Raw genomic sequence first — 251,265 nt, 5'->3', positions numbered from 1 at the left:
TGTCCTCTTCTTTCTCCTCCCCCCATACCCATGGCTGCCATGATCCCACATGCCCTACCCCAGGCTGACTGAAGCCTGGCTCTGCGAGGCTGGGGTCCCTAGAGCTGCCCCAAGTTGAGTGTCAGCCCCAGGAGAAAAGTCCCTGGCGGGAGGCGGCCTTCTGCCGGGAGACTGTTTCCTCAAGCAGCCAAGGTAAGAAGTGGGGGATTTCCAGGCCAGCCCTTGGGGCCGACTTCAGTCCTGGGGGCTCCTCTTTTTTTGGTTTTGATTTTTAATTAAAAAAAAAAAGTAAGATTTATTTATTTTTATTGAAAAAGCAGATCCACAGGAAGAAGGGAGAAGGAGATACAGAGAAAGATTTTCCATCTGCTGGCTTAAGTGGCCAGGTCTCCTGCATGGGTGCAGGGTCCCAAGGCCTTGGGCCATCCCCCCACTGCCTTCCCAGTCCACAAGCAGGATGGGAAACAGCAGCTGGGGCATGAACCAGCGCCTACACGAGACCCTGTCATTTGCAAGGCAAGGACTTAGCCACTAGGCTATCACACAAGGCCTGCTCCTTTCCTTTCTCGTGCAGTCCCAGCTGCGGCAGGACCAGGAACTCAGGGCTTAAGCTCTACTGTGCGCAGGGGCAGGCAACAAAGTAGGCCAGGCTCCCACAGAGAAGCCCAGGGCTGCATCTGAGGCCACAGGGACCCAGCCCTGGAAGACCCCAAGGGGCTTGGCCGCAAGGGGGAAATGGCCAGAAACCCACAGGCCGGCACTTACTCAAGGGCCTGTGGGGAGTGACTCAATAGGACGAATACCCCTGCCAGGCCTCTGCCTGAGGCGGACTGTGTGTGTGTATGCTGTCTCCTCACTGGGCTCCCCTAAGCTTGCACTCCAAGGACACAGTCAGGCCTGAGCAGCCAGCATGACCCAAAGGGCAGCATGCCCTGAGCTGCCCTTGATTGGGCGGTCAGGGACACAGTCCCAGAAGCCAGGTATAGGGCAAGAGAAGGGGTCTTCATGACCTGGCACCAATGGTATATGCAGAGGCCACAGCAGAGAGCTGGATCAGACCTCAGGGAACAGCTAGAGTCTTCCTGCTCCCCAGGAGTATCCTGCATGCCTCCGGTACTTGCGCCTGCTGTGCCCCAGCCATCTGTATTAAGTGCCAGGGGCAGGCTTGGGTGGCTGTGGCAGGCCAGGTCCAGAAGGGGCAGGGACTCAGAAGCCAAAAGGAGTAAGGAAGCAGATAAGAACAAGCGTGAGATAGGAAAGCCAGCCACTGTCCCCATTGGCCAGCAGGGGCCTGAGCCCCAACCTGAGCTCCACGTGTATTCTCACCAACCCGCAACCTGCACACCAAGCAGCCCTCAGAGGGAGGGTAGGATTGCCATTGCCTGGATCACCCAACCAATGGAGCAGAGCACCATGGCAAAGCAACTGGCTAGCCTGAAGTCCTTCAGTGGGCAAATGCCAGCTGGGGTATGAACCCCAGGCAAGCCAGGGCCATGCCACACACGGTCCCCCAGGCTCTGGCTCCTGGACCAGCCTCTGTCTGTGCCTTGTCCCTCTCCCCTCCCCTCCAGTGGAGGGGACAAAGCAGAGCCTGCTGAAAGCCTTGAGGGAATGCAAGGCACCGCAAGGGGCCCCTTCACCTGCCATGCCAGGCCCTGGTTCAGAGAGGGTCTGGCTGGCTCTGGGCAGGATCAGCCAGGGCCGAGCTGGGGCAGCTGTTTGCAGTAAACAGAAAGCTCTCGAGGAAGGAAGGAGGGGAGGGACTGGGGTCGTCATGGCGACAGGGCTCCAGCAGCAGCAGGGGCCTCAGCCCTGATCCACAAGGACTGGGAAGGCATCCTTGCCCCTCCAGAGTGGGGCGGGGGAGAGGTGGACAGAGAGAGGGGGAGAGGCCAAGGCCGGCGGCCCTCCCACCTCCCTGGCACGGCTACTTATTATTAACAACAACAAGGGCTGTTTATGGAGCTTTCCATGCAAGCCTGGCGCTGGGCCCCCCTGAGAAGCTGTTTGCGTCTCAGTCCCTAACAGCAGCAGCCAGGTGGTCGGTACAGCAGCCGACTTGAGTTTATGGATGAGGAAATTGAGGTTCGGAGAGATGACGCAATCTGTCAAGGTCACACAGCCTGTGAGCAACAGAGCAGAAATTTGGGGACAAAGGCTCTTGACCCAGGCAGGTAGGAGAGGAGATGAGCTAGTGGGCAAAGCTCTGAGTGAGCACCCCAGCAGTGGGGGTGACGTGGGGTTAGGGAGTTGCTTAGGTACCAAGGGGACTTCTGGGGTTAGTCAAAGACTGCTGGGGACAGAGCCCAAGGGTTCCAGCCCTAACCACTAGACCACACGGCTTCTCCATGGCTGAAGCTGGGAAGGTCCAAAGAGAAACTCCCTTTGCAGCCCCAGCCTGGAGTACAGAAGCTTCTCCCCCAGCCGGCGAGCTCAGCAGGCCTAGTTGGGCCTGGCCCAGCCTGGCTGTGGCAAGGGCTGCTGGGGGGTTTCTGCCCACACATTCAGTTTCCAGATTCCAGGGGATAAAAAGGAGGCCCTTTGGGGCGGAAATGGGGGAATGTGTGATGACAAATTTAGACTGATTGCTTAGAAGGAAAAAAAAAAAAAAAAAAAAGCTAAGAAACCCTAAAAAATAAAAGCAAAAATTCCACTAGAAAACCAAAGGGAATTATTTGATTGTGAAACCGAGCACCATGGGGCACAGCATGGTCTGATGTGGAACGGTCTCAGGGCTCCTCAGCTCTGACTACAGATCTTGAGGGTGGCCAGGGGGCCACCAGCTACCCCTTAGGGGCTGGCAGCCAGAACAAGGGTGGGAAGGAGGCTTGGGAGGAGCACCCACTGGCAGGAACCCTGTGAGTGCCAGGCAGGTCCTTGCTGACTCGAGCGGGAGCCGCCGTAGTGGAGGAGGCACCAGCTGCTCCAGCAAGTGGGGGCTTGGGGGTGTCTCTCAGCCCAGCCCTAAAGAGAATCGGCAAGGAATACAAGGTACAGAGAACATCTGCCTGTAATTCTGGCTCACAGAGAAGACGGGGGTCAAAGGTCAGGAGGGGGACAAGGGGAACTTCCTGAGGCTCCCCGGGGAGTGCCGGGCAGCTGGGTGGTTGTGCAAGCTCTGGGCTGGGCTGCCAGGGTCGGCTGGCAGGGGGACCAGGCTGGGTTGGCCGCCAGAACCACGTCTGCCCAGCCCCCCTGCAGTCTGCCTGTCCCCACCCCACCCTCTCATCCTGCACCACTCTTCTTCAAAAGCACAAATCTCTTCTCGGCTCCCTTTTTTCGCCCAGTTCCACTGTGAGTCCCAAGGAGGAGGCGGGCAGGGTCCACGAGGGCCCAGCCTCCCAGGCCCCAGGAGAGGAGCAGGCATTGTGGCTGGCCAGCACGGCTTTGTTTGTTCTCCGTTTACAGGTGAAGGGACGGAGCTCCTTGGCTTGACAGCTGGCAAGTGGCAGCAGACCTGCTCTCGCTCACTGGCTCCAGGCAAATCATCTTGCTGTCCCTCAGCACCACCCACTTTGGCTGGGAATAAAAACTGAGTTGAGAGAAGCCCCTGAGCAGTGCCTGGCTCGCCACGGCCTGGGCTACCACTGAACATGGTCAAGTTTCATGAAGAAGGGACAGGACCATGCATGGGCCTCCTGAAGTCACCAAGCTCTCTCCCCTCAGATCCAACGTCTCTAAAACCAGGTGGGGGTGGTGGCTCCTTCAAACCAGGTTCCTGAACATCCTGGTGAGCTGCAGAGGACTTGGCCAAAGCAGCAGGCATAAGGGCTCCAGCCCTGCTCCCACCCGGCACACCAGGCACAGGAATTCCAGGTGCTAGGTAGCCCTGAGTGTCTCCCTCTGAAGATGTCCACAGCACCGGGGGACTCTGGGAGGACTCCGTAGCCCCCTTGGCTGGCCAAGAGCCAGGAGCAGCTTAGGCCCAGGTTAGGTGGAGAAGCCAGAGCTGTTGGGGAAGGAGGCCAGGTGGACTGGGGCTGGCTCTGTGCAGGGACGGGAGGAAGTCAGAGCTGGGAGAGCAGGCAGGCAGCTGCGGAGGGCCGGGCACCTGCTCTGCACCTGTGACACAGACCTTCGGCCACAGGCAGCCCAGGGAGCAGGAGCAGCACCCACCTGCTGGGGTGGGAGGGGGAAGGGCAGGCCAGCACCCCTTTCCTCTTTGCCACCCTGGCTAGTTCGCAGGAGATCCCAGCTGCTGGTCACACCCCGGGCCTCAGGCCACCGGTCCTCCTCCTAGGACCTCACTGAGTCCAAAGGCTACTTCTAGGCCATAGTGGCGCAGCAGCCCAGCTGCGTGGCCGGGGGGAGGGAAGCAGATGATGGTGAGCCCTTGGGCTGACCACCCCTTGGAGGGAGACTCCCTGCTTTGCACCCCTTTTCATTTGCCCATCCTGGACCCAAGTGGGGTGCCTGTTTCCTCTTCTGGAACGTGGGTGTGAGCACCCCCGACAGCTCCAGCTTACATGGTGTCAGGTGCAGGAGAAAGCTGAGGGCTCACATCTCAGAACCACACTTTGTAGCAGGTTTCTGTCCCACTACCCAGCCCAGGCCTGCCTCTGGCCACCATTCACCCTCAGCCTGCCACAGGGCCCAGCCCGCCCCAGGGAAGCGAAGTTGGCAGCAGGGTCCTTTGTGGTGCTGCTCCTGTGTGGCACTGCCTAGGGGCCCCATCATGGGGGCAACAGATGGACCTATGGTCTCTGCAGAACAATGGTGGGGGAGGGGCCCTGGCATCACCCGCCCCAAACAGGAAGCTCTGCATGAGCTTCAAAGGGCTGGCAGGGCTGAGGGGCCGAGTGGTGGAGCTGGTGCCAGGACTGGCGGCTGCCAGCTTAGGATGCCCAGGCTGAGTGGTGTGTGTGTGTGTGTGTGTGCGCGCGCGCGTGCGCGGGCGCGAGCGCTTGCGGAGGCAGCAGGGCAGGGAGCCAGCTGCACCATGGGCCACAGGCAGCAGCCTCTGGCCTGGCAGCAGGTTGGGAAAGGAGGCCTGGGCACTGGGGCTGCCTTCCCAACCGCTGCAGGTTCGCTCCCCGGTCCCTCCAGTAAGCAGCCAGCGGGCCAGGCCTGGCAGTGAGCCGGCCGCCCACTCCCTGCCTCCTGCTCCCAGCTGCTCCGCTTGGAGCCTTTTCCTCTCCACTTCCTGTTCACACAGGGGGGGGCGGGAAGTGGAGGGAGGAAGTGGGGGGGAGGCGTGTAGGGGGGAACCCATTGAATAAAAGGAATTAACCGTTTCCCTCCTCTGACCTCTGGGAATTTCCGCCTGTGAAAGTGTCTCGAAGAAATCAGGAGGGCTGGGGGAGAGGCGAGAGGTGTGCCCCCGCCCCCCCCACCACGCGCTGGTGGTGGGGCCAGATAACTCCCTCTGGGCCCCTAACCTTTTGTTTCCCTGGCGCCAGGGGAAGGGGGGCAGCGCTAAGGGCAGCCTGGAGCCTGATGGCCCCGGAGCCCACTCCCAATTCACGGGGTTGATGCCAGGCCCCTGGCCTGCGACCCCAGCCGCTGGGGGGCGGGGCGCGGGAACGGGGAGAAATGGCGATCCTTGGGGAAATGCGCTCACACCCAGGCTGGCCGGGCAGAACCCCGCGCCCTCTGCCAGGGACCTGTGCCCTGGGCCAGTCTGCCTCGGGGCAGGCGCGGAGGGGGCGGGGCCTCCGGCTGCCACACCCTCCGCTGGCCCCGCCCCCAGGAGCCGGGCTGGGGAGCCGGCAGATGGCGCCCCCTAGTGCCCGCCCCTGACGGGGCCGAGCGGCCCCCAGGGGCCCTCTCAAGGGCGGGCCTCAGGAAGCACCTGCTCCCAGGACCAGGGGCCGCCCTGAGTCTCCCCCAGGTGGCTTCCTTGTTTACAGGCCTCCTGCCCTGGTCCCAGCGTCACTGCCCGCGGCCCCTCCTCCCATTTCCAGTGACGGCTCCCAGAGCAGCTCATTCATCTTGGGCCCTACCAGGCAGCTGCTCCTCCACTCCATCCCCTCCTGACCCTCCCCCCTCTTCCCACCCCTAGGCCCAGGGCCAAAGCCCAGAGGGCCTTCTCTCTGCAGTCCATTCCAGGCCTTGCTTGGTTTACAGGGATCTAAGAGCCCTGGCTTCCCGTTTGCCCTGACTCACCACCGGAACCCCAATTGGTCAGTGCCAAGGAAGCCTGGGGCCTTTTCCCAGGAAAGAGGAAGCAGCCTGGAACCAGATGGGCCAGCTTACAACATAGCAGGGGCAGGGGCTTAGCCAACCCTTCAGGGAGAGGGGAGCCAGAGGGCAGTTTGTGTTTAGCATCCCCGTCTTAGGCACCCCAGAAGTGCACAGACAGCCTAATAAGCTGTTTTCTCTGTTACATTCCTGACGGAGGACACAGAAGTCCCTGTCTGTGTTAGGTGTGAGGAGTGCCTTAGGCTGCAAGGGCAGAAGGGAATGGTAGACAGGATGGGGGCAGGGGATAGGCTGCCCTCTGCCCACCCAGCAGGGGCTCTGCTCCCCACATGGCGCTCACTGGGGGTCATTGAAGATGGGCAGCCTCCAGCCCCTCCTGCTGCCACAGGGTTGTCGGAGCCCTTCGGCAATGCAGGATTCTGCAGGACTGCAGGAATGGCGGAAGGGGGAGGAAGCTGTGAGCAGAACCATGGCCTCTTGGTATTTTGTTTCAGGAGGGGCCAGCTGGTCAGTCCTACCCATAGAGCCCCGTTGTACTAGCAGCTGTCCACAGGGCACAGGTGCTCAGTGGTTGTTAGAGGTAGACCCCACACCATGACACCCCAGGATTTCACTTCCTGAGCCATAACTAGACACATACTAGGGGAATATTCACGGAGACTAGAAGGGGGAGAACATCTGCCAAATGCGGTGGATGATGGCAGTAGCGGTCACTTCCGGTCAAACTTGAGCCCTGTGGCTATGTGCCGGGAGGGGGCAGGGTGACATTGAAGCCAGAGCTGTGGGAAGGCAGGTATCCGAGCTGGCAGAGTGAAGCAAGGAAACCCTGGCCATGCCTGGAGCTGGGGGTGGGGCCAGGCTCAGAACCATGGTTAGGGAGTGGAGACTCTGGAAAAATTCCTGGGACAGCCAGGGAAGGAAGGGGCTAAAGACACACTGAGGCTGTGGCTTGGGTTAGCAGTGTCCCCAAAGCATCCCGATGCAGAGCATTCCCTGGGACACAGCACCACCTGCCGGCTGACATGAAGCACAGCCTCTGCTTAGGACCTACTTATCTGAGATCTGGGGTTCAGAGTGGCTAAAAAGTTGCAGCAGTGGGAAGAGTGAGCAGCATCTGTCAAGATCACCTTGTCTCATCTCTAGACGAAGAACCATGCACCAAGGCCTAAAGGCTTGCAGGAGCCTGGCACTTTCCCCACGGCAGCCTAGCCCTTCCTGCTGACCACTCGTGTCTGTTCCTCCCAACACAGCCACCTTGGAGTGAAACTGACCAAGTAGCTGCATCCACCTGTATTGTACATGTGCTGGCTAGCGCAGGTGACAGACTACACCTGAGCCTGCACTGGCTGGGTCCTGTGCGGTGGCTCAGTAACTAAATTCTTGCCTTGCAAGCACCAGGATTCCATATGGACACTGGCTCTTGTCCAGGTTGCTCCACTTCCCATCCAGCTCCCTGCTTGTGATCTGGGAAAACAGTCGAGGATGGCCCAAAAACTTGGGATCCTGCACCTGAGTGGGAGACCTGGAAGAAGTTTCTGGCTCCTGACTTTGGATTGGCTCAGCTCTGGCTGTTGTGGCCACATGGGGAGTGATCCAGCAGATGGAAGATCTTTCCATCTGGCTCTCCTCTCTGTAAATCTTTCCAATAAAAATAAATCTTTTTTAGAAAAGTTAAGGCTGAGGTCACCCCAAGCAAGTTTTCTTGGGGTACTCCCCAACTGGACCTCTGGACTCGGACCCTGGCCACAGGGAAAAATTACAGGAGGTAATGTCTGACCCTGAATGCATGTGCTGGGACCAGGCAGTTGCTGTTGCCTGTGCAATGGACAGCATGCCCCGATGCACACCGTGGGGACATGCATGATGGCCAGCTCATCTAGGCCAGCAGGAAGCGTCAACTGCCTCATCAGAGGATGGAGAGCAGAGCAGCTTGGACAATTCTGGCTAGGCTTTGCAGCATGTTTCCAGGTCTGTGGATGCACTAAGGTGGCCTTTGTCAATGAATAGATCTTGGGAAGAATTTTCTCAACCCTGGAGCAGTGAAACCAACAAGTTACACCCTCAGAACACTCTTCCCCACATCGGGGTCTCTAAGGAGTCATCAAAGCACCGTCCCTCATCCCTGGGTACTGATGTGATTTCACAGCAAGGCATGTTTCCCTCCCCCTCCTTCCTTGCAGACACAGGGGAAAAACCTAAAACATCTGTCCCACCCACCTTCCTCCATATTTGACCCACATGGGTGGCCTATCCCTTCAATGATGTAAACAATATTTTTAAAAAATTCAAAAACAAAACAAAGTCACCAGCAGAGAGCAGACAGTTTAATGTCATTCCCTTAGCTACCACCTTCTGCTGTGCTTCCCCTGGTCAGACTGGACACGAGCCTGGCCTCTGGGCCCCAGGTGGCTGCCCTCGCCTCCGGGACCAGGAGGGGAGGGTTTCCTGCCAAGGCCGTGGGCTGAAGGAGGGAGGAGGGCACTGTGGATGGGAAGCGGGATGTGGGTAGGCAAAGACAGGCCACGTGGCTGTCAGACACCAAGGGGTGGGGACCAGGTTACACATCTGCCTTCTTCACCTGAGGCAGTGTCCAGGCTTAAGTCCACTGCCCCAACCTGCAGAGCCCAGGCTCGTGAGCACAGAGCTGGGGAAGGGGCCTTTCAAGTCTTGGCTCCCTCCTGCCTGTCCCGCTCCTTGGGCAATGGCTCCTAGAGCCAGCTGAGCTGCTCTTCCTCATACCGCTGCGGGTCGATGAAGGGCCGGTCGATGGAGCGGATCATCAGCTCCCCACAGTACACGCATTCAGCGGCCACCAGCTCATCAAGGTCAGCCTTGAGCTGCTCGCGGCTGGGCCCCACGGCGGCAGCTCCTGCCTCGGCCTCCTTGGCCCGGGTAGGGCCCTTGGCAGGGGGCAGTGAGGCCCCCAGCTTTCGCTGTAGCTCCTCCAGCCGGGCCTGCTTGTAGGCGGGCAGGCCAGGCCGCACGGCCTGCAGCAGGCAGTCTGCATGGAACATGTGGCCACACAGGAAGAGATAGAAAGGGCGGTTGAGTAAGGGGAAGTCGCAGGCGGCACACTTGTCCTGTGGCTCCACAGTGCCGTAGCGGCCCCGCAGCTCCTGCAGGTCGCGCCGGATGCGCTGGGCACTGGCTGTGGCCTCCTCCATCTCCCGCTGCAGCTCCTGGATGTGGTGGTTGTAGGCGTTCAGCGAGCTGCAAATGGCCTCCTTGAAGTGGTCGATAGTGACGAAGTCTGGGAAGAAGGGCAGTACGTCCTCAATCTTGAGCAAGGGGCAGCTGGCCAGGCAGGCCATGGCAGTCTGCACGTCCTCCTCCTCCTGCACCACATGCCGCGCAATCTTCAGCCACAGCTTCTTGCGCAGCTCCTCATCATCCTCAGGCAAGTCCGCGCACTGCTTGGCCAGGTCCACGTCCACCTGTGCAGAGACCGTGGTGTTAGGGACACAGGGAGAAAGCTGCCCAGGGAGAAGCAGGGCAGCAGACCTGGGGGAGGAGCCTACGGTATTGGTGACGGACCTGTCACAGCTATGTGATCCTCCTCTGGTAGCAGGACTCTAGTTAGACTAAAACTTAAACAAATTACTTGGTGGTGGTACTGTGGAATAGCAGGTAAACCACCATCTGCCATGCCAGCGTTCATTATGGACACCCTGAGTCCCAGCAGCTTCACTTTCCATCCAGCTCCCTGCTTGTGGCCTGGAAGAAGCTCCTGGCTCCTCACTTCAGATTGACTTAACTCTGGCCACTGCGGCCACTTGGGGAGTGAACCAGAGGATGAGTATTCCTCTTTGTCTTTCCAATAAAAATTTTTAAATCTTAAAAAAAAAACAGTGAAGGGGGGAAGGAAGGAGAGAAAAGAAGGGAGAGGAGGGGAGCCTGGGAGGAGAAGAAGAAAAGGAAAGAGAGGGAGAGAGAGAGAGTAAGAACAAATCTTCCATCTGCTGGTTTATTGCATAAATGGCTACAACAGCTGGGGTTGGGCCAAGCCCAAGGCAGGAGCCAAACACCCCATCTGGGTTTCCCAAGTGACTTGCAGACTCACGCTCCTGGGCCACCCCTGGCTGCCCTCTGGGGAGCGTGAACAAAGAGCTGTGTGGGAAGTGGAGGAGGAGCTGGGACTCCAAAGGCCACTTGAGTATGGGATGCCAGCACGGCAAGCAGCAGTCTCACATCAACAGGTTGCTTAAGGCCATATGCAAGAGTTCACGACAGGCAGGAGTGTGGCGCAGGGCTGAAGGCACTGCTCGGGGGACGTCCACAGCCCCGGGGAGGCAGCTTCTGGGTTGAATCTTAGCTCTGCTTCTAAGCACCCTTGGGCCCCAGCACCAGCAAGCCTCCAGCATGGGATGCTGCTACCACCGCTGTTCTCCCTGCCTCTCTGGGTTAGGGTCCAGACTGGGGGCTCACCTGTAGGGCCAGGTCCACGGCTTCCTCATACAGCTCCAGGACCTTGTAGACGTGCACGCAGGCGCGGTGATGGCCATGCTCAGCACAGAGACGCAGTGCATACTTGAGGTCGTAGTGCACTCGGTGAGGGCTGCTCCCAGCCTGCTCAAGGTAGGCCAGCAGCGAGGCCGGCTGGCCACGGGCATACAGTGACAGCAGGTAGTTGTGAATGGCCTGCTCGGTCTCCCCAAGCACATTCACGCAGAATTCCATGTAGCGGATGGCCTGGCTCACCTGCTGGGTCTCACCACCCTGGCTGTAGTTCACCAAGGCAGGGATGAGCTGCCGGGCATCCAGGCGACTACCCATCTCAATCCAGGCATCCACCAGCTGACGGGGGATGTGGCGGATGAGTATGGGTGAGAATTTATAGAAGAGCTGGGGGTCCCGGTGGCGGGCGAGCACGGCCAGGGCCTCCTCGTAGGCCTCATGCTGGCAGTGGTAGGCCACCACGCGCTCATAGTCTTGCATGATCACCGCAAAGTACACCATATGCTCCGTGTCCCCATGGCTGGCCAGTAGCTCGTGGATGGATGCCCGGCTGGCAAATAGCCACTCCTTGTGGCGGGGGCTGCTGAGGAAGGCCCGGAAGCGCTCGCGGGTCTCCCGGTAGAGGGGCAGGGCCTCGGCGTCGCCCTGCAGGGCCCCAAGCCGGCTCAGGTAGAGCTCGGTCAGCCATGTGGTCAGTAGTGTAGCCTGTGTGCGCTCAGCCGGCTTCAAGCTGGCCAGCTTGCGCTGCAGGAACTCGGCCAGCGCCTCCTCCTGCCGGGCCTCCAGAAACTTGAGGGCGATCTCCTCAAAGTAGCTCTGGGTGAGCGCGTAGCAGCGGGCGCTCTCCAGATAGCGCTGCTGGCGGAAGCAGAAGTCGGCCTCGCGGGCCAGGACGGTGTCCAGGCAGTCGGGCCGCTCACGGCAGTACTCCTTGGCCAGGTCAAAGCGATTCATGTCCAGGTAGGTGCGCCACACGTCGCGGGCTTCCCGCTGCACGTGGTAGCGGAAGACGGCACGCTCGGTGTAGGCCCACAGCTGGCCCGTGGATGTGTCCTTCACCATGTGTTTCAGCGGCCCAAACTTCTCCAGGAAGTGGTCCCGAAGCACCACCTGTCCTGTCAGCGTGCATACTGCCTCCACACGGTCCGCCAGCAGCAGCAGGAAGTGGAACTGGGTCAACACGATGGCGAGGGGTGGGCTGGCACCGGGTCCGACTCCCTCAGGGTACTCCCAGACTCGCTCCTCGCTCAGTAGGGAATCGGGCCGCCCACAGTCCAGCGCCCCATACAGCACACCGTCCCCCATCATCCAGGCGAAGGCCCGGGGAGCAGAGCGCAGCTTGGGGGTATAGAAGGCCAACTCACTGTAGCCCAGGTTGCTGGGAAACTCCCGGAACGGGGGCGGGTGGTCAGTATAGGCCGCAAAGAGTCCCGAGAAGCCCTGGGCCTCGGCCCCCTCAGCTGTTCGCCCAATGAACTGGAAGAGGCGTTGCCGAGTGGTGGCAATGACGAAGCCGCGCCCATCAGGACCCCGCTCAGCCTCAAGGGAGCACACAGGCGCTGGACCCCCTTCTTCATTGAGCACGTATAGGGGACGGAAGTAGAGGTCGGGAGCAGGGCCGAAGAGTCCGCCCTCGCTGGCTGAGAGTTCCGCTTCAAAGATCTGGCCCTGGGCAGTGCCCACCAGGATGGGACCCGTGCTGCTCTCAGTGCCCAGGGCCTTGTTCCAACCCACACTCTCCACTAGCTGCCCCTTCCAGCGCGCCAGTGGCCGTACCTTCTGTCCATTGCGGTTCAAGTACAGGACCTCTGTGCTGCTCAATGCAATGAGCAGGTGAGAGCCTGCAGAGAGGAAATCAGGGTGCCCTGGTTGATGCTGCCATTTCTAGCCTCAGCCGCAACCTGGGCGCACACCCACCCCACCCCAGATCCCTTCTCTAACCCCACCGTCACCTACCAGTATGGTCCAGGAACATTTTGTGAACTTGGGCATCATCCTTGCGCCCCAGATCCACTTGGTTGAGTTCATTAGGCTTGCTCAGGTCAATGCTGCAAGGATGAAAGAGGAAAGGTCACCCTGGAGAAGGGTCCATCCTCGTCTGGGTCACTGCCTCCCTGCCCTGAAGCCCACAGCCACAACTCGGGATTCCAAGCACGAGGGCAGGCAGGTGGTGTCATGGCTCAGGCCCCACCTGGGACACCCGCATCCTGTATCAGAGTATCAGAGCACCACTCCACTGTGGGGTGTGGGCGTCTAAATAGCCATATGCCCGACTTCATTACCATAATCCTACTGATGTGCATTCCACTCAGGTCCAGTTCTTCCAATCATAAATAATGCTGCGATTAATATCTTTGGGTCTCTGCCCCACACCCCCCCAAGCTGGTCCTTTTTTCTATGGCTATATTTCCCAGACTGAGGTAGCCACATCACAGGTACACATATTTTAAATTTCAATAAATGCTGTCAGATTAGGTTTCCCAACAACAGTGGCAACTGACACTCCTGTGTGCCTTGAAAGGGGTATGGCTCGGATGTGGTGTATCCCCAGGGGTTACATGCACACCTGCTTCCTGGTGTTGGGACTCTGGGAATAAGCGGGAACCCGGTGTGTTGGGGTACCCTGTAGCTTCTGGATTCTGAGTAACAAAGTCTCTCTTTAGCCTGGGACCACAGAAATGTATTAAGTATTCTTTCAATATTTTCATTGCTCTTTTTTGACAATTTTTTTAAAAAGATTTTTTTATTACAAAGTCAGATATACAGAGGAGGAGAGATACAGAAGAAGTGGAGCTGCCGGGATTAGAACTGGTGACCATATGGGATCCCAGTGCATTCAAGGCGAGGACCTTAGCCACTAGGCCACGTCGCCAGGCCCAACAATTTTTTTTTTTTTTATGTATTTGAAAGGCAGAATAATGGAGAGGAAGAAGAGAGAAAGGGAGAGAGACTTTCTACCCACTGGTTTCTTTCTCATATGGCTACAATAGCCAGGGCTGGGTCAGGCCACAGCCAGAGCCAGGAACTCCATCTGGGTCTCCCACGAGGGTAGCATGGGCCCAGGCACGTGGACTATCTTATGCCATGCTCCCAGGCACATTGGCAGGGAGCTGGAACAGAAGTGGAGCAGCCAGGAAACTGGTGCTAGCTGCTACTGGTGCAGCACAGTGCCTAGGCTTAGAATTCATGCTTATGAGACAGTGGCCTGCCTCTGCTTTATCACAGCTGGATATTCCAAAGAGACCAGCAATTTTGCTCACATCTTTGCCACACATCGTGGCTCTATTTCAGGACTCTGAGAGCTGATACACCCTTTATTGGACGAAGGGACACATCTAGAGAGAGCAGATGACTGTCTCCAGAGTTCATACCTGGGGAGCACAACTGGGAAGTGAATCCAGGTCTATTTGTTTTAAAAGCAACCATGATTAATTTATTTTAATTTTGCTTAGAAAACAGAAAGACAAAGTGAGAGACAGAGAGAGACCGTACCTCCAATGGTTCACTTCCCCAAATGACTGTAACAGCTTGGGATACCTGAGGCCCCCGCCAGGACACCCACGGAGCTGGTTGGAATGTAAATACACGAACCAACCTGTGCTGCCTTCTTGGGGTATGTAGGAACCTAGATCAGGAGCAGAGTAGCTGACACCCCAAGTGGGATCTTCACTACCTGATTCCTAACTATGCTACCATGTTGGTCCTTCATGGAGATGGAGGAGACACTGCCTGACAATTCCAAATGTGACTCTTTGCCTGCTCCAGGAAGTGACCCGCCTACTGCTGATGCCTAACCCTTCTGGGCCCTTGCTCACCGGCGCAGCGCCTCCTTGCCCAGGCTCATGCACAGCTGGTTGCAGGATACCACCAGGCTGGTGATCCGCTCAGGAGGTGTGAAGTCGATGCGTTGCTTTGTGAAGATGGGTGCTTCTTTCTCCAGCTGCGCAGTCACGTACCCTGTGGGGAAAGGTGAAGCTGAGATCAGCTCCCAACAAGCCTGGGGCAGTGCGGGGGCTGAACACAAGGAGAGGCAAGAAGCAAATCAAGACCCCAAAACACTGACGTCAAAAAGACGGATACTAAACAGTGCTCCTATTTATTTATTTTCATTTTATTTAAAACGCAGACATATGGAGAGAGAATTATTTCCTTGGCTGATTCACTCGCTAAATGACCACAATGGCTAGGGCCGGACCAGGCACAAGCCAGCAGCCCGGAACACCAGCCAGGTCTTCCCCATGGGTGGCAGGGACCCAAGTACTTGACACATGGTGTGCAATAGCAAGAAACCAAGAGGTCAGGGCCCGAGTTCGGCACTGGTGTGTGGGATTCAGGCATCTCCAGGGGACTTTGAGACAAATGCTTGGCTTTTCCCCAAACTTCATACAGCGTGGGAGAGGCTGACTCTTGGACCCCTTGAGATGTTGTTGCAGCATGCTGCACCTGTTCCTGGGGTAGAGTGGCTTGGGCGCTCCCTTTAGTGAGCTTTGGCACAAGCCATCTCAACTCAGCTAAAGCAGGACCCCTCCCTGCAAGTCCACAGCTTTCAGAGGGAAACCTTGGGGAAGCATTCCAAGCAGAAGCACTAACAACCCAGGGCTGCAGGCTCTCCTGCCTCCAGAGACCCCAGTGCTCTGCTGACCCACTACCCTCTATAGAATTCCCCTCAGGCTGCAGGCAGCACCTGGTTCTCGCCAAGACCCTCTTCTGCGATACAATCCTCCCATCCCACCCCCCAGGACCATCCCTTCCCAACAGTCTCCCTTTTAGCAGCTTCTTGACCTTCATTCTCTCCCTCCCACCTGCAGGGAGAGGCCACATGAGAAATGCACAGAATGAGACGTCTCCAGGCAGCGGCCTCCTCGGCAGGGCCTTCCTCCTCTCAGTCCCACTTCCCTCTTCACAGGACTCTAGCGGAAAGGCCCACAGCGTGGTTACCGCAGCTACTTCTCAAACTTAGTCCTGCCACCACCACAGGGAGACTCAGGGGGCCTGGACAGCCAACAGGAGGACAAGCGCAGCATGCACACCCCGGAAAACGATACTGAGCTTTTGCAGCCCGCCCTCCCTGGCCTCGGCTTCCTTACCCGAGTGGGGGATGCCCACGGTGGGGCAGCCGGGCTGCAAGGCGGCAGAGCGGGACAATGAATCCTCGTACTCATCCAGGATGGACGCCATGGTGCCCGGCCGCTGGGCTTTTAGCCCGGGCACCCCACTGGGATCCCCGTCGCCCCGATGGAAGGCAGGGGCTCCCCAACTTGTGACAGATCCTGGGAACCTGGCGCCGCCTCCTGCCTTTAAATCCTGAAGATCTCTCTCCTCTCTCTCTCTCGCCTCTAGGGCGAGAAGATCGGGTGGGACGCTCTCTCCCTTGAAGCTGAAGAGGGTTTGCACCCGACTCGCAGTCCCTAAAGGATCACACGCTCCGGTCCACCGAGCCGCGACAGCTCAGCTGACTCCCGACGCGCGCCTATAACGTCACTTCCGGATTCTCAGAGTCCCCCGAGGTCTGCGCGCGCAGGTCGTCGCGGGGTCTGCCTTTCGGGACCGGGCGGCCCGGGCTGCCGGGGCCAGGAACCCCCCTCCCGGCCAGGGGTAGGCAGCCGGAGCGAGGCAGTGGGTCCAGCCCGGGGCCGAGCCCTGGACGCCTCCGCTCGGGAGTGGAACCGGGGGTGGCCCGGCCTGGCCGGCGCCGCCATGCCCCGCTGCAGTCCCAGGCTTGGACACCAGGAGGCAGTCCAGGCCTTCTCGGAGACCTGCCCCGCGCTGTGGGGTCGCCGCCCGCGAGGGGAACTTCAGCTCTCAGGCCCTGGCCGCGCTTCTCAGGTGATCAACTTGGCCTCGCTGACCAGCTCCTGCCCTCTGTCCCTCCTGTTGCAGTCGCTGTCCGGGTCCACCTTCCCCGACGGGGGCGGATAGTCCTGGCCTCTCCCTCCTCCCACACTCCATTCCCTCAGCCTTCCAACAGGTGGCAGGACTGGTGGCCTGGCCAGCGAGAAGCCATGTCCTGCCCCCACGGTGGTGCCTTGACGTAGGGGAGACACAGCACAAAGCCAGGGAAGATGAAACAGTCCCGAAGTGTGTGTGTGTGTGTGTGTGTGTGTGTGAGACCGTGTCGATTACACACTTGCTAGCCAAAGAGGAGTTAGGCACTGGCTCTGCGCAGGGTGCTAGGCTCACAGGTGTGCAAGCGTCGCCCTGGAGAAGGTCATAAGACAGCATGGGGATGAGGGTGGCGGAGGATGCCTCAAGTAAATACATCACTAATTGATGGGCTTCTTCATAAGATCTCTGGTCCACAAACGGATGTTCACCCGGTGCCTGGCATCCACCGTGCAGGCTGTGGGAACATGACATGTAACAAAATGGAGAGGGGCCTTTGGCTTTGTGGGGGACATGCTTGGCAATACAGCAATGGCGCTGTGGGAACCTGGAGGATGAGATATTTAACGGTAGCAGGTGCCAGGGCCAAGGAGGCCACAAGTGGTGGTGGTGGGGGGGCATCCCCAACTAAAGCATTGAGGGGTTCCTGAACCACGGGACTGTTGCGACTTAGCAGCTACTGCGGCAGCCTTGGCCTCTTCCACCCCGATGGTGTCTCTTACCTACTGGGGCCTTGTTGTGGGCTGAGGAGTTGATTAGCATTTGTTAAGCTTGGCTCCTGCAGGAAATGGTCTTGGAGGCTAGTGGCACCTTGTCTGTCAGACTCATTAGCATCCTATTGTTCTGCTAGAGGCTTGGGGGAAAGGTATATATGGCTGAATAAAGGGAGGCAGAGAGAGATGTCTTCCACCACTACTGGTCTCCTGTCGGTGTCTGATTCCCTGACCCTCACCGTGTCCATGCTACCGGCCCTGCTGGCCGGAACAGGGCCTGACCACTCCCCTTGGATAAGGTCACTGTCTGGCTCCTAGGAGTGCCCCGGCGCTCCCAGCAGTACCTAGAAGCACTCTGTACTTTATGTAGTCATGCTGCTCTTGCTCACCGTCCCTGCCAGGCACAGAGAACCGTGAACCTCCTCCGCTCCCACCCAGGCCTCTGGGCTTCCAAGGGCCCCACCCTGCCCCCATGGCGGTGATGGGTGCTGCTGTCCCAAGTCACTCTGCTGTGCTTCTCTGGGCTCTACCTTTCCTGCCCAGGCTTGCAGCCTTAGTACTGTTTTGTCACCTGAAGAGGGCAGTCCTGGGACTGGTTGGTGAGATTTTGGCTGTGGACATCAGCACCTTCCCCTCCACCCTCCAAGTACCTGCCATCAACCATTTGCCCTCGGGTCTAGGCTGTGCAGGAGAGGGTGACCCTAATGCATGGAGCCTGCTTGCAGCTGCAAAGGATTCTCAGGTCACAGGATACTCCCAGTGCCTGCTCCCTCTCCTCCATGACCCTCCTCCTGTGGCTGTGTGGGCTGAGGTGCAGGTGCCACTACAAACTTGGTCCTATCTCCCTGATGAGTTAGAGACCACAGTCAACCTGCACACATGCATTCTTCAGTCCTTAGCCTGGACTTTGAAGGAGGAGCCAAAGGCTGGCCTCCTGCTCCCTGCCCAGCTACTCACTGTGACCCACCCTTGGCAGCTGTTGGTCTCTGCAGAGTGTTACTATAACACTTAACTAATAGGACTTTGCCAGGAGTCCCTGAGCAGATCCACATGAAAACTCATTGCTATCATTTAACATGCAACAAGGAGCCTGAGCTCCAGAAACCCTAAACATGGATTTGAGCCTCTTTAGTAAGGTTGAGAGAGAGACATTGTCCCTGTCTCCCAGTGAAGCCAGGTGTCAGGAACTCCATCTGCATCTCCCATGTGGGTGGCAATGACCCAAGAATCTGAGGCACCATCTGCTGCCTCCAAGGAGGCATTAGAAAGAAGCTGGGTGGGAAACAGAGTAGACAGGACTCAAACTTCCACTGAGACATAGGATGTAGATGTTCTGGACAGACGCTTAACCCACTGTGCCGCAGTGTATGTCCTTGGCTATAGTGTGACAGTTTCTGCTATGTCTTCCCTTACCCTGGTTACTTTGGGGTGATTGGTTACATTGTGTCACACTGTTTTGTTATCACAGAGGCTGATGGTAGGGAGTAACCCAGACCTTCCTGAGCGTGGGATTCAGGGGTGCCTTCAGCACCTCCAGAACCTCCCGGCTGCAGATGCTCATCCACCAGCCAGGACCAAAGAGCCAGTGAGATGGATGTCACAATGTTGCTGGGCCAGGATGCTGAGTGGTTCACATATTAAAACAGGGGGTCTGAAGCGTATGTGTGATCCCCAAAGAGCTACAAAGGCAAGGTGGTAGGTAGTCCCCAGGAAAAGCCGGGTGCTGGAGACCAGAGGACCAGGGAAGTGGGACAGACTGTAGTCCATTGCGAAAGCTGTTGAATAGGCCCTGGGAAGGTTTTGGTTGGGGATGAGATCATCTGATGTAGGTTCTAGAAAGACGGGCGGTGGCTTGGGTGGAGTCTACCTCTCTGGGAGAGGATGACACCTGAGGCAGAGGTGGGGACAAAGCCAGGAGGAGCCAGGCAGCAGAGAGCTGGCCCAGGGGAAGGAGGGCGGACCAGGGAGCCAATTCTGTGTACAGGGTCCCTGAGCTTAAAGTCTGGGGTGGGGATGGGCAAACAAAAGCAGAATGCCTGGGAACTGCCAGGAACAAGTGACAGGTGACAGCAATGACCGCATTGCCTGGCAGGAGAAGAAGCTGGGTGGAGTTGGGGGGCAAGACAGGTCATGTGACTATTCATGGCCTGAACAGCTACTCCTGAGACACTTACAGGACACTTAACCAGGGAGGCCCCAGCACCATGGGTAAACCTCCAGGCCATTACTAGCCCACTAATAAGTGTATGGCAATGCGCAGGTGGAATGCCTCAATTGACCTGCAAGTGCCAGTTCATGTCCAGGCTGTTCCACTTTCTATTCAGCTCCCTGCTGGTGGCCTGGGAAGGCAGCAGAGGCTGGCCTAATGCCTTGGGACCCTGCACCCATGTGGGAGATCTGTAAGAGGCTCCTGACTTCTGGATTCAAAACAGTTCAGTTCTGGCCATTGCAGCCATTTGGGGAGTGTATCAGTAGATGGGGGTTATTTCTTTCTCTCCTCTCTGTTAATCTGCCTTTCCAATAAAAACACATCCATCTTTTTTTTTTTTTTAAGTAATTCTTAGGACTGGCACTCTCGAACAATGGACTGATATCTGCCCCTACAGCATGGACATCCCATGTCAAAATGCCCTTAACCCCACCTATTCTGCTTCCCATATAATTCCAGCTTAGACACCTGGGATGGTCCCAGAAGATGGCCCAAGTGCTTGGGACCCTGCCACCCAGGTGGGACACCAGGATGGAGTTTCTGGCTTCTGGCTTTGGTCTGGCCTAATCATGGCTGTTGTAGCTGTTTGGAGAGTAAATCAGCTGATGGGAGATCTCTCTCTCTGAGTTTCTCCTCTTTCTGACACTCTGCCTTTCATGTAAAGAAATAAATCTTTAAAAATAGGTATTATTTTAATTTTTATTATTTTTAAAAATAGGTATTTTTAAACAAGTGTAGATTTATAGAAACATTGAGTAGACAGCAATGAGTCTGCATATAATTCAGATACTGTGCTTTGTTATGGACACCTTACATTAATATGGGATCTTATTCGAATTAATGCATCAAAATCAATACATTATTAAAGTCCATGCTTTATTCAGATTGCCTAGTTTTTTTTTTTTTTTCAGATTATATTTATTTTTACCCATGTGAGTGCAGGCTCCCAAGGCTTTGGGCCATCCTATTCTGCTTTTCCAGGCCACAAGCAGGGAGTTGGATGGGAAGTGGAGCAGCTAGGACACAAACAGGTGCCCATATGGGATTTCAACACATGCAAGGCGAGGATTTAGCCATCAGGCTCCGTGCTGGGCCCAGGTTGCCTTAGTTTTTGCCTAATGTCTTTTTCCTGGCTCAGGATTCAGCCCAGGCTGCCCCTTACATTTTGTTGTTGTGGTTGTATCTCCTTACTCTCCCAAGGGCTGTGGCTTTTCCTTGGTTTTGACAAGCTTGAGTACTGGAGAGATTTTGCAGGATGCTTTACATCAAAGTTTGATTCTCTTTCTCTCTCTTTTTGTGTTTAGACTCAGGCTATTTATGGGTGTGGGGGAGGTAAGATGCCATGATCATCCATCATATTGAGAGTAGATATTATGAGTGTGACTGTCACTGTGGACGTTGCTTTTGGTCACCTGACTGAGCGGGGTTTAGCTGGTCTTCCACTGAAGTCAGTCCGCCTGCTCTTCTCCATTATATTGTCTTTGGAAGGAAGCTACTATAACTGGATTTCAGGAATTGCATATTTTGCATCCTTGAGGGTAAAGTGTCTATGTAAGTCTTTTCAAATTCTGCATGCAAGTTTAAAGGATCTGCTTTGGAGTTTAATTTTAACCAGCATATTATATGTATTCACTTTTGTTTATAATTTTTAGGATAACTATATTTTATTAAAACATAAAATTTATAGAAGTTTTCCAAAAAGCCATGCAAAAAGGTCACAATATGCTTATGAAAGAAGGAATTTATACTTGACGGTCACACTATTATTAGAGATGCTGGTTTATTTTTAAGTATTTATGTATTTTATGTTAATGGCAGAGGAGGAGACGTCCTTCTTGTGCTGGCTCATACCCCCAGATCCCGACAGTACCCAGACTGAAACTGGGGACCCAGCATCTAATCCGGGTCTCTCCTGCGGCAGCAAGGACTCAGGTGGTCGGCCTCATCTGCTGTCTCGCAGGGTGTGCGCTGTCAGGGAGCTGGTATCTACACACTCAGGTGCTCTAATACGCCTTGAAAGCCAGCATTGCAGAGCAAGGGACCGCCCGTCTGCTGGTTCATTTTCCAGATGGCAAGTTGAAAAGCCCCTCCCTCAAAGGGAGAATCCCAGGGCCAGCAAGAACCATGTGAACACTTCGTCAGCACTGCTGTCCCAGGTTTCTGCTCTCATGCCAGGTGTAGCCAAGGTTGGGCCTCCTCGGCGAGCCTGCAGGGCAGCCCTACCATCGGGTCAGGTCCTGGGTTCAGCCTCTGGCCTTCGCTTTTGTTTTGCTCCAGAATCTTTCTTTACCATGATGTTTATTTATTTATTTTTTAAAGATTTATTTATTTTATTGGAAAGTCAAATATACAGAGAGGAGGAGAGACAGAGAGGAAGATCTTCCATCCGATGACTCACTCCCTAAGTGAGCACAACGACTGATGCTATGCTGATCCAAAGCCAGGATCCAGGAACCTCTTCCAGGTATCCCACACAGGTGCTGTCGCGCCCACGTGTCTTACCGCCCAGCAATAAGACGCAGACGCGAGTGAAGCCTCCTGCGGTAAAATTTATTGTGCACACCAACATGAAGCGGAAAGAGGCCCAGATCCCGGCAGGCTGTCTGCTCTTATGTGCTGACTGGCCCCGCCTCCGCCGATGATAGGTCGGCGTCATGATTACGCAGGGTCCTGGGCGACTGGATTCGTCAGTCCCAGTGTTCATGCGCCGGCCACGCCTCAGCTCACTGGGCATGTGCTAGGCGCCTGCGCAGTACCACGAAAGCTACGTCACCAGGAACCAAGGTGTGGCTTTTCCGGCCGGCGCCATTTTGGGTACGGCATGTAGCCAGTACATGCAGATGCGGCTGGCAACATCGTGCAGGGTCCCAAAGCTTTGGGCCGTCCTCAACTACTTTCCCAGGCCACAAGCAGGGAGCTGGATGGGAAGTGGGGCTGCCGGGATTAGAACCGGTGCCCATATGGGATCCCGGTGCATTCAAGGCAAGGACCTTAGCCCATGCCGCCGGGCCCTAAATTGTTTGAAAGTTGGAGTTACAGAGATAAAGAGACAAAAAGAGAGATCTTCCATCTGCTGATTCAGTGCTCATATAACTACAGTATCCCGGGGCTGGACCAGGCCGAAGTCCAGAGCTAGAAATTCAATGCAGACTTCTCCCATGAACATTTTAGGTTAAAAAAGAAAGAGAGAGAGAGAAGAAGAAGAAGCTGATTTTTTGGTTTTGGAAAATGTATATGATAAATACACTAAATGTGCATTTATAATATTCCTGCACCAAATCAAGACTATCTTTGGATTCTCTCCTCAGCTCTTCACCCCGTTTTTCTTCGGCCATGTGGGAACAATTGTAGTTCTGAAATGGACCAGGTTCCACTTTTCCCTTAGGTGTGATTCCTGCTGTTCTTCAGGCTGCTTCCACATCCTCCTTGCTTGGTTCACATCCTTTCAAATCCAAGCAGACTAACCAAGTTCAGGTTCCCAGGAGGGACACAAGGCTTGGCAGGTGTGGCCACACCAGTTGTTGAAGTAGTGACCTATCTCCATGCTTCTTTGTATGTCCACTCCACCCCCCAACTCCTTCCTGGGGTTCAGCCACTAAAGGGTTCATAGCAGCTTTAACTAGAGTCTCCTAGAAAGCTGTTCCAGCATCTTTTCTGATTTTTTTTTTTTAATTGGAAATCTAGCTGCCTGCTAGATTTAGAGGGAGAAGGAGAGACAGAGAAGAAAGATCTTCCATCCTCTGGTTCACTCCCCATGTGGCTGCATTGGCTGGAGCTGAGCTGATCCAAAACCAAGAGCCAGGAGCTTCTTCCAGGTCCCCCACACAGGTGCAGAGTCTCAGGGCTTTGGGCTATTCTCAACTGCTTTCCCAGGCCACTAGTAGAGAGCTGGATGGGAAGTAAAGCAATTGGGATTAGAACTAGCATCTGTATGGGATCCCAGCAGATGCAAGGCAAGGACTTTAGCCACTAATTACCACGGTAGGCCCTCTTTTCTGATTTTAAAAATAATTTATACTGTACCTCTGATTGTGACTACATAAAATAATGCCATGAGAATTTGGAGTGACATGGTGCCCTGAATGTTTCCTTGGTGGGCCTCCCTTTGTGAAGTTCCTTTTATGGTCCCAATGGTATCATTGATGGGAACCTGTGTTCCAGGGTTAACCCCAAAATGTGGATTTGCCTCAGCAGGAGCAGGCCTAAGCTTTGGCTCAAGGGGAGGTTTGGGCCAGGTGAGCCAGTCAGTCTTTGGGGAGGAGTTAGGATTTGGCTGGTCCCAGGGAAAGCATTTTTGGACACGTGCCTGTGGCATCAGGAAAGGTGGGGCTGCCCACCAATCCTTTGATCATTTGACAAACCACACCTCGCCATTCATTCACACATCTCACCAATAGTTAATACACACCTACTACACGGGGTGCAACTGGGCTGGGGAGTCTGAGCTCGAAGCTGTGTTAATACTTTCCTGTCTGCTAGTTGCTCATAGTCCAGTTCAAGCATGATATGCACACAGAAAACACGGGAGGCAGGCAATGAGCTCAGAGAAAGGGGCTGATGGAAGTAGAGCAGTGTGGGGAAGCAGAGAGCCCTGTTTGTTCTCTACTGCTCACCCAGCACTTGCAGTCAGTGCCTGGGCCAGGTGGGCTTGCAAAGACCCTTAACCCTCAGTGAAGAAAGGAGAATGGACTTCCAGAATCCTTCCCCTCACAGGGAGTCACCCGTGACACACAGCTGCTGTTCTTCCTTTTCCCTAGATGCACAATGCTTTCTTACACCTCAGACACTTTTGTCTTTACAAAACAAATGTGTACCTTATCGCAAAAGGAGCAAATGCTGATAAGCAACATAATGTTAATAATCAGCCCATGTTTTGTGCTTGTTATATATATGTGCATGTCGGGCAGAGCAATCTCCCCTCGCCCTGCCACCCACACTGTTGAGCAAAAGTCTCCACATTTCTTTCAGTTTTTGTCTAGGTTGGGCAGCAGAAATTCAAGCCTGATTTGATACATTAGCAGGAAGCTGTATCAAAAGCAGAGTAAGTCAGGACGCTGATATGGAATGCAGGAGCCCCAAGCACAGCTCACCTGCTGTGCCCCAGCCCTTGCACAATTTTTCCAGTGCAATTCAAAGCTCTTTTAGGACGAGTTTCAGTGGCTGCTTATCATCCTGTACTAGAGCTAGTGCCAGAGCGTATGGGTGTCAAGTGAAGGCTAGCCCACTCCCTCCTGGGGCCCCACAGGGATTCCCTATAGTTTTCCTAGAGTGTAGGAGTGACAGTCAGTTGCTTTCTTCTAGAAGCCAGGGTGTAGGAGAACTGAACAAAAGGAGGGCAAAAAGATGGTTATTTTGTGGTAGAAGGTATGGGGAGGAAGAGACAAGCAGTTGAAACAAAGGCCACAAGTTGAGGGAGAGAAGAGGAAGGACCCCAGATGCATGGAGGGGGAAAGAGCTGCCACTGATTGGCAGGGGAAGGAAGATAGAAAGGGAGGGCCACATTTTAGGTCAAAGCTCACGGACTCCCCAAACCCCCGGCCAGGGCCTGAGGGCAAGGACCTGGAAGAAAGGGAGGTTTCAGGAGAGGAGGGGACGGCAGCTGTTGGGATCCTCTGACTGGAGGGGAAACGCAGGGAGGTTCTGCAGACTGGGCTGGGTGTGGCAGTGGGGAAGAGAAGGGCTGTAGAAGCCTGGAGGGCGGTATGGAGGGTGTGGGACCCATGGGGCTGCAGAGCCGCCCTGTGCTGGATGAGGCCAGCTGAGTCCACACCCCAGATCCCACCTAGGGCAGACTGAGCCAGAAAAAAAAACCCTACTGAGGAATCTCATCCAGTATGCAGTCTCAGGATTACATTGTATTCTTACCATGGGTATTTTTGTCTAAATATTTCATGTGAAACTATTTTCATGCATTTTTTTATTTGGAAGCTTTGTGGCTTGCCTGCTGAGTCTCTCTGTAAGCCGACAGGGTAGGGGGCTTCGGACAATAATGTGACATAGCACGTTAAGCTGCTTGCGATGCTGGCTGTCCCTATTGGAATACTGGTTTGAGTTTCAGCTGCACTAGTTTCCTATTCTGTTCCCTGATAATGCTCATAGGAAAGCAGGGGGAGATAGCACAAGTGCCTGGGCCCCTGCCACCCATGTGGCGAACCCACTTTGATGGAAATCCAGGCTCCTATCTTTTCCCTGGTTCAATCCCACGGTCACTGTGGCCATTTGAGGAGTGAGCCAGCGAAAAGACGATCTCTCTCTCCTTCCATAACCCTGCCTCACTGCCTTTCAAATACATGAATCTTAAGCAAACAAATGCTGGCATGAAGTGTGTTGCACTGGCAGAGAACTCTGTGTTGCACTTTGGGGATGAACTCTTGGTTCTCTGGTTAACCCTCCTTTTTTGGCAGCAGGAGACTCATCATGGGGGAGTAGGAGTGGGTTTTTGTTGTGGTTGAGGTTGTAGCTGTAGGCACGTCAGTGTTTGCAGTAAACTTCAGATAAGAGATGAACCAAAAATGCCAGACAAGAGCTTGTCCTCACCTTTGAGTGGCTATGACTCCCTAACTTTTGGGCTGAGCTCAGGGAAGACCCCTTTACTCAGTGTCAGCTCTACAGATATTATTATTTATTGAACTGTTCATTTTAGAGAAGTTCTGATTCATGGTGAAACTGGGCAGCTAGTACAGAGTGTTTACCTTTTCCTCTCACCTTGATCGTGCACCATGAACATCTTGCCTTTTCATGGCGCAGCCGTTAAAGTCAGTGAGTCAGGATTACACATTATTAGCAGTTCAAGTGCATGCTGCATGCCAGATTTGCCTAGTTTTTTCTTACTGCCTTTCTTCAATTCCAGGATCCTGCCCATCCTACCACATCACATGCCCATCACATCTCGTCAAGGACACTCAATGTCAGTGCACCATCGACTCTATCATTCTGGGTCCTGTTGTTGCTCACCTGGCTGTTTGCCAGGATTCTCAACTATTAACACGATGGGTTTTGTCTTTGTTTCTTCCTCTTTTTCCCTCTGTCTTCTTTGGAAGGGAGTTACTGTGAACACAGTGAGAGTTCCTGCTGCGGGCTCCGGGAAGTGGGTATCCGCATCTTTTCTTGGGACTTCTGCACCAGAGATTTACCTGCTATCCCCCATTTATTTATGCATCATCTCCTTATATTGCTGGGAATTTCTAGAAATGTCATTTACCCTTTGTGTTATAATCCAACACCACTTGCATTTGTGGCTCAACTCGTTCCAGGCTGATGCCTGGAACCTGGACCGTGGGAAATCCTTTTCAGTTGGCTCCTGTGTCCGACTGAAGTTCCTCCACCTTCCTGTTTGGCACAACCTCACTTTCTGGACACAACTTGCCCCAGGCTTGTCTGGTACAGCCCCTACCCTGGTCCTAGGCTCTCTCATGTCTATTGAGACCATTAGCACCAGAGTTTTGATCCTGGCAAATGTGGATCTGCAAGTTGTGTGAGAGGGGGCAGGAGTGCAACCCAGCCCACCCTTAAGGTGAGCCCTTTCCCAGCAGTCACAGCCAGAACTGTCATCTTGGGCTGAGAAACTGGTGACTCACTGACTCCCCAGGTTGTCCCCTCCCTCCCCGCTGCTGCTGATGAGACCGTCCCTAAACCAGCTCACACTGGAGGGACTGAGGTCACAAGTGTCCCCGCCCTGCCACAGAAGAATGGCTGTCTCAGGCGAAGAAGTCAGGACTTCATCCCCATGCCCAGCACACGTCTCTCCATGTTTACATCCAGCTATTACTAGACACACACTGCAGGAAGGACTAAACAGAGTTATCCTTAAACTTTTAGCTACGGTAAAGCTAGCATTGACACACAGGTAGAAGGACAAGAGCATTGTAGAGATGTGAGAGAGAGAGAGAGATTCTGTGCCAGCAGCATCACCAGGGCTTGCAGAGATCAGCATGGCTCACCTGTCATGGTACAGCATGGAGAGGGAGGCAGTGATTTGCAGGAGGTATACTGCAGGTGAGCTGAGCAGTTGGTCTCTGGTTCTACTGGTCTTTTACATCCCTCTCTCTCTTCCAGGCAAGCCCCAGGAACAACTTTTGGGCATGCTGGAGGAAGGCTACAATGTGAAGACAACACTTGAGACCTTATCTCTTGCTGGAAAGACAGATGAATGTCTGAGAAGTCTTAAGGGCTTGTGGGTTACAGTTAGGAATTAATACCATTCCCTAATATTCGGTCACAAATGGGATGTAGATGTAGGATGTAAAGCAGACAGAGAGAATCCTACCATTTCCCCAAGGTCAGGATTTTAACAGTTAAGTCACAACTTTCTAGCTGCTCTCTCTCTCTTTTAAAAAGATTTTATTTTCTTGAACGGCAGTTACACACACACACACACACACACACACACACACACACACACACCCCTTCCATCTGCTGGTCCAGTTCTCAAATGGCTAAAATGGCCAGGTTGAGCCAGACAGAAGCCAGTAGCTTCAGCCAGGTCTTCCATGTGGATGCAGGGACCCAAGCACTTGGGCCACCCTCCCAGGCACATTAGCAGGGAGCTGCATTGACTATGACACAGCCCCCGTCTTCTTTGGACTCAACAGATAAAGGGATAAAAGGAGAGGGGAAAGGAAGAGAAGGGAAGGGAAAGGAAAAGAAGGGAGGGGAAAAGGAAGGGAGGGGAAAGAGAAGGGGAGGGGAGGGAAGGGAAGGAGAGGGGAGAGAAAGAGAGAAGGGAAGGGGAGGGAAGAGAGGAAGACAGGCACAGCTCTTCAGACTTGGGTTGTGGATTTTCCTGCTACCAAGTCTTTGAGAAATAAGACTGTTGCCTTTCTTCACATCCATCACCTCACTTCCCCACCCTCTCTGAGGCTGACTCCCTGGGCCTGGGTCCTCCCAGGATCTCCGTGTTGGCAAACTGCCTTGGGGCCCAGGGAAAGGATTCCCACCTGGTGTCACCAGTGTGGCTGCAATAAACAGCCGAGATTAGCATCTCGGGTTCTGGCTTGCTCTCTGGATGACCTTTCTGTCTTGTCTTACTCTGCAAACTCCTTCCAGGGCAAGGACAGTGGGTGGCCCCGGCCAGCAAGCATCTGCAGGTGGCTATTAAATACTTCAGATGGTGACCGAGATAATTGTGGCTATTGCTGGGATTTACACAGCAGCCAAATAGTGACCTGGCCTCCAAAATCCTCCCCAGCTGGCTTCCCACTTCCTTCAGTGAGTGGAGCCAAGATATTGAGGCTGGTTTCCGGGGGTCTCCCAGCTGTGGCTCTTCTGCCAAAGCTAGGCGACTCTACAGCCCACAGCCACCTGCTGTGTTCCCAGCAACTCAGATTTCTGTGTTATTTCAACACATTCCTGTAGTCACAAAATTACCCCCATCCTGACTTTTAAACACTCGTGCAAACAGACGTATGGCGTATGGCTTTTTTGTCCTAATTTGGAGAACGTTTAATCGGAACATGTGTTTGAAATTTGCACCTGCTCAATGACGTGTTCTGTAGCGGGCTTCCTCTTGCTCACAATACATTGCCGCCGTCCATCTCCAGCAAGCAAGATGCCCAGAGCTCGGTGTCGTCATTTGGCGAGGTTTTTTGTCCTCGTACCTGACTGGGTGCCCTGAGCGTCAGCTCTCCGCCTCCTTTCCTCCCCGGGCCTCCTTAGGGCGCGCGGCCAGGGGAGGTCCCGGCAGGTGGGCGGCGCCCGGGGCCGCCGGGGCCATGCAGATGAGGTGGGCGGGTCCTACTTATAGCCTCGGGTCAGCGACGGGCGGGCGAGCGAGCCAGTGCGTCCAGGACCGGCTCGGTCAGAGGCAGGTCCAGCATAAGCTCCTTCCCCGAGCGCCGCGGAGCCTGGTCCCGGGCTGGCCCCTCTGCTGCCCCCGGAGCGGGCCATGCCGCCGCGGGAGCTGAGCGAGGCCGAGCCGCCCCCTCTCCGGGCCCCGACCCCTCCTCCGCGGCGGCGCAGCGTGACCCCCGAGCTGGGCATCAAGTGTGTGCTGGTGGGCGACGGTGCGGTGGGCAAAAGTAGCCTCATTGTCAGCTACACCTGCAATGGGTACCCCGCGCGCTACCGACCCACGGCGCTGGACACCTTCTCCGGTACGTTCAATGACGCTGGGGCTGCGCGGCTTCACAGGGGGCGAGAGGGCGTAGCAGACCCCAGGGAAGGAGGAGGAGAACGGCGGGGAGCGGGTCCCGGGGTGGCGCTGCTGAGACCTGGCGGAGCCCAGGGCGTTCTCCCTAACTCGGGCTTTCCCCGCCCCGCCCCTGCAGTGCAAGTCCTGGTGGATGGCTCCCCGGTGCGCATTGAGCTCTGGGACACGGCGGGACAGGTGAGAAGCTGGACGCAGCCTCTGCTAGTAGTCTAGGGCAAGGGAGTGGCAGTGGGGGAGGTGGGCTATCGGATGGAGAACCCCATGGAGGAGCAGGAAGGGAGGAGGCTGGGGTCTGCAGTGCCACTGAAGAAGCCGAATGCTGCTGCTGCTGTGTGGCAGGGAGATTCACCCGAGCCTTCCCGCCCTAGGAGGACTTTGATCGGCTGCGCTCGCTCTGCTACCCGGACACCGACGTCTTCCTGGCCTGCTTCAGCGTGGTGCAGCCCAGCTCCTTCCAGAACATTGCCGAAAAATGGCTGCCGGAAATCCGCACTCACAACCCGCAGGCACCCGTGTTGCTGGTGGGAACCCAGGCTGACCTGAGGGACGATGTCAATGTACTGATTGAGCTGGACCAGGGTGGCCGCGAGGGACCTGTCCCCCAGCCGCAGGCTCAGGGCCTGGCTGAGAAGATCCGGGCCTGCTGCTACCTCGAGTGCTCGGCCTTGACCCAGAAGAACCTGAAGGAGGTGTTCGACTCGGCCATCCTCAGTGCCATTGAACACAAGGCCCGGCTGGAGAAGAAGCTCAACGCCAAGGGCGTCCGCACCCTGTCCCGCTGCCGCTGGAAGAAGTTCTTCTGCTTTGTATGAGAAGCCCATTCTACCCGCTAGCCCCCTGTCCAGAGGGGGGAGCAGTGTGTGTAGCCAGTGGTCCACAGGAGGCCAGAGACTTCTGGAACCTGGGGCCTGGCTGCCCCGTGGGACTTAATTACCTGGTGGACACTGTGGGGACCTGGGCCTCAAGCTGCTCACTCTGCTAAGCCAGGGTGCTCCTGAGGCCTTGCAGTGGGCAAGCGGTTCCCCTAGAAGAAGCCAGCCCTTGGATTTGCATGGGATGCTACCTGCACTGTCAGCCACCCCGGCTGAGCAGTCTGGCATCCAGTTCCCAATTTTGTACACACATAGGCTTGCCGGTCAGCCTAGCTGAATTAGGACCCCTGTCCCAGACCCTGCTGGACCCAGGGGTGAGGAAGAACCTGGCGCCAGCTGGCTGAACGGCTTGGAGGGCTGGAAGGACTGACAGACACGTTGGGATGGAATGGGTGAAGCAAAGGCTGGTGAGGGATGGAGAGATGGAGCACCGGGAAGACGAAGCCTGGAGGTGTGGGGCTGGAGGCTGGGCCTGAGGGCCAGGGCTGGAAGGAGGAAGGCGAGGAGGGGGGGAACAGGAGCGCAGGCTGACACCTGGGCTGCCCTCAGCCCTTCAGGCCAGGGAGGGCGGGGCTGGCCCTGGGAAGATCTGGGTCTTAGGGCTCCCCAGGCACTGCCCAAACTGGCTGGGCCAGGAGCTGGGGCAGGAAGTGAGAGTACTGGCTCAGGCCGAGGAAGGGGGAGGAGCTGCAGATGAGAGCCTGGGGGAGGGTGGGGTGGGGGTCACCCTTCTCGCTAAGGTCACAGCCAGAAAGGGAGAGCACTGCAGGGTCTGCAAATAAAACCTTGAGTTTCTGAACCCGCTGCCCGCTGTCCGTCATTTCCAGATGTGCCCTCTTGTACTTTGCCGGGGTCCCATGGCCTGGGTAGAAAGATGGGTGGGACACCAGAGCACTGAGGCCCAGTGAAAGGGTGGGGTCTGGACGGGGTGGGACTGGTGTGATGGGAACTTCCTTGGTGGGGAGGGGGGTGGTGTGGGGCTCCCTGCTCACTCGGGGCTTAGCCGGTTCCCAGGAGAGCAGCGTGGGAAGCAGCCCAGGAACGGGTTTCCCCAGGTGTCAGCGCCAGAGCTGCTTTCCCATGACCTCACCAGGTAGGTGGGGCTCGTGCCCTCTTGCTCTCGCTCAGCATCAGCTGGCACAATCCCGAACCCTCGGCTCCTTCTGCCCCAATCCTTCTGACATTGCACAGGGCCTAGGGGCTCCTATAGGAGGGCCCTCCCTCCAATTCTTAACTTAAACACAAAGGAAACCCCCCAAAACCGCCTTAAACCTCAGCCCACTGGCCACAGCCCTTGCCCTTGGCTTGATGAGCTGTGCCAAATGGCAGCCTTGCGAGGGTGGCCCAGTGGTGGCGAAGGGAACCATGAGTTTTGTCCCAGAAGTCCTGCACAAATGCAAATTCATTGGGGGAGGGGCAGATGGGCAGACGACACGACCAAGAGTTGCAGATGGAAGGAATGTTTGAGCTCACGCAACTTGGGCGAAAATAAACACAGCTTTACCGTAAGGAAGCGAGCCCCAAGAAAAAGAGCGGGCGCTCAGGTGAGAGCTGGCAGTGCTTTGCCCGGCTATGAGTCCTGCCCAGTGTTATTGCTGAGGCACACCTGGGACACCTGTGCCGACATTGCTGGACCAGGTGAGCTCTCGGGCCCATCCCAGTGCACTGGGCCCTGCTCCCTCAGCTGGATCCAACAGTGGTGTGGAGTGTGTGTGTGTGTCTGTCTAAGAGTATGGCCAAGAGACAGAAACCATAGCCAAGTGAAACTTCAGATAATCCCCAAGATTGTCTGCCTCCTGCTCCGCCAGGGCCTGCCTCCACAGAGCCCTTGCCACCTCACCTGCTTGGTGCCCATGCCCTGCTGAGCTTCCCCAGAATGGCCAGGTCCCTGGAGGTCTCTCCATGAAGTGCCATGACCAGCTGGATACTTGAACCTGGGCTGACTCATTCCCCTGAGGGGCTGAGATCCAGATTCAAGTTCAAGACCTGATACCATCCATGACCTTTAGGCAAAAATCATTTCCTTTCTTGGTGCTTCAGTTTCTCGGCTTGAAAATTGAGACTTAGGACTCTGGACTGGGTTAGAAGCTTCCAGTCTGTTCCCAGGGCCTTGGAGGAGGGAGACCTGACCAGGGAAACTCTGCTCCCCCGGTTCAATTCCCTTAGGGTACCAGGGCATCCCTGTCGCTCCAAGAGAAACTTTGGTCATCACTTTGCCTCTCCTGCTGGATCATTGAGCCTGGCAAGGCAGCTTACCCCACCCATCCTGTGTGCTGTTCTTCCCCCAACCCTTCCTTGGCTCCAGACTGCCCCCCAATTCTCGATGTTTAGGAACAGCTCTCAGCTCTGTGGTTCAGTGTCCAAGGCCTTTTTGCACCTGACACCAGCCTGCCTGCTGACTTAGGCCTGAGTATCTCCTGCCTTGCTCCCTCCAAGGCCTGGTCTTCCCCACAGTCCCTGCTTTTGGAAGCTGACCCAGCTGCCCCCTGTAGCTCCTGCTTTGTCTCCTGCCACGTTGCTCTTGGCTCCACTAGTGCCCTCACGGCTCCCTAGGCACCCGGCACATGGAGCCCAGCTACAGGCTCCAGCTACATGGAACACAGAGATTTATTTATTCTTATTGGAAAGTCAGATTTACAGACAGAGACAGAGAGGAAGAACTTCTGACCGCTGATTCACTCCCCAAGTGACTGCAATGGCTGCAGCTGAGCCCATAAGAAGCCAGTAACTAGGAGCCTCTTCTGGGTCTCCCATGTGGATGCAGGATCCTAAAGCCTTTGGCCGTCCTCGATTGCTTTCCCAGGTCACAAGCAGGGAGCTGGATTGGAAGTGGAGTAGCCAAGATACAAACTGGTGCCATGTGAGATCCAGGTGCGTGTAAGGAAAGGATTTTAGCTGCTAGGCTACCACACCGGGCCCCTAAATCTACATTTAAAGGAATATTTGTTATATTCATTGGATAAGTTCATGTTGCCTGTGCATATATGCTTACATATGTCTTTATTAATGTAAATTTTTAAAAAATTTAAAACCTCATTCTCTTTTAGTTTGAAAGGTGAACAGGAGTGGGGGAAGGGAGAAAGATACCTTTCATTTGCTGGTTCACTCCCCAGATGATCATAACGGGTGGGACTCAGGCTGGGCCAGGATGAAGCCAAGCTCTGAATGCCATCTTGGTCTTTCACATGTGTGCAGGACCCAAGCACTTGGGCCATCTGCTGCTTCCCCAAGCACATTAGCAAGGAGCTGGATTGGAAGTAGAACAGTCAGGACTCAAACCAGCACCCCTATGGAATGGCTGGCATCAGCACAGGTGGTGGTTTAACTCGCTTTGCCACAAAGTCTGCCCCTTTGAATATTCCTTTAGGTAATTTTTGGTGATCATGTTGCGGATGCGATTTTTAGTATTTTTCATTAAGAATGCTAAAGTGTTCTTTCTTTTTATGATACACTCACCATGAGACAGTAACAGCAAATGAACAAACGTTTGTTTGCTCAGTACTTTATACCTACCTGAATATCCATTGCTACTTCTGCAATTGGGAGTGTTTGGGTTGTTTTCATGTGAAGCCAGGGCCCCGAAGACTGGCCAGCGATGCTTACAGGGGCCCAGGGGTTTCTATGTGACACTGGGCATGACTGGATGTCCAATAAATACTAGATGATGTCAGGAGAGCACCTGCTGGCGTTCAGCTCCTGCCCGTGTCTCTCAGCCTTCGGTGCTGGAGCTGAGTGTTGTCTTATGCAAAACTCTGAGTAACTCGGAGTGTGCACGTGGTTGTGTGGCTGGTGCTGGCGTGTGGGTGTCTCTGTACTCATGCAGTGCACCCTTTCGGTGTGTGTTAGACCCATCCGGGCCCGTGTTCCTGAGTGTGAAGTCCAGATGGTGCCTGCCTGTGTGCACCGAAGCAGGGTCTGGCTTCTCTGGCTCTGTGGGTGCTGGTGCTCGCGTCTGTGTGGATTTGTGTGGGCGTCTGCCATCAGGTGCATCTGTGTGCGCTGGACCTGCACTGGGGGAGAGCAGAAGCGCACGCGCACCTGGCGGAACTGTGTCTTTTCTCCCTTCTCATAACAACGTGGTGCCCAGGGCAGCGGTGCCACACCCTCCCAGAGCTGCCCGTTCTCTTGGGAACCAGCTGGGGAGCGGGGAGGAGACCGAGAGAGCTGACTGCGTCAGGAGCAGCACCAGCCCCTTTTGCAACCATCCCAGCCCCGGAGCGCTAACCACAGAGCACAGGTCAGACCTGCCCACCGAGCCTACTGCCAGTAAACCTGCTCCTGGCAGGGCTGTGGCGGCAGCACCCTCCTTGGACCTGGGCCAGATTCTCCCAGTGAGCGGAACTCAGCGGAGGGACCACATTAGTCACCCTGTGGCAACAGCAGGGCCTGGACACCACCACCTGCTTAGGCAACCCTGGAACATACCCCCGCCCCCCATGACTGCTCCCCCTAGCCAGTGGCTTGGGTGAACTCCAGTTTGCAGTTTGGAGATTGAAGCCCAGAGCCATGCGACCAAACCCTGAGTCCTGGGGTCTGCTGACCCTGGTCCTCATCAGAGGCAGCAGGGGCTAGGGGATGGGGCCTGCCCTTCAGAAAAGACTCTCTCGGAAGGCAGGTGGGAGATACAGCGTGGGGAGCACCTGCTGTGTGTGTGTGTGTGGGGGGGTGTGCATGTGCTGCTGGTCTCCGGCTTTATGTGTCAGGTGTACGCTAGCACTGACCAGTCTGCCCCTCCTCTAACAGGACCTGAAGGAATGTCCCATTATGGAGATGACCGCGGACTTCATTGCTACTCTGGGTACTCTACTAATAAGCTGGACAGTTGTCACTCTGGAAGGTGGGCTCAGCCACCGTCCCCAGCTCCACAGCCTCTCAGACCCCTCCGCTTGCGATGTGTGTCCATTCCCTTGGCAGCTAGGGGCAGCAAAAGGGCTTCTCTGAGGCCCCCTGGGGCTGGCATAGTAGACAGTAGACAGGGTAGAGCATACCAGGGCCTCTGGCTGGTGACAGCATCCCGCTTCTGAGCTGTGCTGGGTATGGTCAGTCTCCACTGCTGCTCATGGTGCCTCCCAGCCCCGGGCCCTGTGCCAGCCAGCACAGCCTGCTCCCCACCCTGACTCCTGTGACTGGGGAGTTTATCCCTGCACCCCCACATCCTGGCCAACAAGCCTTGTGCTCTGTGGCTCCCATGCCAAGGAGTCTTGCAGACTCAGCCTTAGCTTCCAGCCTCATGCTGACCTGGTCAGTGGCTCTGGGCAAATTGCTACTCCCCGAGCTGTGAAGTGGGGTGACCCTCTCCACCCCTTTTCTGGCTCCCACGGGACCTGGCAGGAGACAGGAGCCAGCCAGGAAGCCATGGAGAGCCAAGAGAGAGGTACCGTGCTGGTCCGTGTTTGTGTGGGTGTGGCCTTTGTTTCCCAGCCTGCTGGGGCCCAGGCCAGCTCCGACAGCTTCTTGGCTCACCGTGCCTTTGTTCCACTTCCAGAGAAAGGACAGAAACCCAAGTTAGAAGCCCGGTCACCTGCAGCAGGTAAGACTCGCCACTCCCGGAGTTTGGGCTCAGGGAGGTTGGCTTCCCGGCTAGGCTTGTGTTCCCTAGCCTGTGACTGTGTGACCCTTCTCAGGGCCTCCTCTCTGGCTCTGACAGCCTCCGCTAGCTGGGGCCTGTCTACTGAGACGACTCCAAGGACAGAAACGCCGGTGTTGTGGCACAGTGCAGTAAACCACTGCCCAAGACCATGTTGTGAGAGCCAGCCTTACCCATCCATGTGGAGAACGGAGCCAGAATCAGGAAGCACAACAAAGCGAGACTTTATGAACCAAACCTGGTGGTGCACCCAGGTGGTAGCAGTTTATTTGCTAGCATGCATGCCTCTGCCCCAGGTCCTCACAGAGGAGCTATGGGATTAGACTTTACCCAGCATTTGCTTCTGCTGGTTTAGCCACTAGCATCCTCTTCACCTAACAGCTCAGGTGCATTTATTGTGGCAGTTACACCAGCTGGTTGCTTATTCATAGCTAACCATCTTACTTGGAAAATGAGCTGAATATTTACCTCTCACACATGGCATCCCATACCGACACTGGTTCAAGTCCTGGTTATTCTGCTTCCTATCGATTCAAAAGAAGAAAAAAAAAGGATCCTGTTATGGATCCAGGTTATTTATTTTTTTATTTTTTAAAAATTTATTTATTTTTATTGCAAAGCCAGAGAGGAGGAGAGACAGACGAAGATCTTCTGTACTATGGTTCACTCCGCAAGTGACTGCAACAGCTGGAGCTGAGCCAATCCAAAGCCAGGAGCCTTTTCTGGATCACCCACCCGGGTGCAGGATCTGAAAGCTTTGGGCCATCCTCGACTGCTTTTCCCAAGGAAAAAAGCAGGGAGCTGGATGGGAAGTGGAGCTGCTGGGATTAGAACCGGAGTCCATATGGGATTCCGACTTGTTCAAGGCGGGGACTTTAACCGCTATGCTAGCACACTGGGCCCTTTTCTATTTTTTTTTAAATAAATTTTAAAAAATCTATTTGAAAGGCACAGTTTCAGAGAGAGAGAGAGAGATCTTTTTTCACCTGTTGGTTCACTCCCCAAATGGCTACGATAGGCAGGGGTTGGCCAGGCTATTGCCAGGAGCAAGGAGCTTCTGTGTCTCCATATAAGAGGGTCGGGGCCCCAGGACCAGGCCGTTTTAAGGGAGCTAGATGGGAAGTGGAGCAGCCAGGTGCGCACATGGCATCCTGGTGCTTGAAGAGGGAGGATGAGCCAATTGAGCCATTGCAGTGGGCCCTGTGTGTTTTCAAAGTGGTTTTGTTGATTTTTAAATTTTTTTTTAGATTTTATTGGAAAGTCAGATACACAGAGAGGAGGAAAGACAGAGAGGAAGATCTTCCATCCATTGATTCTCTCCCCAAGCAGCTGCAACAGCCGGAGCTGAGCCTATCTGAGGCCAGGAGCCTGGAGCCTCTTCCAGGTCTCCCATGCGGGTGCAGGGTCCCAAGGCATTGGACCATTCTTGGCTGCTTTTCTAGACCACAGGCAGGGAGCTGGATGGGAAGCAGGCTGCTGGGATTAGAACCGGTGACTTTATGGGATCCTGGCGTGTGCAAGGCAAGGGCTTTAGCAGCTAGGCTACTGTGACAGGTCCTATTTGTTTTGTTTTTAGTGTTCATTTATTTAAAAGGCAAAGAGAGGGAAAGAAAGAGAAAACTTCTTTCTGTTGATTCACCTTGAAAGCGCCTGGATCCCATATGGGTGCCGGTTCTAGTCCCAGCAGCTCCACTTCCCATCCAGCTTCCTGCTTGTGGCCTGGGAAAGCAGTCAAGGACGGCCCGAAGCTTTGGGACCCTGTACCTGTGGGGGAAACCCGGAAAAGGTTCCTGGATCCTGGCTTTGGATCAGCATAGCACCGGCCATTGCGCTTACTTGGGGAGTGAATCATTGGATGGAAGATCTTCCTCTCTGTCTCTTCTCCTCTCTGTGTTTCTGACTTTGTAATAAAAGAACAAATATAAATCTTTAAAAAAAGGAACTAAAATATGATTTTTAAAAAAAATGCAGTACTTGACTCTTTAAATGATGGCCATTAACTAAATCCAATCCGTTTGGGTAACAGTGTGACTTTAGGCTGCCAGGGTGCTGTCTGGTACCCACCCAGGCTTTACTGCCCAGCTGCCTGTACTTCACATGGGAGCCTCGCCTTGCCTCGGGCTTGCCTCCTTCCCTGGTCCCTCTTCCTGGGCTGTGACATCTGGTGACACACCCTGCTGACCTGGTCCTTCTATTTTTTTTTTTAAGATGTATTTTATTTACTTGCAGAGTTAGAAAGTGAGCAAGCTCCCACGGGCTGGCTCACTCTCCAATTCCTGTAAGAAGCCAGAAGCCAGGGATTCAATGCAGGTCTCCTGAGCTGGTGGCAGGAGGGCAGCTCCCGCAGCCATTGCCACCTCCTTGCAGAGTCTGGAATTGAGAGCTGCAACCTAGAATGGAACCCGAGGACTCTCATGGTAAGATGCAGAATTTTTCCACATTGTCTCCACTTTTCAGCTGAACCAGTGCCCCAGCCTCCGTGGTTGCTCATTGCTCTGAGTACTTCCTGTGAACGAAGTTACCCAGGGTTTGTCTTCATGGGTAATGAGTTTATTTCACTTGACGCAATGTTCCCAAGATTCATCCATGTGGCAGCATGACAGAATTTCTACATTCCTTTTTTTTAAGATTTATTTATTCTACTTGAAAGAGTTATACAGAGACAGAGAGATCATCCATCTGCTGTCTCATTTCCCAGATGGCTGCAGTGGCTGGAGCTGTGCTGATCTGAAGCCAGAAGCCAGGAGTCTTTTCTGGGTACAGGGTCCCAAGGCTTTGGGCCATCCTCTGCTGCTTTCCCAGGCCACAAGCAGGGAGCTGGGTGGGAAATGGAGTAGCTGAGACATGAACCAGTGACCGTATGGAATGACAGCACTGGAGGCAGAAGATCAGTTTGCTACACCACTTCAGAATTCTTTCCTCTTTAAGGCTGAATCACATTCCACTCTAAGTATTCCATTTTGTCGACCTACTGATCCATCAGTGGACATACAAGTCCCTTCCACATTTTAGCTGCTGTGAACAAGGCTGGGTTTACAAACATCCCTTCAAGACTCTTGTTCCTCCATGAACCTATTATTCTATCTTCTTAATTCCCACAGTCTGATCAGCCTGTGCCTCGTACCAACAGCCCTTCCCTAAACACCCAGTGTCCACAATCTGGGCAAGACCTGACTCCCACCTGTGGCTAAGGGCAGACATATGTAACCTGGTGAACTGCGCACTGCCTGGTGTGACTGTAGAGAGCAGAAGTACACGTGGCCTGGAGAGCCAGGGGAGCTGGATCATGTGGGAGCTTTCCAGGGACAAGGGGATGTTTGAAGTAGAGGCAACTGCCCGTGCACGGTTCCAGTGCTTCTGTGTATGCTGCCTGCATGCCAGAGTGTCAGCCTGGGAAAAGCATAAGCTGTATTTCAGCGATCACTGCTCCACTCCTGCCACCTACCTGAATGTGTACCTGGCAGAACTAAAGCTGGGCAGACAAAAGAGCATCGCATCCTGTAGGGGTGAGGACACCCCCTAGCGGCAGCAGCCAGATCCTGCTCCTGCTGCTAGAGCCCGCAACCCGCGGCTGTCACCAGGGTTGGCCCCAGCCTAGCGTTTTCTTGCTTGATCTGTAAGACACCCCACCCCCCGCCCCGCCCCACGACTCCCCTACTGCAAAGGTGCTCACTTCACACCAACAAACACGTGTTAATGCTGGTTGCCATCCTAGGCTCTGGAACAGAGTTGAGTCAAATATCACCCCTACCCCTCAGCCAGTCCAGAAAACCATTTCATAGAGTAGTGGAAGAGTGGTGTGTGTTTTGAGTCTCAAAGGGTGAACGAGCGACAGGCGACACAGGGAAGGATTCAGATGGGCAAACACGGAGCTCTGTGAAATGGAACAAAGGGAATGAGCCCCACCCCTGCCATCTACTCCACATTTGTTAACTACTGCTGACCGAGGTCACAGAGGGTGTGCTGGGACCAAGGGTGACTAAGATATCACCTGCTGCCCTGGGAACTCCCGGTACCCCGGGCAGACAGACACAGGGGTGTTCAGTGCTAGAGGTCCTGGGAGTGCCCGTCCCCTGGGGAGGGGCCTCCAGCACGGCAGTGAGGTTGGGTTGAGAAAACAGGAGGAGCCCCAGGACAAGGAGCACAACAGATGCAAGACATAAAAGTGCTACCCAGGTGAAGGTGGCTCCCTGACCAGGGTGCTTGCCTTGGAGGAGTGTGCAGAGATGGGACTCAAGAAACTGCCCACTTAGGACTTCTTTTCTGTGCATTCACACTGGTTGTGTCTCTGCGGCTTCAAAGCAGCTCCCAGAGGAACTGGTGCTGTGGCGCAGGGGGTGAAGCTACAGTATGTAAAACCAGTGTTCCGTATGAGTAGTGCCCGTTGGAATCCTGGCTGCCCCCTTCATGCAAAACTCCCTGCTCCAGTGTCTGCGAAAGCAGCAGCTGACCAAGTACCATGGCCTCTGCTGCCCACCTGGGAAATCCCGAAGGAGCTCTGGGCTGCTAGTTCCAGGTTGAACCAGTGAATAGAGGATTTATGCTTCTCTATCTGTAACTTTCAAATCAATCAATCAATCAATATTGATCAATTCACTTTCAGTACACCCCATTGTTTTTTTGTTTGAAAGGCAGATTTTATAGAGAGGAGAGATGGAGGGAAAGAGAGCGGTCTCCCATCTTCTGGTCCACTCCCCAGATGACTGCAGCAGCCAGAGCTGAGTCAAACAGAAGCCAAGAGCCAGAAGCCAGGGGCTTCTTCCGGGTCTCCCATATGGGTGTAGGGTCCCAAGGCTTTGGGCCGTCCTCGACTGCTTTCCCAGGTCACAAGCAGGGAGCCGGTTGGGAAGTAGAGCCCACAGGGCACAGGATTAGCTACTGTGTTGGCTCCACTACACCAAATTCTTAGTGATCAGCAGTGCTGGGCACAGTAGTTTGTGGAAGGAACAAATTAGCAGGGTTGTTTTTGACACCTGGAGTTGGCTTGAAGTCATGCAGGGTGCATTTTGCAGTCGAGTTTGAGAGGTCAGAACCAGGGGAGGGCGACATTCCTGCTGAGCAGCCCAGGGAAATGGCCAGTGACCTGCATCGGGCCCGGTGGGGGAAGGGCTGGGGCTGGTGTGTGTACCCCGCCCCAACCACCCATTTACACCTGCAGTGTCTGGTTCCTGAACAGGAAGGGATACAGCCTCCCCCCCCAGCCCTCCCCTCTGGTGGTCAAACCTGGCAGCTCCCTCCACCCTCCGGGCCCCAGCAGTTTCGGCAGAGGTGGGAAAACCTGTTCAACAGGGTGGCCAAAGCCTAAACCAGTCAGACAGGGCGGCCCCATCTCCCCCCAACTCCCAGCAACCTGTCCCTCTCCTGGAGTACACAACACAGGTAGAAACTCCACAAAAATTTTATTGACAGGTGGGCAGTTGAGAGGGGGTGAGTGGTGAGCCCCGTGGCTTGGTCAGGCCAGGCCGGTCCAGAAGGCAGAGAGAAGACCAGGGGCCTCGTTCCTCTGCATCCAGCCCAGGGGGAATTAAATAAACACAAAGCAACTCTGTACAGGGCCTGCAGCCTTGCTCCTGGCCCAGGTCGGGTGGAGTGGGAGCAGAGTGGCCGTGGAGGACAGGCCGGGTCCTTTGGCTAATGATAACCATTCCAGGCCCCTTCCCTGTGCTCAGGGCAGCACAGGGAACACGATTCCAACTGGCTCTGAAGTCTCAGGCAGTTGGCAGGCAAGCTTACTGCTTCTCCTGGTTTTCTTCTCTCTTGAGCTTTCCTGGGAACAGCAGGCTCCAGTTCAGCAGGGGCTCCCCCAACAGGGGCCACAGCCCTGGTCTCGGAGACAGAGTGGGCCTGGGACACAGGCAGGATGGGCCTGCTCCCTAAACTGTCCCTGACCCAGGCTCCCATCTGGGCAGGCAGGATGAAAGGCCTCGTGAGAGCTGGTGAGCACGCCCTGGGCTTACAGGGGGCGGGTGGTGTGGTTGTAGACCAGGTGCTCGGTGTCCTCGGTGGTGGAGACAGTGGAGCTGGCGGGCGTGGGTGGCGGGTGGTGGCGCCGCCTGCTGAAGCCCTTCTTCTGGTTCTTGAGGAAGAAGTAGCCCAAGACGCCTGCTACCGCCACGATGCAGATGACCAGGAGCACAGCAATGGCCACCTCCACAGAGCCTGAGGGGAAGTGGGGCTCTCAGGACATGCCTGGCTCTGCTCTGGCGAAGGGCACCCAACTCCGCAGCCCAGGGCTGCTGAGCGGTGGCATGGCAGAGCTGGGAGAGGGGTCCCTGAGGCTCCACGTGCGGGCCGCTTGTAGGTCCAGGAGTGATCGGGCTGTCCCTGCCTCCCTCACCCACAGCAGACCCCTCTATTTGATGGTGACACCCAGTCCCTGCAGGGAATCTCAGGATCTTTCTGTACCTAGGCTGAGGCAGCCATAAGCAACCACACGCAAGCAATCCCCTGAGCGGCCTTACCTGCAGTGGAAACAGAACTTTCCCGCCGCAGTCCAAACACGTCCTTCTCTGCCAAGCGGGGGGCGGGGGGGGGGGGGGGGGGACAGCACTCAGCACCCAGGACCCTTCCCTGGTGCCCACTCCCACTCCCATTCCCAAACGCCTGGACCTTGGGACAAAGCCTTAGCTCTTCACACCTCCGCCCGGATCCCACTCACTAGAAATGCCGCGACAAGACTCAAGGCATTGCTGCTCATCCTCAAAGTTATTCTTGTTGCCGTGGCAGCCGCCGTAGGTGAAGCGGGCGCAATGCTCGGTGAAGGGGTTGTAGTACCAGCGTGGGATGCTCTCGTGGCACAGTCCTGTGTCTGGCTGTTCTACGCAGTGCCCTGGGGCATGGGGAGTATGCAGGGGGCCTGTGAGCTGAGGCAGCTGTGGCCTAGGAACCCTCCCCTCTTCCTGTCACCCCTCTGCAGCAGCTGGCTCACAGCCAGCATTACTCTAAGCCATGAAGACAAATCCAGGCTGAGGAGCTTAGTAATGTGAAATTCCCTGGTCCCACATATGCATTTGCTTAACAAGCATCTTCCTATTTTCTGATGGTGCCAAGGTCCCCATGACACTTGGGTGACTAGCAATTTCACATTACAAAAAAAATTTTGTGGGGGAAAGGTAGTACCCTGGCTCAACAGGCTAATCCTCCACCTTGTGGTACCAGTATCCCACACGGATACTGGCTGGTATCCCAGCTGTTCTACTTCTGCTCCAGTTCTCTGCTTATGCTCTGGGAAAGCAGCAGAGGATGGCTCAAATCACTGGGACCCTACACCCATGCAGGAGGCTTCTGGCTCCTGGCTTCAGATTGGCTCAGCTCTGACCATTGTGACCATTTGGGGAGTGAACCAAGGGATGGAAGACCTTCTCTATTTCTCCTCTATGTAAATCTGCCTTTCAAATAAATTTTTTTTAAAAGATTTATTTTTATTATTTTCTTATTGGAAAGGTGGATATACAGAGAGGAGAGACAGAGAGGAAGATCTTCTGTCCAATGATTCACTCCCCAAGTGACCGCAATGGCCGATACTATGCCGATCCGAAGCCAGGAGCCTCTTCCGGGTCTCCCACGCGGGTGCAGGTTCCCAAAGCTTTGGGCCGTCTTCGACTGCTTTCCCAGGCCACAGGCAGGGAGCTGGAAGGGAAGCGGGGCTGCTGGGAAAGAACCGGCGCCCATATGGGATCCAGGCATGCAAGGTGAGGACCTTAACCACTGAGCCACCGCACAGGGCCCTCAAATAAATTTTTAAAATAACCTGTCACTATTTACATTTTTTTTCTTTTATTATTTATTCAAAGGCACAGAGTCAGATCTCCTATCTGCTAGTTCACTCTCCACATGCCCACAATAGCCAAAGCCAGGAGCCATGAATTGGACGGTTCCCACAGGGGTAGCAGGGCCCAAGTCCTTGAGCCATCTTCCTCGCTGCTCCTACGGTGCACATCAGCAGAAAACTGGAGTTGGAAACACAGTTGGGACTTGAATCCAGTTACTCTGATACAGTGGTCACAAACAGTGCCTTAACTGCCCCCCAAATGTCTGGCATGGGCTTATATCACCTCCATATTCCTTTACTTCTATCCACTGGTTCATCTCCTGTCCCGCCAAAGGGTCTAGCTGAGGCTAGAGACTCGAAGCTCCATTTGGGTCTCCCCTCGGAGTGCGGGGACTCAGATAATTTAGCCCTACCTGCTACCTCCCAGAATTTCGGCAGGATCTGAAGCAGAGGGGTCAGACAAGATAGAGTTAGGCACTCAGTACAGGGGGCAGGCATTCCAGGTGTGATTTAACACCGGTGCCAAACACCTGCACTGGTTTATATTTTGAACAGAGAATTGGCCTCAGAGTCTGAGTCTTGGCAGGGAGCAGTACCCAGGCAGAACCGTCTTTATTGCTGCATTATGCTTATTTTTGTTGTTATTGTCCATTTATGTGGAGTAACAGTGTGATCTGATGACTCTATTTCCCTTTCCTTGTTACACTGTGATAAAGCTAACTGCTGATCGTGTGACTGCTTACAGCCTCTGTTCAGAGATAGGTAAATAACGCTTACTTAACAAGGTACAGCATCACCTGGTCCAATGTGGTCAGCAGGCCAACTGTGGGAGGAGGGACACTGCTGGGCCTCCGACCAGCTCCTTCTCCCCTGGCTGGAGGTCCCCATGCAGCTGGCCTGCCCTCTGTTCCCCTTGGTCCCAATCTTCCTCCCTCACTCCATTCCATCCTCCTTTTTCTCCTCTTAAAAGTCCTCCAGCTGGGACTTGCGCAGTGGAATAGCATGCTAAGCCTTCATCTATAATGCCAGCATCCTGTATGAGTACCGTTTCTAGTTCTGGCTGCTCTACTCCCCATCCAGCTCCCTGCTTATGGCCTGGGAAAGCAGCAGAGGATGGCTCAAGTCCCTGGGCCTCTGGACCTACATGGGAGACCCAGAAGAAGCTCCTGGCTCTAGGTTAGTTCAGTTCTGGACACTGTAGCCATTTGGAGAATAAGCTAGTGGATGGAAGATCTCTTTGTCTCTTCCAATTTTTTTGGCTTTCAAGTAAAAGAAAAAAATTTCCTCCTGTTAACTTGGAAATTAGGGGAAAGCACTAAAGCACTATTGGGACTTTGCCCTCTTCAGTAAACCTGTTCCCTTGCATCTGGTGGCCTGACTGTCCAGCGCTGAGCTGGGCCTTAGCTGGGCCTAATCTGAACTTGGGTGTCACCAGTGGTTTTCCACTGTGTGAGATGCCCTTGTCAACATACTAAGGGTAAGAAGGTATTTGGCTAAATACATCACATTTGAGTGACAGGTGGGGGGCATGGCTCAAGTGACAAAGTTGTTCAGAGAATAAGTGATACGGAGGAAACCAGGGCCACAAAAGAGGGCTGGGCCAGGGGCTGAGCAGCGCCCACATCCTGGCACACAAAGCCCCTGAGGGAGGGGCAGTGCTGCACAGAAAAGGGGGGATAGCAGTGCAGCATATGCCCCGACCCAGGCCATTTGGGGAGGCTCACACCTTTGTCACCGGTGAATTGAATTCTCTGGAGCTCATCGAAGCCACTGGTATCTGCAGAGGTGAAAGGTCACATGCTCAGGGCCGTCACAGGTCTCCCAGGGTTCCCTCTCCCCACGGCCCCTCCCCCAGGACTCACATTTTTCACAGGTGGCTTCATCAGAGGCGTCCGGGCAGTCAGGAGTGTCATCGCACTCCAGGAAGCTGTCGATGCAGCAGCCGTTACTGCAGTGGAACTGATTGGGGCGACAGGTGCCAGAGCAGTCTGGATGGGGGCGGGGGCAGGGGTGGGGATGGGTCAGCACAGAGCAAGTGCCAGGGGTCCTTCATCTACCTACCCTGCCTGGGCCTTGTGACATGCCCTGTCTTCTCTTCCCACTGACCCTGGTGCCTCCTACTGGGAAATGGGGCACCAACCCAGGCAGCAGGAGGATGTTGGGTTGGCAGGGGTTGCTGTGTCTGCCATCCTTTCACATGCCGTGATGGGAGAAATGGTTTGGGCAAAGGTGGGCTGGGGACCTGGAGGGGGTGAGGGTGAGAAGGAGAGAAGCAAAGCCCACCTGGATGGTGCCTTTCTATCACAGGGCCTAGGAGAGAGAGAGAACAAAGAAATCACAGGGGGCTCCAGCAGAAATGTGAGTGAGATGGCTGAGAAAGGGGACCCCCACTCCCTCCCTGGAGGAAAGCCACTTGGAGCGCCCCGACGCAGGCCCACCTTGTACACCCCGGCAGGCCAACATGCACTCTCTCTCCCGCAGGTAGTTGTTCTTGTTGCCTGCGCAGCCTCCATAAATGAAGCTCTTGCAGATCTGCTCTGTGGGGTCGTAATACCAACGGGGAAAGGCGCCCCGGCAGCGGCCCACCTTGCTGGATGCAAGGCAATAGTCTGGGGGTAGGAGAGCTTGTGAGGGGCACCCGCAGTGGGCAGCCAGCAGAGTGAGCGGCCCCAGGCATTGCCTCCCCGGCCTCCCTCACCTTCAGTCTGTTTGGCTGTTAGCACGGTGACCGTGATGTTGGCTGTGTTCTCTGACTGGTCTGAGCCAGTCATAGTCAGCTGGAACAGGTACGTGCCTTCCTTGAGTCCCCATAGCTCCACCTCGTCCAGACCATTTTTCTATACACATGAGTGGCCATCAGGCTTGGGCTGCCCCAGGCCCCGGTGGCCACTGGGCCGACCCTTCCCCACATCCTGAGGAAGACACAGGGATGCGGCATGGAGCATCCAGAGCCTCAGGCAGGGATCCCTGGGGGTGCTGGGGTGGGCGTGGTAGCCCAGAGTCTCACCTTGACCGTTACATCCGAGTCACCCTGCAGCAGGTGCCAGTCTGAACCATCCACATCCTTCAGTACTACCGGCTCCTGGAGTTGTACCTTCAAGTCAGTACCAGCCCATGTCTTGGGGATCCAGGCTTCTGGATGAAAAATCAATTCAAACTCAACAGACCAGGTTTCCTCTGGCAGGGAAAGCAAGGGAGTACCAGCCTGACCTTGGTTGACCTAGGACTCTGCATGGGGTGCAGGCAGGAGCTCACACCAAGCCCTCTTGCTCTCCATTTCTAGACTTCACGTCTTTAGTACAGACAAGTGCTTGTACACTACCCAAGTCTACTTTCTGAAGTAAATTATCAAATAGCATGTGTCATTGGCTCTCCCACATATAGGCTTGGGGAAGGGCACTTGATCCTATATTCTATAAAAAACAGTTAATTGTACTAATTGCTTTTTAAACATTAAGGCAGCAATTTTTACATGTTTAAAAGGTAAAGCTATCTTTCTTTTTTAAAGATTTATTTACTTACCTGAAAGGCACAGTTACAGAGAGAGAGGTCTTCTACCCATTGACTCACTCCCTAGATGGCATGAGGGTCAGAGCTGGGCCAGGCCAAAACCAGGAGGTTCTTCTGGGTCTCCCGTGTGGGTGGCAGGGGCTCTAAGCACTTGGGTCATCTTTGCTTTCCTTGGTCATTAGCAGGGGACTGGACTGGAAGTAGGGAAGTAGAACAGCTGGGACTTGAACTGGTACCTCATAGGATAATAGGATTGCAGGCAATGGTTTTACCTAATACAACGCCAGTCTCAGAATTTTTTAAATTTTTCAAAATTTGAGAGGAAGGAAACCCGGTGTGATGACTAGTATCTAGATCTTTCCCTTACAAGCACGGGGATCCCATATGAGCACCAGTTCATATTCTGACTATTCTACTTCCCACCCAGGTCCCTGTGCTTGTGGCCTGGGAGGGCAGCAGAGGTTGGCCCAAAGCCTTGGGATCCTGCACCTGTGTGGCAGACCCAGAGGATGCTCCTGATCAACTCAGCTCTGGCTGCTGTGGCTGCTTGGGGAGTGAAGCAGAGGATGGCAGATCTTTCCATCTCTTCCTCTCTCTGTAATAGTTTGTCTTTCCAATAAAATAAAAACAAATAAACCTTTCAAAACAACTGAGAGGAAGAGAAGTAGATAGAGATGTATCCACTGGTTTACTCCCCAGATGGCTGCAATGGCTCTTTTTTTTTTTTTTTAAGCTTTATTTTTTTATCTGAAAGGCAGATGAGAGACAGAGAGAGATCCTCCTTCTGCTGGCTCACTCTCCAGATAGCCACAATGGCTAGAGCTGAGCCAACCTAAATGCAATGGCTCTTTATGTGTGTGTATGTGCTGGGGAGGTGAGGCCCTGAGTTGAGGGGCAGCCAGGGGCACGGCAGGCTCTACAGTTAACAACTCCACCCAGACCTCCCAAGTGAGTGGCAGGGACCCAATGTATAAGCTATCCCCTGCTACTAATAGGGTGTGTGTTAGCAGGAAGTTGGAGTTGGAAACAACCAGATTTTGAACTTTGACACTTTGATAGAAAATGATTCTTCATTTATTAAAAGACAGAGAAGGCCCAGCATTGTAGCCTAGTGGCTAAAGTCTTCACCTTGCATGTACCACTGGGATCTCATATGAGCACCAGTTTGTGTCCTGACTGCTCCACTTCCTACCCAGCTCCCTGACTGCCACCTGGGAAAGCAGCAAAAGACGGCCCAAAGCCTTGGAACCCTGTATCTACTTGGGAGACCTAGAAGAGGCTCCTGGCTTCAGATTGGCTCAGCTCTGACTGTTGAGGCAGCAGACAAAGGGCCTTTCTGTTTCTCCCTCTCTCTGTAAATCTGCCTTTCCATAAATAAATGAATAAATAAATAATCTTTAAAAAAAGAGAAATAAAGTAAGCAATTTCTCCATCTGCCAGTTCACTCTCCAAATGCCTTTCACAGTGGAGCCTGGGCCAGACCACAACTAGAAGCCAGGAATTCCATTCTGGTCTTCCACAGGGGTGGCAGGAACTCAAGTATTTATGCTAACATCCACTGCCTTCCAGTCACATTAGCAGGAAATTGGACTAGCAGCAAAGCATTCTAGCATGGGATGTAGGTGGTCCAAGCAGTGGAGTAGAACTGCTGTGTCCCTTTGTGTGCCCCCAGGAACTATTTTCAAGTGGCTAGCTGGTCATGGCAACTCAGGGTTAAGTGGCCATGGGAAGAGGGGCCTCTGCCACCTCAGACTCCACTGTTGAGTTTCAAGACAACGACATTCCAACAACTCAGGCTAGGGGAGAGGGAGATCAGCACAAACTTGATTCTTGCTCTCTTCTTCCTCTGCAGCTTACTTCTTCACGTCTTTGTGCTGCATGGGAAGGGAAGCCCATGACTGTGGTTCCCTGAAATAAAGGCCATCTAAATTCTAAGAAAAAAACCCAAAAACTAAAAAACAAAACCCTTGACTCTTGCCTGTAGCAGGTGGAATGATGGTCCCAAAAGCTGCATCCACATATGACCCTAGAACCATGAATGTGATCGCACTCGGAATGAGTCTTTGCAAAAATGATCAAATAAAGGGTCTCCAGACAGCATCATCTGGGATTCTTTGGGTAAGCCCTAAATTAAACAAGAGTCATATAGCAACAGAGAGCTGAAAGGGGGCGTGGGGAACAGAGCTGTGCTACAGCAGGTAAAGCTGCAGCTTGCAATGCCAGCGTCCCATATGGAAGCCAGTCTCAGTCCTGGCTGTGTGATTTCTAAGCCAGTTCGCTGCTTATGTGCCTTACCCTACAGGGCAGGTAAGACCAAAGCAATGAAGGGTGGCCTAAGTGCTTAGGCCCCTGCTCCCAACTGGGAGACCTGAAAGAAGCTCCTGCCTCCCTCCTGGACCAGGCCTGGCTGTTGTGGAAATTTGGGGAGTGAACCAGCAGTGCAAAGATCTCTGTCTCTCCCCCTCTCTCTGTAATAATGCTTTTAAAATAAAAATTCCAAAAAATAATCCATTAAATAAAAAAGAAACAGAAGGAAGGAAAGAAGAGAAACAGGCCATGTAAAGACTGGGGCAAAGGCTGGAGAGATGTAGCCCCAAGTCAAGAGACGGGTGCGGTCACCAAAGCAGGAAGATGAGGGGTGCACACTGTGGCATAGTGGGTTAAGCCCCAGAATGTCAGTGTGTGTAATGGCATTTCCCTTCTGTTGCTGCTTGTTGAGCCTGCATTTTGGAAGCAGCAGAGTAATCAGGGCCCTAGCACCCACATGGGAGTTCTGGTTCCTGGCTCTGGTTCATGCAGTCACTTGGGGAGTGGACTGTGGGATGAAAGAGATCTGTCTCCCCCCGCCCCCCACCTCCCTCTCTCTTTCTGCTTTCCAAGTAATGATAATAAAGAAAGAAGCTGGGAGAGTCAAGGAAGGATTTGGATGCTGTGATTTTGGACTTTGGACTCTGGAACTATAAGAAAAAATGTCCATTTCTTAAGCTACCTACTCTGTCCTAATGATAAGAGCATCAGGAAAATGAGACACTACCCTGAGGGTATGACAGTCCTACAGGGCAGATAAGACCCAGAGTCTGGAGCAACACAGGGAGATGGGCCTACACCTGGGGTCTACAGACCTGAGGCTTTGTGTGGGCAAGATAAGGGCAGTCAGAGAACCAGGAGGGGTGAGTGGAAGCAGTTCTCTGTGATTGTTTGGCTGTGGGCAAGAACATAGGCTGCTGTGGATGGTGGGAGACAGGAGAGGCCAGGGCAGGTCAGGGATTCACTGGGTGGGGCAGACCTCAAGGCCCCTGGGAAGGAAGGTGGCTCTGTCATGTGCCCAGAGTGGGCGCGCAGGGAAGACACAATGCTGGGTGCAGTAAGTCAGGCGCAGAGGCATTCTACATACCTGTACTTACTCGTATGTGGACACGCAGAAGCTGACCACACGGACCTGGGAGGGTGTGGAGGCCAGAGGAGGAAGGGTAACAAATGTTCCCTATAGGAGACAACCCTGGTCCACAGCAAGTACTGGAAGATTTCACTACAGTTAGGAAATGGCTCTCCACACAGAGAAATGGGAAGTGGCCCAGGTGATGGAGGTGCCCTCAGCCCCGATCCGATGGTCACCACGGTCCCCAGGACTATCCAATGATGACATATCAACCCAGAGATCTGGGTGGGGGCAGGCAGCACTGTGGTCCAGTTCTTGTTCCTGTTCTCGCCTCATGCACACTGAGGGGGTGGCTGTGCACAGTGAGTAGAGCGGCAGCTTGGGACCCCTAATCCTTCCAGCGTGCCCCGATCGCTTCCTGTATCCTTTCCAATTCAGCTTCTGGCTGGTGAGTACCTGGGACCCTGCAGATGGTAGCCCAAGTGCTTACACCCCTGCCACCCGTGTGGAGGCCCTGGATGGAGTTCCAGGCTCCCGGTTTCGGGCTGGCCCAGTCCCCATTAATGTGGTCATTTGGGAAGTTAACTACATGATGGAAGATTTCTCTTTCTCTGTTCCTCCACCTTTCAAATGAAGTAAGTAAAACTCAGTAAAACTCCAGTTGCCTCACTTCCAATCCAGCTTCCTGGCTAATGCGCCTGGGAAGGCAGTGAGGGTGGCCCTTGCTACTTTTATGGGAGACCTGGATAGAGTTCCAGGTTCCTGGCTTAGACCTGACCAGCCCCTCGCCTTTGTGGTAATCTGTGGAGTGAATCAGCAGATGAGATCTCTCCCTCTCTCTGTAACTGCCTTTTAAATAAATAAATTTAAAAAATAAGTATTTTTAAAAGTTTCCTTGTATAGTCGGTTACATAATTTGTACCTCAATTTGTATCATTTGTGTAACCAGCCCCAACCAGCCTGTCCACCCTCCATGCTGCCTTAGGGTTTATTATTACTAACCCAGTATCCAAGGCTGTGCTGATAGACGCCGAGATCCTTGAGAAGTCTCAGGATCTAAACAGTACTACAGCTAAGAGCTGGCCCCCTTGTTGTTTCATACACCTGTCAGCTGGGCCGCAGGACATACTCCTGCCAGTGGAAGCCTGCCAGGGTCGCCCGCAGCTTTCAGACTCGGCCGAGCTGTCTGCCACAGAGATCGGGTCAAGTGTAAGAGCAGTGCAGAGGAAGCAGCAGAAGACAGCGGTCAGGAGGTGAGTCACAGGCATTCCTTTCCCATGAGGCGTGGTGGGGGAGGGGGGCTCGCAGGAGCTGGGTTACAAAGGTGAACAGCCCAGGACCCACGGTGCGGGTGCCCAGGGTGAGGGTATGTGGAGGGAGGCTTCACCCAGAAGCATGTCAGATGGCACAGGTCTGCCAGACCCAGGAAAGGGAGCTGGGTTCCAAGCATGTCAGAGCCAGGAGACAGGTGGACCAAGTGGGAGAGCCCAGCTAGCACAGTGAGCCGGGAGGCCTCTCTTCTTGTGTTTTACAGAAAATAGTCAGCTGTGTAAAACTGGGAAAGCAGGCGGAGCGTGTCCCAGCATGTGGACAGCCGCAGACAGGGCCCCCAGGGCAACAGTGACAGGTGCAGTGATGACAGGACCTTCCAGCGCTGTGCTCCGCAAGCCCCAGGCCTGGGACCAAGGGACACATGTGCTGCCCCACCTTTCCCTTCTTCTCCCCAAAAGAGCAAAGGCTAGAAGGGTGATAAAACTAGTCCTCGCCCAGATGCCAGTCCCCAGACCATCTCCAGGGAAACAGACTCCACCTCCTAAGCCACACCTGCACAGGAAGAGGGGTAAAGCCAAGAGGTGGGGCCTGCAGCTGTAGGAGTCCAAACTGGACCAGCCTAGCCTGGCCTGGCCACTGGCAGGGGTGGGAGAGGACACACACACTCACCCTCCCCATGGCAGGAGAATCTCCCTATCAAACACAAAGGTTTAGGGGGCAGACCTATGCCCCTAGTGGTATACCCCTAACCCAAACTGGAGTTCCTGGGTTTGAGTACCCACTCTGTTCCTGGCTGGAGCCACCAGCCCACACGGGAGAACCGTACTGAGTCCATGGCTTGGTCTGGCCGTAGCAACTCTGGGCATGCCGGGAGGGAACCCACAGATGGCAGCACATGTTCCCTCTCCGTTTCTCAAATGAATACCTCACTGAAAATTTGAAAAGAGAATTAGAGGTTTAGAAGCTGTGTGCCCAGTCCACCTTGTTGCCTTCGTCTACCCTTGCATTTAGCAGCCACCCTCACAGCTCTGCTGTCACCCACTCTAACCTCTCAGGCAGGGCTTGGGTGAGAGCAGACCCCTGGACGCACATACAGCTTCCCTCCAGGTGCCTGAGAAGGTGTGGAACGGCTTGGAGCCCACATTCAGCCCCAAACCCTCCTAACTCCTCCACGCCTCCCTGGAAATCCCCACTCCACCCTACCTCGTGCATTGGAGGCCAGTCCTGGGGATTTCCAGATAGAGGAGCCCCCAGAGCTGACTCCCCAGTTCTGGTCAGGAGTGAGGCTCCCTCAGGCCTCTGTGGGAGCGGGAAGCACACGGGCAGCTCACAGCAGAGTCAACACCACCTACGTACACTCGCTGTTGTTTCCTTGTGGAACAGGCTCTAGCCCTGCTCCAGCAGGTGGTGGCCCTGCTAGCTCCAGCTCCCCATCCCCCGGGGATCCGGGAGAGCTGCTGAAGGATAGGGAGAGAAGAGGGCCCTCAATGAGAGAGACACTGGCTTGCTTGGGAAGACAGCCGGTCCTCCACTGTGTAAACCAAGACAACCTGCAGGTGGACTCCACCTGGCCCGGGCATCTGAACTGTGTTATCTGCTGGGCTGTCAGGGGTCAGAAGGTCAGGGTATCACCAGCAAAGTGCAGGGTTTGTGGTCATCTAGGGTGAAGACCAACTTTAACCATGTACTACACTGCCATCCTGGGCAAATGATTTACCTAAAACATTGGGGATGGCCAACAGCACCCTTTCCGGGGTGACACGAGGCCCAAGGCAATCAACAAGATGCCTTGGTGCTCCATCTGACCAGTGCCAAATGGGAGAGGAGCTTGGGCAGGCTGGGGGAGAGTCCTGGGCCTTCAGTGTGCCCTCCTTCCAGGAAGCAAACAAGACAAGCAGCTGTCCTGGCTGCCAAATCCTAGGCAGGGAGAGCCCTGCCTGGATCACGTGTGCCACACACACACACCTGCCTGCACAGCTGATGGCCCTCCCCTAGCAGGGATACATGCCAGCCAGCTGACTCACCCGGCAAACCTTTACTTCCAAGCCAGGAATCCCTAGGCTACTGTGCCCACCAGCTGGCCTCTCTATTGAGGTCAGCCCCAGACTAGGTATGCTCCTTCATTCCAGGGTCTAGCAGTTCTCTCCCTGGAAAGGCCTGTTGGCTCCCAGGAAGCAGAGGGATGAGAACAGTTCCCGCATCCACCCCGGTAGAGGGGACGCAGCCTCCTGGTGCACAGGATAGCACTCAGTTGTGATGCCCTGGGAGGTGCAAGGCTACCTACAGAGGCCTGGGTCCCAGTCCCAACCTATAGGGCCACCGGCCAGGCTTCCAGAGGAGCTGATCCATCTCCCCAGGACATCCATAGCAGAAGGTCTCCCTGTGCGCCCCAGACCCTCATCAAGAAGTTCCAGCTCTGGGACGGCCCCGGTCTCTTTGTTTGCCACTCATGCTACCTACGGTTAGGAAGAGGCTGGACTCTCCTCCCTAACTCCTTCTCGACGTTCGCCGGCCGTGAACTCCACAACCCAACCCTGCCGCCCTCTGCGCCTCCGGCTCTTCCTCCTTACCACCCAAGCCCTGCAAGCGTGTGTCGCGGTAGGAGCTGTACACCTCCTGCGAGAGGTAGTTGACGAAGCCCTCTTTGGGAGCGAACTTGCACACGAAGTTATGTTCGTAGAGGCAGTCCATGAGGAAGCAGGCGGCCACGGCGTCCGCCCCGCCGCCGGGCTGCAACTCCACCAGCGCCAGGTTGCAGTTCTGGGTTTCGCAGCAGGCAAGTACGCAGTCCCAGCTGTGAGTCACCGTACGGGAGCCCCAGGAGGTGGCCCCGTGGCTGACCGAGGCGTTGATGTCCAGCACAAAGTCAGGCACCCTGGCGGTAAAGCGTTCCCGGCAGGTGGCTCCTCCAGGCGGCGCGGCTGAAGGCCCAGCCTCGATGCCTTGGAAGCCGAGCGCACACAGGAGCCACACGACGACGCCGGCCGAGATTCCGATCGGGGCGCGGGGGGCGCGAGCCATCGTTCTCCCCGGGGCCGTCGCCCTCCTTCCCACGGGGGGTCACCTTCTCCCTGCGGGCTGCTGGGTTCCAAGGCTTCTAGTGACCTGGAAGAGGGAGGGGACGGAGGAGGAGACACACCTGATCAGCCCGGGAGACTCCGAAGGAGGCGGGACAAGCCGGAGGAAGTGGGATGGGGGGCGCGGATCGGGCCGGCCCCTCTCATATACAGCCCCGAGATCCGGCCGTTCACAGACTCCGGCAGGTGAGTCGCGCAGGAGCGCACGTACCCGGACACACGCAGGGGCGCGGAACAAAGGCGCCACCATGTTCTGAACCCTCCCTGCCTCCGTCTCGCGCTCCGGGGCCCCGGTTACCTGCGCAGGTGAGTGGGGTGGAGCCGGATCTGCTGGGGTTCCGGTCCCGGCTTCCAGCGCGGCTCCCGCCGCCGCTTCCGCCCCGGTGCCGGGTGCCCAGTCGATCGGCCACCTCCTCTCCGCAGTTTCTGGTGAAACTGAGTCAGCTCGGCCGGGGCGGGGCGGACATTAACTCGAGCACCGGCGGCCCCGCCCAGGCCCGGTGAGCCTCGGCCGGCCCATCACGGCTCGACTTCCTCCTGGGTCCGCCCCGCGGCATCCTGGCCCCTGGCGGGGCTGGGATGTGTGTGTAGCAGGGGCTCCGGAGGCGTCCCGACCATAGCCGCCGGGGTCGCGCGGAGGCTGCTCCACACAGGATCTCCCAGGTGTACACACCTCGTGCGTCCCAGAAATGCATCTCAAAGTCTGAGAGGTTGCAGCCATATCTGACCCCGAGTGTCCCGGGTTCTGGGGCAGCTGCTTCCCTTCCCGCATTCCTTCCTACAACCCCAGGCCCCAACGCACTTGTGGAGGCGCTGGGTGGGGCGGGGGGGGGGAGGCACAGGAACAGTAAACGGCCAAGTGCCAGCCATCTCGGACATAATTGATATTTCAGGGCTGTGTGGCTGTACCCGTTGCTCGCGACTGGGGTATTGGGTGTGTGCTGCGGGGTAGAGGCCTTTGCTAGCCCGTGGGAAGCCCCTGTCGCTGCCAACATGGAGGAGGAAGCCATGGGTTTGGCGGTTCCCCTCTGTGTCCTTCCCTCCTCTTGTGGTTCCCTTGGCTACTCTGACTACTCATTTCCCAGCTGCCCACTTCCTGGAGCCCAGCTCCCCTTGATTCCCTGCATAAAGTCGGGGATCCTGGCCCACTCTTGCGGTGAACTGCCTTGGGCGCCACCTGGAGAGTCTGCCCTTCCCAAAGCCTCCCACTGCTTAAGACAAATTTATTGTTCCTTTTTTATAGTGTTCTTTAAAAAATATTTGAAACAGTGGGAAGAGTTCTTCCATCGGCTGGTTCACTTCCCAAATGGGGAACAACTGAGACAGGATTAGACACTCCAGAAGCTTCAGAGCATCCCACGTGGGTGGTAGGAACCCAATCACTTGGGGACATCTTTCCCTACTTTTCCAGAGACATTTGCTGGGAGCTGGACCAAAAGTGGAGGAGTTGGGACTTGAACTTCTGATCCTTTGAGATGCTAGCACTGCAGGTGTCAGCTTGACCTTGTTGCATGAAGAATTTTTTGTTTGTTTAAGATTTAATTATTTTTATTGGAAAGGCAGATATACAGAGAGGAGGAGAGACAGAGAAGATCTTCCATTCGATGGTTCACTTCCCAAGCAGCCGCAATGGCCAGAGCTGAGCCAATCTGAAGCCAGGAGCCAGGAGCTCTTCCTGGTCTCCCACGTGGACACAGGGTCCCAATGCTTTGGACCATCCTCAACTGCTTTCCCAGGCCACAAACAGGGAGTTGGATGGAAAGCGGGGCCCCAGGATTAAAACCGGGATGCCTGCACATTGAAGGTAAGGACTTTAACCATTAGGCTATCACTCTGGGTCCTGTATGAAGAGTTCTTTTTTTTTTTTTTGTATCCAAAAGGTGTTTATTGGGAGGGTCTCCCATCCATCTTGATTCAGGGTGCCCTTAGTGCTGCTTCCTCTGGAAGGAACATCCTTCTGTAAGCCTCGCTTTGCCTCCTGTGGGCTGGCAGAGGACAGTGGAGCAGCCGACACATAAAACGACCGTCTGTGCGTGGCTAAAAACCGTGGTGATTTTGTAGCATCCTGGGCACTTCATGTCCATGAAGTAGGAATTGGGGCTCTGCACCAGGCGTTTCTTCTTGTGTTTCCTCTTCTCCTCCGGAGAGGGTTGCAGGAGATCCTTGGTGAGGATGTTCACGTGGGGAGGTCGTCACCGCCAGAAAGGACGAAATGTTCTTAAAGATCACTCTGCAGAGAATGGTTGGTCCTGTTCATGCTTTCCCACAGAAGGAGGCCCTACCTTCTCAGGACAGAGCATCCCTGGCCCAGTGGGAACTTCCCAGTCACTCGCCTAGCGCGGGTTTTCTGCGATCTTGCTGCCAAAGACTGTTTTCCTGGTTGAACAGCAGCATCCCTCAGTTGCCAATTCACGGAGTCAGGTCTGTCTGCCTTTCTCTGGGTTTACTGGGGTTTTCCACAACCCCTGGACTGGTGATGGCCATGATGGTAGTGTCGGGAAGAAAGGAAGTCGTGAGTTAATTCCTGTCTTCGCCAACAGCTTACACCCACACACCCACATACAGAGGGATGTTGCCTCCTGATGGGGTTTCATTACCATAGGGCTATCATTACGCCATGAGGCACATCATCCCAGACACCTACATTTATCAAGCATTCAGAATGCCCAGGTCCTGTTCCCAAAAGCACTTCTCATGGATCATCCTGCATACTCCAAACCAACTAAGAGAGGAGGTACCACTTTACAGTCCCATTTTACAGATAAGCAAACATGCTCAGGCAAGTGGACTTGTCAGGTCCCACAGTTACGAGGTGGAGTGGGATGGGAGCCCACACAGGCCAACTCCTTGCTTTGGTGCCTAAACATAGGGTTTTATGGCACCTGCAACTCTGAATTCATCTGGAAGTTCTGCCGTCACTACAGACTCATTCAGCTTGCCTGGAACAGAAACTTGTTTTTGGGGTGAGCAATGTGATGCAGCAGGTTAAGTCACTGCCCAGGACACCTACATCCAAGGAGTACACGACTTGAGTCCTGATACTCCACACTCCCTATCCAGCTTCCTGCTAATGTTCCTGGGAGACAATAAGTGATAATGACAGTACCTGGCTCCCTGCCACTCATATGGGTCAGTCGGACACAGTTCCTGGCTCCTGGCTTTGGCTTGGCCCAACCCTAGGAGGCATTTTGGAAATGAACCAGCAGATGCAAGATCTTTCTGTATGTGACTTTGGCTTTTTTTTTTTTCTAAAGATTTATTTTCATTACAAAATCAGACATACAGAGAGGAGGAGAAACAGAGAGGAAGATCTTTTGTCTGACAATTCATTCCCTAAGTGACCACAATGGGCCAGTGCTGTGCTGTTCCAAAGCCAGGAGCCAGGAACTTCTTCTGGGTCTCCCACACGGCTGCAGGGTCCCACGTCTTTGGGCTATCCTTGACTGCTCTCCCAGGCCACAAGCAGAGAGCTGGATGGGAAGTGGAGCTGCTGGGATTAGAACTGGCGCCCATATGGGGTCCTGGTGTGTTCAAGGTGAAAACTAGCGCAAGGCCACTGCGCCGGGCCCTAAATATATTTCTAAAAAGCATTGTGTGTCCCCTTCTGAAACTCACATTGGGGTCTGATTGCCATTGTGGTGGTGGTGGTATGTGGGGGCCTTTAAGGGTGATTAGGTCACTGTGGAGGATTCATGCTTTTTTGGGAAGGCAGACGGAGAGCCAGGAAAACCCTCGAATTTTGCCTCTTCCCTATGTGCTTGCTTTGCCAGCTTGTCAGGGATCTTGTACAATGCCCTTGCCAGAGGAGCCATCTGATGGTGAACTTGCAGGCTCCATAACCCTAAGCCAGGTAGATGCCTTTCCTTCAGGTGCCCCCTGATCTGTTAGAGCAACAGGGAGCTGATGGAGCTCCGCCTCTGTTCCTCCCATGGGGGTTGCTGGTGCCCTGAGCACTCCTGGAGTTTTTGCTTGGTGGAGAGGTGCACTCACTCAGTCACCTTCTCTAGGGAAAGACTGAGCGGGTGGAATAGGTTCAGGCCTTGTGGGTGTCAGACTCAGTCTGCTGGCAGCTTGGTGTGGGCTTTGGCAAGGTGTATGGCCTCTCTGAGCCTGGGCCTGCTGATATGGTGTAGTGCGGCTTATGCAAGTTGTTTCAAAAAGTTTGGAAAGTGAAATTAAAAAACAGGTTGTGCATAACTCCGTGCTCTCGCCCCTCCCGTCCTCTTTCTGCCATCTTTCCGGGTCGCCACGATGGTGCACATGAACATATAGGCCAATGCTCTGAAGAGCATCAGCAATGCAGAGAAGTGAGGCAAGCGCCAGGTGCTGATCCGGCCAAGCTCCAAGGTCATCGTCTGCTTCCTCACCGTGATGGTGAGGCACAGCTACTTTGGTGAGTTTGAAATCATTGATTATTTCACAGAGCTGAGAAAATCGTTGTGAACCTCACGGGCAGGTTAAACAAGTGTGGAGTGATCAGCCCCAGGTTTGATGTGCAGCTGAAAGATCTAGAAAAATGGCAGATTAATCTGCTCCCATCCCACCAGTTTGGTTTCATTGCCTGACAACCTTAGCTGGCATAATGGACCGTGAAGAAGCAAGATGAAAACACAGAGGAAGAAAAATTCTGGGATTCCTTGTCTAGGGATGTAACACATAGATATAAATAAAAGCTCAATGGAAAAAAAAAACAACGGGTTTATTTCAGTTCAAAAATAGTTTGAAATTCTGGCATAATCTTTTCATGAACTTTTCAAGGATTCCTTCTGTGTGTACATAGGAAAAAGACTAGAAGGAAACTTGCCACTTGTCAATAGTCATGGGTTTTGTGATCCTGTCATGGTTTGCATATGTTTTGAGTACGTGTCTCAGAGGTTCAAGTACTGGGAGCTTAGTCTTCATAGGGTGTTAAGATGGTACCCTAGGTGGGGCCTCATCAAAAGTAATGAGTTCATGGAGTTCTCACACCATGAATTCATTCTCAGGAGCAGGCTATCAGGGCCAGCACTGTGGTACAGCAAATAAAGCCACTACCTGTAACTCTGGCATTCCATGTGAGCACTGGTTCAAGTATGACTGTTCCACTTCCACTCCAGCTCTCTGCTAACACACCTGCGAAAAGCAGCAGAAGATGGCCCAAGTGCTTGGGCCTGCACCCATTTGGGAGACCCCGATGAATCTCTTGGCAGCTGGCTTTGGCTAGGCTCAGCCATGCCCCACAGCAGCTATTTAGGGAGTGAACCAGCAGGTGGTAGATCTCTCTGTCTGTAACTTTGACTTTCAAATAGTTAAATTGAAAAATACAAAAAGAATGAGCTGTTCAAAGGCAAGGCTACTTCACCTCTCCACTTGCCCTTTTTATTGGCTGTGATGTGGTTAACTTGAAGACCCTCATCAGGATGATGGTGCTGTGCCCGTTGGAGCCCCCTGTAGAGTCAGGAGCCAAATAATTCTTCCCTCTTTACAAGTCACCAAGCCTTGCCTGCAAGGGCGCTTTAAAAGTCCATGGAAAATAGAACTACAACATAATTTTGTACAAGGAAAATGAAAAGCCAGTCATAATTTTTTTTTCATAATGTACATTTTTTCCCCAAGAACTTAAAAAAAAAAAAAAAAAGATTTACTTATTTGAGAGCTGGTGAGAGCTCCCAAGTGCTGGTTCACTCCGGAACCTGCAGTAAGTACATGGGCGTAGGCTAGACTGAAGCCAAGGACCAGGAGGTCAGTTCAGAGCTTTCATATAGTGTCATGAAACTTGAGCCATCTGCTGCCTCCCAGGGTACACATAGCAGGAAGCTGGAATCAGAAAAAGAACCTGAACTTGAGCACAAGTGTCCCACTATGGGGTGTGGGTATCATAATTGTCATATCCAATGGCTGCCCCTTACATGAAATTTATATATAAATACATATATATGTGTATATATACTGTATAATATGCATATAATTATATATTTATCATATATGTATAATTATATATGTATTATATATATGTTTAGATTTATTTATATATTTTTTAATTGGAAAAGGTACATACACACAGGAGGAGAGACAGAGGGGAAGATTTTCTGTCTTCTGGTTCACTCTCTAAGTGGATGAAACGGCCGGTGCTGAGCCAATCTGAAGCCAGGAGCCAGGAGTTTCTTCTGGGTCTCCCACACGGGTGCAGGGTCCCAAGGCTTTGGGCTGACCTCCACTGCTTTCCCAGGCCACAAACAGGGAGCTGGATGGGAAGCAGGGCTTCTGGGACATGAACTGACGTCCTTATGGGATCGAAGTGTATGCAAGGTGAGGACTTTAGCTGCTAAGCTACCATGCTGGGCATTCCCTCCCTCCCCCCCACAATATTTTTATTGGAAAGATTTGCAGAGAGAAGGAAAGGCAGAGAGAAAAAAAAGATCTTAAAAAAACCAGCACACTACATAGGTGAGAGGGGGCTAATCTCCAGAATATACAAAGATCTCCAGAGAAACCAAAACACCAAGACAAACAAACCACTCAAAAAATGGGCATGGGAAATGGGCAGACATTTCACAAAGGAACAAATCCAAATGGCAAACAAACATGAAAAAATGCTCAAGTTCCCTAGCAATAAGGGAAATCCAAATTAAGACATCAATGAGGTACCACCTAACACCAGTAAGAATGGCTCACATACAAAAAACTGCCAACAAAACTTGATGGCGAGGTTGTGGGGAAAAGGGAACCCTTCTCCATTGCTGGTGGGGCTGCAGGTTGATGCAGCCTCTATGGAAATCAGTATGGAGAACACTCAAACAACTGAAAATCTGCATACCCTATGATCAGCAATAGCACTCCTTGGAATGTATCCAAAACACCTGCTACCCGAGAAACCTACAAGCACCCCCATGTTCATAGCAACACAATCAGTAATTGCAAAAACTTGGAAGCAACCGAAATGCCCATCAACAGAAGACTGGATAAGAAAGCTATGGTTTATTTACTCCATGGAATACTACTCAGCCATTAAAAAAAAAAAATGATATGCAGTTCTTTGTGGCCAAATGGGCCCAACTGGAAACCATAATGCTAAGGGAAATGAGTCAATCCCAAAAGGTCAGATACCACATGTTTGTCTTAATTTAAGTTGAAATGCTGTCAATTTGTAAAAGGGTATCTGTGAAATGTAGTATTACATTGTTAATTAACCCCATAATGTTGGGAATGGTTGTTGATGTTATGTTATGGCATTTGATTGGTCGGAACGACAATCTGCCAGCTATGTCTCCAGACCAGAGATGGTCTCCTCAAGAAACTGTTGAATTCAGCTGGGCAATAAGATACTGGACACTGTGCAAGGCACATGCTTGCACTGAAAGAAACAAGACTAGATTTGAACTGTAATACTGCAATAAGGTGGAGCAATCTACCATGTGGGGAGGGGAAGGGAAGGGGAAGGGAGAACATCAGAGCCTATGAAATGTTGTTATAAAATTAAATGCAAAAAAAAAAAACCCACAAAAAACAAAAAACAAACCTGGTGCGGTGGCTTAGCAGGTAAAGGCTCTCCTTGAACACACCAGGATCCCATATGGGTGCAAGTTCTAATTGTGACAGCCCTGCTTCCCATCCAGTTCCCTGATTGTGGCCCGGAGAGCAGTCAAGCACAGCCCAAAGCTTTAAGATCCAGCACTCGTGTGGGAGACTTGGAAGAGGTTCTAGGTCCTGGCTTTGGATTGGCACAGCACCAACTGTTGCGGTCACTTGGGGAATGAATCATCAGACGGAAGATCTTCCTGTCTGTTTCTCCTCCTCTCTGTATATCTGACTTTCTAATAAAAATAAAGCTTTAAAAAATGTTTTTAAATTAGTTTAAAAAAGAAAAGAAGGAAAGAAAGAACTTCCATCTTCTGGTTTGCTCTCCAAGTGGCTCCAACAGCCAGAGCTGAGCCAATCAGGAGCCAGAAGTATCTTCTGGGTCTCCCATGTGGGTTCAGGGTCCCACACTTTGAGCTGCTTTTCCGGGCCACAAGCAGTGAGCTGGATGGCAAGTGGGGCTGCCAGGATTAGAACCGATGCCCAAATGGGACCTCGACATATGCAAAATGAGTACTTTAGCCACTAGGCTACCACACCGGGCCCAGAAAGATTTATTTTTATTTATTTGAAAGAATTACAGAGAGAGAAGAGAGACACAGAGAAAGAGGTCTTCCACTGACTCACTCTCCAAATGAATACAATGGCTAGATTTGGGCTGGTCAGAAGCGAGGAGCCAGGAGCTTCTTTCAGGTCTCCTGTAGGGATACAGGGGCCCAAGATTTGGATCATCCTCTACTGCTTTCCCAGGCACCATTAGTAGGGAGCTGGATTAGAAGTGGAGCATCCAGGACTCAAAGCAGCATCCATAAGGGATGCCAGCACTGCGGGTAGTGATTTAACTTGCTTGCCACAGTGCTAATGTTTCTTTTCTTTTTTTTTTTTTTAAAAAAGATTTATTTTATTTTTATTGGAAAGGCGCATATACAGAGAGGAGAGACAGAAAGGAAGATCTTCCGTCCAATGGTTCACTCCCCAGGCCGCCAAACGGCTGGAGCTGAGCCAATCCGAAGCCAGGAGCCTCTTCTGGGTCTCCCACACGGGTGCAGGGTCCCAAAGCTTTGGACCGTCCTCAACTGCTTTCCCAGGCCACAGGCAGGAGCTGGATGGGAAGCGGGGCTGCCGGGATTAGAACCGGCGCCCATATGGGATCCCGGGTGTGCAAGACGAGGACCTTAACCACTGCGCCATCGCGCTGGGCCCCCACAGTGCTAACGTTTCCATTTACTTTGTGAAGCATCCTTGTATTTTGTTATAGTGACAGAAAAAGCAGCTAAGATAACGTTCTTAATGATTTAGAACCTTAGACAAGATTCTAAATTAAACATGATCTTTTCCTGCTTAACAAAAATTCAGCAAAAATGAAAGAAAAATCATTTAAGAACAACCTCGTCCTACTGCGGTGTGCCTGTCGCCAGCAGATTCACTGCTGGACCTGTGCCAGCTTGGGAGGGTGGGGAGGACTTCCTGCCTCTCCCAGCTCTGTGCCCCTGTGTTTCCTTGCCCCGGATAGTCCTGTGGTCCTGGCGGCTTCTTCCTGTCATCTTATCTTGGGCCTGGAGCTCTCTTATCTTGGATATGCTTGCTGCTGAATAGTGGTGGCCATAGGCCAGGGAGGAGGCCGTGTTGCCGGTGAGCTGGAAGGCTGTAAATAGGGGACGTGACTCACTCATGTGCCGCTGGACTTGGTGGAGTCCATGCTCTGTGCTCTGGCAGAGTCCACATCCCCGAGCTCTGAGATGAGGAAGTGGGCTTGCTGGCTTTGTCAGTCTGTCTCCATGTAGGCATCCGTGAAGTCTGCATGTTTGTGTATCTCCGGTCTGTTGGCAAGGTCTGTCCTGGATCATCCTCTTACCATCCAGCCCCTCTGCCCGCCTCCTGCTGCCAGCCTCACCTTCCCTGGTAGGGCCTGCAGCAGGGGCCTCACCAGCTCTGCTGGACCTTCTGTCCTCTTTGCATACAACAACTGCCAGTTCTGGTCTGAACGTGTCACCCTGCCCAGCCTCCCTTGCTTAAGCTTCGATTGCCCAGTGCCCTGAAGATGGACGCATACTTACCATTGCTCATGGGATGACTGCTCTGCCTCTTCTCCTGCTGCAAGACTCACTTGTCCTTCCCTCCTCTCTGTCTAGCCCCAGTGACCCACTCGTAGTCTTTACACTCACCATCTCCCTTCTGCCACAGGGCCTTTGCATATACCTGCCTTCTGTCCCACTCATTTCTTCTTACCTCTGTGTCGAGAGAGCTCAACAGACCTCCTAGGAATCCTTCAGAACTCAATCCAAATGTTGTCGCTCTTTGGGTCACATCCTCACTACGCATTCTTTGCTTTATTAAAAAAGAATTGGTTTAATTATTTGAAAGGCAGAGTAACAAAGAGAAAAGGCGAGACACAGCAAGAAGGATCTTATATCCACTGGTTCCCTCCCCAAATGGCCACAATAGCTAGATCAGAGCCAGGCCAAAGCCAGGAGCCAGGAATTCCGCCCTGGTCTCCCACGTATGGGGCAGGGGTCTGAGAACCTGTGCCATCTCTTATTGCTCTTCTAGGTACATTTATTTGCAAGGGACTGCATTAGAAGTGGAGCAACCAAGACTCAAACTGGAGCTCGTATGGAGTGCTGGCATCACTGAGCAACAGTGCAAACCTCTCACTAGGTCTTGTTTTAGCATTTCTACATTTGTTAAAGTCGCTAAGTGAAAGCTTGACGTCCGTTTGAGAGGTTGACAGTGTTTGCTTGTCCTTCTATTAGACTCCATGTGTCTGCATCACCAGGACTGACTGCCATGCTGGGCAGTGAGTGAGTTAATGAGTGACCAGAACCCAGTGCCTTCTATTTTGCTTCCCCTTCCCTCAAGAGCCCCGAGCCTGCTGGGTCCAGGGATAAGAGGGCGTGTCTGGCCACATAGCACCTGCTGGTCCCAGAGTGTTAGAATGACCTCTGGGCCTGCAGCTTGCTTTCTTGCTCATCCCAGCAGAAAGGGGTTCTCCCCTCCGCTGATGCAGTGAGAAAAGCGCAGGGCTGGTCTTTGCTCAGAGGGATGTGGCCTCAGCATGCAAGGAGCCAGGGAGGTAGAGAAAGGAAGGGAGGCACTCCTATTGTGTCAGTGAGAATACAGACTTGGACAGGGTGTGGAAAGGAGTGTGATCAGGAGGTCAGTGCTTGGAACCAGCACTGTACTTCCGTTGGGTATTCCTCTGCTTTGCAGTGCTGACATCCCAAATGGCTGCCAGTTTGTGTTTGTTTCTTTCTTTTATTTTTGTTTTGTTTTTTCATTTTTATTGCAAAATCAGATATACAAAGAGGAGAGACAGAGAGGAAGATATTCCGTCTGATAATTCACTCCCCAAGTGACCGCAATGGCTGGTTCCAAAGCCAGGAACCAGGAACCTCTTCTGGGTTTCCCACGTGCGTGCAGGGTTCCAAGGCCTTGGACCGTCCTCGATTGTTTTCCCAGGCCACAAGCAGGGAGCTGGATGGGAACCAGGGCCCATATGGGATCCTGGCACAGTCAAGGTGAGGACTTTAGCCTCTAGGCTACAGTGCTGGGCCCTCTTTCTTTTCTTTTCTTTTCTTTTCTTTTCTTTTCTTTTCTTTTCTTTTCTTTTCTTTTCTTTTCTTTCCTTTCCTTTCCTTTCCTTTCCTTTCCTTTTCTCTTCTTTTCTTTTCTTTTCTTTTCTTTTCTTTTCTTTTCTTTTCTTTTCTTTTCTTTTCTTTTCAAGATTTACTTATTTTGGGGCTTGGTACAATGACTCAACAGCTAAGTACTTACTGGGTGCCAGTTCATGTCCTGGCTGCTCCATTTCCCATCCAGCTCCCTGTTTGTAGCCTAGGAAAGCAGCAGAGGATGGCCCAAAGCCTTGGGACCTGCACCATGTGGGAGACCCGGAAGAGACTCCTGGTTTTGAATTGTTTCAGCTCTGTTCATTGTGACCATTTTGGGAGGGAACCAGCAGGGGAAAGATCTTTTTCTCTATATATATATCTCCCTTTCAAATAAAAATAAATCTTTAGAAAAATAAAAGGAAAAAAAAAGGAAGGAAGGAAGGGAGAGAGAGAGAGAGAAAGGAAAGAGGGCTGGTGCAATAGCCTAGTGGCTAAAGTCCTTGCCTTGCACGAGCCATCATCCCATTATGGGCACTGGTTCTAATCCCAGCAGTTCGATTTCCCATCCAGTTCCTTGCTTGTAGCCTGGGAAAGCAGTCGAAGACAGCCCAAAGCCTTGGTACCTTGCACCCATGTGGAAGACAGGGAAGAGGCTCCTGGCTTCAGATCAGCGCAGCTCCAGCCAATGCAGCCGCTTGGAGAGTGAATCAATGGGCGGAAGATATTCCTCTCTGTCTCTCCTCCTTATCTGTATATCTGACTTTCCAATAAAAGAAATAAATCTTTTTTAAAAATTAAAAAAAAGAGAGGTAGAAAAGAAAGAATGAAAGAGAGAAAGAAAATGAAGGAAAGACAGACAGAAATGGGTTAAGGTGCATCTACAGAGCGCTGTGTGCGATGGTGGATGTCAGTGTATCGGAAACAGCACCTCCAGCATTTCAAGATCTAGGAAGAAGCCCAGGAACTTCTTGCAGAATACACAAGAGAGAGGGATGTGGGCCTCAGTGAGAATTAGTGCGTGGCCTTTTTTCCTACTGAGGAAATGAGAGCAGTAGCCTAACTGAGTATTTGAAGGAAGATTCTGGAAGGGGGATCACAGAACAGCTGAAGCTGTTGAGGGGACAATGCCTTTTGGTAGGGGAGGGAGACCACACTTTTTTGATTGTTGTGTTGAGCTGTTTACTTAAAAAAATCAATGTTCTGTAACTTTAAAATAAGTCCAGAAGCCTTGGTTATAAAGAACCAGATAGACAGAAAACTAAACAAGTTAAAATGCCTTCTGTTGGGCCCAGCACGATGGCGTAGTGATTAAGGTCCTCGCCTTGCACACCCAGGATCCCATATGGGTGCCGGTTCTAATCCCGGCAGCCCCACTTCCCATCCAGCTCCCTGCCTGTGGCCCGGGAAAGCAGTTGAGGACGGCCCAAAGCTTTTGGACCCTGCCACCCGTGTGGGAGGCCTGGAAGAGGCTCCTGGCTTCGGATCAGCATAGCATTCAGCCATTGCGGTCCCTTGGGGAGTGAATCATTGGACGGAAGATCTTCCTCTCTGTCTCTCCTCTCTGTATATCTGTCTTTCCAATAAAAATAAAAAATAAATCTTTAAAAAAAATGCCTTCTGGGGCCCGGCACGGTGGCGTAAGTGGTTAAAGGTCCTCGCCTTGCACGCCTGGGATCCCATATGGGCGCCAGTTCTAATCCCGGCAGCCCCTCTTCCCTTCCAGCTTCCTGCCTGTGGCCTGGGAAAGCAGTCGAGGACAGCCCAAGGCCTTGGGAACCTGCACCCGCGTGGGAGACCCGGAAGAGGCTCCTGGCTTCGGATCGGCATAGTATCGGCCCGTTGCGCTCACTTGGGGAGTGAATCATTGGACGGAAGATCTTCCTCTCTGTCTCTCCTCTCTGTATATCCGCCTTTCCAATAAAAAAAATAATAATAAAAATAAATCTTTAAAAAAAAAATGCCTTCTGTTAGCCAGGCAAGTCCACCCAGCAGTACTGGTCCTTGACCCTGGGGTCTGGGTTCAGTCCACAGGGGTCCCCTGTTCCAGCAAGGCCTGAGGGAGAGAGACGTGGGAGAGTGAATGTGGCTTTTTATGCAGTTGCCTCTGGGGACCAGGACTGGTGGCCCACACTTGACAGGTTTGGCTTTATATGCACAGTGGTCAGTGGTGGCCCACCTGCAGCCACACCCAGACACAAGCAGGCATAGACCCTGTGAGGCCCCACAGATAAGGGTACTTCCAAACATTTGTGAGAAAATGAAATGAAAAGATGTATTTTGGTTTAAAAAATTTTTTGAACTGCATACAGTTTTTCCTAATGTGCATTTCTAGAATTATTTGAAAGACCTCTCTCAGCTGCCCTGCAACTCCAGCCTCCAGCTGAGATGCTGCACCTTTGCAGTGTCACCCTTGGAGCAGGAAGCCCTGCCAGCCAGGGCTTCTTGGGGTCCAGAGTGGGTTTCAGCCCAGGATGGTGGGCTGTGGTGGGAACTCTAGCAAGTGACTCAGGTCCTGTTCCAGAGCCGCACACTTCAGGGCCTGGCGGGTCTGCTCCCCCTGCCCGCACACCACAGCCAGGTGATTCCTACATATCTACTGTTTACGACACTTCACACACTGGCAGGTGCAGAAAGAGAGGCTGGGGCACGGTTCTGGAGTGCCACTCGGTGGCTGGCAGGCGCCACAAGACTGGCCTTCCCAGTGCTGTTGATCTTCGACCTTGGCCCTCTTCCAGCCTACCTGCCTTCCCTCTGGCCTGTTTCTCATTTCCCTCAGCGCTTTTGCCCTGACAAGTGCTTTTTCCCGCTCCTTGCTTAGGCCAGTCCTTCCATGCTGTCTTCCAGCCCTACCTCCTGCACGTCTCCCACTCCAGACGGGGAGAGCCCAGGTAAGAAGCTCCAGTGGGCTTCTGAGAAGAAGCGGCGGAGGACTTCATCCACAGGCTCAGAGTCAAAGGCGCACGCGGACCCGTCCAAGGCGTCCAGGTTCCGGAGGTCCAGCCGGCTGACGGTGAAGTATGACCTGGGGCAGCTGCAGCGCTGGCTGGAGATGGAGGAATGGGTGGATGCTCAGATTCAGGTGCTCTTCCAGGTGAGTGGCCCACTGGGTTGGAGGAGCAGACGGTGGTGGTGGGGGACTGCACAGGGGCTGGGGGCACCTGCCAGGACTGTGGCCCCAAGAAGCCTGTGTGTTACGTGTATCCTCAACACACATACATGTCTGCAGCTACGCTATCAAATGCCGCAGCTATCAATCATGTGTAATTATTTGAAGGAATTAAAATGAAGTAAAGGGGTGGGTGTTGTGGTGTAGTGGCGGAAGCCATCTTTTGTTATGCCTCAGTCCCATCTTGGGAGTGCCAGTTCACATCCCAGCTACTTTGTTAATGCATTCTGGGACTGCAGCAGATGACAGTCCAAGGACTGGGGCTCCCCTGCCAGCCACGCAGGGAGATCTGGATGGAGTTCCTGGCTCGTGGCTTTAGTCTGACTCAGCCCTGGCTGTTGTGGGCACTTGCAGGAATGAACCAGTGGGTGGAAGATCCGTCTGTCTCTGTCTCTATGTTCTGTATGTTTCTCTGCATTCTAAGTACCTGTAAACAAACAAAACTTTTTTTTTTTTAACTTAAGGAAAATGGGGTCAGGCGCAAATGGCTCTATTGGTTAATCCTCCCCTTTTAAGCATCAGGATCCCATATGGGCACCAATTTGTGTCCCAGCTGCTCCACTTCCCATCTAGCTCTCTGCTTGTGGCCTGCATCTGTTTGGGAGGACGGCCCAAAGCCTTGGGACCCTGCACCTGTGTGGGAGACCTGGAGGAAGCTCCTGGCTTCTGGTTTTGGATCAGCTTAGCCCCAGCTGTTGTAGCCACTTTGGGAGTGAACCAGCATGTGGAAGATCTTTCTGTGGATCTGTCTTTCCAGTAAAAGCATTATTTTACTGGATATATTTATTTATATTGTTGTTATTGTTATTATTTAAAGATATATTAACTTATTTGAAAGGCAGGGTTGCACAGAGAGAGGAGAGACAGAGAGATCAAGTGAGATATTCTATCTGCTGGTTCATGCAGTAAGTGGATGAAGTGGCTGGGGCTGGGCTGATCCAAAACTAGAGCTTCTTCTGGATCTCCCACGTGGGTGTAAGAGCATAGGGGCGTGGACCATCCTCTGCTGCTCTTCTGGACCATTAGAAGAGAGCTAGATTGGAAGTGGAACATCCGGGAGCTGAACCAGCACCCATATGGGATGCTGGAACTGTGGGCTTAACATGTTGAGACATAGTGCCGTCCCACACAGGACGTTTTTATCCTCTCAGAATGGACAGTACTAGAGAGGAGAGAGTAACTGAAGGGGAACACTACTGCTAGGACCTGACCCAACTCGACCTTAGCTCTGATGGACTCCCCTCAACTACGTTCTGGGAAAAGGTAGCTCTTGGCCCTGGTCATTGCACGTGGCATTTTCCTGTATAGATATCCTCCACACCTGGACCCTAGGGTAGTAAGAACACCACTCCGACAGCATTAATAACCTTTTGAGCAATGAAACTATATATAAGGCATGACGCCAGGTGCCAACATGAGTATTTTACCCATCCGTCCCCGCCAACTCCATTGGGTAAGTACTGTTTTACAGCTAGGCAAGTGGGGCTTAGGGACAATGAGTAACTTGCTCAAGGTCAGGTAGCTGGGAAGGCATGGGACCAGGAGCCGCAGAGCTCCAGTTCTTATTTAGGAAGCCAGTGCTTCTCTCTACCTGAAATACTTTTAAAACAATTGATTTACTTATTTGAAAGTTGGAGTTACACAGTTAAGAGAGGGAGAGAAAAAGCAATTCCATCCCTTTGGTTTGTTTAGTTCAGGGCTGAACCAGGCCAAAGCCAGATGATGGATGGGAAGTTGGAGCAGTTGGAACATGAATCAGTGCCCCTATGGGATCCCGATGCTTGCAGGCAGAAGATTAATTAGCTAGTTGAGCCGCTGTGCTGGCCCCTAGGTTTTTTTATCTTGGTGTTGTTCAATTGGTGGTGAAATAATTTTCACTATTGTCTTTAAAACTATAAAGACCCTCTTTTCCAAGGTCTGGTGCAGTAGCCTAGTGGCTAAAGCCCTTACCTTCACACACCAAATTCCCGTATGGGTGCCAATTCTAGTCATGGCTGCTCCACTTCCTGTCCAGCTCCCTGCCAGGATTCCATATGGGCATGGGTTCGTGTCCCAGCTGCCCACTTCCCATCCAGATCCCTGCTTGTGGTCTGGGAAAGCAGTTGCAGACGGCCCAACGTCTTGGAACCCTGCACATGCATAGGAGACCCAGAAGAGGCTCCAGGCTCCTGACTTCGGATTGGCTCAGCTCTGGCTGTCACGACTGCTTGGGGAATAAATCAACAGAGGGAAGATCTTCTTCTTCCTCTCTGTCTCTTCTCCTCTCTGTATAACTGACTTTCCAATGAAAATAACCATAAATATTAAAAAAAAAAAAAAGTAAGATGTCTGTGCTGTGTGCAGAAAGAGTATACAGACCCTCTTACAGAGAAACACATTATTATATGGTGTCAGTGAGATTGCCTGGGAAAACTTCACATGTGGGCTGATTACAAAGTATAGGTTCCTGTCATCAGCATGAACACTTGTATTCGTATATGGCTGATAACATACATAAAGGCTGCCTTATTAAAAAAAAAAAAGAGTGAGAGACTGCCCTATCACAGCCTACCATCGGCTCACCTGCCTTTTCTACAGGTTCATCAGCAGGCTGAGCATACTGCGTCTTTCTCTATGCTCTCTCTTCAAGACCTTCCAGGATGGAGATGTATCATCACTGTCCTAATTCATGAATTTTGAGTCTTTGCCACTAATTCCAAGGGAGACTTTCTTTGTCATTGGGAGCTGTTCTGTAGGAAGTGTCTTTGTTTTTTTTTTAAAGGATCTATTGTTTATTTACTCAAAAGGCAGAGTTACAGAGAAAGGAGGAGATAAATAAAAAGAGACAAAGTGATTCTATCTGCTGGTTCAGTCCCCAAATGGCTTCACTGGCTAGGACGAGGCCAGGCTAAAGCCAGGCGCCTGGAGCTTATTGTCAGATTTCACATAGGTGACAGGGACCCAAGAACTTGGATCATCCTCTGCTGCTTTCTCAGGTGTGTTAGCAGGGAGCTGGATCAGAAATGGAGCAACTGGGTCTGGAACCTATGCCCATTTGGGATGCTGGCATCGTAGGTGGAGACAGCTTGCTCTGCCACAGCTCTTACCTCAGGAAATATGCAGACAGTTCACATATAACCAGTTCTTGTAAACTGCACTCCATGAATGCAGCCATATGTCTTGTCACATAAATATGAGATGATTGAGAACTGTAGCTCTGCAGTTGAAACAGCAGATGGACAGGTTTGGAAAACATGAGGGCCCATGGCATCCTATCCAGCAGTGATCAGCCCAGCACCGTAGGGTCTCCGACCATACCTTTGTGTTGGTTTCTGGGTTTGGCTTCCGACTGGAGATGAGACATGGGGTGGGGGGGTCTGTCAAATCCAAAGGTTCCAGTCTAGCATCCACAGTAAGTCCTGTAATTGATTTTGCCATGTGCTTGTCAACAGGGCAAAAAAATTTCTTCTAGGATGAACTATAAGCTCTGGGCCCAGTCTTTGTTGAAGGTCACTATGACATGTGGCCCTTTGGTCTGGTCCTGACCTGCATGCCCTCTTAGGGAAGTTGGGGAGACATCCCTAGAGCTGGATGCCAGCAAGGGTGCTCTCCTCATCTGTGGCTACCCTGACATTGCAGGGCACCTCCACTGCCCTTCACTCCTTGCAGGTTGCATCTTCAGCCTATTGTATGCTTGCACGGAAAGTCTCAGTTTCAGATACCTGAAGAGGACAAGTCTTGCCAGGCATTGAAGAGAGGCAGTAGCCAAAGCACGTTGTTTTGGAGGCTGAAGGTGGAGGAAGGGACAGGGAAAAGCTGCCTGGCATGGCAATGAACCCATGCCATTAAAGAAAAGAACATGTGGGAGGACCACTCCCAGGCCATGACCGGAATAAAATGACTGGCCTGTGGTTGCTATGGCAATTGTCCAAAGGTGCCAAGTGGCAGTTCTTCTCCCAATCTCTGCTCCCTGAAGCAGGAAGTAGCCAAGCGGCTGGGGCAACCCCAGGTGCCTGGTCATCTTGGGCAGAGGGCAAAACCACATAATCTCTGGCTGGACCTTGGAGGGGCCCTCCCTTCCCGCCAAGCTCCTCCCACATGCCTGCCTTGGACTGCCCCATTGGGAATGCTATAGGAGTGAGTGCATGGAACCCAGCCTTCCTTTGCTGGGGTCCATACCTCTTCTGCTTGGGTTTACAGTCTGACTTGGGGTCTTCAGACAAACCAAGTGTGGGGATCCCCAACAGATGTGGGGCCAGGGAACCTCTGTTGGCCTGAGGGAGTGTGTGTCTAAGCAAGGATAAAAGTGCCCATCCACCCCTCTTGTTTCATGAGATCCTCACTCAACAGTGTGCCCCCCTTTGAATTCCCAACCCTATTCTTGCCTCCATGGAGCCAGAGTCCACACTCACAGCCTTTCCCTTCAGGTCACTACTCCACAGAAATCTGGCTTTTGTTTCCATCTTTTCTATTGAGAGCTCTGGCTGAAGACAGCAGTCACTGCCTTGGGACTAAATGTAATGTGCATATCTAATGAGCACCCGAGGTTGTTGTTGTTAATGAATTTATTTCTTTGAAAGGTAGAGTTACAGAGAGTGAGAGAAGTCTTCTATCCACTGGCTCATTTGCCTTATAGCTACAACAACTGAGGCTGAGACAGGCCAAGCTATGTTGTGATACAGTAGTGGAGCAGCCAGGACTCGTACTGGTGTCCATTTTGGATGTGGCTCTCCACTGCACCACCAGGCTAGCACCCAGAATTGTGAAGCTTTTCTTCCCTGTAGTTTCCATGAGCCTATATTTTCCTTGTAGCAATTGGCATTTTGTTTTAGCCCTTTTAATATGGTGACTTTGTAAGTAATGGGTCATTAACCTTTCAAGTTGAAACAAGTATTGTCAAATGGGTGTATGTTTGCTCCTCTGAGTTTCCCTCCTTTGCTGGTCTCTGCTGAAGCTAGGAAGCAGAGGCCTGAGCATGGAGTGACAGGGATCGGGCCAAGCAGCGTCAGTTAGGCACACCACGTTTGTTCCTCTCTGATAATTCAATTAATAATCCATTTCGGACACCTGCATCCCCTATCAGGGTGACTGGATTTCAAACCTGGCTCACTGCCAGTTCTAGCCACAGGATCGACAAGGGTTGAGTGCTGGCTTCCCTGCTTTGGTTTTAGCCCGACTCTGGCTGTTGTAGGCATTTGGGGAGTGGACCAGCAGACGGAAGATTGCTCTTTAAAGCAAAACCAAATCAATAAAAATTGAAACAAAAAAATGTTTGTGGGAAAGAATGTTTGATCTGTCTGCAGTGACAATCTTTTTTAAAAAGATTTATTTATTTTTATTGCAAAGTCAGATATACAGAGAGGAGAAGAGACAGAGAGAAATATCTTCCGTCCCATGATTTACTCCCCAAGTGGCCACAACGGCTGGTGCTGCGCCAATCCGAAGCCAGGAGCCAGAAGCTTCTTCTAGGTCTCCCACGTGGGTTCAGGGTCCCAAGGCTTTGGACCATGCTCAACTGCTTTCCCAGGCCACAGGCAGGGAGCTGGAAGGGAAGTGGAGCTGCCGGGAATTAGAACCAGCAGCCCGGGATCCGGGCATGTTCAAGGCAAGGACTTTGGCCACTAGGCCATGGGGCTGGGCCGTGCAGTGACAATCTTAATACACATTCTTTAAGGTCAACGTATACATCTGTTGAATATTATAAATAAATATAATGATGGTGGGAAGCAGTACTGATACCTTTTAAGAGCAGGGTATCTAGTAAAAATCATAGGTCATGTCAAGAAATAAAATACTAAGATGACTAAGTTGTTATTTTAGTACTTTATTTTGGTTATTCTGCCCAGATTCTGATTACACACATGAGCCCACTGGCTCTTTCTCTACAGGTTAACAAGGCTCTTTGCCGAGTCCCCTCATCTCCAGACTTTTTTGTTTCTCCGTGTTTCAGTTTCATTACTTTCTTTTGCTATATATCTTCTTTTTTTAAGATTTATTTATTTATTTTTAAAAGATTTATTTATTTTATTGGAAACGCGGATATACATAGAGGAGGAGAGACAGAGAGGAAGATCTTCTGTTCCATGATTCACTCCCCAAGTGAGCACAACGGCCGGTGCTGTGCTGATCCGAAGCCAGGATCCAGGAACTTCCTCTAGGTTCCCCATGCGGGTGCAGGGTCCCAAGGCTCTGGGCCATCTTTGACTGCTTTCCCAGGCCACAAGCAGGGAGCTGGATGGAAATGGAGCAGCCAGGATTAGAGCCGGAGCCCATATGGGATCCCGCGCATATATGGGATCTCGGTGTGTTCAAGGTGAGAACTTTAGCTGCTAGGCCACGCCGCTGGGCCCGAGTAATTGGATTTTTAAAAGTCTTCCATTGGGCCCGGCGGTGTGGCCTAGCGGCTAAAGGTCTCACTTTGAATGCGCCGGGATCCCATATGGGCGCCGGTTCTAATCCCGGCAGCTCCACTTCCCTTCCAGCTCCCTGCTTGTGGCCTGGGAAAGCAGTCGAGGACAGCCCAAGGCTTGGGGACCCTGAACCCGCGTGGGAGACCTAGAGGAAGTTCCTGGATCCTGGCATCGGCCGTTGTGCTCACTTGGGGAATGAATCATTGGACAGAATATCTTCCTCTCTGTCTCTCCTCCTCTCTGTATATCTGACTTTGCAATAAAATAAATAAAATCTTAATAAATAAATAAATAAAAGTCTTCCGTTAAGGGCTGGAAGGATTACTTGTTAAGGTACTGCACTTGCTTCTCTCAAGGAACTCCTTTAAAGAATTTTGGGCGTTGTTGTAGACAGTTAAGATCTTTGTGATTCAATTGGAGCATTTGAAGCTTTCTGCAAAGCTCTATTAAGTATAGTCTGGGTTGGCTTTGGATTTAGGGGATAATGACACCCCGACAAAGCTTGAGGCATTAGAGGTCTCTACTGAACTGCTGCTGGATCAGTTGTAACTGCTGACCTCAGTTGGTTGGGGTGTGGTTCATGTTCCTGTTCTATGTAACTGGTTCCTGCAGTGTCTCCTGGGACTTGGGCTTCAGAAGATTTGCTTGGGGAATGCGCGTCTTGTGTGCAAGGTCTGGCAAGGACTTCAAGCAGATGTGTGCAGGTCTCTACTGACGGACTCCTACCTATGTGAGGCTCTGTCCTGCAGCGTATTCATTGCTGGGCTCTATCCCATTCCTTTATCAAGGCCCCATGTTCCTCTGGGATCTTTCCTTCTGCTTGGAGGTTGGCTCTTGACTCCAGGCAGAAATGTAGGATGCTAGGAGGGTTTACCTCTTACCCTTTTCCGGGTAACAGACCTGAGCCACCTGTTGGTTCATGTCTGATAGCATTCTTCATGTGGTTTGCCTGCTTTGCTAGTTACTTAAGCATAGACATCTATTTAATTATTTAAACAGATATGTTATAAACATTTATGTGAAAGGCAGAGTTATAGAGAAGGGGAGACAGAGAGAGGGATATCTTCCATCTGCCGGCTCACACCCCAAGTAGCCAGAACAGTGGGATCTAGTTCATGCCAAAACCAGGAGCCCAGAGCTGCATCTGGGTTTCCTACTTGGGTAGTAGGGACCCAGTTGCTTGGGTTGGGTATTCTTAGGAAGCTGGATTGGAAGTGGAGCAGCTGGGACTCAGCCAGTGCACCCATATGGGATGCCACCGTCCCAGGTAGCCACTTAAGTTGTGCCACAGTGCTGATCCTAGCTGGTTAATTCTAACTCAACCTTCAGTCCTTAGAGTTTGCTTTCTCCAGGAAGTCTTTGTGTTGCCCACTCGGTTATCTTACCCTCCCCTGTGTTTCCATAGTAACTTGTCACTATGTATCCCTCAGGAGACTATAGCTTTTCCAGGGTACGATCATGGCTGCCTGGCTGGCTGTTTTGACCCCAGCAGTCATCACAATGCTTGGTATGCCTCATGTACTCAATAAATAACCATCAATGAATGAATGCTAAGGGGAAAGGGAGAAGCCTGGGGCTGAGGATGAAAGGGCTAACTAAGCATCACTTATTTATAAAAAGGTATGGAAGGATCAAGAGTGATAAGTGTTGGCAGTGGGAGGAAATAAATGCGATTTTAAAAAGAGAGAGAGATTTAGTTATTTTTACTTGAAATAGAGAGATCTGTCTACTCCCCAAATGGCTGCCATGGATGGAGATGAGCTGATCAGAAGCCAGGAGCCAGGAGCCAGGTGCCAGGAGCCAGGAACTTTTTCCAGGTCTCCCATGCAGGTGAAGGAGCCCAAGGACTTTGCCCATCCTCTGCTGCTTTCTTAAGCCATCAAAGGAGAGCTGGATTGAAAGTGGAGCAGTCGGGCCTGGCATGGTAGCCTCACAGCTAAAGTCTCCGCCTTGCACGAGCCAGGATCCTTGCATGAGCCTGAATCCCATATGGGCGTCAGTTCTAATCCCAGTGGCTCCACTTCCCATCCAGCTCCCTGCTTGTGGCCTGGGAAAGCAGTCGAGGGCAGCCCAAAACCTTGGGTCCCTGCACCCACGTGGGAGACCTTAAAGAGACTCCTGGCCCCTGACTTTGGATTGGCTCAGCTGGAGCCATTGTGGCCACTTTGGGAGTGAATCAATGGGTAGAAAATCTTCCTCTCTATCTCTTCTCTGTTTATATCTGACTTCCCAATTAAAAAATAAATAAATAAGTCTTTCAAAAAGAAAGAGAAAAGGAAAAAGGGAAGCAACCTTAACTGGAAGATAGCATGAGAGTCAACTGTCTATTAGCACGTATACTTTTTGCCTCCTCATCTAACACAAAAGATTGTTCCATTGTATGTGGAATACTGGAGTAAACTAAATAATTTTTAAAAGCCTGCATAAATTAGTAAGAAAAACTGAAGAACCAATAGAAAAATGGATAAGATCAGAATGGTTGTTTGGCCCAGGAGATGAGGATGGACGGCCTAGTGGCTTAAGTCCTCACTTTACATGCACTAGGATCCCATTTGAGCTGCTCCTGGCGCCCTGGTTGTTCCATTTTCCTTCCAACTCCCTGCTTGTGGCCTGGGAAAGCAGGACAGAGACCTGGGAAGATCCGAAAGAAGCTCCTGGCTTCTGGCTTCAAATCGGCTCAGCTCCGATCATTGTGGCCACTTGGGCAGTGAGCCAGTGGATGGAAGAGCTTTCTCTCTATCTCTCCTTCTCTCTGTATATCTGCCTTTTCATTGAAAATAAATAAATCTTAAAAAAAAAAAAAAAGAAACAGGAAGAAGAAGCCTTTGGGGATGGAGATGATACCCACATCTCATCCCTGGTGCCTGGGTTCAAGTCCTGGCTCTGGATCAGGTTCCAGCTTCCTGCCAGCATGCACCCTGAGAAGCAGAAGTGATGGCGCAGGTGTGTGTATACCTGCCATTCAAGTGGGAGACCTGGATGGTGCTCCTGGCTTCGGCTCTAGCCTAGCTCTGACTGTCACAGACATCTCAGAAGTAAATAACTGATGGGAACTATCTTTCTTATAATTTAAAAAAAGAAAAACGATAAAGTAGCTATTTCTGAAGTGCTGTCTGGTGATATATAGAAGTTCCAAAGGTTTTCAAGACTCTATACTGTTTTCAGAACACTGAAAAGATTTTTTTTTAAGATTTCTTCATTTTTATTGGAAAGTCAGATATATAGAGAGAGGAGAGACAGACAGAAAGATCTTCCATCCAATATTCATTCCCCAAGTGGCTACAATAGCTGGAACTGAGCTGATCCAAAGCCAGGAGCTTCTCCTGGGTCTCCGAAGTGGGTGCAGGGTCCCAAGGCATTGGGCCATCCTCAACTGCTTTCCTAGGTCACAAGTAGGGAGCTGGATGGGAAGTGGGGTCACCGGGATAGGATCGGCACCCAAGTGGAATCCCGGCACATACAAGGCAAGTACTTTAGCCACTAGGTTACCATGCCGGGCTAGGTTACCGCACTGGGTCCAATAGACTCATTTTTTTCGAGTAGCTTTCGGTTCATTACAGAATTGAATGGGAAGTACAGAGTCCTCTTGTACCATATCTCTAACTAGCAAAATCTAACACCAAGTGCTTTGTTTGTCACACATAACTATTACCCAAAGTCCAGAGTTTACTTTAGGGCTCACTTTTGTTATTGCACATCCTGTGAGTCTGGACAAATGTATAAGTGACACGTGTAAATAGTGTCCTGGAATCCTTGGTGCTCTGTATACTCACACTTCTTTCCTTACAGGCCCCTGGCAACCACTGATTTAAAAACAAAGCAAAACAAATTTTTCCTTATTTGAAAGAGTGACAGAGGGAGAGATACAGAGAAAAAGGGAGAGATACTCAGAAAAAAAGATCTTTCATCTATTGGTTTCCTCCTGCAAATGGCTGCAATAGCCAGATGTGAGCCAAATCAAAACCAGGAACCAGAAACTCCATCTGGATCTTCCACTTGGTTGGCAGGAACCCAGGCATTGCAACCATTTGCCACCTTCCCAGGCACACTACCAGGGTGCTGGATCAGAAGCTGAAGACCTGGGATTCAGACATGGAATGCTGGCCTCCCAGGCACCATGTCACATGGCCAGCTTAAACCACTGATATTTCCATAGTTTTGTCTCTTCCAGAATATTGTACTTACATTTATTTTTATTGGAAAGTCAGATTTACAGAGAGAAGGAGAGACAGAAAGATCCTCTGGCCACTGGTTTACTCCCCAAGTGGCTGCAGTGGCTATAATTGAGGCGATCCGAAGCCAGTAGCCAGAAGTTTCTTCCGGGTCTCCCATGTAGGTGCAGGGTCCCAAGGCTTTGGGCCAGCCTCGACTACTTTCCCAGGCCACAAGCAGGGAGCTGGATGGAAAGTGGAGCATCCAGGATATGAACTAATGCTCATATGGGATCCCAGCATGCAAGGCATAGACTTTAGTTAGTAGGCTGCCATGCCGGGCCCAATCTTTAAAAAAATATTGATTTTATTTATCTTAAAGGAAGAGTTTTAGAGATAGGAGTAGAGACAGACTCTTCTATCTGCTGGCTCACTTCCTAAATTGCCTCAATGGCTGAAGCTGTGCCAGGCTGAAGCCAGGATCCCAGACCTTTATTCACATCTCCTACACTGGTGCAGAGGTCCAAGCACTTGGGCCACCATCCTCTGCTCATTTCCCAGCTGCATCAGCAGGGAGTTGAATCGGAAGTGGAGCAGCCTGCACTCAAACTGGTGCCCATGTAGGATGAGATGCTGGCATTGCAATGGGATCTTAATGTGCTATAACTCTTATGCCCCCACTTTTATTTTTATATTCTATATTTTTTCAGTGACCATATAACTTTTATTTAAAGATACACTTATTTGAAAGCAGTTATATAGAGAGAGGAAGGGACAGAAAAAGAGTTCTGTCTATGCCTCCCAATCATGTCAATGAAAGGCATTGTTGGGGCTGGCACAATAGCCTAGTAGCTCAAGTCCTCACCTTGCGTATGCCAAGATCCCATATAGGCATCGTTTTGTGTCCCAGTGGCCCTGCTTCCCATCCAGCTTTCCACTTGTAGCCTGAGAAGCCAGTCTAGGATGGCCCAAAGCCTTAGGATCCTGCACCTGCGTGGGAGACCCAAAAGAAGCTCCAGGCTCCTGGCTTCGGATTAACGCAGCTCTGACCATTGTGGCCACTTGGGGAGTGAATCAGCGTATAGAAAATCTTCCTCTCTGTCTCTCCTCCTCTCTGTCTTCCTAATAAAAATAAATAAGTGAATCTGTTTTAAAATTTTATTTTATTTTTGTAAAAGATTTTATTTGTTTGTTTATTTTTGCTGTGGAGTTTGGTAAATTTTATTAAGCTTAGGCCACCAGTAGGGAAGTGGGGTGGGAACAGGGCAGGCAGGGCCTCCAGGGCAGGAGCGACACAATGAGTGGTCCTCACTGGACACCCAGTCTTGTTGCGGTTCATTGCAGCCTCCACCTTCTCCACCAGCCCTGCATGTCTTCCTCCAGGGCCTTGAAACAACTCTTTGAGATGGGCTTGGAAAGTGTCAGCCTGCAGGTGCATCTGTTCCGCCTGTCCTTCCACCTTGACCCACCCCTCCCCCAACTGGACGTGCTCTCTCAGGACTGGCTGAGAGACTGGCCCCAGGGGGCCTTGTTCCACCAGTGGCCTAAGGTCCTTTTGAAAGATGCGGATGCCATGCTCGGCACCCTCCCTGGTCCCGGTGCCCTACACAGCCAGACCCTTCTGCAGGTACTGAGAATCACGTAAGCAACCGCTTGTGCAGGTGTGATTAGCTCCTCAGTGCTCTGGCCCAGTGTGGTTTGTACCTCACTGCGGTACTGAGCCAGGCACTGCCTATTATTTTTTAATTTATTTGTAAGGCAGAGCGAGGGCCCAGTGTGTTAATCTAGTGACTAAAGTCCTTGTCTTGCATGAGCCAGGATCCCATATAGGTGCCAGTTCATATCCTGGCTGTTCCACTTTCTTTCCAGCCCAAAGCCTTGGGATCCTGCACTTGCATGGGAGACCTGGAAGAAGCCCCTGATTTTGGATCAGTTCAGCTTTGGCTATTGTCACTTGGAGAGTGAACCATCTCTTCTGTAAAACTGCCTTTCCAATAAAAATAAATAAATCTTAAAAGAGAAAAAAGGCAGATCGAGTGAACCAATGCCCTTTCCTGTGTTTCACCCCTGAGATTCCTGTACCTATGTGAGCTGGGCGGGGCTGAAGGTAGGAGCCAGGAACTCAAATGACACCTTACATGTGGGTGACAGGAACCTAGCTATTGGAACTGTCACCACTGCCTCCCAGGACGTGTGCTAGCAGGAAGCTGCAGTCTGGAGCCAGAGAGGCAGGTTGTCAAGCCGGGGCACTCTGATCGCGGATGTGGGCATCTTCATCACTAAGGACCAACACCCTGCTGTATTGCCATGACTCACATACCACCCAAGTCATCCACTTACAGGTCCAATTCAACTTCTGTATCTTCACAAAAAGCTTATGCACAGAATCTCATTTTAGAATATTTTATACTCCCCAAATAATCTCATATTTACACTGTCTCTCATCCCATTCCCACTAGCACATCCAGCCCTCAGGAACCATGAACCTACTTTTTGCCGCTGTAGATTTCCCTCTTCTGGATGGTTCATATGTATGATATGAGTATATATATATATATACAAATAATATGAGTCATAACAAGCCTTTTGTAATTGCCTTCTTTCACTGATTTATTTTCAAGGTTAATTTGTGTTGTAATACACATCAGTACCTTTTTATTGTAAAGTAACTCATTCATCAGTTGATGGACACTCAGGCTGTGTTCCCTTTATGGCTATGATGAATTATGTTGCTGTGAGCACTCCTATCAAAGGTTTTTTTTTTAAAGATTTATTTTTGTTGGAAAATCAGATATACAGAGAGGAGGAGAGAGACAGATAGGAAGATCTTCTATCCGCTGATTCACTCCCCAAGTGACTGCAATGGACAGAGTTGTGCTGATCCAAAGCCAGGAGCCAGGAGTCTCTTCCAGGTCTCCTATGTGGGTGCAGGGTTCCAAGGCTTTGGGCCACTTTCAACTGCTTTCCCAGGCCTCAAGCAGGGAGCTGAAAGGGAAACAGGGCGGCCAGGATTAGAACTGGTACACAGGGCCCAGCGTGGTAGCCTGGCAGCTAAAGTCCTCGCCTTGCACAGGCCGGGATCCCATATGGATGGTGGTTCTAATCCTGGCAGCTCCACTTCCCATCCAGTTCCCTGCCTGTGGCCTGGGAAAGCAGTCGAGGATGGCCCACAGCCTTGGGACCCTGCACCCGTGTGGGAGACCTGGAAGAGGCTCCTGGCTTCTGGCTTCAGATCGGCACAGCACCAGCTGTTGTGGTCACTTGGGGAATGAATCATTGGACAGAAGATCTTACTCTGTTTCTCCTCTTTGTATATCCAACCTTGTAATAAAAAAAAAAAAAAGAACTGGTGCCCATATAAGATCCCGGAGTGTTCAAGATGAGGACTTTAGCCATTAGCCTACCTCACCTTGCCCATATGAAAGGTTTTGTGTTGCCTTTTGCTTTCATTTTTCTTGGAAATAGACCGAGGAGTGGAATCGCTGAGTCACTTGATAAGTGTATTTAACGTACAAGGCTTTCTAAGTGTGTTTCATGTCAGGTGCACTATTTTACATGGGCACCAACAATGCAGAACTTTTAAAATTAAATGTGGATGCTCTTTTTATTTTGTAATTAAAAAAATTTTAAGTTAATTTTATTTCAAAAGTAGAGAGAAGGAAAGATGGGAGAGTAGGGGAGGAGAGAGAGAGAAAGAGAATCTTCCATCTGCTGGTTCATTGTCCAAATGAACAAAAGTCAGGGTAGGGCCAGGCGAAGCTAGGTGCCTGGTACTCATTTTGGGCCTCACACTACATGACAAGGACCCAAGTTCTTAAGCCACCATCTGCTGCCTCCCAGAATGCACACTGGCTTAAAGATGGAGTTGGAAACCAAGGCATGACCTAAATCCAGAACTTCAGTGCGGCATTAGGGCATCTAGGGTCGCAACTTAATTGATACCTGCAATATTCACCCCCCCCCAATATGTACTTTTTTTTTTTTAAGATATATTTTTATGAGAAAGATTTACAAAGAGGACAAACAGAAAGATCTTCCATCCACTGGTTCACTCCCAAGTGGCTATAATGGCCAGAGTTAAGCCAATCTGTAGCCAGGAGCCTCTTCTGGGTCTCTCACATGGGTGCAGGGTCCCAAGGCTTTGGGCTATTCTCAACTGCTTTTCCAGGCCACAATCAGGGAGCTGGATGGAAAGTAGAGCAGCTAAGATATGAATCGGCACCCATATGGGATGCCGGTGCATCCAAGGCAAGGACTTCAGCCACTAGGATATCACGCCAGGCCCCTGTAGTGTTATTCTTTTGAAAGCAGTGTTTCAGGTAGAGCATCAGAGGCATTTGGTAAATGGTGGTTGTGTGGAAAATTGAAGGAGTGTTCTGAGTAAGATGAGAGAGAAGACTGAATGTGGCAAGTAGGAGTTGGGGGTGGAAGAACTAGAGCTGCCTTTCAGCAATGGCTCCTCAGGCCCCTCTGAGCCCTGTTTGTGATTCCCACATAGGACCATCCAGCCGCTTCTGAGATTGAGGTCGACCTGGAGGCTCTGATAGAACTGTCCACAGAGGAACAGAAGACGCAGCTGGAGGTGGGTGGGCCAGGGGTGGCAGATGGGCTCCCAGGAATTCCAGGGCAACTGTGGAACTTCCTCCATGGTTGTAGTGGGAAGAACCAGGTCAGAGGGTGGAACCCTTGGGCAACTGGGCGTGGCAGGGAGGGTTGGCATCAGGTCACCGGAAAGTGCTGTGTTTCTGAGATTCACTTTCTGTTCTTTCCTTCCTTAGGCCATTCTCCAGAACTGCCCCCGTGCCACAGAGGTAAGGGATGTGCACGGTGGTAGCTCATGGGTTGGGCAAAGCAAGGAGGCTTGGCCTGAGCCTTCCTTTCCCTGCTTTGAGGACCCAAGGGAGGGCTGGATGGCACTTGGGACCCTGTGCTTGCCCTTACTCTGGTTTCTTCTTCAGTCTTTCATTTCAGAGCTGCTCAGCCAACTCAAGAAATTCCGGAGGCTCAGCCGGCCTCAGAAGTAATCCAGGAGAGACTGATGGTTAGCAGGCTCGGCACTGCCAGCTCCCCATGGGCCTCTGTATCTTGGTGGAAGGACACAGCAGCTCCCAGGACTTGGACCAGGAATGGCAAGGCGGAGGAGGGATGTTTGTATGGCTCTCCTTATGGACACACACAGCTTGCTCCTCCGGGTTGGCCCTGGGTGCCAGTCAGGGCTGTATCCCGAGGCTTTCCTTGGTCACCAAATGGATAAAACTTAGGAGAACCAGTCAAGTGCAGTGTGGAGCATATCTGTGCAGAGGAACGAGGGAGGGAGAGGGTACTATGATACACTGGAATGTCATCCTCCAAAATCACAGGTATGCCCGTACACTGCAGCCAGCCAGCCCATCAGGTCACTCAAAGGTGACAGCCACAGCTCTGCTCCTGAGACATCACAATCTTGCAAGGCTCAGAAGCTATGCCAAGAGCTAAAACACACAGCATACTGGCATGACCAACAAAAGGGCCCAAACAGCAAGGACTACCATCAAATTGCAGAAGAGAATAGGAAAAAAACCTAACTGAATTGGAGCTTTAGAGAAGGTTAACCCTTCTTCTTCTTTTTTAAATAAGATTTTATTTTATTTGCCAAGTCAGATAGAGAGGAGGAGAGACAGACAGAAAAATCTTCTGTCCACTGATTTACTCTCCAAGCGGCCGCAACAGCTGGAATTGAGCCGTTCCGAAGCGAGGAGCCCAGAACCTGGAGCCTCTTCCAGATCTCTCATATGGGTACAGGGTCCCAAGCCCCAGGTCCATTCTCTATTGCTTTCCTAGGCCACAAGCAGGGAGCTGGATGGGAAGAGCGGCCACCAGGACACGGACCAGCTCTCATATGGGATCCCAGCACATGCAAGGCGAGGACTTTAGCCACTAGGCTACTGCGCTGTGTCCTAACCCTTCTTTTTAAGTTTTTATTGACTTTCACTTTATTTGAAAGTCAGATAAAGGTCTTCTAGCTTACTAGTTCTAGATAAATTAGTTCACTCTCCAAGTGTCTCTAATAGCCAGCACTGGGCCAGGATAGACAGGAGCCCAGAATTCCATCTGGGTCTCCCAGGTGGGTGGCAGGGACTCAAGTGTTTGAGCTGTCACCTGCTGCCTCCCGGGGTGCGCATTGGCAGGAACCTGGATTGGAACAATGCACTCTGATATGGGATATAGGTAGCATCCAAGCAGCATCATAACACTGCCAAAAGCCCACCCTGGGACCTTGTGCTCACAGATGGTGATGCATGAAGTCAGAGTGAGGGGTACAGACTGAGCTCAGGGGTCAGGTGAAGGGGAATTGTTGGAAGGCTGACACGGGATCCAGAGAGCAGGTAAGCTGGGATGAAACTTCCACAAGACAGGAAGTTGGGAGGCAGGGTGTGTGTGTGCACTGTTTGAGCAGTGGAGAAGCTGAGAAGTCCCAGCTGGGGTGGCCTGGGAGCTAAGCTGGACTGCCCAGAGCCTGAAACATGGCTGAGGAGTGACTCACACACTTACGGTGTAAAAGCTCACCAAGATGCCTGGGCCTGTGCCTGCCTGGAGAAGCTAACAGGATAGCTCCTGCGTCCCACAGGACTGCATTCACACCCCACCCCACCCCACTCATGCTGCCTCTTTCTGGGCCCAGGCACACTGAGCCTAAAGTGTCTGGAGAGAAGAGACACTGGGTACACTGAATCGGCACAATTTATTAGAGCCACTTAATGCTAGTGGCTGGGCCTGGACCCTGGAGCCAGCTGACAGGGCTCACCCTTAGATCTGATCTTTCCCATGTCTTTCACTTCTTCCTTCCTTAGGGCTCCTTCAGTCATTATCTCCAGTGCAGAGCTTGCCTTCTTCCAGCGACTCTGAAGACTCTGAAGGGCTGTAGCCAGTGGGAGCACAGCCCGAGGTTGGGCCCACCTGGATATGGCCCGCAGCACTGCCTTTAATTCCACCTACCCAGAAGGCCCAGGTTTCAGTGCACTGGACCTGGAGGCTGGGGCCGGAAGGCAAATGTCTGATGTTCCTTTAGTTCGAAAGCATCATGACCTTCCCTAAGGAAGAGAGGATTGCAGGTCAGGATCCCTGTAGAGGGCACCAGAGCCCTCCCCCAGGACCCTGTGGCTGCACCCACCGGAAGCAGCGGGCACAGTAGAGGTCTCCATCACAGCCTGAGCAGCGCAAGGTGGCATCCTCGTTGCATATGCAGCACCAGGGGAGTTCCTCGGTCCCAGCCTTGGGCGTGGGCGCCTTGGCCTGTGCCTTCAGGAGCCAGAGAGGAAGGATGCAGAAAGTACCATGCCCACTGTGGGAGTGGTCAGCCTGATATGGAGCAAGACTGCCTGGGGCTGGGGGGGCGGAGCTTTTCTTACCTTGGGCTTTGCCCTACAGACTCTGGCCTGGGGCTGAGGAACTGGCTGCACAGGGATGTTAAAGCCGCTTGCCTTGTCCAGGGCTGCTTCTTCAGTGAGCTGTGCATAGGGCAGGTATCAGCCCCTGCTCCAGGCCTAGGTTCTGCCTCCCCATAGCTCTGTGCTCTGTGCCCCAGCTCCTAGACTCTTCTTTGACCTATTGCCTGTGGCTTCTGAGTCCCATCTCAAGGGTCCAGGGCCCAAGGCTGGGTCAGAGGGACAGTGGAAACCCCCAGAGGGATAGGAGCCAGAGCAGCTGCCCACACAGCCCCAGAGTGGAGGCGGAGTGAACAGGGCCTAGCAGGCGCTGCAGGTAGGAGGCACCCAGGACAAGGGGTGGTTGCTGGCCGGGCCTGGCCCACCTGCTTCATGACTCTCTGGACAGCTGACTCCTCATCCTCATCGCTGTCTGGGAGGCGATAGTCCTGTAGGGTCACTGGGAATGGGAAGGGATGGTAAAGAAGGAATGTGAGGGCTGGGGGGGTCTACCTGAGTGGCTGCCCTCTTGTCTCCTGGGACCAGCTTGGGGCCCCGGGTCACCTGCTCCAGAGCTGATAAGTCTCCCCAGCCACTCTGATCAGCCCTTGTCCCTCCCCACCCTTAGCAGGCAGAGCTGCTTATGCGTTAATGCCTGGATGCACTGATGTCCCCACCCCTCCAGCTGCCACTGGTTCCTCCATCACTGTTTTGCCCCAACCTTGCTCCTCCAGTCAGCACATGAGTTGCCCAGCAGCGACTTAGTGCTGGCAGGAGAAGACTCTGACCCACAGTGATGCTCCAGCAGCTGACTCCAGTCTTTACCTTTCTCTGGGTCCTGTCCCTGCAGCTCAGCCAGCCGCTTGGCAAGGGCCAGGATCTGCTCCTGCCTCAAGTTCTCCTCCTGCAGCTCCAGTGCAGCCTCAGCCAGCAGTCTGCTCTTCTCCTCTTCCGGGGACAGGCTGGTCTGCCCTGGAAGAGGAATGCTCTGATTCCCTGGGCCACTCTTGTTCAGGTCATTTTGGAGGCAGGCAGCTGGAAGGAATAATGTTGTCAGGGAGGCTGAGGCATTCCAGATCTCTCTGCAGAAGCCAGTGGCCCCTTCTAAGCAGTTTCTAGCCAGAGATCACCTGCCTTTTGCACTAGTATCTATAGTTTGTATCCAAGTAAAATTAGTATTTCTTCCTCTATTCAACTGTGAAAAGATTAGTCATCTTAGATGTGTCTTTCTCAATCACTTCCACATCCATTCACCTGACAGTTTGACATGTTGCCCTTGGTGGGGGAGGATCTCTCTTTCCCTCTTTCTCTGTAATTGCCTTTCAAGTAAATAAGTCTGGACTGGTGGCAGTATGATCTCAGGTTGAGAACCACTGCTCTGAGGGCTTTAGGTAGCACCATGCACTAGAACATTCTATGATAACCGAGGAATCCTATTCTGCATTTTCTACCGACACAGCCATAACAGTAGCCAAGAGCTCACATGGCTGAGTGCTGGAAATGTGGCCGGTGCAACTCAAGAACCAAAGTTTATTTTTTCTTTAGTTTCAATAAAGTTAAAGAGCCTCTTCTCCCTCCTTACTGGTTCGTCATCATCACCTCAAAGAAATCTTGTTGAGTTAAGCTTCCCCAGGCCAAGTTGAGTGGGTCACAGAGCTGGCACATGGCTGTTCTGGGCAGCACAGTCTAACGGTGAAGCTCATGCCCTTCACCATCATCAGACTCACAAGTGAGCAAAGGACGAGGGGAAATAGGCCCCCGAGAGAGCTGCTGAGTGCAGGGGTTACCTGGGCCTCCTCGTTCCCAGCGCTCATCAATAGCCACTTCAGCTGCCAGCTGCGTTAGCAGGTCCTGTGTCTGCTGGGCCTGGGTCCTGGAGTCTGGTGCCTGATGTGCCTGTCCAGAGGAGGGAAGCCCGGTAAGGAGAGAGCCACAAAGAAGGCCAAGGGGCAGTCTGGGTCAGCCTGGACGCTTGAGGAGCTCTCCCAGTCCGGGGCAAGGGGATGAAGCCAGAGCACCACACAGGCTCAGAGTCTCGAGCAGGTGGGCTCCAGCGAGGCCCCCGTTAGGGGGTGGGTGGAGGTGGGGGATGGTGGAAGGACAGGTGGTTCTCTTGGTCCTGTTGCACCAAACCTGCAGCACTACCCTGAGGTTCTGAAGCAGGTAAAGGAGGGGGTACATGTATGTCTGGACTTCTGCTGGGTCCTTGTCCTAGGAACCCTCCCTCTCCAGGGCCAAACCACTCACGGGCTTTAGGGTCTGAGAAGGTGGAGCCCTGCCCTGCAGCAGAGCTAGCCGCGTCTCCATCTCCTGGGTGGAAGGGACTGGGCCCCGGGGCTCCTCCTTGAGTGCGGCCAGCCGTGCCTCTATCTCGGCCTGTGAGGGTACTGGCTCTGTAATAGGCAAGGGGGTCCCTGGTAAGACCCAGAGGAACCCCAGTCCCAGCAACCTCAGACTCTGTCCCTTACCTCCCCCTACCTCCACCTCACTCACTGGGCTTGTTCTCCTGGTGGAGCCGTGCCAGGCGCTCAGCGATGACCTGGTCTTGTTGGGTCAGGCCCTGACTCTGGGCAGTGCTGGGCTTCTGCTTGGCTTCCAGGGCTGCCACCCGCCTGGTGGGATAGGAGAGTCACAGAAGGCAGAAGGGAGGGGGTGAAAGCCCCCACCCCCAGTTTCTAGTTCTAGTAATTTCCAGTCATCTAGGGAGGCCTCTGACAGGCAGTCTCCTGTGGCCCTTGCTCGTATCACCCTGCAGCCCTGGCCAGCTAAGCATCCAGAAGGGCTAGCTGAGGGTGAATGCCAGAGCCTATGAAACTGTGTCATATAATGCAAGGTAATCAATAAAAAAAAAAAAAATGAGCTATTCTCTAAGCCCAAGAGAGTGGACAGCAGCAGGAGAGGGGTGTCTGTCCTCTTGGCCCTTTGTTTAGGGGATCCCACCCTTGGCCCCAGCCTTTTTCCCCTCTTGTCTTCTGCTGCAGCACTCACTTCTTGTAGTTTTGAGGTGGTGACCACTTGGAAGCACTGGCAGGAGAAGACCCACTAAGGAGAAGAAATTAAGAGTCAGACATCCTACCACCCTGACTGGCTGGTGTTTGCTGCCCTTGATTGCTCCCCAGGCTGACCCCTGGGCACCGAGCCCAAGCCTATGTGGGCCTGCCTGAAGCCTACTACTGTGCCCCGCCATGCCTGGTTGACTCTGCCCAGGCGGGCCTCCCTCCTACCTGGTCAGGGCCTCGTAGCATGGCTTGCAGACTTTCTGTTGAGTGTTGCCAGCGCGTGGCACCACTGCGCTGAAGCGAAGGCAGCTTGAACAAAAGGCCCGGCCACAGCTCTTACAGCCGCACTGTAAGACACACGGAGCAGGGGGTTCTCTTCCCACCTGCACCCTGCAGGCTCCTCCTGGGGCCTCTCCAAGCACACAGACAAGAGGAGACCCTGAAGGTGTGACAGGCTGCTGGGTAGGGGGAAGAGGGGTGGGGCCCCAAAGGTATAGGGAACGGGGGTGGAGGGTTAGTCCTGCCTTAGTGTCTAGTCTTATTCCAATCAAACCTGCCAAATGCCCGTGCTGCCTACTGTCTGAAGTTCCCCAACATGGTGCACAAAGCTGTTGGCTCCAGGTCCTAGGACTTATCCACCAAGTAAAACCAAAGATGCTTCCGCCTTCTCTGCTCCCGATGGAGACCTGGCTGAGGATGCCAGGCTAACCACACTGTGAGCCAGGCACTAGGCTGAACACTTAGCGTGCACTTTCAGCTTAAATCCTTGCTCTGCACACACAATATCTGACTTCATTCCACTGGCCACCATTATCATCATCACTATTTTAAAAGGGGGTGGAGAGGAAGTATCACCCCTAACTGACTCAAATTTCAACCTGGACTCCAAAACCCAGGTGTCTAAGCGCTGGTCCTGCTTCCCATTCATGCATGCCATCTCTCCATCACCTCCTGATGATTCATGGCAGTCCCAGCTACAACTAACGCAAGGAAGCGGGTGGGAAGGCGCTTAGCAGGTGAGTGCTGACACAGGATGAGCCTATGCCGTTGTACCCTGGGGATGGGAGGCAGTGTGGTAATTTCACTCTGGAGTCCTGGGGAGGGTCAGGCTGCAGGGTGAGAGTAACAGGCAATGGTGTGATGGACAAGGCCACCGGACACTCTTTGCGAGCCGGTTGAAGACTGGCTGCGAGGAGCAAGATGGGAAGGAGACAGCCAGACAGAAAGGCACCACTTTGCTAGCACGGCAGCAGCTAATTCTGCTGCTTCTAGAAGTAGGCGCTACTTCTACCCACAGCGCCCCAATGGACGGACCCTCACGCCAGCCCCCAAAGCAAGGAAACGGTCGCCCCACTTGGCGAAAATGGAAACAGGTTCAATGATGTCATCAAAGCTGCACAGCTGGAAAGAGGCCTCAAAACCACGTCTTCCGACGGCCAGTCCCTTGCTACTCCCCTCCACTCCGCGTCCTCCCTGGCCCTTTAGACTTCGGGGAGAGGACTCGCCTCCTTCTTGAAGAGGGTGAACTTGGCCGCGCAGCCGTAGCACCTGCTTTCCATCGCGGCTCCTGGCGCGTCACGATCCGCAGAACTGGAGTTCCACCCACCCAGCCCAGGAACCCCCGGACCCTCACTCAGAGACACCTAGTCACACACGCCCCCTTAAAGCGATAGGGATGTGGTCCGGGGCCGAGATTCGGGACGCCCGCTCCACCAACAAGCCAAGCTGTGGCTGAGGCAGCGGCGACAGCGGGGGCTGCTGGGAAGGGTAGTCCATTCCTAACCCACACCAGAGCCACATAAGCCGGACCTGGCATACAATTCCCAGAAGGCCAAGCGCCATCCGGCAGGCCTTGCGCACGCGTCGACTCCTACAAGTCAAGTTAGGGCTGGAACTATGGCGGTCACCAAGGAGCTGTTACAGATGGACCTGTACGCGCTACTAGGCATTGAGGAGAAGGCTGCGGACAAAGAGGTGAGGACGGTGGAGAACAGGGTCTATCCTGTGCCTTGCTCTCCAGGTTCCGCCGGGCCCTGGGCGTAGGGAGCGAGCGGCGGCCCGCGGCTTCGCAAGGTGGCCCCCTAGTCCTTTTCTGGACGCTCTGAGAATCTCACGAGGAAGGGGGAGGAGCACAGAGGTCTCTTCGCTACTAGTGTCGGTGTTCTGGTGGCTCCGGTGTGGGGGAGGCTGCCTGGTGAGCCGGACAGGAAGCCCGAGCGTGCGCTCTGCGCCTGCGCAGCCGCTTGGCTTGGCTTGACTGTCGCCGGTGGCGCTTTGCCACCTAGGGTGGAAGACAGGTCAGCTCCCAGGTTCCTGCACTCCCACTTCATCCCTTCTTGGCGGTGTTGCCTTGGACCCCGCTGTCTAACCCACTGACGAGTTCAAGGAAGTAGGTAGCCAAGTACTGGCCCTCGCACCATGGGCCGAGAACCCAAGAATCCCAAGCAAAAGGCGGGTGGCCTGGAGTTCCGCCTACCTCAGGAGCTGATGGAGGTGCTAGGGTGTGAAGCCTTGGGGAAGCTGGGCCTAAGGTTTCTGGTTATGGCGCCCAGATTATGGTAGTAGACGGAATGGTGTAGGAAGGAGAGGAGGATAATTCGTTGGATGCAAATGAATGCCCACAAGTGCACCTGTCTTTCTAGACTGCTCTGCTCAGAGGCTGAATGAGAAGAGAAGGGTCTGGGGCAGAAAAGCCAGGAGTCGGGCATCCCTGAGAAGACATGTTGTCCCCTACACAAACTGCTGTCGCTGAGAGGTGTTTTATGGAGACCAAAGGCTCCACCTTTTAGAATGCTTAATATTTCAGTAGATTTGTTGTGACTAGCAACTATGTAGTGCTTACCCTGTGCTGGGCAACATTCCAAGTATTCTTTCCCTGTAGGTTGTTCAACTAGAGTTTTATGACTAGTGAGAAAGAATTTGGGACGATTCATACAAGATCCAGTCTTGGGGAAATGTGGAATCCTGAAGTTGGGAACCACTGATGTATATTAGGATATTGAATCAGAGGTGACATCATAGGATTTTTCGAGAGAATTGTCCACATCTGATATGTATAACTTTGTCTTAATTCCTACTTTAAATCCTTTAAGATATAGAGAATGAGATTTTTTAAGAAAAGATTTGTTTATCTTTCTTGCAAAGTCAGATATACAGAGAGGAAGATCTTCCCTCTGTTGATTCACTCCCCAAGACCTGCAATGGCCGAGAGCCTAGCTGATCTAAAGCCAGGAGCTTCTTGTAGGTCTCCCACGCTGGTGCAGGGGACTTTGAGCCATCCTCAGCTGCTTTCTCAGGCCACAAGTAGGGAGCTGCATGGGAAGCAGAACTGCCGGAATTAGAACCGGAGCCCATGTGGGATCTCGGTGTGTTCAAGGCAAGGGCTTTAGTCACTAGGCCACTGTGCTGGGCCAAGAATGAGATCTTATGTTGTTGATTTTTTTTTTTAAAGATTTATTTTTATTATATTGGAAAGGCAGATATACAGAGAGGAGAGACAGAGAGGAAGATCTTCCATCCGATGATTCACTCCCCAAGTGAGCGCAATGACCGATGCTATTCCGATCCAAAGCCAGGAGCCTCTTCCGGGTCTCCCACACAGGTGCAGGGTCCCAAAGCCTTGGGCCGGCCTCGATTGCTCTCCCGGGCCACAGGCAGGGAGCTGGAAGGGAAGCGGGGCTGCTGGGGCACCCATATGGGATCCCAGGCGTGCAAGGCGAGGACCTTAACCATTTGTGCCACCACGCCGGGCCCTGTTGTTGATTTTTTTAAAAAGATTTATTTATTTTTTATTGCAAAGTCAGATATATATACAGAGAGGAGGAAAGACAGGGAGAAATATCTTCCGTCCGATGATTCACTCCCCAAGGAACTGCAACAGCCGGTGCTGTGCTGATCTGAAGCCAGGAACCAGGAACCTCCTCCAGGTTTCCCACGTGGGTGCAGTGTCCCAAGGCTTTGGGCCATCCTTGACTGCCCTCCCAGGGCACAAGAGGAGCTGCCGGGATTAGAACCGGCGCCCATATGGGATCCCGGGGCGTTCAAGGGGAGGACTTTAGCCACTAGGCCACGCCGCTGGGCCCTATTTCGATTTTTTAAAAAGATTTATTTATTTATTTTTTAAGATTTATTTTTATTATTTTTTTATTGGAAAGATGGATATACAGAGAGGGGAGACAGAGAGGAAGATCTTCTATCCGATGATTCACTCCCCAAGTGAGCGCAATGGGCCGATACTATGCCTATCCGAAGCCAGGAGCCTCTTCCAGGTCTCCCATGCGGGTGCAGGGTCCCAAAGCTTTGGGCCATCCTCAACTGCTTTCCCAGATCACAGGCAGGGAGCTGGAAGGGAAGCGGGGCTGCCGGGATAAAACCAGCGCCCATATGGGATCCTGGGTGTGCAAGGTGAGGACCTTAACCACTACGCCACCTCGCCGGGCCCTAAAGATTTATTTTTATTGCAAAGTCAGATGTACAGAGAAGAGGAGAGATAAAGAGCAAGATCTTCCGTCCGATGATTTACTCCCCAAGTGACTGCATTGGCCAGTGCTGCGCCAATCCGAAGCCTGGAACCAGGAACTTCCTCTAGGTCTCCCACACGGGTGCAGGGTCCCAAGGCTTTGGGCTGTCCTTGACTGCTTTCCCAGGCCACAAGCAGGGAGCTGGATGGGAAGTGGTGCTGCCGGGATTAGAACCAGCACCCATATGGGATTCAGGTGCGTTCAAGGCGAGGACTTTAATTGCTGTGTTATTGTGCTGGACCCTCATTCAGCTTTTATACATGTCAGTGGGCATTGAAGCCTAGTTCAATCCAACCAGCTCCCCTCTCCAGCCCACTCACATGCTGATGGGTGCTGTTCTGCCTAGCCACCCCTGTCCAAGTCCTGGTTTTCTTGCTCTACAGTGGGAGCGGTAACCCAAGAGGGAGGTGCCCACTGTTTCCCTCCTGGGCCCACTCCCACTCCTGGATCATGCATTCTCCAGGTGGTTCTGCAATTTAACTTGATAGAATTAGCCCCCTGTGCCAGCATCTGCCAGCTGATGTTGCGGCAAAGCCTAATCAACCGTCACCCACTCTGATTTATGCTTGCACCAGTAGGAATAGTCAGCCCAGCCTGGCTCTTTCCTGATCTGGCTCACATGAGATCCACTGGTGACTTTATCTCCCCATGGTTCTCACATGAGCTAATTGGATGCTTTGGCTCAGTCTGGCCTGGCCCACCTTGCCTCGGCATTTGCCAGGGATACTCTAGCCTAGCTCAGCCCAGCCGACACCCAGTCCAAGCGTAATGTGTACTGGTATGTGTTGTGACTGAACCTGACCCAACCCACTCTGTTCTGGTACTCAGATTATCGGTGGGTGATGTGAACTGGTTCAGTCTGGTCCGCCCCCAACCTGTGCCAAATGTATGCCGGTGGGTACCTTTCCCTGGCTTGGTCTGGACTTCTCCCTTTCTTGGTTCTTGCACTCACTTGCAGGTACTGTGTCCTGACAGAGGAGCTGCTCCATTAGAAGCTCTCCCAGTGTCACATCTTGCACACACTGGTGGGTCCATGGGCCAGCTCTACGTTGTCCACCTCCTGTCCTGGCAGGAGCTGGCAGGTCCTGACTGGCCTTCAGCCAATTCCAGTTCTACTGTTGGACATTTCAGTCCAGCCAAGGCTGGTCCACAGTTCACACATGGCCACCCAGGCACAGCTCACACATGGCTCAGTAGGGGTAGAGACCTAGCCTAGGGCCCAGCAGCGTGGCCTAGCGGCTAAAGTCCTCACCTTGAACGCCCCAGGATCCCATATGGGTGTCGGTTCTAATCCCGGCAGCTCCGCTTCCCATCCAGCTCCCTGCTTGTGGCCTGGGAAAGCAGTTGAGGCCGGCCCAAAGCTTTGGGACCCTGCACCTGTGTGGGAGACCTGGAAGAAGTTTCTGGATCCTGGCTTTGGATCGGCATAGCATTGGCCATTGCACTCACTTGGGGAGTGAATCATCGGACGGAAGATCTTTCTCTCTGTCTCTCCTCCTCTCTGTATATCTGACTTTCCAATAAATAAGTAAATCTTAAAAAAAAAAAAAAAGAGACCTAGCCTAGTCCGTCCTACATCTACCCTGGCGTTCCAGAGCACCAGTTGGTGCTGGAGTCTAATCCAATATGGTGCTCCCAGCTTCAGTCCACACTTGTACCAAGGGAGACTACAGCCATATCCAGATCAAAACGCAGTTCCCACTCCAGCCCCCGCCCTCACCAGTGGGAGCCCCAACCCAGCCAGGTGTCCCCTTACCTCCCCAACCAGGCCATAGATTGCGTGCATGCCAGTGGTTGCTCTGATCCAGCTTGGCATAGCCCCTCAACTGTCTTGGCCTTGGCCTCAGATGCTGTAGCCTTGCATCTCTGGCTCATGCAAACCAGTAGATGTAAGAGCCTAGTTCAGCATGACCTGTGCTCCAGCCCAATTTCCTGCTGTTCTTACTGTTGAATTCTTACTGTTGATCTATGGTTTGTTCGGCCCTTCCCACTCTGCCTCTTTCCATAACCAACTCCTACGTTGGCCAACAGTTGAAGCTACTTTATCCAGTTTGCCCGGCCCACAGGCCTGGGCCATGTGATCATCAGTGAGAGTTCACTTTTTTTTAATTAATTAATTTATTTGAAAGCCAAAGTGACAAAGATGGAGAGACATCAGAGAAAAAGATCCTCCACCTGCTAGTTTATTCCTTAAATGTGTGCAATGGCTGGGGCTAGCCAGGCTAAAGTTAGGACTCTGGAGCTCCATTCAGGTCTTTGTGAGTGGCAGGGGCCCAGGCACCTGGGCCATCATCTGCTGCTGTGACATCCATTGGCCAGACAGTGGATGGCCAGTGGAGCAGCTGGGGTTCCAACCAACTCTCCCCAGGCCTGTCATTTTGAAATGCAGAGGCTAACATTGATAATCCTGCTGGGAGTTCACACTTCTCTAATCAGCTGTGATTTTTTTTTTCCTTTTAATTTTGAAATTTATCGTATAATTCTGTATAATCTGGGATTCCTCTCCCCTGATTGATTTTTCTCATAATGTCTCAACTCTTCATAAAGAGTTACAATTCCATCAGTCTGCTGTTTAAGTGTGCCCCGAAATTGCTGGTACAATGTCAGTCCATCATCCCATTGTCTGGATATATCCAATACTTTTGTTGGAAGTTCATGTTTTGTTTGAAAGCAGAGATGTATGTTGCATTATGTCTTCACAATGCGAAAGTCTCCATTACTCTACCACTATACATTCTAATTTGCATGATGGATTCCTTATATTAGGACACATGGTATTTCTCTTTTTATGATTGACTTATTTCACTGAGCATAATGGTTTCTTGTTGGGACCATCTAGTTGCAAATAGTATAATTTCATTCATTTTAATGGCTGAATAATATTCCATGGAGTAGATGTACCATAGCTTCTTTAGCCACTCCTCTTTGGATGGGCATCTGGGTTGTTTCCTTGTCTTTGCTATTGTAGATTGTGCTGCTATAAATATAGGATTGCAGATCCTCTTCTCGTATGTAGTTTTAATTTCTTTTGGTTATATTCCTAGGTGCGGGATAGCTGGGTCTCAGAATTCTTAGAAAGGAGCCTAGTACAGCAGATTACAGTTGACTAGTCTTGGCAAGTAAGGCCAAGGATTGTTGGTTATAGAGCATCTGCCCTGTCAAGAATGGGTAGGAATCCTAACCCGGAACACTGAGCAGTGTTGGGATTGCCGATGTCTCCTTACCGCACCTTTGTGCTTATTTTTTTTTTAAAGATTTATTTTATTTTTATTAGAAAGGCGGATATACAGAGAGGAGAGACAGAGAGGAAGATCTTCTGTCCGATGATTCACTCCCCAAGTGAGCGTAAAGGCCGATGCATGCCGATCCAAAGCCAGGAGCCTCTTCCAGGTCTCCCACGCAGGTGCAGGGTCCCAAAGCTTTGGGCCATCCTCAACTGCTTTCCCGGGCCACAGGCAGGGAGCTGGATGGGAAGCGGAGCTGCCAGGATTAGAACCGGCGCCCATATGGGATCCCGGGCGTGCAAGGCGAGGACCTTAACCACTACGCCAGGCCCTGCACCTTTGTGCTTTTAGTGGTTATCATTAAGAAAGTGGACTTTGGAGTCAGATTACCTGAGTGCTGACTGGTGACTTACCTGGTTTATGACCTTGAGCAAATGATTAACCTCTCTTACCAAATGGGAATGGAGACAGTCTTTCCTTGTTAGAATGGCTATGAGGCCCGACCCACCCAAAGCACTGAGCAGGGTGAGCTCTGTCTGTTGTTACTGTTGTTCTGCCTCCTTGACACTGCAGATTTTAAAGTCACAGGCTATCACCCCTGTCCCTGTCTGACATGCCCTCTGCCCCCACCTTCTTACCCGCTGTAGTCCTGGCGGTTCAGTGCTGATTTACTGACCACCCCGGGGTCTCTCACAGAGGAGGCAGTCAAGGTTACAGGAGGAGGGCCTGGCGCGGTGGCGCAGGGTTCCAAGGCTTTGTGCCATCCTCAACTCTTTCCTAGGCCACAAGCAGGGAGCTGGATGGGAGGTGGGGCCACCAGGATTTGAACTGGGGCCCATATGGGATTCTGGCTTGTGCAAGGTGAGAACTTTAGCTGCTAGGCTACTATGCCGGGCCCCAAAGCTTGAATTTTGAGTCTGTGAATCAGGAAAATTACTGGGGACTAGAAGCTTCATATTGGTAGTGTCGGGGAGGGAGGCTGTATTAAAGTACATTTGAGGGAATGGTTTTTATTTGAGTACTAGCTAATATGTTTATTTGAACTACATGTCTCTGTTAGGCCTTTGAATGTGATGTATCAACGTTGTTTGTTTTCTTTAGAGATTTATTATTCATTTTTATTTGAAAGGGTTATAGAGAGAGAGATCTTCCATCTGCTGGCTTACTCCCTAAACGGCCACAGTGGCTGGAGCTGGGCTATTCTGAAACTGTGTGCTTCCTTTGAGTTTCCCATGTGAATGCAGGGGCCCAGGGACCCGGGCACATTTCTTTACTTTCTCAGTGCATTTGCAGGGAGCCAGAACGGAAGTGAAGCCACCAGGACTCAAACCAGCAGCTATATGGGGTGCTGACACTGCAAGTGGAGGATTAGCATATTGGGCCATAGTGCCCAGCCCCAAACATTGTTTCTTACACATGTGAGACAAATCACTTTTCTAAGACAAAGAGAGGCTTGAAGCAGCTGCATGAGCAGGAAGTGTTTGCCTTGACAAGGAGTAGGGTATCATCCAGAGCTGCTTGTAGGCATGCGGGAGGTGGATCTGACGTATGTGGTATGTTTGGACTTATAGGCATTTGGGGGCTCTTCCTGGGTTTGTGGTAAGCCTGGTGTTGTCTCCAGACTCTGCAGGGAGGTTCTCCTCAGCATCTCATCTCCTGGCCAGGAACTGAAGCCTTCAAGACAGCCACAGCGCCTGGCTTCACTCAGAAGTCATCTCTTCACCAAGTGCTGGCAACACTGGGCGGTTATGGGAGCCAGTTGCGTACCCTGGCGATCTTTCTGAGGGTTAACTCACTCACTCCTAGCTGAAGCTGTCTGGCTCTGGAGTTTTGAAGTTACCAAATTCCCTGTTAAGTCAAAGGAATGATTCATTTGTGTCGAAAGCTGTAAGCTAGTCATTAGCATTCAAGATAATTTCCCACATTTATAGGCCACCAAAGCGCTTTCACAGAAATGATCTCATTTGATGTGATCTTCAAAACAGACCTGTGAGGTAGGAAGGGACTATTAGTTCCAATTTATAGGTGAGAAAACTAAAATTCAAAGAGTTTAATTGAATTGCCCAGCATCTGGTGGCTCATAAATGCAGAGCCCCTGCCCATGCCTGAACTTCCCACTCAAAGCTATGGCTGTGAGCCTGCCCTGGAGGAGCTCTCAGGGCAGCAAGTGCTTCACCCATGCAGAGTTGGCCCCGGTCACAGCAGGTGTTAAGCTTGAGGAAATGTGTGTTAAAACTTCTGGGCCTGTGGGCTGGCGTTGTGGCATGGTGGGTGAGGACACCAGCGTCCTGTGGTGGTTGATTCAAGTCCTGCCTGCTCCCCTTGCACTCTAGCTCCCTGTTAATGGAGCAGCAGAAGATAGCCCAAATGTTTGGGCTCCTGCACCCACGTGGGAGACCCAGAAGAAGCTCTTGGCTCCTGGCTTCAGCTAGATTATAGCCATTTGGGGAGTGAACCAGTCTATGGGAGATATTCTCTCTCTCTCTCTCTCCCTGCCTCCCTCCCTTTCTCTCTCTGTAAGTCTTTCAAATAAATATATCTTGGGCCTAGCATGGTAGCCTAGTGGATAAAGTTCTCATCTTGCATATCCCAGGATCCCATATGGCCACCAGTTCATATCCTGGCTGTACCACTTCCCTTACAGTGCCCTGCTTGTGGCCTGGGAAAGCAATAGAGTACAGCCCAGGGCCTTGGGATCCTGCACCCACATGGGAGACTGAGAGGAAGCTCCTGGCTCCTGACTTTTGATCAGCTTGGCTCAGCCGTTGTGGCCACTTGGGGAGTGAGCCATCTTTGTCTCTCCTTCCTGCTGTGAATCTGTCTTTCCAATAAAAAGAAGTACATCTTAAAAGAAGAAGAAGGAAAACCAATACATTGGGGATAGGGAGAATAAGATCTAGGAAATAACTGGTAGTTTGGGGACAGAGGAAGGGGTGCAGAATCTACACCCTGAAAGAAAGAACAGAGTGGGAAAGGATGATGGGGTGTGAGCCTGACACTAGGTTGCTTAGGACAGGGTGGCGGGAGTAGGCAGGGCTGAGAGAAGGGTGGTGTCAGAGGAGGAGGCTGTGGACTGGGCTCCAGGCAGAGACACAGTCTGGGGAAATGGGCTGGAGGCAGAGTGCTGTGTGGAGCACCAGTGCCCATATGGGATCCAGGAGCAGGTGCTGGGAAGCTAAGGGCAGGGCGCCCAGCCTTGAGAGCTGCTGGGGTGGGAGGAGCTAAAGGTGATGGCCGAGGATCCAGAACCCCATGGCCATAAACCACCATGTGGAGGAGCAGCCGGCCTGGTGCAGTGCCACAGCTCAGCTGTCCCGGGCAGCTTGGGTCTCTGTGTGAGTCTGGACTGTGGGCTCTGCCAGAACCAGTGCAGCACTACTCACAGGTCCCCAGTGGACCAGGCTTTACTAGGTTATAGCCATTCAGGGAGTGAACCAGTACCCACTGGGCTGGGGTGACTTGGGGGCAACCCAGTTTCTACAGTGCCCAGGGTTTGTAGGGATTTCTCTGTGGTGCTGTCTTGGCATGGGCCGCAACTCTGAGGAGCACATGGGGACGCTCTCAGATCAGCTTCCAGAGCCCTGTAGTTGGCATCTGGCCCGAGACATCAGGCACTTCTGTAAGTTGTGTTGTTCCTCCTGGGAAGGGCAGGCAGAAGTGTCTGCCCCCATGTCTTGGGCAGAGATGACTGCCCACACTCTGATGGCTGACCCTCCCGTTACAGGGCCTGGGCCTGGTGATGGCTCTGTGTTTATTCAGTTTGTTCATCCAGTACCTGTTGTCACCAGAGCTGCCTTCGCGCCTGTGCCCCTTATCTGTGCCCCGCGTACTGGCCTTGGCCTGGCTTTGGAGAACCCGGCCTAATTACTGGTGTCGTTTACTTCCCTGGGTCTAAGTTTTATAAGAAAGGAGGACAGCCTTTTAAAAAATAATGATCTCCTCTTTGTGGGACACCTTTCTTTTAAGTTAATGACGGCTATTTTCTGTTTTATTGGAGCCTGGAGCACTTGGCATTTTGGAGTGAGTCAGGAGTCCCTTCGTGTCTGGAAGTGAAACTGCAGGCGGCAGCATGGGCTGGCCGAGGCTCTGCTGGGAGCTCTGCTAAAGCCCCCCAAACCCTTGTGGAGATGGCTGGAGACCGCCTTGAAGACCGCTGCTGTGAGCATCGGGAACCAGCTCAGGGGTCCTGGGGAAGAGCCAGGCGGCTGCTGGCTGGTCACTCCTGTGGATCCCCTTTAGTTCCCTCTGTGGTTATCCACCGTCCGCCACAGTCATTTCTTTCCTTTGCCAGGTGACTTTTCAAAAGGCACAGGGGAAGTTGTGAAACAGTGAGGACATCTTCTGAAGCCCAGGCATCACCAACTGCTTTTGCTCCTCCGTGGGCCTGGAGTAGCGAGCACGGTTAAGGCCTTTCTGGTGGTGCTGCCCCTCCCATTCCACAGCTGCTTACCATGTGCTGCACCCTGCTCTGGGCCTTCACAGAAAAGCCTCCCTGTCCCCTGAGCACCTTCAGTGTGGGACATCCCTCTCTCCAGCTTCTGTGACTGTGCACACTCACTTGAGGTGCATGATAGCCAGCTGTGTGTTGTCCCAGACCTTGCCAGAAAAGAAAGTGCAGTTAAGAAGAATTTTTAGGGCAATGCTGTCATCTGGGGCACAGTCTAGTAGGGACTGCCCAAGGAAGTGCTTTAAAAAGGCTAATGAAAGTGGAGTGTAAAATCATCACCTAGGGACTGGCATGGTGGCTTAATTAGCTCATCTGCCACCTGCAGTGCTGGTATCCCATATGGGCGCGGGACGGAGTCCTGGGTTTTGCGGCTCCCCATCCAGCTCCCTCCTTAGAGCCAGGGAAGGCAGCAGAGGATACGTCAGGTGAGAGACCCAGAAGAAACTCCTGGCTTCATATCAACTCAGCTCCGGCTGTTGTGGCCATTTAGGGAGTGAACAAATGGAGGATTTCTTTCTCCCCCTCTATCCTTCTCTATAAATCTGGCTCTCAAATAAAAAATGAATAAATCTGAAAAGAAAAAAAAGCCATCACCCAGGCCTTAGAATAGCCCGATTCTCTGCTGTTAGTCAGCAGCATGTGGATGTGCTGTCCTGTTCAACGGTCCGTGTTCTGGATCATGATCCTGAGACGCTCAGTCCTGGAAACTTCACCTGGTATTCCAGGATGGGAAAGGGGGGTGGGCAGGAAGCTGACAGGAAGGCCGCAGGAGAGGGACAGAACCTCTGCAGAGTGAAGTTCCAAAGCCTCACGGAGTGTACATTCAACTGGCATCTTTGGGAGGAAGTCTCTGAACTACCACCTGCTCCTCTTTGCGAAGGGTGGGGAATCGCCAGCACGCTAGAGGTCAGAGGACTCTGGGGAGGCCTACAGGGAAAGAAGAAAAGCCGCAGGTGGCAGTTTCCTGTGGCTGCTTCCCCTCTGCCTATGGTCCGGAGCACCTGCAGATGGTTTCTAGGAGGAGTTTCCAACCTGGGATTCCTGCGTTCTGATCGTCCTTTCTATAGCACTACCTGGGTGTTCCCTCTTTTCTTCTGCTGAAAGTTTTCTCCTTCCCAGATTTTCATAGTTAAGAAAAATATCAGGCATCCCACATGGCAGTGCCTGTTTGAGTGCTGATTGCTCTCTTCCAGTCCAGCCCCCTGCTGAGGTGCCTGGGAAGGGAGAAGTGGGCCAAGTCCCCACGGTGGGAGGCCAGGACGGAGTTCCTAGGTGCTGGTTTCAGCCTGGCCCAGCCCTGGCTGTTGCCATTTGGGGGCTCAGCCAGTGAATGGAAAATCTCTTTCTCTTCGTATCTTCCATCACTTTGCTTTTTAAATAAATAAATTTCCAAGAAAAAAAATATTATACCTCTTTACCCTGAATCCAGCCTCTTGAATGGCTCAGGGGGTGAGGCTATGTAATAATAAACAGTATTGCAATTGGAAGCTTTATCAAAGGCTTGCATTAGGAGAGTAGTGTTTACATGCTGGGAGACTCGTCAGACAGCCGTCACTCCAGGAGAACTAGATGAAGCTGGGGATCCGGTTTGTAACACAAAGCACCAAGCTTCAGGTCCACTCCTTCAAAGTCAAAGCTGGCCAGGCCTTGCTGGCGCCCACTGAGGGCTGGGACCTGCCCAGGGCAGGTGTAGCAACTAAATATAGTGATAACTAGTTCATCAGGACAGACACACTTGACCGGCATTCGTAGGTCTTAGTTCACAGCCATACTGGAGCATCTGAGGATGCCAGCCCATGGCCTTTTACTCTGTGAATGAGAGTGTTTTAGAGACCCTGGGGGCTAACCAAGGGTTGATTTGTAGGATTCCCGAACCCCCATGTCCCCTGGCCCCCATGCCGCCCTGGCCCAGCGGGCTTGAAATCAGCGCTATCCACCTGGAGAATTAAAATTGGGTTGACTTGTTCCAGCTCTAATCCTAGAGTCCCTGCAGATGGACTTCCGGCTGGGCTGGGCTGGCTGCTTAGCCCCTTTCCAAGAGTGGGCAGTGGCAGAAGGGTTAGAGCTGATACTGATTGCATTTCCAGTAGACCTTCCAGTAGCCTGGGTTAGGTAAAGGGCTTATTTTTCCAACTTTATAGTCAAAGAACTAAAGGCTAAGTGAGATATAATAATTTATCCAACATTATGCTAAGATGTGAAGAACATACATGTCTAAAGAGCCTTCCTGCTTTCCCTGAACTCTGCTGCCTCCTGGTTTGGGATAGTGGAAGGGAGAATTCAGCCGGCTTGTTTCCTACCAGTTGCTTTTTGTTTGTTTGTTTTGTTTTCCACTTGAAAAGTAATAAAGCGTATTGTAAAAACTAAATGCCAGTTATAAGCCTGTCCTCCAGTGCTGTCTTTCTGTTTCCATCTGCTGAGGACACAAGTTGCAATTGTCCTTGGCTTTCTCTGACCCCATCTGGCAAAGGCTTGCCTCTGAGTTGTACCAAGTTATACCACATGCGAAATTTAAAGAGCTTACATTATATAAACTCTTAACAACTGTTTTTGTCATTTTGGAATTTAAATAATTTTTTTTCCAGCTTTTCTGTGTAAGGCTATAAATGAACAGCACATTTTTTTAAAGACACTTATTTTAATTTGAAAGGCAGAGTTACAGAGAAGGAGGGACAAAGAGAGAGAGGAAGAGAAGGAAAGAGGGAGGGAGAGGGGAAAGAGAAAATCTTCCATCTACTGGGTCACTCTCCAGATAGCCACAACAGCTGAAGCTGGGCCTGTCTGAAACCAGGAGCCAGAAGCTTCTTCTGGGTCTCCCAACTGGGTTCAGGGGCCTAAGGACTTGAAATATTACCCATTGCTTTGCTAGCCCATCAGGGAACTGGGTTAGAAGTGGAACAGTCAGGAAATGAACCAGCTGGTACCAAAAGCAGTAGATTAGTGTGCTATGCATTCACACCAGCCACAGTTTTCCCTGCCTTTTAATTTTGTTTATTGTTTTACTTAGAAAAGCTGTCAAAATTTTCCTAGTTCAATCTGTTCATTGTATGTGAATGTTTACATATGTATGTGGTTTCTTCCCATATTTTATACCCAAGCTGAAAGTAAGTTAAGTCTCACTGTGTTTTTTTTTTCTGTAAGGAGATTTTATTTCATTTTTAAAGATTTATTTATTTTTATTGGAAAGGCAAATCAGATGCAAGGAGAGACGACAGAAAGATCTCTCATAAGCTGGCTTACTCTCCAAATAGCCGCAATGGCCCCATCATTCTTAGTTTTATTTATTTTTTTTAAGATTTTTTTTTTTAATTGGAAAGGCGGATATACAGAGAGGAGAGACAGAGAGGAAGATCTTCTGTCCGATGATTCACTCCCCAAGTGAGCGCAACGGGCCGATACTATGCCGATCCGAAGCCAGGAGCCTCTTCTGGGTCTCCCACGCGGGTGCAGGGTCCCAAAGCTTGGGCCGTCCTCGACTGCCTTCCTGGGCCACAGGCAGGGAGCTGGATGGGAAGCGGGGCTGCCGGGATAGAACTGGCGCCCATATGGGATCCCGGGTGTGCAAGGTGAGGACCTTAACCACTGCGCCATCGCTCTGGGCCCTAGTTTTATTTTTTATAATTACCTTGAGAGCCTGGCGTGATGGCCTAGCGGCTAAAGTCCTCACCTTGAACATGCCAAGATCCCATATGGGTGCCAGTTCTAATTCCGGCAGCTCCACTTCCCATCTACCTCCCTGTTTGTGGCCCGGGAAGGCAGTTGAGGACGGCCCAAAGCCTTGGGACCCTGCACCCGCGTGGGAGACCCGGAAGAAGTTCCTGGATCCTGGTTCCGGATCGGCATAGCATTGGCCATTGCGCTCACTTGGGGAGTGTAATCATCGGATGGAAGATCTTCCTCTCTGTATATCTGACTTTCCAATAAAAATAAAATAAATCTTTAAAAATAAATAATTATTACCTTGATATATCTGAAATTACTTTAGAATGCTGTTTGAGATGACAATGTTTTTCTCCACTTAATGTAGTAAATTTTAATAGCCACTTTTGTGTCATATTGGGATTTTTGATACTTATTCATTTCTTGCCAGATTCATATTCCATTGATTTTGCCTCCTGCCTCTATTTATCTTGCATTTTTGTATAAGATAGAAAATGTCAAGGTTCAAATTCTTTGGACTTAGGAGATCACGAGTGAGCCCTGCTGTTTCATTCCCCTGGTGCAGGAAGTCCTGCCAGTGGCCCTGCTCGGAACTAGCACTGTGGTACTGTCTCTTCTAATGGTCCCACTCTGTTTTATGAATCATACATACATTGTCAGTCACAGTAATTCATGTATTTTCAGCATCATTACCTGACTACCTTTATCATATTTTTAAAAAAAGATTTTAAAAGATTTCCAGTGGGTGGAAGAGCTTGCTCTCTCTCCTCCCTCTACCTTTGAAATTAAATCATTAAAAAAATATTTTATTTATTGTAAAGTCAGACTTACAGAATGTGTGAGAGGGACAGGGAGAGAGAGAGAGATTGATTCATCTTTCATCTGCTGGTTCACTCCCCAGATAGCAGCAACAGGCTAATGTCAGAAGCCTGGAGCTCAACTCCATCTGGGAAGGCAGGTGGTGCAGGGGCCATCCTCCACATTAGCAGGGAGCTGACTTGGAAGTAAAGCAGCTGGGATATGAATCAGTGTCCATATGGGATGCTGGTGTCACAGGTGGTGCTGGGGGGAGAGGTGACCTGGTGTAGTTGTTCCAGTTGCTTCATAGAAAAGGGTAAGAGCAGTACAGACATCCATTCTGGAACGTCCATAAGGAAGCATATTAATATATAGATTATTTCCCCATTATTATGTAATTGATTTTTATCTATTTCGATAGTCTTGTTTCTCTAAGCAGAAAATAAATTTTCTGATATAGAACATGTAAAATTAAATATAACACAAAATTTATTATCATTCCATCAGAGTATAACTCAAGTATTTTCTCAATCAAAGGAGTGACAGGAGATCCCCGCCTGCGTCAGGCTCTCAGTCCCACTTCCTTATGGGTGCACCCCACCCTCCTCCCCTTCACTGCCCCCTCATACGCGCCAAGAAGGTCATGGGAACCACTTCAACTTTCTGGAAAGTTTTTTTCTTCATTCATTTGAAAGGTGGAATTATAGAGAAAAAGAGACATCTTCCATTCACTCTCAGATGGCAGCCGGGGTCTGGCACTCCAGCCGAGCCTCCACTGTGGATGACAGGCTCAAGCACTTGGGCCGTGTTTGGCCACTTTCCATGGTGCATTAGCAGGGAGCAGAATCTAGAGTGGAGTTGCTGGGACTTGAACTAACACTCATATGAGATGATGGCAGCCCTAGGAACCACTTGAAAAGAGCCCGTGATACCAAAGGAGAAGTCTCCCTGACGCCCCCTGCGTCAATAGAACACATCTACTAATCCTGGTCCTGAGAAAGCTCAGTGTGCAGGTCAAGGCTATAAACCTTAGGTAGGGGGAGATGGGCAGCCTGGGAGGCACATGCATGCCCATCCTGCCTGTTCCCTAATCCATTTCAGAGAGGGCACTACTGACGTGGGAGCAGAGGGCATGAGCTAGAGAGCCAGGTGCAGAAACACCTCCTGGGCTTCCATCATTTGTTGGGCTGCTCAAGAAGTGGTTAGGACGAAACCCACCACCCGCTGATGTCAGAACTCTGATGTGAGAGCTTGGAAAGTGGAGATGATCACATCAACTTCCGAACTTCTTCCTTGTGTATAATTCATCTTGTTTCACTTACTTTTTTTTTTTAAAGATTTATTTTATTTTTATTGGAAAGGCGCATATACAGAGAGGAGAGACAGAGAGGAAGATCTTCCGTCTGATGATTCACTCCCCAAGTGAGCGCAACGGCCAATGCTATGCCGATCCGAAGCCAGGAGCCTCTTCTGGGTCTCCCACACGGGTGCAGGGTCCCAAAGCTTTGGGCCGTCCTCGACTGCCTTCCTGGGCCACAGGCAGGGAGCTGGATGGGAAGCGGGGCTGCCGGGATTAGAACCTGCGCCCATATGGGATCCTGGGCATGCAAGGCGAGGACCTTAACCACTGGGCCATCGCGCTGGGCCCAGTTTCACTTACTTTTTAAAGATTTATTTTACTGGAAAGCCAGAGCTACAGAGAGAGAGGGAAGAGATGGGGTTGGGGGAAGGAGAGAGATATCTTCCACTCTTTGGTTCATTTCCCAGTTGGCTGCAACAGCCAGAGCTGGGCTGGTCCAAAGCTGGGATCCAGGAGCTTCTTCCAGGTCTCCCACAAGGGTAAAGGAACTCAAGGACTTGGGCCATCTCTCTCTGCTTTCCCAGGCTGTTAACTGAGTTGGATTGGAAGAGAAGGAGCTGAGACCCCAACCTGTGCCCATATGGGATGCCGACACCATAGTCGGATGATTAGCCTGATATGCCACTACTCATTAAAAAAGAAAAAAAAAAAAAAGCAGAGGAGCCAGTGTGTGTAGCAGCTTAAGCAGCTGCCTGCAATACCAGCATCTTATAGAAGTACCCATTCGAGTCCCGGTTGCTCCACTTCTGATCAAACTCCCTGGTAATACACCTGGGAAAGCAGCAGAAGGTGGCCCAAGTACTTGGGCCCCTGTCACCCACATGGGAGTGGATGGAGTTCTAGGCTGCTGACTTGGCCTGTCCCGGCCTTGGCCGTTGTGGCCATTTGGGAAGGGTAAGCCTGCACTGAGTACAGGATCTCCCTCTCCCTCTCTCTCTGTAACTCTGCCTTTCAAATAAATAAATCATTCTAATAAAAACAAACAGTCCTACAATGGAAAAGTGTTTAACAAAGCTTAGTTGAAAATGAAAATGAAAAGAAGCTGGGTTCATGAGGGAAAAGAGCAGAAGGGAGAAAGTGATCGGGCTAAAGTGAAGGTGATCTTGTCAGCTCAGGCTAACCTCCCTCCTGTCCCATGATTAATTCTGGACCATGAAGCAGAGAAGCGTTGAGATGGGTGGATGGGGCATTTGGGGTTGGGGCTTGGGGCAGGCTGGTGTCCCAAAGCCTCCTGCTCAGGCTGGAGCGCGGGACTGCTGGAGTAGCAGGTGAGGCTGTGCTGCCGGCCGTGGCCAGCAGATGGCAGCATGCCTCCAAAGTTCCAGGGCTAGGTGGGGTGCTGGCCGCTTGCCCTCGAAGGCCCTTATTTGGTTGGCACAATTGAAAGCGGAAGTGTTTCTTTTTGAAGCCAGGGAGGCCAATCTGCTTAGCTGGCCCTCTACGGGGTGGGACAGCAGGTACCTGCTCAGAGCCCAGTGGGAGGGGCAGAGGCCTGCGGAAGCTGGGGGCGGAGCCTGGGGTTCTGTTCTCTGTTCAGCTCCACAGCTGAATCGGGAAGCAGCTTAGTGGCTAGGTTTTGCATTGTAATAAGAGTATTTTTTAAAGAATCTTTTTCTTTTAATTTTACTTGCTTATTTATTTGAGAGGCAGTTGCAGTGAGAGAGATTGCCTGTCCAGTGATTGACTGCCCAAGCGGCTGCAATGGCCAGGACTGAGCAGGGCTGCAGCGGGAAGTCAGGAGATTCTTCTGAGTCTCCCACACCAGTGCAGGCTCCTTCTGCCCTGCTTTCCCAGGCACATTAACAACATGTTGGCTGGGAAGTGGAGCAGCCATGACCTAAACCATATGCCCATACAGAATATTGGCTCTACAGATGGTGGTTTGACCCACTGTACTGCACAGGCCCTAAGAATATTTTTACAATGAGAAATATCAGGTTTTGGGGCCAGGACAATGGTTCAGTGAGTAAATCCTCTCTTTGAACACACCAGGATCCCATTATGGGTGCTGGGTCATATCCTGGCTGCTCCACTTCCCTGCTTGTGGCCTGGGAAAGCCTTGGGACCCTGTATCCACAAGGGCCTGAAGAGGCTTCTGACTCCTGGCTTCAGATCGACTCAGTTCTGGCCATTGTGGCCACTTGGGGAGTGAACAAGTAGATGGAAGATCTTTCTCTCTCTCTCTCCTCTCTAAATCTGCCTTTCCAATAAAAGTAAATCATTCTTTTTAAAAAATCAGGCTTTTGTTTAAAAAAGAAAAGAAAAAAACTTGGGGCTGGCACCATGACATCAGCATACCATGTGAGCACCAGTTTGAGTTTCAGCTGCTCTACTTGGGGTCCAGCTCACTGCTACTGTCCCTGGGAAGGCAGCAGAAGATGGTCCAAGTGCTTGGCCCCTGCCACCCAGATGGAGTTCCAGCCCCTTGCTTTGGCTTGGCTCAGGGCCGACCATTGCAACCATTTAGAGAATGAACCAGTAGGTGAAATATCTCTCTCTCTTCTTTCCTTTGTCCTCTCTTTCTCTGTCATTCTGGGTTTCAAATAAATAAATCTTTTTTAAAAAAAAATTATTTTTAATAAGAAAGGCAGATACACAGAGAGGAAGATCTTCCTCTGATGGTTCACTCCCCAAGCAGCTGCAACAGCTGGAGCTGAGCCAATCCGAAGCCAGGAACCTCCTCCGGGTCTCCCATGCCCCAGGTGCAGGGTCCCAAAGTCTTGGGCCGTCCTCGGCTGCTTTCCCAGGCCACAGGCAGGGAGCTGGATGGGAAGTGGAGCTGCCGGGATTACAATTGGCACTCATATGGGATCCTGGGCATTCAAGGTGAGGACCTTAACAGCTCCACTATCACTCTGGGTCCAATTTTTTTTTTTAAGTTCTTAAAATGCCTAAGAGATCTGTGAGGGAGGGCAGACAGGAAGATCTCTCCCATCCACTTGTTTACTTCCTAATTGGTTGCAATAGTCCAGCTGAAGTCAGGAGCGAGGAAACCATGCAGGTGTCCCATGTGGGTGACCGGGGCCCAAGCACCTGGGGCACTATCCTGGTGCATTAGCAGAAAGTTGGATTGGCCTGCCTCACTCACTGCAGACCCTCACAGTGGCTTTGAACTGGGAGCCAGCTGCCTCTCTCTTAGGTGGGTCTCAGGTTTCCCCGATTGCTTCAGCAAGGTCTTCCTGTTGTTCCTGGGTGAGTGTGAGCAGTGCCGTGGTCTGTCTGTTACAGGTGAAGAAGGCATATCGGCAAAAGGCCCTCTCCTGCCACCCAGACAAAAATCCCAACAATCCTAAAGCAGGTGAGACTCTCCTAAGGCCCTGGGGAAACAGAGACTTACTCACCTGGGGGCTTCCTTTCCAGGTCCACAGGTAGGTGCCCACAGCATAGCTCCGGGCAGGGGGCTCCAGGGCTTCAGTTTGCACGTTTGGGGCTATGTGCTCACCTTTCCCTGCTGGCCAGTCATCTGTTGCTGGCTTTTCTAACATCCTGTTGCTTCTTAGGATTGCCTCTTAAAGCAAAATTGTTTATTTAGTTGAGAAACAGAAAGAGAGAGAGGTCCCAGGTACTGGTTCAATCCCCAAATATCTGCAGTGGCTAGCACTGGGCCAAGCCTAACCCAGGACCCAGAAACCCAGATCCCCCACAGGGAGACCCAGCCAGCTACCTGAGCCATTACCAGGGCTTCCCAGGGTGCATGTCAGCAGGAAGCTGGCTAGGGACCAGAGCTCAGACTTGAGGCTGGGCACTCCCATATAGGATGCTAATGTCCCACTCAGCTCCTCCAGACCCCTGCCCTTGGAGTGGTATTTCGAGGGAGTATACTATCACAAGTATAACCACGATTTTCTCTTTGTATAGCTGAACTCTTCCACCAGCTCTCCCAGGCCTTGGAAGTACTGACCGATGCCGCAGCCAGGGTAAGCGCATCTTTTTTCATCTGAATTGCCCTCTTGGGTAGAGATTGTGCTGCCCATTAGTCTTCACCCCCTACACCTCCTTTGTGGCACAGTCCTGGCCCGCTAAGCCCAGGTCACTGGGCTGCTGCCACAGCAGCCCTGGGCCTAGAAGACAGGGCCAGAGAGATTGCTGGGTTCTGTTCTTCTCTGACTTGCCGCTGTGTGCCCCTCTGTCCTCCAGGCCGCCTATGACAAGGTCAGGACAGCCAGGAAGCGGGAAGCCGAGAGGACCCAGAAGCTTGATGAGAAAAGGAAGCAAATGAAGCTTGGTAGGTGAGCGGGCATCCCAGGTGGCCGCCACCCTCCCCCCTCTTCTGAAGCGCACCTCCAAGACGTAGGGCCAAACTCTGGTCTGAGAGTCTGGATCCTGAAGACACTGTCAGGGATGATAATAATGACCAGATTGACCATTGGCTGTGCCCGTGACAAGAGCTGGATTGACGCCTTTAATTATCACAGCTACCCAAGGGGGTGGGCACAATCATCCTGTCTTTATGGGCAGAGACGCTGGGGCACCGGAAGTCTGAGAACCTGCTAGATAGAGTTGGTATAAACTCCTGGGGTATAGGACTGGTAACATCATTCCCCATGCCAGGTGGGATCTGTTCTTTTCTTTAAAAAAAAAAAATATGTATTTTTATTTGAAAGTCAGAGGAAGGAGAGAATGAGAATTTTCCATGTATTGGTTCACTGTCCAAAAATGGCGTTAGTAACCGGAGCTGCTCTGGCCTGAATCCAGGAACCAGGAGCTTCTTGAGCTTCTTCCAAGTTTCGCACTAGGTGTCAGGGGCCCAACTACTTGGGTCATCTTCTGCTGGGTTTCCAGGCCACATGCTGGGAGCTGGATTGGAAGTGAAACAGCTGAGACTTGAACCAGGTCCATGTGGGATGTGATGCTGCAGGCAGTGGTTTTATGCACTACACCACAGCACTGGCCTCATTTACGCATTTTTCTTCCACTCTTGCTAAATCTGTGTATTTATGTACATGCATGTACCATCCCAATATATCCATTTCTCTAATTAAAAAAAAAAGTTTGAAATAACAGAAAGGAAAGAAGTGAGCCCCAGGCCCGAGAGAAGCAGTCACAGCTAGCACCAGACCTCCCCAGCAAGCTTCCCTGAGAAGGTGTTGGGCTGGGGCTGGGGCTCCAGGCCCTTGGGGGCCACCCTCTTTCCATCTGCCTGTCGCTATAGGAACCCCTGTAGCCAGGCTTGGTGGAGGTGAGTCAGGGGTGAACAGGGAGACATCGAGAACCTGAGCTCAGCAGTGGGAAATGACACAGAGCCAGGGCAAGGCTTCTGCTCCGGCTGCGGTGCCAGTCGGCAGGAGTGGAGGCCAGCAGTTCTTCCCACTGGTATTCCTTACCCACCGCCCCAAACCGCTGACATAAGCACCCTTTTGCACCCTGTCCACTGAGAGGACCTTCCTCTAGCTCTCACTCCCCTCCAAACTCTGCTGGGCTGTCCTTCCTCTGGCCTGGAAGGGGTGAACGTGGGCTCTGAGGGAGGGATGAAATCCGGGTACAGCCTGCTGCACAAGGCTAGGGGAGAATCCAGGGCTGGGCTGCGGCTGGGAAAGCACTGAGCAGGTCAGCAGCTGGTTCCTTCAACCCTTGTGCCTAGACTTGGAGGCCCGGGAGCGGCAGGCACAGGCCCAGCGCGATGAGGAGGAGAACAAGAGCCGTAGCACCAGGACACTCGAGCAAGAGGTGTGCATCCAGGCACCCTGGCACAAGGGCTGTCTGTGGGGTCGGGGTGGCTGGTGTGGCGAGAAGGATCTGCTTTTTTACCTTTCTCAGGGGCTAGGGCATGCTTGGTCCCACCCACACATTGTCCTGGCTTATAGGTGGTGCTTCCCCGGGATCTTTACAGGTGAGAAGCCTGGGCTGAGATCTGCGGGGAAGGGTCACCCTCCCACACTCCCACTCTCTTCCACCCCACTCCCCCACAGATTGAACGCCTCCGAGAAGAAGGCTCCCGGCTGCTAGAAGAGGAGCAGAAGCTGATCCAGGAGCGGCTGCGCCAGGAGCGGGAGCAGAGGCTGAGAGGTGCGAGTGCCCCGCACCCCCATCCAGCCACAGTGGCCATGCTGCTGCTCGGGTGAGCTGCTGGGACCCCAGGAGCCGCCGCAGCTCCTGCAGCACTGCCGTGTGCCCCTACCCTGCCCTTTCTCCCTCTGGCTCCTCAGGGGCCTCTTCTAACTGCCACTCCCACGAGGCACTCCTGGCCCTCCACATGGAGAGTGCTAACAGGTGACCCTCAGGAGATGGCCGGCCACAGCGCCCTGGCGTGGGGTGCACCCCCTTCCCCTCCAGCCTCCTCGTGCTCAGTTCTTCTGGCCCTTCTGTCTCTGGCCTGCCTGTGCTTTGAGAGCTCCCCTCACTCCTGTATTGTTCTACTTTTTCATCTTTCTGCCCATTTCTAGGAAAGGCTGAAGGTGGTGAAGCCCAAGGAACCCCCAAACTGAAGGTGAGCTGGGCAGGACCTGTGGGCCACCCCCTGCTACTTCCAAGGGGCTGCCTTGGAGCCAAACCCTACCTCCGTCCCCCCAGTCCTGAGATGGCAGGACGCGTTATGGATTGGCTGGCCCTGGGTGTTCAGGGGTACAGCTGGGCTTTGGTGGTCCTCCGTAGGTTCCAGGCACTTTGGGCTGCGGAGGGTCTGCTAGTGTTGAGCTGTGGGTTCCTGCTGAGCAGTGTTGTCTTTTCAGCTGAAATGGAAGTGCAAGAAGGAGGACGAGTCCCATGGCGGCTACTCCAGAGACATTCTCCTGCAGCTTTTGCAAAAGGTCTGCCCTGACAACTCCTTCCCTATCCCAGCCTCAGTCTGCAGCGCAGCCCAGCCGACGCCTCCGTCTGCTCCGCCTTTCTTTTTCCTTTTTTTCTTTTCTTTTTTTTCAGGTTTGTTTATTTATTTATTTTTATTGGAAAGTCATATATACAGAGAGTAGGAAAGACAGAGAGGAATATCTTCTGTCTGTTGATTTACTTCCCTAGCTGCCACAATGGCTGGAGCTGAGACAATCCGAAGCCAGGAGCCTGGGGCCTCTTCTGGGCCTCCCATGCTGGTTGGTGTAGGGTCCCAATGCTTTGGGCCGTCCTCGACTGCTTTCCCAAGCCACAAGCAGGGAGCTGGGTGGGAAGCAGGGCTGCCAGGGTTAGAACTGGCACCCATATGGGATCCCAACACTTTGAAGACAAAGACTTTAGCTGCTAGGCTACTGCGCTGCCGCCCGTCTTTCTGTCACTTGCCTTGCCATGTACCCTTCTGGCCCGGTTCATCCTTCATTGCCTCCATCCCGCCCTCACCACCCTTAGAAGCTGAGGGTTTAATTTGTCTGGTACGAAAGCCCCATCCTCTACCTCCTCCGGCAGCTGAGGCAGCTGTGCCAAGATGCCAGTTTAGGTTCTCCATGTTGTCTTTGTTCTTGGCTGGGGGACAGAGGGTCTGTGTGGAACAGGTGTTCTGCATAGCGGTTAAGACACCAGTGAAGGTGCCTGTAGCCCATGTCAGAGTGCCCTGGGTGCAGACCCTTGCTCTGGCTGACTCCAGCTTCCTGATAACATTGGCCTTGTGAGAGATAGAAGGTATGTGTAGGCCTAGTCTCTGGCTTTATATTCAACTTGGCCCAGCCATTGTGGGCATTTAAAAATTCTTTCCTGGAGCTGGAATTGTAGCATAGCAGGTATGGCTACTGCCCGTGATGCTGGCATCCCATAAGCACCGATTTATGTCCTGGCTGCTTCACTGCAGTCTGGCTGCCTGCCAGTGGCCTGGGTAAGGGAGTAGAACGTGTCCCTTCTCACCCACATGGGAGACCCGAATAAAGCTTCTGCCTCTTTGCTTTGGCTTGGTCCAAACCTGGCCATTATGGCTATCAGGGAGTGAACCAATGGATGGAATCTCTCTGTCTCTCCCTTTCTCTCTCTGTGACCCTGACTTTCAAATTTTAAGATTTATTTTTACTTATTTATTCAGTTTTACTGGAAAGTCAGACTTATAGAGAAGGAAAGACAGAGAGGGAGTCCTGGCGCTGTAGAAAGATCCGTCGTCTGCTGATTCACTCCCCAAGTGGCCACAATGGCTGGAGCTGAGCTGAGCCGAAGCCAGGAGCCAGGAGCTTCTTCCGAGTCTCCCGTATGGGTACAGGATCCCAAGGCTTTGGGCCATCCTCGTCTGCTGTCTCAGGCCACAAGCAGGGAGCTGGAAGGTAAGTGGAGCTGCTGGGATGTGAGCCAGTGCCCATATGGGATCCTGGCACATGCAGGGTGAGCACCTTAGCCTCTCGGCTACGTGCTGGGCCCAATAAATAAATCTGGCTTGTTTGTTTGTTTGTAAGATTTATTTATTTTTTTTATTTGAAAGTCATATTTACAGAGATGAGGAGAGACAGAGAGAAAGATCCTCCATCCACTGGTTTACTCCCCAGATGGCTACAATGTCAGGAGCTGAGCTTATTCAAAGCCAGGAGCCAAGAGCTTCCTCTGGGTCTGTCACGTGGGTGCAGGGTACCAAAGCCTTGGACCATTCTCTGCTGCTTTCCCAGGCCACAGGCAGGGAGCTGGGAGGGAAGTGAAGCAACCAGGATGCTAACTGGTGTCCATGTGGGATCTTGGTGCATGCAAAGGAGAGGTTTTAGCCACTTGGCTGCCACACTTGGCCCTAAGTAAATAAATCTTTAAAAACAGTCCCATCTCTGCTCTGTCCAGCAATGGGAAGTTATCCCCAGCTATAAATGCTAATGTGGGCAGCGTAGGTATCACTCATGGGCGTCCGCGGAGCCATGTTAATGGCTGAGCCGTGTTATTGGCTTAGAAATCTTGAATGGAACCCCTTTGTCCCAACAGTATGGTGAAGTTCTCAACCTGGTGCTTTCCAGTAAGAGGCCAGGCACAGCTGTGGTGGAGTTTGCAACTGTCAAGGCCGCGGTGAGTGCTGCAGGAGGCCTCCAGAAACTTGTCCTTCCAGGACAGCTGCCCCATTCCGCGGGCCCACTCCCACTCCAGGCCAGTACAGGGCCAAGGCTGCCCCAGAGACCCTGGCTGGCTGCCAGAGTGGTCAGCAGGGTACTTAGGGATGAAGCCAAGTACTAAAGGCCTCTTGGTTCTGGATAGCTGATTCCATACTCTCAGTTGCACACCCATCTGGGCTCGTGGCCCTTAGTCCTCCTTCCCAGCCTTGGTGGTCCTCACTCCCCCAGACCAGAGGATGCATCAGCCCCTTTGCATGCACTGAGCAGGAGGAAGGCTCCAGCCCAGGTGGTAGAGGCGTTCGGCTCTACTGGGAGGGCTAGAATGCTGGAGGAGCGGGAGAGCCACATGGTACCAGCTTGATGGTGGGACTAGGACTGAATGTTGTGTTTGGCAGGTGCTGGCTGTGCATAATGAAGTGGGCCTGGTTGATAATCCGCTGAAGATCTCCTGGTTGGAGGGACAGCCAGTTGAAGTGGGCCCTGGCCATTCAGGACTGCCAAAGGTAAGCAGACGGGCCTTGCCCAGCTGGGCTTGTTAAGGCTTGGGGCCCTATTCCTGTGGGGGCTCCTCTGGGGGTCACTTTGTGTCCAAATGCAGGAGCAGGGTGGGACTGTCTGGTTGCCAGCCTGAGCAGGGACTGTGGTTTGGGTGGGCCTCTGAAGGCCCTGGAGGCCTGAACTAGAGGGGTGACCTGGGATTTGCTTTCCCTACACATCTGGGCTCCTGACAGGGCTCTCATTCTCACCCAGTGGGATCTGCTGGCTTTGCTGTGGAAGGACACAGCTGCAGTATAGGGCAGGTGCCTGCAGCAGCTGCACTCTTGCCCAGCATGGCAGTGTCCTTGGTATGAGCGTGGCTGTGCTAACAGGGACCTGCTGCAGCACTGGCTCCTCTTCTAAATTGCCTGGTGTCCTGGGGCATCACTGGCCCACAGCCTGAGTATGGACAGGCCGTCTGGGTGACCTGAGGTCCCTGCAGGCTCTCTGCCCACAGGCGTCTGTGAGGGCCACTGTATGGCCCTGGCTTTTCCTTGTCTGAATGTGGTGGTTGGGTCTATAGGGCTCTTGGCTGCCCCACCACCACCTAGGCAGGGCACATTATTCCGGGGGCATGAGCCTCAGCCTGGCTCTTTCTTCCCTGGAGCGGCCTACGGGCCCGGTCTGTCCTCTCGCTGGGTTGGCAGGAGAGCTGCTTAGTTGGCCCTCTGCCATGCCGCCCTGCTGTCCTGCTTGAGAGGACCAGCGCTCGTGAGGGTGTGTCTCAGACCCTTAACATGGAGGAACATTAGCCATGAGCCATGAGACCTTGTCACCCCCTGCCCGAGGCCCAGCACCCCACAGCCTCAAACAGCAGAGCGGGTTATTTCTTGGCTCCTCATGCCTTACACCTGGCACCTGGGCCCAGGAGGGGACAGGGAAGGCTGCAAATGAGGCCTGTGGAGGTGGCATGTGTCACAGCTTGCCCTCCCCTCTACCACACTTGGAGAGGCCTCAGTGTCAGAACCACAGCATCCCAGTCAGATCATGGGGTGAGGCCATAGAACCTCCTGTGACCTTGGCCCCATTGACAGGTGCAGAAGCCTGGGAGTCAGAACCACAGTGCCCCGGTCAGACCATAGGGTGAGGCCGGAGCACTTCCTGCGGCCTTGACCCAGTTGGCAGGTGGAGGTTCCAGCTGGGCACAGCTCCCCAGTGCTGGAGGAGGGCCCTGGAGGCAGGCCAAGGAGGCCAGCTCTTGCTCCTCGGGGTTAGCATCTCTCCCAAGTCTGTCCTTCCTGTGTCTAGGAAGATCTGTTGCTCTCTGGTTGCAGTTCCCAAGAGCTTCATTGCCAGTTAATTCTGGAAATTCCCCAAAGCATCTGCTCATGTAGCCCCGCCATGCCCCTGGCTGCCACTGCCTACCGTTGCGTTCCTTGGCACCAGGGACTGCAGTGGACAGCAGTGTTGGCGGATTGCTGCTCTCCCGTCTCCCTGGCTGCATGCCATCCTTTCTGAGCGTTTTCTTGAATTGTCCTTCACGTCCCTCTTGGCCTCTCTTGTTTTATATTCCCTAGAAGCTTCTCCCTGGTAGATGCACCAAGGACTCCAGGCAGAGGGCCAGGGTAGTCCCAGGACGCTCCTATCCTTCCCGCATTCCCTCATGTGGCAGCCACTCATCACTGTGCTTGCTGGATGTTTGAAATGCAAGACTGGAAACTGAGTTTTATTTTATTTTATTTCAATGAATTTCCACAGCCAGATGGAGCAAGGGGCCACCACAGCAGTCAGGCTCACCTCCCCTCTCCTCTCAGCCCCTCCTACACCCTGCCTTACCCTGGGCCCCACCAGTTTCACCAGAGACAGTGGCTTCAGAGGGAGCTGGAGCGTGGCACAGTGGGTTCTGCCCAGTTTGGGTCCTCTGTCTTCTCATCCTCTGACTTGCCCCAGGCAGGTCTACCGGGTTCCTGTGGTTGCAGGGTGTGGCCTGCCTTTGCTGACCTCGCCAGCTTCCTTCTGGGTTGCTACCAGGAAGTGCCCCCTCCCCTTTTCCCACTTGCCTCTGTGTCTCATGGGGGTGCTGACCTGAGAGACTGCAGGATCCAGGGGGCAGCCATGACCATCCACTTGCACCCCAGCCTTCTTAACCACAGCTACCCGCTACTTTCCTGCATCTGCAGCCTCTCATCCCTCTAATCCCCCCGGCTTGGTCCCGCGCGCTGTACTCAGAAACTGGGCTCACTGGGGAATTGATCCCTCAGCAGCTGTAGGATTTCTTCAAGGAGTGAAACCCCCAGGTCCACTTTGAAGGAGAAAAAGGGGTCGCTGAGGTCCGGAACTGGTGGTCGCTGGAAGCGGGGAGTGTCCACAAGGTCCTCTGAGGATCGGTGAAGGGGGCCTGCCAGGGAGAGCGCCGAGGGCAGGGTGGCCGAGTAGGCAGTGGTGTAGGCAGCTGGAGGCTCCAAGATGTTGGGGCAGCTGGAGCTCTCGCAGTAGAGGCGTGGGGGCTTGGGTGGGGCCAGCAGGGTGGCCCGGGGCTGCTCATCTCCCCACAGCGGCAGGCGCCGGCCATCTGGCCTCCCTCGCAGCTCCCGGATGACCTCCCGGTTGCTGTACTCCTCATGGTCCCCGCCAGCTGTGCTGGCCTGGCTGAGCACACTTCCCTGTCGCTGGAGTCGCCGGGGCCGCCCCAGGGTCAGCCGCTTGAAGAAGGAGGCATTTCGGAACGAGCCTTTCCGCCAGGTCTCCATGGACCCCAGGAGCCGGCAGACAGGCCTGGCACCCAGCAGCCCTGCACTCAGGAGTGGCCGGTGACCATGCGGGGCTCTGGGAGGTGGCCCTAGTGGCCCGGAAGCAGGTGCCTCAGGGTTTCTGCTCTGCAGACCTGGGCCAGCATCTCGGAGGGTGGGCAGAGGCCGCAGAATAGCCAAAGTTCCTACAGGGGCAGGAGTGGCCTGGTTACTTGATAAGGCAGTGGAAAAACCCCGAGGGAAGGAGCAGCACTTACGAGCTGGAGCCGGAGCCAGAGCTGGGGCCGGAGTTGGCAGAGTCGGATCTCTCGGGTGGCGACCGTGGTGCTTCCTGCCCGGACAGGAGCTGATGGGCCTGAGCTCGTCCGGTCTCTGGCTGGCTGTGCGTTAGGCAATGCAGGGCTGTACCCTCTCTGCTGGCGGCTGGGCCTCTGACGAGTGGCTGTTTGTGGCAGCGTGTGGCGGTGGGCCGTGTTTGTGCTTCTAACAGCTGACTCAGTCAGGTGGGAAGCTGGTTTCCTGCTCAGAGGTAATTGCAGTGGTGTCCGAGTGCAGGGATTGGAGCAGTCTGACCAACACCCCAGGGCAGTGGAGCGCCTGAGATTCCTCTGGAGACAGCCCTGCCCCGGGTGTCACCACGCTGCTTCCTTTCTCATTTCAGCCCCACCTTGGGTCTAGGTGGGAGGAGCCAAGGAGGTGGGAGCTAATTGAAAGGCAGGCTTGTGGAACAATAGTTGGGGAAGGGAGAGACCCTGGCGGTGCAGCTGATTCAGCTCAGGTGACAGGCACTTATTAGCAGCAGTGAGCCACAGGAATTGGGGGAGGAGGCGCGTTAAGGAGAGCCGCCCCCAAACCTGTAAAGGCTCCACTCCTCCTGGGGCGGGCTCCTGGCAGGCCAGAGGCGATGCTGAATTATTGAACTCAGAACTAGGGGAGAAAAAGTGCCTGACATCCGTCTGGCTCTTCCCTCCACTCTGCACCTCTATGAGCAGCCCTTCTGCCTTGCTGCTGGGCTTCACTGGGGCAGGGGAGGAGGCTTCATCAGCAGCACCCTGGGCCAGGCCAGGCAGGTGCACGTGCTTGGAGGGCAGTTTTCCCAACAGCAGCCATGGCCAGGACTGGAACGGTGGGGTAGGCTGATGGGAGGGCTGAGTAACACTTCTTGTTTCTTGGCACCCCTTACCCCAAACCAGTTAGCTAGAGCCTCACCTCTGCACCCCTGCCACTCCCTGCCCATTTTCTGCCTCCTTGGCCAGCCAAAATATCCTCCTGGCTGTTCTGTGCCAGCGCGCCAACATCAGATGTTGTGGGATGCGGCCCAGCGTCTCACAGTCCCTCCCTGCCCTGTCTTGCCTCTGCTGGCATGGGTGGACTCACACTGCTCTAGGAAGCCTCAGGACCACATGATTGCCACCCAGGGAACAAGGACAGGATTTGCTGTGCATTGCAGACCTTATCAGGCCTCCGGCCCACAGCCCAGACCAGGGAGGTAACTGTTTGTTATTCTTTTGATTATTAAAATACAGTACTCCTTAATCCCCTGCACAGGGTTCGCAAGGTCAGAAAAAGAGTCCTAGTGTTTGTTTCAGAAGGCAGGCGGGCCTTCCACTGACATTTCTCTTAGGATTGGGCCACCCTTTGCATCCTTAGTAGGAGCCAGGCCATGGGGAGGCAGGCAGCTGGGGCCAGGCAGGCTGCAGCCAGTGGATGCCTTTGTTGGAAACCGTGAGGCAGAAGCCAGGTGGCAGGGCGAAGGCGTGCCAAGGGAAGGACCAGAGGAAACAAAGGGCCATGACGACCTGACTGAGCGTGGGCAAGTGAGTTAGCCAGAAGTGACAGCTGCAGCTGACCCAGATGGGAAAGACCCCGGGGAAAGGGAGATTGGGGATCCAGCTGAGCTGGGCTGAAGGAGCTGGCTAAGGAAGGGTCCTACAAAGGCCAAGGGCCTTCTTGGTCTAGAGAATGGTCAGGATTCCAGAAGGATGTTCTGGGGTCTTACCTTCCAACATCCCTTCATGACCACAGCCCTGTCTGCTGGCTCTGGAGTCTGAAGGGCTGTACCTTGCCACTCCTGACCCTGGCTTGTCCCCTGCCTGTCCCCAGGACTCGGTGCTGTCGGAGAGGGACTACGAGAGCCTGGTCATGATGCGCATGCGTCAGGCCGCAGAGCGGCAGCGGCTGATCGCTCAGATGCAACAGGAAGACACAGAAGGACCGCCAACGTAGCTTCCACTCAGGACCCCTAACCCACAGCCCTTTCCTGAAGCCCCTGCAATAAACTTCTGTTTGTTAAAGAGTCTCCTTCTAATAGGTGCCCAGTGTAGGGTGGCCCCAGCTGCCTCCCTGGGCAAGACAGTCCCCCCTCTTCCCTGCCCCGCGCTTCTGCCTCCTGGAGGCACTGCCCCAGCACAGCAGAGGAGGACCACTCTGCAGAGCCTTTTATTGTTAAGGACGGAGGCCTGGGATGCCCAGCATGGATGGGGGCAGCCAGCTCATAGAGCACATCTGCTCCCAGAAGGCAATGTGCGGCCTGAGCTGCAGGGTAGCTGTGAGCTGAGGAGGAAGGGGCTCCTACCCTCGGGCTGGAGGAAGGCAGTGGCTGGGGAACTGCTGGGGGACTGGGGACAAGGCAGCCCCTTTGAGGAAGGGGTCACTCCTTGTGCAGGCACCACACCAGTGTCTGGCCCACCCCAGTCATGCTCAGCACCCGGAAGCCCCTGCGTTCCAGCTTGTCCAGGACGATGCGAGGAGGGTCATTGACGTAGTACTCGGAGCTGCAAGAGAGCAGAGGGATGGGTGATGTGAGGACCTGTGCAGGGCAGGCCTGGTCAGGAGGTCTCGCTGCAGGGGCTCAGCGTGCTAGATGCTGCCCAGCCTGCTCTCCCTGCCCCTCCCCTGCCAGTCCCATGCACTGTCGCATGCACTCCTCCCAGCAGCTTCACTGTGGCACCATGTTTAGGTACTACAGAAAGCTTACGAAGCGACAGAACTAAGAGTTGGGTTGGGATGATTGTGGTGCAGTGGGTGAAGCTGCAGCTTGTAACCCTGCATCAGAGTACTGATCCAGTTCCCAAGCTGCTCCACTTCCAGTCCAGCTCCCTGCTAATGCACCCGGAGAACAGCAAGTATTTGTGCCCCTGCACTCACATGGGAGTTCCTGGCTCCTGACTTTGGCCTGACCCAGCCCTGGCTGTTGGTCAGTGAACCAGAGCATGGAAATTCTTTCTCTCTAACACTCTTTCAAATCAATCAAAACTTAAAAAAAGATCAGAGTTTGTTGGTGCAAGAAAACTTTGAAATCCATGTTTGAAGTTTTTATGATAGACATTCTACAGCTCTTTGCAACCCCCTTACATTCTTGAGAAAACAGGTTAGATGTGTATCTTCCAGTGGCACACAGTCGACTCCACATTGGCCCGACAGCGGGCATGGAGGTGAGTGCACGTGCTGCTGGGAGGAGCGGCTTGCTGTCCCAAGACCTGCTCCTGCCTCGCCCGGCTGGCCTGCAGTGTGGGGGCAGCGGCTCCGGGCTTTTGGCCACACCTTGGCACGGAGCACTGGTGCTTTCTCTTAACTTTACCTGACGCCCAGGGCTCATTCAGCCTTGGCCCTGGGGGTTGGGTTCGGCTCCCTCCTCGTTGCCCCCTTGGAACTGGGACTAACTTGGGCTGTTTCTTGGGAGCTCTGTGCCAATGCAGCCAGGGTTGGTGGCCAGGGAGCTGAAGAGGAAGTAGTGCTCACAGGATGGATGCAGAGAGGGTGTGAATGAGGCCAAGGGATGTGGCTGAATCCTGGGCAGCAGCCTGGCTGGATTCCAGAATCTCACTATGCTACCCAGCCTGCTTGGCCAGACAGAAGCTTGGCTTGCCATGCCTGCTGGGGACCAGCTTAGAGAAAGGAGGGCAGGGCCAGGAGCAGTCTGCTCACGGCAGCGCAGACCCAGGCAACAGACTCAGGATGCATGGAGCTGCCTTGTGATAGAGACCAGAGGCCAGCCTTGAGGACTGTGGGGGAAGGGGGGACACAACAGACCCTGAAGAGGGCAGGACGCAGGCACAGGTGGGTTGGCCCTGGACTTGGAAGTTGTGTAATGGAAACTGAGGCAGGTGTGGGGTGCCCCTACTTACAAGTTGTTGCCAAGGGCACATCGCTTGGAGGCTCCCAGATGCTGCATTAGCTCTGGATCCGAGTACTCATCTCCCACCATGGTGGGGCCCACCTCCTGCAAGGGAAGCCACAGACTGTCTTGGTTCTCCTCCTCCCATGCAAGCTTCCGGTAAGGATTGCAGGGGCTGTAAGGTCGAGACTGAGCCCAAGCTAGCACGGACTGGAACCCATCAGTGAGAAAGCTGAAAAGGGCAAGGCCTCCCTGCAGGCCCCACAGAGTTACGCTGAGCATTGCATGTACATTGCGCTGGTTTAAAGGAGGACAGAGACCCTACGCTATCCGCCAGGGAATGCAGCCATTCGGTGGACTCACAGGGCGACAGGAAGGACCCAAGTACACACACCACAACGTGCATGGCACTGCACACCTGGGAGAGCAAAAGCAAAAGGCCACACGTTCGGATAGAAAACAGGTTAGTGGTTACTCGGGGAAGTGGGGAGTGCCTCATTGTTTAAGTTTTATTTTTATTACAAAGTCAGATATACAGACAGGAGGAGAGACAGAGAGGCAGATCTTCTGTCCACTGATTCACTCCCCAAGTGAGCACAACTGCTGCTGCGCCGATCTGGAGCCAGGAGCCTCTTCCAGGTCTCCCACACGGGTACAGGGTCCCAAGGCTTTGGGCCGTCCTCGACTGCTTTCCCGGGCCACAAGCAGGGAGGTGGATGGGAGGTGGGGCTGCCGGGATTAGAACCGGCGCCCATATGGGATCCTGGGGCGTTCAAGGTGAGGACTTTAGCTGCTAGGCCACAATGCCTGGTCACTGGGTTTTCCTTTAGGGTGAGTGGAGCAACATGTTTACTGGTGGGGAGAAATTTCCAAATCTTGGAGGTCACAGAAGGGCTGATGTGGTGTTGTGGGTAAAGCTGCTGCGTATAATACCAGCATCCCCTGTGTGGCTGGTGCCCCATTTGTGATCCAGCTCTTTGCTAATGGCAGTGGAGGATTACCCAAGTGCTTGAACCCCTGCATCCACGTGGGAAACCTGGAGATGCTCCTGGCATCTGTCTAGCCCAGTCCTGGCCATTGTGGATCTCTCTCTCACATTATTTATTGTCTCCCCCCCCCGTCTGTCTGTCTCTGTATATATATATATATCTGAAAAGCAGATTTACAGAGAGAGGAGTGGTAGAGATCTTCTGCAGTTCACTTTCCAAGTGGCCACAAGAGCCGTAACTGAGCTGATCTAATCTGAAGCCAGGAGACTCATCTGGACCTCCCACGTGCTTGCAGGGTCCTAAGGCTTTGGGTCATCCTCTATTGCTTTTGCAGGCTGTAAGCAGGGAGCTGGATGGGACGTGGAGTACTTGGGACACGAACCAGCATCCATATGGGATCTTGGTGCTTGCAGGCAAAGGATTAGCATGCTGCACCTCTTCACTGCTGCTTCACATAGCATTTTTTTTAAAAAGGTGGGCTAGGGCCTAGTGCAGTAGCCTAGTAGCTAAAGTCCTCTCCTTGCATGCTCTGGGGTCCCATATGGGTGCCGGTTCTAATCTCAGCAGCCCCGCTTCCCATCCAGCTCCCTGCTTGTCGCCTGGGAAGGCAGTCAAGGACGGCCCAAAGCCTTAGGACCCTGCACCCATCTGGGAGACCCGGAGGTGGCTGCTGGCGCCTGGCTTTGGATTGGCTCAGCTCCGGCCGTTGCAGCTACTTGGGGAGTGAATCAGCGGACGGAACATCTTCCTCTCTGTCTATAAATCTTAAAGAAAGAAAAGGTGGGCTGTGTTGTGGGTACACAATGGTAGAAACCGAGTCTGAGTCTTTGGCTTTTACTTCCGTATGTGCACACTTTTATTTTTTAATTAGAAAGTAAGGAATACAGAGAGGAGGAGAGACAGAAAGATATTCCATCCGAATATTCACCCCCCAAGCAGCCGCAACGGTTGGAGTTGGGCGTATCCGAAGCCAGGAGCCCAGAGCCCCCTTTGGGTCTCCCATAAGGGTGCAGGGTCCCAAGGCTTTGGGCCATCTTTGACTGCTTTCCCAGGTCACAAGCAGGGAGCTGGATGGGAAGTGGAGCTGCTGGGATTAGAACTGGTGCCCATATGGGATCCCGGCAAGTTCAAGGGGAGGACTCCAGCAACTAGGCTACTGTGCTGGGCCCCACAGTTTTTTTGCTTTGTTTTAAAGAGAGTATCTGGGTGGGGAGAGTATTTTGGCTTGTGGACGTCCCAGCCTCAGAGTGAATTTGAGGAAATGTAGGCAGGGACACAGGAGAAATATAGTATGTGCTGACATTCTTGCCCAGCAGGTTAAGCTGCCACTTGTGCTTGCAGCATGCCGTACGGGTACCGATTCCAGTCCTGGACATTCAACTTCCAATCCAGCTCCCTGCTAATCCCCAGGGGAAGGCAGAGGAAGATGACCCAAGGACTTGGCACCCTTCACCCACTTAGGAGCCTGGATAGAGTTCCAGTCTCCTGGCTTGCACCTGACCCAACCCAGGCTGATGCAGCCATTCGGAGTGAATCGGTGAGTAAAAGATCTCTCTCCCTTCTTTTCTGTAACTGCTTTTCAAAAATAAGTAACAAGTAAAAACAATGAGAAGCAGAGCAATTTCCCCTTCTGCTGGTCTGCCTCCCTCCCAGATGCTTGCAAATAGAATTAGCTCTCCCACCTGAATGTGTGGGGCTCAACCATTAGAGCCATCAACTGTTGCATCCCACAGTTCAAGTTAAGAGAGCTGCAGCAAGGCCTTTACCTGGGACTTAACCTCAGGCATCCCGCTTTGGCATGAGTGCCCTAGCTGGCATCTTAACCCCTAGGCCACTGCTCACCACAGGAATTTGCATTTTAACCACTGCCCTAGGGGCACTGCCAAGACGGTCTTGTAATGATCTTACCCACTCTTGTCTCATCCCAAGGGAGCTCTGTGCTCCTCCACCCCCACCCCTCCCACCCAAGGTGTGGGGATATCTGCACAAGTGGGGTAGCGGCACTGCTATAAATTCTGACGCTCACAGGGCCTCGGGGCGCTACCAGCACTGGTTTTCACAGGGGAGAACGCTGCACCCAGGAAAAGGGGGCGCACGTGGGACTCCCGGTTGGCCTTCTCCCCAGCTGCCGCCCTCCCCCCCCCCCCTTGTACCCTTTCTTTCTCTCCTCCCCGCCCTCCCGGGACCGGGCTTCCTGCAGGTGCCACAGGACGCAGCTGCGGATGCGAGCCAGGGGCTTGGCGCCGGGCTCTAGCGCAACAGCAGGTCCTTCTCTTGCCCAATTCCCTTCACCTCAGGTTTTCCCACTTTTTTTCCTGGGAAGTAGCTCTGTGGAGGGCACTACAAGCTGCATGTGTGCGGGCAGGGCTCTCGCCCACGGGAGACTCGTCCCAGCGAGGACGAGGCAAGAACGCATGCACCCGGCCCGGCCAGAGGCCCAAAGAGGCTCCTGCTCCCCAGGGCTCCCGAGTCACGAAGGCCAGGAGGAGCCCGCTTGCACAGCTCCGTGGCCGCCGCCGAGGGGGCGTGCCTGCGCGGGCTCCGGGTGGGCACTTCCCCCGAGAGAGGCACGGAGGTGCCACGGCGGCCCGCATCGGGCTCCGAGTCTGCGGGCGACCGGTACTCACCGTGCGGATCTGAGTGCTGATGAGCAGATACGGCATGGTGCGCGCGTCCTGGCCAGGCTCCCAGCCTGTGGCTCAGCCCCTGTAGCGTCTACACTGCGACCCACAAGCCGGGATCCCGTTATTCTGGTCGCAGCCACTGGCGGCGCCAATGCTAGGGGGCCGGCCAATCAGGAGCGGACGGCGGTGACGCGCCAGGCCCTCGACCTGTCCGGCCTTGCGGGCAGCGGACTTGGACCCCGGGGCCGGGAGAAGATAGGTGTGCGGGAAGGAGGGGGCAGCCCGCAGCCTGGAGGCGCGGGATCGCCGCTGGCCAGGGGTCCTGCGCGTGGGGAGCCTGTGCCCTCGCCCTGCAACATCTCTGGGGCAGGCTGCAGAGTCGCCACTGTGAGGACTGGAGAGCTTTGGGCGACCTCGCTGACGCCCCCAGGCTCCAAGTCCAGCTAGCCCAGGAGCGCCTCCGCAGCTCGTGGGGACGGGGGCGGGGGCCTGTGACTGGCCCGGTGGCCGCGTGCTCGCTGCCGCCCCCCTTCATAGGTATGCGGCCCGGCAGGTTGAGTCTGGAGGAGCTGCGCACTGGTCCCATTACCGTAGTGGTGGAATCTGACCCTCCCCTGGGGGTGCTTCCTGCTCTGCTATGGAGGTGGAGGTGGGGCGCACCCGCGGTGGCCGGGCTACGCCTGGGGGCCGGCGTGTGGGTGGTGGCAGAGCTGACCCTGCCACTTGGTGTCCTGTCATCTGTGCCCGGACCGGCTGCGTCACACTTGGCCACTTGCCATCCGCCTCTGTTTCAGTCTCCAAGAAGCAAAGCGGACGGAAGTGGCCAGGGTTCTGGTCTCCCTGTGCTGAGGCAAGCTTAGCTTCCTTCTGCCGGCCGGAATAGGACCACTAGGGCCGCCAGCGCTGAGACCCAGTGGACCAAGCTATAAAAGCCACAGGAAGTTGTATTACTAAAAGATCCTTACTTAATGGCCTAGCTTACCATTTTTTTTAAAGGATTTATTTAATGAAAGAGACAGAATCTTTAGCCTGTTTATGGGATTCTAACTTATGGAAAGTAGAGCAGTTAGGACTAGAACTGGCACCCATATAGGATCCCAGCAGATGCAAGGTGAGAAATTAACTGTTAGATTGTGACGCTGGGCCCCTCATTTTTAAATATTTAGTTTTTGTTGGAAAGGTAGATTTACAGGGAAAAGACGGGAAGATTCTCTTCTAGTTTACTCCTGAAATGGCTACAAGGTCTGGAGCTAAGCCAATCCAAAGCCAGGGGCCAGGAGCTTCGGCTGGGTCTTCCACGTGGATGCAGGGTCCCAAGGCTTTGGGCCGTCCTCTACTGATTTCCCAGGCAACGAACAGGGAGCTGGGTGGGAATTGAAGCCAGCGGAACAGAACCAGCACCCATATGGGATGCTAGTGCTGAAAGAGGCTTAGTCAGTAGAGCCATTGTGTGGGCCCCTGGTTTATTAGTCTTTACCCCTAACCCTAATCCATCCTCTGGGCTAACCATTTACCTCCATAGAGAAAAAACATTCATGCTTAACCCAGGATATGCTAACACTGACAAAAGTTATGAAAAAAAGAAAACTGACAGCATTAGTGTCCAGGGCCTATACAGAATCACAAAAAGACAAGCAAAAAGATAAAAAAGTGATTAAAAAGCAAAAAGTGATTCTGGGAAACACTGGCAACCCGCCTAAAGCAGCACTTCATGAACGATGTCCGTGTCCAAGACGTCTTGGCAGTGCACATTTCACCAAGTTTAAAATGGACTGCCGAGCCTGCATTGTGGTGCACAGGGTTAAGCCCTGGTCTCTGTGCTAGCTATGGCCTCTTCCCGTGTGCACTCTGTCCAGTCTGGCTGCTTTGCTTGTTCACCTGGAAAAGCAGAAACGGTTGACCTAAACGTTACTTGGGCCTGGTCCAGCTCTGGCTGTTACAGCCACCTGGGAGTGAGCCAGCGGATGGAAGATCTCTGTCTTGGTTGCTCTGTCTGGATCTCTCCCTCTCTGTCTCCCTCCCATTGTCTCCGTTTCTTTTCAAGTAGATGAAATGCAGGCACCTGCTGTGACATATAGCATCTAAGTGCTAGTTCATGTCCTAGCTGCTCCATTCCCAATCCTGCTCCCTGCTAATGTGTCTGGGGATGATTCAAGTGTGTGGGCCTGTGCACCGCCGTGGGAGATTCTGATGAAGTTCCTGGCTCCAGCTTGGCTAGGCCTTGGTTGTTGCAGCCGTTTAGCGAGTGAACTAGCAAATGGGAGCTCTTTCTTCCTCCCTCTATCTCCCTCTCAGTAACTCTGCCGTAAAAAAAAAAAATATATATATATATATATATATTTAAGATTTATTCATTTTTATTGGAAAGTCAGACTTTCAGAGAGAAGGAAAGAGAGAAAGATCTTCCATTTACTGGTCATTCCTCAGGTGGCTACAGTGGCTGGAGCTGAGCTGATCTAAAGCCAGGAGCCAGAAGCTTCCTCTGAGTCTCCCTTGTGGGTGCAGTATCCCAAAGCTTATGACCATTCTCTACTGCTTTCCCAGGCCACAAGCAGGGAGTTGGATGGGAAATAGGGCAGCCAGGATATGAGCCAGCGCCCATAAGGGATCCTGGCACATGCAATGCAAGAACTTTAGCCACTGAGCCATTGTGCCAGGCCCATGATTTACTTATTGGAAAGGCAGATTTACAGGAGGAGGGACAGAGAGATTTTCTGTGTATTGGTTCATTCCTCAAGTGATCACAAAGGCAGGAGCTCTGATGTGTGTGCAGGGTCCCAAGTCTTTGGGCCATCCTCCTCTGCTTCCCTAAGCCACAAGCAGGCACTGGAATTGGAATTGGACCACCCGGGGCAAAAATCGGTGTTCATATGGTACTTGCAAGGTAAGGACTTTAGCCACTTAGAAAGGCATATTTACAAGGAGAAAGAGAAAGATAGAAAGGCTCACTCTGCAAGTGGCCTCAATGGCTGGAGCTGAGTCGATCCGAAGCCAGGAGCCAGGAGCTCTTCCAGGTCTCCCACGCAGGTGCAGGGTCCCAAGGCTTTGGGTCATCCTCTGCTGCTTTCCAGATTCCTGGCTTCAGCCTGGCCCATTTCTGGCCAATGTGGCCATTTGGGGAAGTGAACCAGTGGAGAAATAATTCCTCTATCTCCCCTTCTCTGTCGCTCTGCTTTTCAAATAAATAAATAAATAAATAAATAAATAAATAAATAAATAACTTTAATAAAATAAGAATCTTTTAATGTGTCAAGAGCCTAGATTTTAGACCCAAAGAGTAAGCCGCAGCCCAAGGCATTGGGCAATGACCTTGTTTGGAACAGGCAGGTAGGTGATGTTCTAAGCTGAAGCAGGACAGGAGCTGGGAGTCTGCTCTGTTCACCTGTCTCAGGCTGTGCAGGCAGGCAGTGGGCAGGGGGAGGCAGCTTGCCTGTGTCCGGCCTCCGGGCTGTGATGTTTGCAGAGTTGGTCTGCAGATGTGACACCAGATAGAGCCTCACTGTCCCCAGCCCCACCCCCCCAGCATTGCGCATCCTGGAGCCAAATGCCTGCCAGATAGCATCTTTAATATCCTGGGGGGAAATGAATGCCCGCACTTGGTCTGCTCGCCTGGCCTCGCTGTTCAGCACCGTCAGTGCTTCTGGCAGCACCACCTTCTCCCATGGGCAGAGGGGAATGGTATGTCTGTGCTGGCAGTAGTGTTGGCATGGGCGCTGGCTGCGGCCCACCTCTTCTTCCTGTCTTTTGTCTGGGCTGGTTGCTGGCTGGCTGCTGTATCCAGCTCAGCTAGGCCTGGAAGCGGGAGAGGGCCAGCGCACAGACCCACTGCAGGGCCAGGGCCCAAAGCAGAGGGCAGCAGAGCCCCCAGGCCTCAGGTAGGAAGGAAGAAGGGATGGATTCCACCAAGGTGCTGGGCTGGGAAGGTTCCTGGTGTAAAGAAGTTCATTTCTCTCAAAATGTCATTCATGTCCATTCTTACTAACATCTTATCAAAAATACAAAAAACAATTACAAACACTTCTCATCACAAAAAAGCAAGCGTAAGGCCGGCACGGTAGCCTAGTGGCTAAATTCCTCACCTTACACATGCCAGGATCCCATATGAGCAGTGGTTCTAATCCCAGCAACCCTGTTTCCTGTCCAGCTCCCTGCCTGTGGCTTGGGAAAGCAGTTGAGGATGGCCTAAAGCCTTGGGACCCTGCACCCCAATGATTCACTCCCCAAGTGGACGCAAGATGGGAAACAGGGCCTCCGGGATTAGAACCATATGGGATCCCGGGACGTGCAGAGCAAGGGACTTTAGCTGCTAGGCTGCCGCGCTGGGCCCAAGTTCGAGGTTTTATGTCAGAGGGCAGAAGCTGGCTCTGAGGGCTCGGCAAGTAACTGGCAGTTCATCCGTTCTCCTTGCAACTGTCGAAAAGGCGCCATGTGCCGTGAGAGCCAAGAAGCCGGAGCCGGACAAGGCAGGGGGCGGTGCAGGGAGCAGGCCGTGGCCAGCTCGGCCGGCCAGCCAAGGGCGCCGGGTCCCTTCCCAATCCCGCTCCCCGAAGACCACGCCCCGCCGGCCCCTAAACACGTGTGTCCCGCGGGAGGCGGGGCCTCGTGAGGTCATCGCTCTGCGCCCTACACGGTGCGCGCCGTCTGGTTGACGTAGCGGTCATTGACAGAACGTGGGGCAGAGGCTGCTAGATGGTGGTTGGCGCCGCGGCGGGTGTGAGTTGCCCTTCCAGGTTAGCGCGCCCCGGGGGACCCCAGAGGGAAGGCCGGGCGTCTGCGGCCGGGGAAGCGGGTCTGCTGCCTGGAGCTCTGTGAGGCTGACGACGCAGGAGGAGGACTCGGTGTTCTGGGTCAAGGTGTGCGGCGGCTGGGCGGGCTCCGTTCGGGCTGGGTGGGGGGCGCCGTGCTCAGGCCCAGGGACTGGCATCCGAAGGGTGAGGGTCTGCTGGGCGAGGGGGAGCTTCTGGGGCTCGGCCTTGCAGAGGTGGCCCGGGCTCACGGCTCTCCCTCCTCCCCTGTCCGCCTGCTCGCCCTGGGTAGCTTTGGCGGGCTACAGGTGCAGCATGTCTCGTCTGGGCGCCCTGGGCGGCGCCCGTGCCGGGCTGGGGCTGTTGCTGGGCGCCGCCGCCGGCTTGGGAGTCCTGTGCGTCCTTTACAGCCAGCGGTGGAGACGGACTCATCGCCACGGCCGGAGACAGAGCCTGCCCAACTCCCTGGACTACGTACGGACGACAGAGCCCGGACGCCAGGGTAGGACACTGACCTCAAGGGCCGAGGCCGCTGTGGGCTGAGGGTCCAGGGGTCCTGGCTTGCCTGGGCAGGGCCCGTGGGGCAGGGGAAACTGGTTGGCGGGGGGCGGGGGGGGGCGTTGTGTGAGGATCTGACGTTTCTGGAAAGTGCAGTGGCTTTCGTGAAGGAAGGCCGGTGTGGTGTGCTTTTGTTTTTTGTTTCTGGCCACAGTGGTGCTGTGTGAGTGCTCAATGCGCTTGCTTATGTTGGGTGAGGTGTGCAGCAGGTGCAAGTCCCCAAGGCAGAGGCAATGGCTCTTGTGGGAATTAAAAATCCTAAAATCACCAAGTTGTGCTGTAATGTGAAGGGAGCTCGTAGGTGGGTCCAAGTTTTAAAAACCTTCTCATGAGGAAATGGAGGCTGATAAGGATTGTGCAACTGTCCTGAGGTTGCCACAGGTGGCAAGGCTGGGCCCTCTCACCTGCTGTGGGCTTCCCTCAGCTGGGTGCTGGGTGTCCACACCGCCTGGGATTGAAGCGGAAGGCGCTGGAAGCCAGCCACAGCTGAAAGCAGGAGCGTGTCTTGTTTGGAGTTAAGCATCTTGGGCTGGCTTCCTGGGTGGGGTGATGGAAGGGCACGCGGGTCCTGTTCCCTCTTGCTCGCTGGGAACCAGGTTGGTGCTGACCGTCGCCGTCAGCTGATGCGGATGAGCGAGGCCGGCCAGCATGTGCAGAGTTAAGGCCTTGCAGCTGGGGGCCGCGTGTTCTAACCAGCTGACACTCGCAGGAGCACACGACTTTCCCTTCCCCCACCTGTGTTTTTTTTAATTTAGCAGCTTTTCTTCTGAGCTTGGGAGATGGTCGCCCGTTCCCAGGGATCTTCTCTTGCTCCCCATTGTTGAGTGTCGCGGTGGGGGTGTGGTGCACGGGCCGTTGCTGTTACTGGAGCTGGTCAGCCTTAATGCTTGCCTGGACACTGCCACGCCCCTGGGTCTTGCTTTCCCGGTTCTTTGTGGTTTTAATTTCCAGTCCAGCTGTCGTGGGGAGCTGCTGGCATTTCACTGTTGGGATTTACTTACTTCTCAACTCAGCCCGGGCAGTGGTGTTTTGCCTGGATGTTTTCCTGGTGTGATTGAAATGGAATTTTTTCCCACACACCTTTTCTCTTTGCTCCTCCCTGAGAGGAAATGAAGCTGTGTCAGGAGCCCAGTTTTTCTTGTTTGTGAAGTGAGAAATCCGAGTTGGAGCTGTCCGTGTTGACCTTGGGTGTGGTGTTGATGGTCTTGGTGTTCTGTGTGTAAGGTCGTGTTATGAAGTTGACATGCTGGCTGCCATGTCCTGTGTGCAGAGCGTTGGGAGCACAGGACCTTTGTTTATAGATTGGAGCCTTGTCTGTTTTCTGGATAGTTACCATGATTTGGCCATGATCGCTAGCTCGCAGCTGAGTCCCTGGATGCGGCGTTCTAGTGAGAGCCAGAGTACCTGACTTTTGGGTGTGAGATAGTCTTCCCCTTGCCTCCCCTCGCCTCCCCTTGTCTCACGGGTGTCTCCGTCTCCCGTTCCCCTGGCTGCAGCAGTGCTGTTGCGGGCCGTCCCGGGTGAGGCCGGAGATGCTGCGGTGCTGCCCAGCCTTGCCCAGGAAGGGCAGGAGAAGGTGCTGGACCGCCTGGACTTTGTGCTGAACAGCCTGGTGGCGCTGCGGCGGGAGGTGGAGGAGCTAAGGAGCAGCCTGCAGGGGCTCGCCGGGGAGATCGTGGGGGAGGTCCGGTGAGTATGCGGCTTTCTCGTGGGACTGCCTTGTCTCCTTCCCCTCAAAGTCCTCCAGTGCCTTGGGCGCTTTAAACCGAGCTGTGACTTAGCCTTTCTGCATCCCTGAGAAAGGAGCCAGTGCGGGAACTGCCAGCCTTGCACAAGCTGCTTCTGGGCCCTCAGGTCTCTTGTGGGATGGAAACCTTTGTCCTCGTCTAGTCTGCCCACACAGCTGGGCCCAGGTGCAGCCTTTCTTGCAGCCCCAGCATAGAGACCAAAGCTTTTCTCTGCACTTGACCATTTTTTCTTCTTTCCCCTAAGTATTTACTTATTTATTAGAAAGGCAGTTTATATAGAGAGGGAGAGACAGAGATTTTCCATCCACTGGTTCATTCCATTTGGGCAAAAGCCCAAACTGGGCCGCTCTGAAGCCAAGAGTTTCATCCAGGTCTCCCACACGGGTGCCCCGGGCCTGTTCCTCTGCTTTCCCAGGCTCATGAGCAGTGGGAGCTGGATCAGGAGTGGAGTAGCCTGGACTCAGGCCAGTACCCGCCCCCCCTTTTTTTCTTTTAAGATTTATTTGAAAGGCAGCATAATAAAGAGGTGTGAGGGAGAGGAGACTGAGATTTCCATCTGCTGGTTCACTTCCAAATGGCTGCACTGGCCAGAGCTGGGCCAGATCGGAGTTTGCAGCTAGCAAGTTCTTCTGAGTCTTCCATGTGGGAGCAGGGACCAAGGACTTGCACCCTCTCCCACTGCTTTCCCAGGCCATTAGCAGGGAGCTGGCTCAGAAGTGGAACAGCTAGAATTTGAGCAGGCAGGCAACAGCTTAACCAGCTAAGCCACAACACTGACCCTCTTGGGCCTTCAGTGACTAGTAAAGAGGCCTTCTGTTAGAAGCAGAAAGGCTGGGCCCGGTGTGGTGGCCTAGTGGCTAGGCTCTTCGCCTTGAACTTGCCAGAATCCCATATGGGTGCCGGTTGTAATCCCGGCAGCCCCACTTCCCATCCAGCTCCCTGCCTGTGGCCTGGGAAAGCAGTCGAGGATGGCCCAAAGCTTTGGGACCCTGCACCTACGTAGCAGGCCTGGAGGAAGTTCCTGACTCCTGGCTTCAGATTTTCAGCTCCAGCCATTGCGGCTGCTTGTGGATTGAACCATCGGACAGAAGATCTTCCTCTCTTTCTCTCCTCCTCTCTGTATATCCACCTTTCCAATAAAAATAAATACATCTTTAAAAAAATAAAAAGGCAGAAAGGCTGAGTGGGGCAGAGTGGTTCTCTCTGAAACAGGATTTATTTTCCAGATCGCACATAGAAGAGACTCAGAGAGTGGCTCGGCGACGAAGGTTCCCATTTGCCCGGGAGAGAAGCGACTCCACTGGCTCCAGCTCTGTCTACTTCACGGCCTCCTCGGGAGCCACGTTCACTGATGCGGAGAGTGAAGGCGGGTGAGTCACGTCTGGGGACAGCTGTGGCTGCAGCCAGCTGCTGCAAGTGTGATTTAGCCCGTTGACACTGGGCTGCTGCGAGCCATTTTTGAAATACGGTGAGGGAGTAAATAAAATTCAGAAGAAGAGGAAGTGATGGGAAAAAAATCCCACTGCCAAATGGCAGTATTAACAGTCGCTAGTGCTTGAATTGCTTATTTTACTTTTTTTTTTTTCTTAAAGATTTATATTTATTGGAAAGTCAGAGTTACAAAGATTTTCCATCCTCTGGTTCATTCCCCTAGTGCTCGCAACGTCTGGGGCTGAGCCAATCATAAGCCAGGAGCCAGGAGCTGCTTCCAGGTCTCCCACACGGGTGCAGGGTCCCCAGGCCTTGGGCCGTCCTCGACTGCTTTCCCAGGCCACAAGCAGGGAGGCAGAGCAGCCAGGACAGGAACTGCCGCCCATAGGGGATCCCTGTGCTTGCAAGGGGAACAATTACTTCATTGAGCCGTTGTGCCAGGCCTGCTTATTTTCCTTTTGAGTCTTTTCTCCCCGAGTTACTGTGACCCATCTTTTGTTAGTCTGTGTATGTTTCTAGACTTGAGCAGTATTGTGTGGCTGCTTTGTTCCCTCCATTGAGTGGCTGTGCAGGGCTTGTGGACACCTCCTAGCAGGTCGTGTGCTGTCCTGGGGTTGCTCTCTTCCCCCCGGAGCCTCTGCCTGCTTTCCCATCTCTGCAGGTGGAGGTCACTGTCCAGGGCTTAGTGGCCTTCAGAGCTGCCTTTCAGGATGGGCAACAGCAGCAAGTCAGTTGGGAGTGGAGCAGCAACTTGAATCCAGGCAACTGGTAGGGATTATGGGTCTCTCAGAGAGGGTCTTTTTTTTTTTTTTCATTGGTTTATGCAACTTTATTGAAGAAAAATAAATCAGTTACTAGGGCCCGGCGCGGTGGCGCAATGGTGCAATGATTAAGTTCCTCACCTTGCACACCTGGGATCCCATATGGGCACTGGTTCTAATCCCAGCAGCTCCGCTTCCCATCCAGCTCCCTGCCTGTGGCCTGGGAAAGCAGTCGAGGACGGCCCAAAGCCTTGGGACCCTGCACCCGTGTGGGAGACCTGGAAGAGGCTCCTGGCTTCGGATCGGCATAGCATCGGCCGTTGCGCTCACTTGGGGAGTGAATCATTGGACAGAAGATCTTCCTCTCTTTCTCTCCTGTCTGTATATCTGCCTTTCAATAAAAAAAATAAATCTTTAAAAATAAATCAGTTACTAGAGAGCTGTTAGTTGATCACTCATGCATTGACAACTTGCATCATTTATTCAGTGCTATATTAAACTGTATTGGAAGATAGATTAACTAATAGCTCCAAGCCTCCTAACAATTTAAATGAAAATTACAAAATGTTTGAGACCCTATTTTGGAATACAAAGGGTGTTTGACTTCCAATTTCCATTCTTTGTAAAGCAAGAACAGGTCATTCCTTTATTGACATGCATAAAATACATCACATTTTTCTGTTCTGATGATGCTATAAATTCAGTACCAATTCTCCAGCCACATCAGTTATGGCATAAAGTATATCATGTAACCTCCGATCTCTAACAGAAGAAGGCTTAAACAAAAATGGATGCTGCTAGAATAATGCTGCTGCCTTTGATGTGACAACTGCATCCAGCTCCCTGCCTTCCACATGATTTCGTCAGCATGGTAGAGCAGTGAGGAAAGGTTTTAGTCTCATAACCAAGTTAGAGTAAAGACATTGGCCACATGATACACATGCTCCATTTTTTTGAAAAATTCTGAATTTTGGGCAACTGTTCTCTTGTAACTACTTTACAGTTTCTAAAAGCAGTTACTGTCCAAAACTGTAAGAACTTAAGTCTTCTCAGATGAGCATGTGAATGAATGTAGGGAAGTAAACAAAAAATAAAGTTAAAAAAGATGAGGTCTGATAGGGGAGCAGCCGGATAAGAAAATCAAAAAAGGAACAGTAATTTAAGGTTTATGCCAGCTGTAATGCAGGTTATTCTGACTTTAAGGCAGCATCACATGGCATACTTCTGAGTCCATTCCCAAGGTTTTCTGTTGTACTTATCTCTGTTTTATAGATCCGTGCAATCTCTGGCACTAGGGGGTCATCTGGGTTTGGATCAGTGAACAAATGGATATATTTAAAACAGGAGGCCACTGTGATCTTAGAATATCGAGACAAATGCTGCCATTACTGTTAATATTTGGATGATGAATTCTTGTAGATGCAGCCTGAGGTGGTTTGCAGGGATAGTCTGTAGGAAAATGAATTGTCAAAAAGAATATACCGCCTTGACAAGGGCTGTCATTAAGTCCCGTAATTGTGGCTTGCCAGTGAAACGTATCTGCGACTGGACCTGCAGAACATTGTGCTGAGGGTCACAGGCCAAATCACTAAGTTCCTTAGTAATCCGTCCGTCTCAGTGTCATAGTCTGTGCTTTCGTCTGGCTCCTCTCTCCCTCTCTCTCTTGGTGTGTGCTCAAAGGTCTGCCCGAAACTCTTGATCATCCGAGCGGCGAGGAAGGATTGTCTCTTGGTCTCACACCGGCTCTGCCAGGCGCAGGCGCAGAGGGCCGGGGCCTCCCTCACACTGGTGCCTCCCCGGCCTACGGGGCTCATGCGCGTGACACAGCCACAGGATGCCCGCTCTGACAGAACTACTCAGATAGGCTCTGAACTGCTTTGCCAAGTGTTTGTCCCAGGGCTTTTATATCCATATTTATTTTTATTTGGAAGGCAGTGTTAGAGAAGAGACACATTTTTCATTCTGTTGGTTTACTTCCCAAAAAGGGCTCACTGGCAGGAGCTGGGTTGATCTGAAGCTAGGACCCCAGAATGGGTGTGCGGGCCCAAGTGCTTGGGCCATCTTCTGCTTTCCCAGGCGCGTTACGGGAAGTTGGGTTGATATGGAGCAGCTGGAACTCCAACCAGCACTCTGATATGGTATGCCAGCATCCTAAGTGGCATTTTAACCTGCTGTGCCACCGTCCTTGCCCTGAAATGAATTTGACACATCTAGGTTGAAGAGGAAGACGATGAAGTAGATGGTAGTGGATGCTGAGACTAGGGGCCTTTTCTGCAATCCAAGCAGGTAGTTCCCTTTGTGGGGAATTGACATTTGGGCTTTGAAAAACGGTAGGATAGGCCATGGCTCTGCCTAAAACCAGGATACAGAATTTCAGCCCTTGCTTATGATTTTAAAAGGCTGTACCAAAATCTGAGGTCAGCTAGTGTTTGTAGATAGGACCTGGGGTGGTAGCCTAGTGGCTGGGGTCCTCACCTTGAGCCTGCCAGGATCCCATATAGGCACCAGTTGTAATTCCGGCAGCTCTCTCCCATCCAGCTCCCTGCTTGTGGCCTGGGAAAGCAGTAGAGGACAGCCCAAAGCCTTGGGACCCTGCACCCACGTGGGAGACCTGGAGGACTCCTGGTCTCGGAATAGCTCAGCTCTGGCCATTGCAGCTACTTGGGGAGACTATCATCAGGTGGAAGATCTTCCTCTCCTCCTCTCTGTCTATCTGACTTTGCCATGAAAAATATTTAAAAAAAAATAAAGAAAAGCTTGTGGATGTGTCACTATCTGAGATGTTGATTGGGATTACCAGAAGCACAAGCGACGGGCAGGGCCGCTGGCCATTTGTGTCAGGCTGTGGGGAGGGCGGTTCCGACGGGCTCAGCTCCTGGACCAATCTCATGGTTTGTGAAAGTCAGTGGTGCTGAGAGATTCTCTTAAGTGGCTGCTCTCTGGAACAGTGGTAATGGTGAATAATTTCTGTTGCTAAGGGTTGATGCCATATGCAGAGAATTCTGGGAAGGATCTGCACTGTGACACAGCTTTGAGTAGGTGAGCCTTGAGTAAGGAGCACTGCTTTGAAGGATGGAGTCAGATTGTCTTTTATTTGTTTGAAAGGCAAAGAGAGCTCTCTCAGCCACTGGTTTGCTCTGCATGTGCCTCTAGCAGCTGGTGCTGGCTGGTTCCAGCTGAAGCTGCATGCTCGGCCTGGGTTTCCTATCCAGAAGGCAAGGAACCCAAGAGCTTGAGCCAGTGCCTATTGCTTTCTAGGGTGCACGTTAGCGGGAACCTGGGATCCGGAGTGGAACCGGAATTCCAGCCCTGGCACTCTGATATGGTCTAGAGACATCCCAGGTTAATGTGTTTAACTGCTGCCCCAGTGCCCACTCCTAGCTTTTATTTGCAAGGCAGAAAGAGAAATAGCTCCCGTTTGCTGGTTCACTCCCTAGTGCCCGCCATAGCTGAGGCTGAGAGGAGATCAAGGCTGGGAGTCAGAAACTCAATCCAGATTGTCCCCCCCCATGGATGGCAAGAACCCAAGTACCTGAGGCATCATCCACATTCACAGGACATGGGACTGGAGGCATGGAGTCACCAAGTCTGGGCCCAGGCACAGATGGAGATGCTGGTGTCTGCAGTGCCGCCCTGAGCCCTTGGTTCCTGACTTGGAACCTCGGGGTTCCCCTTGAGGCATGTGGTTGTTCACCTCAGCTTGTTTAGAGACAGCTGTGGCCCACGGGGCCTTCGCAGAGGTCCCTGCTCTTCCTTGGCAGCTCTCAAAGCCTCCAGTTTAAAGGGCCACCCATTGCTGGTGGATTTCAAGGGCTAGGTTGGTAATTGAGGAGGTAGATATGACAAAATGATGTTACAATAGCAGCCCTGTGTGTGCTTCACCTCTGCCTCGGCCCTGGAAGCCCACGGGCCTCACTGAGCACAACAGTAGTGGTCCTGAGGTCTGTGTACCCTCCTCATTGTGCCAGCCTCGTGGGAACCTTGCTGCTGCCCCCCGCCCCCCAACCCCTCCTCCCTGGCTGTGGGAGCCCTGGCTGGTAGGACCCGGAGGGAGGACAGGATTGCAGGACTCGCTCAGCTCCCCTGGGAGACACAGCTAAGACTAGTGGGTTTTCCTGACGGTGGGCGCTCGGAGATTCTTGCTTTAACCCCAACGGGCTCAGGCAGCATTCAAGCCAGAAGGGAATCTAGCAGAGGGAGAGGACGAGACAAGCTCTCCATTCAAGCCACGTTCCCACTTTACCCTCGGGCCCAGCTAGGCAGCACAGCTGTGGCCCGGTGGCCTGGTGAGGGCAGGTTGATGTCCAAGCCTGTGACCTTGGAGGAAGTCTGACGCTACTTTGGGCTGCTTCCATGCAGGTGAGCTGCTGCTACTTTTCCAGCAGGGAGCTGGATCCACACTGGAACAGCTGGAATATGAGCTGACTTTTTTTTGTTAAGATTTATTTATTTTTATTACAAACTCAGATATACAGAGGAGGAGAGACAGGAAAATCTTCCATCCGATGACTCATTCCGAAGTGAGTGCAACGGCCAGTGCTGTGTCAATCCAGAGCCAGGAGCCAGGAACTTCCTCTAGGTGTCCCACACAGGCACAGGATCCCGTGCACAGGACACAGGACAGCTTTGGGCTGTCCTTGACTGCTTTCCCAGGCCACAAGCAGGGAGCTGGATGGGAAGTGGAACTGCTGGGATTAGAACCAGTACCCATATGGGATACTGGCATGTTCAAGGTGAGGACTTTAGCTGCTAGGCCACCACACCAGGCCCTATTTTTAATTTTTATTGGAAAGACAAATATACAGAGAGGAAAATCTTGCATCTGCTGATTCATTCCCCAAGTGGCCACAACAGCTGTTACGATCTGAAGCCAAGAGCCCGGAGCCTCTTCCAGGTCTCCCACGTGGGTGCAGGGTCCCAAGGCTTTGAGCAGTCCTCTACTGCGTTCCCAGGCCACAAGCAGGGAGCTGGATGGGAAGTGGGGTCACTGGGACCAGAACTGGTGCCTGTATGGGATCTTGGTGTGTACAAGGCGAAGACTTTAGGCATTAGGCTACACACTATACCCGTAACTTGAATTTAGAAAGAAAATGTGGATTGTGTGGCTTCCCTGGCCTCCTAGGCTGGCACCCACCCATGCTGGTTTGGGCAGGTGGTTTCAGCTGATGCAGCAGAAGTGATGAACAAATCCTTAGCTCAGTGATCAGTCTGGCTCCCATTAGCTCCACCTATGTCTTTATATATATTTTATACACACACACACACACACACACACATTGATTTATTTATATTGGAAAGGCAGATACACAGAGAGGAGAGACAGATTGGAAGATCTGTCCACTGGTTCACTCCCCAAGTGTCTGCAATCGCTAGAGCTGAGCCAATCTGAAGCCAGGAGCCTGGAATTTCTTCTGGGTCTGCTATGCACGTGCAGGGTCGCAAGGACTCCAACTTGGGGTTTTTAAGCCACAAACAGGGTGCTGGATGGGAAGTAGGGCCACCGTTATTAGAACCGGCACCAATATGGATCCTGGCGTGTTCAGAGCGAGGACTTTAACCGCTACACTAGCATGCCAGGCCTTAAGGTTTTATTTATTATTACTTTTTTATTGGAAAGTCAGATACACAGAGAGGAGGAGAGACAGTGAGGAAGATCCTCCATCCGATGATTCACTCCCCAAGCGGCCGCCAACAGCTGGAGCCGAGCCAATCTGAAGCCAGGAGCCAGGAACTTCCTCCAGGTCTGCCATATGGGTACAGGATCCCAAAGCCTTGGGCCATCTCCGACTGCTTTCCCAGACCACAAGCAGGGAGCTGGATGGGAAGTGGAGCTGCCAGTTAGAACCGGCACCCACATGGGATCCCGGGCTTGCAAGGTGAGGACTTTAACCACTACGCTATTGCACCAGGCCCCCTAAGGTTTAATCTTAAGCTTTATTTATACTTTATATTCCCCAAAGCAATTACACACTAAGAGAGGAGAGAAACTTAATTGCTTTCCCCTTTGACAGTGATTGGGAGCATTCCCTATGTACCTTTCTAGGTGGTTTTTTTTTTTTTTTGGGCAGATGTGGTTATAGCTAAATGGGCTTTCTCACCTTGGCCCAACTGACTGCTTACTCTTCCCTGCCACTTGCATTTCTCTGCAGTTACACAACAGCCAATGCTGAGTCTGACTACGAGCGGGACTCTGACAAGGAGAGTGAGGCTGGGGAAGATGAAGTGAGCTGTGAGACTGTGCAGATGGGCAGAAGGGACTCACTGGACCTCGAGCTGGAGCCGGAGGCGGCGGCTGCTCTGGGCGCTGCTGGTGACTCCTCGGACCTGGGCGACCTGGTGCCACTGCTGCAGCAGGTGGACCAGCTGCACCTGGGCAGCGGCCCCGACAAGCAGGAGGCCTTCCAGCTGCTGCTCAACAACAAGCTAACGGTGAGGCCCTGGCTACTTGCCTTTGCTCCTCCTGCAGGGGCTTGTGGGGAGGGAAACGGGTGTAGGTGGCTAGCTCTGGCACCCAGATTGTCCTTCTCCTGGAAGCCCAGCATGGACCCTGGGGACCTGCTATCCAGAGCTCCGCCTTCTGTAGAGATATTGCAAAAAGACTTTGACCTGTCATAGTGAAGTGGGGGGTGGGGGCAATGGGGGAAAGGACTGGACGTTTCCCTTGAGGCAGAGCTCAAGGTGCCTGCCCCACTGACGTTTCCATCTCAGGTTACATTTGTGTGGGCAGCTGGGCCACAGGTCCCTTCTCAAGTTACTGGCAGAATCTGCACATCTGTGTAACCCCGCCTCCCTGCCTCCTTTTCTTTAAGTGTCACCAAAAGACATTTCCTGCTTTGCCTCATTTATCTTCAAAATGACCTTTCCTCCCGGCAGTGTACGGAGCCAGAATATCCTCCCCATGCAATTATGCAACTGCTTGCTCCATGAAGAATGCGTCATCAGCTAGCTGCCCTTGCGAAGCATGGGTTGAGGGGGCAGGGAAAGCCTGTGGCCAGGGGTGGCGTGACATGCAGGATAGTACATTGGCCACAGTAGGCTGTGCAGTGAAAAGGGTCTCGCCCATCCCGCCCACAGTATGGAAACCGGCAGGATTTTCTGTGGCGCCTGGCTCGGGCCTACAGTGACATGTGTGAGCTCACCGAGGAGGTGAATGAGAAGAAGTCCTATGCCCTGAATGGTGAGTGCCGACAGGTTCCTGGGAAGCAAGGCGACTGGGGGAGAGTACGAGGGGGGTCGCCCTTAGCGCGGTTGGGGCTCAGAACTTGGCTTCCTCCGGTGATGGGCAGCAGGCCGGTCTCATCTCTGTGCCATCGTGACTGAGTAACATGGGGATGTGTGTTTTGGGAGTTGTGTTACATTAACAGCCACAATGAGGGTGCAGAACTGTCTTTTTAGCCCCAGGTGGGTTTTCCTGTTACCTAGGAATCTGGCTTGTTATGGAGGCTGTGGGGCAGGAACTGTAAAGGTAACGAGTGGAGTGAATTTGGTGAGAAATAAACAGGGCTATAAAGAGAGGGAAAGAAACAGTATGGGAATTGTGCTCACTTCGGCAGCGCATATACTAAAATTGGAATGATACAGAGAAAATTAGCATGCCCCCTGTGCAAGGAACAATATGGGAATAAATTACTCCTGGTTTGTCCCTGGGTCGAACTGTTCACCCTGAAGGTAGGGTGCGGGTGCACGTGACCTGTGTCAGGCCTCAGGGCTTGACCTTTCTGGTCACAGGGTAAGAGATTCTGGAACTTATTTTTTTTTTTTAAATGCACTTTTTTTTTCTTAAGATTTATTTTTATTATGTTTTTATTGGAAAGGCGGATATACGGAGAGGAGAGACAGAGAGGAAGATCTTCCGTCCGATGATTCACTCCCCAAGTGAGCACAACGGCCGATTCTATGCCGACCCGAAGCCAGGAGCCTCTTCTGGGTCTCCCACGCGGGTGCAGGGTCCCAAAGCCTTGGGCCGTCCTCTACTGCCCTCCCGGGCCACAAGCAGGGAGCTGGAAGGGAAGCGGGGCTGCCGGGATTAGAACCGGCGCCCATATGGGATCCCGGGCGTGCAAGGCGAGGACCTTAACCACTGCACCACCACGCCGGGCCCGAGATTCTGGAACTTCAAAAAAATTTACAAACATGGATTCATCCACTTGCAAGTGCTGAATTTTTAATAAAATGAATCTGTCAACACTACAACATTCTAAAAACACTTGTAGAATTCAGTTGGAGAGTAAATAGATTTTGAATGCTGCTTGATACAGACCCTCAAACCCCAGGGGCTGGCATCCATTATGTGCACCAGTTTGAGTCCCAGTTGCTCCTCTTCCAGTCCAGCTCCTGTTAATGTCTGTGAAACCAGTGACAGCTGGCTCACATTCTTGGGCCCCTGCACCCTACATGGGAGACCTGGAAGAAGCTCCTGGCCCCAGCTCTGGCTGTTGTGGCCCTTTGAGGAGTGAACTGGTAGATGGGCGATCGGCGATCTCTCTTTATATAGACCTGTTCATTTCTGTGCAAGTTTGTACTTTCTTCCATATGAGGATTCTCGTTAGATCCTGGGCTCTTTGGAATGCATGCAAGCAGGCAGTTTTGGGCTCTCTGGCAGTGTGTGCAGTACTGTGTCTGCCTACCTTGGCACAAACTGGTGGTTTCACCTTGTTATTTTCCAAATGAGACAGTACTCTGAAGGAGATAGAGAAATCCTCTTGAGGGAAGCCCCCTCACTGATGGGCCCTGTGGTCCTCCTGTGGGGAAAGGGGATTCTAAACCTCAGCAGTCCTAAACATGTGCCTGCTGCATAAACAATAAAGCCATGATTTCCACTCAGAGGAGGCGGCGGCGTGGCAGACTAGCCGTACTCCTCAGCACGTCCCATGTATTTCATGTTCCCTTCCTAATAAAATGTACATGCAGCCAGAATTTGAGGGGTCCATGAACATGCTGAAGCCTGGCCACCATCCTCCGAGGTAGTCTGTCCAAGAAGTTCTTTGTGCTGTTGGGTCCTGCACACTTGATGATTAATGGTGTACGTAACGGGCTGCTGATGAGACAAGGGGAGGCCAAAGCAGAAATGATCACTGGGAATGACCCCTTTTCATTGTGCGCAGTTCATGACTGCAGAAGTGGTCACCCTCCCCACAGCCCTTCTGTGGGAGCATGCGCATGCCAACTTTGCACCTGCCTTTATTCTACAGGGAGAGAAGCAGCAGAGGCCGCACTGGAGAAGGGGAATGAGTGTGCCGAGTGTCACCAGTGGTAATGACCCCCGTGGGTTCTGGGCAGAGCCAGGAAGGGCCTGCGGAGGGGAGAGCCCTTTATAGGCCTGGCTGTAAGCATGCCAGAAGAGGGAGCTCTAGCCTTAAGTGTTTCACACTATACTCCACGACCATCACTAAGGACCAGGGAAGTGTCCCTTGCGAGGGGAGGAGGGCAGGACAGGCAGATTACAAGCTTTGTTCCTGCTGGGGCTTGGAGAAATGATTGGGTCATTCTAGCTAAAACCTTGCAGGCTCTTGACTGCTCGGAGTACTGGGCTGTTTGCAGCTCCCCTGTCCCGTGCAAGCATGCCTGTCCTCCAGCCGCGATCCCTGGCTCACGATGAGTCTGGCTTTTTGGCTTGGCTTGCATCAGGCAAAGTGAATGTGAGCTCAGTGGTCATTCTGCCGATGCGGCCTGGGGCTTGCTGCTAGCATCTCAGAGTGTTAGTGAAATATCCCTCTTTCGACTGCTACCCTCTGCTCTTGTGAGCCAACATTTCTCCACCTGTTCTTAAAACTTTAGTCTGCAGGAGTTACTTGTGAAGGCCAGTTAACTCCTCTGGGCTCCCAAGGATGAAAATCAGCTTCATTCTTTATTGTCCTTTTAAAGATTTATTTTTTATTGGCAAGTTATATATACAGAAAGGAAAGAAAGATCTTCCATCCGGTGAGTCACTTCCCAAGTGACTGCAATGGCCAGAGCTGAGCTGATCTGAAGCCAGGAGCTTCCTCCAGGTCTGCCATGTGGGTGCAGGAACCCAAAGCCTTGGGCCGTCCTTGACTGCTTTCCCAGGCCATAAGCAGGGAGCTGGGTGGGAAGCGGGGCTGCCAGGATACAAACTGGCACCCATATGGGGTGTGCAAGGCAAGGACTTTTAGCTGCTAGGCCCTATTATCTCTTCAGAAAGCTGTGATACCGGTACCCCTAGCTAAGCTAGCAAATACATGGAAAGAAAGATAAAGGTTTTTATAAATGAGTTGTTTCGGGTCTGGCGCGATGGCACAGTGGTTAAGGTCCTCGCCTTGCATGCCTGGGATCCCATATGGGCGCCGGTTCTAATCCTGGCGGCCCCACTTCCCATCCAGCTCCCTGCCTGTGGCCTGGGAAAGCAGTCGAGGATGGCCCAAGGATTTGGGACCCTGCACCTGCGTGGGAGACCTGGAAGAGGCTCCTGGCTTTGGACCGGCATAGCATCGGCTGTAGTGCTCACTTGGGGAGTGAATCACCGGACGGAAGATCTTCCTCTCTGTATATCCACCTTTCCAATAAAAATAAAAATAAAAATAAAAATAAATCTTTAAAAAAAATGAGTTGCTCCAACTGTGCTTCTAGGAACAGTGCTGGGGAGATAGGGTAAAGATGGAAGTTGGCTGCTTTGGGAAGGGAGGAAGGATTTCTTCCTCTTCTGTTGGCTCGGTCAGTTTAGTAATTTCTAGAACAGCGGCTTATGCTGAGTACAGCCATCCAAGTCCCAATGACAAACCTGTATGTGCCCAAGGAAGAAGAGACCCTTTTGTTGCCTGCTCAGAAGATAAACAATGCTGACAGCTGATAGAACACTCCTGGGGCTGCATGCACACTGACAAAGGGGAAGTTTTGGGGTGTGGACTGTGACCACCTTGTATTGCTGTGGAAAACTCAGCTTTTCTGAAGCCTACTAATGTGTTTGCTAAGGAAATCAGATGGAGTTGCAGTTGTTGGTGTAACTGGCTGGGGCGGGCTGAGCTGGCTGCTGCTTCCCCTGCAGGTACGCGGTGCTTGCTGGGCAGCTGGCTGAGCATGAGAGCATCCAGCGGCGCGTCCAGAGTGGCTTTAGCTTCAAGGTGAGGACAGCTTCCCCTGGTGCTGGTCTAGGCCAGGCCTCTGCTCTCCTACAAACATGTTTTGCCTCTTCCCTTAGCATCTAATACTTACACTTTTTCCTCAGGAACATGTGGATAAAGCCATTGCTCTGCAGCCGGAAAATCCTATGGCTCACTTCCTTCTGGGCAGGTGGTGCTACCAGGTGAGTTAATTAGAAAGCTGGGCTCAGCACTGACCACCTTCCCAGAGTGAGCAGGGTTTCTGGGCCTTGTCTGCCTCAGTTGCCATTTGCTTTTCCTATTGTTTTTGGTACAGAATATTAAGGGGTGTTAAGGTTACTTCTTGTTTACATGTTGGTCTGTTGGTGGTAGGTCTCTCACCTAAGCTGGCTAGAAAAAAAAACTGCTGCAGCTTTGTTTGAAAATCCGCCCAGTGCCACGGTGCAGGAGGCCCTCCACTGCTTCCTAAAGGTACCTGGGAGGGGAATGTGGCAGCCCTGACGGCCAGAGTAAACCTTATTTTTCTAAGGATATTATACTGGGACTCTTGTGTTTGCCTACACTATGAGAAACCTGGAAATCTCCAGAGAACATAAAAGCATAGATGCCCAGACACTCAATCACCTTGAAATGGGGAAACTCCCTGAAATGCTTTCCTCCCTATTCCAGGTTGAAGAATTACAGCCAGGATTTTCCAAAGCAGGAAGGGTATATATTTCCAAGGTAAAGTCACCTGTCCCCTTCACCAGGGAAGAATGTATTATTCTGGGGACACACTCAGGCGCTTCTAGTCCCTTAACACTCTCCCTGTCTCCTCAGTGCTGCCGAGAACTAGGGAAAAACTCTGAAGCTAGACGGTGGATGAAACTGGCCCTGGAGCTGCCAGATGTCACCAAGGAGGTAGGACTTCTGAAATGCTGGGTTCCTTCAGAAGCCTGTCACAACTTCAACGCTGTCCTGGGACAACACTGGTTCAGACTGCGGATCTCAATTGCTTTCTTTGTCTCCCTAGGATTCAGCTTTCCAGAAGGACCTGGAAGAACTAGAAGTAATTTTAGGAGAGTAATCACACTTCAAGGGCCTTATGGCTTAAGGGAAAACAAGAAAATCAAGGCCTTTTGCCCTCAGACCCAGCTGAGATCAGGGAACCCACTGACACAGGATTAAGGTGGGTCTTGACTGCTGAGTGCAACCCACTGCCATTCCCCAGTTTGTTAAAATCTGTCTAATCAGACACTGGGGGAGTACCTGTGGCCTCGTTTCTGTTCTCTCCCTTAAGTGAATTCTTGAAAAATCAAGTTAGTTGGGGCCCTTCGAAGACTGCTTGAGCTTTTCCAGTTGCTGGTGAGATGGATGAGCTAATGGAACAAAGCACAGAAGGCATCGCCACTCTAATCTTTTTTGCTGATGAATACTTAACACCTAAGACCATACCCTACTCACCAGGGCAAACAATGTCAGGAGCAGGCCTGAGACAGTGTTCTCAGCGCATGCGTTCTACCTGTATTCCTCAGCTGAGGGGCTGCAGTTCCAAAGTCTTAGCAGTTTTTGGATTATGAAGTTGGCAAAGAGTTTGATACTGTGAAATGATGACTTAAAGAGTTACCTAGAATATATTTTGGTACAAATTTAAATATAATGATTTTTAATCAAGTTTATGTTGTTTCATTTACCTCCTTCTATGGTTCATTGCAGACAGGCAGAAAATTTTAGTAGATTTAAGACATAGGCACGGCTTCTCCACCCCTCACATTCGTTCCCAGGGCCAACAGTAAAAATGACCAAAGAAAGTGTGTTACTAAGAACTAGCCTTTCACGCCGACTTTGTCACACCACCTGGAGTATTTTATGGAACAAAACCAGAAAGATCCGAGACATACTCAAGTTTTGGCTGAGAGCTGGACTGGAAGTCCTAACCAATAAAGGCAATAAAACTGGACAGAAGGAAACTGTATTCTGTGACCCTCATTTGACTAGTTAACAAGGCAACTTTTTACTTCAGTCCCCACTGTCTTAATGCTTACCTCTGATGCAGAATAATACAGGCAACTACTAGACTTTCATAACAGAACTTTATGGAATAAAAACAGACCATGGCATATCTTACACATCTGAACATAGCCCTTCCTTTCAGTATTCAAATCTGGAAGGAGCAGAAACCAGTCACCTCGTCCCAGTGCCAGAGAATTACTATGGAATGTTCAGCTTGCACAGAGTAACTCCTGTAGACAGCAGTTCACTACAAACTATTGTTAGCAGCTTCACACTGAATCTGCTTGCTTAGCCTCTCAAATACTCGAGACTCCAGAATTGAGTTAGTCTTAGCAGTGAAAGAACCAAGCAAGTAAAGGGCTGACAGCAGGTCTCATCCAAATCCCTTAACAGAAAACCAATTTTTATGTCCCAGTTTAGGCATGAAATTAAAGGTGTACTTCTGATTGGGAGAGTTTGCCTGAAAGAAAAAATCTGTGAGGGGACTCAACTCCTTTACTACGGAGTTCAAGCATTTTGCTTTACCATCTCTCAGAAGGGAGCAGTCAGGTCTCCCAGTTTCAATTCATAGAGACCTACTGTTGTCCAACAGATGACTGTTAGACCCGAGCTGATTTCAAGACACTGCCACAGGTAGTTCATACCTCTCCTCCAGAGCAATTGCAGAAATTAATTTAGTACATAAGGAACAAACATTACAAATCAGTGTGTGAATACTGACCTGCCTCCTGTTTATACCATCAGAAAAGTTAACACAGTGGGTGTTTTGGAAGCCTTTCCCAGGCAGTCACAACAGGTAGAGGCCTTTGAAGAACCCCAGGGAGCTGGCGCTGGCAGAGCACATAAGGTTTAGCGCAGGAAAAACCAGTGTTCAGTCCTTGGCATCTCCCACTCCATCCGCGTTGATGGCAAACATGGCCTCAGCTTCAGGGAGACAGGGGGAGTCGTAGATTTTGCAGATCCTGGTCTCCCCTCTTCCTTTCCTCAGGTACAGTCTGAAACAGACCAAGACACCCAAGTAAGTTACTAATTCCATCCCCAACAGCACAAGAGAATCCACATCTGTTAGATGTACAGACTTTATAGCAGGACTGAAGGCAGAGGCTCTCTTTAGTACATTCTAATCTGGAAGAATCCATTTTCTGCTCTGTCCTCAGTGGATTTTTACTGAAATGTTCAGCAGGGAAAAGTCTACCAATTATTCATATTCTTTTCCTACAGTTAAAGGTTTTAAAATTTTTTAATGAACCAAAACTAAACACATGCACTTACAAGAACACAACGAGATTTTGCAAGAATTCCAAAATGTCCAATTAGAGTTGTTGCTTTGCCAGGGCTTACACAGAAATGCTAACATGACAATCCAAGGAGCAGCACTACCCCATTTGCCTCACCTGGTAGTGGATGCGTGGGCTATGATATTTCCCCCAATAGGCTTCTTAGGATCAGCAGCAAACATGGCTGCTCCGTCCACTTGAGCTACCACCTGGTTGGTGATTACCACTGCTACACCAAACTGACGGGGAAAGATCAACATTATTTTTATACACACAGACATTCCAAGAGCCCTCAAGCAGCCACCAGTTTCCCCCACAAAGAATGACTAGTGTATCCATTCTAACAGCTTGATGCTATTAGACACAACTTTCCTGACATTCCAGAAGCTGGGAGCACTGCAGGTAGGCATTCCCTCTGACTGTGCCTGTAGCTTACCTCATCAGCGAGTCTCAGAAGCATCCGCAGAAACCTGGCCAAGTGCATCTGCCTGGCTGAGAGCTCACCTCGACCCGAGTAGTCTGTTCTGTAGAGGGCAGTGGCACTGTCTACAATAAGCAGTGCATACCTAGAAGGAACAAGGATTGTCTGTAGCCCTGTCCTGCAATCTCACATGGACTTCTATGTAGATACCTTACTAAAATATTCCTGCCGAATTCAAATCTGAGGCACTGTGTAACACTGTGGCTTTTTCTTTAAAAAGTTTAATTGGTTTGGGTTGGCAATATAGTGTATCATGCTAATGCCAGCATGCCATATGAGCAGAGATTCAAGTCCCGGCGGCTCCATTTCTGATCCAGCTCCCTGCTACTGCACTAAGAAAGCAGTGGAAGATGGCCCAAGTATTTGGGCTCCTACACCCACATGGGAAACAAAGTTTCAGGCTCCGTGGCTGTTATAGTCACTTGGGGAGTAAACCAGCAGATGAAAGATTGTCTTATAAGTAAATGAAAAAAGTAAAATATATATGTTTTAATTGCCTTTGTTCTAGAATCAAGTAGTAGATTGGACTCAGAACAATATTGAATCCTCCTGATATTATTTATTTTATCTATTTGGAAGGTAGAGTTAGAAAATCTTCTAGCTGGTGGCTCACTCCCCAAACAAATGTACCTCCTAAAGCCAAGCCAGGGCTAAGGTAAGAGCTTCATCCAGGACTCCACCCTGGGTGGCAGGGGACCACGGACTTGGACCATCTTCCACTGCTTTCCCAGGCATAATAACAGGGAGCTGGATCATAAATGGAGCAGCCGGGATTCAATGCTGGCGTGGAGGCACCAGCATACTTTGCTTACACATAATACAAGTACCTATTTATTTTTAAAGATTTATCTACTTATTTGAAAGGCAATGACACCTACATTGGCCCTAAGTATTTAAGCTATCCTCCACTGCTTTCCCAGACGCGGAGGCAGGGAGTTGCAAGTAGAGTAGCTAGGCCTTGAACTGTCATTCTAATAGGGAACGCTGGAGTCCTAGGCTGCAGTTTCATCTGTTGCATCATTAACAGATCTGTGGCTTTACTTTTAATATTTAACTTAAACCACAAATTATGGGTAGGCAAAGTAAGAACTATAACTCATAAGCTGCTAGTAATTTGGCCAGTCTGTATGAGATCAGGGTAAGGTCTCTGGGAACATCTTTGGTGTTTCCTAGAGCACAAACCTGGACTCTGCCATCATGGCTGATGCTTGATAAAGGAGCTGCGTCTGGTGGTCTGTGTTGAACCCTCGTGCATATGCCACATTATCTAGAACATCACTGCCAGACAGGCCATACCTAGAAGAGACGAGAGAACACTTTTATGCTATACATCGAACTCGGATGAGGAATTCCTCTCTAGCCCACGTCAATGACTGGGATGCTGAAGGAGGCAGGGGAAAGGACAGAGGTTTCAGGGCCACAGAATCTGACTTCTGGTGTCTCGGGAAGTTTAGGGAACTACGCAGAGAAAGGTAACAGTGGCAACTGCTTTGGAGTAGACCTACCTGACAAGATTTCAGGACATAAATCACATCTGTCCTTTTTAGGAGTCCTAAGCTAGAATCAAAATGTCCCTAATAAGGATACAATATATGACTGGAAAATCCCAAGAAAACAATGACTGAAATCAAACATAAACAAAAAACAATCACTCAGTTTAGTAAATCAAGGAATAAAATCTATAAAAACATCAAGCAGTAATAAATCAAGAAAGTAAACATCCTTTGCTAGCTTTCCTTGTTACTTGAGTGGTACGATTATATGGAATGTGCGATTAAATGACACCAGAATGAAATTCATCTTATGCCTCAATCTGCTACCATTGCATTTAAAATAGACAAATCAGAGCCCAGCATGTTAGCCTAGTGGCTTAAGTCCTCATCTTGCATGCACTGGGTTACCAAATGCCCACCAGTTTGTATCCTGGCTGCTCCACTTCTCATCCAGATCCCTGCTTACAGTTTGGGAAAGCAGCAGAGGATGGCCCAAAGCCTTGGGACCCTGCAGCTGTGTAGGAGACCCACAAGAAGCTCCTGGTTTTGGATAGGCTCAGCTCTGGCCATTGAGGTAACCTGGGGAGCGAAACAGTGGATGGTGTGTCTTCCTATCTGTCCCTCTGACATTCCAATAAAATTCATTTATTTTAAAGACTTTAAAATTTTTATTTTACTTTAAAGATTCATTTATTTTTTTATTACAAAGTCAGATATACAGACAGGAGGACCGAGAGGAAGATCTTCTCTCCAATGGTTTACTCCCCAAGCGACCGTAACGGCTGGATCTGAGCCAATCCGAAGCCAGGAGCCAGGAACTTCCTGCAGATCTCCCACGTGGGTGCAGGGTCCCAAGGCTTTGGGCTGTGCTTGACTGCTTTCCCAGGCCACAAGCAGGGAGCTGGAAAGGAAGTGGATCAGCCAGGATACAAACTGGTGCCCATTGGGTAACCCAGTGCATGCATCACCTTGGGGAGTGAATCAGCAGACAGAAGATCTTCCTCTATCTTTCCTCTTCCCTGTTTATCTGACTTTCCAATAAAAATAAATAAATCTTTAAAAAAAAGATTTATTTATATTTATTGCAAAGGCAGATATACAGAGAGGAGAGACAGAGAGGAAGAACTTATGTCCGATGATTCACTCCTCAAGTGAGCGCAACGGCTGGCGCCGTGCCGACCCAAAGCCAGGAGCCAGGAACTTCTTACAGGTCTCCCAGGCAGGTACAGGGTCCCAAAGCTGTAGGCCGTCCTCGACTGCTTTCCCAGGCTACAAGCAGAGAGCTGGATGGGAAGTGGAGCTGCTGGGATTAGAACCGGTGCCTATATGGGATCCCGGTGTGTTCAGGGAAAGGACTTTAGCCACTAGGCCATCCCCGCTGGGCCCTAAATAAATCTTAAAAACAAAAAGTTTGTGCCTCTCAAACAGATGTGTGTCTCCCTCTTCTGTACTGCCAAACACCACTGGACCTTCCTAGGGTGCTTGTGAAGAACTGCTTTGAAGGGACGGTGCATCTCCTTTGGCCTCTGGATCCACGTGGGAGACCCAGAAAAAGCGCCTGGCTCCTGGCTCTGGATCAGCTCAGCTGTGGCCATTGCACTCATTTAGGGAATGAGCCAGTGGATAGAAGACCTTTTCCTATTTTCTTTCTTTGTAAAATCTGCCTTTGGAAAAAAAAAAATCAGTAAGTCTTTAAAAAACAAAACAAAACAAAACAAAAAAACAACCAAAACTTTGAAATCTGAACTACTTTTACTCATTACAAATACTTCAGGAAAAACAATGAGCCTTTCTACCTGCCTAGTATATATAACTAGTAAATTCTGAATAAATGTTGCCGACTACAGCTTTTTCCTACCAAGAGGAATGTATCCTCTCTAATGTAAGTAATGTTTGCACGCTAATGTTACCTAAAGGGGTTGCCTGCAACACAGCATCCTATTTTGGTGCTGGTTGAAATCCTAGCTTTTCAATCTTGGTTGAATTCCCCGATACAGACCTGGGGAAAAAAAAACACTTGATGATAGTGCAAGTCCTTGAACCCTGGCACCCGCATGGGAGATTGGGAAGAAGCTCCTGGCTTCAGATTGGCTCAGCACTGGTCATTGCAGCACCTTGGGGAGTGAACCAGCAGACAGACTTTCTCATTCTTTGTCTCTCTTCTCTGTAACTCTGCCTTTCAGATAAAGGCAAAATAAAACACAAAACTTTGCTGTCTAAAGATTTTCTTGTATAACTTTAGCTTCTCACATTTCTAAAAAATGCAGTGAAATATACAAAGGTATTTCAAAAAGTTCGAACCAAATGGAATAAAAATTTCCTGTGAACTTATTTTTTTAAAGATTCTTTTTATTTGAAAGGTAAATTTGATAGAGAAGGAGAGCGAGAGGTCATCCAGCTACTCACACCCCAGATGGCCACAACAGTCAGAGCTCAGCTGACCCAAAGCCAGCAGCTCCATACCAGCCTCCCATGTGGGTGAGGGGTCTGAGGCTTTGGGCTTTTCTCCACTACTCCCCCAGGCTAGAAGTAGAGCTGAATCACAAGTGGAGCAGCTGGGCCTTGGATTGGCAGCAATATGTGATGCCGGCACGGTAGGTGAAGGACCAGCTTACAGTGCCACTGCACCAGCCCTGTGTGTGTTTTCTGAAGGCCCCTCATGTAACTCTGCGATGTGGAGTAACAGAGGAGACATGCGTTAGGAGAGTAACCCAGGGAATTGCTAGAGTGACAACATACTGTCGCATCATTTAATAACCTACCTCTCCGCCACGGCTAGCAGCCGCTCTGGCCTAAAGGTACCTTCGGTATCAATGTACATGGCCTTTCCTTCACCTCCGCCTCGGTCAATGGGAAGCTAGAGAACAAAAAGAAGAGTGGAAATGAACACTGTATTTCTGATATAGCTGACCAAGTTCTTTTGAAGCGAAGTTCTTCCATCTTTAATATGATTAAGGGGGAAAAATTAAACTAAAAAAAATTGTTAGGAGCTATTCCCTTCTGACAGAAATACAGCTAGAGGCAAATGCAAAGCTCTTCTTGTCTCACAGAACACAAAGCCAGTTACTGTCTTGTCAGATTGTTAGAAATATTGTCCAAAGTATGTGATAGTGTTCTGTAACTGTGTCAATATAAGACTGAAGAAGACGAACAGTTGAAGAGTCACTTATCTTGGCTTGAATCGAGAAGAGCTGTGCTGTGGTGCAGTAGGCTAAGCCTTGACCTGTGGTGTCAGCTTCCTATGTGGGCACTAGTTTGAGTCCCAGCTGCTCTGCTTCTGATCCAGCTCCCTGCTAATGGCCTTGAAAGCAGCAGCGAATGGCCCCAAACCTTGAACCCCTGAACCCTTGTGGGAGACCTGGAAGAAGCTTCCGAGTCCAGGAGCCAGGAACCTCCTCCAGGTCTTCCGTGAGGGTGCAGGGTTCCAAGACTTCAGACCATCCTCTTCTGCTTTCCCAGGCCACAAGCAGGGAGCTGAAGGGGAAGGTGGAGCAGCTGGGACATGAACTGGCAATCATGTGGGATCCTAGAGTGTGCAAGGAGAGGATTTAGCCACAGATCCATTGCACCAGTCTCTCAAAAAAAATTATTTTTAGGGTCTGGCTTTTAGGGTCTGGCACAACAGCATAGCAGCTAAAGTCCTTGCCTTGAACAAGTTGGGACCTCATACGGACGGTGGTTCTAATCCCGTCGGCTCCACTTCCCATCCAGCTCCCTGCTTGTGGCCTGGGAAAGCAGTCGAGGACAGCCCAAAGCCTTGGGACCCTGCACCTGCATGGCAGACCCAGAGGAGGCTCCTGGCTCCTGGCTCTGAGTTGGCTCAGCTCCAGCTGTTGCAGCTGCTTGGGGAGTGAACCATGGATAGAAGATCTTCCTCTCTGTGTATCTGACTTTCCAATAAAAATAAATAAATCTTTAAAAAAAAATTATTCTTTTTAAAGCAAAAGTGGAACTTAATGTAAATTGTCTATGAATTTTAAAATTGCTCTAGCAGACTGAATAAACGTAAACCTTTGTATTCTCACAGTGTCCCTAGTGTCCACTCTGCAGTGCCCATTCCTCTTAGTTTGATTTAACCTATTAGAACTCCTGACATATAGTGGGAATTTTACTTTATTAACTTTATAAGATCTGCACAATGAGAGCAGATACTTAGGGCTAAGGAGCAACCGGTTGCTCCAGCTTAGAATGGTAAAAAAACAAGGCCTTAAATTTTTAATGAATTAAAAATTCTTTTCCCAGGAAAAAAATCAAATACCTATTATTCAGTCACCTGCAAACTACTTATTTTTTTAATAGAATGATTGTGTTTAATCACTTATTGGCTTTTGCGCTAAGATCAAGTATAGAAAGGTTATGTTTATCTGAGGAGAACTGTTTTTAAAGTTTATTGCTGAAAGGCACTAACTACTTAATACACATTCCCAGGCTAGGGAATGTTCTGTGTGTGTAGCTTTAGAGTCAGTGATTTGCATGGTTGCCATGTCAACGATGGATGGTGAGTACTACACTCTAAATATTTATTCCACTCAAATCCCTGTCAAAACAACACGGCAAAAATGTTTTTATTCAAAAAGATGACACTTCCTGCTAAATGACCCGTGTCGGATTCCTATTTGGAACAACCTATTTTCCTTTAGTCATCGCATTGCCCATGGTGCCCGGTAAGAGCTACGGCTTATCTCTACCTCAATGCCTCCTCCCTTATTGTCCCCAAAGTTCCCTTGCGCTTCTTTTCCCCTGGTCCCAACCCCAGCCCGCCACACACTTTCTTCAAATTTTTTTTTTTTAAATGAGGAAACAGTAATTGTTTAGGACTACTTGATAATGAAATCCTAATTTGGCTGTATCATTACCCATTATGGTATCATTTTAGTCTACCAAAAAAAAAGGGAGGGGTTGCAGCATGATGGTGTAGGATGATGTGAACCCTCTGCCCACAATGCTGCATTCCTTATAAGCACCAGTTCATATCCTGCTGGTCCGCTTCGGATCCAGCTGTGTAATTATGCTTAGCTCTGGTTACTGGGGCCATCTGGGGAGTGAACCAAAGGATGGAACACCTCTCCCTGAGTCTCTCCTCTCTCTGTAAATCAGCCTTTTAAATAAAAATAAATCTTAAAAAAAAAATCAAGAGATCAAATGAAAAAATAAAAGATAAAAATAAAACCAAGAGATAGAGGCCAGCATTGTGGCACAGGCGCTCTGCCGACATCCCACTTGGGTTCCACTTCCAATCTAGTTCCTGGTGCCTGGAAAGCAGCAGAGCATGGCTCTGTGTTCGGGCCCCTGCACTACCATGGGAGACCTGGCTTCAGCCTGGCTCATTCGGGGAAAGAATCAGCAGATGGAAGATATCTCCTCCTCTTTGAAATAAATCAAATATACACATACATATATATTTAATTAACAATAATAAAATGTAAAATAAAAGGAGAAACTTTCATTCATAAAAGACCCAGGTTAAATCCTTGGCTTCAGAAGTACACCACCAGATTACACTGATAGAAAAGGCCTGTGAAAGGAAAAGGGATTAATTCCTTCATTACAACCTAAGGTAAGAGTACGTAGGGCCTGGCAGCATGGCCTAGAAGCTAAAGTCCTCACCTTGAATGCCCGGGATCCCATATGGGCGCAAGTTCTAATCCTGGCAGCTTCACTTCCCATCCAGCTCCCTGTTTGTGGCCTGGGAAAGCAGTCGAGGACGGCCCAAAGCCTTGGGACCCTGCACCCGTGTGGGAGACCCGGAAGAAGTTTCTGGATCCTGGCTTAGCATCAGCATAGCATTGGCCGTTGCGCTCACTTGGGGAGTGAATCATCGGAGGGAAGATCTTCCTCTCTGACTCTCCTCCTCCTCTCTGTGTATCTGACTTTCCAATAAATAAACAAATCTTAAAAAGGTTCAATGCAGGTGGAATTTATATATATCTGATGTGAGAAGAAGCTTAGGTCACTGGCTGATAACTGAAAAGTAGCATGAAGGTTTGAGGAGGAAGAATAAAATATGAGACCGTTCTGAGGTTGTACTGAATGTTAATCTAAAGTCTTATCTTGAATTTAAGGTGAAGTTAGTCATTTTGGTTAGATTTTTGGGTGTGGGCACTAAAGAAAGAGTTTACCTCAGGTTGGCATCTCTCCAAGAAGGTATGTGAATTGTGGTATCTTCAATCCCTTACAAAATATTTTTTGCAGCTTTTATCTTATTTATTTGAAAGGCAGAGTTACAAAAAAAAAAAGGGAGGGGGGGACACACACAGATCTTCCATTGGCTGGTTTATTCCCCAAATGGCTGTAAAGGCCAGAGCTGAGCCAGGCTAAAGCCAGTAGCTTCTTCTAGGACTGCCATGTGGGTCAGGGGCTCTAGCAGTTCAGCTCTCTCTGCAGTTTTCCCAGGTACATTGCCAAGAAGCTGGATATGAAGTGGAACAGAGGAGACTTTGCTAGTACCCATATGGGATGCTGGGCTTAACTCACTGTGCCACAGCGCAGGCCTTGGAATTGACTTTCATGATGAGTCAAAACCTAGACTAAAGAAGAAAGCAGTTAAAGGCCAGAGATTTCCATTATATGGTAAGGCATATTTGAAGTCAATGATTTTGAAGGTTCTATGATGTGGAAGAATTCTACAGCAGGGATCTACTAATAATTTCATGTACATCCTAACAGGGTTACAAACAAAAATCAGTTCCAGGTGGTTTGCTTAGTCAGGGCCCCCAGCAGCTCACCTGGCATGTAACAGCCAGCGTGTGACAAATCTGGGTCTTCCCAGTTCGAAATTCTCCAAACATCTCAGTGATGGATCCAGTCTCAATCCCACCTAAAGCAGCAGTAAGAAAAAAATCTCATAATGCAACACAAATAACGTAGAAACTGAAATAATAGCAATGTTCGTAGAATTTATCAGCAAGATGCATATAAAATTCAGAAGTCCATTTTCTAACAAGCAATAATTTTCTAAAATCTTATTTTGAAATAATTACAATGTATAGAAAGCTGCAGAAAAATGTATAGGACAATTCCCTTTGCACATTCCTCATCTAATTTCCCCCATATTAACATCTTGCCTGACTACAGTAGAGCAGTGAACTTGAACACTGAAATTGGCATTTCTCTAGTTAAACAAGCACTCATTTGATAAATGCATATAGTTCTATGCCATTATATCGCATTTGTGGCTTCATATAACTAGCACTACAACCAAGGTATAGAACTGCACTGCTATAGTTTGAATAGGATTTTGACCTTCCACTCCTACTGATACTGAAACTCCAAAGCCGTAAGTGGAAGTCGTAGGTCACGGGGGTGGGTGGGTGGGAATTGTTCCCTGGGAAGGTAACAGGCCTGTGCTACGGCGGCTGAGATGCTTGCTGACTGCATCCTGAATCCGAGTGCCTGCGTCAGGTCCCAGCTTGGATTCTTGCTTACGAGCACCTTGCAAGGGAGCAGGTGATAAGTCAAGTACTTGGGTCCCCACTACCCATGTGAGAGAGCCAAAATTCCCGTTCCAGATGTTTACCTTTGGCTGGGCCCAGACCTGCCTGCAGAGTGAAGCAGCAGATGAAAGAAGCCTGTCTCTCTCTTTCTTTTTAAAGATGTATTTATTTTTTTATTGCAAAGTCAGATATATATAGAGAGGAGGAGAGACAGGAAAATCTTCCATCTGATGATTCACTCCCCAAGTGAACGCAATGGCTGGAGCTGAGCCAATCCAAAGCCAGGAGCCTCTTCTGGGTCTCTCGTGCAGATGCAGGGTCCCAAGGCTTTGGACCATCCTCGACTGCTTTCCCAGGCCACAAGCAGGGAGCTGGATGGGAAGCGGGGCCGCTAGGATTAGAACCGGCGCCCATATGAGATCCTGGTACATTCAAAGTGAAGACTTAAGCCACTAGGCCACCGCGCCAAACCCTTCTCTCTCTTTCTTATAAAGGAGCCCAAGGGCCCGGTCACCTACTCTTCTTCTGATTCCTCATATGATTCTTCCATGTACGCTTCACTGTTGCCAGCTGCTGCCCTCAAGATGACAAACCAATAAATCCATTTCATCTTTAGATTGAACCGCCAAAAACTGGGGTGAATTTTTTTGTCTTTATTATACAGTTGCGTACCGCAGGTACTTTGCAGTAGTATTGAAAAACTAAGAGCATCACAAGGTCATTAAGCAGCCATTGAAAACTGTTACAAATAACTTAAAAATACTAAGTGGTCAAAGGAGGAACAAAAGGAGGGTTAACAGTATTTTTAAAAGACTTACAGGGATGGGCATCAGAAGAGCCACAGTTGTTTCACTTCTCCTCCAGCTCCCTGCCAATGTGCCAGGGAAAGTAGCAGAAAATGGCCCGTGCACCCACATGAGACTCGAAGCCCCAGATCCTGGCTTCAGCCTGCTCAATCCCGGCTGCTGTGGCCATTTGGAGAATGAAGCAGAGGAAGAAAGATTTTTCTCTTTACTCTGCCTCACCCTGTCACTGTCTGAAATAAATCTTCTAAAAAAGAGACTTTATTTAACTTATCTGAATAGCAGAGTGACGGAGAGGGACAGACAGACAAGCAGATTTCCGGCCACTACCTCTCTTCCCAAATGTCAAAACAGTTAGGGTGGGCCAGGCTGAAGCCAGGAGTCTGGAATCCATTTGGATTTCCCATATGGGAGGCAAGGATCCAAGCAGTTGGGCCACTCTTTCCCATCGTTCTAGGCACACTGACATGGAGCTGGGCTGGATGTGCAATAGCTGGGACTTAAACCAGCACTAGGATGTAGGATGCTGGCAACACAGGCAGTAATTTAACCTGCGTTGCCACACTGTCAGCCTCTAACACTCAAAACTGATTCTTCAGCCCATACTGTTTTATACCCTGAAGGTGGAGAAAATGTGAATGCATCAGGAACCAAAACTAACTTTGTAACAATTAGGTCAGTAATGCTTTCAAAATTTCAAAAACTATACTTTTCTTCAGAGTCCTAAAAATTATTATGTAACACACAATAGTATTCAGACAGAATACTGTAATTCACTCATAGTTTTAACCTTACAGTACTTATTTCCTTAGGTAGAGGAAACTTACTCTGAATACAACATTATACAGAGATTAAACATAAGTGGATTTCGTAAGCAAGTGCCACCGGCAGTAACCTTACTGACTTCATCCTGGATACTTCGTTCCCTTTTACTCCTGTCTGTCCTGAATCTCTTACCCAAATCTGTTAGTTTGGGTCTGTGACCTACGCACTTTTATCGCTGACATTCACAATGCACGGTCAGGAATTCACATACCTTGAAGCAGTTTGTCCAGCTCTTTGGAGCCAGTGGTAATCTGTATAATCTCTGATCGTCTCTGGTGGAATTCAGTTGCAGTAGTGAAACCCATTGGAACTAATTTAGCTGCCTCAGCCTGAGAAAAATAAAAATGTTATGTCAACAAAACACAGGTTTGGTTTTCCTCATGTGAGATGCGTAGGATGAGCAGTGTTTCAGATTTTGGAATATCTGCAGACGTCACTGGTTGAGCATCCCTAATCCAAAACCTGAAAGGTTCCACAATTCAAAACTTTTTTAATTAAAGAATTATTTATTTTTATTACAAAGTCAGATATACAGAGAGGAGGAGAGACAGAGAGGAAGATCTTTCGTCCGATGATTCACTCCCCAAGTGAGCGCAACGGCCGATGCTATGCCTATCCAAAGCCAGGAACCAGGTACCTCTTCCGGGTCTCCCACACAGGGGGGCAGGGTCCCAAAGTCTTTGGGCCATTCTCAACTGCTTTTCCAGGCCACAAGCAGGGAGATGGATGAGAAGTGGAGCTGCTGGGATCAGAACCGGTGCCCATATGAGATCCCGGCGCATTCAAGGCGAGGACTTTAGCCACTAGGCTACAGCACCGGGCCCCACAATTCAAACTTTTTAATGTCTCATTAACATTCAGGAAGGTACAGAGTATTTTGGTTTTGGGTTTTCTTTTAGGGATAGTCAATCTTTATTAATAAAACAAGAACGAGAGGAAGACAACCTGTAACAAAATTTCCAGAATGATTTTTCTTTCCCAAGTCATCATAGGTGGGTTGGCTTTGTGGTGTTAGCAGGCTAAGCCAAGGCCTACAGCCCAGCATCCCACACGGACGCCGGTTTGAGTCCAATTGCTCGACTTCTTATCCAAGTCCCTTGGAAAACGAAAGTACTGCTGCCAGCCACATGGGAACCAGCATGGTGTCAAGGCTTCTTGTTTTCACAAAGCCTAGGCCATTGTAGCCAATTGGGGAGTGAACCAACAGAGGGAAGAACTTTCTCTCTAACTATACCTATCAAACTTTTTTTTTTTTTTTGAATGGCAGATTTAAACAGAGAAGGAGAGTCGGGGATCTTCCATTTGCTGGTTCACTCCTCAAATGGGTGTAATGGCTAGAGCTTGATCTGGAGCCAGGAACCAGGAGCCTCCTCCAGGTCTCCCATGCAGGGCCCAGACTTGAGCCTTCCTCCACCACCTTCCACGACCACAAGCAGGGAGTAGGATCAGAGGTGGATCAGTCAGGACTAGAACTAGTGGCATATGGGACAATGACGTAACCTGAGGACTAGCCTACTGAGCCACAACTGGCTTAACTGGCCTTAAACTTTTTAGTTATTACAAGGGACCAGAAGGAATGCTATGTTAAGCCCTCAAACGTGAGTCCATTGCCACCACCCAACATTTTCCTGTGGTCCTTACTGGATCCAGTAAGGCCAAAAAAGAATTATAGCCAAAGAAACACTGTTCCACAAACAAATGGACAGGTTCGACAGCTGTTACTTTGTTTTATCATAGGGAACACTTCAGATTAAGAAATGTTTTGAAATTGAACAAGTTGTTTTAAAAATCTGGAGATAAATACATAATGTTTCAAATAAACAAAGAAACCATAAGTAACAAAGTTTGATAGGGCAACATGAAGATACTAAAACATTTTTTTTGCCCTAAAGAAAAAGGAAGCCTAAGTGTGGTGCTATGGCATAGTAAGCTAAGCCTCGGCAGGCAGTGCTAGCAATGCCAGTTTGTGCCCCAGCTGCTCCACTTCTGATCCAGTACCCTGCTGATGGTGTATGAAAGCATGGGAGAGGGCCCAGCACGATAGCCTAGTGGCTAAAGTCCTCGCCTTGAATGCGCCAGTTCTAATCTCAGCAGCCCCACTTCCTATCCAGCTCCCTGCTTATGGCCTGGGAAAGCAGTCAAGGATGGCACAAAGCCTTGGGATCCTGCACCCGCGTGGGAGACCTGGAAGAAGCTCCTTGCTCCTGGCTTCGGATTGGCTCAGCTCCAGCCATTGCATTCACTTGGGAAGTGAATCATCAGATGGAGAATCTTACTCTCCGTCTCTCCTCCAGTCTGTATATCTGCCTTCCCAATAAAAATAAATAAATCTTTAATTAAAAAAAAAAAAACCAGGGGAGGATGGCTGAAGTCCTCAGGCCCCTGGAAGACACTCCTTGCTCCATACTTCAGAGTGGCTCAGCTCCAGCTGTTGCAGCTATGTAAGGGGTAAATTACCGAAAGATTTATTTGCCTGTCCTCTCTCTAAAATCTGCCTTTCATAAATATCTCTTTAACAACAACAACAGGGCCCGGAGCGGTGGCGCAAGTGGTTAAGTCCTCGCCTAGCACGCCCGGGATCCCATATGGGCGCCGGTTCTAATCCCGGCAGCCCCGCTTCCCTTCCAGCTCCCTGCCTGTGGCCTGGGAAAGCAGTCGAGGATGGCCCAAACCTTTGGGAACCTGCACCCGTGTGGGAGACCCGGAAGAGGCTCCTGGCTTCGGATCGGCATAGTATCGGCCCGTTGCGCTCACTTGGGGAGTGAATCATCGGACGGAAGATCTTCCTCTCTGTCTCTCCTCTCTGTATATCCGCCTTTCCAATGAAAAAATAATAAAAAATAAATCTTTAAAAAAAACAACAACAACAACAACAAAAAAAGAAACTTACTGATTTGAAAAGTTCCCTTGGGTATTGAGAAAATTACTTTTGAAAGGAAACATCCCAAATCCCAGTGTATCACACGAAAATATAAGTTTATAATTATTTCCTGCTAAAAATAAGTAAACTGTATAACTACATACCTACCAAAGGACTAAGTGCATAAAATAAAAAGTAACCTTGAGAATAATGGGTGCTAAATAAACAAATCAGGGCCTCTACACCTACTTGCATCTCATTACGGTGCTGGTTTGAATCCCAGCTGTTCCATCTGCAATTCAGTTCCCTGCTAATTGGGAATACAGTACCCATAAGGGATGCCAGTACTCTAGGCTTAAGGGAACCCTACTACATGATGGTGCTGTTTCCAAAGTAAATAAATCTTAGAAACAAGAACAACAACAAAAATAAAACAAAAATCCCAGGCCTGGCGCAGTAGCCTAATGGCTTCAGTTCTCGGCTTGCACGCATAGGGATTTCATATAGGTGCCTGCTCATACCCCGAATACCCCACTTCCCATCCAGCTCCCTGCTTGTGGCCTGGAAAGCAGTCGAGGACGGCCCAAAGCCGTGGGGTCCTGCACCCGTGTGGGAGACCTGGAAGAGGCTTCAGATTGGTGCAGCTCTGACTACTGCAACCACTTGTTGAGTGAATCAATGGACAGAAGATCTTCCGCTCTGTCTTTCCTTCTCTCTGTATATCTGACTTTCCAATAAAAAACAAATCTTTAAAAAAATATATACCGGGCCCGGCGCGGTGGCGCAAGTGGTTAAGGTCCTCGCCTAGCACGCCCGGGATCCCATATGGGCGCCGGTTCTAATCCCGGCAGCCCCGCTTCCCATCCAGCTCTCTGCCTGTGGCCTGGGAAAGCAGTCGAGGATGGCCCAAAGCTTTGGGAACCTGCACCCGCATGGGAGACCCGGAAGAGGCTCCTGGCTTTGGATCGGCATAGTATTGGCCATTGCGCTCACTTGGGGAGTGAAACATCGGATGGAAGATCTTCCTCTCTGTCTCTCCTCTCTGTATATCTGCCTTTCCAATGAAAAAATAATAAAAATAAATCTTTAAAAAAAAATAAAAAAAATAAAAATAAAAAAATAAAAAAATATATACCATGGGAGTTCTGTGACAGGCACTGGGTCTCTGAACATTCAATGTGGCTGATATTAAATACTGAGAGAACCCAGATTGCCCAAGGTATCCCGCAGCAGGATTCTGGCAGTGTAGGTTACAGCTGTGATCACACCCTCCCTTTTGTCAATAAACAAGGAGCTCTACCATGCACCCCAGCCTCCCACCTCCCTGTTGACACTGGCCGCAGTAGCACAGCACCTGGCCACACCCTGAACACACACCAAGCCACAGAGCCATAGTTTAAAAGCAAAAACGTTCAGAGAAGGCAACAGATGCCCAAACTAAAAACAAAAATGTAAGAAACAACAAGGAAAACATTACAACTCCCAAAAAGGTACACAATTTGAGTTTTAGAATGTGAAAATGCCTTAAAATAATGGAAAATATTGATCATAGGATTAACAAAAAGAACAGAAACAAATCTTTAAGATATAAAGATTAAATTATGGATGAAACTTGCAAAGGGATTGTTATTCTGATGAGCTAAAGCAGAAATACTAGAAATGAAGAATTCAAAATGCCAAACAGAAAACACAGTGGAAGCTCAACAACGTGCTTGAGGAAGTAGAAGACATACCTGAGCCAGAGGGCAAGCCCTGGCATTATCTCAACCTGACATAAAACAGTAAGAAAAAACTAGAAAAACTCAAAATACAATTCAAGAAATATGGGACATTATCAAGTAACCAAACATCTGCTTCTTAGGAGTTCTTGAAGGTATGGGAAGAGCAAATTCATCAGAAGGTTTATTCAGTGAAATGACAGAAAAAATGCAGAGAAAGAACAGGGATATCCCAGGACATCACATGACCAGAAACAACCTTCACCACAACACAAACTTTCCCCAGATTCTAAAATGTACAAGAGAGAAACGCCAGGTGTTCCTCAGATGATTCCCAGTTAGTTAACAGCTGATTCCTCAGCAGAATTCCTCCAGGCCAGGAGGGAATGGAGAGAGTCCAGGTCATAGAGAAAGGAACTGTTCGTTTCTGGCTGAACATTGCATTCAGCAAAGCTCTCATTTAAACATGTAAATGAAATAAATGACTTCCTAAACAAACAGAAGTTGAAAGAATGTGCTGCTACCCACTCAGCCTTATAAAAGATGCTGAAGGATGTGTTATGCACAGGAACAGAGAATAATCAACATAGCAACAGAACGTGAAGGTAGAGTATTCTAGTACATGTACAAAGGAGGGCCCTGCACAAAGGCTTAATTGGCTAATCCTCTCCTTGCAAGCACCAGGATCCCATACGGGTGCTACTTTGTATCCCAGCTGCTCCATCTCCCATCCAGCCCCTTGCTTGTGGCCTAGGAAAGCAGTGGAGGGTGGTCCAATTTGTTAGGACTCTGCACTAATGTGGGAGACCCAGAAGAAAGTTCCTGATCCTGACTTTAGGCTGGCTCAGCTCCAGCCATTGTAGTCACTTGGGAAATGAACCAGAGGATACAAGATCTTTGTCTCTCCTCTCTGCAAATCTGCCTTTCCAGTTAAAAATATATATATATATAAATATATATATTTATGTATAAAATACAGCAGAAATCCAAAGCAAGCAATAAGAGTATGAAAGGAAAAACAGTAGAACCAAGCCATTATACCTCAATAATCTTGAATGCAAATGTCTTAAGCTTTCCAAAAAAAGCACCAGGCTAAATTAGAAAAAATAAAACCCATCTATACACTGCCTACTAGAAACATACTTCACCAGCAAAGATACACACTGACTGAAAGTCAAAGACATTACATAACAATGGAAAAGAAAAATAAGCAGATGTAGGCACATAATAAAAGACAAACTTCAACATAATAACTGTTAAAAGAAGGAGACCCAGTGTGGTAGTCTAATGGCTAAGCCCTTGCCTTGCATGCGCCAGGATCCCATATGGGCACAAGTCCGTATGGGCCGCCCACTTCCCATCCAGCGCCCTGCTTGTGGCCTGGGAAAGCAGCCCAGAATGGGCCAAGTTTTTGGGACCCTGCACCCATGTGGGAAGACCCGGAAGAAGCTCCTGGCTCTTGGCTGCTGACTGGCTCAGCTCTAGGTGTTGTGGCCACTTGGGAGTGAATCAGTGGATAGAAGATCTTTTTCTGTCTTTACTGCTCTCTGTAAATCTGACTTTCCAATAAAGATAAAATCTTAAAAAAGAAAGAAATGAAGAAGAGCACTACGTAATGATCAAGGAATCAATTCAAAAGTACTGACTGTAGCAAATCTATATGCACCGATGCCAGGGCACTGGGTTACTTAAAGCAAACTTTTAAAGATTTGTTTCTTTTCATTGGAAAGGCAGATATATAGACAGGGGGAGAGACAGAAAGATCTTCCATCCACTTATTCACTCGCCAAGTGGCTGCAACTGTCAGAGCTGAGCCAATCCAAAGCCAGAAGCTTCTTCTGGTCTCCAGTGAGGGTGCAAGGTCCCAAGGCTTTGGGCCTTCCGAGTGCTCTCCCAGAACATAGGCAGGAACCTGGAAGGGAAGTGGAACAGCCAGGATATGAACTGGTGCATGTAAGGCGAGGACTCCAGCCACTAGGCTACAGAGCCGGGCCCTTAAAACAATGAACAAATCTTAGAAGAGATATAGACTTCAATACAATAATAATGAAGGATCTCATCATTTGATAAATCCACTAGACCAAACACCAACAAAGAAATAAATAACAGAGTTAATCTATTCTACGAACCCAGATGGACATAATGCTATCTATAAAAAATTTCATGCCACAGATGCAGAACACACATTTTCATCACTTCATGCAACCTATCCTAGGACAAACTGCAAGCTCGGCCATAAAACCCTGAAATCAACTCAACAAATGAGAAAACAGGCAAGAATATGGAACTGAACAACGTATTGCTGAACAGTGGGTCACACGAGAAAGCGAAAAAAAAAATTCCTGTAAACAACATGACAGCACAATGTATAAACTTATGGGATACAGTAAAAGCAGAGTTAAGAGGGATTTTGATAGCAGTTAGAGCCCACATAATAAAATATCAGAAAGGCATCAAATAAATGACTTATCGATATAAATCTGCAAAAACAAGTCAAAACTAAAATTAGAACGAAATAATATAGTAAATAGTCACAATTGAAACAAACAAAATACATAAGATCAGTTAATTGAACAGCAAGTTTTTAAGAAATATAAACAAAACTATATACCATTAGTGCAGCTACCAAAAAGGGGGGGGGGGAATGGAGACACAAACTGGGAAAATATAATAGCATAGATATAAAAAGAATCATCAGGAATTAATACAAGCAGCTCTATGCCAACAGATTTAGAAGAAATGGACAATTTGTGGACATATACAATATACTTAAATTGAGTCAAGATGACATAGATAACCTAAACAGACCAGGAACTACCACTGAGACTAAATCAGAGATAAAATACCCTTGGAACAAAGAAAAGCTTAGACCAGACAGATGGCTTCACTGCTGAATTTGTTCTTAAGAGATTTATTTTTATTGAACCAGAAGATTTACAGAGAAGAGAGAGAGAACAATCTTCCATCTGCGGGTTCACTCCGCAAATAGCTGCAATAGCCTTAGCTGAGCCAGTCCAAAGCCATGAGCTAGGAGATTCTTCTGGGTTCTCCACGCAGGTGCAGGGTCCCAAGGCTTTGGGCCATCCTTGACTATTTCAGGCCATAAGCAGGGAGCTGGATGGGAAGTGGAGCTGCTGGGATCAGAACCAGTGCACAGAGGGGATCCAGGCGCATTTAAGGCGAGGACTTTAGCTGCTGGACCACGGCATAGGACACGACATGAACAATCTTTTCTTGAGTGATGAAATGTAAAAGGCCCACAGACATGAAAAAATGCTCAGGTTCACTAGTCATTAGGGAAATGCAAATGAAAACCACAATGAGGTTTCACTTTACCCCATTTAGAAAGTCTGTCATCTGTAAATCAAAACATATTTCAAAATAATCTGCCATATAAGCCAGCCATCCCACTCCTGAGAATTTATCCAAATACAGTGAAATCAGCATGAACAAATGAACCTGAACCTCCATATAAACAGATTGTACAAAATTTGTAATAAAAAGATTATTAAGGGCCCCGTGCGGTGGCACAGTGGTTAGGGTCCTCGCCTTGCACGCCCGGGATCCCATGTGGGCGCTGGTTCTATCCCGGCAGCCCCGCTTCCCTTCCAGCTCCCTGCCTGTGGCCCGGGAAAGCAGTCGAGAATGGCCCAAAGCTTTGGGACCCTGCACCCGCGTGGGAGAACAGGAAGAGTCTCCTGGCTTCAGACCAGCATGGCATCGACCATTGCGCTCACTTGGGGAGTGAATAATCGGATGGAGGATCTTCCTCTTTGTCTCTCCTCTCTGTATATCCGCCTTTCCAAAAAAAAAAAAAAATTATTAAATAATTCCCTCATAATTAGTTAAACCAGTAAAATTACTTCTAGGTAAAAATAAGCATATAATTTAAAATCACAACCTTTCTGGGCCTGGCACAGTGGCCTAGCAGCTAAAGTCCTTGCCTTGAACGCGTCAGGATCCCATATGGGTACAGGTTCTAATCCTGGCACCCCGCTTCCCTTCCAGCTCCCTGCTTTTGACCTGGGAAAGCAGTCAAGGACAGCCCAAAGCCTTGGGACCCTGCACCTGCGTGGGAGACCCAGAAGCAGCTACTGGCTCCGGATTGGCACAGCACCGGCCATTGTGCTCACTTGGGAAGTAAATCACCAGACGGAAGATCTTTCTCTCTGCCTCCCCTCCACTGTGCATATCTGACTTTGCAACAAAAATAAAATAAATCGTTAAAAAAAAAAAAACAAATCTTTTAAAAAAAAGCACAACCTTTCTCTGTTGAAATCTTGCCTATGGTAGATAACAGGAAGCCTAAATAATATAGGATTTCCATATGCAAACACCAATCCCTACTAACATGCCTAGGAAAGCAGTGGAAGATGGTTCAAGTTGCTCTGTCCCTGGACCCACATGGGAGATCCGGAAAGTCAAGGCTACTGGCTTTGGACCAGCCCAGCTCTGCCTAGTACGGCCATTCGCGGATTGAACCAGCAGACAAATCTCTGTCTCTCCTCTCCAACTCTGCTTTTCAAATTAAAATAAATATTTAAAAATACGTTGATGTGCACCTTGTGAGACAACAGATGATGGCCAAAGTAGTTGGGTCCCTGCTACCCCTGTGGGAGACCCGGACTGAATTTCCAGACCCAAGATTGGTGTGACCCAGCCTCAACTATTGTGGGCATTTGGGATGCATGACAGAGGACAAATCTGTCTCTTCATCTTTGTCTCTCTCTGCTTCTCATATAAAATAGAAACACAGAAAGTTTAGAGAACTAAGGCAAAAATAAAACCCACTCATATTCTTATCACTCAAAAATAATGCTAATATCTTACTATATTTCTCCCATGTACTATCTTTACATAAATTTCCTAATATGCAGGACTGGCACGATAGCATAGCAGTTAAAGTCCTCACCTTGAATGTGCCAGGATCCCATATGGGTACTGGTTCTAATCCTGACAGCTCCACTTCCCATCCAGCTCCCTGTCTGTGGCCTGGGAAAGCAGTCGAGGACAGCCCAACGCCTTGGGACCCTGAACCCGCGTGGGAGACCCAGAAGCAGCTCCTGGCTCTGGATTGGCTCAGCTTCAGCCACTGCAGTCACTTGGGGAATGAACCATCAGATGGAAGATCTTTCTGTCTCTCCTCCTCTCTGTATATCTGACTTTGTAATAAAAAACAAATAAATCTTTTAAAAAATAATAATAAACAAAAAATTTTCTTATATGCGCATGCTAAAAAGCAAAAATCAGGGTGTGAGCATTTAGCTTAGTGTTTAAGGTGGCCTCAATTCCACATCTAAGTACATGGGTTCAATTCCTACCTCTGATCCCAGCTCTAGCTTCTATCTGAGGTCATAGTAATTAGGTTTATGCCACTCGTGTCGAAGAGCTGCGTTTGAGGTCCCAGGTTACTAGCTTTAGCCCTAATCCAGTCCTCACTGCTTTAGGCATTTGGGGAATGAATTCAGCAGGAATTTAGCTTAGGGTTAGTTAAGATACCAGCACCAACATTAGAGTGCCCAGCTTTGGTTCTTGGCTCTGCCTTGACCCGATGCAGATTCTGGGCGGCAGCAGCAATGCTGACGTGCACTGCATTGTTGCCCCCACGTGGGAGACCTAGGTTAAGTTCCTGCCTTAGGCTCAACCCAGCCCCAACCTCAGTGTACTTAGGGATGAAGCAGCAGACAGGAGCTTTATCTCAGTTTCTCAAATAAAAAATAAATAAATGGATAAAAACAAGCAAAAATCACACAGGTCTATGTTCACAAACGTTTGCGAGCACTTTATCTGTAAATACCCTATTTCAATGACTGCATTAAGTATTTCTAAGATACAGATTATAATATACAAAAAGCAAAAGCATAAACCAGTTACTGCTGGAAATAGTATAAATTGACCGTCAATTTTACACTTATCTCAAATTCTATAACAATAAAATTCATGGAATAATGGATTTAGGCAAGGAGGTGTACACAAAATAAGAAAACTGTTTTGTCAAACAAGGTGACCAGCTAATGAGGAAGATCACCTTTTGCTATACCCTTCTGTACTGTCCCTCCAGTGCCTTCCTAGATTACATAAACTGTACTCACCAGAATTTTATCAGCTTTTGCTTCGCTAATTCCTTTAATATTTATTAGCTCCTTCTTTGGTGCATAGGCAACAGCTTCCACAGTATGAAATCCAGCTTCTTCCAATTTCTTCACATCATTGGCATTTATACCACATTGCTGCAAATAAAGAAATCCAGGGGTAAATTGGAGATTTGGCTGTCTCATCTTTACAACATGGATACCATGTGCTTTACCTACTTAACAAAGTATCTCAAGAACTGTATTCATGTAACAGTTCTAAGAAGTGCACCTTAATAACAAATTATTAAAATAGTAGTTCAAAACTAGCGCTATGTCATTTACATTAAAGTGAATTTCTCTCAGGAATTGGGAAGACACCAGTTACCAGGGTCCTAAAGGGCCACTTGAAACCAGTGTCTCCTCACCCCCTTTATACATTAAAAAACACACACACATACATACAACTTGGTGTCTTTTTTTTTTTACAGTATTTTTTTTAAAGATTTATTTTTTAATTTTTATTGGAAAGGCAGATATACAGAAAGCAGAGACAGAGAGGAAGATCTTTCGTCTGATGATTCACTCCCCAAGTGAGCGCAATGGCCGATGCTATGCCGAGCTGAAGCCAGGACTCTCTTCCCATGCAGGTGCAGGGTCCCAAAGCCTTGGGCCATCTTCGACTGCTTTCCCGAGCCACAGGCAGGGAGCTGGATGGGAAGTGGGGCTGCTGGGATTAGAACCGGCGCCCATATGGGATCCCGGGTGTGCAAGGCGAGGACCCTAACCACTGCGCCATCACACCGGGCCCTTTTTACAGTATTTCAAGATGTACAGATAAAACAGCTCCAGAGCTGAGGAGAGCACTATTCAGGTACCCCTTTTGGTCAAATAATTGGAATGTTATACTGTAACCACCAACACTGACATTGGTGAGGGGATGGCATTGTAAAGTCAGCTACCTGCAATGCCAGCATCCCATGCGGGTAAGTTTTGTGTCCTGTTATCCTATATCCAATCCAGCTCCCTGCTAAAGCACCTGGGAAAAGTAGAAGATGGTCCACATGTTTGAGCCCCTGCCACCCTGATGGAAGATCCAGAAGGTAGAGTGCTGGTCGTTACAGCCAACCAGGAAGTGACCCAGTGAGTGGAAGAGCTGTCTCTCGCTCTTTCTGAAACTAACTTTCTAATAAATAAACCAATCTTATAAAAAGAATGGCAGGAGCTGGCATGGTGGCATAGCAAGTTGAACCTCACAATTGCACTGGCATCATAAGGGTACCAATTTATGTCCTGGTTTCTCCAGTTCCGATCCAGCTGCCTTCCAATAGCTTGAGAAGGCAGCTGAGGATGACCGAAGGTCCTGGACTCCCTGGATTCACGTGGGATACCCAGAAGAAGCTCCTGTCTCTCAGCTTCGGACCAGCCCAAATGTGGCAATAGCAGCCATTTGGGGAGCGAACCAGCAGATGCAAGATCTCTCTCTCCTGCTCTCTCTGTAATTCTGACTTTCAAATAATATAAATAAATCTTAAAATCTATTCGGTAACTTACAGAGCCCTGCAGCTTCACTGGAGATAGGAGAAATGCACAAAAGGAGACCTAAAAACCCAGCCTTTCTCTGCATTCCCCTACTTTCTTCAAGCCCAAGTCTGCTGCACTTGCTCCAGGCCCTTTGTATGACAGGCAGAAATAGTGCAGGGCCCCAGCTGTGCGGTGTGATGTTCCCAGGTAACATTCAAACCTGGAGCTTGCCTCTTACAGCTTCCATAACGCCCAGCCATTCTTTCTTCCTGTGATAGCTGCTTCACTAGGAACTCACTAGGAACTTCAGCAGAGATCTCGGTCAGTGGAGGCACGCTGCTCCCCTCTGTGCCCTGCATAAATGATCCAAGCTACAGTAATCCCTTAGACAGAAATTTCAGACTTCAAAGAGCCTGAAGACTCAACCATAGGACCCTAGGTCTTATTTTCTGATAATTCAGCTCTGGGAAAGGAAAACGGCAAAGGAGGAACAAAATCATTGACAAGAGAGATCTGACCCTGTGCTTAACAACAATCAAGTCTTTATAGGACCCCTGACGATTTCATTTGGGTCTTGACTTAGTAATAAACCTATGTTTATATAAAGATTGTGGCATTTCCTATTAGGAAGAAGAACCAGCAGATCAATGTAACTCAGATTTAGCAAGCTAGGCTAGGTCTCAACCCCTACAGAGCCATGTGTGAGCTGTATGTGGGTATGGACGAGCCATGGCTGGGCTGAACCATCCAACAGCAAGGACCAGTCTGGGTTGAAGGCCAGTCAGGAAAAGCCACTGTTCCTGCTAGGACAGGAGGTGAACTGAGTAGGGCTGGCTCATGGAACCCCTGGTATGCGCAAAATCTGGCATTGGAAGAGGTTCTGATGGAGGAGCCTGGGCAACTCCTCTGGCAGGACACAGACCCGGCAAGTAAGTGCAAGAAGCATGATAGGAGGGGCCCGGCAGCGTGACCTAGCAGCTAAAGTCCTCGCCTTGAACGTACCGGGATACCATATGGGTGCCGGTTTTAATCCCGGCAGCTTCACTTCCCATCCAGCTCCCTGCTTGTGGCCTGGGAAAGCAGTCGAGGACGACCCAAAGCTTTGGGACCCTGCACCCAATGGGAGACCCGGAAGAAATTCCTGGATCCTGGCTTCAGATTGGCATAGCATCGGCTGTTGCGCTCACTTGGGGAATGAATCATCGGACGGAAGATCTTCCTCTCTGACTCTCCTCCTCTCTGTGTATCTGACTTTCCAATAAATAACTAAATCTTAGGAAAAAAAAAAAAGAAGCAGCATGATAGGAAACAGCCCAGAACAGGCCATGGAAAGTTTCCCACTGGCATACATTTGGCATGGGTCAGGGGCAGACCAGGCTGAATCAGTTCACGTCATCCACTGGCAAATCTGAGCACCAGAACAGAGTGTGGGTCAAGCCAGGTTTGGTCGCAACAAAAACCAATGCACAATATGGAATGCCAAGGTGAGGTTGCCTGTACCGGATGTGACTGCAATGCCCAACCAGCATGCGTGAGAACCAGGAAGGGAGGGGGCGGAGCCAGCAGGGGAAAATCGGGGGGCTCCCTTGCTGGACCGCTACTCCCACTGGAGAGCTTGAGCTGGGTTGGGGGCAGACCAGACTAAGAAGAGCAACAACACCTGTATGCCTCATGTGGACTAAATCAGGGAAAAGCCAGGCTGGGCTGATTATTCCTACTGGTGCAAACAAAATTAGAGTGGGCGAGGGTCGGTTGGGCTTAGCCGCAGCATCAGCTGGCAGAAGCTGGCACTGGGGGCTAGTTCTGTCAAGTCAAACCACAGAACCACCTGGAGAGTGCATAATCTAGCAGTGGGAGAGGCCTGGGAGGGAAATAGTGGGCTCCTCCCTCTTGGGTTACCACTCCCATAGGATGACAGGAAAATCAGGACAGGAGTGGGGGGGGCAGGGTTGGCTAGACAGAGAGGCACCCAATAACAACCGGGAGCGCTGGATAGTTGAGTTGGTTAGATGGAACTAAGCTTTAATACCCATTGACATGTACGACAGCCGAATGGGATGTGGGACAGACTGGACTAGTCTGCTACACATACTGGCAAACCAGGGTAGGGGGAGTGCCTGGTGGGAGTTATTACCGGTCGCTCTGACTAGGCTGCAGCTCCCAATGGTTTATGTGAGGGCTGAGAATGTGCTGGGTAGCACCAGGCTGGACTGCAACACCCATTGGTTCCAGTGGAAGTCGGGGCTGAAAACAGAACCAACCCTGCAATTGCAACCATCAGCTGATGGGGCGATGGACTGTGCTGGGCCCTGTACTTGCTAGTTCATACAAGAATCTGGTCTGGGAACACCTCAGACAAAGTTTCTTTGGGGATCTCCCCAATCGAAATGCCGGACTCGGAACCCTAACCATGAAAAGACAGAAAACAGCACAAGTCAATCCACCACCTTAGCTATATGTTGGCAGTGAAAAACATGGCAAATGGAGACTCTATCAAGGACTATGTCAATCAGTGGATTCTTCAACGACCTTATCCTGCTTGAAGTGGCGAGAATGGCAGAAATTCATAAATGGTGAACTATCAAACCACTTGAGCAAGAACCTCAGAGCAGGCCCCACACCTGGGACCTGGGGAGGGTGGGAGACTAGATGGGGCTTCTCCCTTAATATCACCCTACCTCAGATACATGAAAGAAACAATATGGAAATAATAGTCTTACCCACTTTCCTGTAGCCCTTGAACCTTTTTACCCTAATTAGTTATGTAAAGATTGTCAAAAATATAACAAAAAAATGAAAAAAAAAAAAAATTGAGCAAGCAAGGACATACCTCTAACCGTGAAATAGGTTGTGGGCCAAAGCTTTCTTCTTCCACTGAAGTATCAGCATTTGCTTCCAGTTGCATCTGCATAGCCATCACTGAAAAACATTGAAGCCATTGGCATAAATAGAATGCCAGGTGTGATAAGGACAAAGCTACAGGGCTGTGGCAGAAAGGGTTAAGCTGCCCTGGCCCCGGGTTCCTGAATCTGTGCCTGAAGCATGTACAGATTTTGGTAATCGAGGGGGTCCTGGACCCAATGCCTAAAGAGTATAGAGGATGACAGTACTTGATAAGTTCTTGGTCTAATCATTACCCATTCATGGCAAGCAAAACAAACCTCTCTAGAGATTTCCTCTCCATCTATCTAGTTAGTTATATCAGAAAGACTTTCTAGAAGGGCCAGGACTATTCTGTTTCTTAAAGATGCATACCTTGGGCCCAGCGCAATGGCTTAATTAGCTAATCCTCCCGCTTTGAGCACCAAGATCCCATATGGGAACTGGTTCATGCCCCAGCAGCCGTGCTTCCCATCCAGCTCCCTGATTGTGGCCTGGGAAAGCAGTCGAGGATGGCCCAAAGCCTTGGGACTCTGAACCCTCATAGTACAGGGCTCCTGGCTTCTGGCATCAGATCAACTCAGCTACAGCCGTTGCAGCCACTTGGGGAATAAAGCAGCAGATGAAAGCTTTCTCTCTCTCTTTTTCTCTGTAAATCTGCCTTTCTAAGAAAAAAAAAAATCTTAAAAAAAAAAAAAAGATAATGGTGCATACCTTAATTATACCAATCACATCTTCTGTTTTGTTGCTTTATATTGTGACCAGGCATTATGCATTTTTTGATACCTTATTTACATATTACCCCTGGAAAATAGCTCAACCTTGCCTAATAGGTCTTAGCACAGATAAAGAGAAGGCAACTGATGGGCTAAAGTCACTGCTTAATGACTACTATTTGTCATTCACAAGCTCCAAGGACAAATTAACTGTGACTACTTTGGAAAGCATGCACACAAGTGACGGTACCCTTCTCTTTCCATCACAGAAAGCCAAAACTCTTTACATTAAATCTCCACTCCCAACTGAACAAACACATGAGATCTTTTTGTAGGCACTCCCTTTTGAATATGTACAATCCTTCCCAGAACTTACTCTAAACTTCAAGAATATGTACCAGTTGCCTAAAAGAAAGCCAGTGTAACTTGTTGGATTTCGGTCATTAGACAATATTGCTCTTATTCTAGCCAATTGAAACATATCCGTTTCTGCAAATAGCTCAAATTGCTGTCAGCCTATTTCCACTGGCATATCACTGTTAAAGAGCCACGCCCCCTCCCTCGGGCATGGCAGCCTAGCAACTAAAGTCCTTGCAGGTGCTGGAATCCCATAAGGAGCTGGTTCTAATCTCAGCTGCTTCATTTTCTTTCCATTCCCTGCTTACCGCCTGGGAAAGCAGTCCAGGACAGGACAAAGCCTTCTGAGCCTTCACCTGTGGTGAAGACTCAGAAGATCCTAGCTCCTAGCTTCAGAGCTAACTTCCAGCCATTGAAACTACTTGGGGAATGAGCCAGTAGATGGAAGATCTCTCTTTGTAAATCTTTGCAATTGAGACCAAAAAAAAAAAAAAAAGTAAACCACAGGGTTTTCTGCTAGATTACTCTATCACACAGTACAAATGTTAGGTAAATGAAGACTGCCAAGACTACACTTGTGACAGGTTAAGCTTCTTTAGCTCTACTGTTTCCTTCCACTGAGAAGGGCTGGGGATTAGGGGCCCATGAAAGGAAGATAGCCTGCACTGCACAGTGGCCTAGCATCTAAAGTCCTCGCCTTGATCACGCAGGGATCCCATATGGGCGCCGGTTCTAATTTCCATCCAGCTCCCTGCTTAAGCCTGGGAAAACAGTAGAGGATGGCCTAAGGCCTGCACCCACGTGGGAGGCCCGGAAGAAGCTCCTGGCTCCTAATCAGCTCAACTCAGGCCATGCGGTCACCTGGGGAATGAATTATCGGATGGAAGACCTTCCTCTCTTCCTTTCTATATATCTAACTTTGCAATAAAAAAAAATAAATCTCTAAAAAAAAAAAAAACACAGAAGATAGCATGGTGATCCTTAAGCCCCATTCATGGTAGAAAATAGGACAGACTAAAGTAAGGGAAGGATCACAATTTACAGCCACACTTAACAGAATATGAATTTAAAAAAAAAAAAAGATTTATTTTTATTGGAAAGGCGGATATACAGCAAGGAGGAGAAACAGAGAGGAAGATCTTCCATCCAATCATTCACTCCCCAATTGACCGCCCACATGCAATCCTGGCAAGTTCAAGGTGAGGACTTTAACCGCTACGCTGTCGCACCAGGCCCAAAAGTAGAATATGAAATTTAAAAATCACCATTTTCAGCCAATTCCAGAGTTCAGTGAACAAATTCAAAACAAACCAAACCAAATAAACAAAAAGCACATAAATACCCTGCTCACTCTGAAATCTTCTACATCCACTCTAACATCTACTCCTAAAATTAAGCAATTACAATCAAGGGAAGGTGACTCAGCTTAAGGAGATGGTGCTGTGCACAGCGGGTTGGTTAAGCCAGGATTGCTGGCATTTCACTCGAGCACTGGTCCCAGTTCTGAGCTACTCTGCTTCAGATACAGTTTCCCACCAATGTTCCTGTGAAGGCAGCAAAAGCCAGTCTAAGATCTGGGACCCTGCTAGCCCTACATGAAGTCCCACCCCAAGGAGGGCCAAGATGCAGTTTCAAGCTCCTCGACTGAACCTGGATGAGAACTGGCTGTTGCAAACATTTGCCAGAGTGAACCAGCAGATAGAGGATCTCTGTTTCACATACAAATACACTACTTAATTAAGATTAATTAATTAGTATTGGAAACGCAGATATACAGAGAAGGAGAGACAGACAGAATAATCTTTCATCCACTGGTTCACCCTGCAAGCACCTGCAACAGCTGGTCAGTGCTAAGCCAATTTGAAGACAGAAGCCAGGAGCCTCTTCCAGTTTTCCTAGTGGGTACAGAGTCCCAAGGTTTTGAGCTGTCCTTAACTACTATCCCAGGCAGGGAGCCGGATGGGATGTGGAGCAACCGGGAAACAGGCTGATGCCTATACAGGATTCCAGCAGTTTCAAGGTGAGGGTTTAGCCACTAGGCTACCACACTGGGCCCCATGATATAAATACTAAAAACAAAAACACACACAAAAAAACAAATACAGTACAGTCTTGGAAGCTTGACAGGCAATATTAGACGAACATTTGGTGTTGATTTGTTCAAATCTAGCTAGATCTCTTAATGTAAGATTTCAAATACTGACTTGATGAGAATGCCTTGCATCAGCATCATCTGAATACAGTCTAGAGAAGATGGCACAGCAGAGCAGTGGGAAAGGATGGTCACGTCAACAGTGCTGGGTTGCCTGGCTGCTCTCACACAATAAAATACCAGTCAACTTTCAGTTTAGATTGGAGATCTAAATTTAAGAGGCTAAAAGTAAAGTTTTCAAAATATAGCAGCCCTCTCCCACTTTCCACCAGACACAAGAAGAAAAAAAAAAAAAAGGAAACAATTGTCTCATTTTCCCCCATTCCTCAACCCTTCCTACCCTGATCAGTGACCCACACGGACATGCACCCTTCTCAACTATGTAAACATCATAAAAAATTTGTTTTATTAAAAAACAAACACACACACATAGAGGAGACAAAGAAGTTAGATTGTACGGGAGACAATCTGAATGTTAATTTGCTGGGCACCATGAATAAACACTTCCTGAAAAAAAATTATTTTTCATAACCATAGAAAAAGTTATTGCACTGGATACAGAATGTAAAAACCTTACAAAAAAGACTGAAAAATTGCCTACACTTATCATACCCTGAAAGATTCAGAAGACATCATTAAGACAATGAAAATCAAATCAAAGTATGTCAGATAATATTTAACATTAATATATAACAGGGTTGTTAATCAGAATACAAACAGAAGGAAGTCTTTCAAACAAGGATAAAAAAGATAATCAACTCAAAGAGTGGGCTGACTTGGACAAGCACTTCACCAGATGTCCAAATGGTCGAGAAACAAACAAATGCTCAATCTCACCAACAATCAGGAAAGCTAAAATTTAAGCCACAACCGAACATTAGTTTTATTTACTAGAACAGGTAAAAATAAAACAAATGACAAATATCAAGCAATTAAACTCTCAAGCAATTAAGCTCTCGGTGCATTTACGCAAAATTAGGCGAGAATTAGCTAAGGATCCAGTGCTTAGCCAAGTGAAAACCATGAACAAGGGGGCAGGTACAACAGAAGATTCTGGGGTGCTGGCAGTGCTCTGTGAGCAGGTGTGGCCACAGGGGTATTCATTATATAATCGCGCTATTATATGCCACTTGATTTTCCACACAAGACTTTGAAAATGTCTTTCTGGCGACTTAAGGCTGCTCCTCTGTAAGCAGAAAACGGAGCAGTGGAAAGACCGACCAGGGACAATCCCGGCGACGTTGAGCAGCTGCGACGCTGCACAGCCGGGAGGCGGCTCGTTAGCCCCAATCAGCTCGCCCGGCCCCGCCATCTCCGTGTTTCTCGCCCGGCGAGCCCCAAAGCCGGCCGAGGGAGCACAGACTAAGCAAAGAGCCACAGGTGTGGAAGCGGGCCGGCGGCTCACACTCACCTGGGCCTCCGGCCCGCGGGTCGGGCGCGCTGCACCGGCGGTGGGCCTACGCCCCAACTTGAACCCCCGGTTCTCTAGGCCTCGCCCGGCCGCCTGCCACCGCGCCGACCGGTCTCTGACCCGGCTGCGTGTCTGAGCGACGGGCTGTGGCTTCCTCGGCTTCCTCAGGCCCGGGCCCCGCGGCTGCAGCGATGGTTCCGACGGGAAGCTTTCGGAAATCGCGCCAAAAGCCTGCGGGGTGACGTCACGCTCGCGCCGACGTAAACGTCGCCCCGCCCCCCGTCCCCGCCCTCCGCCCTCCGCCTCGTCCGGCCCTGGCCCGAGGGCGGGATAAAGTGCTGGGACCTGCCTATTGTGCATTACCAACCAACCAAACTTTCCAATTCCCCACTTTAGACTACAAATCCCAAGAGTTGGTGTGGTCGTGCCGTCACTTCCGGAAACCTGTGGGCTGGTTTCTGTGGGACCTTGCCTTTGGGCTGTGGGAAGCCCTACCTTGGATTTAGCCACTAGGCCATCGCGCTGGGCCCAATTTAAATTTTTTTTTTTTTAATGTCAGAGAAAGGGGATCTTCCATCCATTTGTTCACTTTTTAAGGGCCATGTCAAAGCCAGGAGCCAGGAACTCCATCAGGGTCCTCATGTGGGTAGCAGGGACCCAAACAGTAGAGCCTCCTGAGTGCATTAACGGGAGGTGGAGACCCAGATGAAGCTCCTAGCTTTGGCCTGGTCCAGCCCTGGCCATTGGCACCATTTGGGGTGTGGGTAAGTGAATGGTGATGATTGCCGCAGTTACTGGAGGAGGGCAAAGCTTGCTTTGAGCCCAGTACTTCACTCTAACCTCAGGCTGGAACCCAGAAGGGACAGCAGAATTCTGGCGCACCCTGAGGCAATAGACCCATTGTTGAACCAATATCCAACACCAAATAAGGACCGAGGCGACCCCGCTTCAGCTTCCATGTCAAGAGGGGTTTAAGACTCCCTGCACGCCCTTCCCTTGTCTTTCTTTCTGTTCCTTTGTAGCCGCTTCTCTGCTTCTGTTTCCGTTGCAAGTGAGAAAGGCCTGTGAACTGGGGTTTCTTTGAATAAAGGTCATCTATATTCCTTCTATTCTCGGCTGATTCGTTCCTTCACGGTTGGTCGATGAATCTAACAAATGGAAGTGATGACTACCACGGAGTTGACCTCCAACCAGACCCAGAACGGATGACGGAATTCTGGTGGGCTCCTCAGGCTGTGAGACCACCGTTGCACCAATGAGGGGCACAGACCCATAGTCCCCCACCAATAAGGGTCGAGGAGACCCCTATTTCGGCTTCCATGTCAAGGAGAGTTTACAAAGCCCTTCCCCGTCTCTTCTGCGCTCTTCCTTTGCAGCCCACTCCGTCACGTCTTTCTGCTGCAGGGGAAGAGGTAGCCCGTGACCGTGGTTCCCCGAAATAAAGGCCATCTAAATTCTTTTCATATATTTGGCTGTCGGCGAATCTAACATTTTGGCCAGCAGTGAATCGAACAGGAAGATCCCTCTCTAACTCTGCCTTTACATAAAATAAATCTTCGGGCCCGGCGCGGTGGCGCAAGTGGTTAAAGGTCCTCACCTTGCACGCCCGGGATCCCATATGGGCGCCGGTTCTAATCCCGGCAGCCCCGCTTCCCTTCCAGCTCCCTGCCTGTGGCCTGGGAAAGCAGTCGAGGACGGCCCAAAGCTTTGGGAACCTGCACCCGCGTGGGAGACCCGGAAGAGGCTCCTGGCTTCGGATCGGCATAGTATCGGCCCGTTGCGCTCACTTGGGGAGTGAATCATCGGACGGAAGATCTTCCTCTCTGTCTCTCCTCTCTGTATATCTGCCTTTCCAATGAAAAAATAATAAAAATAAATCTTTAAAAAAAAAATCTTAAAAAGCGACAGGACCTGGCATGGTAGCGATGGCTAAAGTCCTTGCCTTGCGTGCGCCAGGTGTGAGGAGTGATTGGACCGGGCGCCAGTTCCTGCTTCGTCTTTCCTACAGCTTGCGAAACTGGCACCATTCTGGTTATCCGCCGAGATGTAACCTCATGGTCTTTTGAGGACAGCACCCCCAATCTCTGAAGGCCCTCTTGCTAGTCCTCAGCCACCTAATTGTGGCTCAAATAATTTCAGTCCCCAGTCCCTGGGACACACCCCAACCCCTCCCAAGCAATTCTCCACAGGCTTCCCACACCTTGTGGCTAAAGTCATCCACTTGTCTGCATTGGTATCCCATATGGGTGCCGGTTCATGTCCTAGAGACCCTGTTTCCCATCCAGCTCCCTGCTTGTGCCCTGGGAAAGCAGGATGGCCCAAAGCCTTGGGACCCTGCACCTAAGTGGGAAACCCAGAAGAGGCTCTGGCTTCAGCTCAGCTCAACTCTGGGCACTGTGGTCCTTGGGGGGTGGGGGGTGACCCAGTGGACCGAAGGCCTTTCTCTCCTTCTCTCTGTAGATCTAACAAAAACAAAAACAAAAAAAACCAAAAGCAGCCCTAGCAGCAGAGCAGCGACTTTGTTAAGCATTCTGATACAGGATGCCAGCATTCCAAGCAATGGCCTAATCTGAAATGCTACAACACTGTCCAAGAATCATTAAAAGCTTTTTTAAAAATGAGGGATAATTTAAATTTACTTTCTCCTCAATAGTTCTACTACTTTATATTGATGGAGTACTTTATACTTTAACACCCCAATGAGCCTGACATAGTAGCCTAGTGACTGAAGTCCTTGCATTATGTATGCAAGGATCCCATAAGGGTGCCAGTTTTTTTTTAAAGATTAATTTTATTTATGTATTTTATTAATTGGTGATTTTTTTTGCATTTAATTTTATAACAACGTTTCATAGGCTCTGATGTTCCCCCTTTCCTTCCCCTTGCCCTCCCCCCACGTGGATTGCTCCACCTTATTGCAGTATTACAGTTCAAATCTAGTCTTGTTTCTTCCAGTGCAAGCATGTGCCTTGCACAGTGTCCAGTATCTTATTGCCCAGCTGAATTCAACAGTTTCTTGAGGAGACCATCTCTGGTCTGGAGACATAGCTGGCAGATTATCGTTCTGACCAATTAAATGCCATAACATAACATCAACAACCATTCCCAACATTATGGGGTTAACAATGTAATACTACATTTCACAGGTACCCTTTTACAAAGATTTATTTTTCTTGCAAAGTCAGATATGGAGAGACAGCAAGGATCTTCCGACTGATGATTCATTCCCCAAGCGGCCAGTTACTGGAGCTGAGCCAATCCAAAGCCAGGAGCAAGGACCTTTTCCTAGTCTCCCATGTGGGTGCAGGGTCCCAAGGCTTTGGGCCGTCCTTGACTGCTCTCCCAGGCCACAAGCAGGGAGCTGGATGGGAAACAGCACTGCTGTTAAAAAGCTAATTTAAGTTGTATGGGAAAAAAGACCATATTAATAACTTCAAACATTTTTCAAGGAGTGTATAGAAATAGGGAAACTATTAATTTTCATGAGAAATGAATTTTGACTTTGAAGCTTCAAAGGCCATATGATCTTTACACTTTATTTCAGATAAAGAAACCAACAGGGAAGATAACATTCCAGGAGATCTATAGGACTTTACCCTGATCCTAGGTAAGAAGCAAATTTTAAGGAAAATTAATTTAAAATAAAAATATACTTCAGCTTAGAATTAAATATAAACAAAGCAAAGATTATCATGATTAGGATTTGACAAAAGTTTGGGTAAAAACGCTTTCATATTTGTCTACCTCATAGATGGATATACTTACTTTTGAATGAGGAGGGTGTATTTTCAGCAACAATACTTGCTCATAGATTTATTACTACTGCCAAAAATTGGTTAAACTGGTATTCTGGGTATTATACTGTTACGCCACTATTTAATAAATGATAGTTGAGACGTTTGCTATAAATCAGCTTCAGAAGATGGAAATTGCTTAGCAAAAAAAGTATTTTCTCTATATACTATATGATATATACATCTCCATACTATATCACAAAACATTATTTACATATGTACTGAGTTAAAATGAATTAGCTTTACCTTAAAAAAAAAAACTTATTATGAAAATAGACATCATAGAATGAAAAGCAAGCCCTTCCATTTGATTTTTCTTAACATTGACATTAAAAAAAAAAAGATGAGTTGTTTGTAAACAGACATGTTTCTATTCCAAAAATATCTGCTAGGCAAAGCCAGGCTACTGAAAATTACTAGTACTGGCTCATGTTTTTGTTAATGGTAACTTCTCTTATGCTTGAATGTTTCTCCTGAGGACACCTTACAGCACACAATTTTAGTCAGGGGAAAATTTTACTTAAAATGTACTATTACTTAAACCTTTGGAACAAAAGTGAATATGGTGGTAGCAAAGTGTTTGGGACCTTACATCACCTCCATCCAAACAATTTTGACAACTAATCATACCCATCACTTATAACATCATCAGTGAGAATTTTACTAGCTTCTATGACCTAAAGACACACGATAAACTGCAATGGAGACCCTAATATAATGTGACTAAGCGCATCCTGCTTGGTTGTTACAACCATGGTCCATGGATTCAGTGGTAGACATGGCAGTCATGTAGCAGATCTTGGTAAATTTGCTTGACCACATTCTTCAGATAGTTGTCTTCCAATGGCACTTTAGACAGAATGGCAGCAATGCCATCTTGGCTGGAAAGAACAAAAAGGTTAATAACTTTTTCTGGAAAGTTGTATTTATCTTCCATTCAGTGCAATGCATGTTCTTGGGTAGTTTCTCTCACTTCTTTTAGAACAAATGGGGATTTCTGGAAATAGCAGGTTGTTCAGTTTAATATGATTCCAAAGTAGACCCGAGAACTAATTCTGTATGCAACTGTGAGGCATTTTATTTTACAGTTTTCTTAAGATTTATTTGTTTTTATTGGAAAGGCAGATTAGATTTATAGAAAGGAGAGAAAGATCTTCCATCTGTTGCTTCACTCCCAAATAGCGGCAATGGCCAGAACTGAGCAGATCCAAAGCCAGGAGCAAGGAGACTGATTCCGGGTCTCCCACATGGGTGCATAGCCATCTTCTACTGTTTTCCCAGGCCACAAGTAGAGAGTTGGATGGGAAGTGGAGCAGCCAGGGCACAAACCAGTGCCCATATGGGATCCTGGCACTTATAAGGTGAATATTTAGATATTGTGCCACACACTATGAGGCATTTTGAGGTAATTTCTTTCATTTTCTAATTTAAATGGTTGGTGATGACCAATGGATTTAAGGTGGGTCCATTTTAAATTCTACCTTCCTCCAATTTGTCAGTAGCATGTATAAACAATCACAAAATTTACCACTGTGTAGTAGGAAGGACGCCTTTTTATGTCTATTTCTACCAGCTAATTGAGAAGAGTATAATGACCCAGAGTTTATTTATTTTTTTTAAGGTTATAAAAGTTGTATAATGGACCTCAGATATATGAAGGAAACAATATGGAAATAATAGTCTTACCCACTTTCCCTGTAGCCCTTGACCCTTTTTGCCCCAATTAACTATGTAAAGACTGTCAAAATAAAAAAAAATTATAAAAAAAAAAGTTGTATAACGGGAAAAAAAAAGTATAAGGGATTAGTTTTATCTACAATTTTTTCATTTTTAATTCCCACTTTAGACAAGAATGCTCTAAAAATAAAGCAGGTATAATAATACATCAATTGTTTCTAGCATTCACTGGATGTAGCAATGAAAGTCACTGACTTTCAGAGTTAATGTTGGGACAAAGCAGGTTAAGTCACCTCTTGTGATGCCAACATCCCATATGGTAACTGATTTGTGTCCTGAATGCTCCATTCTAATATATCTCCCTGATAACGTGCCTAGGAAAGCAGCAGTAGGCATCTCAAGTACCTGAGACTGGGCTTTGGTCCTTCTTAGCCTTGGTTTGGACAGTGAGCCTAGGGATGGAAGACTGATCTCTCTATAATTCTACCTTTCAAATAAATAAATAAATCACAAACAACAACAACAAAAAAATAAATTCTTCAAATCTAAGAGAACTGACCTTTCACATTCACTACAATCCATCCATTTACTGACCACTTTGAGTGATCTTTCGAACTAAGTAACAAAGGTAAAAAGGGAGTCTTACCTGGTGCTCCCAATGTGATTTTCAATTGTAAACGGTACTGGGACATATGGATAATGGGCAGAGAGAGACAATGTTATCTCAAACTTTGCAAATGCTGCAGAGCTGGCAAACAAAAGTGTCAGGCTGTAAAAGACAAGATTTGCAACTAAGAATACAGAACAAAATTATAGGACATTTGTCTTTTACACTGGCTTATAAAACTTAGGTAAATATTTCTTGTCTTACTGAGGGAACAGAAGATAAAAAACTTAGAACAAGGAAGGTATTGTAATGATTATTTTTCAATATTAACAACAAATCATACTAATAAAATTAATTTTTAATAAATTTTTGACTTACTATTTCCTCCCCAAATCATCAGAGTTCTAACCCTTAATACTTTGGAATTTGGAAATTCTTGTCACTGCAGATACAAATAGCTAAGCTGAAATCTTGATGAAGTAGGGTAAACCCTTAATAGCTCCTGGAAAGAACTAACTTGTTGACACTACAACCTCAGGTTTCTAGCCTCCAGAACTGTGAGATGGTAAGCCACTTGATTTGCAGTATTTTGGCAGCCCAAGAGAATCAACACACTTACTCAGTATTTTCCACATGTATGTTCATAAGGTTATAATATGTTCCCCATCTCATTAAAAATTCAATCTCCTCTCCAAGGAGTCTGCAATGGTTCACCACCAATGAAAGTTCTTGAAGCATCTAGGGGGCAGGGAGGATTGATGAGATTATCAAAACCTTTAGTTTTTGATGGCTCTTTTATAAAGAAACAAAAAAGTTATATAAAATATAAAAACAAATAAAAAGAAACAACAAATAAAAACAAAACAGTCACATAATACAATGTAATAAAAAAAAAACCAAAATAAAAAAAAACACAAAAAGAAAAAAAAAGTCAAACTGAATACATTTATCATTTCAGGTTATTTTAGGAAAGGTCTTCTCATTATCTGGGTCTCCAATATGGACAAAAGGGGCTTGCAATGGAAATGAAGCAACTGGCACATGACCGGTATCCATATGGGACACTGGCTTTCAGGTGATGATTTTGCTGTAGCACAATATCAGCCCCTAATTTCAACATAATTTTGCAGCAAAATAAGCATAATCATTTAATTCAATTTTCCACAACATTTTTAAAGTAAAATGTAAAATTTCAGTTCTATTTATTTTTAGGGGGACACACAATACAAATTTTTTTTCTATTTCTGAAAGCAGGCTTTACCTTGGGTACCTGATGCTGGGTGGTACATGTCTTCTTCCAGGATTCCTGTTCCTCAATATACTGAAAAATAAGCTTATGAACCAAAAGGGAGGAAGGCGGGGCTTTATCTTCTGGGGGAGAAGAAAATCAAAAGCAGGGCATTACTTAATATTTATTTATTTATATAAGTTAAAAAAATACTAAGTTCGCAAATTAAATAAGCCTGAAAACTACTAATGCAATGGTGTCCTCTTCATTTTTTATTTGCAGCATTATTGTAACACATATGGTGAATATAAGACCTTCTTGCCAAAATTTAAGACTTAATCACATACAGGATAGCAATTAATTAAGAGGGTGGGTTAAAATTTAATACAAAACTGAGTTTAAATCATTTCTTTACTATCTTAGTGACCCTAAATATAACACTCAAAAATTTTCTGCTCTCTCTAATTGGTAAAACGAAGAATAATTTCTTCCTCATAGTGTTGATACAAGTACAAACATACACCACACAAAGTAATTTACTCATAATCACAATTTTAAAATTATGAATCCTATATAATTGCTCAAGGCCTAGTAATATTGCCTAGTAATAGTAAAAAAAAAAATCCTAGGACATTACACCAGAAGTTTTATGCCTAATACTCATAGAAAAAATTGCTATGATTGCTTAAATTTAACTTAGTAGTAAAGAGTTCTTAAGGAGAAATTTATATCTACAAAATACCAACGAAGTTTTAGAGGCCAAAAATGTTGTGAACTTACCATCTAACAGAGACTGAAACTTCAACTCAATAATCTTCTTAGAAGCCTTACCCAGGAAAGAGAGACCAGCTAGAAAGAACCAGAAAAAGATAGTATTTGTTTCTATTGTCTGATTTGAGCCACATTAAACTCAGTACTTGAGAATTCTACTCCTCTCTGTGGCAGGGCTATTCACAGGCAACTGAAGGTCTATCACATTATCCTTTGCATTATCTCCACTAATCTCAACCAGCTTAACTAATAACTTGGAAAGAAATTTAAAACATAGCACACAGCTTTGCTCATTAATATCACTTCTTTCTATCCCCAACATCTGTGCAAGAAAAATTTTATTTTTATTTTTTATTTATTTTTTTATTTTTTTATTTTTTTTAATTTTTTTTTTATTATTTTTTCATTGGAAAGGCGGATATACAGAGAGGAGAGACAAAGAGGAAGATCCTCCGTCCGATGACTCACTCCCCAAGTGAGCGCAACGGGCCGATACTATGCCGATCCGAAGCCAGGAGCCCCCCCTGGGTCTCCCACGCAGGTGCAGGCTCCCAAAGCCCTGGGCTGTCCTCGACTGCCTTCCCAGGCCACAGGCAGGGAGCCGGAAGGGAAGCGGGGCTGCCGGGACTAGAACCGGCGCCCACATGGGATCCCGGGCGTGCAAGGCGAGGACCTTTAACCACTTGCGCCACCGCGCCGGGCCCTATTTATTTATTTTTTATTATTTTTTATTGGAAAGGCAGATTATAGAGAAAAAGAGACACAGAGAGAAAGAGCCTCTGTCAGCTGCAACACTCTCCAAGTGGCCGAAACAGCCAGAGCTAATTTGATTCAAAGCCAGGAGTCGAGAGCGAGGAGCTTCTTCCAGGTCTCCCAAGGGGTGTAAGGTCCCAGGCTTTGGTCATTCTCAATGTCCTTCCCAGGCTATAACAGGGAGTTGGATGAAAAGAGAAGCAGCCAGGATACACATTGGCACCCATAAGGGATCCCGGTGCGTGCAAGATTTAGCCACTGGGCCACAGCGCTGGGATCTTTATCTAATAAATTAAAATTGAATTAACACTAAAGCGATAAGATTTTTTTATCCCTCCTTTTTTTTTTTTTAAAGATTTATTTTTATTATTTTTCATTGGAAAGGTGGATATACAGAGAGGAGAGACAGAGAGGAAGATCTTCCGTCCCAATGATTCACTCCCCAAGTGAGCACAACGGCCGATACTATGCCGATCCGAAGCCAGGAGCCTCTTCCGGGTCTCCCACGCAGGTGCAGGGTCCCAAAGCTTTGGGCCGTCCTCGACTGCTTTCCCAGGCCACAGGCAGGGAGCTGGAAGGGAAGCGGGGCTGCCAAGATTAGAACCGGCGCCCATATGGGATCCCGGGTGTGCAAGGCGAGGACCTTTAACCATTTGCGCCACCGCGCCGGGCCCTATCCCTCCTTTTTAAAGGTTTATTTTATTTATTTGAAAGATATCTAGTTGGGCCCCAGTTTGTATCCCAGCTATTCCATGTTCCATCTAGCTCTCTGGTTTTTTTGTTTGTTTGTTTGTTTTTGTTTATTCTTTTCTGTTTTTGTTGTTGTTTTTCCCTGCTTGTGGCCTGGGAAAGTAGTAGAGGATGCCCCAAAGCCTTGGGACCCTGCATCCTCATGAAAGATTGAGAAGAGTCTCCTGGTTCCTGGCTCCTTGCTTCAGATTGGCTCAGTTCCAGGCATTACAGCCATTTGGAGAGTAAACCAGTGGATAGAAGATCTTTCTCTCTGTCTTTCCTTCAGTCTGTAAAAATATACCTTTCCAATGAAAATAAATAAATCTTAAAAAAGAAATTTGCAGAAATAGAGAAAACAGATCTTTCATTTGCTGGTTCATTTTTGAAATGGTAATAATGGCCAGGACTAGGGCAGATGAAAGCCAGGAGGTAGGAACTGCGTCTCCCATATGAAAAACTTTGGCTGTCTTTGTTGCTTTTCTAGGCACATCAGCAAGGAAAAGGATCCTAATGAAGCATCTGGCACTTGATGGAGCCATTTGATGGTGCAATGGCTTAGCCAGGTACTTCAGACTGCTGGCCCCAGTGACAGAGCCTAGTAGGTAAGACCTCACTTTGCATGCACCAGGATCCTACTGGGCATGGGATTGTGTCCTGGCTGCTCCATTTTCCACCAGCTCCCTGTTGTACTCTGGAAAAACAGTGCAGAATGACGCAAAACCTCTGGATACTAAACCCACGAGGGAGACCCCGAGGCTTTCAGATTTGCTCAGCTTCAGCTGTAGTGATCACTTGGGGAGTGAAACAGACAGAAGATCTTTCTGTGTTTCTCCTTCTCTCTTCATATCTGGATTTCCAATAAAAAGAAATAAATCTTTAAAAAAAGGTTTTGGGCCCAGCACAGTGGCCTAGCAGTTCAAGTCCTTGCCTTGAACACCCCAGAATCCCATATGGGTGCTGGTTCTAATCCCAGCAGCCCTGCTTTCCACCCAACTCCCTGCTTGTGGCCTGGGAAAGCAGTTGAGGATGGCCCAATGTTTTTGGGATCCTGCACCCATGTGGGAGACCTGGAGGAAGTTCCTGGCTCCTGGCTCCAGACTGGCACAGTACCAGCCATTGCACTCACTTGGGGAGTCAATCCTGGGACGGAAGATCTTCCTCTCTGTATATTTGAATTCACAATAAAAATACATAAATCTTAAAAAGAAATTTTTTTTTCAGCAGTGATATTATCATGCCGTTAGTTAGCTATTCATTTTTAAAAAATATTTATTTTTACTGGAAAGTCAGATTTACAGAGAAGGAGATACAGAGAGGAAGCTCTTCCATCCTCTGATTCACTCCCCAAATGGCCACAACGGCCAAAGCTAAGCTGATGCAAAAATCAGGAGCCAGGAGCTTCTTCTGGGTCTCCCATGTAGGTGCAGGGTCCCAAGGTTTTGGGCTGACCTCTGCTGCTTTCCCAGGCCACAAGCAGGGAGCTAGAATGGAAGTGGAACAGCCTGGATACGAACTGGTACCCACATGGGATCCTGGTGCATGCAAGGCGAGGACCTGAGCCACTAAGCTACCATGCTGGACCCTAGCTATTCATTTTTATACAAAGGGTTATTTTAATTGCACTACTCACCTATTGGTTCTCCAAAGGTAATGTTAAGTTGTATTGTGTCATAAACAAAGGTGAATATAGCTTGATCATCACTCCACTCAATGATATCCCATTCAGACAAACTGGAGAGAGAGAAGCAAAACAAAACAGTATTTTTAAGATAAAAAAAGATATCACACAAACAGTAGTAAGAGTTGCAAGTTGTATTTTTCCATTACATTTGGACACAATATTATAACTTAAACATTGTAACTCAACATTCAATTATATACTGAAGAAAAGCCAAATCTATGTGAAAGTATTCCATGTTTTTAAATTTCATAGTTCTCCTATTTTGTATAGTGTATCAGCTTAGCAATGAGTATGGTAAATCCCTGAGGGCACACCACACTAGAGGATAAAAATTTTGTAGCAGTACATTAAAATTAATTAACTGGATTTCCATTTTTTTTTCTTCCTCTACATGCTATATCTTTATCTATTGGACTGTTAGGCTTGTGATTGTGAAGTGATAGAAAAATACGCCATTGTAATAAATAATATGTGAAAAAGAATAATGGGAGGGAGATAGGAAAAGAAGATGGGGAGGATGGAAGCAGGAGCCTCTAGCTTCTAAATATGTGAGATGCTGTTACTTTGTAAAAAAGCAACAACTGCTCCATCTGCTTCAGATAATCCTTGAGGCACAGGATCAATACACAAATGACACCTGCTTTTTCTTACCTCAATTGGTCCAGTAATTCCTTAGTTCTATTTGTTTGCTTTTTCATGCAATCTATTTGAGCAAGGGTCTGCGCTTTTTGAAACTTCAGTTCTGCAAGGTTTCTGTAAATAAAACCAGGAACATAAGGTCTTTGCTAGAGAATTCAGAATTCACTTTGTACAGATAAAACACTTTTATTGGGGCCAGTGCCCACAGGCTAAATCTCCACATTCAAGCACCAGCATCCTATATGATAAATTTTGAACAATTTATACATGCTGAAAACAGACTAGAAGAAGCAGAATTTAAAATAGGCCCACTTTAAACCCACTGGCTGTCACCAACAGCTTAGATAAAAAAAATTTAAATCATTAACTCAATTAAAATGACTCCCAGGCCTGGAGTGATGGCTTAACAGCTAAACCCGTACCTTGCATGTACTGAGATCCTACATAGCCACTGCTTCATGTCCCAGCTACTCCATTTCCCATTCAGCTACCTCTTGTGGCCTAGGAAAGCAGTCTAGAATAGCCCAGTCTTGGGAATCTGCACCTACATCGGAGACCTGGAAGCTCTTGACTCTGGCTTCAGATTGGTTCAGCTCCGGCCACTGCGGCTATTTGGGGAGTATACTAGCATTTGGAAGATATTTCTCTTTTTTTTTTTTCTATAAATCTGCCTTTCCAATAAAATAAGTAAATTTATAAAAAATGGCATCCATTTCTAAGTTCTTAGGTTTTTTTTTGTTTTGTTTTTTTAAGATTTGCTTATTCTTATTGGAAAATCAGATTTGCAGAGAAGGAAAAACAGAAAGATCTTCCATGTTGGTTCACTCCCCTGTGGCTGCACCACCTGGAGTTAAGCTGATCTTAAGATAGGAGCCAGGAGCTTCTTCTGGGTATCCCACATCGGTGCAGGGTCCCAAGGCTTCAGCTGTCCTTGACTGCTTTCCCAGGCCACGAACAGGGAGCTGGAAGGGAAGAGAAGCAGTTGCAATACAAACTAATACCCATATGGAATCCCAGTGCATGCACGGATTTTAGCCACTAGGCTAACAAGCCAGGCCCAGTTTAGTTTGATTTTTGCAGTGGAGGGGAAGAGATAACTTCACATCACATTTTCACTCCCTGGCTAATAGCTGGAGCTGGTCCAGTCCAAAGCCAGAAGCCCAGAGCCTTTGTGTCTCCCATATAGGTGGCAGATGGTTTGTCACTTCTTTTTCAGTCACATTAGTACCGAAATAGATCAGAAGTGCAGCTGCCATGACTAAAACTAGTGATCCCATAAGGGATGTTGGCATTGTAGGTGGCAACTTAGTTTGCTGTGCCATAATACCAGCATTAGCTTTGAATTTTGAAAAGCAGCAGGCAAAGGCTGGGTGCTGTGGTTGTAGCAAATTAAGTTGCCACATGTAATGAAGAATCCTATATGACTGATGGTTCTAGTTCCATTGGTCCGCTTACCTTCCAGCTATTTTGCCTTTCAAAAAAAAAAAAAAAAAAAAAGTACAGACCAAAATGAAGGAAGGTAATAAGAAAAGATGGAAGGAAAGAAGGAATGCAGGCAGGCACGTAGGCAAGCATTAGACTAGAACAAGTGGAAGCCCCAACAATTTTACTTCCAATGTGCCTGATGAAATAGTTGAAGATGACCCAAACACTTGGACCCCTGTCACCCATATGAGAGTCCCAGATAGAGTTGCAAACTCTTGGCTTTGACCTGCACCGGCTCTTGTCTTTGCAGCCACTTGAGGAATGAAGCAGAGGATAGATGATCTCTCATTCACTCACTCTCTCTCTCTAATTCTGCCTTTCAAATAGATAAATAAATCTTAAAAACTGAAAAAGAGCCTGGCGTGGTAGCCTAGCAGCTAGTCTTTGCCTTTATGGGAGCTGGTTCATATCCTGGCAGCCTCGCTTCCCATCCAACTCCCTGCTTGCTGTCTGCAGGAGCAGTTGAAAATGGCTCAAAGCCTTGGGACCCTGCACCTGCGTGGGAGACCCAGAAGAAGCTCCAGGCTCCTGGCTTTGAATTGGCTCAACTACAGCTATTGTAGCTCTTGGAAAGTGAATCAGTGGATGGAAGATCTTCCTCTCTGTCTTTCCTCCTCTCAGTATATCTGACTTTGCAAGAAAAATAAATCAAAAAAGAAAAAAAAAGGAATAGATCTTCTTAGGAAAGGTGTGAGTCATTCTCAAATCAGAATTTTGAAGATGTCTTGAAATCCATATGAAGTGTTATTAAATATATAACATTATTAGTATGTATGAAACAACATACTTTTTATAAGTAGCACAAAATATTTTAAAGATGCTCAACCTAAAACTGACAAGTGCAATAATTTTGTTGCCTGTATTTTTTTAATTTGCAGAAATAAATAAAACTTATCCTTCATAAATCATTTTGCTAGCATAATTTAATGTCAGCAAAACATTATCAATTGTCACATTGATTGGAATTTTGCATTTTTTCTCCATTACTGATACTTAATTTCTGTTACTCTTACACTTGGATATGATATGCAAACGTGAAAAATATGCTTCTCATTTATTTGTTTGTAGAGCAGAGTTACAGAAAGAAAGAGGGAGAGGCCAGTGTGCCATCCACTAGTTCATTCCCCAAATAAATGCAACAGCCAGAGTTAGGCCAGTCCAAATTAGGAGCCAGGAGCTTCTTCTGAGTTTGTCACCTGGATGAATACACCCAAGGCTTAGGCCATCCCCTGCTGCTTTACCAGGCTCATTAGCAGAGAGCTGGTAAGAGTGGAGCAGCCAGGACTCATACCACGCCCATACGGGATGTGGCACCCCAGGGGAAGGCTTAGCCTGATAACCCACAGAGCCACCCCAGCATCATGTTTTCCGATACTTGGCATGAAGGCTGACCTTTGAAGCACCTGCTCTTCTGTTTTCAGTTGTTCCAGTTCTTTGAAAACAAAACAAAAGAAATGATGTTTAGAATGTTGGCGCAAAAATCACATCTTATTAAAAGTTTTATTGGACTTAATCTCATTTGATATAAGAATCTTTAAAAGTTCCTGTAAAGTACATACTATAAAAAATATACACGAGTTTAAAAATATTTTTGCAACAGAATAAATTTAACTGTTAATTTCATTTTTCTTGATGTTTTTGAAGTCTCTATAAGAACAAGTCAGACAGAGGGGCATTCAGCTTCCTAGCTCACTTACCTTTCTCTGCAGCTTTCATTTCAGAACTCCATTCTTCCGCAGGATTCACTTTTTCTGCATCTTCCAAACTGTTAGTTTCTAAAGGACACAGCCCATATTGGAATAAATGTCAATACTTTACTATGGTCCAGAAATGTGGCACCGCATGTAAAGCTTCTGCTTGCAGTGCCAGTATCACATGCAGGCACTAGTTTGAGCCCTAGCTCCTCCACTTAGAGGTGACTCCCTACAAATCTGCCTGGGAAAAAGGCCTGGGCCCTTTGCACTGATCTAAGAGACCTGGAAGAAGCCCCCAGATCCTGGGTTTGGAACGTGCAGCTCCAGTCACTGTGGCCATTTGGGGAGTGAATCAGTGAATGGAAGATCTGGTTTCTACTTTCGTTCTGTAACTCTGTTTTATTTATATATGACAGTATATGTATATAATATATATATAATATTCTTAAATATGATATTATATATTTACAAATAAATAAACCTTTTAACAAAATAATAGATTGAGCCTGGTACAGGGACTCAATTGGATAATCCCCTCCCCTGAAAGTGCCAGGATCCCATATGGGCTCAAGCTCATGATCTGACTGCTCCACTTTCCATCCAGTTCCCTGCTTGTGGCCTGGAAAAGCAGCAGAGGACAGCACAATGCCTTCAGACCCTGCACCCATGTGGGAGACGAGGAAGCAGCTCCTGGCTTCAGATTGGCTCAACTTTGGTTGTTGCAGCCACTTGGGGAGATTCTGCCTTGATCAGCATTTGGGGAGTAAACCAGCAAATGATTTAATAAAATGAAAAAATTAAAAATATATAGATATACATTTTTAAAAAGATTTATTTATTTTTATTGGAAACACAAACCAGATTTACAGAGAGAAGGAGAGACAGAAAGATCCCCTATCCGTTGGTTCACTTCCCAAATGGTTGCAATGGCTAAAGTTGAGCTGACCTGAAGCCAGAACCCAGGGTCCCCTTGGGGTCTCCTATGCAGGAGCAGGGACCATAGGTTTCTGGGACATCTTCTAATGACTTTCCAGGTCATAACAGGGAGCTGGATGGGATGTGGAGCATCTGGGACTGGCACCGGTACCCAGATGTATCCCAGTGCTTGCAAAGTAAGGATTTAGCCATTGAGCCATATATTTTAAACTGAAAATCTAGGAGTTATTCCTTGATCTGATTCCACCAAGGCAACTTCAGGCATGACTCAAATCTCAATAAACCTACAGCAGGTGAATTTTGTATGGCTCATGAATTATGTTACAGATAACCAAATGGTCCTTGACAGACACAAGGTTTCCCTTCTCTGTGGCTTCCCATCTAAAGCACGTTTAGATTTTAGCACAATTTTTTAAAAAAGATTTATTCATTTTCATTGGAAAGTTATATATACAGAAAGAAAGATATGGAGAGAGTAAGATCTTCCATCTGCTGGTTCACTCCCCAAGTGGCTGCAAAGGTTGGAACTGAGCCAATTTTAAGCCAGTAGCTTCTTTCGGGTCTCCTACACTGGTGCAGGTTTCCAAGGTTTTCGGATGTCCTATACTGCTTTCCCAGTCCACAAGCAGAGAAAAGGCTGGGAAGTGGAACAGCTGAGGCATGAACTGACACCCATATGGGATCCCAGCCCATGCAAGGCAAGAACTTTTGCCACTTGGCAATCGTGTCAGGCCCTGTTTTTACTTTTTCAAAAGATTCATTTCTTTGAAAGCCATCATTTGGTGCCCACCTATTGTATTAGCAAGAAAGCAGATTTGAACCACAGGAGACAGAACTTGAACCAGCACTCTGATATTGGATGTAACATTTCAAATGGAGTGCTTAACCCACTGTGTCACAGTCCTGCCCACATTTACTCTTGAGTGATTCAAATCCAGTATATATGTTGTATAGTGCGCTAAACACCCTTTATGCACCAGTCATTGCCCTAGCCACAAAGGACTTCTTTTCTTTTTTTTTAAATAATAAATTTATTATATTTTTGATGATGTGGACATAATTGAAAGGGACGCATGGATTATGGCTCATGGATTACATTGTGGCATCATATTTCCCAAGAGACTTTTGTGTTTCCTTTTTGTCACTCACGTGTTGGTTACTCAGTGGTGCATTTTTTCATGGTGCTGTAATTTGTTGTCGATGTTGCTGTGCTATTCTAACTCATACCAGTTGTTGACCTGGTTTCATGGCTTTTCAATTATGGAAATGTATGATGGAGTACTGGGGTCTACCATATACAGATATAGGGGAATAACAGAACATGCACCCCTGCTTTCAGACGAAAGACAGATTCCCAATGAAACTGTTGGGCATGTGTAGACAATGGGATGCTGGACTGTCTGATATTGTCTGTACCAACAATGTTGGGGTACACTTAAATAAGAGACCAATAGAATTCCTTATGAAGGAATATACAATATACTATTGTAGTAAAATGGGGAAAATCTGTCAAGGGGTGGGAGTTTGGGGGGTAGTCCTAGACTATACAAAATTGCACCACATAATTCAAAATCCAAAATAAAAATATATTTAAAAAAAAATTTATTCCCTGACCTCCAATTAAAAAAAAAAAAAAAGACTTATTTTTACTGAACTGACAAATTTACAGAAGCAGGCAGAAAGCTTCCATTTGCTGGTTCACTTCCCAAATGGCCACAATTGCTGGAGTTGAGATGATCCAAAGCCAGGAGCCCAGAGCTGCTTCTGGTATAGAGTTCAAAGGCTTTTGGCTGTCCTCCATTGCTTTCCCAAGCCATAAGCTGGATGGGAAGTGGAGCATACAGGACTTGAACCAGAGCCCACATGGGATGCTAGCACTTAAAGGTGGAGGATAAGCCAATTAAACCATTGCAGTCCTTAAATTTATTCTTTTATTTGAAAGACAAAGGAGAAGGAAAAGAGAGAGGGTAGGAGAATGAAGGAGAGAAAGGAAGAGAAGGAGAATGAGGAAGCAGAGGAAGAGAGATCTTCCATCTATTGGTTACTTTCCAAATGGTTACAACAGCCAAGGGGCAAACAGGTCAAATTCAGGAGCCAGATATCCATCCTGGTGTCCCCAGTGTGAAGGAGGGGCCCAAGCACCTGTACGATCTTATATTGCCTTCCCAGGAACATTAGCAGGAAACGGGACACAAAAAGTAAGAACAGGGACTAGGCCCAGCACTCAGATATTAGATGTTTACCCTGAAAGCTGTCACTTATCACTCTCAACGCTGGGCCCCGAGGGAAAGCTTTGGGACAGGATTTTGCTGCAGCAAATGCTACTTGGGACACCTGCATCCTTTATCAGAATGCCTGGTTTAAGTCTTGGTTCTTTTTTTGATTCAATTCTAGCTGAAGCACACCTTGGCAGGCACCAGTGATGGCAAGAACTTGGGTTCTTGCAACTCAGGAGAGATCAAGACTGAGTTCCAGGATCCTGGTTTAACTGAGCTCAGCTCTGGGTGTTTTGGGCATTTTGGGGAGTGAACAGGCATAGGGAAGATCTCTTTCATCTGTCCTTCTTTGTGTCTCCTTCAAATAAAATGAAAATAAGAAAATTAAATCTGATCTATTTACAGAGATTAAGGTCCTTAATGATATTTTTCCACAGAGAAACACCTGGAAGTTAAAAATGTCAGCAAATCAACAGAGAAGTGAAAGTTTTCTCAATAAAATGATTATAAGTCACTTAAGGGCACAACCTGTCTCATAGATCTTTTATTTTTTTAATTTTTAATTAAAATACATTTTTTTGGTTAAGATTTAGTCCTATTTTTTGGAAAAGCAGATTCACAGGGAGAGGGAGAGACAGAGAAAAGGATCTTCCATTCACTGGCCCACTCCCCAAGTGGCCGCAATGACCGGAATCAAGACAGTCCAAAGTCAGGAGTCAGGGGTCAGGAGCCTCCTCCAGGCCTCTCATGCAGGCAGAGTTCCAAGGACCTGCACCGGACCCCAAGGTCCCCTTAGGGAATAAGCAGGGAGCCAGAAGGGAAGCAGAACAGCTGGGACATGAACTGGTGCACACAAGGCAAGGACTTCAGCCCCTAGATTTTGTGGAACTTTGTAATTTTTGAGATCATCTATACTTTAGGGAAACATTTAAATTAACATTTCTTTTGGAAAATTGTTCAAAATGCCTTACCTTTTTCCATCTCAGTAAGACAGTTACTCATCTTCTTAAGGAGGCTGTCCATTTCCTCTATCCTTATCTGAAGTTTCTCCCTCTCTTGCTAAACATGAAACAACACAGATTATAAAATTAATCCCCTTAATGAATCATCAGAAATAATTCTAATTGCTGATATAAAACTGCTACACTTAAATCATGACAAGAGAAATCTTAAATGAAGGTCAATGCTTCAGGTCTGCACTTAGGATTGATACTGCTCTAAAAGGAATATTCCACATGATATTTCCCATACTTTCTTCGCAAGGCAAAGTTTTTTTGTGCACAAAGTCCTCAAAGGATGATTATTGGGAAATGCAACTTTAAACCCAAGCACGCATACAGTTTTCATGGACAATGAGGAAGAATATACTCTGGTCTTTAGCAATGGAGACCACAATCTTGTGTATTTTACTTCAATATGAATAATGGATACTATTTGGCATGAAGCACATGCTTATGTTAGTGTTTTTTCTTCAGTGTTGCTCAAGAAGTCAGGATTTGCCACTTTTGAATAACTGAACCTCACCTCTTAGGCATAACTGTAAGCTTTTGCCCAAGTTCATCCTCATATCTCTCAAAGAACATTCTTCAAACTCAACTACCACTAAATATGAGTTGTAATTGTTCTTTCTTTCCACGCTGTTAACTTTTTCAAATTACCTGAGCTGAGTGCACCAGCTTGCTGTACAGAGCCACTTTTCCTTGATGGGTGAAGACTTTGGTCATCTTGGTAAAACATGACTTTATTTTGTTAAGGTAAGCCCCAAAGGTCTTCAGCTGTAAGGGAGAGTTAAAGAGGATACTACACTAAACAAATGAATCAGAAGAGTAAACAGTCTAGGTAGGATTTTCAGCTGTCCTGGACAAGGATTTGCCCATCTTGCACTGTGTCTTCTATGGTGGGACACTTCTCACATGGAAATTTAATTTCATATAATTGTTCAAGAACAGAATGAAACATCTGAATTTTAGCTGTTGCCTTTCATTCACTTATTTCTACAGTAAATTAAACAATGATAAGCTTTTAGTTAACAAAACTCTCAATATTACATTGATTCACTTAATTATGAATAAGAAAATAGCCCTTACCTAAGTTTTTTTCAAATACATTAGGAGACATGTGAAATGGCTTGCTTATTAATTAGTTAAAGTTAGCCTTTTATCCATCTGTAATTAATTAAAAAGCAAATGGAAGGAACTCCAAATAAACTTTAATTATATCTCATATATTAAAATATGATAAAGGACTCATAACTAATTACAGAGAAGCATTTGTTTTACCACACTGTCCAAAATGTGCACATTGATTCTGAATCAGAAAACGAGCACAGTACCTCTGCATCAGAATAGCATCTCATTTTTTCCCACAGGTTTCTATTTATATCAGTTAACAGTTTATCTTGGTTCAATGAAGAAAGCTTTAATCTGAAATACAGAAGTTAATTAGCATGGAGTTCAGAAGCTACTTTCAATGAATTAATTTAGGTTTATGGGCATATTCAGTTAAAAAAATTATTTGAGAAGCAGAATTATAGAGGAGGAGAGGATGAGAAAGAGATCTTCCATCTACTGGTTCAATCCCAGTCCACAGCTGCTCAATGAGGGGGACTTGGTCAACCAACAGAACTTGGAAAGATTATCCAACCTGGTACAACGAAGCCAACACTGTCTCAGAACTATCAAGACCACACATGTAACACTCTCACAATATTTATCCCCACATGGGGGTGTCTAAGGCGTCATCAAAGGAGTTATCTTCATTCCTGGGTGCTGATGCAGTTTGACAACAAGGAACAGTCCCCTCCCCATTCCCTCTAGCAGACCAGGAGAATAAAAAGATAATTGGGAAAAACTTATTTGAAAGGTAGAATTAGAGAGAGGGAGAGGTTGAGAAAAAGATCTTCCAGATGCTAGATCAATCCCGACTGCTTCACTCCACAAAGGGCTGCAACAGCCAGGGCTGAGCCTGTCCAGGAGTCAGAATAAGAGCTTATTTCAACTCCCCTGCATGGGCAGCAAGGGCCTGAGCACGAGGGCAATCTTCTGTTGCTTTTCTCAGATCACTAGCAGGGAACTGGATTGGTAAAGAAGCAGGCAAGGAACAAACTAGCACCACATGAGATGCCAGCAATACAGGTGGCAGCTTTACAACACTGCCTACTAAAGGAGATTTTAGGTGATTAACAAAACAAGGTTGCCTAGAGATGAATGTCTACTTAGTTGCTAATTATACTGCCAATACACTATTTGTATTACTTAAGAAGATTAATTTCGGGGCCAGCACCATGGTGTAGCTAGCTAAGCTGCCTGCAGTGCTAGCATCCCATATGGCCACTGGCTCATGTGGAACCTGCTCCACTTCCAACCCAGTTCCCTGCTTATGGTCTAAGAAAAGTGGACAATGGCTCAAGTCCTTGAGATCGCCTACTCATGTGAGAGACCTGGAAGAAGCTTTTGGTTCCTGGCTTTGCATCATCTCAGTTCCAGCAACTGCAGGCATTTGGGGAATGAACCAGCAGATGGAAAATCTCTCTCTCATGCTGTTTCTCATTCTCTCTTTAACTCTGCCTCTCAAATAAAAAGTCTGGGGCCCGGCACCATGGCCTAGCAGCTAAAGTCCTTGCCTTAAACGCGCCAGGATTCCATATGGATGCCGGTTCTAATCCTGGCAGCTCCACTTCCCATCCAGCTCCCTGCTTGTGGCCTGGGAGGGTAGGTGAGGACAGCCCAAAGCCTTGGGACCCTGTATCCACGTGGGATACCCGGAAGAGGTTCCTGGCTCCTGGCTTCGGATTGGCATAGCACCGGCCAGTGCGGTCACTCGAGGAGTGAATCACTGGACGAAGATCTTCCTCTCTGTCTCTCCTCTCTGTATATCTGACTTTGTAATGAAAATAAATCTTAAAAAAAAAATAAAAATTGTCTTAAAATTACTTTCAAGTTTCTATTTAGTTAAGATTTATTTATTTGAAAGGCAAAGTAAGGGGAAAAACTAGAGAAGAGATTTTTCATCAGCTAGTTCACTCTCTAAATGGATATGATAGCTGGAGCTGTGCGAGGCCCAATCAGGACCCAGGAGTCTCATCTAGGTCTCTCATGCTGGTACAGGAACTTAGAACTTTCTGCCAGGAACGTGGAGGGAGACCCCAGTGCCAACCAAACTGTACCAGTTGTATCACCTAGACTGTATCAATTAAAAACAAATAAACAAAAAAACCCAAGAGAAAAAAACTGTACAACTGAAGAAAAAAAATGCTTAGAATATTTCTAATCATCAAATGCAAACTTACTTGATGAAATGTAAATTAATGTTTATTGGTCAGTTGAGAGTAAGAGGTTGGAGGCTTGTTACAGTGAACCATTTCAGTTATTTCTGGCATATTAATTTGAATATGATAAAGGCACAATTAATATAAGTATGATTAAAATATTCAAGACTAAGTAGAATCAACTATGGCTCCACCATTTATGTGCAACACCAAGTCAGAGTGTTGTTTGAGCTGGAGTCTCCGCAAAATTAGTTACTGAGACAAATAATGAATCCAAGTGGCTTCCAAGAGAAGAGATTCAGGAAGGCACAATGAGGAGTTGAGGAAAGTGAAACCAAATAAGGATAAACCCAATACCTAGTGCATGGCCAGCTTGTGACTGAGATTCATGGACACGCTTAATAATAATGTGGAAAATGCTTCAGAATGTTTCCCACAGGGATGGAGAGATTTGAGCACAGGTATCTATAGGACACTTGTCCACCATGGCCTGTGTCTCTGGCTGCCTAACTGACCTTTGATGATCAAGAACAGCAAAGATGAGAAACCTTCCTCAGGAAGCTGCACCATGAGGGACCTACCCGCCACCACTGCACGCAAGTCAAAGTGACCAACGTCAATGCAAATATGAGCTTCAAGACTGAGAAGCTGAAAGTCAGGTGGTTGAGAGTTTTGAACTAAATGGAAATGCTCAGCCAGCTTCTCCTATTTAGTGATAATCTCTGTGTTGTCTCCTCCCATCCACTTCTCCGGAATGTCTCATATACATGTATTATAATGCACATTATGTGTATCAAAACCGTTAAACTGGAATTCACACACTATGTTTTGCTGGTAAAAATTAAATATCTTTTAAACATTAAAAAAAAAAAAAACAACTTTGGGCCATCTTGGGCCTAGCGTGATAACCTAGTGGCTAAACTCCTCATTTGTAATGCACCGGGATCCCATACAGGCACCGATTCTTATCCCAGTAGCCCCGCTTCCCATCCAGTTCCCTGCTGTGGCTTGGGAAGGCAGTCGAGGACAGCCCAAAGCCTTAGGACCCTGCACCACATGGGAGACCTGGAAGAGGCTCTGGGCTTCTAGTTTCAGATCAGTGTTGCAGCCACTTGGAGAGTGAACCAGTGGATGAAAGACTTTCCTCTCTGTCTCCCCTTCACTCTGTAAATCTGCCTTTCCAATAAAAATAAATAAATCTTTAAAAAATTGTGGTATGTAGAAACAACAACAGCAACAATAACAACAAATCTTTGGGCCATCTTGTACCGCTTTTCCAGGCTCATTGACAGCAGCTGGATCAAAAGTACAATAACCAAGGCTCAAACCAGCACTGGCATTACAAGCAGCAGTTTAACCCGTTATGCCACACCACTGGCTCCTCAAATGCTTATTTTTTGTTTTTTATTCTTATTTTCTAGTATACAGTTTTGTAGGTAGGGCTTCCTCCCACATGCACAGCAAGGACCCAAATCCTTTAGCAACACTATCTGTTGCTTCCTAGAAAACGTGTAAGGAAGCAGCTGAATCAGAAGGGGAGCAACCAGGGCTTCGGCACTCTGTATGTCCCAAGAAGTGGCTTGGCCCACTGTATCACAATATCCATATTGTTTTCTGTATTTCTTTAGGTCTTTTAACCTAAACATACACATTTACTGCCATTCAAAAAATGCAGGTTGCAGGGGCCAGCATTGTAGCATAGTGGATAAAAGCTGATACCCATAAAGACAGCATCCCATATGACCACTGCCAATCTGTGTCCTGTGTACACTGCTTCAAACCCAGATCCCTACTAAATATGACCCAGATGCTTGTGCCGCTGTCACCAACACAGGAGGCCTGGATGAAGCACCTGCTTCCTGGCTTCAGCCTGGCACAACCTTGGCCATTGTGACCACCTGGGAAGTGATTCAGCAGACAGAAGTCTCTTTCTCTACCGCTCTGTGTAATTCTTTCAAATAAATAAAATTGCCGAACACTGCCTACACTCTCCCTGCTGCAAGATGGTGGCAGCATGGTGGAGTCAGGAGCCTAATCCAGTTCCGAAGATCAAATAAATAAAATTTTTAACAAGAAGGAACAGTAAACAATAAAAAGTAAACAGATTTTGTGATGTACCTTCTATTTTATAACTTCATCACATTTTACTTCAGATATCCCGCTTTTTCTTTTTTAAAGATTTATTTATTTTTACTGGAAAGTCAGATATACAGAGAGGAAGAAAAAGAGGAAGATCTTGTGTCCGATGATTCATTCCCCAAGTGGCAAAATGGCTGGAGCTGAGCCAATCTGAATCCAGAAGCCAGGAGCCTCTTCCTGGTCTCGCACATGGGTGCAGGGTCCCAAGGCTGTGGGCTGTCCTCAGCTGCTTTCCCAGGCCACTAGCAGTGAATTGGATGGGAAGTGGGGCTGCCGGGAGTAGAACTGGAGCTCATATGGGATCCTGTCACATTCAAAATGAGGATTTTAGCTGCTAGCCTACCGTGCTGGGCCTGACATCCCGCTTTCTAACTTATCAAAACATGTTTATGTTGTGTTTTTTTACAATATGCCACTACTATATACATTAGTATGTTCTTAAGAATAAAGTTATTTTGGCCCAGTGTAATGGCTCAGTGGCTAAATCCTTGCCTTCCAGCTGCTAGGATCCCATATGGGCACCAATTTGTGTCCCGGCTGCTTTACTTCCCATCTAGCTTCCAGCTTCTGGCCTGGAAAACCAGCAAAGGATGGTCCAAGTGCCTAGAACCGTGCAACCACATGGGAAAGCTGATTGGCTCAGCTCTGGCTATTGCAGCCTCTTAGGGTATGAACCAGGAGATGGAAGATCTCTCCTTCTCACTGTAAATCTGCTTTCTAATTAAAAAAAAATTTAAAAATTAATAGATAAAGTTATATTAGGCCAATATTGTGGCACAGAAGTTTGGCCACTTCCTGCAGTGCTGGTATCCCATATGTGTATTGGTTCATTCCTAGCTGCTCCACTTCTGATCCAATTCCCTGCTATTGTATCTGGGAAAGCAGTGGGGAATGGCCCAAGCCTTGGGCCCCTGCACCTACGCTGACCATCTGGAAAAAGCTCAGGGTTCTGCACAGTCTCAGCTGTTGTGGCCATTTGGGAAGTGAAGCAGCAGATGAAAGATCTCTCCCTCTGTCACATCAATTAATATCATCAACTTTTCCTCCTACCACTATTATTCTAGAGAAAACCTTATCCTATAGACTATTTGCTGATCAAAAACAAAAACACACAAAAACTGCACAAACAAAAACAAAATCAAAGCTGTCTTACTCTTCAATCTTTTGACGAAGAGCCTCACAATCTTCTTTATAAATCTCTGTCTTGGGTCCATAAACATATTGTCTTAACATCAAGTCCTCTGGAGTGGGTGGCATGCCTATAGTAAACTGAAAAACAAAACAAACAACAACAACAAAAAAATCAGTCCCCAAGAACTGGTTTCTTAAGTAAAAAACATGCACCAGAGCTAATACACATTTCAGTGAGCCTAATTTTTTTTAAAGGTCTCTAAGAAAAACATAAAGTCTCTATTATATTCATACAGCTTTTAAGCTCTAAACAGAATTTGAATTCAAGTATGTGACTTCAAAGTCTATTTCCCAACAGATGTTTAGGAGAGCTTAATGTTTCAATCTTGAAGAAATCAAAGTGGTCTGAAGGGGCTGGTGCTGTGGCATAGTATATTAAGCCTCCATCTACGGCTCTGTTTAAAGGCTCCACCTATGGCTTTTGGGCACTGGTTAATGTCTTGACTGTTTAACTCTGTTGCCCAGTTCCCTGCTCGGGGAAATGGACTGATAAAGCACTGGAGGACAGCCAAGGACCTTGGCCCATGGACCCATGTGGGAAACCATGAAGAAGCTCCTGGCTCCCGGCTTTGAAAGCCACTGTGCCACTGAGGAATAAATCTCTATAAATCTGATCAGCCTTTCCAATTTAAAAATAAATAAATCTTTAAAAAACAGAGAGAGAAAATTTTCATTTTGCTAAAAAAAAACCCCAAAGCTTTAAAATCTGTCAGAGGTGCTGCATTGAGGTAAAGTCACAATCTTTAACGCTGGCATCCCATATGGGTGCCTATCCATGTCCCAGCTGCTCCACTTCTGACACAGCACCCAGCTGATGGCCTGGGAAATGCAGTGGAATATAGTTCAAATGTTTGGGTCCTTCCCACTCATGTGGGAGATTAGAATGAAACTCCTGGCTGTTGGCTTCAGCCTGATGCAGCCCTAGCTGCTGTGGTCACTTAGGGTGTATGCCAGAGAATATCTCTTTCTGCCGCTCTCTTTAATCCTGACTTTCAATAAAATAAATTCATAAATCTTAAAAAAATCTGTCTGAACTGATAAAAATTGTTTTTTTTTTTAAGATTTATTTATTTTTATAGAAAAAGCAGAGAAACAGAAAGGAGGAGAGACACAGGAAGATCTTCCATCCATTGATCAACTTCCTGAGTGGCTGCAATGGCCAGAATTTCACTGTTCCAAACTAGGAGCCAGAAGTCTCCTTAGGGTCTCCCATGTGGATGCAGGGTCCCAAGGCTTTGGGCCATCCTCACCTGCTTTCCCAGGCCAAAAGCAGGAAACTGGATGGGAAACAGGGCAGCCAGGACATGAACCAGTGTCCATATGGGATCCCAGCATGTGCAAGGCGAGGACTTTAGCCACTAGGCTACCGTGCTGGGTGCAGAATTGATAAATTTCTTAAAAAGCGTAATTTTTAATATATGGACAATCCTTTTTTCCTACCTCTTAGTATATTTGTTTAAAACATTTGTTTTTTTTTTTATCTATTTCAAAGGCAATTTAGAACTGGCATGATGGCTCACTGACTAATCCTCACATTGCATGCACCAGAATCTCACATGGGCACCAATTTTTGTGCCAGCTGCTCTACTTCCCATCCGAGTCACTGCTTGTGGCCTGGGAAAGCAGTGGTGAATGGCCAAAGGCCTTGAGTTTTTGTACCCACCTGGAAGATCTCTGTGTCTGTTTCTGTAACTGACTTTCAAGTAGAAATAAATACATCTTTTAAAAAAAAATACATCATTAAAAATATATGGGCCCAGCACAATAGACTAGTGGCTAAAGTCCTCGCCTTGCATGTGCCAGGATGCACTGGTTTGTGTCCCAAGCTCCATTTCCCATTCAACTCTCTGCTTATGGCCTGGGAAAGTAGATCAGGACGGCCCAAAGTCTTAGGTCCCTGCACCTGTTTGGGAGACCCAGAAAAGGCTCCTGGCTTTGGTTCAGCTCAGCTCCAGCTGTTGTGGTCACTTGGGAGTGAATCAGAGAACGGAAAAGCTTTCTGTCTCACCTTCTCTCCGTAATTATGACTTTTCAATAAATAAACCTTTAAAAAAAAATCTGATGACCCTGGGGCAACAGGCTAGCAATTGAAGCTCTCACCTTACAAGCGCCAGTATCCCATGTGGGTGACTGTTTGTATCCTGGTTACTATACTTCCCATCCATCTTCCTATTGTGGCTGTAAGGGGAGGTGGGGAGGGACCCTTAAGGATGGTCTTGGGACCATGCACTCACATGGGAAACGCAGAAGAAGCTCCTGGCTCCTGCCTTTGGATCAGTTCAACTCTGATCATTGTGGACACTTGGGTAGTGGACTAGAAAACAGAAGATCTTTCTGTCTGTCCTCTCCATAATTCTGACTTTCCAACCGGAGAAATAAATAAATCTTTATTAAAAAATTGACAAACTTAAGAGAAAAAAATAGGGCCTGGCACGATAGCGTAGCAGTTAAAGTCCTTGCCTTGAAAGCGCCAAGATCCCATATGGGTGCTGGTTCTAATCCTGGCGGCCCGCTTCCCATCCAACTCCCTGCCTGTGGCCTGGGAATGCAGTTGAGGAAGGTCCAAGACTTTGGGACCCTGCACCCGTGTGGGAGACCCAGGGGAGGCTCCTGGCTTCAGATTGGCACAGCTCCAGCCATTGTGGCTGCTTGGGGCGTGAACTATCGGTTGGAAGATCTTCCTCTCTGTCTCTCCTCTCTGTATATCTGCCTTTCCAATTAAAAAAATAATAATAAATCTTTTTAAAAAAGAGAAAAAAATATTTCCATGTCAGTGATATGTTTTTCTATTAATCTTTTAAGTTGACTATTGATTTCTATATTTATTCTATTATTGTATGATTTTGAAAAATGGTTATTACAAAGTCCTATTAGCCTTTTTGTAATCCAAAATTACTGAAAAAATAGATCCAAAATATACTTACTACAGAAAATTTTCTATAGAAAACCTGGCTTACTTTGGTGTTTTGGTTATTCTTGTTCTTTTTTTTTTTTAATTCGAATAGAAATTTACTTATTCTTAAATTTTATACCATTTTATGACACAGTTTCATAGGCTCTGGGGTTCCCACAGCACCTCCCCAATACTGAATTCCTCCATTTTGTTATAGTAGTACAGATTATATCCTGTCATGATTCCTTCATTGCGGGCATGGACCATGTGGAGAGTCCAGCATCCCATTGTCCAGATAAATTCAACAGTTTCATTGGGAAACCATCCTTTGTCTGAAAGTAGAGCTGGTAGAATATCATCTCCTCTAATGAGATGTCACTACACATCTTCAACAACAGGAAGAAACATTGAAATTAACCACATCATGAAGCCAATCAAGATGGTATTGAGTGACCAACATGTTAGAAAACACAAGTTCTTAATCACATCCTGTAACTATTTCCTTAACACCTCAATTTTGTATATATACAACCAGCTGCTACAAACCCTCTTCTTTTTTCTCCCAAGCTAACATGTTTTTGAGTTTAACCTAAATCAGCAAGGCACTATTTTTGCGCTGTTTTATTTTTTTGCTTTGGACAATTGCTTGATTTAATGCTGTTCAGCTTAGAAAACACAATGCATTCTAGCTGAGCTGATTATTCCTAAGAGATTGCACTTACTTTGGCTGGGAGATTGCTCTGTCGGGGTTTCTGTATCAAGATGTGGACCTGAAGAAGTATAAAGAACTCCCTTATCGTTATTCTCCCATTTTTGAGTTTCTGAGGAAAGAAAAAACAGTTTGTATAACTTTTCAAGGTAAGCACATTTGCACTACAAATACTTCAAAGGTTTCTAAATAGCTTAAAATTTATAAAACATTTTATTTTTTATTGCATGGTATATACATGGGTGGATTTGTTTTTATTGGGGCAGGTATTATGGCATAGTTAATATTCTGCCTATAGGGCCCAATGCAAAAGCTTAGCACCAAAAGTCCTAGCCTTACACATGCAGGATTCAATAGGGGCACCGGTTATAACCCAGCTCCCTGCTTGTTGCCTGAAAAAGCAACTGAGAATGGCCCAAAACCTCAGGACCTTGCACCCACGTGAGAAACCCGGAAGAAGCTCCTAGCTCCTGGCTTCAGATTGGCTCAGCTGTGGCCACTGCAGCTGCTTCAGAAGTGAATCATCAAATGGAAGATCTTCCTCTCTGTCTTTCCTTCTCTCTGTACGTCTGACTTACCAACAAAATTAAATAAATCTTTTAAAAAACAAAAAGATTCTGCCTACAGTGCTGACAACTCATATCCGAGTCCAACTGCTCCATCCAGTTCTCTGCCCATGTGACTGGGCTCCTGTACCCATCTGGGAGACCTAGATGAAGTTTCTGACTCCTGGCTTTTTCCTGGCCAGCCCTGACTGTTGCAGCCACTTGGGAGAGTGAACCAACAGAAGGAAGACCTCTCTGTTTCTCCCTTTTTTTTTTTTTTTTAATTTTATTGCAAAGTCAGATATACACACAGGAGGAGAGACAGACAGGAAGATCTCCTGTACAATAATTCACTCCCCAAGTGACAGCAAAGGCCGGTGCTGCACCAATCCAAAGCCAGGAGCCAGGAACTTCCTCCAGGTCTCCCATGTGGGTGCAGGGTCCCAAGGCTCTGGGCCATCCTCAACTGCTTTCCCAGGCCACAAGCAGAGAGCTGCTAGGATTAGAACCGGTGCTCATATGGGATGCTGGCACGTTCAAGGCGAGGACTTTAGCCACCAGGTTACCACGCTGGGCCCATCTCCCTCTTGGTAACTGCCTTTCATTTAGATAAAACTAACAAGTGAAATTGATTCAGAAGATTGAGTGACAGAGACACAGAGAGAGAACAAGATCTTCCATTCTCTGGGTTCACTCTCCAAAGGACTGCATTGGCTGGGACTGGGTCAGAGCAGTCAATAGCCTAAAACTCCATCTGGGTCTTTCACATGGATGACAGGGTCCAACTACTTGAGCCATCTTCCACAACTTTCCCAGGAGCATTAGCAGGGAGCTGGACTGTGGTATAGAATGCCACTTTAGGCAAACTTGTCATTATGCCAGCCAAAATTAAAGCCTTACAAAATTATGTATGTATATATGTATGTATGCATGCATGCATGCATTTGAGAAGGAAAGACACAGGGATAGAGAGAGACAGAATTCCATTCTGGTTCATTCCCCAAATGCCCACAACGGTTGTGTTAGGCTGGGCCAAAAAGCAGCCAGGATCCAGGAACTGAATCCAAGTTTGTCATAACGGTGAGTCATCATCTGTTGCTGCCTATCACGTAATGCCTCATGCATTAGCAGGAAGTTGGGACTGGGAGTGGAGTGAGGACTCGAACACAGACACTCTGATATGACACGAGAGTATCCTAACCAGTGTCTTAACTGCTGTCCCACACAAGTCTTTTAATTATTTCTACATACTACAGAATAGATGTTTTTCTCCTTCAAAGTTCGTGTGTAAACTTAACACCTAAAGCCATATGTTAATGCTATTTGGAATTGAGTTCTTTAGGAAGTAATCAGGATTAGATGAGATCAGGACAGTTGGGAATTCACAGCTCCACAATTAGCAAGTTTGTTCTTGCTCTCCCAGGCTGCTGGACACATGCTACTGCTATGCTCTTGGACTTCCCGATCTCTAATTAACTTCTACTCTTGTAAATATCTAACAGGTAGAATTCAAGTAATCTATAGTTAATTGTTAGTTGACTCCTTGATAAAGAAAAGTAGCCTATTTTCAATATTTTTAACTTAGAACAAATTAGTTGTATCAGGTGTGAGAAATACTTTTAACATACCTCCTTTAAACTCTCTTCACAAATGGCATCTCTGAGAAACTGCGATTCCATCTGACTATTGCGGAGTGCTAGAAGTTGAACAAATTCATGGATGAACAAGATTAAAGTCTAAAATTCATTTTAGTTATCTTTCAGATTTAGGTGTGGTTCAAAACCCTGAGGGTGTTCACTGGGATGTTTCTGGGAAGACCGCTGACAGTACAGTCTGCTGCAGTTTGAAGGCTTTAATCACTCTCTACTAATTATAAGCCTCTAAAAGAAAACACTTCTCAATTCATTTTAATAGCTATTAAAAATAAATATTGTTTCACCTCTCAACTCTTAATAATACACAATGTTCAATTATTCCCTAAGATGAGATATATTAATTATCAGTCATGTAAGGAAATAGCTGCTGTTATTTAGTGTCATGAAGATCTTACTGCTGAAGTCCAGAGAGGTTCCATCGGCCTTGATTGAATCCAGAGAGCTGCTGCAACTAGACGGAGTCCTGCTCAGGCTTTTGATCAACACACTGTTAGCATTTCTGTCCATACTCTCCTCAGTTTGGTGATCAAAAACCTGAAAATATAAATTAGGGACATTATCAGAATAAAATTACGACAGTATATACCAACAATGGCTAAATATTTATTGAAAATTCACAAAAATATCATTTCTACCATAAAATGTATCTATAATTCCTATGAAAAGAATTAGAATCACAGGCAATCTAAGCCTTTAATTAGAAATAATTTTATTCAAAATATATATCTATGCATTATACTATATGAGCAGACAGTATCTAAGTCACACATCAGTATCTAACACACATTCTCAGATATTTCTATGTCATTTCTATGTCTTTAAGTTATCAAATGTTTACCTATCCAATTATTCAACTACCAACTCTCCAAGTCACAGCTACCACACTGCATTAAACCAGACTAGAATACTGGTTTTATGCGGTGGCCTTGGCAAGAGCTCCTCTTCAACTGAAAAAGACTCCTTTGGCTGATATGAAAATGCATGTGGTCCTACTTTTATCATTTAACCATTTGTCTTCACAGCTTCAAATATAATCTCATCAGTCTTACGTATGTCTTTTGAAGATAGAATATTTTTACCTAAATGCTATAAACTACATGAGAGAACTACCAGTATCTAAAACAATACGTGCAACGCAAGAGACTCAACATACTTACTGAACAAAACAACAGAATATTTTATTTTCATACAATCTTATTTACTTAAATTTATATTACTATTACCACTGTTTCAAAGATTTTATTTATCTGTATGGAATAGACAGGCCTTCTATCCACTGCTTCACTCCCCAAGTAACCTCGGCAGTCGTGTCTGTGCTAAGCCAAAGCCAGGAACCAGGTGCTTCTTCCTGGATTCCCGCATGGATGCAAAGGCCCAAGCACTTAGGCCATCCTCCTCTGCTTTCTCAGGCATGTCAGCAGGCAGCTACGACAGAACTGGAACAGCAAGGACTTGAACCAGAACATGTATGGGATACTGCCACAATGTCAGACTCTATCACTTCATCTTAAAGAGGCAAATTAATTTTCTAAGTTTGTTTATGCATTTATTAACAGCGTTTAAACTATTTTATTAATCAGTCTTTGCTACATTCTAACCTTTACTTCTCCACTTACAAAATTTGGTATCATTGATAACTTTCATTCTCCCCAACTTAACCAAATTAGGATTTCATGAATCAAAAATAAAAACAATTGCCAGGACCAGCATTGTGGAACAGAGAGTTAAGTCATTGCCTGTGATGCCAGCATCCACCATGAAGGCCAGTATGTGACCCAATCGCTCTGCTTCTAATTCAGATCCCCTTTGCTAGCCTGGTAAAAGCAATGAAGGATGACAGACATACTGGGATCCCTGCATCCGCATGTGTGACCTGGAAGAAGCTCTAGAATTCCATCCAATGTGGTCATTTATAAGAATGAACCATTATATGAAACATCTACCTTTCTCTGTGTGCATCTTTTTAAAAAAATATTTATTTATTTTTATTGTAAAGTCAGATATATAGAGAGGAGGAGAGACAGAGAGGAAGACCTTCCATCCAATGATTTACTCTCAAAGTGGCCACAATAGCTGGAGCTGCACCAATCCAAAGCCAGGAGCCAGGAACTTCCTCCAGGTCTCCCACATGGGTGCAGGATCCCAAGGCTCTGGGCCATCATCGACTGCTTTCCCAGGCCACAAGCAGGGAACTGGATGGGAAGTGGAGCTGCCGGAATTAAAACCAGTGCCCATATGGGATCCCGGCACGTTCAAGGCAGGGACTTTAGCAGCTAGGTCACCGCGCAGGGGCATCTGTGTGTATACTTTTCTCTATGTAACTCTTTCAAATAGATAAAAAGCAAAATTTTAAAGAAATGCTTTTTAGTCCTAATATATTTATAATTCTGAACATGACCTTTCAAACTACACAGAGGGGTATATTCAAAAACTTCATGGAAAATAAATATTAGGGAAAAAATACATTGATTAAAATTTATATACTAAAATAAGTTTACCTTTTTTAAAAAAAAATATATTTATTTTTTATTGGAAATTCAGATATACAGAGAGGAGGAGAGGCAGAGAGGAAGATCTTCTGTCCAATGATTCATTCCAACTGGCCGCAATGGCTGCAGCCGAGCCAATCTTTATCCAGGAGGCAGTAGCCTCCTCCAGGTCTCTCATGTGGGAGCAGGATCCCAAGGTTTTTGGCCGTCCTCCACTGCTTTCCTAGGCCACAAACAGGGAGCTGGATGGGAAGTGAGGCTACCGGGATTAGAACTAGTTCCCATATGGGATTCTGGCACCTGCAAGGCGAGGACTTTAGCCTCCAGGCTAATGTGACAGATCCAATAAGCTTACATTTTAAGATAATTTCTCCACAAACTTTTTGAAGCCTTCTGGCAATCCACCCCCTAGATTCTCATATATATATAAATTAATGCTAGTAAGTCACCAGAGGAAAAGAATATTTAAAATTCCACAATTTAAACATTGGTTAATCTATTTTTTAAAAGATTTACTCATATATTTGAAAGGCACAGTCGCAGAGAGGAAGGACAGAGGTCTTCTGTCTGCTGGCTCTTTCCTAAATGGCCGCAAGAGCCAGTGCTGGGCCAGGCCAGAGTCAAGAGCCAAGCGCTCCATCTAGGTCTCCTGCTTGGGTCCTGGGGCTCAAGTATTTGGGCCACCTTCCACTGTTTTCTCAGCTGCATTAACAAAAAACTGGATTGGAAATAAACAAGCGCAACTGGAACATTATATGATGCTATTGTCACAGGCAGTCACGTCAACTGATATGACAATGCTGGTTCCAACACTCATTAATTTTGGTACAACTTTCCATTTCATTTTTTTGGAGATTATCACTTCAAACTGTTTTGAATCTACATAGAAAATTAAAAAAAAAAAAAGAAATCTACCTGCTAGCTTATTATTGAAGACAGGAATATCTCTCCTGTGTAAAAGTGAGCTTAACTAAAACTAAAACTGAAATTTAAGACTATCCTCAAGTTAAAAAAGAAAAATGAAAAGATTTATTATAGAACTTACCTCTTGCTCTTTTGTTGTATCACTAAGCTCAGACTCCCTTTTCCGGACTTTTTTCTCACTTGGAATATCTGCTTCTTCATCTTGCACCCAGGTTCTTTTTTGTCGATTAAGGGTTTCTCCTACTTTATTTTCAGATGGTGAAGTTTCATTTTGGTGTGTTTCAATCAAAGTTTTGTCCTCATCTTCTAGGCATATGGAATCTGATGAAGTAATCTCAGCAGTGCATGATGGAAGATGTTCCTCATTTATAAATTGAGACGGACTTAAGTTCAGTTTAGCTGCCACAGATGTAATGCCTGATTCCTTGCTGGAGGCTAGCTGAGATTCTATTTGATTTAAAGCAGTTGTATTTGCTGCGACCTGCTCTGCGTCATCAGTAACAGTGATACTACAATTTCTTTTGTTTGGCAATCTGGGCAAAAAGATTCCCAAAGAATGTCTCCGCATTTTATCTTTAAGAGCCTTTAATGGGTCAGAAGCAGTTTCACTTACATTATTAGAATTCTTATTTTCGTCTTTATTATCTTGAACATTGTTAGAAACTGTATCATGCATCTCAGTGACTTGCACTACACTCTTACTATGTGTCTGATTTTCTACTTCAAGTAACTGTTCTTGAGGACGTGATTTAGGAACAGCTTGAAAGTCTAAAAGCCCTTCGATTTTTCCAATCAAATTATTCAAATTTGGTGTGACATTACTAAAATATGGAGCATTAGATGCAATAACAAGATCTGCTGTATGTCTAGCATTGGCTTGTGTCTGAATGGCTTGTACAGTCAACTCTGACTTACATTCAGCCACTGGACTGTTTTCCTTCAGTTCTTTTTCACAGGCTATGGAAAACTCCTTATTACTGAGCATCTTGGGCTTATTTTCATTTATGGACGTGGAGGAAAATCCTGTAACAATACTTAAAACATTATCTACAGCTTTAGGTATTTTCATGTCATCTTTATTGACATTATTCTGTCCTTTTGGAAGCAATGCAGGTTGCTGGGGTGTGAGGTGAGGCTCAGAAGCAACACAAGTATCATCAACACAGGCCTCCATTGGATCCTTCGGAGGCTTAAAAGATACTTGCTTTGAGTTAAGTTTAGTCATCTCCCCCAGATTCTGAGAATGTATTAAAGTTTGACTAGCTAATAGATTCTGAGGTTCTTCAATCAGATCCTGATGTTTCAGTGGTGTTGTGGCACACTGGAACTGTCCTTCAGTACTGGTCTGAACAGCTTCTTGTTTCTCTAAGACAAGAGAAGGAGCTGAGGCAGTCACCCTTTCAGATGTCATGTGATGTTCACAGGGTAAAGTGTTGACATAAGCAAGATCATTTTGCAATGGGCAATTGCCTTTCTCCTTATCTTTATCACATAAGGACATGGTATTTCCCTCTAACTTACCAAAACAGGAAATAGCATTTGGTAAACAAGAATAATTATCATTTGATCCACCAATAGCAGCTACATGACTGTTTATAAAATTCATATCTTCTCTGTTTGTACAATCTAAGTGACAGCTTTCAACTCTAGCTTTTTCTGATGTAGAGGTCTGACCTACAGTCTTCCCTGTGACCTCTTCACCTGCAGTAGCTCTGTGGGATTCCATGGTTTCCGTTTCACTTTGATTTCCAGACAAAACATGATGAGGAACAATGGGTATCATAGGATGCTTTTGCTCAGTATGAGGAAAAACTTTGTTTTCTGTTGTCAGTTCTTGTTTTGTAGGGACTTTCTGAACACAGCCATCATCCTCAGAAAAACTGCCTCTTTTTCCTTTTGCTGTTCCAAATTCAGGGTATTCCTCAAATATTTTCTTTGTGTCTTGACAATCAATGAAAACAGTGTGGGACTTGGTGACTTCAAGATCGTTCTGATCATCTACATACATCACAGTTCTGTTCAGGGACCTAGTAGTTATTTTATCTGGTGCAGCAGTTTCCCATACTAGGGCAGTTGTGTGACTTCTAGTAATCTCCATGTCACCCTGTCCACAAGAATACAAAATAGTTTTAGAAGTGGAAAGCATCAAATGGAAATCTCTATCTCCCAGCACACTTTTCTTATTTGTTCCCATCATACAAACCTGGGAGGTGTCCGGATCATTTTTATCACTCTCTGAAAATACAATGGCTTTGTCATTTTTGAGCCTAAGGCTTTTTCTTCTCTGACTTCTGCCGGACAGTTCATTCAAGAACCCAGGCTTCTGTACATCTTTGATATTTTTCAATGTGGTTGGTTTAGATACTTTCATGTTATCATCACTTATAAATACTACTGCTTTCTCTACAGGATCACTATTAGACTTTTCATCCGGTATAGTTAAAGAGTTGCCTTTCGCTGCTTTATCATCACTTTTATCACTTTCTAGAAAGGGAACTTTCTCCTCAGTAGATGTCACTTTTGATTGTCGTAGGCTTCTTCTTTTGGAAACCTCAAAGTTAGGAAGCATACATTTCTCCATTGCTTGAAAATCAATAAAAACAGTGTGGCACTCTGTCATTTCTAACCCATCATGGTCATCGACAAACATTACAGTTTTGTCCACTGTAGTTATATCACCTGGTGAAACAGTTTTACATTCTAAGGCGGCTGTATGACTTTGAGTCATCTCCATGTCATCCTGCTCACCTGTATACAAAATAGTTTTTGAAGTCCCTGGCAAAGACACCAAATGGGAATCATGGTCATCTAATAAAGGCCTATAGTTTATTTCCACTGTGTAGCTCTTGGTGATGTCCATGTCATTTCCACCAGTCTCTGTTGAAAATCTAACAGTCTTATCATGTTTTAGTCTGCCAAAACTTTCCCTTCCAAAAATTTTGGTATTTTTATTTTCCTTCAGAAATCCAGGTTTCTGTACATTTTTGACTTCTAATGCATCCATATTATTAGATACAAGTACTTCAGTTTTCTCTTTAGGACTTTTATCACATTTTCCAAGTTTTATAGTTCTCTGTTTACTCATTGTTGTTCTCTGGCTAGTATGTTCTAAATTAGTTTGATCAAGTTCTTGTATTTCAGAATTGCCAAAGCCAATGACAACAGTGTGGCTCCTGGTTAGATCCATATTTTGCTCCTCTTCAGAACAAAGAAGCATCTTATCATCAGAACAGTCAGATGTGCAATCACCTAAATTTTTCTTCGGTGGATCGGGTTGCTTAGAATGCTGGCCTAGTACAGATTTCTCTGTGTGACTGTTAATAATAGCACTGCAAGTTTTCATGGCAGATTGCTCTTCTGTTGAATATAACTTCATGGCCGACAACTGGTCACTTGAGACTGTATTTCTGTTATTTCCCAGGGTTATTTGTTTATTAAGTCCACCAGAGCTGACTACATTATGACTTACTGCTGTATCCTGATTACAATCAACTGAGTGAGAAGAATCTTTACCAAGACAGGGTGAAATCGTCAAAATGTTGTCTTTTTCTTTACCCCAGGACTCAGTTTCAGACATTATCTTTGGTTGTTGGGATAGTTTGATATGACTTTTGGCCATTTTTTCCCATTCTTCTGAAGGACTTTTGCCATAACAATAAGGTTTACTGACATTCTCTGGAACCAGATTAGATACAACAGGAGCTTGACTTCCTAAGTTACTTGTGCAACTTTCAGTCAAATCCATATTGTCCCTGTCTAAGAGTTCAGTCTTTTCATTACTTAATGTAACAGATAAAGCATTTGACAAGTTCTGTTGTAATCCTTCCTTCAATGCATCAGGAATAGAGCTATAATTTACATTCATTTTCCCATTTTCTAAAACAGTTATAGAACTTGGGAGTACTGTTTCTTTTTTAGATATAGAAGCTCTCTGTCCATTTGTCTGATTTTGCTTTAAAATTTGATTATCTATTGCAACTGTGTGACTCTTGGTAATGTCCATACTATCATCTTCTGAATAAATTGTTTTCTCTAGAAGAGGCATGGCATCTGCATTGAGACATATTTTGGAACTACCATCATGTTTTAGCAAAATTTTCTCTTCTCTCATACTTGAGAAATACTTGGTCAGTTCCATGGCATCATTACAACTAGAATAAAAAACTGTCTTGTAACCTTGACTAGATGGACTAAAACACATGGATTCTTGGGTCATGGGCAATGGTCTGGTGTCCCGATTGGAAGTCTGTGTGACAGTGTGATCTTCTGTCTCTATTATATGGCCTCCGATAATACACATTTTGTCTTCAGGGTTTCTGGAGGGGTTCTGAAAAACAACACTTTGTTTATTCTCACAGGCTGCTTTCTTTTCTGGAACTTTAGTTGCATACCCTGTCATAACATTCATCATGACATTTTGACTTTGATCTTCCATTTCAGATAAATTACCTGCTGAAGGTAAAATTGGAATAGTGCTGTTAAGTGTTAAGTCCATACAGTCATTTCCAAAAATTGCAGTATCCCCTGTAAATTCCCTTGTGTTGGCATCATAGGCAATGGGAACCAATGTCTGAATATTGGCTGTATGACACTGGGTAAAATTCATCCCAGCATCTTGTTCTCTAAAGATTTGAGTCCTGTCATTACTATTCTCATCTATATTAACAGGTATATGAGTCTGAGGTATACAAGAGGCACTGCTTGATTCTTTCAAATAAATAGGTATCTCAAAATTTTCTTTATCAGGCCCTGTGGAAAAAGAAGCATTATATTTTCCTGTTTTCAATCTTTTAATAAAATCACTGCAATTTATTTTCTTTTCTGAAGAAATATTTTGCTTCACAGAAAAATTTGATTCTTTTTTCACTCTTGAATTCTCAAGGTGGTGCTTTAAGTTAGTCAGAAATGATGTGGTATCTACTTTTGTGGACTTTTCACTTTCCGTACAACCTAAAATGCCTTTGGTAATCATCACAGTATGACTTGCTGTTAAATCCATCTGGTTTTCATCTGAAAAGACGACTGTCTGGTCATCTGCATGTTTCCTTTCATGGTTGCTTTCTGTAACTGAAAACTACAATGAAGACAAAATATGAGATCAGATCAAATTTAAACTTCTAAAAAGGTACTTTATAATATGTACCATCCAAATACAGTTTCATGACACATGGTTTGCTTAAACTAACATTATGGTGTGTTGCACATTATTTGTTATTATTTTTTTCCTAAACTTTGAATAACTTTTTAAAATATTTTGAGACAAATTAAAAATTTAAGGTTAATCATTTCTATTAGAAAAATGAAAAAATGCTAGCAACATCAAATGTAACCATAATTAACAAAAGCCTGAAATTATTCATATGTTCATTAAAATTTAAGAAGTCCTGATTTACCTTATCCTTAGTTAATTACAAAGGCAGGAAGTTTTTCAAGTTTAGATTCATTTTGCTAAGTCATCCCTAAATCACACATTATCATTAACTCCTTTATGTTTTTAAGCCTTAACTATAAAAAGAATAAAAAATGAAAGCACCTACATGAGCTCTTACCTCTTTCTGTTGCATCTGGGTTTGAATGGGAGCACAAAGCAATGTGCTCATGCCTATTTAAAAAAAAAGGTAGTATTCAGAAAAAAACATGAATATATTACTAAGAGTCTGGTTTTCTTCTTTTTGGGTCTCTTCATGTTTCTATTTCTAATCTGAATGGCAGTGAGATAGAGACAGAGAAAGTCTGAATTGGGTAGTTCATTCACCAAATGCCCATAACATCCACGACTGGAGATGGCTAAAGTCAGGACTCCATCCAGATCGCCTACATAACTGGGAGAAACTCCAGTACCTGGGCTTTTATCTGGTATCTCTCACATGCATAAGCAGGAAGCTGATTCAAAAACAGAGATGGGACTCTGTGAAAGTAATGGAGGATGACCAAAGACCTCAGCACCCATGTGGAAGACCTAGAAGAGGCTCCTGGCTCTCAGCTTTGGATCAACTTAGCTCCAGCAGACTGCTGCGACCATATGGGGACTCAACCAGTGAATGGAAAATCTTTCTCTCTCTCTCCTCTCTGTAAATATGCCTTTCCAATAAAAATAAAAAATGAAAAAGGAAGCTTAAAAAAATGATAAACCATCTGTGAAATTTCCAGTATGAAACAATGTAAATAAACAAAGATCTCTACATTAGAATAGGAGAGAAGGGGAGACAGAGAAGCATCTTTTCATTTGCTGGTTCCTTTCCCAAATGGTTGTAATGACTAGGGCTGGGTCAGGCTGAAGCCAGGGGCTAAAACTTCAACAGAGCACTACACATGAGTGTGGCTGCTCTCCCAAGGAGCTAGACCAGAAGCAGAGCAGTTGGGCCTCAAACCAGTATTCTGATGAGGGATACTGAAGTTACAGAATAGGGTAGGGCTTAACCCATTGCACCACATTAGTGATTTCAAGTAAAAAATACTTATAAAGAAATCTGGGTCACAGCACAATAACCCAGCGGCTAAATCCTCGCCATGCACACCCAGGATCCCATATGGGCTCCAGTTGATGTCCCAAAGGCTCCACTTCCTTCCAATTAAGCTTCCTGCTTGTAGCCTGGGAAAGCAGTCCAGGATGGTCCAAAGCCCGGGACGCTGCACCCGCCTGGGAGACCGTGAAGAAGCTCCTGGCTCGTGGTTTCAGATTAGATCAGTTCCAGCCATTTCAGCCACTTGGGGAGTGAACCAGCTGATGGAAGATCTTTGTCTCTGTCTCTCCTTCTCTCTATATATTTCCCTTTCCAATTAAAATAAATACATCTTTAAAAAATTAGGAAATACGGATGTAAAACAAAAATGCATAAAATAAGAAAAGTATCTCTAGTTACACTTACCAGTAATCTCACAGTAATTATTTTCTGAATTCTTACTCCTAAAAAAATTAAAAAGCATTTTATAGTCTATATTCCAATTACTATGACTCACAACATATGAAAGAGTAGATATGGTGAAAATGCTTAATAAGGTGACTAGTAGAAAATTATAAACACATCATTTAAGAATAATGTAATACTGGTTGAAAAAAATTACAAAACAACTAAAGAAATCCTTTCAGAATGGCATTCATGGTTAATTCATTTCAAGAACACTATAAAATATGCTTGATGAATACTGTCTGCTCATTTAAAAAGTAGTTTGTTTTTAAAATTTAGCCTTAGATTTCAAAAGCATGAAGTGGCTCTCCATGTAGTTTCATTGAATGTGCTATGTTGGGGCCTGGTGTGGCAGCCTAGCAGCTAAAGTCCTCACTTTGAATGTGCCAGGATCCCATATGGGTGCCGGTTCTAATCCCGGCAGCTCCGCTTTCCATCCAGCTCCCTGCTTGTGGCCTGGAAAGCAGTCAAGGATGGAACAAAGCCTTAGGATACTGCACACATGTGGGAGACCTGGAAGAGCTCCTGGCTCCTGGTTTCAGATCCGCAAAGCTCTGGCCATTGTGGTCACTTTGGGAGTGAATCATCAGACGAAAGATCTTTCTCTCTATATATCTAATTTTGCAATAAAAATAAATCTTTAAAAAATAAATCAATCAATCTTAAAAAAAAGTTCACGGAAAATAAGTACTGTGAGAAATCCATTCTGTTGGTTCACTGTCCACATGGTTACCACAGCTAGGGCTGTACTATGTGGAACTGAGAACTCCATCAGGGGTGGCAGCGATCCATTAGCAAGCAGCTGTCGCGCACACACTGGATTCCAGACACTCAGATATGGGACGCAATAATAATTAAATCTTTACAAAAAAAAAAGCAAATTAGTTTCCAATTTTGTACAATCTGATATATTTTAAAACTGATATACAAAAGAGGTGTTTCATTAACTATTTTATTGATGGTATAGGAGTTAGCACAATGGCTCAACTGGCTAATCCTCCACCTCCAAGCACAAGCATCCCATATGGGCATCAGTTTGTGTCCCGCCATTCCACTTTCCATTCTACTCCCTCTCTATGGCCTGGAGAAGCTGTGGAGGATGGACCAAAGACTTGGGATCCTACACCCTTTTGCGAGACCTAGACTGGGGCTCCTGGCTACTAATTAGCACAACTCTGGCCATTGCAGCCATTTGCAAAGTGAACCAGAAGGTGGAAATACTTTCTCCATTTTTCCTTCTCTCTGTAGATCTGCCTTGCCAATAAAAACAAATTTTTTAAACAAATGTTAATAAATAAATTAATTAAATGATGGTGAAATACATAGATACTTACTTATTAGATACAGTAGTATGTACACTAAAATCTACAAAGAGTTTGTTTCACAAGTTAATCCTGAATATTGCACAAATGGATACAAATATAAAATATTAATTTAAAAAACCTTAATAGTAATAAACAACTTTTACACTGTAATATGAATGTCTCTTTCACTCACTGTATAAATGGAACATTTTCCTTTGCTTCTGTTCCTAAAAATAAAATAACAAATTTAAGGATATATGCATTAAGCATTCAAGAAATCAGAGATACTATCAACAATTAAAGAAATTACTAACTATCCACCCTACCTTCCATTCCCAGGATTCAAGATGTATTTTAAAGCGATAGTCAATAATTTACAGCAAATATCTAGTTAAGTTGCACATTTTAAAGAAAACAGATTTAGCAAGGACTGTAGCAACATATTTACCTGTGGTTTCAGATTTTCTCCTTAATTTCATATGAGATTCTGTCTGGAATACCCTAGAAGAGAAAATAGAGTCCAAAAATCTTCTATTTCTAATGAGACACTTGGTATTAAAGACTATTTTGAGCAAGACAAGATAATACTCTGATTTCAGCTTCCTCTTCTTTCTGCTAAGTCACAGACTGTTAAAACTACAACTCCTGGGCCCAGCACAATGGCTCAGCAGTTAAATCCTCACCTTGCATGCACCAAGATCCCATATTGGTGCCAGTTATTGTCCCGGCAGCTCCACTTCCCATCCAGCTCCCTGCTTGTGGCCTGGGAAAGCAGTGAAGGATGGCCCAGAGCCTTGAGATGGTGCACCTGTGTGGGAGACCAGGAAGAGCTCCTGGCTTTGGATCAGAACACTTCTGGCTGTTCCTTTCTCTCAGTGAGTGATCCAGGGATGGGTATTTCTTAATCAGCACTAGCTAAGATAGTCAACCTAGTGTATGGCAGGATCTATACGTATGATTATAATACTGGTGAGAAGGGGCCAGCATTGTGGCATAGTAGGTTAAGCTGCTTGAAGGAGGATTAACCAATTGAGTTATCACACCAGGCCCCCATAGAGATCTTAAATGAGTTCCTGGATTCTGGCTTCAGCCCCTGTGTAGGCCTGGCTGTTGTGGACATTTGGGCAATGAATCAGCAGAATGGAATTCCCCTCCTCCCCCAGAGATGATATTTTGATATATATCATGAAGAATCCAACCAGTTAGCTATAATTGAGCTAATATTATCATTCATTACATAAACGTGTTCTTAGAATTTTATTTTTATGAAAAAGCAAAATACTCATATGCACACTGCTATATTCTTTTTTTTTCTCTTTTTTTTAAAATTTTTATAAAATTTTATTTTGACATTCTTTACATAGTTAATTAGGGTAAGAAGGTTCAAGGGCTACATTGCTATATTCTTTATGAACACTTTTCAATGTCTTTGATTCAGAGAGTTCCTATCTCCTGGCTAACTTCCAAATGCTGGAAATCTCTGGGATTGGGCCAACCTGAAGCTGAGTCAGGTTTCTCCCATGGGGACAGAACTCAAGGAGTTAAGCCATCCTGGAATCAGCGGCAGCAGGCAGCTGAAGGCTGGAGTCAGAGCCAGGGATCAATTCCAAGTATTCAGACAAAAGCTGCAGGTATCTTAACCAACACCTTAGCTTCTGGGCTCCATGCCTGTCCTTACATAAATTTACAATATTTAAATGTTTATATCAAGGACCCCTGTAGCTTATGGATAAAGATTTTGTTTTTTTATTCTTTTAAAGATTTATTTATTTATTGGAAAGTCAGATATACAGAGAAGAGGAGAGACAGAGAGGAAAATCTTCCGTCCGATGATTCACTCCCCAAGTGAGTGCAACGGCCAATGCTATGCTGATCCGAAGCCAGGATTCAGGAACTTCTTCCAGGTCTCTCACAAGGGTGCAGGGCCCCAAAGCTCTGGGCCGTCCTAGACTGCTTTCCCAGGCCACAAGCAGGGAGCTGGATGGGAAGTGGAGCTGCCAGGATTAGAACCGGCACCCATATGGGATCCCTGGGCGTTCAAGGCGAGGACTTTAGCCACTAGGCCATGCCGCTGGGCCCACTGATAGAGATTTTGAAGGCCTCCAAAGTAAAGCAACTACTGAGATCACACACCTGGTAAGTGGCTGACCCAGAATACAAACCTACACTTGACTTCAGATCCTGAGCTTCTGAATACAAAGCTTTCCTTGACACAATCCTTCAGATGAGTTACAAGGCAATGATTTTTAAACAATGAGAAGAATTAGTAGTCAGGCAATTTATTTTACTTATTTTTTTAAGGATGTATTAATTTTTATTACAAAGTCAAATATATAGAGAGAGGAGAAGAGACAGAGAGGAAGATCTTCCATCTGCTGATTCACTCCCCAAGCCGCCGCAACAGCTGGGATCCGAAGTCAGGAGCCAAGAACTTCTTCCAGGTCTCCCACAAGACTTTGGGCCATCCTCTACTGCTTTCCCAGGCCACAAGAGGGAGCTGGGTGGGAAACAAGGCCATTGGGATTAAAACTGGTGCCAGTGTGGGATCCCAGTGCATGCAAAGTGAGGACTTTATCCGCAAGGCTATGGTGCCGGACCACAGTAGTTAGACAATTTTTAAAAAGGGTATTTTTTCTTGCCCCCGCAGAGATCTACTTTATTTTATTTGAAAGTCAGAGTTACAGACAGGGAATGAGAGATGGGGAGCTATATCAGAAATGGAGAAACTGGGGGCTGGCACCATGACTGAACTGGCTAATCTTCCACCTCGAAGCACCAGCATCCCATTTGGGTGCCGGTTCATGTCCCAGCTGCTCCATTTCCCATCCAGTTCCCTGCTTACAGCCTGGGAAAGCAGCAGAGGATGCTCCAAAGCCTTGGGATCCTATACCAACATGGGAGACCCAAAAGAGGCTGCTGTCTTCTGGCTTCAGCTTAGCTCAGCTCCCGCTATTGTAGCCATTTGGACAGTGAACCAGTGAATGGAAGACCTTTCACTCTGTTTTGAATCCCTCTGTACCCTCATTATCTGCCTTCCCAACTAAAATAAATAAAGCTTTAAAAAAATTGAGAAGCTGGTACTCAAAGCAGAACCACAAAGGATGCCAGGAATTGCAGACAATGACCTTTTCTGCTATACCACAATGCCAACTCCCAAAAAGTCTTCTAAAATGAGGAACAGAAAATGATCCCTAAATTTCACAAAATAAAAACATAAAAATGCATTTGAATTTGCAAATCTTAAAATGTCAACCTGAGGTCTATTCTCTGGTCACACATATCTATTGTCAGTTCTAGTTAAGTACAAATATTATAAAACTACAGAAACAGCAGGCCATTTGGACAACATCAGCAGATGCAAGATATCTTCCTCAACCTTTGTAACTTCTTCAGATAAATGATAAAGAATAAATCTTAAAACAAAAATGAACCCCAGCCATATGTTGACAACGAAAAACAGGGAAACAGAGACTCTAAGATGGACTGTGTCAATCAGAGGATTCCTCAGCGACCTTATCATGCCTGGATTAGCAGCAATTCAGAACTGTTGAACTATCAAAACCACTTGAGCAAGACCCTCGGAGCATGCCCCACGTCGTGGACCTGGGATGGGCGGGAGACTGCGTGGGGCTTCTCCCTTTACCTCCCCCTTTACCCCAGATATAGAAAAAAAACCATGGAAATGATAGTCTTGTCCACTTAGCTGTGCCCTATTTAACTATGTAAAGATTGTCAAAAACAAAATTTAAAAAACGGAAAAAAAAAATGAACCAGAAACATAAAATACTTCTACACTTTAGCATCACAATGCCGGCCATGGTGAGATGGGCATTCGGAGATTAAGATGCCATTTGGGTTGCTGCGCTCCATATCACAGCGCCCAGGTTTCAACCTCATCTCTGCCTCAGGTGCCAGTTTTCTGCTAATGCATAGTTTGGAAGGTGGCAGGTGATGGCACAAATGTTTGGGTCCCTGCTGCCCACAAGGCAACTTGAATAAAGTTCCAGCCTTCAGGCTCCAACCTGGCCCTGTCTCGGTCTCAGTCTCAGCCCTAGGACCCTGCACTCACATGGGAGACCCAGAAGAAGCTCCTGGCACTGACTTCGGATCGGCTCAGTTCTAGCCACTGTAACTACTTGGACAGTAAAGCAGCAGATACAAGATCTTTCTGTTTCTCCTTCTCTGTAAGTCTGCCTTTCCAATAAAAACTAAATAAATCTTTAAGACATGCACACACACAAACCAATTATTTAAGGTTATTTAAATGAAACATGGATTATTCAAAACAATACAAATATATTTTGAATAAATATACTGAATGAAAAATGCATTATCTACATCACTGTAACCATTTTTCTTTTCCACTTACTTTATAGTATCTGCAAAGCTGACTCGGCGAGAGCTTTTCTTGCTTCTGAAAACATTGGATTCCTAAAGGTAGATATCATACGGTACAATTCTTAATAAAATCAACTATGAATTTGATCTCCAGTGTAAACATTTATTCTGAATTAATTTAATAAGAATCTCCAAAATGCAAAAGCACTAAAAATCATGTGAACATAGATTTCAAAGTGAGTGATACTAAGAATAATGACATAAACAACATAAAACAGGGCCAAAAACATGTAACATATGGCCTCTTACAAAAACACACTATTTGTTCAAGTTGTGGTAAAGTACCTACAACAAAAAATTTATAATTGGACTATCCCTATTCTTTTGGACATCACTCAATTTTTATATATGCATAGTAACAAACACACTACAATAACTTACCATCTTAACAATTTTAGGTGTTTTTAGCAGAAAACTATAGTGCTAAGTATATCCATATTGCTTTGTTTTTAAAAAAATATTCGAAAGTCAAATTACAGAAACAGACAGCAAGAAGTAGAAAGAGAGGGATCTTCTATCTGCTGGTTCACTCTCCAAATGGTTACAAAGGGCAGGTCTGCAAAGGTCTCGGTGGTAACTAACAGGGCCATCATCCACTGCCTTCCCAGGTGTATCAGCAGGAAGTTGGAAAAAGCAAAGCACTCAGGACATGAACTAGTGCTCTGGTTTGCGTTGCCACCATGCTATTAGGCTTAGCAACACCAGCCCCAGAAAAATGGGAATTAAGCAAACAAAGCTAAAGATTTATGATAAAGTATGATAAAACGTTATTTGTTTAGAATCCAGACGATGACTATAAGAACATTTATTATAAAAATTTTTCATTTTTGGGCCCAGTGCAATAGTGTAATGGTTAAAGTCCTCGCCTTGCACGCGCCAGGATCCCATATGGGCGCCGGTTCTAATCCCGGCAGCTCCACTTCCCATCCAGCTCCCTGTCTGTGACACAGCCCAAAGCCTTGGGACCCTGCACCCATGTGGGAGACCTGGAAGAATCTCCTGGCTCCTGGCTTCAGATTGGCTCAACTCTGGCTGTTGTGGCCACTTGGGGAGTGAACCAGTGGATGGAACATCTTCCTCTCTGTCTCTCCTCTGCTCAATATATCCGCCTGTCCAATAAATAAACAAATCTTTAAAAAAAATTTTTGGGGCCCGGCGGCATGGCCTAGTGGCTAAAGTCCTCACCTTGAACGCCCAGGGATCCCATATGGGTGCCGGTTCTAATCCTGGCAGCTCCACTTCCCATCCAGCTCCCTGCTTGTGGCCTGGGAAAGCAGTTGAGGACAGCCCAAAGCCTTGGGATTCTGCACCCGTGTGGGAGACCTGGAAGAAGTTCCTGGATCCTAGCTCGGATCAGTATAGCATCGGCCACTGCACTCACTTGGGGAGTGAATCATCGGACGGAAGATCTTTCTCTCCGTCTCTCCTCTCTGTATATCTGACTTTGTAATAAAAATAAATATTTCAAAAAAAAATTTTTGTAATTGTTTTGTTATGTTTGAAAGAAAATTTAATAAGATGTCGGGGGGGGGAGGATACAGGACTAGACATCCAGAGAGACTAGCATGTCTAAATGCTTACGATTACAACAGTTCATGTGTTGCTTGAGGAATAAGCAGTTTTGAATGTTGGGCTACACATGCAAGACTGGCAAGAAAGAAGTATGAAAAAGAAAACTGGTGTCAGAAATCATGAATCCCAGCAGATTCAGGTGTTTGGGCTTCATCCTGAACGCCATGGCATGCTTACCCACATACATTCAACTGAGAATCACTTATCATGTCCTCCCTTCACTTAGCTAATAAAGCTCCTAAGTATTAAAACATCAGGAAAAAATACTAAACAAGAAACAGGCTCTTACCTGCACTGCTTCATACCCCCCTCTGAGGTCCTGAAGAGGACTCCGTGGAGGCTTCAAGATCTAGAGATAAGCATTAGAATGAATTAGTCAACAAAGTCTGGCAACACTATTAGCAATCTTTTTATTTTCCACCAAGTTATATCACAGACAGAAAGCTAAAATTTTCATTAAACTAAAAAAAAAAAAAAATCCTCAAATCCATTCTGTTTATCATAGGATATATTTAAATTTCAAGCAGCAGGCAACTGGCCTAAAGGTTAAGACTCCACTGGTGGTGCCTGTTCAAGTCCTTGGCTGCTTCACTTCCTATCCAGCCCTCTGCTTACAGCCTGGGAAAAGAGCAGAGGATGACCCAAGTCCCTGGGACCCTGCCCACACATGAAGCCCTAGGATTTGGGACATCCTGCTCTGCTTTCCTAGGCCATCAGCGGGGAGCTGGACCAGAAGCAGAGAGTCTGGACATGAACCAGTACCAATATTGGATGGGGGCACCACAGGTAAAGGATTAATGTGCTCTGCCACCACACAGGCCTCCCCAAGTACCACTTGAACTCACAGTGACACAATACCTGCCCAAGGCTTTACTGAAGTATATTTATATAACATAAAAATTCACATTTTGTGAATTTAGTAATTCATCAGAAAGGGTAGCCAGGTTAAATATTTGAAATTTTGTACAATAAAGTTTCTTTTATAAAAATAGGGAAGCAGTAAGATCAGGAATGTAAAATCACAGGCAAAATTGATGCAATGCTGGCATCCAAATAAAAGCATCCAGCCATTAAGGCCATTTTGGGAGTGAACTGACAAATGACAGATGTCTTTCTTCCAATCTCTCCCTTTCTCTCTGTCACTCAGTTTTAAAAATAAATAAATAAACCAATAATAATAAAGAAAGTAAATCTTCAAAACAACTCTGCAGAATACAGTTATCACTCAACATGAGGTAACATTATTAACTTTAGTGTTTCTTACTGAGGAATGCCGAACTCTAACAGGTCTCTCTGTATTGTCACTGAAAGGAAAAAAAGACACCCATAAATAAACCCATCAAAGACTTCATTTCCAAAAGTCATCATCACAGCATCTTTTGAACTAGCAACCACTTTTAAAGTTATATTATACAAATTTTTTTTATGGCACGAAATTTTAAACTAAATATTCAGGAATTTAACTTTGTTTATCTTGATTTTCTAAAATCGTTGCAACAAATTCAAAAACTAAACACACAGGCAAAGATAATAATAGTAGTGTCAGTAGGCTGCAAACAGTCCAGCAGTCTCTCAAGTAAACTAAACAAAATCATTTCCTTTACCCAAACCTCAATCTTCTCCTTCAGTTGAAGAGGCAGGAGAAGGTATTTAAAGTCCTCTCAGTTTTAACTCTGGATGAGTTGACATAAAAATACAGTAAGACAGGCCCAGTGCCATGGCCTAGCGGCTAAAGTCCTCGCCTTGAACGTACCGGGATACCACATGAGTGCTGGTTCTAATCCCGGCAGCTCCACTTTCCATCCAGCTCCCTGCTTGTGGCCTGGGAAAGCAGTCGAGGACAGCCCAAAGCCTTGGGACCCTGCACCTGTGTGGGAGACCTGGAACAACTTCCTGGCTCCTGGCTCTGGATTGACACAGCACTGGCCGTGGCACTCACTTCGGAATGAGTCATCGGATGGAAGATTTTCCTCTCTGTCTCTCCTCCTCTGTATATCTGAGTTTGTAATAAAAATAAATAAATTAAAAAAAAAAATACAGCAAGACGGGCTAGTACTGTGGAACATTTACTTCTTCTTTTTTTTTTTTAAGATTTATTTATTTATTGGAAAGTCAGATATACAGAGAGGAGGAGAGACAGAAAGGAAAATCTTCCGTCTGATGATTCACTCCCCAAGTGAGTGCAATGGCCAATGCTATGCTGATCCAAAGCCAGGATTCAGGAACTTCCTCCGAGTCTCCCACACGGGTGCAGGGTCCCAAAGCTCTGGGCCGTCCTTGACTGCTTTCCCAGGCCACAAGCAAGGAGTTGAATGGGAAACGGAGCTGCCAGGATTAGAACCGGCGGCCATCTGGGATCCCTGGGCGTTCAAGGCGAGGACTTTAGCCGCTAGACCACGGCGCTGGGCCCGGAACATTTACTTCTTTTCACTAAATCACAATCGTAAAAGAATCTATATGGTACTGATTAGCCTCACTAGGTTGAAAAATATCTTTCTCTGGCAGACTTAGTGATTTTCGTTACACTGAATGAACTTACTTTTCATCATTTGCCTCTGAAGACACTCCATCCATTTTGTGAAGATCTTTTTCTGCAACAAATACATTAATACCAGAAAAAGTGAGAAAGAAGGAAGAAAGATTACAACCTAAAAATCAACTTATGAAGACTGGCCATATTGAGAAGCAATCTCTCTTCCCACAGAACAGAACGGAAGACAGACACACTCCATCCGACTTTCACTCTCCAACCCACTCTGCTCATGACCACACTACACATGTGCCTATGATCTCTGCACTTCTTAAACAAAGATCAAATAAAAAACAAACTTTAAAAAATCAAGAATCGAATTGTGATTTTAAGCTTCTTTCCTGAGGAAAGGTCAAAAACCAGGAAGAGAAATAAACTTTATCACAGAGCTGAAAAACATGAAATACCTTGCGGGCAGTGGTGTGGTATATCTGTGAAGTTGCCACCTGTGGCACCAGCATTCCACCTGGTCACCAGCTTAAGCCCCAGATGCTCCATTTCCCACCTAGCTCCCTGCTGATGCACCTGGGAAAGCAATGGAAGATGGCCCAAGTCCTGAGGCCCCAGCACCAGTATGGGAGACCAGGAAGAAGTTCTTGCCCTGGCTTTGCATTGGTCGCTATGCCATTTGGGAAGTGAATCAGTGGATAAAAGACTTCTCTCTCCATTTTCCATCTCTCTTTAACTCTACCTTTCAAATAAATACATAAGCAAACAAATTAATAAATCTTTGCTTGTTTTAAAGATTTATTTTTATTAGAAAAGTAGATTTACTGAGAGGAAACAGTTTACTCCCCAAATGGCCGAATGACAGAAGCTGAACTGATCTGAAGCCAGGAGCATCTTCAGAGTTTCTCATGCGGTTTCAGCATCCCAAGGCTTTGGGCCAATCTTTACTGCGTTCCCAGGCCACAAGCAGGGAGGTAGATGGGAAGCAAAGCAGCCAGGCCATGAACTGGTGCCCATGTGGGATTCTGGCACTTTTACAAGAAGAGGAATTAGCCTCTGAGCCACAGTGTAGCGCCCATAAATAAATGTTTAAATAAAACAAAGGAAGGAAGAAGCGGGCGAGGAGACTAAATTACTTTAATGAGCTTAAAACTAAAATGTTACAACTACACTCCTGAGGCCGGCCTAGCAGCTAAAGTCCTCACCTTGAATGCACCAGTATCCCATATGGGTGCCGGAATCCCGGCAGCTCCGCTTCCCATCCAGCTCCCTGCTTGTGACCTGGGAAAGCAGTTGAAGACAGCCCAAAGCCTTGGAATCCTGCACCCCTGTGGCAGACCTGGAAGAAGTTCCTGGATCCTGGCTTTGGATCAGCATAGCATCAGCCGTTGCACTCACTTGGGGAGTGAATCATCGGATGGAAGATTTTCCTCTCTGTCTCTCCCCCTCTCTGTATATCTGACTTTGCAATAAAAATAAAATAAATCTTTAACCTCAACAACAAAAAATTACACACCTGGAAAATCCTCATAATCATGATAAAATCAGTAACAATCTGCTGGGAAGGATATGAACTTCATTGGCTTAAACATAAATTTGATCAATTTTTAAAACTTTTATTGGAAAGTAAGAAAGGAGAAGAGACAGAGAGGAACTCCCAAAGTGGCCACAACAGCAAGAGTTGAGCCAATCTAAAACCAGGAGCCAGGAGATTCTGCGGGGTCTCCCACGCAGGTACAGGGTCCCAAGGCTGTGGGCCATCCTTAACTGCTTTCCCAGGCCACAAGCAGGGAGCTGGACGGGAAGCGGGGTTGCCGGTGCCCATTTGGGATCCTGGGCACATTCAAGGTGAGGACTTTAGCTGCTAGGCCACCACACTAGGCCCGTCAACAGTTACAACAGTCAGAGCTGAGCCGATCCAAAGCCAAGGGCTAAGAGCTTCCTTAAGGTCTCCCATGTGAATGCAGGGTCCCAAGGACTTGAGCCATCACACACTACTCTCCCAGGCCATAAGTGGGAAGCTGGATTGGAGGTGGAGCAGCCAGAACTAGAACCCCTGCCCATGTGGGATATCACAGGATGAAGCTTAGCCTACTATGCCATAGCATTAGTGCTTAACCTGAATATTTCTTTTTTTCTTTTTTTTTTTTTTAAAGATTTATTTTTTTTTTATTATTTTTTCATTGGAAAGGCGGATATACAGAGAGGAAGATCTTCCGTCCGATGATTCACTCCCCAAGTGAGCGCAACGGGCCGATACTATGCCAGTCCGAAGCCAGGAGCCTCTTCCAGGTCTCCCACGCGGGTGCAGGGTCCCAAAGCTTTGGGCCGTCCTCTGCTGCTTTCCCGGGCCACAGGCAGGGAGCTGGAAGGGAAGCGGGGCTGCCGGGATTAGAACCGGCGCCCATATGGGATCCCGGGCGTGCTAGGCGAGGACCTTAACCACTTGCGCCACCGCGCCGGGCCCAACCTGAATATTTCTAAACATTTCTCTCCCTGTGTCTCTACTTTTAAAATAAAATCAAAATAAATGCAAAACTGTTTTAAATAGTGTAGCTGATTCTGTTGCTTTTACTTGATGTAAAGAACACAAAAGAGGTATAACCTGAAGTTTCTTCAATTGGTCTGAGTTCCTATCTACCTAAAACTATATTTGCATAGGGCCCAGCAAGGTAGCCTAGAAGCTAAAGTCCTTACTTTGCATCTGCTGGCATCCCATTTGGGCACCAGTTCGTGTTCCAGCAGCCCTGCTTCCCATCTAGCTCCCTGCTTGTGGCCTGGAAAAGCAGTCCAAGATGGCCCAAAGCCTGGGACCCTGCACCACTATGGAAGACCTGAAGGAGGCTCTTGGCTCCTGGCTTTGGATTGGCTCAGCTCTGGCCATTGCAGCCACTTTGGGAGTGAATCAGCGGACGGAATATCCTCCTCTGTCTCTCCTCCTCTCTGTATATCTGAGTTTCCAATAAAAATAAATTTAAAACTTTTTTTTTGTATAAGACTTTCATGTCATACTTTAACCTTGGAACTTCACTCCCAGATAAGTAAAAATATCCCTGTAGATTTCCTAAAAAGAATAGCTAGAATTCTGAATCAGCTATATTAACATTTCCATAACACTAAATTAATGCCATACACATAAACCATTAGAATCCACATTCTGAGTTTCAGCAATACAAAGTAGGTATCTAGGACTTGCTCTCTGAGCCTCTCCTTTAGTCCACGCTTATTCAGTCTTCTGCTCACAAATAACACCACACCTACTCAAAGCACACAGCCTTCTTTATATCAGTTTTTATGTAAGATTGGCCAGATTGTTATTGGTAGCAGTTTTAAGATTCATTTATCTTAAAGACAGAATGACAGATCTTTCATCTACTGGTTCACTCCCCAAATGCCTACAATCAATAGATCTGAGCAGGGCCAACTGGGGGGCGGGGGTCAACCTTTTTTCTTCTTTTAAAAAGTTTTTTTAACTTTTACAGAGATTATGAGGCAGAAACAAAGAAAACAATCCTCCTTCCATTGGTTCACTCCTCAAATGATCACAACCAGCAGGGCTTTGCCCAGGCAGGAACTCTTTTCAGGTCTCCCGCGTGGGTGCAGGGACCAAGGACTCCGGGTATCTTACATTGCTTTCCCAGTACATTAGTGGGGAGCTGGATCAGAAATGGAGCAACAGAGCAAATAAAGGGATTTGAACTGGTGCTCAAATGGGATGCTGGCATCCTAGATGGAAGCTTAACCTGCGGCACAGTGAGGATCTCCTGGCGTCCCATTTTTCTCCTTCCCAAAAGCAGCCTTTTTTAACTTAGTTTATTATTTTTTTGCATTTACCACACTAAGTTAAGTAACTGGCTTGTCCTGCTACTTTTTGAATTTTCTACTTTTGGCCATTAAATTGCCTTCCCATAGTGGTGGATAAAAATTAAGCTCCCTTTCTTAAAATCTCCATCACATAAACAAACAAAAATGCAGATAAACACAGTATGAGAAAAGAAATATCAAGTGCAAATTTCCTTTTTTTTTTTTTAAGACTTATTTATTTGGGCCTGCTGGAGTGATAGCATAGCTGTCAAAGCCCTAGCCTTGCAGGCAACAGGATCCCATAGGGTCACTGGTTCTAATCCCAGCAGCCTGTTTCCCATCCAGCTCCCTGCTTGTGGTCTGGGAAAACAGTAGAGGACAGCCCAAAGATTTGGGATCCTGTACCCACCAGGAAGTTCCTGGCTCCTGGCTTCAAAATGGCTCAGTTCCAGCTGTAGTGGCCACTTGGGGAGTGAACCATCGGAAAAAAAAAGTAGGTAGGGCCTAGCACGGTAGCCTAATGGATAAAGTCTATGCCTTGAACATGCCAGGATCCCATTTGGGATCCCTGATTCTGGTCTGGGAAAGCAGTTGCGGGAAGGCCCAAGGTCTTGGGACCCTGAGCCTATGCAGAGGACCTGGAAGAGGCTCTGGGCTCCTGGCTTCGGATCGGCTCAGCTCCGGCCGTTGTAGTCACTTGGGGAGTGAATCATTGGATGGAAGATCTTCCTCTCTGTCTCTCCTCCTCTCTGTATATCCGACTTCCCAATAAAAATAAATAAATCTTTAAAAAAAAAAGTGAGTCCACCATCCAGAAACATTTATAATCATCTCAATCGTTGAAAAAGCACCCCAGTTAAAGTGAACCTTTGGTGCAGTGGCTTTTAGTCACTGCTTGGGCAACTTGGCAACTGTCTCTTATGCCCAAGATCTCAGCCACTCCATTTCTGATTTAGCTTCCTGCCGACACACACCCTGAAAAGCAGCAGTGATGATCAAGTATTTGGTGCCTGCCACCCAGGTGAGAAACCCAGCTGGAATTTCAGGCTCCTGGCTTCAGGCTAGCCCAGCATCACCAGCATATGCAGAATCAATCAGAAAATAGAAGGCTTGTCTGTCAGTCTCTAATACACTGAAAACACATTTTAAAAGTTCAAGAAAGTTTCATCAATTTTAACAACCTTTCTTTTTTTACTTTAAAGCTTTATTTATGTATTTGGAAGGCACTGTTAGAAAGAAAGAAGGGATAAAAGAGAGCGAGAGAATGATCTTTCATCAGCTGGTTCCCTCCCCAAATGGCCTCAACAGCTGGAACTAGGCCAGTCCTAAGTAAGAAGCTAGGAGCTTCTTGCAGGTCTCCCACATGGAGGCAGGGGCACAAGGATCTGGGCCATCCTCTGCTGCTTTCCCAGACACATAAGCAAAGAGCTGAATTGGAAATGGAGCAGCTGAGATCAGAACCAGGCATTCTGATATGTGATACAGTCATCCCAAGTACCCATATAGGACGCCAGCACCTCAGATACTGGTAACTTCACTGGTCCCATTAAACAGCTAACCTCCTCCACTTTTTCCTTTTAATCCAACAGGGGCTGGGATTCTGGTGCTGGAATCCCACATCAGAGTGCCACCGCAGAGTTCCAACCACTCCACTTCCGATCCAGCTCTGCTAACGTGCCTGAGAGCAATAGAAGATGATCCATGTACTTGGGTTCGCGCCAGCCCACAAGGGAGACACAAAATTCCAGGCTCATGGCGTCAGCCAGCGTAGCCATTTGGCAGGTGAATCAGTGGGTGGAGGATCTCTGTCTCTCCCTGTCACTTTGCCTTCCAATTAAGTAAAACTTTTAAAAGTAAATGAAGAATATCTAACAAAGGAGGAACAGAAAGCAAGTGAGCAGTAATTATCTAAAAAAACAAACAGCAAGTGTTAAAAGAGTTTCCAACCCGGCTTCCTGCTAATTTGCCTGGGGAGACAGCAGAGCGAGGCCCAAGAGCTGGCCGCGTGCAGTGGATCTTGCAGCCAGCAGAAATTTCTGAACCTGCCTTCAGTATGGCTCAGCCTGGGTGAATGGGAGTACTTTCTGTCTTTCCCTCTCTCTGCCATTCTGCCTTGGAAATAACTATATCTTGAAATAACAACAACAAAATGATAAAAGAAATGAAAGGGGTGCAATATACAATCTAATTCTAAGGTTTGAGAAGTTGAAAAGGGTCCAACAGGCAAACAGCTAATTAATAACTGTGATTACATAACAAAAAATAAATTTTTTGTTTTCCTTCAATTTATGCATATTTTTCATATGGCTACTAAGTTTTCAGGACATAAATACTAAATACGCTGTCTGACACCAATTACTTAATAAATGTAACTGTTAGCTATGTCTTCTGACCTCTTCAGGTCAACCAAGGAAGTCTGAAAACCTCTCACCTCAATAAACCCCTCTCACTGGGCCAAATTAGCTGTTAAAACTAAAAACAGTTTTTAACAGGCTGCATAAAACAAAGCAACCTACAACTAAACAAAGAGTATGTGACACAGATCATGCCACGACCAGTGTGGCCAAGAAAGCCGATGCATTTACCACACAATCTGGCTCCTTTGCCTAACTAGCAATATCTAGCTTCATATTTTTCAGTATACAATGACAGACTCGTGCTAATACAGCCAGAATTTAAATTTTAGGTCAAACAAAATAAGATTTAAAATCTGGCTCCAGATCAAAGAGCCACATTGCGGGTGCTCAACAGTCACGCAGGGCTGACGGACATTATCAGGCATCGACGATACAAAACACCCCGGTCACCGGGGAAAGTTCTACCTTAACACCACAGTATCTTCCACAGTTTCTGAGCTAGCATCAAACACACCAGTAACACAACCATCTCCAACGCTTCTACTCAGTTTGCATGGATCTGTCATCTCATCAATATGAACTATTTTAATTTCCCCACATCTTGGATTAACTTCTCCCTTCCATAAACCATTGGCTACAGGAAGGTTACACTAATCATTGCCTCTTCTCCGCCAGCACCAGACACGAACCCACACGGACTCCGGAAGTCCGGAAGGCCGACTGAGCCAATTCAATCTTAGCACCTAGAGTCAGCCTCTGCTTCGATCTTCCTTCACATCCTTTACCAAGCCCAAGACGTCTCTGTCACCACTCAATTATTTAAAATAATCACCAAGAAAAGAGGCTTAGCTTGAATAGCGGAAGGTCAGGATTTTTCAAAACCAGCTTGTGGCGTAGTAATAGCGCCTTCGTTAATATTATACTCGCAGAACACCGGATACGTGCTCCTAGCACGATTAAAGTCACTGCCCACAAAGAGCGCAAGCCCCATGTATTGCTGTCACTGCATTTACGGCCAAGAAAAGGTTCACTACATGAAGGATACACGAGCCACCGCGGGCTGCCCCCAGGTGTGAGGGGGCGCGAGGGGGTGCGAGGGGCGGGCGGGCACGCCCAGGGGCCAGTCGGGCCAGTCCGAAGGGCCAGGGAGGGGCCTGGGAAGCGCTAGGGAAGAAGGCGGCCCGACGCGCAGGCCGAGGGCCAGAGGGAGCCCGGCACTCCGGCTGAGGCGGCAGCTCCGGGCCGGGCGCTCCTGCGACCGCGCAGCCGAGAGCGTCCCCACCTCCCACCGCGGAGCCTTCGGGCGCTCAAAACCCAAAACCCAAACGCAGAATGAGGGGGCCATCGTGCTTACCCACCTGCGGGCCTAGTTTGGGGTCCGCGCGCTGCTCAGAAAGGACGTCACCTCACAACGCCCAAAGAGGCTCAGCGAAGTATTCAAATCTAACCGCCCAGCTGCGGCGCACGCGCAAAGGCGCCCTGTGCGTCGCTCCGCCCCCTAGACTCCGCCCCAACCGCCCTCCGGCGACTGCTAGAATCAAGCCTCTTTCCCAGCCTCTGAATGGAGTCTATGTTCTTCAAGTCTGATTCTGCACAGGATTTCTTTTGCTCGTTCTTAGTTCAGATTCTCCACATCACGGGAGCGGCCATCTTCTTTGCAATCGCCCGCTACAGAAATAATCGGAGCTTGGATTCCGTACAAAATGGCGGCTTCCATAGCATTGCGTCATATCCTCTTGGTGTTACTCCGTATAGCTACCAGGGAGGGTGAAGCTTCTGGGACGAGGTGGCCGAGTGGTTAAGGCGATGGACTGCTAATCCATTGTGCTCTGCACGCGTGGGTTCGAATCCCATCCTCGTCGGTAATGTGTTTTTTTTTTTTCAGCAGATTTTTTTTTTAAAAAAATGTATGAACACAAATTTACTTGCGGAGTGAAAAGGAAACAGCTGAATATCTTGGTACTTAATTATCAGTGAAATTGTCCTATTTCAAATAACTGAAATACATCTTTTAGAGCTTCTGACTACACGGTACTGAAAATAAGAGAAAAGAGACATTCTGGGACTCCTAGGCTGGATTTAATCTTTCTTCATATAAACAACAGTGAATGAAATTCCACAGTTATTATCATCCCATAAATTCCAATGTTCACCTGTTCCAGTTTTAAGCAATGAAGCTACTACCAACTAAGGACTTCAATAATTGTACATTTTTTTATTGGTTGTTGCCTGTATTTCTGACATGCCTTTTTTTTTTTTCTTTACTTTTGACAATCTTTACATAGTTGATTAGGGCACAAAGGGTTAAGGGCTACAGCTAAGAGGGTAAAACTATAGTTTCTACATTTTTTCCCCCTGTATCTGGGGTAAAGAGGAAGATAAAGGGAGAAGCACCACTCAGCCTCCCACCCATCCCATGTCCCTGATGTGGGGCATGCTCCAAGGGTCCTGCTCAAGTGGTTTTGATAGTTCACCAGTTCTGAATTGCTGCCAATCTCGCCATTCCAAGCACGATGAAATCACTGCAGGATCCTCTAGTTGACACAGACCTTAGAGTCACCGTTTGCCCAGATTTTCAGTGCCAATACATGCCTGGAGTAGTTGATTGGTTGATTCCTTCCTCCGTCCTCTGTTGTGGTACCAGGTGTCCTCTGCAGGTTCTGATGGATTGCCATATCTTCCATGTGCACTTGGACATGCTGTCCACTGCTCTATCTGAGCCTCTGAGGAGGCTCAGCTTTGACACCTGTACTCCATAGTCAGACCATGGAACCTGCACTTCTCTTCATGGTTGGGGTTCTGAGTCTGGCAGTTCAGTTGGGAAGATTCCCAAAGAAACTTTGTCTGAGGTGATCTCAGACCAAATTCTTGTGTTCTTGCCAGTACAGGATCTGACACAGTCCATTGCCCCCAATCAGCTGGAGGTTGCAATTTTGTTGGTTCTATTTCCAGCCCTGCCTTCCGCTGAAACCAATGGGTGTTGCAGTCCAGCCTGATCCTGCTCACCACACACTTGGCCCTCACAAAAACCAGTGGGAGCTGCAGCCTAGTCAGAGCAACCCACAATAACCCCCACCAGGCCCACCCCTTGCCCTGGTTCCCATGCTTGCCTGTATGTATGCAGATTTGTCTGGTCTATCCCACAGCTATTCTACATGTCTATGGTCATTGAAGCCTAGTTCAACCCAACCAGGCCTACTACCCAGCCACTCACATGCTGGTGGGTGCCTCTCTGTCTAGTCACCACAAAAACCAGTGCTGGCTTTCATGCTCTTCAGTGGGAGCGGTAACCCAAGAGGGAGGTACCCACTATTTCCCTCCTGGGCCCACTCCCACTCCCAGATCATGCACTCTCCAGGTGGTTCTGCAATTTAACTTGACAGAATTTGCCCTCAGTGTCAACATCTGCCAGCTGATGCTATGGCAAAGCCCAACCAACCGTCACCCACTCTGATTTATGCTTGCACCAGTAGGAATAGTCAGCCCAGCCTGGCTCTTTCCTGATCTGGCTCACATGAGGTCCACAGGTGTTGTAGTCCTGCACAGTCTAGTCTGCCCCCATTCCAACTCCAGTGGGCAAGGTGTTCCAGCAGGGGGGCCCTCCACATTCCCCATACCAGCTTTACCCCTTCCCTCCCTGGTTCCTACATGTGCTGGTTGGGTGCTGCAGCCTAGTCTGGCATGGCTTGCCTCACCTCGGCATTTGCCAATGGGTACTGTAGCCTGGCACGGCATGGCCCTCCCCAATTCCAGCTGGTGAGAGTTATAGGCTAGCCCAGCCCGGCATGTACTCTATCCCAGCTGTAACATGCACTGGTATGTGTTGGACCAATCCTGGCCTGAACCTTACTGTTCTGCTGCTTGGATTCGCCAGTGGGTGATATGAACTGGTTCAGCCTGAGCCATCCCTGACCTATGCCAAATGTATGCCAGTGAGTACCTTTCCCTAATAATTGTACATTTCTTATCCTAAGGTTTTGAATACCTATTTTGACCACAAAATGCCGGATTTTATTTCAAGGGCTACCATGAGACAATGTTTAGAATTCTTTTTCCAGCCCTCAGCAGATTACAAATACTTGAGAAATATCTACCTTTGAAACTATTAAAAAGTTGATGATGACATGTAATATTGCCAATACCCTGAAGCCAGACCTGGAAAACCCAGAACACAACTAGCAGAGGAGAGGAAGAGGTTAAACCCATTGGACTTTAACTGGAGGAGTAGAAACTAGAAAATAGCAGCAAGAACCTCAAGCAGATTCACTAGCTCACGCTCCAAAAGCCTCGATCTATTCCGTTATGTACAGGCATACGGATTTTCATCCACCATAACCATATGGTTGTGATAGATACATTTACTACTCCATCCTACAGATGTAAACCCTGAAGGGTAACTCGCTCAGTTACACGGCTTCTGACTCCGCAACACCTGTGCAGATGCCAGCCCACTCCTCTCCCTGACACAGGTCCTGCTGCCCCTTACTGCCTACCTCAGACCTCAGCCCTGTGTGGCTGGATCTCCTGCCGCCTTTGGCCTGTTCCATCCCCGGGTTCTTGGGCCTGTTTGCATGCCTTTGGCCCTCGCAGTGCTCCCACAGCCCTGGGTGCTCTGTAGCTGTTGCCAGGTGCCTGTCAGTGCTGTCATCTGGCTCCTGACTGGGCTGCACCACTCTCCTACATTTGGCAGATCCTTGCAGCGAGGACTTTCCCTAGAAAATGGAGAAGGTGGATTGGAGTGACCATTCAAGAGGGCGGGGTATTTTCACAAAGGAAACTCTTCAGCTGCAGACCTTTGAAAGCAAAACACACTGGAAATAGCCAGAGAAAAAACACAAACAAGTTGAGAGCTGGGAGCTCAGTTCTCTGCTTGCCTTTGTGACTGGTTCTTCACTACCTCCTGTTCTGTAAAAACCGTATTTATTTCCCCGTGTTTCTAAGACAGCAAGAACAACAATGTGGCAGGCAGATAATTGGATCCAAGAGGTGGGTATATACTTAGCAATGGGAAGAGTAAGGCATTAGTGCCTTACTTTACAAGAGTTAAAGGCGCCATCTAGTGGAGTAGCTGCAACAGCCGGACTAGGACAACATCTTTAGATAGAAACGTCTCTGCAAATTCAGCAACCAGTGCCACTCAAAGAAAACTGTCCTCTCCAACAACTGCAGGATGTCCTTTTGTCCCCCACCCCCACAATCCTGAAAGACCACGATGAATAACTGTGGCTCAAATACATCACCAAGATAGCCAGGAAATGAATCTTCAGCCTCTGGAAGAGTGGATCCATTGTTTTTTTTTTTTTGCTTTTTTTTTGTTTTTGTTTTTTAAAGCTGCTTTTAGATGACATGATTCTGAAAGGAAGAATTAAAATCAAGGTTTTGTCATTGTCATGGTGGTGCCTGCAGGGTATCTACTGAATGTCACAAGAAAAAAACAAAAATAAACGCTGGGATCTCGGATCTGAGGGGCAGGCAGTGACGGAAGTGTTCAGCTGCTGTGCTCCCTTTAGGAAGTCTGTTCCCACTGGGGAGCCATTGCCGGAAAAGCTGCAAGGCTGGAGAAGCCCACGATGAACCCAAGGTTTTTTGGGTTTTGTTGTTGTTGTTGTTGTTGTTGAGTCTAACAGCAACTCAAGCCCTTTTTTCTTTGCCCAAATCATTCCCCGAACTGTACGCTGCCAGATGAAAATATCCATCTTACTATGACAGCTTCCTTGCATGTCCCCCTGAGCCGAAAACTCAGTAGCTTTCTTGTATTGAAGATCAGTAGAGCAAAAACTGAAATCCAGTTATATACCCTTGGTTAGGAAAACCACGAGGAATACGTGGACACAAAAAACTAGCCCGCACTGAGATGGCCATGGGTACTTGGCAAACAAGCACCAGCTACACCTGGCCCTCTCCTTGAGCTCCCAGCGGTCCTCCAGGCTGAGCCCAATCCAGCTCCATCGGGGTGAAGCCACTCCTGCCCTGCAGCTGCGACTGCTGACTGCATGCAGTTCTAAATGGAAGGCATCAGCCAGCCTTATGACTGTGATCTCACAGGGTAGTTCTCCACAGTTCTCTTTGGGCCAAATAAAAACTCACAGACTCTGAGCACTTTGTTCCTTCTTGAAGATCCTTTCTCAAATACACTTACCTGAGTGTGCTGACTTACGTCTATTCATTCTAGGTCAGACTCCTTCAGTAAATGTTTTGTGCAGTTACTGATGGACCAATTAAAGTACCATGTGTTCTGAACTATGATAGCACACATAATCACAGTGGGTCGTTAAAAAAAAAAAAAAGACCTAGTTACAGCTTCGCGTGGTGGCAGTATTGTAGCCAATGATATTGTTCATGCAAGGCAAAATTATTGCTCATTGAAAACTTTTCCCAAAGAAGATGTAGTTGGGGCCAATGTTGTGGTACAATAGGTTAAGCCTCCTGCATCCCCTGGGAGCACAGGTTCCAGCCCTGGTGTTTCAAGCTGACCGATTCAATCCCAAAAATGAGTTGGACACAGACTCTTAGAAGCTCACCCGAGTCTTTACCGGTCAGAGGACTATCCAGTACGATCACAACTGGAAGAGAGAAGCGGCTCTAACAGGCTGCAATTAGGGGCTTTTGAGCTCACGCTAGTGTGAAAAGCTATCGTATCAACTAAGCTAGCATTTGTGCAATGGGATAAAGGGAGAATTGTCAGGAATTTTGGTCTTTTTAAGATTGGGCATTCTTTCCTCCCAGGACTATAAAGGACCTGTGTTTTGGCCTGGGCTGTCAGAGTTAACTTTATAGCTGAGTGCTAATCTGAGGATAAGGGGAAGATAGACCACCTGCAACCCAACTGCCAGGCACCATTAGGAGAAAAAGTAACGCCACTAATCCTGTTAAGGTAGAATGTTGACGCAGACTAAGAGCTGCATCCTGCTTGCTCCTGAGGCACTGAACGAGCAAGCACGCGTGGTTTCCAGAAGCCAGCTTTGCAGTTAGCCAAGCTCTTAAGCAGACAGGAGATGTCTTTCTAATATTCTGGTTCCACATGTGTCCCTAACAGAATGCTTGTTTTTCTGCTTGCCCTGACACTCACACAGACTTACAAGGACTAACAAAACTGATGCCATTTTGAATTTTTGGGTTGTCACAGAGTACTCTTTTTTTTTTTTAAGATTTATTTTTATTGGAAAGTCAGATATAGAAAGAAGAGGAGAGACAGAAAGGAAAATCATTTGTTTGTTGCTTCTCTCCCAAAGCAGTTACAATGGCTGGAGGTGCGCTGATCCAAAACCAGGAACTTTTCCCAGGTCTCCCATGGCGGTGCAGGATCCCGAGAGACCTTGTGCCATACTTGACTGCTTTCCCAGGCCACAAGCAGGGAGCTGGATGGGAAGGAGGGCTTCAGGGATTAGAATCGGTACCCATATGGGATTCCAGTGCATTCAAGGCAAGGACTTGAGCCATTATGCTATCACGCACACTGTTTAAAAATTTTTTTTAATTATTTTTTATTACTTTTAAATATTTATTGGAAAGGCAGATTTACAGAGAGAAGGAAAGACAGAGCAAAAGATCTTCCATCCACTGGCTCACTCCCCAAGCAGCTGCAATGGCCAGAGCTGAGCCAATGTGAAGCCAGGAGCTTCTTCTGGGTCTTCCATGAGTGTGCAGGTCCCAAGGTTTCGTGCTGTCCTCTACTGCTTTCCCAGGCCACAAGCAGGGAGCTAGACGGTAAGTGAAGTAGCCGGGACACAAACTGGTGCCCATATGTGATCCCAGCACATGCAAGGCAAGGATTTAACAACTGAGCCACAGTGCCAGGCACAGAGTGCTCTACTTCTAATCCAGCTCTCTGCTTGTATACCTAGGAAGGCAGTTTAGGATGGACCAAGCCCTTGGGCTCTGCACAAATGTGGGAGAACTGTCAGAGGCTCCTGGCTCCTGGCCTCAGGCCAGCCCAGCTCTAGTCACTACTGTCATTTAGGGAGTGACCTAGTGGACAGAAGCTCTCTGTTTCTCCTTCTCTGTATAATTGCCTTTCAAATGAAAATAAATACAACTTAAAAAAAGATGTAATCATCTCAATTGCCAACTGTGTGTTGATAGCCAATGATAGCTATGGAAGCAGCACTCTGAGTTTTATCTAAATGCATGAGAAACACAGAAATTACATTTGAGAAAAAAAAGTGCTTTTTAAATTTATCTTAAAAAAAAAAAAAAAGACTTCTTTATTTGAAAGCCAAAGTTATAGAGCCAGACGGAGACATGATGCTGTATTCTCAGACTACTTCCCTGGCACTAACAGGATACCTATCATGGTATCATAATATCCAGAATCTGGTGTACCCCTAAGCACACAGGTGGTGCTCAAGTATCTGCTGATGGGATTTCCCGGGAAGCACATTCAGCTGATTGTCCCCCTAGGACACCAGAGTACCCAAAGAGTGTGCTCTTAGTGATGGGGAGAGTGGGTGGCCCATGGGATGGAGATGGGGTTTGCCTGAAGTGCAGCCCCCATATTGCCAGGCCTCTCGCTACGCCTCGCAGCTCGGAGCTGCTTAGGCTGCCCAAGCCACATGAAGGCTTCAATAACCAATGTCACTGAGGCCTTGAACCCAGTGTCCCCAAAACCACTCTTGTGGGTGCCCCCTCCCCTGTGTCCTGTCTCTAGAACATGCCTTTAGCTCTTACGTCACTACTGGGCAGCTTCTAACTCATTGCTAAACGTCTCTTCCTCTAGGAACTCGGTGCTGGCATTTCAAGACAGATTGTATCCCATCTCCACTAGGTCCCTTTGCATTTTGCATATTTCATCCTATGTGTGCCACAAAGGCCAGGGGGAGGGATTTAACTCTGTAACCCAGCCTTAATGTTTGGCATACAGTAGACAGTTACTAGTGTGGAGCCCTAAAATCTAAACACAACTGCTTTTACCCATGCATACTATTACTGTTCAGTATGTACTGTGCAAAGACTCCAGATTAGGTATTAGTAAACCTGCATCATTCACCCAGAAGATGCCTGAAAACAAACCTCTGTCATTCTCATGCCGAGTATTACAAAGAAATAGGAAATAGATAATAGGTGTACAACAGAAGGAAGAGAAAAACCTCCAGCTTAAACAGAAGTCAACAAGCCATCCAAGCAGAACTGCAGAACAAGAAGCAAGCAATAAGAACATCAGCAATACGGCAAAGGCATTTATGCAAAAACCACAGCTAGAGCCTGGCGCGATGGCTCAGTGGCTAAATCCTCACCTTGCAAGCTCCAGGATCCGATAGAGTGTCAGGACTTTGCACCTGTGTGGGAGACCCGGAAGAGGCTCCCAGCTTTAGATGGCTCAGCCCCAGCCATTGTGGCCACTTGGGGAGCAAATCAGCGCACGGAAGATCTTCCTCTCTGTCTCCTTTCTGTATGTCTGACTTTCCAATAAAAATAAATAAATCTTTTTTTAAAATCTAGTTATTGTATAATTATATATATTATATACATGTAATATATAATGAAGAGCTGAAAATTTAAATCAGCATATATGATATATATCAGTATATATAATTATATATACATACAATGTTATATATACATGTGTATGTATATGTGTGTGTGTGTGTGTGTGTGTGAAGAGTTGAAAACTAAGATCAGGAACAAGAAAAGGATGTTCACTTTCACTATATAATGTCTGTTTGACACTGTACTGGAGAGTCTATCCAGAGCAATTACACAAGAAAAAAAAAAGAATCAAAAGCATCTAGATGGAAAAGGAAGAAGTAAAATTATCTGTCTGTAAATGACATGCAAATTCCTAAGGAATCCATTAAGACAATATTAAAGCTAATTAACAAATTTAGGCAAATTGCAGAGTACATAATCAACACACAAAAATTAGTCATAGTTCTACACAAAAGAAACAAACAATACAAACATAAAATTAACCAAAAAAGTTCTATTTAAAATATCATCAACGGGTGTTTGGGGCCACAGTTTCAAGTCTCCCAGGCACAGGATCAGCAGCTGAGGAGGCCCAGTCCCAACACGTGCATTTCCAAGGTTGGGCCACATACATTGCGATTTTCCCAGTGACTGGGGTTTGAGTCCAGCGATCAGCCTGGGGAGGCCCCCAAGAAACTTTGCCTGGGACTGTTGGGTGTGCCAGCTACTGCAGCATCAGGTTTAGTCTGTCACTTTCACCAACCAATACCGGCAGATGCAATTGCCTGGTCAGCTCCTCCCCTAGCCTCATGAACAGTTTCACATGAACTGACAGCTGCCCAGCTCAGCCCACCAAAAGCCTGGTTGTCATGTGTACCTGCAGGTGCTGCAGCCTGGTTGGGGTGGCCCTCAATAACCCCCACTAGGCCCAGCCATCTGGTTTTGCATATGCCAGCAAGGTGCTGTAACCCAGCTTAGTAGATCCTACATCCCTGTTTGTCATGCACACCCATGGGTGCTGAAGCTTAGCTTGGTACAACCTACCCCCAGACCCTTCCCACACATATACCAACAAGTGTTGCTGCTTTGATCACCCTGACCCACCCCAGTCCTGTATCTCATGCTCACCAGCGGGAGCTGCAGCCCAAAAGCAGAGTTCCCAGAGTCCTTTACTAGGCATGCTCCCAGCCCCGGATATTATGCCTGCCAGGAGGTACTGTGGTCCAGTCCGACGAGACTCACTCTCAATCCCAGCACTGGACCCCAGCCCAGCTGGCCTGTACACATCTGATTCTCTCTCATGCCAGTGGTGTAGTATCCTAGCCAAGTCTGATCAGCTCCCCAGACCCAGGGTCTTACATGTGCCAGCATGTCTCAATATTTGCCAGTGGTTGGGCCCAGCCACCCCTAGTTCCAGCTCTCACCAGCAGGTGCAGCAGCCTAGCCCAGCCTGGCCCACTACCAGCCTGGCCTTCATGTGAACTGGCAGATATTGCAATCCTATTCAGCCTGGCTTATATCCCGTGTAGTTCTTG

At 48.7% G+C, this 251,265-nt stretch overlaps 12 protein-coding genes, 2 non-coding genes and 2 pseudogenes across 18 annotated transcripts; 7 read left to right on the top strand and 9 right to left on the bottom strand.

Annotated features, from left to right (window-relative positions):
• Positions 1-8,443: 8,443 nt before the first annotated feature.
• On the bottom strand, positions 8,444-16,035 carry VPS18 (VPS18 core subunit of CORVET and HOPS complexes). The gene is made up of 5 exons (XM_040969417.1): positions 15,684-16,035; positions 14,412-14,553; positions 12,553-12,644; positions 10,567-12,437; positions 8,444-9,575 (listed from the first exon to the last, which is right to left on the bottom strand). Exons 1-5 carry the CDS (start codon positions 15,772-15,774, stop codon positions 8,850-8,852), a joined length of 2,922 nt encoding a protein of 973 aa, XP_040825351.1. The 5' UTR covers positions 15,775-16,035; the 3' UTR covers positions 8,444-8,849.
• Positions 16,036-29,182: 13,147 nt separating this feature from the next.
• Positions 29,183-31,098, top strand: RHOV (ras homolog family member V). The gene is made up of 3 exons (XM_040969004.1): positions 29,183-29,492; positions 29,667-29,725; positions 29,917-31,098. Exons 1-3 carry the CDS (start codon positions 29,285-29,287, stop codon positions 30,358-30,360), a joined length of 711 nt encoding a protein of 236 aa, XP_040824938.1. The 5' UTR covers positions 29,183-29,284; the 3' UTR covers positions 30,361-31,098.
• Positions 31,099-41,405: 10,307 nt separating this feature from the next.
• Positions 41,406-55,007, bottom strand: SPINT1 (serine peptidase inhibitor, Kunitz type 1). The gene is made up of 10 exons (XM_040969148.1): positions 54,510-55,007; positions 46,786-46,913; positions 46,477-46,615; positions 46,217-46,387; positions 46,062-46,088; positions 45,641-45,766; positions 45,505-45,555; positions 42,666-42,836; positions 42,469-42,516; positions 41,406-42,166 (listed from the first exon to the last, which is right to left on the bottom strand). Exons 1-10 carry the CDS (start codon positions 54,958-54,960, stop codon positions 41,961-41,963), a joined length of 1,518 nt encoding a protein of 505 aa, XP_040825082.1. The 5' UTR covers positions 54,961-55,007; the 3' UTR covers positions 41,406-41,960.
• A 1,879-nt stretch (positions 55,008-56,886) lies between these two features.
• On the bottom strand, positions 56,887-57,217 carry LOC121148641 (40S ribosomal protein S27-like). Its single transcript, XM_040968836.1, has one exon. It carries the CDS (start codon positions 57,098-57,100, stop codon positions 56,942-56,944), a length of 159 nt encoding a protein of 52 aa, XP_040824770.1. The 5' UTR covers positions 57,101-57,217; the 3' UTR covers positions 56,887-56,941.
• Positions 57,218-59,267: 2,050 nt separating this feature from the next.
• LOC121148640 lies at positions 59,268-59,661 on the top strand (annotated as a pseudogene).
• A 9,350-nt stretch (positions 59,662-69,011) lies between these two features.
• Positions 69,012-85,012, top strand: PPP1R14D (protein phosphatase 1 regulatory inhibitor subunit 14D). Its single transcript, XM_040970022.1, has 4 exons — positions 69,012-69,272; positions 84,386-84,469; positions 84,666-84,698; positions 84,846-85,012. The coding sequence occupies exons 1-4, from the start codon at positions 69,012-69,014 to the stop codon at positions 84,909-84,911; spliced, it is 444 nt and encodes a 147-aa protein (XP_040825956.1). The 3' UTR covers positions 84,912-85,012.
• A 1,582-nt stretch (positions 85,013-86,594) lies between these two features.
• ZFYVE19 (zinc finger FYVE-type containing 19) lies at positions 86,595-92,053 on the bottom strand. Of its 4 annotated transcripts, none has more exons than XM_040968877.1 (11): positions 91,795-92,053; positions 90,515-90,636; positions 90,279-90,332; positions 89,784-89,902; positions 89,538-89,683; positions 89,084-89,186; positions 88,116-88,325; positions 87,677-87,750; positions 87,276-87,374; positions 87,038-87,138; positions 86,595-86,957 (listed from the first exon to the last, which is right to left on the bottom strand). In XM_040968877.1, the coding sequence occupies exons 1-11, from the start codon at positions 91,846-91,848 to the stop codon at positions 86,879-86,881; spliced, it is 1,161 nt and encodes a 386-aa protein (XP_040824811.1). In that variant the 5' UTR covers positions 91,849-92,053; the 3' UTR covers positions 86,595-86,878. The 4 variants fall into 4 exon arrangements, with proteins under 4 accessions (XP_040824811.1, XP_040824810.1, XP_040824809.1 ...); XM_040968876.1 differs by having other exon boundaries at positions 87,038-87,159; positions 87,288-87,374; XM_040968875.1 differs by having other exon boundaries at positions 87,038-87,165; positions 89,078-89,186; positions 91,795-92,051.
• Positions 92,054-92,130: 77 nt separating this feature from the next.
• Positions 92,131-122,749, top strand: DNAJC17 (DnaJ heat shock protein family (Hsp40) member C17). Its single transcript, XM_040968880.1, has 11 exons — positions 92,131-92,263; positions 111,527-111,596; positions 112,157-112,215; positions 112,436-112,523; positions 113,880-113,965; positions 114,208-114,304; positions 114,682-114,725; positions 114,967-115,044; positions 117,104-117,184; positions 117,624-117,731; positions 122,559-122,749. Exons 1-11 carry the CDS (start codon positions 92,186-92,188, stop codon positions 122,679-122,681), a joined length of 912 nt encoding a protein of 303 aa, XP_040824814.1. The 5' UTR covers positions 92,131-92,185; the 3' UTR covers positions 122,682-122,749.
• Positions 119,931-120,787, bottom strand: CUNH15orf62 (chromosome unknown C15orf62 homolog). Its single transcript, XM_040968881.1, has one exon. It carries the CDS (start codon positions 120,453-120,455, stop codon positions 119,931-119,933), a length of 525 nt encoding a protein of 174 aa, XP_040824815.1. The 5' UTR covers positions 120,456-120,787.
• GCHFR (GTP cyclohydrolase I feedback regulator) lies at positions 122,663-128,289 on the bottom strand. The gene is made up of 3 exons (XM_040968882.1): positions 128,189-128,289; positions 124,583-124,677; positions 122,663-123,229 (listed from the first exon to the last, which is right to left on the bottom strand). The coding sequence occupies exons 1-3, from the start codon at positions 128,222-128,224 to the stop codon at positions 123,106-123,108; spliced, it is 255 nt and encodes an 84-aa protein (XP_040824816.1). The 5' UTR covers positions 128,225-128,289; the 3' UTR covers positions 122,663-123,105.
• A 4,618-nt stretch (positions 128,290-132,907) lies between these two features.
• Positions 132,908-150,430, top strand: RMDN3 (regulator of microtubule dynamics 3). The gene is made up of 13 exons (XM_040969156.1): positions 132,908-133,038; positions 133,223-133,432; positions 134,985-135,177; positions 136,463-136,606; positions 143,578-143,857; positions 144,503-144,605; positions 146,620-146,680; positions 148,431-148,506; positions 148,611-148,688; positions 148,858-148,956; positions 149,155-149,208; positions 149,305-149,385; positions 149,498-150,430. The coding sequence occupies exons 2-13, from the start codon at positions 133,246-133,248 to the stop codon at positions 149,549-149,551; spliced, it is 1,410 nt and encodes a 469-aa protein (XP_040825090.1). The 5' UTR covers positions 132,908-133,038; positions 133,223-133,245; the 3' UTR covers positions 149,552-150,430.
• LOC121148828 lies at positions 138,494-144,270 on the bottom strand (annotated as a pseudogene).
• LOC121149558 lies at positions 144,966-145,069 on the top strand. The gene has a single exon (XR_005882713.1). It is a non-coding gene; the product is annotated as a U6 spliceosomal RNA (small nuclear RNA).
• A 405-nt stretch (positions 150,431-150,835) lies between the features above and the next one.
• RAD51 (RAD51 recombinase) lies at positions 150,836-177,881 on the bottom strand. Of its 2 annotated transcripts, XM_040969157.1 has the most exons (9): positions 177,793-177,881; positions 173,460-173,597; positions 163,001-163,118; positions 160,454-160,545; positions 156,491-156,585; positions 153,418-153,531; positions 152,191-152,320; positions 151,872-151,993; positions 150,836-151,472 (listed from the first exon to the last, which is right to left on the bottom strand). In XM_040969157.1, exons 1-9 carry the CDS (start codon positions 177,877-177,879, stop codon positions 151,349-151,351), a joined length of 1,020 nt encoding a protein of 339 aa, XP_040825091.1. In that variant the 5' UTR covers positions 177,880-177,881; the 3' UTR covers positions 150,836-151,348. The 2 variants fall into 2 exon arrangements, with proteins under 2 accessions (XP_040825091.1, XP_040825092.1); XM_040969158.1 differs by lacking the exon at positions 151,872-151,993.
• A 7,987-nt stretch (positions 177,882-185,868) lies between these two features.
• On the bottom strand, positions 185,869-241,762 carry KNL1 (kinetochore scaffold 1). Its single transcript, XM_040969113.1, has 26 exons — positions 241,684-241,762; positions 234,225-234,276; positions 232,950-232,989; positions 231,975-232,034; positions 230,085-230,146; positions 226,164-226,216; positions 225,909-225,942; positions 224,373-224,410; positions 223,053-223,105; positions 217,625-222,577; positions 214,486-214,624; positions 214,064-214,131; positions 211,904-212,002; positions 208,251-208,366; positions 203,024-203,114; positions 202,350-202,466; positions 201,663-201,750; positions 197,543-197,620; positions 197,238-197,277; positions 194,373-194,474; positions 193,671-193,771; positions 190,565-190,633; positions 189,818-189,927; positions 189,176-189,294; positions 188,596-188,718; positions 185,869-187,153 (listed from the first exon to the last, which is right to left on the bottom strand). Exons 2-26 carry the CDS (start codon positions 234,257-234,259, stop codon positions 187,039-187,041), a joined length of 6,903 nt encoding a protein of 2,300 aa, XP_040825047.1. The 5' UTR covers positions 234,260-234,276; positions 241,684-241,762; the 3' UTR covers positions 185,869-187,038.
• A 343-nt stretch (positions 241,763-242,105) lies between these two features.
• On the top strand, positions 242,106-242,187 carry TRNAS-GCU. Its single transcript has one exon. It is a non-coding gene; the product is annotated as a tRNA-Ser (tRNA).
• The last annotated feature ends 9,078 nt before the right edge of the window (positions 242,188-251,265 follow it).

This window comes from Ochotona curzoniae, unplaced genomic scaffold, assembly GCF_017591425.1.
Source record: "Ochotona curzoniae isolate NIBS_2020 unplaced genomic scaffold, NIBS_Ocur_1.0 scaffold_4701, whole genome shotgun sequence".
Classification (NCBI taxonomy): Eukaryota; Metazoa; Chordata; class Mammalia; order Lagomorpha; family Ochotonidae; genus Ochotona; species Ochotona curzoniae.
The sequence above is the reverse complement of the archived record's forward strand: the minus strand, read 5'-3'. Positions and strand labels throughout refer to the sequence as shown.

Bases quoted from the DNA above. Each gene is read 5' to 3' on its own strand.
- GCHFR (XM_040968882.1), bottom strand. From the start codon at position 128,224: ATGCCGTATCTGCTCATCAGCACTCAGATCCGCACG. The intron at 124,678-128,188 runs GTGAGTACCGGT...CTTCCCTTGCAG, and splicing joins TCAGCACTCAGATCCGCACG to GAGGTGGGCCCCACCATGGT. The intron at 123,230-124,582 runs GTAAGTAGGGGC...GCTCTCTTGCAG, and splicing joins TGTGCCCTTGGCAACAACTT to CTCCGAGTACTACGTCAATG.
- LOC121148641 (XM_040968836.1), bottom strand. From the start codon at position 57,100: ATGGACATGAAGTGCCCAGGATGCTACAAAATCACCACGGTTTTTAGC.
- DNAJC17 (XM_040968880.1), top strand. From the start codon at position 92,186: ATGGCGGTCACCAAGGAGCTGTTACAGATGGACCTGTACGCGCTACTA. The intron at 111,597-112,156 runs GTGAGACTCTCC...CTCTTTGTATAG, and splicing joins TCCCAACAATCCTAAAGCAG to CTGAACTCTTCCACCAGCTC. The intron at 117,185-117,623 runs GTGAGTGCTGCA...TGTGTTTGGCAG, and splicing joins TTGCAACTGTCAAGGCCGCG to GTGCTGGCTGTGCATAATGA.
- RMDN3 (XM_040969156.1), top strand. From the start codon at position 133,246: ATGTCTCGTCTGGGCGCCCTGGGCGGCGCCCGTGCCGGGCTGGGGCTG. The intron at 133,433-134,984 runs GTAGGACACTGA...CCCTGGCTGCAG, and splicing joins GACAGAGCCCGGACGCCAGG to CAGTGCTGTTGCGGGCCGTC. The intron at 143,858-144,502 runs GTGAGGCCCTGG...TCCCGCCCACAG, and splicing joins TGCTCAACAACAAGCTAACG to TATGGAAACCGGCAGGATTT.
- ZFYVE19 (XM_040968875.1), bottom strand. From the start codon at position 91,848: ATGGAAAGCAGGTGCTACGGCTGCGCGGCCAAGTTCACCCTCTTCAAG. The intron at 90,637-91,794 runs GCGAGTCCTCTC...TGTGTCTTACAG, and splicing joins TCACCCTCTTCAAGAAGGAG to TGCGGCTGTAAGAGCTGTGG. The intron at 87,375-87,676 runs GTGGGCCAGGCC...CCCTATGCACAG, and splicing joins TCCAGAGAGTCATGAAGCAG to CTCACTGAAGAAGCAGCCCT.
- RAD51 (XM_040969157.1), bottom strand. From the start codon at position 177,879: ATGGCTATGCAGATGCAACTGGAAGCAAATGCTGATACTTCAGTGGAA. The intron at 152,321-153,417 runs GTTTGTGCTCTA...TGTTCCTTCTAG, and splicing joins GCCATGATGGCAGAGTCCAG to GTATGCACTGCTTATTGTAG. The intron at 151,994-152,190 runs GTAAGCTACAGG...TTTCCCCGTCAG, and splicing joins TTCTGAGACTCGCTGATGAG to TTTGGTGTAGCAGTGGTAAT.
- KNL1 (XM_040969113.1), bottom strand. From the start codon at position 234,259: ATGGATGGAGTGTCTTCAGAGGCAAATGATGAAAA. The intron at 225,943-226,163 runs GTAAATATGTTG...TTTTATTTTTAG, and splicing joins GAGAAAATCTGAAACCACAG to GAACAGAAGCAAAGGAAAAT. The intron at 187,154-188,595 runs GTAAGACTCCCT...TGTTCTTTCCAG, and splicing joins AATCACATTGGGAGCACCAG to CCAAGATGGCATTGCTGCCA.
- VPS18 (XM_040969417.1), bottom strand. From the start codon at position 15,774: ATGGCGTCCATCCTGGATGAGTACGAGGATTCATTGTCCCGCTCTGCC. The intron at 14,554-15,683 runs GTAAGGAAGCCG...CTTTCCCCACAG, and splicing joins CGTGGGCATCCCCCACTCGG to GGTACGTGACTGCGCAGCTG. The intron at 12,438-12,552 runs GTAGGTGACGGT...TCCTCTCTGCAG, and splicing joins AATGTTCCTGGACCATACTG to GCTCTCACCTGCTCATTGCA.
- RHOV (XM_040969004.1), top strand. From the start codon at position 29,285: ATGCCGCCGCGGGAGCTGAGCGAGGCCGAGCCGCCCCCTCTCCGGGCC. The intron at 29,493-29,666 runs GTACGTTCAATG...CCGCCCCTGCAG, and splicing joins GGCGCTGGACACCTTCTCCG to TGCAAGTCCTGGTGGATGGC. The intron at 29,726-29,916 runs GTGAGAAGCTGG...TTCCCGCCCTAG, and splicing joins TCTGGGACACGGCGGGACAG to GAGGACTTTGATCGGCTGCG.
- SPINT1 (XM_040969148.1), bottom strand. From the start codon at position 54,960: ATGGCTCGCGCCCCCCGCGCCCCGATCGGAATCTCGGCCGGCGTCGTC. The intron at 46,914-54,509 runs GTAAGGAGGAAG...TTTTTCATCCAG, and splicing joins ACGCTTGCAGGGCTTGGGTG to AAGCCTGGATCCCCAAGACA. The intron at 46,089-46,216 runs GTGGGCCTGCGT...TCTCTCTCCTAG, and splicing joins GGCCTGCCGGGGTGTACAAG to GCCCTGTGATAGAAAGGCAC.
- CUNH15orf62 (XM_040968881.1), bottom strand. From the start codon at position 120,455: ATGGAGACCTGGCGGAAAGGCTCGTTCCGAAATGCCTCCTTCTTCAAG.
- PPP1R14D (XM_040970022.1), top strand. From the start codon at position 69,012: ATGCTGTCTTCCAGCCCTACCTCCTGCACGTCTCCCACTCCAGACGGG. The intron at 84,470-84,665 runs GTGGGTGGGCCA...TTCCTTCCTTAG, and splicing joins AACAGAAGACGCAGCTGGAG to GCCATTCTCCAGAACTGCCC. The intron at 84,699-84,845 runs GTAAGGGATGTG...TTTCTTCTTCAG, and splicing joins ACTGCCCCCGTGCCACAGAG to TCTTTCATTTCAGAGCTGCT.